At 40.4% G+C, this 242,413-nt stretch overlaps 4 protein-coding genes across 19 annotated transcripts; all 4 read left to right on the forward strand.

The window, feature by feature from the left end:
• Positions 1–16,400: 16,400 nt before the first annotated feature.
• ANKRD44 (ankyrin repeat domain 44) lies at positions 16,401–148,572 on the forward strand. Of its 12 annotated transcripts, none has more exons than XR_005602309.1 (29): positions 16,402–16,516; positions 77,746–77,829; positions 86,437–86,515; positions 92,614–92,684; positions 96,298–96,498; positions 98,031–98,118; positions 99,887–100,029; positions 101,393–101,605; positions 102,538–102,616; positions 105,781–105,895; positions 108,834–108,916; positions 110,270–110,333; positions 112,720–112,788; positions 113,485–113,625; positions 115,718–115,798; positions 116,778–116,889; positions 127,932–128,003; positions 129,457–129,658; positions 133,463–133,541; positions 134,602–134,719; positions 135,140–135,356; positions 136,054–136,141; positions 136,999–137,082; positions 138,313–138,458; positions 139,307–139,389; positions 140,533–140,615; positions 141,675–141,766; positions 142,021–142,148; positions 143,913–143,928. XR_005602309.1 is itself a non-coding variant. In XM_039554829.1 (29 exons), exons 1-28 carry the CDS (start codon positions 16,490–16,492, stop codon positions 142,112–142,114), a joined length of 2,952 nt encoding a protein of 983 aa, XP_039410763.1. In that variant the 5' UTR covers positions 16,402–16,489; the 3' UTR covers positions 142,115–142,148; positions 143,913–144,000. The 12 variants fall into 12 exon arrangements, 11 of the variants coding, with proteins under 11 accessions (XP_039410754.1, XP_039410755.1, XP_039410760.1 ...); XM_039554829.1 differs by having other exon boundaries at positions 142,077–142,148; positions 143,913–144,000; XM_039554820.1 differs by lacking the exon at positions 142,021–142,148 and having other exon boundaries at positions 16,401–16,516; positions 110,216–110,333; positions 115,715–115,798; positions 143,913–148,572.
• Positions 148,573–149,550: 978 nt separating this feature from the next.
• On the forward strand, positions 149,551–181,707 carry PGAP1 (post-GPI attachment to proteins inositol deacylase 1). 3 transcript variants are annotated; one of them, XM_039555467.1, is made up of 28 exons: positions 149,551–149,755; positions 150,313–150,519; positions 153,912–154,065; positions 157,077–157,252; positions 157,881–158,052; positions 159,137–159,297; positions 160,865–160,917; positions 161,079–161,145; positions 162,208–162,313; positions 164,028–164,083; positions 164,206–164,289; positions 165,691–165,740; positions 167,467–167,518; positions 167,730–167,807; positions 168,715–168,790; positions 169,071–169,144; positions 169,225–169,276; positions 169,976–170,042; positions 170,919–171,027; positions 171,383–171,421; positions 172,495–172,588; positions 173,230–173,320; positions 173,535–173,732; positions 173,958–174,090; positions 174,801–174,851; positions 176,025–176,248; positions 176,586–176,690; positions 177,529–181,707. In XM_039555467.1, exons 1-28 carry the CDS (start codon positions 149,603–149,605, stop codon positions 177,665–177,667), a joined length of 3,021 nt encoding a protein of 1,006 aa, XP_039411401.1. In that variant the 5' UTR covers positions 149,551–149,602; the 3' UTR covers positions 177,668–181,707. The 3 variants fall into 3 exon arrangements, with proteins under 3 accessions (XP_039411401.1, XP_039411402.1, XP_039411403.1); XM_039555468.1 differs by lacking the exon at positions 150,313–150,519 and having other exon boundaries at positions 149,603–149,755; positions 177,529–177,667; XM_039555469.1 differs by lacking the exons at positions 149,551–149,755; positions 150,313–150,519; positions 153,912–154,065; ... (3 more) ...; positions 160,865–160,917; positions 161,079–161,145 and having other exon boundaries at positions 162,284–162,313; positions 164,206–164,281.
• A 3,850-nt stretch (positions 181,708–185,557) lies between these two features.
• On the forward strand, positions 185,558–190,594 carry C7H2orf66 (chromosome 7 C2orf66 homolog). Of its 2 annotated transcripts, XM_010406555.3 has the most exons (4): positions 185,558–187,619; positions 188,098–188,240; positions 189,087–189,287; positions 190,283–190,594. In XM_010406555.3, exons 2-3 carry the CDS (start codon positions 188,118–188,120, stop codon positions 189,267–189,269), a joined length of 306 nt encoding a protein of 101 aa, XP_010404857.1. In that variant the 5' UTR covers positions 185,558–187,619; positions 188,098–188,117; the 3' UTR covers positions 189,270–189,287; positions 190,283–190,594. The 2 variants fall into 2 exon arrangements, with proteins under 2 accessions (XP_010404857.1, XP_039411406.1); XM_039555472.1 differs by having other exon boundaries at positions 185,558–188,240.
• Positions 190,595–191,055: 461 nt separating this feature from the next.
• GTF3C3 (general transcription factor IIIC subunit 3) lies at positions 191,056–207,746 on the forward strand. Of its 2 annotated transcripts, XM_039555470.1 has the most exons (19): positions 191,057–191,232; positions 192,268–192,370; positions 193,418–193,614; positions 193,993–194,116; positions 194,620–194,811; positions 195,082–195,247; positions 195,796–195,943; positions 196,972–197,044; positions 198,087–198,173; positions 199,191–199,294; positions 199,894–200,065; positions 200,511–200,713; positions 201,288–201,389; positions 202,273–202,408; positions 203,056–203,293; positions 203,656–203,846; positions 204,481–204,605; positions 205,863–206,015; positions 206,990–207,746. In XM_039555470.1, exons 1-19 carry the CDS (start codon positions 191,134–191,136, stop codon positions 207,110–207,112), a joined length of 2,736 nt encoding a protein of 911 aa, XP_039411404.1. In that variant the 5' UTR covers positions 191,057–191,133; the 3' UTR covers positions 207,113–207,746. The 2 variants fall into 2 exon arrangements, with proteins under 2 accessions (XP_039411405.1, XP_039411404.1); XM_039555471.1 differs by lacking the exons at positions 202,273–202,408; positions 203,656–203,846; positions 204,481–204,605; positions 205,863–206,015; positions 206,990–207,746 and having other exon boundaries at positions 191,056–191,232; positions 203,056–203,182.
• The last annotated feature ends 34,667 nt before the right edge of the window (positions 207,747–242,413 follow it).

Here is a 242,413-nt window from a genome sequence, read left to right on the forward strand (position 1 = left end):
GACTCCCAACATTTTGTTCTTGTCAATGAAGTAATTCCACTCTCTGAAAATGGTTGACTCTGAAGTAGCTTCTGCCGTGTTACAAAAGGTTGGAGCTTGGTATGGTTGTAATAAACAGAATGATCATAACAATAAATGCTAGGAATCCTTAAGAATGTTATCACTGTGGCATGCATTCTGTTTACTAGCTTTACAGTCAAACAAAACCAAAGTGTTTTCCTTATCTATTTTACGTGCCCAGAGTTTACATGGTACAAGTTCTTTTCTCTGTTACTTTTTACAAGTTTGTCTCTTAAGACCAGTTTCTTAAACCTTTTGGTGCACTGACTGTTGTGAAATCAAGTTTCAGCCAGTGTTGCATCACACTGATTATTCTACATATTTTTCTCCAAGTTAAACAACATATTTTCCCTCAGTTTAAGCTGCTGTAATGAATACTCTCGTTTCTAATAGACTGGGGTGGGATGGGAAACAGCTTTCAAATTGTGCTTCTTCACTAAATGTGGGAAGTGTTGATGTGCAAGTAAAGTGATTGCCTGTTACTTAATGTACATCTGTGGACCAAGTGCAAAATCTCACTTTTTGTCAGTTTAATAAAAAATGGAAGAGGTAAATGTGAGAGTCTCTGATCCAAAGTATAAATGTGTACATCAGTGTGATGCCATCTGCTGAGTCTTGAATCTCACCAGTAGTAATGGAAAGATTTCTGCTCCCCTTGGCCTCCAGTGGTTCTTCTGGCCTGTGTGGTTTGAAGTGCAGCCCTCCCTGCATTTCCCTCCCAGCTGTACCCCTGGAAACCATGGCAGGGCTTGTAAAGGCTGCCCAGAAGCCTGGTTAAGGAATCCAGCACACTACTGGGTAAGGAATGCTGCTGCTTAATTTCTTACATGAGCCCCAGGCCAAATGTTCTGGAAGTTATGAATAAGCTGTTCTGTTTGTAGGCTAAAGAGTAGCAAATGTTTTATGAATTCTGAATAAGTGAGGAGGGAGTAAATTAATGGACCTGATCTGTTTATCCCAAGATACTATCAGATGGATCTCAAAGCAATTAGTGTGACTTACCAGTGGTCATAATTAGAATTTTGGGTTTTTGAAATCTTGCTTTCTTGATGGAAAGGGATTTTGTTTGTTTATTTGTTTGTTTTAAAGTTCAGCGTCTATGGACATTTCTTTCTTCACTCAAAATCTGTTCCTTTCAGAGGTAGGAGACATTTTGGTCACCTTGATAGACAAATGTTTCTTTGTTTTATTAGCAGTCATCTTCTGCACTGGGCTGGCCAATAAAATTCTTCAATGAGCTGTACAAGTCATTCCCCTTGTGCTTCATTTCCTCTGAGGGCTTGTGTTTCTTGCTGAAGAATGCCATCTTTCACTGGTCCTGCTGCTCTGAACCAGTGGTTTCTGTTAAAACCATCCCTGATCCAAGCCTGGGAATAGGCTCACCCTTTGCTGTTGTTCCTGGCTGTTGATTGAGACCAGATGTGACAGCTGTTCACCACCATAGGGTGACAGGGTCTGAGGTGACTTATTTCTAGACTTTTCTTAGGTAACTTTAGAAACAGTGACCTTCAATCCCTGCCTGTCATCCAAAACAGTAGAACAGTACTGTGGTCAAACAGTGATTTTGCTTTGAAAGCCATACATTTTTGTCTCTGTTGAACTCTTTAAGTCTCTGAGGGTCTGCAGGTCTTGAGCCCAGCTGATAAAAGGAATTCAACTGGCCATTTATTATTTTAGCTAATAAAAGAGGATATTGTATATTAACTTTTTCACGTTCCAAGGCACTAACAACAGAATGAAGGTTAAAGGCATCTGATATTCACAATTAAAGAATGGAGCCTTTGTTTTTAGCACACTATGCAGCTGAGACAGAAGGAATATGGCAGGAAATGAAAACCAGGTGGCTTGAGTTACAGCTTTTAAGACCAAAGAAATGACCTTCAGAAAAGGCTGTTTCCTCACTCAATAAAAGCAAGTTAAATACATACAAAATCATTTAATTATTCTCTGCATTAGTTTGCAGATGTATCTTATAATTCCACAGAATTAGCACAATGATGTGTAGATTAGTTTTTAAAAACCCTGCTGAGATAGAGCTAGAGCTTTCTGTAACATTAGGTCCTAAGTTCATTTTGACAAGATTGGAAGGTACGTAATATTCAGTGAGTGCAGGCAGTTTTTTGCTCACTTCAATCTGTATACAAATGTTAATGTTAATATTGCTGTAATACCATTACCAGTTACATGATACTACCAATCTTCATAGACTGATGGAGTGGTTTGGGTTGGAAGGAACCTTAAAGATCATCTAGTCCCCCCACTGTGGGAAGGGACGTCTTCCACTAGACCAGGTTCCTCAAAGCTCCATCCGACCTTGAACACTTCCAGGGGTTGGGGCATCCACAACTTCTCTGGAAAACCTGTTCTGGTGCCTCACCACCTTCACAGGTGCCCTCTTTCAGTTTAAAGCCATTTCCCCTTGTCCTATCACTCCATGCCCTTTTATAAAGTCCCTCTGCAGCTTAAAAGTCTCTCTCCAGTTTGTGTCAGTGCCTTAATAAAGATGACAAACACCTGATATTAAAAAAAAAAAAAATCAAAGGCATTATTGTTTCTTATTCCCTCCTGTTTAGTAGTATATTTATTGTGAAAGATGTAACCATGGTAACTTAAACTTAGTGTAAGGCATCCACAAAATAAAATGACAAGTCATCATTTAATAGAAGTGCAGTTTTTTTCAGGTACAGGTTTCATTTAAAGCTTAAAAAATTGGAGACAGCACACTTTGCAAATCAGCTTGTTTTTTTTTTCTCTTGAAAATGGTGAAAATTACTTCCTCGTGGGAAGCTGTAGGGTCATTTTGCAACCTACACAGCAGCAAAATTGCAACTGCCATTAGAGCTCCAAACTGTATTGCAGCTGGAGTCTCCTGCAGGAGGAGGCTGGATCACAGCTTTTGCTGTTTGCCCAGGTGATGCTGGAGCAGTGCATCGGAATACAGGTGTAAAGCTACTTCTCCAGTTGCAGGGTCTGCAGCACAGGCCCTTCTGTCACCTGCTTTTCTGTGGCAAGAGTCATTCATATGTGACTCAAGGAGGACTCAGGTGGTTGCTGAGAAGCTTCTTGTGCAGCTTTGTAGTTCTAGAAACTGGGCTTCCTGGTTAGCATCCAAACTAAGGCTAGAGGTGCCTGTTGATGTGGGTGATTTTGCCTGTGTGAGCTAACACATTGTTAAACATGTTCTACAACTTGTTGGTGCTAAGGTAAAGTATACTTTTTACAATTAGTTGATGCCAAGCCTGGCTATCTTAATTAGGTGGTGTGTTCCCAAGAACTGCTTTTCTTGTCTGTGGTTATTCTGTGTTTCAGGATGGTGTTTGAAATTTTCTGCCACCTCCACACAGAGTATGATAGGCCTGGGACAGCAACTGGCCAAGATTCATACAAGAAACACAACCTTACTTTTCCAGTCTTTTTGCTGACTCTGGTATTCTACTGAAGAGGCAAGTGGGCTTCTTGATTTGCTAAGCGAGTCTGTCTTAGTCCAAAGTGCTTCCCTGCTAGTCATCACCACCCTATGGTTTTTTGACTTTGCTGTGTTGTGTGTAAGATTTTACTGGGACACTTCTGCAGAGTTTACAGAAACAGAGATGTTTTATTACTAAATGCTGTCATGCATAGTATTTGCTTACTATTTGTAGAAGTTACAGTTGGTAATTGCATGAGCATTCATATGGCTTATAAATATTAAGATCTTTCTCTGAGTCACTGTCTGAAGATGGGAGAATAACTTCCCAGTTATTCTATCTTCTCATGTTAAGATGCATTTACATTCCCATGTGCAAGTAAAAAAACACGTCTATGCTCCTGGATACAGGTTACTTTTTCTCTTATGGCCAGTTACAGTTTGTTTCTATACTTCTCTGTGTTGAGGCAGCTCTTGGGCATTTCAGTCCCTGGAGACAGACCTGCAGTACAAACTTCTTGGAGTTACTATGTTTTCATACTTTGATTATTCTATTGGTGTTAGAAAAGCAAGTCTGCTGTTCATGACAGCCTGTCAGCTGCCAGCTCTGCTTCCTTCATGCTGGTGTAATGTCACATACCACAGTAATTTTTCATCTACTATAGGATATGCAGTGATTAAAAAAAAAAACAAGACAAAACCAAACCAAAGCACAATGTCCAACCACCACCACATTTACAATTTAGTGTGTATCACTAGTTGCTCGAATTGCATCCATTTTCATTGGGTTATTTTTAATCACTTTGCAAGCAGGGCCTATGAAGAATTCTCCAGTGTCAGAGGCTTCCAGCCTGGGTCCTTGCTGCCACTGTAGGATGCCTGTGTGATACAGATACTGCAGTCCGGGAGATGTTTTGAGACTTCCTGTGCAGTTCAGGTATCAAAGAACTTCCTCACACATCTGTTAAAGGTTTTGCCTCTGTTCTTGCCTTCTTTCAAATTTTTGATGCTGCCTTGTTATCTACCTCTGGAGTTTTGCTGCTGGGGATTGTAATTTTCCCTGCCATAGGAAATAATGTGCATCTGATTGTAATACTTCCATTACCATTGCAAATCATCTCTGTGAACACAAGCAATCCTTTTATTTATTCTCTCCTATTTCAGGAATGTGGGTTCTTCCCACTGATAAACAAAAGTAGTAATCCTCAACCCTGCTCTGTTCCTCTCTTAACACCCCAACTGATGAGAAATTACTTCTAACTTTCTATTTTAAACATGCTTCATCTGTTGAATTTTTATATTGTTTTACTTATATGGTTTTCATCTTTAATTGGATCATTTTCTTGTTACATCCCATCCATTTTATATGGCTTAAAGCCAAAATAAAACTCCAGCTATCTTAATCAAGTACCAGCTACCATTATGTTTAGCTCAAGTGTTTTCTTGTTTACCCCAGAATATATTTCCTGAGGATGGAGATCTAACGTCTAGGTCCAGTTCTTAACTTAAGGGTCTTAACAAGCAAATAGTTTTGCTTTGCTCTTCTAATTTACAGTTAAAATGTGGAACCGTCTTGTACACCTTGTGTGTTGTCTTGTCAAAAGTTTGACTTGTGTGCTTAAAATCAGGCAAGTGTGGGTGTAAAGAAGGAGCAGTGCATAGTGGTTAAAGCACAGTAGAGGATACTGGGGCTTCCTGCTCTGCCAGAGTATTTGCTGTGTCTCCATTGCAGAAATTGTCACAGTACCAGTTCTGGGAAACCATCCTGAGGAGAGTCAAGGGGGTCTTTCAGTAAATCAAAGGACACTTGTTACCTTGTTCTGAGGGGAAAAATTTACTTAGCATTCGATTAATTTTATCTGCTGTTTTCCTGTACATTGTGTACGCATTGGATGTCAGTACTCTGTGCAGTTTTCTCTTTCATTCTAGGATACATCACTGGAAGTTGGCCCTTTAGCCCCGGTTTCTACTAGGATGTTTCTGTGGAAAGAAGGCATTTATCCTTGGGAGACAAGGGGTTAGTGCTGGTTTTAGGGCCTGCAGGAGTGAGTGTCAGGATCTGACCTCTGAGGAGACCAGGAGAGCTGCAAGCCACAACTGAGCTGGTAAATCCTCTGTAAACCTTGAGAGAGTCACTTGAGGCCACGCTGCTCCCTGGGCTCGAGCACCTGGGCTGTGCACAGTAGGGAAAGCTGTGCCAGCCATGCTTGCAATCTCTTCCTCTTCCTTCTAGAGATATTGAAGCAGATCAATCTGTTTTATTGTCTTTCACATTCAAGAACTCTAGGAAATACTGCATTTTAGTAGCTGTTGAAAATTTAACCACTTATTTGTGTCTGGGGTAAATTACTGCAAGGCGCATTTAGGGTGTGAATTCTTCCCAGCAGCCTGCCTGTAGAAAGCCTTCTGAGAGCCCAGCTGGTGCTATTCACTGTGACAGAACAATGCTTCTTGTCCTCCAGGAGGCAGGTTCCCTTTCCTTTCCAGGGCTTGGCTGTGTCTCATTGCTGTGATAAGAATGCTTCTTAGTGTTTCTTTTTTCATAGCAGCTGAACTGAGTTGCTGGAGTGAGCTGAGGCCATCTGTCCTGATGCTGGAAAGGAAGAGTACAGCCTGCTGTCAGCTATCTTAAGCTGCTGGCAAATCAGTGGTGTGACGTGGGGGACTTAGGAAGGAGTCTCTCGCTGAATTGCAGACCATGGTGATTAAACCAGTCTGCCCTACTTGGCATACTGGTTCAAGATGTTGCTGTTTAGTGGGGAGCATCCCAGTAATACAGACATGGCTTTTCCTGCCTCTCTGACTGGGTTCTCCTCCCCTCTCCCACGTTAGTGGGTTTGAGTCTGTAACATACTGTTTGGAAAATTAGTTTCCTGTGTAGTCAACAGAAAAAGTCATGGAATCACTGAAATACCCTACTGAAACATGTTTCCTGTGCTAAAGGAACTGCAAAACCTGCCAGGAAGTGCTGTGTGATAGGAGTATGATTTGTAACATTATTTATTGTAAGTAGTCACTAATTCTGCCATGGCTGGACAGCAGAGTTAAGATGTTAATGCATTATTAAATCATTAGTACTAGTATACAAGCATAAATTTGTTCTTAATGTGAAGTATAAATCAAAAAAGTTATATTCTGATACACTCACTTAGTTTTGCTTTGAGAAAGAACAGAATGAGCTCTCACCTTGCCATTCCCCAGACACGCAGGTTTGACATTTTTGAACTCCAGCATTCATCTCTCATATCTGAACACTGGCTGCTTTGTGGCACTGTTTTTCTACCAGCAAGGTGTTTTTTCATTCTCACTGTGCTCTGGGATTTAGGGAATTAGAGGGGAGTAAGGCAGCTGTACCATAAGCTTAGAAGCTCATTTCTGACCTGCTTTATTCTTGTAGCTGTATCCGTGGCTCTGGAGATGTTAATGGTGACATTATTTGGAGCACAGCCATTGACCCAATCTTCTGATCTTGCAAGAGGATCAAGGAAGACATCTGCACTCGTGCAGAATTGTACGAATGTGCTTCGGGCTTTATGCAAGTGCAGGGCCCATCTGTATGGGCTGAATCTATAGATTTTTATCTGGGGACCAGGCACGTGTGCTGAGAATTATTTATTCCATCCATTGCTCAGTCAAAATACTGTGCAAAACACATGTATAAGAATACACAATGCCAGGAGAACTTTAACTATTGTACTCTGCATACAGAAGGAGCAAGTCACATTATTTTTTAGAAACATAGAGCAGATACTCACATTGTATGAGCTCTAAAAGTCTTCTACAGTGAAAGACAAATCCATTTAAAAGGAAATTGAATAGAATATAACTCAGTCTTGGAGTCATGACTTTCCTTGTTCCAATTTAAATAAATAGAGGGTGGAATCCTCATTTCTTAGAGGCAAGATAGGGTTTAGTAGGAAATGCTTCATATTTTAGTCTGTTGGATCTTTCTTTTATTGAAGATTCTCAGCAGTTCTTACCCACAGAGGCAGGGTTTTCATAAAGAATGTGCAAGGTGAACTGATGTTGATGTTTGTTAGTCAGAGCAAGATTATGTTCTATCCAAAAATCCAGTACAAATAAAACTGATCAACCGCAGGGTCTTCCTATCCATGGCACTTTCTCCAAGGGCTCCACCAGTGTCAGTATGTGCTGGGCACTTCCCTAGGATGTACCATGCAGGCAGCATGGCCATCAGGCAGGTCATTAGAATTTCACCAATGTCATTGCAGTTAAGGATGGATTCCTGCCTCTCTACCATTTCTCTCCAGTTGCTGCAAGGCTTTAAGAGACACTCATGATCTAAAGAAATTTTTTTTTTTCCTCACAGGAACACAATAAGCCCCTGTCAAAACAATCAGCTGTTTATTCTGATGAATGTATGTGATTATTAAAAACAGAACAACCTCTTGGAGAAATGGAGCTTCCATCAAAACCTTACAAAATTCTTCCATTACCTTGTTTGGAAATGAAAAGGAGTTGGGGTAGAAAATTCTTTGTTTTCTTTTTCTTTGGAAACATCCTTATTTGGCATCTGTAAAGCATTTACATTCTCTAGTTCTGGATCAAAGTCCTTTCATGGCTCATGTTACTTATTTCCTTCTTTAACTGAAGCACAGAAAGAAAAATGGATTTTTTCCTCCCTCAGGCTTATAGTATAAACCATTGTGAGAAGTCAAATCCTAGTTCTTAGCGAGGAAGTAGTGAGCATAAGGAATAAAACATCTCAAAATGTATAATCTGAAGAACCACCATCACCCACTTCAGAATAAACAGTCTGTAAGTGCAAGTCCCTATAGCAGTTACAAAGCATGTAAGGTAAAATTTAGTAAAACTAAACTAAGTTAACTGTGCTGCTGGATTCTTTCATTCCTCATGTTCCAAAGGTTTGTGCTCTTCAGGGGAAGACCTTTGTCCTCCTTGGTCTATGTAGCAAGCAGCTAATAGAGTTGGCCAAGTATTGGGATACAAACTGCGGTTGGACCAGGCACTAGAAACATTAAAAGCAAACCACAATTTTCTTCATTTGCATGAGTAGCAGGATGAAATTTGGAGTTGGCAGAAGTATTTTCTGATAGAAGAGCAAGAAACCCCTGTGAATCAGCTATGGCACATTATCTTGTTTTATACTTGCAGGAGAGTGTAGATAGTTTTGTTTCTGAATGTAAAACAAGCTCTTTCCAAGTCTGCCCCTCCCGTGGTTCTGTGCCCCAAAGAGCGTGGTGTTTCTGCTTATTTTCAGAGCTGTGCTGGCTGTTTGTTGGCTTTCTGCCTTTTGTGCACACATGGAGCTGAGCCCCATCACCCCCTTCAGTTTGCAGACAAGCTTCTAGGCTGTGGCCTGTGACCTTGAATATTGCCTCCCTCCTGTTTCCAAGTATTGCTACAGCAGAAGTGTATATAATGGCTGGGTTTGATTTATCTTCTAGGAAGAATTTGGATGTATATCAGCTTTAGCATGGCCTGTGATGATGCAATTAGCTTGAGGTAAGCCAATACCATAGTCTATGTACCCTTTGCTCTCCTGGAAACAAATCATAAATTCTCATCTATATTTTAGTGTGTTCAGATATTTAAATTGGTTTCCTTCACAGACCTTCATTCTGCAAGGTTCTAGTCTAGCATTTCCTTGTCGTAAGGGAATGTACTGTAGTGCACAGCATGTTTTATACCTAACCATAAAGCAACATGGACTACAGGCTGTTGGGCTGATTTCTTTCCATTAGCTTTCATCCAGCAGATCTGAATTTATTCCAGAGTTCCAGCATTCCTCCAAAAATAATGTTACTGATACCCTCTGTCACATTGTTCTCCCCACAGAGCACTGAAGCATGTAACTTCTCTACTGCAAGGGAAAAAAACCCCTCCCTTTGGATTATGAGCTAAACTCTAACATCAGAGAGAAACACAAACTATCACAGTGCTGCTCTCTCCTTGGTGGCAGCTGCGTATTGGTCACTGTGTGCTCCCACACCCCTTCTAATTAAATGCAACTTCAGGAATGGCTGTTCATTCTTTGTGTGACATGAAAATTTAAATCTTTTGCTTGGTTTTGGGCCCTGTGAAAAATATAGTTGAGTTTGGGGAAGGAATTTGCTATCAGAACATTCCCAGATCTTACCTGGGTCTTAAGAACTGGTGTTGGACTCTTCCTGCTCAGGCATAGGCCCTTTCTTCCTCTCTGCACACTGAGAAGGGATGAATACAGATTCCCAATTTTGCTTGTGCAATGTTCTTCACTTTCAAGACTGCAGCCTTGGACAACTGATCCAGCGGTATCTTTCCAAAATTATTCTGTTTCAGCTGATGGATTTCAACACTGCTGGCATGCATCCATTGGTGTCCCATCTAATACTAGTACCCTAGTACTAGACAGAAATGAAGATTATGCAGGTGCTGTGAAATGAAAAGACCAAGGACATGAAATCTTCCTATATTAAAATAATGATGATTTCCTGACGCAACTGAGATTAAAAATTGGTATTTCATATTAGTGCAACAGTTCAATAAATTTATTCTTGAGGATGCAAGTGAGAAAGAGACTTCAGAACTAGGGATTATAAGTAACTAATTGCTGTATCTTATATAGCAAAGTGATGTGTAAAGAGAGGTTGGTGTAGTGTCCATTTGAATTCTCAATTATATCTTTCTAGTGAGTGTGACTAATTAGATTAATATAATTTACACAAGTACCTGATGTTTCACTCAGAGGGGTACAGGAGATGTTTCAATGTAACAGTAATCCTACCCCCTGGAGATCATTTGCTGAATTCTGTCAAGGTCAAGCATACTTCACAATGTAAGTCAGTGGAAAATGAGGATTTCAATTAAACAAGAATACTTCAAAGCTGGCAAATCACTTCAGATCATGAGCACTGGAAGATGCTGCTTTAAAAGCCCCAAAACTTTTTCCCTGAGTTGGAGTGGGGTGCTGTCACTAGGATTGGAATACTTGAAACTCATACATACTTATGGTATGCACAAGGAAGCCCTAAACATACTTTTTTTATGTCTTCTGTTTTCTCTTCATGTTTCCCCTAAAAGGTTAATGACATAGAAGATTAAAGATATTTTATATACCCATAAATGGAATAGGGCTGAGAACAGAAAATTTAAATAGTGAGCTTCCCTCTCATCTGGTTTTACTCATCCTTCTTTCTTCCTCATTTCTTTTTCCTCTTTTCTTTTCCTAGTACTTCAGTATGAGTTGGTATAGAGTGTCTGTTGTGGTGGAGTCCAGACTCCACAGCCAAGCCTGCAGCTCCATAGTGTGGTGAAGTGTCTAATATGTTCTTTGTTGATTTTAATTTTTTATGTTTTTGTGGTTTTTTCTGTTGGAAAGATTAAAGCAGAATCAGATAACTTGGTGTTTTCCAGGGAAGAAGAACAGGAGATAAAAGTAAAAACCCCAAACAGCAAAGTAACACAGATCTCTCTGGGGCCCTTTTTATATGACACAAGGCAGTAGACTTACCTGGTTTCTAGACTGAACACTGGATTATGTGAAAAATTGCTGAAAATTATTGCAGTCTCTGTTCAGGAATGGTAAAGATGGGTATGTATTTTTACAGGCCACTAACATGTTGCTGTAAGAACTGAAGTGAGACTAATGCTTTCTACCGTCAGTGAAATCTTTCTCTTTTTGGAGATATGCATTTCTAGTCTGCTGTAACCACGAAGGAGTTGACCCAGTTTAGCTTGTGTAGTTGTCATCTGCCTTAATTCCTCCTGTTTTCAATACCCAGTACTAATTACATGGACATGTGCAAGAGAGGTGCTAGCTCAGACCAACTGTAAGGACACCTTAATATATGAGGGAGCATTTATTCCTTTTTGGTTAATGCAGCAGAAGGCTGTAATAATTGTAGTTCCAGCTTTAAATGCACAGTGTCTTATTGTATCATATGTCTAAGCCTCACTGTGCATTAACTACATGGCTGCAGAAGTATAATCAAAAAGTATTTGCAATGAGAGGAGGCCTGTGTCTGGGTAAGAGGAGGTGCTTCCAAGGTCTCCTCTTTGCCCCTCTCTGCCCTTATCAGTGGATTGATTCACTTTGTTTCATTCCACACTGTCCCCACCTTGTCCCCCTGTCCCATGTAAATATTAAACAAATAGATCTAGGAGGAAAAATAGCTTAATGAAATAAAGAGAATCGCCCTTGGGAGAAAAATAACAGAATAAATTTTACCTTGTGAAAAAGAATCATACTAAAACAGAAGGAAGAAGAATTTGAGACGGGAATGACAGGCAGCTTGAAAAATCTTCTGAGATGACCACCCCCTTCCCAGCCCGCAGTCACCCTGTGTGCTGGAGCAGTGCAGGAGGAGAGATGGTGACAGCAATAATTAGTTACTGTCTCTGGTATTCTGCTTGCCAGTCTCGTGCTGTGGCCAGTCTGCCCTTCCATTTCAAATTCTCACAGCTCTGGATGTTTGTGCTTGTTTCCCCCACTGCAGACACTCATAATGATGCTTATACATCACTCTAATCTGACTCCCAGTGATCTGTGAGGGGGAAGAATGTGCAGCAAGATGTTCACATGCTGCTGTTAGAGGATAGGCAACAGGTAGAGACCAGAGGCATGCCAGGTATCTGAAGTTATTAGAAATGGTTAGAGATAACAAATATGTCTTCTGGTATCATTTCTGTCCTTCATCCGTGCTCAACAGTGGCAAATAAACGCTGCTGAGGTATATGCTGACTGTATTTACTTAGCTCTCTTCATGAGGCAGGAGCCAAACATATGTCTAGGAACAATTGGACCCTCCATCTGCGAGTGATCATCGTGCTTAAATACAGCAGCAGCCCTGACTTTAGAGCAGAAAACAGAGCAGAACCCTTCCCCTGCCTCTGCTGCTCAACTGTGCAGGCAGAGCAGGAGCAGGGAGGAGGGTGGCAGTGTAGACTTTTGGCTGCCTTAAAGTGACAACATCCTGTTAGGCTGCAGAAACATCAGACCAATGCAGAGGTCTGGCTATTTGAGATGCAGGAGGGTTTGTAGGGATTCAGCCGATGATTCGCTGACATGTTTGTATTGCTGCAGGAGGAACAGGGTGGGGGAAGAACTCTTCAACCTGCTCTTTTGTATAGGTTGTTCACCCACTTCCCACCCATGTCGCAGCTCACTACAGCATGTCAATACAGTACAGTGGATTTATTTCAATGGGATTGCTTTCTTCCCTGACACTGCATGGGAAGCGCATAACTCATAACAAACAGTGAGTCCGTGGTGGCAGAGTAATGCGCAGAGCAGTAGCTGGTGGCCTTTACCTGAAATCCTTCCCCAGCTGTGACAGAGGGCGCTCCTCACAAGGTGGGAGAATTCCTTGTACAGGCAGCAAGCCAAGCACCATGAGGAACAAGCACTATGCAGGAACACTGTGGCATGAGAGAGAATTTATGGTGCATCTCTCAAGTCCTAAGCCAATACCTAAACAGAGACTTGCACTATTACTCCATGTGAAAATGACACATGAAATCTTGACCAAGGACTGATTGTTTATGATGATGATGAAGTTCTGTTGAAGTCACATGCCTAGATCTAAGTGTGTCTGGGAGTTTTGTTGAGCCCAAGCAGGTATAAGACTGTTGAGAGGCTTTCCTGACACAAAATCTAAGTGAGGAAGTGTCTCATGTGTGTATGACTGCTGATAACAGATGGCTAAACAATCCAGTTTAGGTGGAACTGGAGGAACTTTGGTTTTGCTGGGAACAAAATGAAAAGGTGAAAAAAAAAAAAAAAAAAAAGGCAGATGTCTGTGATACTGGGCCAGTACACTACAGAGCCTAATTTGTGGCCAGAAGATCAAGAAATCTAAGTGTGGGCAACTGCAAAATATTTGGGGCATTTCTTTCTGTTCTTTTGCTATTTGTTCTTTCTTTCTGTTGGAGAGAAATTGCTTAAGTGCTAAACTTCAATCTTTCATGTTCCTATTTCGCTTTTTAAATATGCGATAGGGGGTTGTGTTTCACAGAAGAGTTCAACTTGATGCACAGAACCCTCTTAGGATTGGGTATGGGTCAGCAAGGAACAAATGCACCAGCTGTCCTTAGAGGGTTTCTTTCCACTTCCCTGTCAGAGGCCCAGTGTAGCCCTAGGGCTTTTTCCTTTCCAAATATAGGTTTAATCCAAGATGACAATATCTGGCAAGCTCAAGTGTATTCTCAGTAAGAATGTTGCACACCTGTTTTGATGGTACTTGTTAATGTCTCAGTTTGGAAAGCCAAAATTAGTGCTACAGGTTTGAGAGTTGCAGGGTATGACCATTATTTGAAAATTTAGTTAATGGCTTTGTGACTCTTCTTCATAAAAAGGCAGCTGAGCATATGGCATCATTGCACATGAAAATGTGTCATGGAATTACTGTTATGTAGCACCCCAGGCTAAGAAGTTGTTGAGTAAAATAGCAGAAAAAGCTTTTGTTGATTGTGCATGACTGGAACATAGTTGTTTGGGCTAATTTGTGAACAGGAGAGGAGGACATTGTACTCCCAGAGAAATCTTGGACTCCTTTACTGTGTGGGTAGTGACTGCAACACTGTGACTACTCTTGGCAATTCATGCAAATGACACTTTAAATGAAAAGTGTAAATAAAATTGTAAGGACCTCTATAAACTGAGAGCTGTCCTGTTAATATGGGATGTGAACACTTTCTGCAGTCCTGCATGTTTCTGGGGGCCTTTCCAAGGAGTGGCATTGTAGGTTTTTGGTCCTCCCAGACACCATCCTGTGGGGCCTGAGAAAGAGGAGCTGGCATGAGACTCTGCTTGTTGGGAACAAAAAACTTGAGAAAAATATTTTAACACTGTCATGAGCCATCTCCTTTATGACCACTAGCTTGCATCGAGCCCAGTTATTATCCCAAGCATCTGGGCTCCTCCTGCATCAACAGATTTCCATTCAGATGGCATTGCCATTGGCTTAGCTCCCTGACAGAGTGTCAGAGGTCCCAAAGAAGGTACAAGGATTTGTACCAGATTTTTGGATCAGAAAGTGAGGGGAGCAAAGAGCAAATCTGAAAAATCATTTTCCATATGTATCCTCCAAGTTTAACTGCAGGGGGAAGGCTACAGGGTCCTTGGAAATAGGCCTTTGTAACAAAACAGACCTTTCCTTATAATGGTGAAAATTCCCTCCATTTTCCCCTCCTTTTTTTTTTTTTTTCTTGCTCTCAGCTGGGAGCTAACTTTTGCTTACAGAGCCTGTTAGCAGGCTGCCAAAGCAGAACTTCTGACCCGAGTTGGTGGGACACAGAAAGGCTCCAGTCCCTGGCACACGTCTGCCAGCTGCCCTTCTTAGCGTGTGGTTTGACACAGAGCAAATCTCCTCATGCAAGTGTAGTGGTCCTGAGTGTTGTGGCATGAAAGACCATAAGATGAAGTGAAGATCCTAAAAAGACAAACTGCCATAGTTCATACATTAGGATACTGGATTGTCTCAGTGTTTTCTTGTTTTTTTGTTTTTTTTTTCTTTAAAAGACTGATTTATATTAACACTGTTTTACCATTAAGACCCCCTTAAAATAGTTGGAGTCAAAACGTGTTGTAACGTGTTATTTTTAATCCCCACTTATAATGATGCCTCAAAAGCCTGAGACCAACACCTGCTTCCTTGCTGGATTGGTTTTCTTCCATAGAAGACACTTCCCTTTTTTTTAACTACTTAGGGTCACCTCATTCTGTAATTAACAGTTGAAAAGTCATAAACCACTGTCATATTGGATGTGTTGCAGCATATGGGAGGTTCTTACTGCAGAATCTAACTTGTGGGAAAATACCTGGCCTTTGTGTGACTTGGAGGAGGGGAAGAAGAAATCTTCAGTCCTTTGCTCTTCATTTGCATGTCCTTGGAAAAAATGTAATTACCCTCATTACCTTCAGCATGTGTGTAACTCCTGTTGCTGTGCATTGTGCCAATGATTTTAATCAAATCACATGCTTCAGGGATTCAGCTTGTCAACTCTGAGGGGTAAGAAAGAATGTAAATTTACCCTTTCATGGTTTTTTTCCTCTTTTCCTCTCCCCCCCTCCCCTTGCCAGCCCCTGGCCTTGCATGCTTGGCTGTGCGCTGGTGCTCGAGTGATGCTGACAGCCAGCTCTGAGGGTGGAACTGAAGTTTCCCCCAGGTCAGCTGAACAGGAACAGTGAATGATGTTCATTTTCCTCTACAGCATGAGGCAGGGAATGTGAGGCTAGTTTGCTTGCTTATTAAACTGTGCTTATTATCTAGTATGTTAGTTTTTGAAAAGTGAAATAGTGTATTGAGTAGGAAGAAACTTGGATTGTCAGGAGTTACCAGATTTTTGCAAGATAGCTACTGCAAAAAGAGGTAAAAAAAACACCCCAAAAGACTCCTGTCGAACAGTTGTGTGTGTTGTATGGGATTTGACAAATGGATTTGCACGCACACATGGAAGAAAGGGAGAGGTTAAGGCTTCGGCTTCTCCTACCCGGGCTTGGGATGGCACGTTCCCTGCTTTCCCTCAGCGCCGTGGGAACCAGCGCGGGCCCTCAGAGCTCCGGCCCTCAGCGGTGAAGCCAGCACGGTGCCCTCGGGGCAGCGTCCCTGCGGCGGGGACACGGGTACCCCGGCCCGAGGGACAGCGCCGTGCCCCTGAGGAGCCGCGGCCGCCCGGGCTGCGGGTGCCCCGGCGCGCAGCAGGTGCCCGGGGACCCCGGCCGGGGCGCGGGGCGGGTCCGTGCGGGTCCCGCCCGGTCCGGCGGCACCGCCCCCCGCGCTGCCCGGCGGGGCGGGGGCGCCGAGAGCCCCGGGCGGCCTTCGCTCTGCTGCGCTCCGGCAGCGGCCGCCGGCGCGAACAAAGGCGGCGGCGGCAGGCGGCGGTGGCGGCGCGGCCGTGCGCGGCAGCTCGCCCGCCCGCCCCTGCTTCCTGGGCCGGACCAGGCGAGGCGGCCCCCGCCCCGCCGCGAAGCGGAGCCGCCGCCGCCGCAGCAGCGCCGGTCGTGGGGCGCGCTCGCCGCCCGTCGCGGGAGCCGCATGTGCGCGGGAGCCGCGGCGGAGGATGGCTGTGCTCAAGCTCGCCGACCAGGTGGGCGCCGCGGGGCGGGCGGGAGCGGGCGCAGCGGGCGGCGGGCTCAGCCTCAGCTGCAGCCCCCGCGGCGGTGCCGGCGGCCGGGGACGGCCCTTCACCCTGCCGGGGGCGGCTGTGGAAGCCCCTTCCCGGGAGGCGCCGTGTGGTGCCGGCTCCCCGCTGCCCCCCGCCCGCCGAGCCGCCGCCGATGCGCTTCTCTTCGCTTCCCGGCGGACATTGTGTGCGGAGGGCCGGGGGCTCGGGGCCGGGCAGGGCGCAGCTCGCCGGGGTCGCGGCGGCGGCCGCAGCCGGTACCGGTACCGGGCGCTCGCCCATCCCCGCCGGGCTGTCGCCCCGCGGTCCCTGGTGAAACCCTGACATCTCCCGTCGGTGGGGTGGGATGGAAGTGGATGTCGGCTCGTTTCGAAAGGCCTCTCGGCTCTGCCTATCCTTCCTTTGGGTTTCTCCATCGTTTATTGCCGTACCATACGTAGAAATCATTTTTCCTGTCGCCTTCTTACTTAGGGAGTGCCTCTTCGGATACGCTGTTGCCGTTCTTCACAGGCTACTAGAAAAACCCGTAGTATTAAACACTTGGATCGTGTTAAATTTAGCAGTGGCCAGACAGCTGTAATCAATGTTAAAGTATTTCTTATCACTGGTAGCTAGAAGCATTTATAAATATTTAGTAAATTGATATTATGACGCCCACATCCTGATTTATCCATATACTCTACCAACTGTTACACACTTTGCGTGCTTTAATCTGCTATTTTTAATTCAGCGTGGTCTGCCTGTGATGTGTAGCGTGGGTGTCCTGCAAGCCTCAGACCCTTCCTGTGGGGTTCAGAAGGACTGCCTGCAGCCAGCCCCTCTCCAAATACCCGTACTTGGAGATCACAAGCCTTGCTCGCAGTCTATTTATGCTTTTCCAAAAAAATCTTACGCACACGCAAAGCTGCCACATAGCACATTGAAAAGAGTTTTGAAAGCAGAAAATGATAAAGCTGCTTCTAAAGTGAAAGCGATACTGTGGGACCAGTCTATAATGTGTTTTCATGTGTAACAGAAGGCAGTGTTTATGGGCTGTCTCCTGACATGTCCCTTGAATATCCTCATCTTTAGATGTGGTGCTTATGACTGGCAAAGAAAATGTTTCACACCATGAGGCTTCGCCACCCCATGGTGCACAGACCAAGTCTCGTAAATAAGGAGATTCAGGTAGGAGCCATGTGTTAAAAATCCAAACAGCAAGCATTAATATTAAAAATACATGTGTTACAAAGGACCAAAATTGTACCATTTTAGTGCTTTTTACATGTTTAGTGAAGCCCTTGAATTTACTGCCTTTAGCATTTTTAAACCTTTGCTGACATCTTACAGTGAGCATTTTGCTTCAGCAGCAGCAGTAGAAGTCAAAATAGATTTAAGTCAAGTAGATCACATCTTGATGGGGTCTGTAATGCTGTAGAAAAATGATAGGCTGTTGTCTTAGGGTTCTCTCTTTTCGTCTTACTCTAAGAACCCTTAAAACAGAGGGAGGAGGCTCCTTAGAGCTGCTGTGACACCCCTGCAGTGTGCCTACTTTGAGAATGCTCAAAATTTTGGTGAATGCTTATCATTGTTCCTGGTCTGGCTGTGGCCTGGGACATAGTAAGACAGGCTGATAATTTTTCTTTGTGGACGTATGTTTCCTGTTGTTTACAGAGGGATATATTGGTCTACCTGTGCCCATCCTACTGGATCTCTTTTTATTTCCTTAATTTTCTTCAACAGATCTTTTTATTTCGCTTCTGAGAGACTGGAGGAGGGGGAGGATACATTCAAAGCTGGCTGTGGTGCTTCCTCTTAAAGCGAGAGCAGAAGTTTTTGTGTGCCCGTTTCTGTGTGCTTGGAGCTGTTGCTGGTGGAGCCATTCCCACCTGCAGCCTGAGCAGTGTAACCAAGGCACCGGGGCAGCAGCTCTGTGTGCATCAGGGCAAGCTCTACTTCTCATCTGCATCAGAATGGAGGAGTGCTGTCCCCAGGCTGGCCCACCTTTAGCTGAGAGAGACACAGTAGCAGCAGCCCCATGTGGTTATAGATAGACTCAGTCAAAAGAGAGGTGAATCTGGACCGAAGAATGATGTGCCTGGGAAGATTTGCATTCCTGTAACAACTCCTGCGTGTGCTCAGACTCGCTGGGGTTGTGGGAGCAGGCTCCTGCATTTCTTCCTGCTCTTGAAGATTGAGGCAACTGTGACAGTGATAACTTGCAGTGATTCAGGAAATGGTTTCCTTTTCCTTAAATATCAGCGGCCACAGCTCACAATGTCCTGCAGTGAAATTTGGAATATGGGGGACATTCCACCCGCCCCTGCAGTAGTCAGAACCTGGGCTGCTATGAGTGCAGGCTGCTCTTTGTGCACTGAGTGTGAGGTGCTTCAGGTTTTAGTTGTGATGCTCAGGGAAGGATGACTCTGAAACCAAGAGCTCTCTGCCTGTCATTGGGATTTCTGTAGCACATGCTTCCTTCTGGACCCATGACTTTTTTGACCAGTGAGGAGAGCATCATGTAGGATATGACTAGAGAACCTCCCTGCTGGGAGCTTAAACATGCCTTTCTCTTAAGTGATCTCTTTCCTCCTTGCTTCCACGCTTGGCTTTTCTTACCAAGTGTATCTAACAGCAAAGATGGCATTCAGACAGATGAGAAATTAATCACACCACTTCTCATTTAGGCTTTGAAGACAGACAGATGTTAATTGTTGCTGCTTTCTTGATATAGCTGAAAAGTGCTAAAGTACTGCTACACTTAAACATTAAAAGAGATTATCAGTTCTTTTGGCTGCATTCACTCGTTAGGCATGAGAGCTTAGTTTAAGAGTTTAGCATTAGTTTAGCTTACTTGAATTTGCTTCCAGTGATGGTAATTATTAGCTCATCAATTGAGCCAAGAGAAACCTGTAAGTGATTTAACCACAGGAAGTGTGTTCTACCATCATTTGTTTCTAGACTAATTTCTTTCAGGCATGTAACTGCCACTTTTGAATGACTAAATGTTAAGCTGAAAACAAGTTAAAATAATTCATAAAACTTAAACCAATTCATAGGATTATAATCTTTGTGCATAGCGGTGTCTGTGCATTTGTAAACATTCTGATATTCTAAATATTTCTGTTGTCATATTCAAATATTGTAAAACTTGCTCTAAATTTTAACACATGTATTTGGTCCTTTTTTAACCATCTCTACAGTGAACATTAATTACAGCTAGCCTGCAAGTTGTTTTAAGGACTGAAAAAACTTTTTTTTTTCAATTCCAAGAGTTACTGCTTTACTGTTCCCCATCCAAATTATTGGCTGTACCTTTTCCATTTCAATAAGCATTAGTATTTTATATTGTGTGAGGGTACAGTTGTTTATGATAAAAGCCTCTAGCTGTTGCAGTTAAGCTAGAGTTCAGAAGGAGCAGAAGACAAGTGCTCCAACAAGTGAGCAGCCAGAGGCTTTCAGGTGTGAGTGGCGCTCTCAAAGGGTAAAAGTATTGATCTGCTTGTGACTTTTGTGGCTGCTTTTTGAGCAGCAGTTGTTGCCTGGACCCACCTCTCTTATCCTTTGAGTAATCAGCAGATGTAGGGTTCTTCCTGCTGCCATTCTCCCTGCTTGCTGTCTGCAGTTCTTTGCCCAGCTTATTCTTCATACTTGCACCAAGTAACCTGGTTTCTTGGGAGCTATTTGTTTGCTACTTGCAAACTCTTCCAGAGAAAGCCTGGTAGCTGATGTCCTGTTGAGTGTGCTTTTCATCTTCAGGGTTTCCACTGATGGTTCTGGGCAGCAAACAGACCATTGCTCCTGTCAGCGCTATGTGAGAGGGTAAAATATCTTAAAATAATTCTATATGTAAACTTCTGTGATTTGGCTTTTGGAAAATTAGTTTGGAAGAACCTTAAATTTCTGTAGTGTCTCCGTCTCATTTTCAGTCTTATCTTGCCAGCTGGGGCCTTCCTTGCAGAGGTGCCAGCTGTGCCCACAGGTCTGCAGGTTGTCTCTTTAGCTAACTCCGTCCTCTTCTTTCTGTTTAAAGCCAACAAAGTCGCTCTGTGCATGGCTGTTTGATTTGGGATGCCAGCTGTGCCTTCACCTCCGTGGCACAAAGGTGCCCATTGTGCCTGTCAGAGGCAGCGATGGTCGGAGCGGGGCGTGCATGGGGACATCCTGCGTGTTGTTGTCTGTCATCTGAGGCTGATGCAAGCTCTCCACTGCCTATTGTTGCTTGTAGTTGTGCATGTTTGCAGAGGAAATGTATCATTCTGTCTTTGAAAGACACTGAAAAGGTTTTCTATAAATAAAAATAAAATGGGAAGTTGCCTAGAAGTGCAGCCTGTGTAGCTGCTTTTAAGAGGTGCAGTGCTTGGTGGTTTCATGCCCACACTGCCAAATTCGGTGAGAAGCTTGCTGTAAATCTGAGACAGACACAGGCTCTAGCTAGCTTTGGGCCAGTGCACCTGGAGGATCATAGTTTACTGTGACTTCAGTGTCACCAGCCCAGGCCCTGTATGTACAAAGCAACAGAATTACTTTTAGGCTGCCCTTACAAGCGTGCATATGCATGCATAAGGGTAATGAAGCCCAGATAAGTGGTTAGTGTATGTACTTAGGCTGCTATTAACTGCAAACCCTCATCCTGTCTCCTGGTATTTTACCTGTTGTCCTTGATTGCTGAGAGTAATGTAGTGTGACTAGAACTGAAAGGACCATTTCTCTCCCTTTCCCAAATGTTTTCCTGTGTTTGACAGTTCTTTTGCTGACCATCAGGATCCTTTTTATTATGGTCACAGAGAAACAGCATTAAACAGATGTTTAAATAATTTTAAACAGATGTCAAAGATCATAAAAATCCGCTGGGCAAAGGCTGGGCTTGTGTCTGAACACACTTAAAACCAAAATGAATATAACAGTAACAAATAGTCTCCTAACAAAACCAATTACATTTCCAAGTGATGGTGTGTCTGACTTATTTCAGAATCATTCAGTTGACAAGAAAGGATACACAGAAAGACATTCTCTCTGACAAGTAAAACACCTGAGAAAATGCCCCTGAATTTGCTCTTTGAAATAAGAGTAATGAACTTGTGCCCTGTGGCCACAGGCAGCCCATGAGTTATTTTTGTGTGGCATGAGATGCCACGATTCTTCCCCTCCTCATATTATGACTAGATAATATTAAGGTGTGTATACTAATTTGCAGTCTTCTAAGTGGTTTTGAAAGGGCTCACAGCCAGAAAGAGATAATCCATTTTAGTACAAAATATCTCAGCCACAAAACTAAGGTAATTGTGGGGAAGGAAGGAGGAGGAATTTACCCACAGGAGTGTGTCTCTATTATTTTGTGTGTAATGAAAATGTGGTTGGACCAAAATAACTCCACTGGGGCTGCCACTGTCTTTCTAGAGCCGCGATGTTCCTAGGTATCATGCATACTGTGAGACATGGCTCTGTGCTTTTAAAAATGAAATAAAAACTTTGGAAAAAATGGGATGTGCCAGAATTCCTGGTCTTGTTCAGACCTGTAGGAGTGATTGTTGCTGCCCTTTGGTGTAGATGACACCTTAGCTCTGGCACAGAATTATCGAGTTGTTTAGATTGGAAAAGACCTTTAAGATCATAGAGCCCAACCATAAACCCAACACTGCCAAGACCACCACTGAACTATGTCCCTACACTCCTTCTAAATCCCTCCAGGGATGGTCCTGTTCAGAGGAGGTGACTTTGGGTCACCAAAGAGAGCAAGATACAGGCTGGAAAAGGAAGCTGCTTTGCTGCTTGGTTTTTTGTTTGGTTTTTTTTTGTTTGTTTTTGTTTTGTTTTGTTTTTTGTTTGTTTGTTTGTTTTGGTCATGGTTTCTGCAATGTTATACTTCCTGATAATTTTGTAACTTGTTTCAAGGTAAGAAAGAAGCACTTGAGTCAGGAGGATTTTTGGCGTGGTGTAGTGTGCTCAAGTGTGTCATAGACATTTCCTTAGCAGAGAAATCCTCCAGAAGTTTGCTCTTTGGTAATGCTGGAAAGGTTTGGAGTGGTTGTGCCTAGAGGCCCGGCTGTTTTGAGGGGGGTGTGCCTGTCATGTCAGGGTGTTAGTTGTCTTGAATTGCAGATGGCATCCAGCAGAACTTACCTGCCTGTACTCTCTTGAGGTGTGGTATTTTATTCGTGCCTGACAAGTGCCTCATGACCTTTCCCTGCTCATCTCTTAAATGAAGATGTCGTTGTCATGGCTACATTTAGTAGAGGAATAAACATTGCTCCCAGCTTGGGTGCTTGTGTAATGGCTTGATTCCAGGAAGGTGATGTTTTTATCTGGATCCTTGCTCGAGTTGGACAGATGTTTTCTGTGACCTGGGAGTAGCAGTGCCCAAGCTGGAGCTGGCTGGTCACTGGACGCGGTGGCTGTGTGTGCTGTGCCTCCCCTGAGGCACGATTTCAGGTCGGTGTCACTCTGTCAGCAGCACCACGCAGCGCTGTCGGTCACATGCTGGGCTGGGGAACAAATCCCTGGAAGCAAAGAAAACTTCTAAGCGTTGTTTCTAGAGGTCTGTGTGTAGCTGATGCTGCTTGTTTGTTGCCAAGAGAGGCAGGGACTGGGATGTGTTGGTGATGGGAAGGGGTTCCCTGTACTGGCTCTTCGGTCTGTTCAGGGAGGAGCCGGGCCAAGTGCCTTCTCCCCTTCCTAAAGCTGCCCCACCATTAACAGTTTATTGCTTGTGAAACGAGCAGCTTACTCTTTAGGAGCTACTGTTGGGGTTATTGCTGTCTGCAGCTAATAACTAATGCTTCAACTAACATATTATAGTTTTAGGCTTCTTTTTAATCTCTGTCCAGAACTTTTTCCTTTCAGTGGTACTAATACAGGTACTAATGCTAGTCTGGCGTCAACAGATGCCTACAGGAGGTAGGTGTAAGCCTGTTAGGGAAAGGTTTCAAAGTATATTCTGATAGCATTGACCATTTCTTCTGTTTTTTATTCCTGCTGGTCTTGAATGCCCTACATCACATATTTGTGTGTGTTGCAGAACATAGAGGTGAGCTAAACTTGCTGACAGACTACCTCTGTATTTTAAGCATTTAGTGCATTTTTTGGGCTGTTCCCATATTTAAATTAGATTTTTTTGTTTCCAGAAGTACATATCTGTCATTTGTCACTTTTTTTGTTAGCTGGAAAACTTGGGCTGGCAAGTTCCCACAGCTGCTGTCTGTGGCTTCAGCCTTTTTTTCTTTGCTGCAATAGAAACATGTAGCAGCATGCTGTTGGAACCCTTCAGCCTGGTGATGGGTGGGAATCAAAGCATTACAAAATTACATTTAAAGGGGAGAAATTATTTTGCAGTTTTAACCAAGGGTTTGAGGTCATTCTTGAAGTCTGCAAGGAGTTGGTCAACAAATTACAGCATTTAGTTGTGGCTAGGTTATTGTGACATTCTGAAAGAGGGTGTGCTTTTTGATGACAGACATTTGCATGTTTTGCTTTTGGGGGAAGGAAAATCTTTCCTGTCTACAGATGTGCCACCAAAAATGGAGGCTGTTGGATGAATTTCTTCCATGCAGTGCTGAACATCCTGGCCTAGCAGGCTTGTCTGCTTGATGTTTGTTCTTTGTGTTATGAGCTGGTTTTTATATACGGACGTGCATTTTTGTGTTGTAATTATTTGTCAAGGCTTGCTCTTTTGTTTTTAAAAGAATACTTGGGGAGAATGCCCTCGCAAAGCCCTGCTTCCCCCTTGCAGCTGCATGCTGCTGCATCTTTGTGAGGAAGTAGGCAAAACCAGAGTAGCTGACTGCTGCATATAGTTTTAACTGATGTACCTGATGGCATCTATTTACTGAGCTAAGGCTTCAGCTCCTTTCCATAAAGGAATTGTTTTCTTATGGAAAACCCTTGTGCTATTGAATTATGTATGTGTAGGATTGCTTCAAGGACCACGTGTTGATATCCTTAAAGGCACAAAGTCTGCAGATAATCTCTAGTGATGAATAATTTGCTGTTTAAGTGTTATGATTTTTATTCTGGCAATTTTCTGGATCTCATTATATGGCCTGGTTTTTTGCCCCATCTTGCAGCCTTTGTAATTTTATAGACTTGTTGCTTGAACAAATGTCTTTTGTCCATGCAAAAGCTGTAGCAAAATAGTCGTTTAGTGTCTACTTGGTTGCGTACCTCTAACTATATGTCTCTGTAAATGAAGTATTGCCAGAAGTAAAGAGTAACTTACAGAAATTTAAGAGTAAAAATGTAAAAATCAAGTATTGCTATCTACAGTATATCAGCTGAAGTGCCAGTCAACTGCACCATTAGGTGCATGAGCTTTCACATTCTAAATATGATCAAATCATTGCTGGGAAAGGAAGTGAGTGTGAATATTAATAAGCTTTTATATGCACTTCATCATTAATAATGTAGATAATACCATTCAGATGGAGAACATAGCCCATTTTATCATAGCATCATTTTAACATGATAAGCTTCTTGCTTCTTGCTTTTCCAAGGTGAAAGGGCCACACATTGCCTTCTGGAATCTCATCCTCAAATGAAGTTTTGCTTTTGGGTGTATCAAATCTAGACCAGCTTTGCAGGAATATGGAGAAGCTGCTTTGTATTTATAGTAATACACTGGTAGCAGCACGTGCCTTGCTGTGCTTCTATGTATGAATTTTTCCCATACTTATAAGAGATAAAAGTGGACATCATGTCCTTTTCACTAGTGTTTTTATTCTTGCCTCTCTAGGTGTTTGCTTTGGTGTTTTTTTTGTAATAATGGTTACTTCTTTTGTCTTCTGTGCAATAAGACAGCTCAGAAAAGTTGTGCCTGTGCTGTTGGGCCTTCCTGGCTGCAGCAGGTGGGTCCACAGGCCACCAGGCTGGGCTGGTGTCACTGCTGGAGCCAGCCCTCTTGCCATGGGAGCTGGTGCCAGCAAGGAGCCTGGCATCTTGAAGCTAGAATCCCACAGTATTATCTGGTAAAATGCTGACTTGCTCAGTGTGATCTTTAGTTGTTTAACATGCCAAGGGTAAGAAATGAAAGAACAAGGGCCTGAAGTACCCCATATTGTCTTTATGCTTCCAGCTGTTTTAATGTGCTTGCCAATACAACATGCAGCACTTTTCTCCAATTTAAAATTATAAGAGGGATTTATTTAGTCATTGACTCCAGGAACATTTCCAAAGTGTTCTACCAACCAAGTAAATGTGGTGTGCCAGGTTCTGCAACCATTGCTTCTGTTTGAGAGAAGCAGGTTTAGGTTAGTGATCTTGTTGCACCCTGCATGGCATGAATCAAGCCTAGTATGAGGATTTTTTTTCTTTTAGTGTAAGCAAGCCTTGATCTTTTAGCTATATGCATAATCATGCTCCTCTTTAGGAGATGTGGCCCTCCTTCTGGTGGGGTTTTCTGCAGGTGGAGCCTGTGGCTCAAATAACCTTGGCTGGTCACAAATCTGAGATTTTTTTTTTTACAAAGCTGCCAAGGTGGCTTTAGAGTTCGGAGAGAGGGAGGTGGAAGGAGAAGAGTTGCCCTGGGGAGCTGAGGCAGAGAGCAGGAGGGATGATAGGAGGAGGCAGAGGAGAAGGCAGGCACTGTGTAGCTGGAGGTGCAGTGCTGCTGCCTGATGCCACTGCCAAGAGAAGGTGCTTGTTACCCTTTTCACAGCTGGAGAACTGGGGTGCAGAGAAACTCTGTGACTTGAGGTCAGGCTGAGAAGGGAGCTGATGACAGAGCAAGAGCCAAATCCTGTTTTACCTCTTTCAGTGGCTGATTCACAGTGATGCCCTTCCTTCCCACAGATTGTTTTAACACTGTTTACCATGTGGGCTGATGCCAATCTCATGATGTTGCAAGGTGAGAAATGAATGGTGGCATGAGTTGTCATAGTACAGTGTTAAATTCAATGAACATACTGGCTTTTTTAGATACTTGTTCTATAAAGTGTAAAATCAGCATTGGTGCTGCTTAAGAGCAAGTGCTCTCTTAGGAAATGGTTTCTAGGTCACCTGGTAGGTGAAGACTTATTCTGGCTGATTGCCGTGGGTGACTGTCTTTGGTCACTAATCCTGTGTCATAGGCTTAGTGTTGTGTCCTGGCAGCACAAATGGTAAAAGTGAGATCAGCCTGTTATGCAGCAATGCTGCTTGTTTAGCCTAAATGTCCTAATAATCCAGCACTGCCTGACTCTGCTGTGGAGCACACATACACGTGAAGCTGGGTTGTTCAGATAAATGGAGATTAGCCTCTCAAATCTGAACACTTACTGTCAGTGGATTAGATGGTGCCCTTTGGGTACATTTCACACAAGGTCTATTTCGTGTCTGGCTCAAACTCAGCAGTCTTAGAATCATAAAATCATTTAGGAAGGAAAATACCCTTAAGATCATTGAGTCCAGCTGTTGAAAACACCATTAAACAAGTGTCATAGCTGGCACGTTGTACAAACTCATCAGGATACAACACAGTCTTCAGCAGAAATGTTTGTGGTTTAACATAGTGCTGGCTGATTCCCATACCATGTTTGAGTCATTTAGATACCTCCTCAAGTAGGGATCAATACATTTAAATTCAATTCTAACACAGATAATCCACTTGAATACAAAGCAGGCATTTTAAACCCATTCAGAAGCCCCACCCATGTCTTCTCACTAAGCTCTGCTTATTACAGGTAAATATTTATAGACATATAATCTAGTTTCCAATTAGAAGAAGTTGTTCCTTTCAGAAGCATTTTCAAGAAGACTGGTAAATTTGTGCATCACCCCTGCTTCCCAGAGGAGTGTTAATTCTTTTCTGTGAATAGTAGCAAATGGAGCCGAACAGATTTGCCCTTCTGCACAGAGAAGGGTAAGACTAGCTAAACCAGCCATATAGCTAAACCAGCCCGTGTAGCTCCAAGAGTGAATTAACCAGGCTTGCGTTCTCTGAGGATGTGCCCACTGTTGGTGGGGAGATCACACAGCCCAGGAGCACCTGCATGTTGTGGCTTGGCAGGTGCAGCTACCTGGGGTGGCTAGTTACAGAAGCCTTGCCTTTATCCTCTTCCTACAGGCATAGGCACAGCTTTCACATTAATCAGGGATTGCATTTGGGATCTCCTGGTTCCTGTTCCTGGGTAGAGTTTGCATGTCTTTAATGGGTTTTTATGCATGCTTCTTGCCCTCCAAGGCAGGTCTGTGATTCACTAGACAGCTGTCTGGAAAAGGAGAGACAAATGATGGCAAACCACAGAGCAGGCACATGATCTTCATCACTTGTTCCTGCGGGGCTGGCTGAAGACCCTTGTGTGAGTCCTAAGGGATGGCTGTGTGCAGACACATGGTCTCCAACCCTTTAAAGACCTGCACACTTTCAGACAGTTGTCTGGGGAATTCTTCAGTTGGCTCTGTGGTAGGGGCAAAAATTAAAAGGAAGTGGACAAACAGGTGTAATTCAGTGCCTGAAGCCTCCAAAAAGCTCTAGCATAGAGCAAGCTTTCTCCTAGGGCTTGTGTACAGCTGCCTGTCTAGGACCAAGCGAATGGGGAAGGACCAAGCAGATACAGAAGTAACAAAATCTCTTCATGTATTTTCTTTCCCTGTGAGATTATTGATCCCAGAAGGGACAAAGGAGTTCAAGTATCTTTTTGATCTTTGTTGCTGAGGCAAAGTTGGATCATTTGCTGTGAGCTGATTTCAGTTGTGCTTGGAAATTTACTGAAACAGTTACTCCGAGATAACTATTCTGAAGAGATATTTTGGTGTGGGCACTCGTATACTTGCATAAGAGTGTAGTTTGCTGGTGCACCTTGGAACTAGAATAATTGCTGACTAATTATTCAAGAACAGTGCTTCTGGTAAATGCCTGAGCACAGAAAAGCCCACTACAAAGAACAAAGACACCCCCCACGCCACCCTGATTCCAAAGAGCCGGTTCTTCCCAAGGTATTTAAATAGTTCTGTTCATTCATGTCTGTTTAGAAAAGAGCAGTGGTAAGTTTTATGTTGCATGGTTTAAAATATTTCATATTAATTAACAAACAAGTACCAATTAATTTTACATTATGATGCTTAAGGGGTAGACTGCAAGGAATGGTATTTAGCTGTGGCTGTTCGGCAATTATGACCTTGTATATAATAACAGACTCAATAAATTCTTGATGTGAGAGAGCACCATTAATCAACACAGATTAATTAACTGTGCTGCTTACTTAGGAAGTGCCGTGCAGAAAGGTCTGAATCTCTGCAGTGCTGTAGGCTGAAAATGTTTGATTTGTCTGATACCTGCCTTGTTTACATAGAAATTTCCCTCCAAGTTGATGCTGAAGAGGGAGCAACACTTCCTTCCTGGTCCCACAGGTTGTTCTCTTCTGTGTCTCTGACACTCTGCCAGACCTTACGTGGGTCACTGTGTCACTTAGGCTTTCTGTCACCTTTCTGTAGAAGGTGGAAGCCTTTGGATGAGTGCTGCAGTGCTGGTAATAGAAAATGCTCTTGCATTAGTGGTTTTGCTCAGGTTAATCCTATAGGAGTGCCAGGAAATTAGGAATCAGTGTGATAATTAACAGTTAATACTCATCAGCTCTAATTTAGACTTTAAACAGGACTGTTATTTTCTTGTCTGTTTCTTTAATAATTTGAAAGGTAGTTCAAAAATGGGAAAATTAACAAGATTCAGCACTCCTTCAGAGAGAAAAGCATTCAATCTCTGTACCACTTGCCCCTCCACACTCCAAATAGATCTTGTCATTTTCCTGAATATATGATACTTAGAAGAAAGAAACTGTCTCAGCCTTTTGGAGTGGCCATCCTTTTGTTGGCCCAGTGTGCATAATAATGTGAAGGATGGATTTCTAACCTGGCATTGGACATTTTTAATCATCTGGCTTTTTGGCTGTCCCTTGAACCACTTTCGTATCTGGGGTCACTGTAGACTGTCACAGAAGGATTCAAAGGTCTGAGCCAAGCTTTAAGCTTGCTGAGAGCAGTAAGAGCCAGTTTGGAGAGTTTGAGTTGCTTCAGTATGAGAGAAAGGAGAGAAGACAACTGCTTTCTTGCTGCTGGAATGTGAAGCCTCCTGAGTTCATATGCCCCGTTTTTAGTCTTGAAGTTAATTTGACTTAGAGGTAGAGCACAAACAATCTTCTTTCTTTTCTTTTTTCTTTTTTTTTTTTTTTTTAAGTAAGTGTAATCCTTCATCTTCTTTCCTCTCTCTGCTACCTGGGCTGTTAGTCTTAATTAGAGCCCGTTTAGCGAACAGCTAATACAAGAGTAGCTTAGTACACTACCACAAGATATGGCAACCAAATAGGGCCAGAAATAGATGAGCACAAACTGTATAGTCTGGAAGTGTCATGGAATGCTCTTAACTGTTTATAATGATGCAACTAATTATAGAGGCCTGAGGGTGGGGAAGGGAAGGAGAGAGGAAGAGATTTTCACTTTAGATCTTAAAGCAGAGGAAAGTGATGGTTCAGCTAATCTCTCTTCTGTAAATGGGATTTTTCTGCCACAGCCACACAGCTTCTGTATTTGATACAAAGGAAGGCAATAATTCTTAAATGATAGAAAAACAACTGTTCTTTTTTTTCCCCCTGCTTTTTTACTACCCACTCTGGGAAACAGAAGTCAAGTGACACCTCTCCTTATTAACCCCAAAGTGTAGCTGGTGGTTACGGCCTGGCGTTCCTACTTTTCCACCCTCCCATCCAGCTCCCTCTTTAAGCGGCTGGCGTGGCTCCTGCTGACTCTGGCGGCTCATCCTGTGCTCCAGCTGCCATGCAGACAGCACATTCTGCAGAGGGGCTGCTTCACTTAGGTATGTAACACTTTCTCAAATTCAGGCTTGGGCCTGGCTTTTCACGAGCCGCAGGGGAGTCAATCCAATGAATGGGCAATGCTGTACTAAGCTGATATTAATGGCAACTCTTCCATTTGAGTGCTACGGCCCATGGTCCCACACACATATGTTTTAAGATAAGCACTGCATAGTACATGTATAGATCCTTAACATATGGTTTTTTGGATTTCTGAGTCGCCTTCAAGCTTGGTTTTCTTTAGATCCATGCATGTTATTCCTTGTTTTGCAAAGCCCTTTCTCGCTTGCCTGTATATTAGCAGAATTTTTCCTTCCTCATACCTCTCGTGTTTTCAGAGTGTGGTGGAAGGTGGTTTGTGCTTTCCCCTGTGCCCAGCTTGCGTCACAGAGTCCAAGTATTGGACTTTACTCCTTGATTTTACCCCCATTTATGTTTCTAGCCCAGTCTCTGTGTTTTTTTTTTTTTGCCAACTGCCAGAGTGTCTTCAGTGCTGTGAAGTCAGATGAAAGGTAGCAGTTAAAGCTCCCTTTGCAGCAGTCATTCCCTTGGGTGTGCTGGTAGAAGTCCCTTGGGTCTCTGCTGAAGTTTCATCATCCTCTTCATTCTTAGCTTCAGAAGAACTAGGATTGTTTTCTCCTGACACCACCAAAAATCCTGAGCTGAGGGCGGTACAAGCAAGAGTCATTGGTTTTCAATAGTTTTAGGTATCATATGTCATTTGAGGTTCATAATTTCTGATGATTTCATGAAGAGATTTTTCTCCATTCATTTTGGCCTTATAAACAGCCCATATTTTTTCTCTCACAACAAAATGCAAATGATTTTATGAATATGTTAGGTGTAAGTTGAAGATGAGAAATGATATTAAAGATCAGTTATATGATATGGAAGGTATACAAGTAATGGATGCAATCAGAAAAGGCTAAAAAATTGAAATGTAAAATAGCCATAGCCATGTGAAATTTTAGATTATTTTTGAGTATGTGAAGGATGGGGAAGATACAAGACTGGAGGCAGGCAAATGTTATGCCTATTTTCAAAGGGGGGAAGTGAGGAGCCAGGGAATTAGTGTAATGCCAACATTGTGAAGTATACAAAGCAAGTTGTTGGATAGATTTATAGGTATCTAGATGGTGTTAAGGTAATTAAAAAAAGAAAGCCACAGAAGAGCATGGAAACAAATGTCCTAATGTCCTAAAGAAGGGCCCATATCTTTACTTTTTTCTTACAAAGATTCAGAGAGGTGGGAAGGCTGGTATTCTTTCAGATTTTGGAACTACAATACCATTTGTTATAGTTGATTTACGTTTTAAAAGCTCTAAGTATGGTGAGGTGCATCTTGGTTCCCCAAATTTCAGCAGCAGTTGAACTTCCCTGTATTTAATGGCATCCAGCCTTTTTGATTATATGAGAGAGGGAGGATTGTGATGTTAAAAAGTCATAAAATGTCTTGTTCCCAGAAGTCTCTGGCATGACAGAATTTCTGTAGATTCTTAGAATCTTGGGGCTTCTGAGAAGTGGAGTCTCTGCTGTTGATTTTTCTACTCTGTTCAGGGAAGTGGGACTTGGTGCATATTTTTTGAAACTTGCACACCACCAGCAGAAACTTCCCTATAAAGGCCCCGGACTTCTGCGAGCTGCTCCAGTGGTGAGGGGAGTAATAGGGAACAGTAAGTGCTAGGCTTGTTCCTCGTATCAGTGTGATGAGAGAGGCTGACACCTGGGCAATTTTCAACTGTTTCTGAACTGGGAAGCTGATAAAAGAACCCACTTCTTCACCACTGTATCTTCACCACTCCTTTCTTGTGACTCTTCTTTGCAGACTCTCAGAAGGGATCTCTTCACTTTCTGCCAGTGATGCAGCTTTCTAATCAAGCTTTTGCCATGACTACAGCAAACTTGGTCAATAATACAGGAAGAAAGACACTTTTGGCATGGATAAAAATTACAGGATTTTGTTGCCAAGGCAAGCAATTCCAGTTTCAGCATGCAAAGGGGAAAAATATTCCATTGTCTAGTTTAGTGAAAGCTGTAAAACTGAAGGAAAAGAAATGTACTCTAAAATATGTAAGGAATTTGACAGTGTCTGAATTTACCCAGCATTATAAGGTAGCAATGGCTTGTAGATACTGACTCTTCTCTTCAGAAGCATTTTTAATCCTTAAATGGTGCACTGAAGTTGCTTTCTTGCGTTCCAGTATAAATATTTCCAGCATGTTACAAGACAGATGAATGAATGGAAGGGGTAGAGATAAAGTGATGTTTTCTGATAAGAAGGCTTCTTCTTAAGAGGCCTAAAAGAGCTGTCTGTTATGGACATTTTGATTCTGTTGGTATAGCTGAAGGATGATTGAACGGAAATTTTAATATTAGGGTGTGACATGTATCAGATTTCCTCCTTGAAAAAGACTGCTGCTTAATGGCTTACCAGATGAAGGAGTTAACCTCTTATAATATTTGTTATACATTCGGAATTTTGAATATTTTATTCTTCTGGCTGCAGCTAGACAAACCAGAATTTCTGCTGCTATGGATTTTAAAGGTTTGATATATTTGGCGCCTTTCTAACTTTATAATAAGTTCCATCTGAAAGGAACAGTGATTTAAGAGAGTTAAGAGAACAGATATCTATACACAGCAGATTTGAGAGTACATTTACCTGCTTGTCATGATTGTAGAACAGACACTGTAATTGCTTGAGAGGCCTTCAAGGTGAAGAGAATTAAATCTAATCTTGAAAACAAAGGACAAGTTAGATGACGAGAGGAACAGTAGGGAACGTGATTTCCGCATGCCTCAAATACCTGGGACAGGTTATTTTGTGATTTGAGAGGCTTTTGTGATAGGTAGGAGCTCTCTGTGGCTGATGCCAGTTCTTTCTTTGAACCCCATGCTCTCAAACCACATTGTAAATATTACCTTTACCTCAGTGGGTTGGCTGGGTCTCACAGATAGATTTAATGCATTCTTGAGAGCATTTGAGCTTGTTGATCTCCTTCCCATTCCAGTCAGTTCCTAGTGAAACCACTGCAGGTGCTTGTTCCAAACAGAGGGATCTCCTGGGGGGACTGGAGTAGAGAACAGGAATGATACACTGCTGTGTTTCCATTGGGAAGAAGCAATACAGACATCATGCTTATAGCATTTCCTTGTGCAAATGTTAGGAATTGTCTTTCCAGTGGCTGTGCTGTTCCAACATGGAGTCTTCAGCCTTGCTTTTCATCCTCCCTATGAATGTAGAATGAATGTCCCATCTGGTTTTGTAAAGGTGTAGGTTTGCACACTGGGGGCTGCATGGCTGAGGTGAACCCACTGTTCAAAAAGGACCGGTGCTGTTTCTTCCTCTCTTACTGTGTTCCTCCAGAGCTTGTTAAAGTCAGTATACACTGTTTGGAGTTATTGTCTTTGTGTTGCCAATGCTCGAATCTTTCATAAAAAACTTAACACCATCTTTCCCACCTCATCCTGGCTCCAAATGGTTATTAAATTCAGTGCATTGATCCCCTGTGACATTTCTCTCCTTGTTATCAGAGTAGCTGAGACCCTTTGGCTGCCTTTGCTTTTACCTTCCTGAACTTTGTCTTGCTTCCTTTTAAACCACCCAAAGACTGTCTCTGAAATTGTCTTATAATTATTTTCATCTGTTTACTTTCTTTGAATTTTCCTCCTGCTGTATTCTTGTCTTCTGGAGCTATTTTTTGCTTTATTTTCTGCCAGCTGTGATTTTGCTTGGCTTATGCTCTTGGCACCATTGCTGCCTTGCAGGGTTTCTGTAGAGAGAGGGGGCCTCTGCAGATGGCCTGTGGGCAAGCTGCTGTGGCCAGGGGGATCAGCTCAACACGTGTCCCTAAAACCAGCACCCAGAGGGAAGGTCTGGTGAGGCAGAGCAGATAATTTCTTGTTAAATGAGGAATGCTTTGTGTGACTGCACACACATGTGCCAGGGATGATTTTACACCCAAGTGCTTTGCGAACACTGAAACTTCCAGATAGTTTCCTCTGTTTCCTGGTTGAAATTGTTTCAGCAAAGAAATTCCTCATTGAAAGTCATTCTCTATCACAGGACCGTAAATACTGTACCTTGTATTTTGTATTCTGTCTGGCTTTGAAGTATCTGGTGCTAAAATATGTGTGTGAAGCACTCTGTCATGCTATTAGAAGGCACCTACTTTTATAGCTGCAATTTGGTTTCTAAAAATGTTGACTATTTTATTAAAAAGAATTTATTTGGGTGTGTGCCTTAAAACAGCAATAAAGCCATATCCTGTCTCTAAAAGGTAAGTGTTACTGAATGTTCAGGAATGTGTTCAATATACAGATATAAATAAAAAAATTCAATCCCTGTGTGCTGTAATAAAACAAGTTAGGACTAATATAGCGATAGGCCTGTGAGTTTTATGATGTCATTGCAGGAATTTCTGTGAACAGTGCATAGAAGACCTGGATTATCTGAGACTGGCTGCCCCAAACCAGCCAGGGCTCCTGCTCCCTAGTCCCTAGGAGCCAGGGAAGTGACGATCAGTTCCCTCTGCTGGTTCAAGCACTGCCTGCCAAAGGAACTCCCAAACCTGAGTGATGCTCCAATATAGCTGCTCTAGCAAGATGCCTTACAGCTGTGTGATTTCACTTTAGTTGGTCCTATCTGTTTTATTTCTGGTGTCTCTCTTCCCTCTCCTTTAAATCACAATTATTTTCCCCCTGAAGGCTGTGTTAAAAAGGTGACAGTATTTTACTTTGCACAGTATCTCTTGCAACCTTTGGATACATATGTAAAATGTCAGCTTGATTGTGACCCTGACAGCCAGCAGAAAGAGGAAACCACTTGTAGGGCAGCTCGGATGCCTTGCTGCCAGCCCCTCGGCCCAGGCTGTGCCCACCTGAGCAGTGGTGCCACATCCTGAACTGCTTATGAGCACCTTGGTCTAAACTGCTCCATGGAATAACCTGTGCCTCAACATGTGCTGTTCTGAGATTTCTGAGACCAGCTGGCCTGGCACGCTATCAGAGCATGCAGATGCTCCTTTTTATTTGGAGGAACAAGTCATAGGGAATATTGATCTTCTGAAAGACATTCATTGCTCGTTTTCTTTGATTCCTGTTTTACCTTTCAAGGTGAAGATGACATGGCAGGACAAAGTAATGGCTTGGAGGGCTGTCTGGGCTTTGTGGGGCCATCTGTTTTGCAGGCCTGGTATTAACTCCCTGCATATGTGTTGTTGCTCTGCAATCTGTTTACACAGTATGTGCAGGTTCAGAAGAAATGTGCAGCAAGCAGAGAAAATGCATTTATCTGCTGCTGGCAGAGACAGAAGCCCTGCAGAACTGACTTAAAATATGGTTGTTTGCATGTGGGATAAGGAGAAATATCTCTTCTCTGGTTGTTAAGCAATTTCTTTGAATGTCTCTTGCTTTTTACAATTAACCTCTCACAAAACACTTTAATGAAACCTTCCTGGCATTTTTAACCCCCAGCACAGCTTACTGGGTTTATGTTAGTTGTCTATAACAATAATGGCAAATATTAATGCCATTCAGGAACTACCTTTTAGACGTGCAGACATACAGGCTTGGCTCCACCAAAATTTATGGGCATGTTGCCATTACCATGAGCAGACTAGCATTTCCCCCTTGGATGTTGGCTCCTGATCCTGGGAATGCTCAAGAGACAGCCTTGTTTGCGTTTCATATGTGTCTGTTGGCATGAGTTCCTTGGGCTGGAATCACTGTGCTGGTGGAGCGTCTCTTGGAGGTTTCATACTGAAGTATTAATCCAGATGAGTAATTTAATACAGATTGTATTTAGAATTTTGGAAGATCACCCCTAATTTCTAACTTTGTCTTTAATTTTGGTGTTAATGCTGGGATTACTGAAATAGGCTGTAGAAATTGACTGTGTCTTGAGTCTGCATGGTGATGGCACAGACAGATCTTGGGCTTGCTTTTAACTTAATGCCTGGTAATTTCTTTATGTTAACTAAGCATGCTGGAGGAGGCACCCTGGTGCTGGCAGCTGGCCATGTGAGGCGTCTTGGAGAGGGTGGAAAACATTTGATGAAGAGTTGGCATTCGAAGTTCATCCCTTGAAAAGACCAGGGTGCCTTTTGGGATAGGCATCAGTAAGTCTTTTGCTTGATGGATAATACTGAGGACAGATACAGAAATGAGCTGGGCAGAGTGGTGCTGCAGTGACACATAAAACATTGCTCTGCTTTGCAGCTGGCTCCTCCTGGGATGTGCTTCTCAGGTGCTTCACTGTGGTGGCTGTGCTTGGCCTCCACCCCTAAGTGGGCACATGGTGACAGCCATGGGGTGGCCGAGTATCCTGAGCTCTTGTCCTGGCTGCAGCACTGGCTCAGTCCCGTGACCAGCCTCAGCTGTGGCCCCACTGTGGTGGCTGCCACGTTGTGGCATGTTCAGGAGATGCCCCTGCTCTCAGAGGTGTCTGGTACCTGCTGTAGGCACCCTGCCAGAGGCAGATTTTGGCACAACACTCACAGGTACAGCCTCGCCATGTTGCCCCATGCCTACATCCCGATGGGCTGCATCTCCTTCCCAAGCCACAGGTGTTTTGCTCCCTGTGCACCAAGTATTTCCACTCTGGTGCCATGGCTTTGATCAAGGTGCCCTCCATCGCTGTGCTGAACAGCTCCTGCTGGGCCATTGCACCAGCTTTTACCCTTGCCAGAAGGAAAAAAACCTCTGAACACAATCTTGCACTTGTGGTTGAGTCTGTCTTTTTTTGTGGCTGCTGAAATAGCCTGCAACTGGAGTGGTTTTCAGGATGTTGCTGGAAGGAATGAAATGGAAAATCATGGGGGGTGTATCACATGGCACAGGTTGAGGAATTGTCTAGCACCTCCTGCTTTAATGTGATGAGCTTTGCTGCATTCATTATCCTCCTGATGACTCCGTGCATTGGGCATTTGGGAGGACAGGAGGCAAGGGTGTTCTTTTGGTAAATAACATTTACCATGTATGTGAAATATCCTTATTTTCCATCTAATCTTTCGTGGGGATGGCAGTGCTGTTGGTTTCTGACTAAGTACTTAATACTCGCTTTCTGTCCCAGCCTCTTCAGTGACGTTTTCAGCTGTTACACAGTTGTCTTTTTGCATCCAACCATGTTTAGAATAATTTATATCCCTTTAAAATCACTGTGAATAGATTTATTCTGGTACCAGTATATTTGACAGCTGTTGCAAACAAATGCCAGTCCTTCATGAAGGACAGGACTGTAAGTGATGTATACTGTCCTTTGTACTCTGTATATGTTCGAAGCTAGGAAATGCTCCTTTTTGTATATGATAATAAGATTTAGTTTAATTTGTTATTAGTGACTAAGTTTAGGGATTTCTTTTCCTCCCAACAAGGCTTGAAGAAGTACCTGCAAGAATCTGCTCAGGTAATCTGAAGATGAAATTATTTAAGTCTAAACGTTATAAGAAAGGGGAGAACATGATATAGCTGCCAACTACTTATTTGTTAACTGTATTATTTTAGACACTAAGGAGGGTTTTACTGATTTTGTAATTAGTAAAAATACAATTTCTTCATGTCATGCTTATGATGTTAGCTGCAAGTTTAAATGAATCTGCTGTCTTCAGTTACACGTAAGCCGCATATCAGTTTGCTGCACTTAATAGCAAGGACATTCTGTAATTGAGGTATTCTGCACTGCGACAGACAATTTTATATAAATAGGCTTTTATATAGCACCATCATTTCTAGTATTGAAGGATCGATCAGTGGTCCATGAAATCAGATCTATGTGGCTATTCCTGGTGTATTAGCATTACCTAATTTTCTGTGACAAACTTGGGGAATACAGTATGGTGGAGGGTTTTGGTTGCCTTTGTTCATCTGCAAATGACCTTCGTTATATGTTAACTTGGCACACTGCATGACATTCTGTCCTGGCTGCGTAGATGTACAAATAAAGATGATAAAGTGACAGCTGCCTGTTTTTCTAGATGGACAGGTACTAATTCAGAAGAAGAATGAGAAGCCCAGTGTTCAGCAGGAACAATGAAAATTCCTATCTACTTACTTCCACATTCTATAAGTGAAAAGGTACATGTTTAGGTTCTGTAGTTTTAGCAAGGTAGTTTTAAAAGACCTGTAAGCAGATTTGTGCATATACTGAGCAGTAATAATTTTATGTTTTGTACTACTCTGTACAAAACCGAACTACAGCATATGAGTACCTCATGTGACAGCTAATGTTATCTTTAAGAGTGAGGAGTAGTGTAAGCAGTATATGCACCTACATGAAGTATTAGTAAGCTGGGAGTAAACTCTTTCCAAACTGATCCCGTTGGAGAGGTACAGCTCTCAAGTGTAATGCTGTGTTGTGCTTCTGCTGCAAATGGAAAGATTTTGAAGCTGCTTTCATAACGCAGTGTTTAATATGACACTGTGTATGTCAAAATACAGCTGGAGTAATGCCAGGAGTAGTACAACAAAAGATAAAACAGAAACAGAGACTGGAAATTTTCTATAGAGAACAATAGAGTGAGCAAGTTGTCACACATCAAAGTATGAATAGAAGATAAAGCTTGCCTTCTTTCGAAGGTTATATTGTATTTCTGATTTGGAAAACAATATTACAACATCTTAAATCAACTCTTGTATGAGCTGTCTCACTAGTTCTTGTTGCTTCTGTGCCTGTTGGTATAACCTTTGTTCCTTCCCTAAACCATGACATTGAGAAGGTTTTGCTGCTTTCTTTAGGTCCCAGCAAAACGCAGCAGAAAGTCTTAGACTGACTTGGTGGAATGTGTTCATCACTAAACTGCTGATCAGGAATGGGTCCAGGCCCTGCTTCCCTACCCACTGCCACCAACTTTCCCTGCCCTCTCTTGAGAAGAAACATCCCATTATTTCTAGTCAGTGGGACATTCCCACTAGCAGCCCAAGAAGCTCAGGAGTGGAACAGACCTTGCTGGCTACACACTGAAATAACTACTCATGAAGTTAAGAGCTATAGATGTTTATTCTCAGATGTGTCGTTAGTTCAAAGCGAACAGTGTTGAGAAGACAGAAAGGGATTGTCTTCAAGGAGCAAGGTTGACTTCTGTGCTTTCTCACAAGATAGCTTACGTGGGTAGGTTTTGGAAATTTTCCATGCAAAGGCAAACAAACCATGTGGGCAGCAGTCAGGGCCCCAAAGATAAGGCAGCGTAGCAGTGTTTGTGCCATGATTTCTTTTGCTGTTCTTCATTAATAATGAAAGAACTGAATGATATAATGTGGGCTAATGTCTGGCAGAAGAGGCAGTGGCCTGGATTTGATATTAAGTTGGTGAAAGTGAATGAGACTCTGCTTCACCCCACTCATTGTTACTCCACTTGAATTGAAAACTACTTTTACTGTCTCCTGCTGTCTCCTCTTCTGTCAGTCAGTTGGGAGTCACAAACTAAGCTGCACAAGTTGAGGCTTTTTATCTGGAAAATACTTAGCAATTCAGAAAATTCATGAATGCTCTGTTTAAATGTTGAGCTTTTTTTGTTGTGTCCTTCTGTCTTCGCTGTTCTCAAGTACTGTGAGATCCCACCTTTGATCTGACTGATCTCTGAGAATGTGATTAATTTTGGCAGGTAGAAGCTAACCTCTGTCTTCTGGATTGAGGATGGAAGTCAGTCTAGGTTTCAGGCATTGTTATAGAATTGTGATGGTGTAGCATAGCTTTCAAATACTTCACTTGCTTTCTGCTGAGATAAATTCTGGGAACTACTTATTCAGCCTGTAACAAATTTCAATTCTGTTCAGAGTATGAGTTCTCCCTCTTAAAACTTCTCAGCTTTCTCTTCTATTCCTTGTTCTGTAGCATGTTCAGAGAATGCTTACAAAATGAGGTTTGGAAAATGAGTGATGCTTTTACTCTGTGCAGAAACTTTTCAGCCACAGATGTCCTGTCTGCATTTTCTGTGTGCTCTTGCAGATTGAATTTTTCAAGGTTTGCCAAGTGATGAAGTCTCCAAGCTCAGGTAAAATGAATTGGATGCCATAAACATCCTACTTCCCTCCTTCCATGCCTTAGTGATGATCTCATTCCTCTATGCAATGAAATTTAGGATTGTTATAAACAGGAAACATTATCAAAACAAATCGGCTTCACCCACCCCTAGAACTTCAATTATATTTCAAGACCTTGCTTGAACAAAATAGACTGTATTTGTGCAAAAGCACGGAGCTCTGATTATATCACTGTATTAAAAAAAGGATTGTAATATGGGAGAAAATCGCGACTTTCACAAGAAGCGCTGGAAGACATCTAGTTCTAAACTTGGCAGGGCTAGTTGGATAATTGAAGGTCTGGCAGGTCAATCTGTTCCATGCTACAGTCTAACAATTTTATAATTAAAGCTGCTTCCGCCTTCTTTCTCCCAAATAAATTTGGGAAAATGGTGTTCTCTCTCTAGCATGGGGAATAATGAAACTTATTGGCCGTGACTATGAATTACCTGATGAACCTTGCAGAAGCAAGAGAGATACTGTCTTTGTGAGTCTCTTCTCCAGATTTATTAGGGCTTATTAAATAACAGTGATACTGCCCAATTATTGTTTATACTGAAGTGTGCTTGTAGGTTCATTTTCACGAGGCACAGAGATTAAAAAAACCCCCAACACCAAAAAATGATACCAAAAAAATCCCCAACAAGCTTTTGGTAGCTTTTAAAAAGAGATATTAAGGCTAAATTGTAACTGCAAATGTATTTTAATTTTCTAAAGCAGTTTGCGTGTCCGCAAATTGTCTCTACCTGGGGACAGTGACTCCAGCTGGCTCCTCAGAAGGCTGTCCCTTCTGTGCCTGGGTGGGCTTCATGCCTGCATGGCCACTGCCTTCACTGGGATCATGGGGTTTATGGTTGAAGTTCTTGTAGCTTTGCACCCTTTTTTATTATGTATCTGTGCTGTAGGCTGTGGGGAAACCTTTTTGTTGTTCTTTCCACCCATTTTGTATGATACTTCACTGATGCACTTCTGCACAGACCTATTTTTCTGGTCCTTTTTGAGCCAAGCAAAAGTACAAGCAGGTAATTTACGGTTTGGAAGCTTGGGACCAGTGAGAGGTGACGATGCAGAAAGGAGATGATGAGCCGTGATGGGGAAAGGTAGAGGCTGCTGACCAAAAGCTTGGGCAGGGTCTGCTGCAGACATCAAAGCTGTTCATTTGGTTTTACCTTGCTTGTTTGGAGGTTGTTATTGTTAAGCTGCCTGGCTGTTGTGGCTGGAAGCTCTGGCTGTTGTGGCTCTGGTTTCTGTTCTTGAAGGATGAGTAAGAAGCCTGTAGGTAAACCCAAAACCTCAATGAGATGATCTTGTTTTGCTCCACTTCCCAATAATTTTTTTTTTTCCTTTGCTCGGCCTTGTGCTAAAGAGACTTTTGGGGTTACTTGAGGGGAAAGGTAGAGGAGCAGGATTGGTCTGGGATAGCTAATGGATGCACACAAGGTAAGTGGTGCTGAATGCAGGGCGCTGGCATGCCCTGCCCCTGCTGCTCACCTCGGCTGTAATTACAGCAGGAGATGTCTCAGCAGAGGAAGTCGTTTGTAACCCTGGTGTTGCATGTCAGTGTTGCTCGGCTGTTACTCATCCAGGCTGTTAGAGATCCAGTATGGCAGGGAGCTCAGGAAGTCCTGGGGTCAAGTGCCCTGCAAAGCAGGCATCCAGCCAAACCAGGTGGTTTGCATTTCTGTCGCTGCTTTTCAGAGCAAGCTGGTTATTAAAGCTATCCCAGACAAAATAGCACAGTTCCTCTTTCTCTCCTGGTGCATCCCAATGAATGTATTCGTTCATGGTAGTCATGCCAATCTCTTAAATGTTTATACATGCATAAGCAAGGCTTGACTTGTCGTTGAAGTTCAGCAGGTGCATAGATGTTAAAAGTGCTGTGTCTTCTGTAATTTTTTCTGATGTAGCAGTTTGGCCTTTACCAATAGCCGTAGGTTTGAACAGCGCAGGATATACAATGAGTTAGTTAAGCTGCTCTGCTTGTTTAAGAACAATTGTAAAAAATGCCTTTGGGTTTCCGGGAGCACACATTAACAGAAGGTGTGTTTCAGTGGCTTTGCATGGTACCTGACTTTCACAGTGGTTCAGCTGCTCTTCTCAGAAAACAAAACCCAAAAAAACACCTTAGCAGGAGATTTATGGAAATGCAGTGGATTTTGCTAGTGTTTGGATTTCCCCACATCAGCCTCAGGAGAGTCTGGTGCTGTGTGTCTGCAGAAGGAATACTGGACATACTGGGAGCTTTGTCATCTTTCAAAAGGCACATAAACCTGAATCTGCCTTTAGTGGAGGGCAGCCCTAAGGACCAGTCTGTGGATCTTGCCCTGCAGCCAGTGTGGGCTGGGAGTGTCTGGTGCAGAACTGGCTGCTCTGTGACCAAGGAGGGAGCCTGAGTGCCCAAAGCATCTGCAGAGCTGCTCCTCCCTGTCTGTTTAGCAGCAGCACTGGTACACACTGGAGCAGCCCAAGCTAGTTTTTCTGGCATGGTCGTGATATGTTGTGCCAGTGATGTAGTGAAACTATAATATGTAATTTCTCCTTGAATACTGTATACTGTGTATACCCTGTACTATGCTGTCCTTGCTCTGTTGTGATCCAATAGCCATACAGAATGATGGGATCTCTAATTCCCTGCTGGACGTTATGGTAGAACAGAATCTGTTACTTCGAATTCTTGCTGCAAAACAGTACTTTTTACATAGGAAAAGGGTGTATGTGGTTTTATTTTACAATAAGGTATTTATTTGTAATAGTTGACTGCAGCTGTCTGGTTGTCTTTGCAGTTTAAGTATCAGCAGGATAAGATACTCAGCTGAAAAGTATTTGCAGTTTAAGTATCAGCAGGATAAGATACTCAGCTGAAATGTATCTCACCTATGGACTCATCAAATTTGAATACCAGAGAGCGTTAATAACACTTAATAATGCCGTATATATGGTAAACACAGTTTGCTTGTTTTAACAGAATCACAGTTCTCTGGTCAGAAAACCAGTTTTCTGTTCAATTGCCTATTTCTACCACTCAGGACATGACAGTGCTTTGTACCTCAGTCTCTCCCTTCAGCCATCCTTACCCTTTTTGTGCGACACCAAGTCGCAGAAGAGACTTGGCAGAAGAAACCCCAAGCAGCCTGTCCCCAGCTAACTGCCCCTGCTCTTCCCTGCAGAAACCCTCACGAATGAAAGGGTGTAAGAAGCATCTGATGGCATTGGATCCACTTCTAATCCATTGTCCCACTCCTAGTAGCAGTTGAGTTCTGAAACTGTGACAAAGGTGCAAGGATGCTGAAAGAACACAGATGGAGGATGATCTTTCCATCCAGAAAGGTTTTCTCATATGCTCCAATTGTTTGAATTGGTTTTAGGCCTGAAATCTAACTTCGGAGATATTTTTCGAAATGTTTGTGTTATATATAACACATATATGTGTTTATATAGAATATGTGTACACGTATAAAATGTTGCACATGTTACTGGTAAAGTTTTGACTTCTAGATACAACAAATTTCTTGACCTAAAAAGGTCAAGGATCCCAGTAATTGCTGTCAGTTTTCAAAACTGTCTGCCTCTGTCCATGTTGAAAGAGAAGCTGAGTTGTCCACCCCAGCAGAAAGTTACAGGGTAAATTCTGCTTGGCATAATTTCTTGGTGACTAAGAAACTCATAATTGGCTCTGTGTGGGCAGAGGATCTGTCTTTGGTGAGGCGAGAGCTGCGCAGCAGACAGGGATGGAAAGTGTATGGGAGTGACTAGGTGGGATATGGCATTTGTACAGATGCTCTGTGCTCTGCTGTGTTAATTGTTGCTCTTCAGAAGCCCTGTCCAGTTTTTTGCTCCCCCTTCATTGTGCCAGGAGGAAGAGGGTCATACTGTGGATGTTAAAGGTTAACATACTTCCTGAGAGACAGATACTTCATTGTTTCCTTCCTATACGAGTTCAATTGACAATGAACTCTCAGCAACATTCAGTAGAATTAGCTAGTTTCAAATGCCTTCGAAATAATTAGCCAAAGCTGAAATAAATAAATAAATAAATAAAATTCCCAAACATAATAAATAATGCAACTCCAAATTTTGCAGTTCAATATTCTTAGCTGTGATTACCTGATGTTGTCATTCTTGAGGCTACTTTGTTGTTAATGACTACTTTGATGCTGTTTTACTTCTGTATTTTAAGCTGAGATGCTGCCCTTGCAGCTATTTGGTTTAAATACAAGAAAATGACAAATGAGTTCTGCCCATTCTTGTTTAAATGCCAGCTCCATTAATGTCGCTGTTGTTGTTGTGATCCTAGTTTTACACGCCTTATGTGAGCATTTATTCATATTTTTAAAATATTGATCCTTTTTTTAGTTGTAAAAGGAAAAAGGCATGACTTCCAGAAAAAAAGTTGACTTCTTCATGCATGTTTATTTTCCTTTAACTCTGGAAAACTCAATCCTTTCATTTGAGACTTTGAAGATGTTTTCCGTCTGCCTTGTAAACTCAGTGCTTGCTTCAAAGCACACATGCAGTTTGTAGACTTGTATTGCCTAGGGAATTTTTGGGAGTCCTTGCTTGCTGTGTGGAAATGAATGCACACAGAAGTTCAAATAACAAATCTAATTCTTTTCTTTCACCAGAACAGAGTTGTGGTTTTTTTCTTTTTCCTGCAAACAGACCTGAGCTCTTACATCTCCATCCCTTCCTTTCTTCTCTTCTCTCCTCCCCTCTTGATTCCTATTTCTCTTTAAAATGTGAGTGAGGAAAAACACAGGGGTAAGTAAATGGCCACTACAGTTGCAATGGCATTAATCTCTCCTCAGGTAAAAACCTCCTCATCCTGGTTGTCATGGTGAACACGCCACTGCTCTCCCCAGGCTGTGGTGCCGATGCTCCATCTCTCCTCCTGCACTGTGAAGGTCACTGGTGGCCATAGGTGGCCTCTGCGGGTGCCCAGGCTGTGGTTAATCCTCCCCTGCTCTCCATGCAGAGCTGCACAGCCTGCACAGAAACAGGCAAAAATGCCAAGCTGCTACCAAGCCTTTCTTCCAGATGTTAATGAAAACCAGCTCAACCAGCAAGGTATTAGATATGTAATTAATTTTATAAGTATTTCTATCTTCAGCTTAACAGGCAAGTGTGTATTAGTTAAAAAGCTTGCCAGTGCCTGAAGGAGCAGTCTGAGCAAGCAGATTTTAAGGTGCTGAATGAAGCCCAGTTCCCAGGCATCAACTAAATGAAGCTGCCAAAGGAAGAAGTGAAGGAAGAGGGCTGTGGGGAGAAATTTCTTTCAATAAGCAAGGCATAAAACCCAAACCTATGCCATACTTTGGTTTTTGCCTGCCTCCTGGAAAGGGAGAGTCTTGTGGTCTTTGTTTTGCTCTCCTGTGTTTTTTTGACATGCTTTGGGAGAGCTGAAACTGAGCAATGACTGTTGGATCACCATGAACCCTGGGCCATTCAGGTGTGACATGGTGGGAGCTCAGCAGACCTGCCAGCCTGGCACGATGTGTCCTGGCATTGCTTCTCAGGCTGAGCTTGTTCTGGGATGGAGGCAGTGCTCTGTGCAGTGTGCACACTACTTCCCACAGCCACCATCAGCCATGGCAAAAGCGGGAGGAAGTGGAAAAAACCAACCCAGCAGTGTATTTGCAATCCCCAGTTTGAAATACTGACCCTGTTAGATAACACTCCATTACTTGCAGGGGAATCGGGTGCTCTCTCTTCTCGTGGTGACCTCTCCGTGAAATGCAGAAGTATTTTTGTCTCTGCCATATAATGGATGAGTCTCACAGTTCAGCTCTTCACAGTCCTCCTGTGACATGCAGTTGTTCTTCAGGTCCTTGGTTTCCCTGCTGTGCAGTAGGGATAGATGGGAAGGAGTGTGGGTGAGATGTCATCCGAGAGAGTCTGTGGACAGTGTTCGGAGCAGGAACTGATGGAAACTTTATGTAGCATGAGATTTTGCTATGGAAAAGCTTAAACTTTATGGGAAATGTAGTAAACATCGTTACAACTTGACACATCATTTGTTATTACATTGAAACTTTTTCATTTTTCCCAGAACACACTGCAAGACAACAAGATGCTGTTTTAAAGACTTATTTAAAATTACTGCTGGGATGTAAAAGGTCACATGTATGTTGGGAGAGGGGAAAGACCCAAGCACACACCCAAGCACATTCATCTGCAAAGGCTACAAAGCTGTGTTTTCTTAAAATATGTTTTTTTATGTTTAACTTGAAACACTGATTAATGCTTATTATTTAACACAGGAATTCAAGGACTTCCAAACTTTAGAGCAATGATTTTTTTCCTGAGATTTTGTCTTGAAAAACATGAAGTAGATGTTTATTATGTGAAGAGTTCATGGAAGACTTTGAGATTTGCTCTAAGGAAAATTAGTCTTTTTCCAGACAGCTTCATACTGTCAAATAGCCTCTCCATGTAGACTGTGATAGTATCAAAGAGTGCTTTATTTTTGCCTGCTTCATGACCTCTGAAGGGAAGAAACAGAAGAACATTAACCTTTTCATATGTACATGTTTGAAATTATAAACTTAAAAATCCATGAATGTGCTTCTGTAAAAATTTCTTCCCAGCTGGGTTCCTGGAGTCCAACTCATTTCACTGTTGTCTTTTGGTAGTGAAAAATGCTGGTGCTATTTACGATGCGTTTTTTGGCTAGTTGCCATTGCTTGCTGTTTATCAGAATGCCTGATGTTTTTGGTAGAGGAAATAATCATGCTTTTTTGCTACATATAATCAAGTTAAGCATAGCTTAATTTACTACTTGTTTTGTTTTGTTTTGTTTTTGTTGATGGAGACCTGCAGACATTTGTCTGGTGTGCTGGATCTGCTGAGGGAAGTTGTGAATGTGTCTTTTGCATTGCCCGGTTACTGTTTACTGAGCTGGAATCTACCCTAGCCTTACTCAATGAAATTTTAAAATTTAATGGCAGCTCTTTTTTAAAATTATTATTCATGCATGAAAACTGAGAGACAGAGACTGAAATTCTCCTATGATTTCAGTCTCTGAAGGAAAAAAGAATAAATGTATGTGATCAAATGATGTAGCGATAGGCCTCCATTTATTAAAAATTTGGTTTAGCAAGCTTTTAGGTATAGGTTACTTCATGTGTAACATAATCTATGTGCTCAAAATAGTTTTTCCTAAATAGCGATTAACTTCTTTAAAAAAACTACCTCATCTGGAAAAATGAAGGATAGTTTTTCACGTCTGAAGTAGGTTAGAGATCCAGACAGCAAATGGTGGCCTCTGTAAAGCAGACTGCCTGACTTGATTCTCTTGTTTTAAGTCTCTTGATGAATGTCAGTGTCTCTCATCCTTAAATATTTTATGGTTATCTAATCTACGAGTCAAATCATTTATTTGTTCTAGACCTTCTTAGTACTGTGAGGGTTTTTAATAGGGCATCTACCAGAGTAAAAAAATACTTGAAAATCTACTTTGTACCTTTTCCTGGTCCATTTCTATAGTTGGGACTGAAAGTAAGAAAGCTTATGGCCTGTGAAAATATTTGTTAAAGACTTTTCCAATGTCTGAAGAAAGCTCTGATCTAAAGAGCTGGACTGAAATACAAGGGTCACTTGTAAGGATTTTAGGAGTTGATGGTGTTCATGCAGGTTTTGGATGTGGGCCTGCTCTAAAATAATGTGAATATTACTCTTGCAATTTGACACACACAAGCTATGATCTTTCTTTTCTCACATCCTAGTATAGCATCATGACGTTTTTGGGGTGGGACTACCTAACAAGTAGTTTGTAATGGAAATTCTCATCCTCCTTTTGCCACCCCTTAGATGATTTGTCACCTCCTTCCTCCACCCAAGATGTTTTGCTAATATTTTGAAGCAAACAGATAATTGCAAGTAGATGTGACTATATTGCTGCATATCCTTCCTTTTATGCCAGCCAAGCTGCGCTGGAAAGGAGGGAACTTGAAGACCTTCAGAAGAAAGTAAAAATCCTGGCTATAGCACATCTAATTTTGTTTTAGGTCTGAAATGGCTGTCTGTGAAAAGTGATTCTGTACTGTCAAGCAAGAAGTGGTGGCAAAACATTTAGAAATGACTACGTTTTTCCTACCACTGTTTTCCAGCATAATGAGCTGATGGAGTTGCCTCACGAACCTGACTTTGAAAATTGATGTGTTTTGTTTATCTTGAACATTTTCTTCATGCAGCTGAAGCTTACTGAGCAATTGAACTTCTGGAGACCTGTATTTCCCATGAGATTTGTTGCTTGAATTCTTACCTGACACTAACATATTGCTCTTTCCTGTGACCTTTCACAAAAGATTTCTGTTGTCCTCCAAGTCCTCTCTACACCACCTCAGAATCAACAAGAAATTTTGTATTTCAACAAGAACTTTTGGTGTGTTTTTGGTTTATTTAGAAAGAAATAAGTGAAACTGTTGTCAAACAAGGGTCTACATCAGTGATTTTGTCTTTCTTTTGAAATAATGTCTTAGCTAGTTGTTCCTGCACAAAAGTCTGTGTAAACATAGTTTGCCTGATATTTTCATTTTATTTTGTAGGGCAAGCAGTGGATTTTTCTTTTTAGAGAAAATAGGCAAACAGCTATGGACACTTTGTTGTATCATGCCCTCATCATGAATTAGGCTGTTACTGTGCCAGCTGGCATCCAAATACAAAACACCACAACAGCTTGTCCCAGCAGGACACACCCTGGAGGGGAGTATGTGTTGTGGGACAGGCAGGGTGGCAGGTAGCTCTCGCTCTGTTGCCTGCCGTGGCAAGTGCCTCTGTCCTGCCGTGGCAAGTGCCTCTGTCCTAATGTAGGTCCCTGAGGGTGCTGTAAACATCCCTGACAGCACTGCTCCTCTTGGCCACGTCTGAGGAAGCAGTTAACTTGGATCCGGGCTGGGCTGTATCCGACTACACAGTGTCCCTGTAGCTGAAATCATATGACCTTGGTGTGGCTGAAATTGCTTGCCTGTGGAATGGGAAATGTTTTCTCCTTTTCTCCTTTTTATGTGAGGGAAGCCATGATTCATCCAGGTGCTGATCTCCATGTCTCGGAAGCACTGCTTGAGATAACTCTTGGCTGCACAGTGCTGCCTGTAGATCCTGCTGTGGGTGCTGGGCTCTGCCTTCGCCCTTCCTGGGACAGTGTCCCACCCTCGCCTCTGTGTTTCCCTGCCTGCAGAAAGGGGACAAGGCTCTCAGACGTTTGGTGTTTGTAAGGGCAGTAGAGAATGACAGCGCTGCGGTGTGGTCTCTGCTCCCCTTCTCCTTACCCATTGTTTATGCTAAACTGCAGATAAGATGAGTATCTTTTGTTTTTCCTGTAGATAATAATAACAGCTTGTCTCTACCAATACAGCATTAGGTTCTTCTTTCAGGAAGATGTGGGAAGAGAAAAATTAATGCAGACCCTGTGAAGCATGTGTGACAGAAAAGGTCTCAGGGCAGGGAAACAGCAGGCTGCACTCTAGATGGGAATGCAAGCTGGCTTTGCTGAGCACTGTGCCCTTGGAGAACCTCTGTTTCAGCCATGTCCACCACGGCTTACTTGTTCATCACCCAGCAAGATCTCTTCAATGTCAGCATTTTCCCTTCATGAAATACTGCCTTGCTGCTTAATGGCAAAGATTGTCAAGGTGTCTGATAACTGTGACAAATAACAAATACAGGTGTTGCTCTGTGGGTTGGTGGGTTTCCTTCACTGATCTGATCAATCTTTGGCATCTTGTTACCTTTCTTTTAAAAAGAATTTTTTTCTCTTCCTTATACCTGTCAAGATTTTTGTGCATCTGTCAACGTGGAAAACTGATCTGGGTGTTCTGGTAATGATAGTGGCCTGGATTCAGTTTCAGGTCTAACAGTGAGATGCTCTGCTAACATCATTTTGGCCAAAGCTAGCAAGGCAAAAGCTTTCATTTTGACACAGTGTTTATGGGAGTGTTCAGATGCCAGTCTAGTGCTCTGGACGTTCTTGGATATTGGTAGGAATGCAGGTGGGTGGATTCTCACGGATGAACACCTGAAAGGAATCTGAAATCTTCAGACTTGTCATGTGTTAATAGGAATGTAAGCTGGGACAGAGCCCTCTTGTCTTTTTACTGCTCTATGCTGAAACTTGGGTGCTGTAAAGCAATGGGGAAGCATGTGCAAAGTGGAAATTCCCTGGAGGGTATTCATAATTTTTGATGTTAATTTGACTGTTGCAGGGGGACCCATGGTGTATGTCTCCCTCTCACTGATTCATTCACCAGCTCAAGGTAAATAGGTCCTGCAGAAGTGATTTTTCTCAGCAGATACTATAGAATTGGTCTCTTTGCTGTTCACATAATTCCTCTCTGCAACGTCCTCATCTTAAGGCTTTGCTTAACACAGAATTCCGGGAGCCTGAGGATGTTTTGGTTCCTTTCCGCCACAGCCTGTGTACACGCTGTTTGGAAGCAAGACCAGTATTTCCTGTGGCCTCCTTTATCTCTTGTTGTTCTGTCTCATGGAGAATTCATGCTGGTTTTTTTTTTAATATTTGTGTATATTTTGACTGTCTTATCCTATGAAATGTCCTGGCATTTAGCTTTAGCCCGAAGTTGCTCAGATGATTTATTCCCTCCTTGTCTTCAGAGTTTAGTCTTGCTTTACATGGGACTTATTTGGATGGCAGCCTCTTGCACTGCAGCTCCCCTCCAGAAGGCCCTTTGGGGCCTGTTGCGATAGGACAGACAGTAATGGTTTTAAACTAAAAGAGGTCAATTTAGATTAGGTATAAGGAAGAAGGGCTTTTTGTAATAGGGGTGGTGAGACACTGTCACAGGTTGCTTGGAAAGGTGGTATACACCTGATCCCTGGTAACATTCAAGGTTAGGCTGGACAGGGCTCTGAGCAACCTGGTGTAGTTGAGGATGTCCCTGTTCATTGCAGGAAGGTTGTACTAGAGACCTTTAACAGTCCCTTCCAACCCAGACTGTTCTGTGAAACAGGTTGCTAGATCTTATCCTTACCCATCAAAACAGGGCTTTGGAGCAAAGTGGATGGGTTGTCCCTTAGTACTGCTTTCTGTCTTTTGATATGGTTTATGTTCGTTTATTATGTGTTTGGCTGCTTTCTTTGATACTTGCTCTATCAAAACCTTCTGAGGCGTCGCCTTTTGCAGTTCATCTTGCCACTCTAAAGAATGCACTAAACTGAGTAGTGGCTACATTTTCGTTACCTTGCCAACAACATGCTGGGGAGAAACTTGGGCTGGAACAGCACAAACTGTCTGTTACAGCAAGTGTAATTTATAGCAAGAATTTTCTACTCCCAAACTGTCAAAATCAAGGGGTTAATATTACTGCCCTCTGAGAGGGGCACCTGTATGAGTGGAGAATCCTGATGGTGTTGCACAAAAAATTAAATTGCTGATGATTTTGAGACACGGTTAAAGGCTCAGAATATCTTTTCTTATAACATACTAATGAAATATAGGATGTGGGCCAAACTTGTAAACTGAGGTTTACCTTGCTATTTCTTCAGATGCTGCATTTTCATAATTTCTTGCTATCTGTTTGGAAGAGACTGTCTCTTATTCTATAAAGACTATGTGACAATTAGGTGTCCTGATATGCTTTTCTCTTCTGGTTACTTTTGTTACTTTCATTACTTTTTCTTGTCTGAGAGTGTTTGTGAGTATTTTGCAATGCCAAAATATCAAGGCTCCAAGCAAGCAAAAGCAGTGGAAATTGTTGATCATCCATGCAACTTGGAGATGTGTTTATCCTTCTGATTTGTACAGTTGAGGCCCATCGTATTGCTGGGTGCTCTCAGAGGGGTGAAGTTTTCCAAACTTTCTGCTAGGGTTTCTGGTTGTATCCTGACCCTACAAACACGCTTGCCTTGGTTATGCTGTTTATCTTGACTGAAAGGTTATCTGGTGCAAAGGATACTCATTGGCTGGGCTGTAACAGATACCTGCTTTCAGTAATACACCTACCCCTATTTTCATTTTGTTCTAGTGTCATCTGAGACATTGTGATCCTGTGTTTGAAACAGGAGGGAAAAAACCTCCTTCTCAGACCTCTCAGGCAGACATAAGGAAAAGCTGTGGGAGACCTCATGGCTTTAAGATCTGAATGCTGTTGTCTAGAAGTTAACTGTATCTTTAAGAAAAAACTGGGTATTTATATTTGTCTCTATCTGAAATCATGTTTACCCTACAGTGTTTATCAAACCTGAGTTAATTTTCCTCCTGTCTTTCTATGGCTGCAGGAGCTTTGCCAGTAATGCATTATAATAACTGGTATGAAAGGAGGCGCAGGCCACGTGCCAGGTTCCCGTTCCCGCTCTGTGGGCTGGCCTGGAGTCTCACTGCCTGGCAGGGTCATGCTGCTCTTGCCTACACTGCTCTGAGCCCAGCTCTGGCGATCCCTGCTGAGGAGCCCCAGCTGCCCTGGAGAGCCTCAGACCTGCAACTGAGCCAACTTTCTTGGTTAAAAATAATAATTATGAATCCTTAATTACTCTCTGTCTCTCTCCTGTCTCCCTTTTGGCCATTACTCTGAAGCGTTCTTGAAATAATTAGCATCACACTTTCACATGGCCATCATGTGCTCTTTTTAAAAATATAAGATCTCTGTGTCTGTTATCTTTTGTTTTGTGTGATGAGCAAGGATTACTTGCTCTTTCTGGTCCTCTGAAGTTTTCGTCAGGACTGTCTTGGCTGAGGTGAGTGTGATGAGTCACAGCTCTGTCGGCATTGGCTTTTCATCTCATCTTCCTCAGTCAACCAACACGTGCAGCCTGAGGCCGCATGGAGCTGATGGGTTTATTGTCACAGGGGCAGAATTTGTTGTTGGTTCAGATCTGAAATCTTGTTTGGCTTGGTCACACACAAATTTAATTTGAAGAAAAACGTCTGTATCTGACATGCATGTCCTCGGCAAGTTTGGAAGAAGCTGTTGCAGTCTGAGCTGTCTGCAGAGGTGGATTACCTGAGGGAGACTCAAGGGGATGAATGCCTGACATACCCAGCAGATGCAAATAGTACAGATGTGCTGGGTAAGTGTGTGAGACTGAGCAGCAGAGATCTCTGTATTGATGTAGTTGGCTTCTGTTGCACATCTTCTGGTACCCTTGTATTTTGCTGGCACTCCTGGACACAGTTCCTTTGTCTCAGTTGATTTTTCTACCAGTTATCCCAGGGGTTTTCCTCCAGCTCTGAAAAGCATCTGAATAAGGCATTAAAGATCTGAGGGGCTGGTGAGTACAAGAGTTGTTCTTGGCCTAGCAGTAAATCACAGATCTGCGCAGTGAAGTACAAGTTTTTGAGGAGGAATGACATGTTTCTGTAAAAGTAAAAGCAAAGATTTTTCCTGCAGGTTAATCCTATTCCATTGTTGTCTTTAGCTCAGCTGGCTGTGCTAGGATGCTTCTGTGGAATGGGGTGAACATACACAGTGTATATCCACATATGCATATATCCACATCTGAATTACAATATCCACGTGATACCCTGCTTCCACGAGAAATTTCTGTTAACACGTCAGCCCAAGGCGTGTGGAGGTTTTCTGATGCCCACATTTAGTGTTGCTGTACTTTAGTTTGTTTGGTGAACTGCACAGACTAAAATCAAAAGTAGACCCCAACAAAGCCATTTAAAATTCCTCAATTCCTTCTAGTCTTTACTAGGATGTTTTCGTTTATGCAGTCACATGAGCAAAGTTAGATGTGGAATATAATTTTCTTTCTCCCTCAGCTGAATGTTTCATACATAAGAGATTATTGTCTTCAGTGCCTTACAGCATTTTATTGCTCAGCTGAGCATATTCTTGGAGTGTTTGTAAGAGATGAGGAAATAAGAACCATCTTTTCTGTAGATAAAAATGTACTTTTTTCTCATTCTACTACTCTCTTCTCTGCTGCTTCATTTATTTAGCTATTTCATATTGGGAAAGTCTGATTAAATTTAGTTGCCACCTAAGAGAATTGCACTAGTGTAGCAGTAATTGTCATTTCCTGAAAATGAGATTAGTGCTTGGGACCAATGCCGGCTGTGTGGTCTTGGGCTGTAAAGTCACCTAAACACGAGATGCTTGCATCTAGACATGGTTTATACTGGTCACAAGCATGCAGAGACAGCACCACAGTTCCTTTTCTTTTTCCACATTTTGCTTTTCTAATAAATTAAGCCCTGTTTTGGTTTGAATTTTCTATGAAGAGATGTTCTTTTCAGGAATATGGATGCTGATCCAGGTCACTGGGTAACCCTCATGTGATAGATCTGTCTGTCATTTATATGGGCTGGATGCAAGCTGGATTTTCTGACAGGGAAGAGCTCAGTGTCCTGTAACATCTGTCTTGTGCCTTCCTAGTTACTTTATGAAAATTAATTTTCACCACTTACAAAAATGTGCTTCATGTGGTTTATTTTGCCCAGACTTTATGCCTATATGGAGAAGAGAATGCAAACTACCACGCAGGGGTTTTTGTTGTCTGTCATGCAGTATATGCTGGGTATTTTCCCTTTGGGGTTAAACTGTGAAGCCTGATGAAGCTAAAGTTTAGTGGGCTGGGGCTTTTACTTTCATGAGGTGCATGTCCTTTGCAGGTACTCTGCTGCTTGTTTTTTTTAAGGTTGCTTTCTGTTTTTTCCTGTTGGTGTATTTTTCCCCCAACCTCTTTCTACTGAGCCTTTTGGAGATCTCAAGAGAAGTTGAGGGAGTTTCTGACATGGAAGAAAATGAGATAATCACAGAAAAGAAATGTTGTCCCAAAGTTGTCCCAGACAGCTGTGAGCTAGGTCAGCAGTCATCTTTAGGGCTTTAACTCCTCCAGGTACTTGAAGTTATCTTTACAAGAAATCTGTATATAATTTACATCCATATATGGCAGGGGGTTTTCAAACAATCAAAGTAACAAAATGTTGGTTTTTAAGTGTTTTTTAAGAAAGCAGAGTTCTTAAACCTGCTTTCTGTTGGATCTTAGTCCTTGAAAATATTTTAGGTTCCTGACCGAAGTGTTTCCCCTTTTTCAAAGCTACGCTCTTAATGCAAAGTTGTCAGTGAACCTCAGTGTTGATTTTGAAAGCATTAACAGCAATCCAGCACAGGACATTTGAGGCACTCTACGTTCTTCAGTTTTTCTCAACACTCATTTTAACTGGGTTGAACCCTTGCAAGAGAGGAATTTTTTTTGTCCCATGTAAGGGCTCTGATGGACAAGTTCTGGCAGATTTGATTGTAGTGTAAGGAATTCCTCCCTTTCAGCTACAGGTTCATGGCTTGCCTTAAACGTTCTTCTGGTGGATTTTGCCCCAAGACCAGTGAGAACAGAAGGGATGGCTTGCCAGTGCTGTTGTCGCTCTAGCAAAAGCTTGTCCTGGCTGGCACAGCCCGACTGAAGTGCCTGTAAGCGTTCACGGTAGCAGTGAGCTGATGTGCTGGCTGCCTGCAAGGGATGGGCCTGGGCCCTTGCTTGCTCCTTGTCCTGTATTCCTACCTCATCCTTCACACCAGTGCTAGTGTATGCTGGGCTGCTCATTGAGCTGCTGAGACTCAAACCAGCAGAAAAATACTCACTGCCTCCTGGAGAGTAGGACTCAGCTCCCCAGAATTGTTTCCTATAACTCTCATGGGTGTCAGAGGAGTCTGTAAGGGAGCTGGTGGCTACAGAGCAGGTTTGGGGGAAGTGGGACTGTGCCTTCTCCCAGGACAGCTTTGCTGGGAGGCTGCAGATGTGGCACGTGCCTTGTTCTGGTGTTTCTGCTGCTCGAGAGGTGCAGAGTGGGTGCTTGGGGACATCAGCACCTTAGGCTGTCACAGCTCTCCCCCACCATGGCTTGCCAGAGCCCTTAGACAAAGTGAGTTTTCGACCTGGGAAAAAAAATGCTGAAACACTCTGGCAGTTCAAATCTCCAGAACAGAGGCAGTTCCTAAATTGTAGGTTTCAGTCTTTATCTTTTCAAGTCCATGAAAGTTAAGGTGACTGAACTTTCATAACAGCCTCAGTGTGTGTGATTGTGACCTGACAGCTCCCAATTTAGGGTGGTACGGCTCTCTGCTTTAATTTCTGGAAAGCACAGAAGGCAAGATAGAAAGAATTGAAGCTACGCATTCTTTAGGCTACTAAATGGAGGATGCTGATGGATAGCAAAAACTTGTGCTCCTAGAGAAGCCTTGTTTAAAAATGCAGTTAATGTTATATATTTTCAGAGGATTTATATGGCTGCATCAAGTTTAAATGTCCAAAAACCATTTGACAGTAAATGGGGAAAAAAAAATCTGAAAAACAGGAGCAATAACTCATGCTTTATGAAGCAAAGCAGCTACCTCCTGCCTAGTTTAAAAAGAAACTTCCTCTGTAGATAGGGTTTGATGAACAACGTGTCTCTACAAGACCTAGAAAAAAGAAGCGGTAAAAGTTTGGTCTACACACAATAAGCAAAGGCAGTTACAGAAGACTGATGGTGCCCATTAAAAATGAGTAATTTCTGCAGGAAGAAATGGCCTCACCAGTGACTACAGGAAAGAAAAAGAGGTGCAAAAAGCAGAACTCCAAACCAGACAAAACTAGGGGAGAGTATTTATGTTACACAGTCATAGCCAGGAAGTACTACCTGGAAATACACAGGAAATATATAATTTTTATGCAGCAGGTTTTACAGTAAAATTGCCTCTTTTCTAGTAACCAAGATGTTTGGTCCATAGCAAGTTTTATTTTGAATAATCATGGAAAACAAAGTGAATCACTGTGGGCAAAGTGAAAAATGGGTAACAGTGATGACAGCAGGAGCAGTGGTTGTTATCACTCTGCTTGCACACAGACATTGTCAAAAACAAGTTTTAGTCCTTCCTTTCACTCTTATGGAACAGAAGAGTTTGGGGTGATGAAGAATTGTAATTTTTGTACTGGAATAGCAAAGACTAGACTTCTAGTCTCTGACCTGGTGCACAAGTGATGGGGCCAGGTAATGGTTCTGATACTGCTGTTATGTGATTATGCTGTTATGGTGGTTCCACCTCCAAACCTGGCACATTTGGATAGTCACTGGTATCATATGGGTGAAGTTGGGATGCATTGAACTTAAATTTATTATTTTGTTTTTATTGCATCTTATTAAAGCAGGAATGGCTCCCTCGTACACTCTAAAAAATATGATGGTTTAACCTTCTGCTTGTTCATTTTTACCACTATTTAGCTCATTTTCTTCTTGAGGGCTTATTATTGAGTTCTTCATTCAGTGACATCGTTGCCCTTTTTTAATCAATCTTCTAGAATTTAACATACAATGTTGTGTATAAGGATGAGAACATTACTACTTCATTCTTTTCGCTCAGGTAATTTTTATATTACACTGAACACCCTGATTAAATATTTATCTGGAAAAGGCCATAATGAAAAGAAAACATAATTAAATATAGGACCTAAATATTGAACTCCTGACTTGAAGCTGAACTGATAAATGAAATTAAATTTACATTGGGGGGAAAAAAAGCATTGCAAAACTCATCCAGTATTGCATTTTAATGTTTTATTCAACCAGATCTACAAAGCAATCTGTATATATCAACTGCAGTAACTGCTAATTTTTGAAGGTCTTATTTAGAATCCACTTATTGTAATTGTGTAATACTAGAATTCCTTGGCCTTTGAAAAAGGAAAAAAAAAAAATCATCTGCATTTAAAATTCAAGCAGCACTGATGCAGAAGAGTTGAGTATGGCATAGTTTGGTTTTCCTAGACAGATTTAAAAAACAAAGCAAACAAACACCAGTAAAGGATTATACTTTATAAACAAGATTACGAAAGACAAATCAGCCTGTGTCTCTCATATAAATTCAGGTGTCAGAGCAGACTTGCTTTGGAAAGCTGTGCATATCTGCCCTCTCTGCATGTGTGCTCAGACTTCTTGGCACTCGCTGTCCCTGAATCAGGAAGACAGAATTGACTTTCCTGTTGGACTAATTATAGTTCTTTAAAGAGATTAGTTAACCCTTCTTTCCCTACAGAGGGACTTTACCAGTGAATCCCATGTCAGAGGGAGGCTGCAGAGTTACCTGCTGCTTGGGAGGGCTTTCAGGGATCAGCAGTGGCAGTGCAATGATGCTTACAGCCAGTCTCATGTTGGACGTGCTCTCGTGACCAAACTTTGGGTACAATGTAGTGCTTCCAGAACTACACTCTGAGCCTGGAAATACTGCTGAATCCATGGCTCTGTGAGATACAGTTGCAAAAACAACTTACAGTTCAAACGTTTTGGATACTAAAGTCAGTATATATTTCTTCTGTTTTGTACCTTGCACAAAGTGCTTTTCATCTTCTGTATCTATAGCATGATAAAAGTGACTATTCCTTACCTTCCTTCCTTCCTTGCTTCCTTCCTTCCTTCCTGTGTTCTGTGGGTCTGAAAAATGGTTGGTTATGTCTCTGATGTGGTGCTGTCTGGTTAGATATGGGGTGTGTATTGTCCTCTGGGGATACTGGGCAGCTGACAGCTGTGGTGTTTGGTACCTGAGTGATGTACCCCGCCGAGTCTGGGTGTTAGGGCTGCAGACCACCTCACCGCTCTGCTGTCATTTCTGGACCAGTCCTATGAGGAGAAGGGGCAGGGAGGAGAATTTTCCCCCAGTGCTACGTTAGTTACTGTGCCATCTGTGTGACTGAGGGTGTTGGTGGGATTTTTGGTGTGATACCAGACAGCAGCGCTAGAAAGGGAACAATCACTGATCCAGTTTCCTTACCGGGGCTAATTCATTACTAATGCTGGCTGCTTAGGTAGGAAGGGAAGACAAGTGCCTGGGCCACTCAGCTCTCCCTCAGGCTGGGCTTTCAAAGCACGGGCCGGTGTGGGAACAAGCAGTAGTGCCCAAGGAGTCCAGATGAGGGTAACAAAAATAAAGTGTTATCTTGGCAGCAGGAACTGTGTGTGCATGAAGATTCCCTGAAGCAATTAATTTTTGTTTCCTCAGTGCCTGGGTCTTCTCTCCTGGCTTTTGATTAGCTGTGATTAACACAGCAGGGCTCTCGACTCTCACAGGTTCCTCTGATGTAACTGGGATATTCTGTGTCTGTGTAGGATGAGGTGCTTGAACAGTTTGCGCTTCTCTGTCCCTCATCCTCTTTTTCTACCCTGTCTACAGTGCCCGAGCTGTGGAACTCCCCTATAGTGGATTCTGCTTCATTGATATGGATGTGGTTTTCAGTCATTGATGCGTTTTCCCTTTGGAAATCTTTGTGTCCAGTTGGTGCCCTGATGGACAGCCTTTGAGGAGAAGTGTTTTAAGTATGTACATTTGCATCTTTGTTTTTGCAACCCGACTCAGAGCTAGGTGGCTTTTTCACACAGCCTTGACTTGATTTCATGGCACCTACCTTGGGAAGGGGGTAATGTTTGCAGCCTCAGCCCTTGCTTCCATACAAGAAAGAAGCCAACTGGGAGTGAGAATGAAAAAGTCATCACAGAGACCAAGCAAAAATAAGGATTTTGAAGTTCTTGCTTTTTGAAGGAATGGTGGGAATGCAGCTGCAACCCCAGTGCTATGATGCCATACAGGTTTATGAATGCCAGGTTCTCTATTGATGTAAATGCCTTCTGTGGCTTCTGATCTGGCAGGATGACAAGGAGAGCACAAACACTTTTTTCCTTGCTTCTCGTAATTCCACTTGTTAAGGTGCTGGGAGTCCATTTACAGATCTTATCACCAATTCTTCTATAAATGCCAATTAACTTAGGAAATTTAATAATGCTGTCACTCAACAAAAAATATTGGAGAAATATCTTCATGGCTTTGCAAATGTTGAAAACATGAAACATGAAAATACCTGAAAGGAGAATGAGTCCTATAACAATTTTATACATGCTTCTCTGTGCTTGTTTCTTGGTCTGTGAAGCTGGGATCTGCCCTTATGAAGGGCTTTGAGGGATGAAAAAGTTTTTTTATCTCCAGCTGCAAAGTGTGGTGGCTCTGAGCCCTAGTTTGGAAAAGGGAGATGTAGCAGTTTGGGTGGCTTCTTCTGAGATGCTGAATATTACAAGGGAGATGTTCAGTACTCAGCGGGTATTCAAACCTCCTCAGTAGCTCAGGCTGGTAGGTCTGTGCCTGGAGGAAACAAGTCATGGGTCATTTTTGGTGCTAGGAGATGTGTTTAGAGCACCTGCAAATTTGCAATACTTTGTAGATGTATTTTTTTCCCATGTGCAGTTCTGACAGTTTTCTGCTGCCTGTCTAGCTTGCCCACAAAGGGCAGTGAGTGCTTTATTTAGTTTGAAGGCAGCAGCATGCACATTTAGCAGACACATTTACCAGCACCAATATGACTTTTGTCACTTTTCAAAATGAGCAGTGGAAATAAGTAAGAGCAGTGTGTGTCTGTGCTTCAATGAGCCAAGCCCTGGGGATGGACAGCTTGGGGGGAAGTGCTTCCCAACTCCTCTGCTCAGCTGCTGTAGCACATATTGCATGTAAAACATGGTCTGGGACACCTGCAATGGCTTTGGCAGAACAAAATAGCAGAAGCATAAATCTGCTCGTTTATTCTGATTTATGGATTTCATTGTAGTTGTCAGTGTCACCTCAGTGGAAGTCTGTAAATGCAGCATTTCGCTTGCCTGTCGGCTTTAATTGACTTCAGGTAATACAATTCTGATCTGCTGTAAACCAGCAAAATTACCCCTTAGAGGCTTCAGGAACCTCCAGCTTGTTCTTGGGGGTGGAGGGGGGGGGGGGTGTTTCCCCTCATCATGCAAACAGGCTTGGCATTTGTTCATGTCTCCAGAACATCTTAATTACATTTTCAACATGTAGTATTTGTGAGAAATGATTAGGAGAAATGAGTGTCAGAACTGGCTGTCCGACTATGAGAATAAAATTTCTTACCAAATTTTCTTAATTTTCTTTAGAAAATAGTGCAAATTAGAGACTCTAAAATAACCTCTGAGCAGAGGTGTGCAGAGACATCACCGTCATAGGGCAAGCTAAAGGCCTTACTTGAAGACTGTAATTCAGGGTGTAATTCTTGATTTTTTAGAAGCACAGTTTTAAAATCACTGTGGAGTGGTTTGAAGTGAAGTGATCATTCTGGGTGCTGGATACCATTGTTTGTGTAAATCCATCCTTGACAGCTCCACGAGTTTGCTTGTGTTTTAAAGCTATGCGATCTTTAATATATAAATTTCTTAATCTCCTTTTCATTATGTTGTTCCTGAATTTCCAGTTGAGGCTTGTGGGCACAGCACTGAGAATTATTCTTATGCTAGAAAAACTGCTTCACCTTCATGACAGACCATGAATTATTTTTTTTTTAGGCTGAGATAGGTGACAGCTCTTCATGAAGGTATGCAAAGTGAGTCATGTTTCATGATAACAGCAAGAGAGCATCTCACTGTCAGCCCTGAGTCACAGTGCATTGGTGCTGCTGGCACAAATAATAATTAATGGCTACACATTCGCTAGGCAGGACAGGTCTGAGTTCAGTCTGTGCACATGGTGAGCTTTCCTTACACTCTGCACTTCAGGACTTGGTTTTCAGTAGCCCTAAACATGACTATTCTACTTTTGTCCAAATACAATTCTTCATAATTAAAAATCCCTAGCTTGTTGCAGTGAACAAGTAGCCTGTCCTTCATTTTTCCAGTTAATGCTGCTGTATCACATGCAAAGGACGAATCTTTTTCAAGTGACATTGCTCTGCAAAGGTGGAGCCTGTGTCTCTGGGATTGTAGCCAGGAGGGAAGCTGCAGAGGACACGCCTCAGAGAACTTGTGTGTTTGGGTAGCTACAAGTGCTCATGCTTGTATCAAATGAGGGAGAACACAGTATTTATTCCTCTTTACTTTATAATGTCTGTTACTGACTTATCTTTAGCAACATTGATTCTTTCCTGAAAAGTCATAGCTTCCTAGACCTCTTCCTGCCCTGTGCTATCCTAGCCTTTGGGAAACTTAGCAAGAAGGATCCATTTGACATCTAGTAAAATAATTCTTCACTATGAGGGTGGTGAGGCACTGGCACAGGTTGCCCAGAGAAGTTGTGGATGCTCCATCCCAGGAAGTGTTCAGGGCCAGGCTGGATGGGGTCTGAGCAACCTGGTCTAGTGAAAGGTGTTCCTGCCCATGGCAGGGGGCTGGAACAAGATGATCTTTCATGTCCCTTCCAATCCAAACCATTCGATTATTCTATGAGTCTGTATTCATTGCTAGAAGAGAAAGAGAATCTTGGTCAATAAGAAAGGCATAGCAGTTTGTGGAGATGGAAAAACATAGGATTTGCACAGCAAAGGACGTGTTGGTTTGGGAGCCTGAGTTGAGTGGGACTGGAGGCTGGTGAGTGACGTCCCCCTGTGATTTACTTCCCCCCTTATCTCTGTTAAACCCTGCTTAGCAAACTCAGAGTGCACTGCGGCCAACTTATGCTCTCTTAATATAGAAAGCTGAATGAAAGCTGGAGTCAGATAGCACTCCAGTGAAAAACTGCAAAAAGGCTGGCTTGTTATCAGTTGTTACTTCCTACAAGAGCAAGTGTGTTTTGTGGTTCCATTATCTGAAACTGAGCGGGCTGGTGGGGCTGTGTGCAGCCATTTAAAAATGTGATTTTTGTTTTCCTTTCTTCGCAGAAATCAGCCTAAAATATTTCCTGGAGCTTTTCTCAGAATCTGTGTCAGTGCAGCGAGTTAACTAGTGGCAGCTCTGTCTCAGGAGAGTAGAAATTTAGCATGGTGACACTAATGTCTTTATAAGATGACCTAGATTACAAGTGTCTTGTTCTTGGTTTGCAGAATTGTATTCAAATATTTAATATGGCTTGGAGATGTTTGTTTGTTTGTTTGTTTTTCTTCCTGAAGAAACAGAAATAAAATTACTTAAAATGCTTTTAGGATCCTAACAGTTTCAGTGATGAGAATTCTAGTTCAGGAACTAGAATTAAAGTACATCAGACACATGCTGTCTGCCCTCCTGATCTACATACTGCTGTGGCATGAATAGGGATGAGAAATTTCCTCTGTTTTGTCTGCTGCTTATGCCTGTGTAGATTTCACCTTCTGAATTTTACAAGATAACCAGCTTACAAGTTAGAAGTCGGAATTAGGTTATAAATGAGACTGCTGAAAATCCAGGTTGCCTTACTCAAAGTGTGTAGGTAACTTCTTGTTGAAGTCTGGAGGGGCAGGACCAGTGCAGCCCCAGTTTCAGTCCAGTCAGATCTGAAGTCCAGACCACAGAGCTGGCTAATCTGAAGCAGGGGGGCACATGCCAGGGGCAGCTTGTCCTCACGAGGAAGAATTTGCTGCTTTTTCCTCCCCTCTCTCTGGTTACTTCCTCAGTATTCTGCCTGTGTTTAAAGAACCTGAAATAATCTGTACAGGCATATGACTGGGATGGAGAAAGGTATATCTGCCTTTTTTTGTTAACATCACCATCTCCCCCACGGCTGAAAGCTCTCTGCCAACCATTGTTTTAGCTCAGTGCACTGGGACTGAATTCCCTTTGGGCAGGCCTCATTTATGGTGTAGTCTCAGCTGGTCTGTGAGATGTTGCAGCTAACACAGAGATACTATCATCTACTCATCTTGCCCCAGAGGGGGAGGGATTCTGGACCCTACACAAAGTGGCTGCAAGCAGAGGAGTCCTGGACTTCCCCATGCAGAACTCTCAGTGAAAGCAGTACGACAGGCTTTGGGGAACAGCCTGCTTCCTTTTTTTAGTTTCCTTCTTTAGGTTTTTTTTTAACTCCTTGCAATCATGGTGACTTAAGATGGTGAGATGGCACAACCTTTCCCACCCCTCTGGAAACTTTTCCATCCCTTGGAAAGATCATGCAGCTTCATATGTTTGGGGTTTCTAAAAGCACCAAGCATTGCTATCAGTCTCTTAGCTTTGTTTGAAAGTTTCTGCCATCAACTTAGATGTGAACAGTATTAGGTGGCCCTTAAACGCGTTTTGTTTATCTTGTTTTGTAAAATCCAAGGTCTGTGACACAGCAAGACTGTGCTTTTCTATATTTTTTTCTGAAGTGTTGGGGTGAGCTGCATCCACCAGTGAAACAAGACATCAGAGGAGACCTACAGGTCTTGAATTAGGATTGTCACCATAAAAAACAGGTGAGGGCTTCTCAAGGACTAAGAGTAGGAGGCTGTGAGACACCGAGAGATTTGCTTTGTTTAGATCAGATGGGCAGGGTAGCCTGAGAGTGGTTAAACCATGCAGCAAAATACGACAATGGTTTGCCAAGCCAGTTCCTCACAAAAGGGTTGAGTAAGTGAAGGGCTAAGCCTGGGTTTAGCTTAGATGCTCTCAGCTTCTGATGCATTACTTGAGTCACTTGTAAAAATCTATGAAAATTAGTGGAGATGGTTACTAATTTAGTTCTGCAGGCTCTGTTTTGTAATGTACATGGGATTTAGAAAGAAAACTGTAAGGCCTACACCTGCTTCTTCCAGTAGCACAATTCCAGAAAGACATCCCCTTTTCCAAGAGGCCATCTGGGATATCTGGTGGCAGTATAGACATGTTTCCTGAGCTCTTCCTCAAACATCCTCCTCTCCGATGAGGAAAATGACTTGAAGAGTTCCCTGTCAAAAGGAACTGTTCAAATACCACAGGCATCCACAGTGGTGTGGCCAAAGTGGGTGGCCAAGGAATCGCAAAGGAACAGTAAAGTCAGACTGGATTTGGAAATCCTCTAGTTTGTTTTGGCTTCATCATTTAGCTAGGTTACTGTAATTCAGCTTTCTGGATCTCATTAGGGAGTTGATCAAGCTGTCACCAGCTCTTTCTGCCATTGTCATTAGAGAGGTGGAGAATCATGCCCTGCTTAACAGCACAGACTAAAATGAGAGTTGAGCACATTGCCACTGCCCTGACAAGCAGCAGTTACATGTGTTAGCTGATTAAGGGGTGTTTTGTGGTAAGGTTGTATATTTACTGGGCTAAATTTGACAAGACTAATACGTGAATATTCACGAAAGAACCGAGTGGCTGTGTTTAGGGACTCAAGATAGAGATTTGTTGTTTTTTTAATATAAAAACTGTTTAAAAAAAGCCCCAGCTAATTATTTTTTAGCAAGCTTAGGTGCTCTTTTTGCAAGCACTTCTTTTGGTATCAGACTCATGGTGCGTGACAACAACACAGAATAGTAAGCTTTTCACTATTGAAGTGGAATAGTTCACAGAAAATAAATGAGAGGCTGAAGTGTTAAGCTATGCAAGTCTAATTAACTTTCAGCCTTAATAAGCTATGGCCTCTCTAACAAAATTAAAAGTGGGGTTTAGATTACAGATGACAGCTGCAGTTTGGGCTTAGAAAGGCGTTTGTAAAAACTGTCTTTTTTTTCCTCTCTCTGGCTTTTCTGAGCACTTTGTTTTGCAGAGGGCCATCTGAAGTGGACTGCCCTCTTTCCCTCTCTTGTGTTCTTTTGTTCACTGGATGATTCTTTGCCCTCCTCCGTTGCAAGGAGGTTTTAATGAGACTGCTCAGGAATGAGGGGGGCTTGTCTTGACTTTGTCGGGACCCTCACTGTGTGGCTGAGCCCCCCCAGGCTGAGCCTTTTTCTCTGGGAAAGGGAGCCCCATTTGGGCAATCCCAGACCAGAGAGGATCAATGTGTCTAGATGTGACATGGACAGAGAGAGGGTCTCTAACACTGCTGGGCTGTGTCTGACTGCCAACCTCACCGCTTGATTTGTGTGACAGGAACTGGAAGTAAGCATGGAGAGACAGCTGCACATACAAAATCAGTTAGTGCTGGGAACTGAGGTGCTGAGCCCTTGTCTTGCCTTCCTTCACAATGCTGAAGGGTTTCAGCAAGAGATTATGACCATGGCTGGAAGCTACTTGAGAAGAAGCGGAGTGAGGAAGATTTGTATCCCACTTCCTCAGCTGACGAGAATCCACACACTTACCCTTCTGGCTGGTGCTGCACATGCAAGGCTAGCTTTTCTCAGATATGGAGATGTGTCTGATGCATGGGATTGAGTGTGATGAAGGGAAGGCTCACACTGAGTCTCAAAACTGTGACAGTGGTCCCACAGATAGCTTGCAGGCTTTTCACAGGATATCCAGACAAAGCTGTTCATAACTTGCAATGGTAACTTGTTGGAAGAAAGAGTGTAATAGCTCATTATAACTCTCCAGCTCATCTTTCTGTTTAATTTGTGTCTGTACAAAGTAATTTTGACACTGCTGGATTTGTCACAGTCAGATGCATCATGCTCTGAAGACACTGAATTGTTTTCTGAAGTGAAGACAATTTTGAAACCTTTTAAAATTTCCATTTAATTTCTTTGGCCTGGCTGTCTGACATTGCACTCATCAGCAAAGCTTGATTTTTTTTCTTTTTTTTTTTTTTTCCTGTCAGCTTTGATAGTTTGGTTGAGGTTGAGAACGAGGATGTTATCAGGATATGTTGAATCAAGCTAGCTTTGCTAATCCGCTCCAGATTCAAAATAGAGGTAAAACATCTGCTTTGGTTATTGAGCAGAACTCTATGCCAACTGTAGCATGTCTAATGTAAAGAAAGAGATGAAGTGGTGTTATGAACTGATCTTCATGTTCACACATAGTTACTCTGCTATTAATGGAAATAACCCTGTCATCAGCCTCAGTAGTTAAACATTTTTAATCTGAATTTTATATCAGCTATGCAGAAGGCAAATATCAGTGACTAAAATCTGCAAAGGATTTTAATATTTTATGAAAACAGTAATAACTGACTGTGGTGCTCTTCAAGAGCACTGTGAGCTCCATGACCTCTAAGAGAAATCAGGAAACATCAACGTTAGTCTTTAATGTCTTTTCAAGTATATTAGACTCTGGCTGTGTAGGAGAAGGTGAGTTGGGAGATTTTCTGAGTTTTTCTGGAGCTGGCAGGAGGGTGGCTGTGGGGGTGGCAGCTGCTGACCAGAGGAGTGAGCTGTGCTGTAGCGCGTAGGAGACAGGCAGTGGTGAGGCTGTGTGTGTGATGTGCAACACAAGGGGAACCTGAGCAAGATCCACTTGTAATATAATGGTAAGACTGAGCAAATCAGGTATTTCAGGTTTTGCTCAAGTCCCTAAATGTCTTCTCCCTCCCTAATGTTTTTTCATGCTCCTGGAGGTTTGCTATTGTCTGAGGCTTGGTTTAGGTACCCATGACAGCAGGGCCTTGGAAGTGTTGCAGGTCACTGTTAAGAGGAAGATGAGGTTCAGGAACACGTGAGATTGTGACTGTAAAATGTATCTGTCCTTAAGAGAAACTCTGTGTGTAGCTCATGTGAAAAAAACAAACCCCATAGCTGAAATTACCTTCTGATGAGTGAATGAGATGGGATCTGAAATTCTGCTGGAGTCCTGCCACATATTAGTGTGCTTCTACCCAAGACACTAAACTCCCCTTGAACTTTTGGAAAAATATATTTTTATTGATTTCTGCTGTAGCTTATCCTTTTTGCATTAACCTTTATCTTCATGTAAGTGTGGTGTGAATTTTGTTTGGCCTCCTTTGCTTTCATATGTTCAATCCTTTGCCTACTGAAGCCTGCAGAAAAGAATACCTTTGACTTTCAGTGATTGTTGGACTAGATCTATTTTTGAAATACAAACTGTGAAGTGCAGAAGACTGTAACTCAGCCAAATTGGTAACCAGTGTCCTGGTTCGTGTTGCCCTTAATGGAGCAGAGATGCATCCTCCTTGCATGCAGCCATTCAAGCTCTGTATGTCTTGGATGTGGAAAAGAGATGAATTCTTTTAGTAACAACCTTTTATGTATTGCAAATAGTTCTCATTTTTCCTTTAAATTGTCTTCTGTATATGCTGACTAGCTCTGATCTGTTTAGATTTTCCCTGTTTTAGAGCTCTGTTTGGGTCTTCAAGTCAAGCGGTACCCTAAAACTAAACGTCTCACTGCAGCCACAGCCTAAGCAGTACTGAGCAGGACTACTGAGTGCTTTGCAAGTCACAATCCTATTTTAAGTCTCTTCCTCTTTCAGAGCATTGTTCAGTTACATTCAGTTAGTACACTGCAGTCCCAAATTCTTTCTTACACAGAACTGCTGTATAACAACCCTGGATTTCTCACTAACAGGCATGCTATGTTCTCCTCCATACTGAACAGTGTCCTACTCTTCCTCCAGCCTAGCTGTTTGTATAATTTGTCAAGGTGGTTATAAATTCTGATCTTGCCCTCCAACGTCCTTGTGTAGTCTGTTATAGTTCCGAAGTATCTGCAAATTTATTATGGCACTCTCTGTTTCATAGCTGCCTTCTTTGTGTGTACAGTAACATAAAACAGACCCCGTTAGCCACCGGAAGTGCTGATCTTACTAAGCAAGATGTTACAGGATCAGATACCACTTTATAGTTCCCTAAATCAGGACTAATTTTCTAAAAAGGAAAGGGTTTTTATTAGTGTGTGTGATGAGTATCAATGCATGCTCCATATATCAGATAGAGCACTTAATTACAGCTAGACTGGACTATTATTCTGTCCTGCTGAGTGTCCAGGCAGCCAGATGAAAAGCAGGTCTTGCTGTGCTGCTGCACTGAAGGAGGACTATGGAAAGGTTTTTATAAGCCAGCTGCAGTGTGCATAGCAGCCCTTGCACACGCTTGCCTTGGCAAGGAAGAGGGGTAAGTCATGGTTTCATAAGTGATAAACTGAAGGAAGATAAACTTGCAGCATTTCCGTTTCTTTTTTTCTTCTTCTGTTTGGTTGCCATTGCTGCTGGTAGAGTTGGGTGAGGGCAGGATATCAGCGGTCTCCAGAGGATGTGAACTGAACAGAGGAGATGTCTCAGGTTAAGTTGACCCAGCTGCATGAACCCCTTCAGCCCTCAGAGCATTCCCCCCTCCACACAGATTTGGTTTTAATTGTCTTTTTTCTTTTCTCTCTTGGGGAATTTAACACCTAAACAATTGGTTAAAAAAAAATAATTGCTTGAAATGTGTTTGAAGACAACTGAGCAGGAAATGAAGCTTTTGACAGGGTTGATGTTTTTCAAGTGAGTTTCTTCCCTAAGAGCTTTATTCTGAAATCTCTAGTGAGGAGCAGATGTGTCACTGGGGTTGCTGTTGCTCTGTTCTGTTGCCGGCGGTTTCATTTCTCTTGAGGTTCATAACCTCACACTGCCTTGGCCACCTCTCAGCTATGCTTCTGGTGGGGACAATGAGCAGGGCTCTTCGGAGAGCAGGTGGGGTAACATGGCACAGGGCCTCTCACTTGGGAGTTTGCTTCAGCTGATTTACACCAGCTGGAATTTATGCCCCCAGAGATTTTACTCACTGCTATGCTCTTGTTCAGAAACACGGCCTTGGTACCAGGACTTCTTCCCTGCTTCTGACTAAATGATTGATGGATTATGGGGGAGGGGGGAAAAAAAAAGACAAAAGCTCTGGGAAATAAAGTATAGATATGACAAGAAGTGCTCAAATGGATAAGTGGTGCAGCACATGCTGCTGAGAATGTATAAAAGGAATTGGATCCTTTTTTTGGTACTGCCATGACAATCCCATGACTGTTATTTAATGGTGTCACTGGTATGTCTGTTGTGAGATATTACACAACACACAGTTTGTATCAAGACAAAATCCCAAGAAACTTTGAATAAACAAATTCAGGGTACTATTAGATTGATTATCTTCAATCTTTGTAGGTATTCCAACAAATCTTATTATGCTGTGACAGACTTTCTTCTACTAAAATGGGTAACAAATGCTGGTGAATATAACAAATGTTATGCTACTATGTTTATTTTTGACTCCTTTAAAAAAGCTTTCTTATTTTAACTAGTCTGCATCATGCTGAGTCTTTGTCTCCACTTGATTAATATAACTTCAGGACAGTATTTATTAACTAATTTTCTGATCTGATCTGGAGGCACTTAAAAAAACCCCCACCAACCCCCAATCCCAAATGCCAAAACTAAAACGAAACCCTAGCACTTAAATCAAGACCAGTGGACAGCCTCCAGTAATGAGAATGAGAGAAAGGACACTGGGCAAGGTGAATTAAACAGTCTTAGCTCTTTTTCTTTTTAGAAGTGATCTAAATTTAACAGGCCAAGAGTTATTTTGGTGTCTTTAACTGATAAGTTCAATGAAACATAGGCAACTTGCAGCACTTTCAGTGTGTAGAGGAATTTCAGGATTCCAGGAATGGCAGGATGTAACCTTTACTTCACCTGGAAACATAAGCAATTCTTGGGGCAGTTGATAGGCTTCCTAATGAAAAATGGGAGGCAGCCAAAATCTGGAGCTAAGCTAACACCAGAAATAGATCTGCCAGAGGCTTGTTTTGCAGTGTCTAGAACATATCACAAATCGTGCGAACAGAAATTCTGGGCTGGGTCCACCATTGCACAAGCAGGGTCAGTCCTGACTGTTTTCCTTTTTAAGTATTGTGAAAGCTTGACTAAATGAATGTTGTGTTAAAGTTTCAGCTGTCTCAATATGCTGTTTTCTTTCGTTCCTTCTCGCTTTCTCAAAATACAAGTGTTTATTTGGTAGTGTGTATTTACAATTAAAGGCGTTAAAGTGTGCATCACCCAAGAACTCCAGCTCCCCTACTCCAGCAGCTTGGAAATGGGGCAGCAGAGAGAGAGCAAGGTTTAAATCTCCAGGAAAAGGCAAGTAGGAGAGGGGAAAAGGCTGAGCACAGAGAGGACCATGCAGGGAGCAGTGGGGAGGCTGGGGTTGAGCTGGTTTATTCTTGTTGCTTCACAAGGTGCGTGCTTCCGGGAAAGTGTAGTGAAGTGTAGTCTGGTTTGCACATCACTTACTAAATGATTATTTGTGATTATGTTTAATTATAGAATCAGATCTATTGTGTTCTCTATCTGGCCAGAGACAGGGAGTTTTGTGGGTAGGGTGTAAGCAAAAGCCATCAGGGCTTTGGTGAGTGGGAGCAGAGAGCCAGAAGCCTGTGGGAGCACTGCCTGGGTTCCCAATCCCAAGCCCAGTTTGTTTTTGCAAAAGCTTAGCTGGCCTTGGAGGGGAAATCATTTAAAAGCAGGTGATGCAGGATGTGTTGTGACAGCTCTGCTCCCTTTTCAGGGTTGAGCCATGCTCTAAGCAGTTCAGGTCATTCTTTTCCAAACCTAATGTAAGCAATGTTCAAAACAAGATCCTTAATGGAAGGTGTTTGTCAGCTTATCATCAGACAATCTTGTTTCAGACTGCTACCACTTCAACCCCTTTCCAGTGATCATACTTTTCCCTTCTCCTTCATTACAGCTATTGTACATCATTAGGGAACTTGGAGTTTTGGAAAATGTACTTGTTCACCTAAGGCTGAGGATGTGATTTTTCCCATGCAGAAGGTGCAGAAGGGTGTTTTGGTATACTGTAATTCCAGCCTCCGAACCTGGTCAGTAGTGGATACCAGGCACTAAGCAGAGTTCAACTGGGGGGATGGGATGCAAGTCCTACCCTGGGCCATGCTGCCCCAAGGCTTTGCAGTCTGCACCAGCTGCCTGGCTGTCCAGCAGAGCAAGGCTGGAGCTGCTCTGTTTCTGTAGCTGTCTGTGATTGTCATATAGTTAGCAATGTACACCAGCCATGAAACTCAGGTTTTTGTAGTGTTATCAGCAATGACAATATCTGGTGATCATGTTAGAATTGCTGTATTCCAACTAATTCTGCACCAAATGTTTCTGTAAATGTTCAAGTCTTTGTTTGGGAAGCCACTGTGGGAAAGGCTGAGTGCATGCCTAAGTGGGAACTACTTACGGACCATGTTAGCATTGCATGAATTATTCAGATATTTGTGAGCAATTACTTAGGAACCTCTTCTACCTTCCTGAGAGGGGAAAAAGCACCAAGCACACTGAACATTGTTTGTACCACACTGATTGTCCTTGCAGACATCTTCTCCTGATGCCCTGGGTGCCATTCAATACGTGTCCCTTAGGGTTAAACCATACTGGGAACCACAGGTGTGCGCTGGGGAATTTTCCATTTGGTCACTGAGCATTTTTTGGTGTTTTGATGAAGTTGCCATTCATCATTTGAATGAAAGCATTGGAGGGAGAGGCTTTTGGCTGTGGGCTTGTGTTGTCCAGGCAAAGGCAGACATCCCCCTCCAGCTCCTCTTTCTTTTAAAAGTTATGTACAAAGTTGCTATTGAAGCTAAACATATGCTCTGTTTAGAGTTTATATATCATTTTTTACCTATTCTCAGGAGGGCATAACAGCAAATGAAGCAGTGATCAATTCTCCACTGCCCCTGTGTGCCCTGTGCTGTTGAAGTCCTTTTTATGGTCTGAAGGACAAACACAGCCGGAGGCTTTGGAGAAGCTGTTATAAATGACATGGATAGAAATGGGGGCCATTACAGGAAAAACCAACACTTCTTGTGATAACACTTAAATGCCCATTACATCCCTCTAAGCAACTTAGAGCACAGCATGGCAGCGAGTTAGAAAGCCATTGGTCCAGGGAAAGTGTCAGAGCACAGTTGCATCCTTTAAATGCTGGCCTAAAAACAGCGTAAAGATCTCTCAGCTTGGAGGTGCCACTGTCACGCAGAGTTTTTTTTAGTTTTGGGAGTGTTGACTTGTGGTTTTTTGAATACCTCTGTGTGTCATATAAGTTTGTTGGTCCTTGAGCATTGGAACACAGTGGAACAAATTGAAATAAATAGCACTGTGTAGGCATGCATGCTGTCCTTGCTGCAGAGGATTGATGTGCAATCCTTCAATCACAGGGCTAGTCTGCAATAAATGGAAGGACATAATAAGACAGAATGAAATGAATTGAAAACTTTTTTCTCTGCCATATTTGAAATGTTGCAGCATCCAGGGTATTTATTGATCTGCTCGGTATGAATCTCCTAAGTGCATTTACTCACTTAACAATGCTGTTAGTTTGTCACAGTGCTTCCAGGGAACCAGTACACCCCATTTACAGATTTGGTTCTCCCCACTGGCCTTGCAGTAGCTTGGACAAGTGTTCCTTAGGAGTCACTCATTAAAAATCTGTAATTGCTCTGGAACACCTCTTAGCAGCCATCCAAGGGCATTCTTTTCCAAATACCCGCTCTGTGAAAGTACTTTTCTGTCAGAAGCCAGTATATAGAAATTCCTACAACAGGAATGCACCCTTTGAATTAACAAATTAAGAGCGAACTTCTTTTTGTATTTACCCAGCAATTCATTCATAAAACACAGTAAAAAGCTAACCCCTGATGCAAGGGAAATAGACTACAAGGCCTGTTAAAAATTATCGGTATTGAGTAATTTCTGTACATGGAACTGTATAAATACTAAGCATCAGGGAAATGCACTCTAAGAATTAAGAGAAATCCAGTTAATGGCTGTTCACTAATACAGACTTGTAAGTTAAAACAGCATTTCAGATATTCGTGTGCTGTATATTCAGAGGTAGAAAGTCCTAAACTAAAATTAGGAGGAGGAGTAGCCTTTTTGCTTTGACCAGTGGAAGGAAATAGATGTATGTGATGTGACATTGCAAACAACCTTGTAATCTTGATTAGCGGGAGTACCTTCAGAAAAATAAGAGGTGTTTGGCAAAACACTGTCAGAATCAATACCACTTTGAAATGATTGTGTGTCTTGCTACATCGTTCTTGCTAGTTACATGAATACATGGACATATCCAAGTGTTTAGTCCAGGAACTTGATGTAATGCAATTAGAACTAATAAAGCATCAATATATAACTTCACTCACAGGAACAAATGGTAGTCTATTATATCAGATGGGCATGGGAGTTGATCATCCTTTCCCTGTCTGCCTCCACCTCCTGTCAAACAAAATCTGGCTTAAATAAGTCCTTGTTAGTGAGTCAGGATATCTAAAATCAAGGCAAAACGTTCGACATATGTCACAGTTACTCGCTACTCAACAAAAATACTAACTTTGCTAGGAGGTTCAACACCTGCTTTGGACATAGTAATTAAAATGATACTTGAGACAATCCACTTAAATGCTTCATCTCATCTGGAGTCAGAGACGTGCCAGTGCCCCTTGGTAATAGATCTATGGAGGAGAATTTCCCAGTGTTGAACTTTTTCTCTTGGAATGGCTTGTTGGCTCTGTGGAATCCAGCTGATCCACAGGACATTCTTCCATGTGGGTTTAAGCTCTCTTGCTGAAATAATCATTGTGCCTTCAGTTCAACAAGTTAATTTTACCTGGTGGGTTGAAGTCCAGCTTGTGATTGCCCCATATTCAGTAAAGATAGCAATATGTTGCCACACTGGAAGGAATCTGCAGACACAATTTTATTTTTACTAAAATGCTTGTTACAGCACAAAGTAAAGAACACTAATAAAACTTGTTAATAAGTTTCACAGTAACTGTGTAGAAGAAGTAACATGGAAAGGTTTTTGTTAGCTGCTGGAGTTTATTTTCAGAAAAAAATGTGAACACTCCCAACTGAAATTCTCTTTAAGAATTTGGAAGCTGCAGAGAGCTGAGCTGATGAAACAGTTGTTCATCATTCCAAAACCCTGCACCCTTGCTTAATTCTAATAATAGTTATACATAATCTGCTCTGTGCTTGTGCTTTTTTTCCCCTTCATTATAAGAGTTTAACAACTTTTGAATTTGAAGACTTTTAAAGCAAAATATTTCTGTTAATGAAATAACCCATTAACGATGTCATAAGTTTTAGAAATGATTTCCAAAAATACACTATCCTTTGATAATTAAGAAGGATCATTATCTACCCTTCAGGAATTAAAATTTTAAAAAAAAGGTTGTTTGAAGTCATTCATGCATGAATATTGTTATCACTGAAGATCAAAAAAGTAATCTGGGCATCCATCATCAGTGTGTACGTAGCTGCACAAGCCCCTTTCCATCACTGTCAGCTGCTGAACGGAGCACTACTTTTTCCCTTGTGCTGATGGATGCGGATGCACGTTCTTAGCTCTGACCTCAACCTGCAGCAGTAATGCTGCAACATAGTTCTGGCATGTATTTCCTGAACAGGTCACTATACATGACTGCACATCTCACACAGAAACAGGTCTCAATATGTAATAAAATTGCCTCAACAATAATGCATTCTCATTTCAAAACTAATACCTCTGAAAATAAAGTAAAATAATGACATAGTGAATTAGAAAAATGGCCAGCTGGAGCAGGTTGCACAGCTGTGACTCAAGGTGGTTATTAACCTGTACTGTTTTTATCTCTTCTTTCCAGTTTGCAGGCTCTGATCATTCTCCATTATCTCTGTCTCTTGCTGCTACAGCTAGCATGTACAACATACATTTTATCATTTTACATTTTATTCATTTATAAAAACGAAATCTTACAGGGGAAAAAGGTCTGAATGATGAGACCTTTGAAATGGGTATTTGGCAACTTTCTCCTGTCAGCAAAGGTTATGTGTATCAGTGATGGGAGTTACAAACTGCTTCAGAGGCATGATAAACACTGGGGTTTGATCTAAGCTCCCCAAGATATGACCATGGTATGGTGGATAGAGATTGAGATGAGGATCTTCTGTATGTTACAGGTCTAGGGAACACAATGTTATTCTCAATCTGCTTTCTGTCTTAAGTAGCTGAAGTTAATTAGAAAGGTCAAACATTTCCTGTAAAACCAAGTGTCTGATTCAGATTTCTGGCAGAGAGAAGAAGGGTCAAAGTGTCTTATTGTAGACCTTCCTCCGTTTTTAATGTAACGATTCACAGTGCTTTACTCTCTCTGTTATAAAGCAAAAAAGTCATCTGTAACAGCATTTGATCTTTAAAAAAAAGAAATCTAAAAGATCTGAAGTTTGAATTTTTTTCTCTCTTACCTCTGTCTGAGGTCTAACCTTAAATTGCACCAGAGCCTGGCTAATACTTTTCGTTGGGTGCTGGGCATATCTGCAAATAGGTTCAGGGAATAATCTGAGCTGCTGGAGGTATCTGTTTCTTGGCCACTGGGTTGTGTTGCCATTCAGCTTGAAATTGAGGAGTTCTCTGCTTTCCTGTTAATTTTTTTTTAATTTAAATATTATGATAAATGCATGTGAAATGCAAATATTTTGGTGTGAGCATCGTAATTTCATAAACATTCACTGATTCTTCATAGCTGTTAGTTTTAGGAGAGAAGGGAACAGACTTGGGTCTGGTGTTTGCATCCTCTGGTGGGGAATGTTCTCTGCCCATTCTGACATGGGCTGGGAAGGAAGCATGCTAAATGGTTCAAGTGAAACACAATTTTTTTTCCTTTCTTTTTCAATCATCCACTACAATATGTAAGATGTAGACAGTTGTGATGAAAGATGCTGCTTTAGTTCTTTTCACTTTTGAAAGAGTGGCAAGAATGAAATTAGTATGAATGTTTTTCAAGGATATAAGGGATTAATATGTCTTAAAATAGACACCGTTAACTTAGAAATGTATTTTCCACATTAGAATAAGAAAAGATAGGGAGAAAATGGTATTTTCTTTGTCCTTTCAGCCTGTTTTGTGAATTTTGAGATAGTCTGTTTACAAGAGAGTTAAGTTCTGTAGAATCTCAAGAACTTTTGTGGTTTTATGTGCTTAAGTAGTCATGCATGCTTCCATTTTACAGGATTATTTTAGATTCTGGTGATTGCATGGCACCACAGGCTCTTTTTTGCCAGTAAGACCGTGAGGCAACAAGGAGTGAGATTGTGGGGAGTGAGACTGAGGGGAGCACACACTGCCTTGAGGAGGGTGCTGGTGAAAGCGGAACCTGTTTCAACTATGTGCTTTATGGGATAGAGGGATCATTGTGAATTGTCCCCTTCTTTTCCTGAGTCTTCAGCAGCAAGGTTTATCTTCTTTTGGTACAGTGTGCTGCCAGCTTGGTTACTAACTCAGATATTTGCTGCCAAGGTGGTTGGAAGGACTGAAGTCACCAGCTCTGGGCGAGTAGCGGAGCAGTGAGCACATGCAGAGCTCCCTCCTGAGAGGAGCGAGCACAGCACATTGTTTCTCCTGTGGGCCTGATTATTTATTTCTGCATTCTGATTCATAATAGCATAATAACAGACTTGAGACAATAAGATAATTATTTCGCTTCTTGGGTGGTTAAAATTAACTGTGCTCATTGCGTATTTATTCAGTAAAAAAATACAAGTTGTTTAGTAATTGCCCAGAAATTCATTATCTGCATAATGTTCTGTTTCTAAATGTGCATTGCATGACCATTAATCTGTGCCAAGAGCAAGCATGCAGCACTATCTGATGTAATTAGTTTTCCCCTTACATGCCAGGGAGAACATCTGGGCTAATTGTGTGTTGTTGACAAAAGTTGCCATTCTAATGGGGGTCCCTGTTTGTGCACGCACACGCTCGTTATAGTACAAACATGCTCATGATTTCAGTTTATCCTCAAGAAAACTGATAGCTCTTACTCATGAGATACTCCTGGTGGTTTGGTGCTGGGGTCACACCATGTCTCTGGGCAGCTTTAGCAAATGTTGGCAGGAGAAAAATGCTCTCAGTTTAAACAGAAAGTAAACAAACCTGTAATGCTGCTTCTTCTGTTTTCTTTTTCCAGCCGCCACTGGTCCAGGCGATTTTCAGTGGTGATCCAGAAGAGATACGGATGTTGATCTACAAAACTGAGGATGTCAACGCCTTGGTATGTGACTTGGCGTGTTGTGTACCATGCTTATGGACTGTGGCAATGACAGTATTAAAAATGTCCTCAGTAATTAACTCATAACAGAATGGAAATGATTGGGAAGTTAGAGATTTGGGGCTTCAGTGATATCCTAATTAGGAGTCTGATATATAATTGTCTCTAGCAGGTGACTTTAAATTTTCTAAATGTCATGGTAATTATTCCAAATGTGAAGGTCAGTCAGGGACATTGTTTTTTCTCTTACTGAGAAAATGAATGAAAACAGCTGAAAATTGCATATTTTTACTCTCTGTAGGGTTTCCTTTTATGAAGAGTCTTTGCAGATCAGGAGCTGTTATGCATTTGACTCTGCTTGAACTAAAGCTTCACTATAATTCTCAGCAATGAGAGTAAGGAAGCAGAATCTTGGCCACAATTTGCCCACAAAGGAATTACTGTTTTGCAGACAGGCTTATTCTAGCCAGAATGGTAAGCAGCTGTAAAATAGTAGTAGTTGAGTGCTTTGGCAGTGAAAAAAATCTCCATTTCAACTTGGTCTTTTTTGCCGAAATTGGGGTGGTTTTTTGCCCTTCTTTGATTTTAACTTAAATCTGTACTCTTAGAAATAAGTCCTGCCAGTCCTGACTACGACCTGTGGTCTCTCAAAGTGGTGAGAATAGAAAGCAGGAGCAGAATGATGATTTCCAGGTGTTTCCTGGACTTTTGAATGAACCTTCCTTTTCTTCATGTCTTTCTGTGACATAAACCCATCAGTTTATTCATCGCTGACTCCAGCAGCTGGTCTGGTATAGTCTTGGCACTGCAGCTTTTGCAGGTAGTGGGGTCCAACCATCTGGTTCAGAGCTGCCAAAAGGAACTGGACAGGTGATCCTTCAGATCTGGCTGACTGGGGCTCCACTCCGTTTGCTGTCCAGTAGAAGGAAAAAGACTTGCTGCTGTTTCAAATCTGATCCAAGACCTTGATGTTAAACTTTCCATGTGATTATCAGTACCTGATTGCTTTCTTCAAAGTTCCTAAAAGTGCTTCTTTAAAGAATCATCTCCCTTGAGTTTCCTCCTTCTTGGTTTTTGCTGATGATCTTAATAAACCAAAGGAAAAAACCAAACCAAACCAAACAAAACCCCTTCAGCAAACTAGATGAACACTACAGTCCTAAAATTTCCTCTGTATTTCACACTGGATTTTCAAAATAGCATTTTGTTTACAAGGTTTTCATGGCCTGCTCCAATGTTCTTCTATCCTTTGGCTGCAAGTGTGTTAGTGATGGTTGCTAGGGAGATGCTCTCAGCTGTCAGGTGCAAGATTAGATGAAGAATATGTTTTGCAGATGAGTACCATAGTACTAAATAGAAAAATAATTGAATGGTTTTGCCCAGAATATTATTTACAATGCTCAAAATCCACCCAAGAGTGCTTTGCCTCAACAGCTTTTTTGTCAGGAGAAAAATGCAAAGCTGTTCTTTGACAGAGAATTAGAAAAATATTGGTCAACACAAACTCTGAAGATTGTGTTCTGAATAGTGACTGCAGGGAAGTGTCAATTGCTTAAACTATCACTAAAGAAAGATGAAAAGAATTCCCCCTCATTGTGCTGTGAGCTGGCAATTTGCATCGCATGCTTATGTTTCTATTTTAAGGGTGTTTTTAATTACTTCCATGTTAGTGTTTGGTTGCTCACATGAGAGGAAACTCTGACACTGTTTGGCAGAGATTTGTCCTTTGTTGATCATTTTGGTTGGCTGTGTTAACATTGGAATAGTTCAAATATAGGTAGGACAGGGATACAAAATAAAAGTCTGGTTTTGCAGCAAGCTTTGGGAATTTTTGAAGTTTAAAAAATTGGGGTTTTTTAATCTCCATCAAGAGAAGTATTTGGAAGACAGAAGAAAAAGTGCATGGAGAAACAACACAAAATTAGGAATGCATGTGCATACTTCCCAAGAGAAAATTAATCTCAGGAAAGAGTTTGGAGGAAATCAGAAGTTTAGAATATTACTCTTTTTTTTTTGGTCTGCTAAAATAATTAGTAACTTCCCGAGCCAAGGATGTGTTTGTTGATGGAAATGGCTACATTCTGGATACTGCTCTAACTATGACTTCTATTTTGCAACAAAGTGAAATCTGCTTGGATTACAAGTGTGGTTTTAGTTCATTCTGCCACTGTAATTGTCACTTTGACCTCTCCAGTCCCTACCTGTGCTCTGGGGGCATGCAATGCTACTTGTGCATCCTGAGGGCACGGGCTCTGTTATATTTCACTGGCAATGAGCAATTCCCTACCCCTGGGTACTGAATACACACTGTGTCTGTGGGAAGTGTGGTCTACCTGTGGGCAGCATTCAGCAGCCTGGTTTTTCAGGACATTTGTGATGTCACTTGGACAATCCAGACTGCCAGATTAGTTGCAGGTAGACATCTTCTAGGCTTGCTGTTTGGTACATTCAGAAGTAGCAGGGTGATCATGCTATGTGTATGTAGATGGGGATTTTTTGGGGCACTGTTTTTACTTAGGGAAGAGTGGGAAAGAGTGACTCCCAGAATCTAGGGATTAATCTGCATGCAGTTGTAACCCCTTCTTATTTGGGATTCATAATACATGTTTTACGTCTGTAAAGTCCAGTTCTTATGTTAAATGTTACAAATCAAAATCCTTCCTGTGAAATTTCCATTTTCCTCTCAGTCTTCTCGTTTAGTTTCCCTTTAAGACATCCAAAGTCAAACAAAAAGGTCAAAAAAACTCTCCAGTATTCTTCCCAATAACTGATGTGTTATTCGCAAGTCATTTCGTTCTCTGTTTTTATTTTTTATCCTCTAATGCTGTGTTTTCTCTTGGATAGAACCCTGTTTCTAGCTGCAGAGTGTCAGGCAGCAGCACCAGCAGAGATTGCAGGGCCACACATGCAGGACCATTATTTAGGGGGTGGTTTATTATGAGATAAGGAGGGCAGGAAGGAAGTAATTATGGAGACACATGTATGTGTGCTGTTTATTACTTTTTTTCTCATTATCCTGCTTGGAAAGGCATAGATTTTCAGGACTGCCTTTGTCAGGAGGATTCAGGCGTCATCCAGGTCTTCACACACGCACACAAGTTCTATATATTCCTGTACTATTGCTAAGCATGTTTTTGGAGGTGCTGTGAGTGTTTGAGGGTAAAAGTGTGCACATGTTTAGGACTGTGAGTCTGAAAGGCTTTGCATGTTTGGGATAGCTGAAGTAGAAACCAGCTTGTTGTTCAGTTCAGAGTGACATGCCTGACTTGGGACTAGGAGAGGCTGTAATGGTGATATTTCAGGAATCCTGGAACACCAGACCCTTACCTCAGCTCATCTAAGGAACAGTGATTACCTTTTTGGAATGTGGAGCCTTGCAGGAGAATAAAGCTATCCTGGAAGTAAATGCTCCTCTTCTAGATGTAGTTTTGCTGTGCTGGAAAGTCTTCTGGAGGATTTAGTCAAGAACTTTGGAAGGCTTCTGCTTTGACACAGACTGACAGTTTGGTGCTGAGTAATAGCTGACTTCCACTGGGTATTTAGCCTCTTGTAGTGCTGTTTAATATGCTGTTTATTTAAGTGGGAAGTGATGGAGAATTTTTTTTTACAGAAACTATGAACAATTCTCCATTATGTAAGACAATTGAATATGAAATTACACTGATGTTTGCAATGCAAGGTAACTAGCATGACTTTTATTTAAATTAAATATTTTTTTGGCTCAGATTTTTTTTTAAAATATTTTATAAAGAAAGTTTTTGAACTGTTAAGATGATTCTGCTGGGGAGACTGAGAGTCTGAAATATTCTGGGTTGCTTTGCAACAGCATGCTAGTGTAGTAATGGTTACTGTGTTATATATATCTGTGCTGGTGACTCATGTTATCAGTTTGAGACAGTTAAGGATGTACAGACCATTAAAGTCTCAGGGCAGGGTTTGGCTGTAACTGCATTATTTTCTTCAAAGGCAGCAATATCAGCCTGAAATACTTGAATTTTCTGAATCTTTTCCCATCCTGAGTGATGTATGCTCCCATGCCTTAGCACCCCCCATCCAAAGTCAAAATTGTATTTATAAAAATGGAGGAGTTACTTAAGTCTATGTTTTGAGTCTTACACTGAATACCCATAAGCATCAGAATATTTCTGTTCTTTAGGATAACATTTCTATGGTCTCAATCTGGAATTAGTAATTAATTTTTAAAGTTACACTTTTAGCATAAAAGTCACTGTCAGCCTCATGGAAGGCAAGTGTTAGATGAGGGGGGAGAGAGAAGATAATTTTTCATGTTCTAGAAGATCTAAGTATTTACCTCTTCTACCTCATGAGCAGTTGGCAATTTAAGAGTCAGTCCAGAAAAATCGTTGTTTCTGAGGCTAAACTGAAGGCTGTGGAATGAGAGGTGCTGAAACCAGGATCTGCATTTTCAGATGGGAATTTCTATGCATGATTATTACCATGCAGAAGAAAGAGCACAAGGCAATAAGTTACACAGCTTGGCTTTCACCTTCACCAGTGGTGCTCACATTCAAACATTTCAATTTGCTCTGTGAATTACAGGCTTTAATAAAAGAATGTATGAAGAGGAGGAAATCCTTGAAGCAGCAGAGATTTTCTTGGTAGACCATCAGCTTTTGGCTCTGAATGGTTGTAAATAGCCCAAGAAGTAGGTGCTCATATGCTTTTGGCCTCCTCAGTAGCTCCTTCCAGTTCCTAATATTTAATTTTTCTGAAGTCAACTTGTATCTGAATTTTTTTTTAATGGTTGTGCTATTTAAATGAGGTATACTCAGATGTAACAACTGTGTATGGAGTGAATGAGCAGGAGGCTTGTTTCTGTCATTATTTTGGTTAGACTTGATCAGTGGAAGTTATAACCATTCATGTGCTTTATTCTGCCGCCCAGGCACATTTTGAAGGTGGTGGGAATCCAAAGGCTTCGGTAACTCAGTTTCTGTGGTGCATTAAACTCCTTCTGTAAACTCCAACTCTTCCTGTTAGCTGCTCAGTCAGTTTGGTGACAAAGAAAGGGTACATTCATTTATTTTCTGCAGCAGTTGCATTTACATTTTAATAGTAAATAACTCTGTCCTAAGCATCACCTGATCTGAGCAGTTGCAGTTGATATTGAAATTCAAATCCATTATCTCCCTTGAGATATAGGCTGTGTTGAGGAGAAAATGTAGGCCCTTTCCTTAATGTACCTGAATATTTTACATGTGCTGATATGATTAATTCAGCTCACTGTTCTGCTAATCTTCCTGTACCCCAAGGCTCTGATCCAATAAAGCAATTAAGGACTAGTCTAATTTTAAGCCTGTGGGGGCCTTATCAGTGCCACTGTAATCACTTGAACAGTTTAAGCATGTGTTGAGTGTTTTTCTTGCTGAGGCCTTCTGTTCCTGATTGCCTGGCTGTTAGATTCTTAGTTTCTTTTATCTGTTTAAAAAAAACAAAAAAGTTTTTTAGATAATGTTAACCTGCAGCATCATCTTTTCTGTGAACTAATATAGGCTGCTAACACAGTTTTCATAGAATCACAGAATGCTCTGGGTTGAGAGTGACCTTAAAGATCATCTCATTCCAACCTCCTGCCATGAGGGACACCTTTCACCTTTTGCTAGACCAGGTTGCTCAAAGCTCCATCCGACCTGGCCCTGAACACTTGCAGGGATGGGGCATCCACAGCTTCTCTGGACACTCTGTGTCAGTACCTCACCACCCTCACCGTAAAGAATTTATTCTCAGTATCTAATCTAAACTTGCCCTCTTAACAGCTTGAAACCATTTCCCCTTGTCCTAGCACTATACTCCCTTGTAAAAAGTCCCTCTCCAGCTCTCTTGTAGGCCCCCTTTAGGTACTGGAAAGAGAGTTTATCTTATCTCGGCATGATTTTCTAGCCATTGTTTATAGCTTATCTACTGTCTCTTACTGACTGTTCTTCTGAGAACTGCACTTGAAGCAGGTCTGATTATTTGTCTTAATGCTTTTTGTAATTCTGTTATCATCTCTTCCCCCACTTACTTTCCTTGCCTTGATAATGTATGTTGAGGTTTGGGGTTCTGCCAAGCCTTTCCTTGGAATGACAAATTTTATCCCTCTCTCTGTGTATAGGCTCCAGTCTTTAGACCATTATTGATTTACTTCTGTGCTCCTGTTACCAGCACCATGGGATGAGGATGTCTAGAGCTGAGCGGATTTTGGGGTGCGGGCTGGGCGCCCAGCCAGTGAGTGAGGAGGTGTGGCTGTGAGGGAACGCGGCTCTGAGGGGGACACAGTGACGGTGGTGGGGCAGACAGGCAGAAGCCTCAGTTCCTCTGTTTCGGTATCAGTGCTGTGCACAGTTTAAACAGGAACTCGAGGGTGTTCCTCCACTGAGTTGCTCAACCATGGGCTCAGCTGCGGGTGTAGTGTGTCGATTTCTCCCTGCCAGAATCCTGAAAATGTTGCCTATGTGCAAGTGAATTCTGATTTGTGCCTGGTTGTGATAAATGGAGAAATTTTAGGATTTTTTCCTCTTGGAGAAATAAAGCTTAAATTAAGTTTTGTGACTAAATCCATCTTTCTCTGAAAACTTGATTCGCTCTGAAGATGATAGGATTTTATATTGATTTTAAAAACTGAAAGCTTAGAAAGCTTAGAGTGTTATTTCTGCTACAGAAGGATAAAATTTTCTGTTTCATGTCCTTTCCTCTCTCAGTTATCAAATTTGCATCAGATTTACAGTTTAATACAGAAAACTGCTTATAATCAACAAAGCACTGAGTAGCCTTGGTTCCATGATACAGAAAACTGCTTGGGCTTGTATCATTAGCATTCAACTTCAAACTGCTTTGCTCTTGCCAAACTTGGCTGTGTTGCACTGACAGGTACTGTGTTGTACTAAAGAGAGCTTCATGCATTAATACCAACAAACTAAAAAAGAAACCCAAAACCAGCTGGTTGTATTGTTGTATATATGTTTGGTCAGTCAGTATGTTTTTTGCCATGGGTAGCCTTAGGATAGGGAATATGGAAACTATGGAAGGTCTCCTATGCACGTATGTAGCCTGTAGAAGCTGATCTGTGGTGTTAGGAACTGATCATATGGGAGTACCTTGTGATATTGGTTCCTGAGTGAACACTGCTGCATGGGCACTGCTTAATATTCTTTTAATTTGCCTACCATGTGAGCAGGTAAAAGTCTGTAAGAGAACTTCCCCTTTGACCTGTGACTATTAGGGTTTTATGTAACCAGTCTTCTGAGCGTTTCATGTACATGCCCAATACGTAAAGATCAAAACCCAATGCAGCAGAATTTGAGGAGTACATACATTATGTATGTCTAAAAATGCATACAAATATAAAAATTAAATATATATGATTCTGGTGATCAGTGGCTCTGTGCTTCTCAGTGCTGGAAAACAATTTTCAACATTCCCATGACAAATGGTTCTGCTGCACAGACTTGTCCACATTTATAGCATACTTTGAAGATATTCCAGAATAGCTTATTGTTGATGACTGATTGGGCATGTTAAAAGTGATATTTTTCATGACAGGCTCAGAGATCTGTTTCAGGGACAGAGTGTAAATATTGGTAGGATTTCACTGTTGGTATTGTTTGCAAGATGTGTTGAATTTGTTACCAGCTTAAAATATTTAATGCTAGTAGGTTGCAATAAGTTTGATGGATAAGGTCTCTTAGAACTTATTTTTGTGGTTAAGAAGCCAAAATGAAATACATTTAGGATGGAAACAGGGACCAAATAGCACAATGAGCAGTATTAGCAGTTCTTGTGATTGCTGTTGCCCATATTGTAATATTTAGCAGTTTCTTTTAAAGGCCTGTGTTCTGGAATCAGCTGAATAAAGCAGTAAAATAAAGGTTTTTTGTGAACACTGTATTTATACCCCTTGAAATTAAAAAAGAAAATCTTTAAAATGGACTCCCTCATTTGGAAAATTACAGAAATCAAATAAAAGTAGACATATTTCAGAAGTTATATATATGATTACTAGCAATTCTTTTAACTTTAAAGACAGATTTGACTGATAATAATTTATGTTTAAGGGTCAACCAAGGTGTACATGCCCATTTTGGGCTGCTGTAGCTATCCAGGCTAACTGGTGTACAAGAATCTTTTTAGACAAAGAGGAGTTTGCATCTTGACCTTGTGTGTGGTTCCAAACCATTCTCCTGAGATACCCTGCTGAAGACTCTGGTGTTGCACTGTTGATGCAAACTGCATTGCCAAGTCTGATATCCAGAAGCATCTGGATTATGTTGCTGTGATACTTAAGAGTGGAAAATGTTTCTAAAGGAGACCCAAAGATGCTCTCTTTGCTCATTTTAGATTTGATTTCATCTACCTGTAAATAGGATATCTGAGTAAAGGCAATGTCTCTGCATGGTGTGGTGGAAACCAGTGATAAAAAATAGGGGATTACTGGGAGGAAATGTGTTGTTGAGATCTTGAATTCTGTTCTTTCACTGGCTGAGATTGCATTTCTAATTATAAACAGAAATGCACACAGAAAAATAAATGTTTACAAATCCTTTGCTCTTTAACACCAATGCCTGCGCTTACTGACCATGTTTTATGACTGGACAATCTGTGGTTTTGTAGGATGCCGAGAAAAGGACCCCTCTTCATGTTGCATCATTTCTGGGGGATGCAGACATCATTGAGCTTCTCATTTTGTCAGGTAAGGTACAGTCCCTCACTGCTATTAACTGGTAAATCAGCTAATTTTAAAGCTACAAGGAATACCCAACAAACCATACATGAGGGAGTTTTGGGCATTGCCTATTTCTGAGTTTCACAGAGCTGGTTGCATTTGTTGCAAGCTTAGAAAATATATGTAAATTTGGTGAAACAATCGTAAAACGCATCCTGTGACTGAGCAGAATTAATATACAAAGTAACTAGCTATTAACCACTTATAAAGCATTCAAACTGACAGTATTTGTGATTCAGAAATTTGCTGTAGTACATATTTGAAATGTGGGTTCACATCCTGGAGTACAAGCCAAGAATTCCTGTTAAGCGAAAATTATGGAATAATAGCAAAAAAATTATAAATTAGTTTAAATGAATTGTAAGTGCTATTTACATTAGAGGCATATTTCTAACAGTCAGGAAGTTTATTTGGATATTAGAAACTGTGTAGTAGGAAGTATCTAAACAAAAGAAATCAAAAAAATGTTTCCCAACTGTTGTAGTGACAGAAAACATGTTCAAAATATGTCAGAACAAAGCATAAAGCAGTCATCTCTCAAGAAGCGAGCATAATTCATGGCAGACTCCTGGATGTGCTTGCAGATTTCAAAGGCAGTGTTTTTCTAAGCTGGAGAGCTGTAAGAGTAAAGCTTATGGGGATTTAAGAATGTGGGACTGAAAGGATCCTTATGGTACAAACGTCTCACCCCTTGCAATCAACCTTGCTACACAATTGGTTTCACGAATTTTTAGACTGCTTCTTCAAATGAATTCTTTTTTTTTTTTTTTTTTTTTTTTTTTAGTTATTTCAGAATTCTCAGCCCTGTGATTACAAGGCACCTTCTAATTTCCAACCTTGAATCCTAGAATAGTTCAGGCTGGGAGGTATTTCTAGAAATGACCTGATCCAGCCTCCTGCTTAGAGCACCAGCCAATTTCAAAGTCAGATCAAGCTGTTGATGGGTGCATGCAGACCACACAAACAAATTTCTTTGGCTCACCAGTCTAGCCAGACCTGGAGAAGGCAGAAAACGAGAACTCAGTTTGCTGTAGCTATGTGTTTCCTCTGTTCATTTTGGGGGAATTTTGGGTTGCTTAATTGCTTAGTGAGGGTAACTAGCTGGACATACATCACACATCAGATCTTTCTGCTCTACCCCTGATGGCTGCAGAATGGTTGAAATGAGCACTGCTCTGCTGACAGGTTATGCTTGGGTGGGTTTTCAGTGTGCTAAATGCAAACATGATTTTTCTTTCTTGGGAGGAAGGAGTTAATAAATTCAACCTGTGCATGTGTTCTTGCAGCGTGTGTTGTTTGTCACATACTGCTGTTCCATTGCAGTGTGAGGAGACTGCAGGAGCAATGTATTTTTTCAAGTTTTGCAAGCAACAGCACAAGTGATTCCTCACTGGCAAAATGTCATCCATGGGCTATAGGATTTGTCTGATCAACAGCATAAAATGTAGGTGATGCATCTTGGGGAGTTTTTATATATCCAAGTGAGTGTGAAACACTTATAACGTAGGCTTTTAAAAATTGAACTTTGTGTCAGTGGGACTGTGCTGGGGTTCATTCTGCAGGGACTGTGTGGATCTTTCCCAACTAGCTCAGCATGAGTCAAAATTAATTTAGTCTTTTATATTCTACTTATTCATTGTCCTTTAATATCTGAAGTATCATTACTCATGATGAGCATGAGTACTTGTATCCAAGAGCAGGTTTGGAGGTTTCTGAGCCTTGGAGGAGCAGGTTTTTATGAGTTGTTAGAAGCACCTCTTTGTGACTGTGATCTCTCCATGAACTAGGCTGCAAAGACAAGTGCAGCATCTTCCTTTGCTTCACCTCTTCAGTCAATAAAGTGTGTCGTAAAATCTTAATCTGAACATAACAGTTACATAAGCAGAAAAACTTTGTTGTCTGACTTTAGAATGAGACGGTGTTTTCACAGAGAGAAAGCACACAAATGCTTGCTGTTGGTGTCAAGAAATATTCTCAGCATGAGTAGAAGCTAGGAGGATTTCATTCTGTACAGTGTTCAGGAGAGAAATTAAACTAAATACGCACCTTCTGAGATTTGTGGTCTATAAACTGGTGGCAGCACAAATAAATGTAGTGTCTAATGAATAAAATTTCTGCCCAGGTGGTTAGAGACAGACCAGGAATGGCTTTCTAGGTAGCCAGTGAAATGGAGTCTGTTTGGAATTGATACAGGAGAGAGAGTGCCACATCCCTCAACTGGTGTGAGTCACCATGGCCCATTAAATGTCAGAGCCAGTTTACACCAGCTCAAAGGTCTGATCCATAATCATATGGTTCAAACTGGGGAAGTGTGCTGTGAGGTTTTGTTTTTCCAGGCTACATGAAAGCAGGGAGCTTTGAGCACTTCTTCACCTCCTTTCTGTCAGAAAGGAGAAGGAGCAGGGTAGCCATCTCACAGAAGGAATCTCTATGATTACACAGTCATGGATGTGCAAGAGCAACTGTCTGGGCAAATACAAGCTCCATTCCCATTTGTGCTGGTGCCTCTCTCCATCCTGGGCTTTGTGCTGGTGCCTGAGGGGATCATGTTTAAGCTCAGTCCCTTACCCCTTGTTCCTCACCAAGGCACTTCCCATCTTGGCAATATTACCGTGCTTTACTATTTCAGAAGACTCTGAGCTTCTCTCCAAGAAGTTGTCCTGACATTTTGGTGGGCCTCTTGCTGTGTCTTACAGGAGAAATTGGAAAGGTACATGTAAATAATGACATTAATAGGTTAAAGAGTAGAGTTTTCTTCCTCCACTGACTATCCCTAATATTGGAGATATAGACTGTGGAATCTAGAGATGTGGATTTGGCAGATATGCTGGATGGAAAACTGTACTTTGGTTATGATAAAGAGATGTTAACTTTATTCCTGAAAGCCAGCATTGAGTTGTTTATTTCAGATCTCAAAAGAACAGGGGCAGTTGCAGATTTATTTCCTCTTCTGGCAGAAAAATTTGAGAGTGAAAAATGGCAAAGATTACAAAACAGCCATATTAAAGAAAAGTAGAGTACAGAAGGTTTCCTCTCTGTTGATTTTATCTGTAACATTATATGTTAAGTTGTCTACTTCAGCCTCACAAAGCAAATCCCTACAGCTAAACCTTTCCTTCAGGCTCAGGGGTACAAGCCCTCCCAAGAGCATGGTGGAGAAGGTGAGGTTGAGAAAAGGCTTTACTCTGAAGAACTTTTTTTTTTTAAAGTGGGTATTTTATAGGATGGGTGGGTGCTGTGGCTACCTGAAAGGATTTAGAGTGAAATCTTTAAAGCAACTTATATTTTCAAGGAAAATTGTGCTATGATTGACACAATATACACCAGTTGGAATGTTTAGTAGCCCTCTTTGTCCTTATAGACACCCAGATTAATTCATGGAGTATTGTAGGAAGTGCATTGAAACATGGTTAATGGTCCACAGTGAAGAGAGGGACACTGAATTTCCGGTTGACTTTGAGGATGTGTTGTGGGATGGTCTTGAAAATTTAAGCTTCTGGAGTTTGTACACAGCTCATTTTAGATGTATGAGCATGTTCTAGAGCACTTAGTCTTTAAAATTGGATTTCTGTGTTACTCTGCTTTCAAAGGGCTGTCCTCAGGGCTGTCACAGGATGGGCCTCCAAATTCCTGGAGCGTAGAGGACACCTTTGAAAACATGAGCATTGCTCTCCCAGTGCCTCTGCTGGATCATCCTTAAAACAACAGATATTTTCTGTCCATGAAGGAGTGCATCAGTGCTGGTGAAGTTTTTTCACTGTCATTAACCACTGCCTGCAAAGAACTGCTGGGAACCTCGGAAGTTGAATTTTGGTGAAGGAAATGGGCAAGAGGAAATGTTTTGAAACATCTCTTCAGAAGACGTGCATCTCAGTAGATGGACAAGAGCAGGTTCTGTAACAGGCAATGGCTGAATTGTGTAGCTCCTGAAAAGCAAACAGAAATCACATATTCAACTGATGCACTGCATTAGATACCTAAGAACAATTTCACTGTTTCACATGAAGAGGCACAAGGAGGCAAAGGGATGTGGAAAACAGCTGAGAAAGAAAAGGCTAATAGCATGCTGTGTATTATTTTCTTAATACTGGTCTTGTTTTCCTTTTACTATTTTCTTCAGTTGCTTTCTTGGCAGTTATTTCAGTTTCTCAAAGGATAAGTGGATCAGTGAAGGGCATGAATAGCTACTGATGGAGATACTTCTCTAGGTTTTCTCATCATCTTCGCACTCACTAATGCTGCTGGAGTTGTTAAATACTGAGGAATAATGTTTGTCATGCTTTGCTACTCCACATATTAGCCTTTCTGATTTGTAACCATCTGCTTGTAGGAGTTAGTGAATGGGTAGAGGTAAAACAAAAGAAACCTTAGTTAAGAACATAAGGCAAAACCCCAAGGCAAATACCAAACAAATTTCTCAACCTCAAAAGAGGTATTTGCTGTCAATCACTAGGAACTCACATGAACAGTTTGCATCTTCAAGATAGCTACCAGGCCAAATCAGGATAATGGAAGGTACCTTGAAGTCCTGATGGTGGAGAAAGTTGTTGCTTTCTTTGTCTGTAGAGCCTCACACAGTGCAGGCAAAGGGCAGGATGCTAATGTGTCAGCTATAATGGCCTTCTTACGAAGACAAAAGAAGGCAAAAGCTTCCTTGCTTAGACAGATTAATTAGAAAACTCTTTGAAACTATGTCTTTTCTAATGGATGTTTTTCCAGAGGGCAGGTTGTACCACCAGGTACCAGGTTCTGAGGTGAGTTTGGAGGATTGCCTCTAATTGTTGCAGTAGTTATGAAAGTGGCTTTGTTTTTCTTCAGCCAAAAAACTGCATCCTGACTTGTGGAAATATGCAAGAACTTGTTTTTTCTATGATTATTTAGCACAATTCCCAATAACCACTGTGATTCACAGGCAAGCATCTTAATATTCCTGAGAATTAGCTCTCAGAAAGTACTGGTGATTCAGAGAGTGGGATTTATTAATTACAGCCTTTTGAATGCACTTAAGTTATGGTGCAAAATGAAGCTTAAGCACCCCTTTGTTCATCAAGTTCAGAGGCTCACCCAGGCTGTGCACATGACACTTGTGCTTCTCTACATTTTTTTCTGCATGTGCCACTCTTCTCAGACTAGTACTGCTACCTGCAAACCTGTAAGGTACAATATTTTCAGGTTAAGCCCTTTTAAAAATTAGTTTCTCTAGTCCTTATCACTAGATTTCCTTCCTGAGGTATTACATCAGTTAAAAGCCTTAATATTTCTTGCAACCAAATCTTTTTGATCACACAAATGTACAGGATCCCTTTTTAAAAAAATTTTTGCAATTCTGCAGCCAGAACTACTACAGTTGTCAAATATTCTTCCTTTATCCTTTTTTTCTGGCAAGCTGGCCCAAATCCATCCTCTTGCCCAGCTGCCCTAGTCAGAGCACCTGTTTGCTCTAAACTGCACAGGAGGCAGATGAGTGGTCTCCTTCATCCCTGCTCTTCTGTTGTTTGCTCAGTAACACCCACAGGACCTCATGTAGTAAGTGCCCAGTTTTGTCTCCAACCTGAGCATTTCCTGGTCCTGTTTTCTTGATCCCAGCAGGATTTGCGAAGCAGGGAAGTGGTTATTTTTTATTGGTCTGCCTGATGGAGCTGGAAACAAGAGATGATTGCTCAGGCTAGTTCCCTTCATTATGTCTGCAGACAGAAGCAGTGCTTTGAGCAAAGGGTGCTTTTCTTCCCCCCAGCTGTATCAGTTGATCTAAAAAAATGCATCTACATAGACACATGTGTACACACATACGTATGTAATTCCCTCCAACAAATCTTGGGTTTTTTGTGTCCTGTAGACAAAGCAATTCCTAATAATAGTCCTATCTATGCTGTTCCTTTCTTTCCAAATCACACTTTATCTGTCTGACGTCTGGAAATGCATTTCCAAGGTGAACATGGTGCCAGGAAAGTCCCGGGGAGCACTGAGAGTACCATGTACTCAGCTCTGGTTCCTAGGAAACAGCTGGGCCTGGCTCTCAGTGTCACACCCAAGGCGTGCGTGTAACCTCTGCTGTTTATTTGCAGGCGCTCGTGTTAATGCCAAGGACAATATGTGGCTGACTCCTCTCCATCGAGCAGTTGCTTCAAGAAGTGAAGTGAGTAAGATTTGATCACCCTGCTTTTACACATAAACAACATGCTGGGGGAAAAGCAAACCCTGGAGAGCTGTGGTAGGTGGCATGGGGATGCGAAGAGGGGAGGTATTTCCTGCATGCAGGGCACTGCAGCTGGAGGCCAGCGTTTACAAGTTACCTATAGCTGCTTTTGAGCCTTCATGTGCTTGATTTCCACCTTGCTTTACATTATCATAGCAAGTCATAGGGAGTAGTGACCAGGACCCACATGGGATAGAGTCCACAGTGGTTTACAGTGCCCATGTCATCTTCAGCTGGTGAAAAGAGAGGAGTAAATCCCTGTGGATGTGTGCATGCTGTGTGTGTGCCAGAAGGGAGTGGATGTGGATGTAATCCAATATGCATTACCACATAGTTTGTTTTGGTTAATTACATTTCAAGGCATCCGTTAGGTTTTCTGTTAATGCATTTGATTCATGTGTAAGGGAGGGTTTGCCCATATTTCTTCTGCTAGACAAGTAGAAATCTTCTGGCATCATGTTGTACCCCTTCCATTGCTATCTTAAAAAGGAGCAGCAATAACTACCGGGAATGCAGCTTGGGCTTTACTGTGTTTTCAACTGCACCATTATTCTTGGCTTTCCATTGTGGACCTCCCTGTCTACTTTTACCCTCCCAATACTTAGTTAACAGTGAGCCCAACTACAGACCGAATTGGCTGCTGGGGACGAGGGGAGGGATTGTAAAAGAGACAGAGGGTGGCTGTTTTCCAGAGCCTGATGGACTCGAATCACCTCTGTAACACTCCAGCACTTGCCAAGCCTGGAGGCCGGAATCCTGGGCTCGCTTCTGAACTCGGGAATTGTTTGGCTGCTGGCTGAGCTTCCCAGCTGCTGGCATCCACTAAAACCCTCTGAAAGGAATATCTGATAGACTATGAATGCTGTAATGAGGCAAAATACAAAAAGCCATGTTGGAAAACAAAGATCAGACTTAAACCTTAAAAAACAGCCACAGTCTGTCTGATGCGGGAATTGCAGCGTGCTTGGATTTTTTTTTTGGATGTGTCAGAGTACATGATTTTTATCGTCACTGACAGTCCTAACAGAAAATATATGTCTTTCTGTGGCTTTGAGTCTCATCTTTAACTCTTTGTCAGCTGAAGCACAATGAGAAAGTGTGCTGGCAGTTCTGGTACCTCTCAGTGAGTGCCCAGGTACATTAGTGAGGCAGCAGGGGAAGGTACCAGCCTTTGATCCCTCTTCATGGTATATTTTATAAACACATACAGCTTTCCTCTCCTGGCCTTTTTTCTTTGTTATTTATACTATAATTTCTGCTTTTGGTAACAATTTGGAAACAGGATTCAGCATTTTTGAGGCTATTTCAGTGCTGCTTTTTACCTTCTTACACAAGTGAACAAATGTGCAGCTTTGATAGCGATGGAAATAGATAGCAGTAGGTGAATTCAGAGTTCCCACTGATAGTAGGAGATGAATTAGTGGTCCAGAAGTTGACCAGTAGGAGTCGGTGTAGTTTTGGAAGTTCTTGTGAGCACAGTTGTTTTAGAATAATCAGCAACAAATTTTAAGTTTTATTACCAATCTTTTACTACGAAGATTTCACAGGATTCAGAAGTTATCTCCTTGAACCCTTTTATATGTTGATTAAAAGAATGAACACTTCTTTACTTATGTCTTAATGATTTTTCAGGGGCTTTAGGGATTTAAATGTTTGTTTACAAATCAGCAACCCTTAGTGTGTCTACATAGGATTGTTAATGGATTTATCAGCTTCCAGCCTTGAACAGTTTGAAAAAGAGATTTCACGGTGATAATTTTGGATAGCTGGAGACACTGACTGCAGAGGCTTACACCACAGCTGAGCACTACATGCATATGGAGAAACTGTATTAATTAAAGGGGAAAGCTCATGCTCTCAAAAAACGGAATTAAAACTTTTCCATAAGGACTTTAACTTTTGATCCCAAATGTGATAGAGCAGCAGACTGCAGATGTAAACAAAAATGTGTAGAAGTTTTTCTTTTAAAGTCTTTTTAGCTTAGGTTATTCAGTCTGTATTATTTGCTTCTAAAAATTCTCCTTTTAGCTTTTTCTTTCTTTCACTAAGAGTGCATGAATTTTCCTGCTGACTTCATGTCCCAGCTGGGTAGGTCTCCAGTGAATTACATTTAAACGGCTCTTAAAATAGTAGGCCTGTAATTTAAAAACCAAAATCCTATTGAGACATCAACAGTCATAAATCATTATTGGTGCTGTAAGAGATGCAGTGTCACTCACTGAACAAATCTGTTAGAGGGCAGTTTGTGAGATGGCTGTAGAAAATGAAATTGCTGAGATCAGTTGAGGACAAAGACATAAAACTCCTAGTAATGTATGTAGTGTTGGTACAGACTGCAGGCACTCTCCTGGGCCATTCTAGATATAGAAGTACTATTTAAACGTACTGTATGCATTTGTTATTCATTAATCAAATTTTGGCTGGGCTTAACAGAAAACTTTTCAGTTTATGGAAAAAGAATAAAGTACTATGTAGGACTAGGGCTCTCCCACATACCAGATGTGAGTTGTATTTATCAGACAAGGCTGCCTGAATGCTACTGTGTCCCAGAAGTTCCTCTGTATTTTGTTTGTTTGTGGGGGGGGAAAGGAAGAAGAAAAGAAATGCAATTTTGAGAAAAAAATGTGTTTTTTATCTGACTTGCTTAATGGCAGATGCATGAGTAGAAGCAGAAATTAACAGATTGTGAATTCTCCAGCAAGAGAGACTCTCAAGAGAGAAGAGTACATTTTCTCACTGGGAAATATTTACTTTTTACCAACAAAATTAACCTTAAAAGATGTTGTTTGGTCTCAGGCTGACAGAATGGATATTGCAGTCAAGACTGCTGGCCTATGCTTAGCCCTTGGGGAGGACAGGAATGCTAATGCTATGCTGGGGACACCAGCATTCTCATGTTTTTGCAAAGCTAAAATTTTCTTTTCACACATCTTTTTTATTTTTTCCTTTTTCCTGTTTATAAATAAAATGTGGAGCACTTTGCTGTTATTGTCACTACAAAATGACATGCTTTCATTTTGTAAATAATTTTTGTAGCAGTCTGCATTGGGTTTGTGTGGCAAGGGTATGGTAGTGGGGGTGTCTTCTGTGAGAAACTGCCAGAAGCTTCTCCACGTCCGACAGAGCCAGTGCCAGGCAGCTCCAGGACTGTCCCGCTGCTGGCCAAGGCTGAGCGCATCAGCAGTGGTAGTAATGGCTCAGGTGAGTTCATGTCTTCGCTGAGAGCACAGCTATGAGGTACTGAAGGTTAAGCAGCCAAACAGGATGGGCTCTCTGCATAGGAAGCTTAGGACATCCTCAAATCCACCTGGGAAATTCTGACGGTGAGGCCGGTGCTCCCAGTGATGGCAGAGGTGATGTGTGCTGGGGCACTGGAATTGACAGTACCATTCCAGGGCCCTGGGAGATGGTTTGGACGGATGTTGTTGTCTGTGCCTCCTCCTGGCCCCTGTGCTGTGCGTAGGCATCACACACAGTTGGCGTGGCTGAGGCGTCGGGAGCGGGGCCGTGCAGTCACCCAGGCTGCTGGGTGACGGCTGTGCTGCCATTGCAGGAAGCCGTGCAGGTGCTCATCAAGCACTCGGCCGATGTCAACGCCCGGGACAAGAACTGGCAGACACCACTGCACGTGGCGGCCGCCAACAAGGCGGTGAAGTGCGCGGAGATCCTCATCCCCCTGCTGAGCAGCGTCAACGTGTCCGACCGCGGCGGGCGCACGGCCCTGCACCACGCCGCCCTCAACGGCCACATCGAGGTGAGCGCGGCGAGCCGCACCCAGCGCTGCTCGGCTGCTTTGGGCTCTCATTTCGTGCTCCTGACCTGCCCTGGCTGGCTCTGGACTGAGCCCCATGAACCTGACCCCCAGGGTTCCCGTCACTTGGCTGCTTCCCAAACTGTGGGACAGGTTCCCCACCCACTTGCAGTGGCAGTGGCTGGAAGGTACCTGTGTAGAGCCAGTGTGCAAGTGAGGTGTGTGAGCACTCCTGGAGAGCTGCCTGTGCCACCACTTCCAGCAGCTCTGGGTGTCCTTGGCTCTTTGGAGCTGGACTGCCTGTGAAACTAAGAGTGGCGGAGTGGAAAGAAAGGAAAACTGGTGGATTCATTCCATACTGAAGAAACATGCAGCTGTGTGAGATCCAGTCACTCTGCTTTTCTAATTGTTCTTACAGAAAATGTGCTTCTGTTTTTCCCTACTTATACAAGCAGACCATTCTAGTATTATTATTTAACTATATGAAAAAACTTCTGTAAATAAAGCCCCTAGATTTTTGCCTCCTAGGTTTTACTAGTCTTCAGATCTGGATTTAAGGATCCTCATTTACCCATTCCATGCCTGAAGATCTAGATATGGAATAAAACCTCTTAGACTGAAACAGTAAGCCTCTGCGAACAAAAGTTGATTGGTCATACTGTAATTAAAAGAAGAAGGAGGAATGGTAGTTCCTGTAAAATGGTGACGGTGTTTGGCCTTTAAAATACTGCACAGTAGGAAAGAGATAGAAATGCCTGTGTCTAATTGTGATAATCTAAATCTTTTGGATAGAGAATATCAGAAATGAGAATTTAATATATGCTGTTATTAGCTGATCTTTCTGGCAAAACTGTGTGTGAGAGGAAGACAATTATCTCGCTCTGGAATTTAGGATTTTAGAACGTTTTGCCGAAAAAGTGGCTGTGATTTTCTTTTTTTTTTTTCCCCCTTATTTTTCTTGCATTTAATGTTGGATGATTGGCAGCGGGGAAAGCAGCTTTTCAGCTCTTAGCTGTGCTGTGGCCAGCAAATACAGGAAGCAGCCTGGTGCTCTCCACACTGCTGTGGGCACATGGGAACTTAATGAAAATCACTGTGGTGTGGCAAGAAAGACACTCCATGTGGAAAGATCAAGAAGATCTTAGGGTTTGTTGTGATATGGTCTGGAAGAATCTTGTCCCAGCCCACAAAAACCAGCTTAAATTTGTCTTATCAGTAAAACTAAGAGTGGAGTTTCACTTTCAGCCCTGTTTCTCTTCCAGTTAGTTTGCCAAGCTGAATTTGAAGCACATTGCAGTAGCAGAGCTCTGCAGGCTGTCAGACCCTCTGTGGACACAGAACTTGTCCTGGTTACTTGTGACTGTCCCCAGTCTATGTCATGAATGCACAGGCCTTTGAACAGTATTGGTGTCATTCACAAATTTATCACTCAAATGCAGCATTTTGTGATCCCAGCTTTATTGCAAGATTGATTTCTTATAAACCTTTGAGTGTTTGGCCTGGAGGGTTGGTTTACCTGCTGTTGTTACTTCTAGATGGTGAACTTGCTCCTAGCCAAGGGGGCGAACATCAATGCTTTTGACAAAAAGGACAGAAGAGCTCTTCACTGGGCAGCGTACATGGGTAAGGCTTGGGCTGCTGCTCCTTCTTTTCAATTTCCTATTCACAATCAGATAGCATGTCTTAAAATGGACAAGAACAGACCTGGCCATGGAAAGAGAGTGTTGCAATTACCCTGAAGAAGGAAGGGTTCAGCTGATCTAAATAAACACTGTCCATTTATGGGTTTTCAGCTAGGGAGATCTTGGCTGTGATTTCCTTTTTAAGACAGTTAATTGTGGGCTTCTTGTGTTGCTTTTTCATTTTGGTCTTTTTATCCTGACTCTTAAGTCAAGCCTGAACTTATATTTGTGCTAGAAAAAACCCAGGTTATACTTGTTTCAGTTTTTGCTAAAAAGTACTTTCAGTGAAATGCAGGTAACTGTTACCATAAATATTGCTGTTTATTGAAATTTTTAAGTAGCTAAGTTATGATGTTCTTAGGAAATGCACAATAGGCACTTTCTTCCTGTTAGGAGCAAATTGTCACCTTGTATTTCAGAGTGGACAAGAGCAACTGAATGTCTGTTCGAAAAATCAGCAGTGTTACCAAATCAGTTTGCCTTATCATTCCTTTCAAGTTAAAGGCAAGCTTCTTACACTGGGACATTATAATTTAAAAATACAAGGTTGCCTGTTATAGCGGTCATTCTTGTTCAAGAGCTTTTGTTGGCCAAGCTGTATATTTCAGGTTACAATTTGTGGAGAGTTGTGTGCCCTCAGCCAGGAACTCTTTCATTTGACCTGTCAGAAATCTTGATTTTAATCCTGGCACTTTTGGAAATGAGATAATAGGAGATTTCAAACTGTGAGAAAAGCATATTGTGTGGTTTTTTGATATACACAGACAGATGGAAAGGCTCTTGCCAACAACTGTGATGTGGCTTTTGAGCTAACGAGCTTTGAACTTCACTCTAGATTTGAAGGGCTCTTACATTGTGCTGTGCAATTCCACGCCTCTTTTCCACTTAAATATTTTCAGAAATTCATTATGTACTTTTAAAAGTATTTAGATAACATCTAAGGCCTAAATTAGCAATGGAGTCTGTGGTGCAATTTAGACAGAAGTTAGATAATGAGATGAGAGCTGTAAACCCTCACAGAGTTTCTTGAATATTTAATTATTTTTGGACGCTAATTATCTTTGGACACTTTGTACATATGGTGTCCTAGGTCCTGCACATGACCAGAGCTGCCCCTTGTCATGCAAGTGCTCTGCAACTCAGATGGAGCATAACTTTGCATGGTGTTCGACAAAATAAATGATTTATTCTAAGACAGACAGTTCTGTCTCAGCATGAAGCAATAAGACTATTCCTCTTCATTTTATCATTCATTAAGGTTATTTTTTATCTCTAAAAAACCCAAGAAGTGTTAGTAGTTGTGTTTGCAGGTGACATCTGTAGGATGCTGTTTTGGGAGACTTGTAGTGCCATGCTCCTAAGCTCACTGTATCACAATCCTCTGTAAGAGTGAGAATAAAACGCCAACTCTTAGCTTTAGAGAAATAAATGGAAAAGAGGTGTGGTTTTGTTCTTTTGGCAACTGAAAAATCAATTCAGTAAAAAGAAATTTGACACATTTGGAGAAGGTGAATGCATGGATTTCTTCACAAGGCCTTGGAGCTAGGATTAGAAACATTTATGAAAATGCTTTTTCTTCCATTGGAAAACTGTGGGAGCACTTTGAAACAGCAGTGAAAGGGCAGTGTGGTAGCAAGAAAGCAGTAATTTGGGAGAAGTGATGCTGTAGGATGGTTTACTCATTGATAACTATCTTTTGTCTTTTGAAGGTCACCTGGAAGTTGTTGCCTTACTGATTAATCATGGTGCAGAAGTGACTTGTAAAGACAAGAAGGGTTACACCCCACTTCATGCAGCTGCATCCAATGGGCAGATTAACATTGTGAAACAACTCCTTAACCTGGGGGTGGAGGTAATGTGGTAATGTGCACTTTGTTTCTCTCTATTTAGGGATAGTATTTTCTTCTTTCTTATGGATGCTGCTAAAGACAGTGGAAGAGCTTCTAAAGAAAAGGAGTCCCATTTTCCAGACCACCTCATGCTTCTTGTAGTTTATTGGTTCAAGAGCCAGGAAACACTCTGTATTAAGGAAAGTCTGATATGGACAGTAAATTCCAGGCCACCTTGCTGAAGGAATCAGGTGATATATCCTGTTCCTGCAGAAGAAGAGGGAGTAACGAAATCTTCCTTGAGTCAGCATTTCCTTTGATATGATGAATGGTTGTTCTCAACATGTACACTGCATGCTTTACTAAACAGCAGTTCAGGCTGTTTCAGTTTACAGACCTGTACTTCCTCTGTAGCTGATGGATTGTTTTCACTCTGGAAAGTAAATTTTCTTCAGGGCATGGACTTCTTGTTATTGTCAACTCCTCAAAGCAGTGGTGAGATGACCAGAGGAGCCTAATCAGACAGTTAATCAGAGATGTCAAATAAAGCCATTGCTTTTGCCATGGCATTTTCAGCTGACTTGACCTACCAAAAAATTGTCAGAAGTTCATGTTCACAGGTTGTTGGCTGTGAAGTTGAAGGGGAATAGCTGTTTCCTGTTATTAGCAATGCTATCCTAATAACTCCCTTTGAGTTCCACATTCACCACCACTGGGGATATAATCTCGAGACGCCTGTATTTCATGGAAGGTTGTTCATGCCATTCCCAAGTCTTTTGTACAATCTGTCTGGTCCTACTTTATAGAACAGCAGTTGCATACTAGGTTGGTCATCAAGAAGTAACATAATCTTAATTACGTCTTTATAATACTGAGCTACTGAAAGTGGTTTCTTATTGAAGTGTGTCTGTGTACTTTCACATTGCCCTCACTCAGACACCTTCACTCCCTACCCAAAATAAAACTGTGGAAACAGCTCTTATGCCTGGTTCTGTTCACAAAAACTCAATACTCACTGCTGTAATTTTTTTAAAGATAAAGATTGTGAGCTTTTTATTCATCCTGCTTTTCCACTTACATGGAAAAGCTTTCCAGCTTGTTAGGACTTTTGTCATCATTATCATCATTATGTAGTCCTGCTATCAGCTTTAAGCTTCACACTGGTTTTAGAAATTGTCAGTAGGATAAAAAGTTAATAATAGGAAAGGCAAAGCATTCTAAGTTAAGCTGTCTGGGAGTATAATTTGTCGATGAAATGTGCTGGTGAGAACTATGCCCTATGACAGTTCAGGCCTCCAGCTATTTCCATTTGCAGTGTGTGATGCATTACGTAAAATGCTAAGCTGATGTCTGTAATTTTAACTATGTCTCCTTGTCTCATTTTAGATTGATGAGATGAACATCTACGGAAATACTGCACTTCACATTGCCTGTTACAATGGTCAGGATTCTGTTGTTAATGAGCTGATTGACTATGGTGCTAATGTAAATCAGCCTAATAACAATGGATTCACCCCCTTGCATTTTGCTGCTGCCTCCACTCATGGAGCACTGTGTCTTGAACTACTAGTGAATAATGGGGCAGATGTTAATATTCAGGTAAAACTTGAATTCCAGCTTTACAGTTTTTCTTTATCCTATTTTGCATATCTCAGGAGGAAGCTGTAATAACAAATACAGCATGGCTTTAAATCCTTGATGGAATTAGAGTGATGCTGAGAATGTTGATCATGAAACTGTTTGGGTGAGATTACATCCCAGCAGAGGAGCTCTCAGTGCCTTGATAAATACAATGACAGCTCTAAACTCCAGGCCAGCCACTTTCATGAAGGCACGAATCAGTACTAAAATACAGTCCCAGGAGCTCTGTCAAAATGTTGTCTCAGGGAATGGTGCTAAGTCAAGGAACTATTCCTTTTTAGTATTTTTCTTCCCCCTATAATATGGATATAATTAAACCTGATTCCAAAAAGTTGCCTTTCCCGGGAATAAAACCGAAGGTTACTGGTTGCCTGCTTTAGAGCCCAAGATTACAAAGTCTAATTCTGCTTAGGATATCTGAATATTCTTGAGGCACAACTGATACATCTTGATGAAGCTGAAAGGGACTTGCTGTTGTCCAACAGAGGGTACTGGTATAAGTATCAGAAGACTTGAGGTCTTCTGAGCTCATATAAGGTTTTGACTACTTTATTTAAAATTCCCATCTGTGAAACTGGCATTTAACTTCCAGCATTTAACATCTGGCAAGTCCCTTGAGATCAGTGAATAGTCAATGCACTATTTTAACTCAGAATTATTAAGAAGAAGTTAGGGATTGTGCTTGCCAATGAAGGTGAAACCCCATGCCAATAAACATGAAGTGATGTGAGTAGAGAGGCTGGTACCACTCCCGTGCTGTTTTCTCATTGCTCAGCTTTCCTTGTCTCAGTTTCTTTCTCTAAAACCCAAAACATTGTTCTGTACTCATTGTACCTTTGATTTCATAAGCCTTCACATGCTGAACCACTGGTCTGTTTCATTTCTGTCAGAGTAAGGATGGAAAGAGCCCCCTGCACATGACAGCTGTCCATGGGAGGTTCACGCGGTCGCAGACCCTCATCCAGAACGGTGAGTTTCTCTGCCTCTGGAATGGCTCTCCAAGAGATCAGGCATGTCTACTGTTGCAATTTTCCGTTGTTCTGACCCAGAGGGCAGCTCCATGAACTTCTGGCTTTGAGCTGCACTGACAGCTCTCATTCCATCGTGTCATCACAAGCTGAGATTTTGGTTGTTAACAAAATTCCATAATCTTCCAGCTGACAGTGGCCTGGATGATCTGTTCAGATCCTTAACCTGAAAACAAGAGTTCAGAGGAGTATTTAGGTCTTTTTTCTGCTGAGAAGAATGCATAATTTTCTAGTTGTCCTCCTTTGGGAGCCCTGGTGTTCTTAGAGCTCAAAACATTTTTTTTACTCTGCACTCAGTGGCTGCGCTTTTCTCACCTCTCATAGCTCATCCCTCACCACTGTCTTCATGAAGTGTTGAGCATGTACTCAGGAGGGAGGAGCAGCACTGCCTTGTTTGTTCTGGCATAGCCAGGATTCCTGATTATCAGTCATTTTTCAGGCATCTTTTTTGTCCAAGAGTACTGTAGCATATAGCAATTATTCTTGTTGGAGATCTGGGAAAGGCCTGTTTCTGAATGACAGAGGTTGCTATTACTGATTCTTTACTTAAGGTTCCCAGTTTGGGCCACTACATGAGACAGGATGGTCTGGGCTTTGTTCATTGGTTGGGGCTTTTTTTTGGTTTTCCAAAATCCCAGACTTGGAACTGAAGTGTGAAATGTTGAAGATGGCTGAGCAATTGTGCTTTAAATGTAATGACACATTTAAACAAGATTGTGTTTAAAAATTGAGGTCTCCAGTACATTATGCTTCTTTCAGGTCATCATGCAAATTGTTGTCATCTCTCTCCTGGGATAAATAAAATAGTAATAATAAAAGGGAGTTGGGGCAAAATGCAAGAAACTGTGCTTTACTGAAATTTTTAGTTGTTTAGTGTAGTATGCTCAGACTTAGAGCCATTGTTTGCTCACTGTTGGATTTGTGTGTGAAAGGACTGGCAGTTCTTCATCAGTCCTTCACGCCTCTCTACTCTGCTTCCACTTACTTGGGTTTCACTTCTTTCTTTCCTCGTTTTCTGCCCCTGTAATTTTAGTATTGTACACAGATGTCATTGCAAGTGACTTTATACCTTACTGCCATGGGATCTTGTGGAAGAGAGAAATGTCAATGATTTAAATAAATGGAGTTTCATTCTGCAGTACTTAATGAGTTGGTTAACGATGTCTCAATTTCTGGTTGCTGTCTCTAGCAACCTGTAGCAGAAGAATGGATTACCTTAAAATTGGAAAACTGCAAATGTGATACCTTTCTTTAAAAATGGGGGAAGAGAAATGCTGGAGAATGTTACGTAGGTCAGCCAAAGTAGGCAGTATCTTGCACAGGTTTCTCAAGAGTAAAAGAAGCTGGAACATCACAATTCTCTTCTACAGCAGTTTAATAGGCTTTGTGAACACAGCACAGTACTCTGACTTTTCCATGTGCAGGTTCTGATTGTAGAGACCTTCACTGGTGGATGTTCTGCCCCAGGGATCCTGTTCAAGCATTTCACTGACCTTCATTTACCATTAAAAAATTAGAAATTAGAAAGGTTGGAAAGGAAAAGACCTTAAATATCATCTAGTTCTAACCCCTCTGCCATGGGCAAGGATGCCTTGCACTAGACCAGATTGCTCAGAGCCTCATCCAGCCTGGCCTTGAACACTTCCAGGAATGGGGAGTCCACAGCTTCTCAGGGCATGTTGTCTAGTGCTTTACTAGAACTCTTCTTGTTGCATTTAAGCCTTGTTATTTCCTGCAAGGGTGGACATGCAGTAAATATTACCACATCCTGATATTAGCAAGACTTTTTACATGCTTTCAGGAAGTATTCTCACAGCAAACTAACAGAATATTAAAATATTACAGTGTCGGTGCATAACTGGTTGTAAAACTACACTTGGAGATTAGTAATAAATGGATTGCTGTTGAAATGGAAGGTGTAGTGACGGAGTTTTTAGTTTTCCTTCTGGATCTGGAACTATCCAGTATTTTCATTAAAAGCTTGGACAGTGGAATAGAAAATGTGTTTTTAACATTTGGAGAAAAAAAATGCGGTTGGGAGAGACTGTTAGTTTGGCAGAAGGTGGAGTCAGAATGAAAAATGATCCTGTAGAACTGGAGACAGAAGTTATAATGCGAGTGAAGCAAAAGAAAAATCACACACAGAGGCAGGAGTATCAGCTGGACAAATTCAGAATGGCAACAGCCAGGTGGATCCCTCTAAAGGGGATCTGGAGTTTGTGGTTGTTGACCACAAGTCAGCAGTGGTGCTTAAAGAAATGGATCATGGATGTACATGGTGCTGTGCAATGTCCAGGAGTGCAGCCAGCGGGCATGAAGTAATCCTGTTTGCTCACCTCAGCACTGGGAGATGTCAGCTGTAGTACTGGTTTTGGCTTTTGCTTCCAGAAGGATGCAGGCCAGCTGGAGAGGACTGGGGGAAGGAGAGAGTAGTTGGAGTGCAGTAAACCTGACTGGCAAGGAGAGACTGAAGAAGTTAACAGTTCTTGGTCCAAAAAGAAAACAGGGACTTGTCTGTAATCTGTCTAAAGAAATAATCCATTTTTCCTACTTCTGTGACTAAAACACAAGATGCCAGGCTTAAATTGCAAAAGGAAAAGTTTTACATGAGCACTGCTTGGTTGTTCTTTGGTAAGACACACAAAGAGCACACAACACGTTTGTTGGTAGAGTGTTCCTGCTGGCCTCCTGAGTGAACTCTATTTAACATTGTTGTCATACAGATAAGGCTGAGTGGCAATGCCTTTACAAATGAGGGTGCAGTTTCAGCAGATTATTTTGTAGTTTATTTCAGGGTACCCATTTGTACCTTTAGATAGGCAGCAAATCCAAATTGTGTACTTGACCCCTGTACATCATCCCATTCCCACCGCTCTTCCCCACCACTGCAGGTGGAGAGGGAGGTGCAAGTGCTGCTGCCAGACCATGTTCAGTACCTGTGGCTGACAGCTGACAGCTTGCTGTGTGCTGGTCCTTGCTCTGGGAAATTTAGTGTCTCTGTGGCTGGGCTGTTCATGCTGCATTCGCTAGAGACAAATAGCACTTGTGGTCACTGGTTCATGCTGAACTTCTCAGTGTTAAACTGTATAAAAATATCTTTTGCAGGAGGGGAAATTGACTGTGTTGATAAGGATGGTAACACCCCTCTGCACGTGGCTGCAAGATACGGACACGAGCTTTTGATCAACACCCTCATAACCAGCGGAGCTGATACTGCCAAGTAGGTGCCTCAAGTGGAGCTGTTCCTAAGGATCAAGTGTTATGTCCAATGCCTGGAAACGCAGCTGCTCCTCACCTTCTGAAGTGGGAAGGTTAAAATGGACAAGCGTAATTGTACTGTACTTCAGTGGGTGACATGAGACTAAAATATGAACAATTGGGAAGTGTGGAGTTCTCTGCAAAGTGCCTGTTGTGCCCACTTGCATGATTACTAGTACAAGTACTGCTTCTTTTCCCTGAAGCATTGATGGGGAACAGTGGTATTCATGTACATGAAGTGGGGGTGTGTGTGTATATATTTATATGTATGTATATATATAGAGAGAGAGTACTTTAGTATTGTTTAGTTATGGTTAGGTTCTTAGGGTCTGTCAAAAGGGAACAGCAAACCTGGGCGTAATGAGATCAGGATAATGCAGTGCTGTGAGGGATATCTGTACCAGGTATTTCAGAGCAGCATCTGATAATGTAAGGTTTTGGCAATTACCTCCACATGTCTCCAAAATATAATTTGTCTTCTACCTAGAACCTGCCATAGAAATCTGTGCCTTCTCTTGACTTACCTAGTTAGGAAACCCTGCTTTCAAATGCAAATTTGGTTTGAATTTGGAGGATACTTGCAGCTCTCAGTATTTTGTTTATTTGCTTGATAAAGTTTATGCAAATGACACATTTGCCTACTCTCCTTTGTTGAGTACAATTGTCACCCTACAAACTCAGAAGGTGGAACAGATCTTCAATTGACATGGATAATGTAATTCCACAGGCTTCAACTAATGTCACTGGATTTCATTAATACAGCCAGCATAAAGATCTTGGTATCTTAATAGGGGTGTATGTTTTTCCTCTCTCTCCAGTGCAGTCAGTCACTGTCTGTTAGCTTGAGATTTTAAGGGAAAATGAGATGCACTGGGATAGCCCACTCCACTCTTGGAATCAGGGTTCTCCAGTTAGAAATTTCTATTTCCCAGTTGGATGACCAGAACATTGATCAAATAAAATACTTTTTCCAGCAGCAGAAATAAGTGAAATAAGAAGTTGGCTCAGAGATACCAGGCAGATGGAAATGATGCTACTGCCTGTGCTAAATGTGCTTTCAATATGTGCTGCATGTAAATAACACTGGGTGAGCTCCCCAAACAGGTTTAGAAAAGACAACTCTGCAGCACTGTTCACAACAAGTGCAGACAGCTTGGCCAGTCTTTGAGGCAATGCACTGGAAGTGGAAGTGTGCAAGTGATGGGAGGAACCAGTGTGAACAGCACTGCAGAAGTGGGACACTGGCTAGCAAATGTGCAGATAGTGGATTTCAGTGGAAGCCAGCCAAAATATCTGCTGGGTGGAAATCTTGACCAAAAAGGTGAATAATACTGCATTAGATAACTAGGTGGAGGAGGAGACAGAGGGAAATGGTTGTAGGGAGAAGCACAGCAGTACAAAATGTCCAATATTACCTTAAATAAATGAATCCATGGCTAGAAAATGCAATCTGTTTGTATAGATGCAGCAGCTCAGTGGAGCTTGCACTGGTTTCTTCAAAGACCAGGCTGTCAGATCCTCTCTTAAAAGATTTTCTCTAAGATATAGATGCTGCTAATAGCAAAATTAAAATCTGTACAGCAGCACACATCAGTCCTCAGTGTAGTGAAGCAGCAAGGAGGACACATTTAATATGAAGGCAGAGGAAGAATGGGCCTGTGGATTCTGAAAAGAATAAACTTTTTGAAAACAAACCCAAATTAGTTAAATACATTTATGTATAAGATCCTGGAGAGAGCAAGGTATCTTTATAAACATCCACATTAATTTTTGTCTGAAGCTTCATAAGTAATTATGATCTATGGTGGGTCTTGCAGAAAGATAAGATCCTTGGATCTGTATCTGAAATCCTTTTCCATGAGGTGATCATACTGTCCCATCCACCAATTGTTTTGCAGAAATGAAGGACTGATAGGAATCCATCTGCTATTGTTCCAGAGTTTGTAATTTTAAAAAATATATCTGCTGGAGCAGGCAGTAGATGATAATCTTGTCAAGCTAGTTGGTTTCAGAGGCTCTGTGTTTATGTGCACTTGGAGAACTGCCAGTAGGATAATATTTCTAAAATAACAAGATGCTTTACACAAAACAATGCAGAATGAAAGATACCAAGATGTCCAGACCCAAAAGTATTCTAAGACAGTAAGCAGTGGCATGCCTAGGGACTGAACTGACATGATTTCCTGATATTAATTGAAGTTGCTGAGTGCTCAGCTTGTTTAAAAACTACATCTTTGCCTGATACAGATTTAGACTAATGATAGATAGGCTCAATCTAATGGCTGCCTTTCTTTTCTTACCCATCATGTCTGCTCTGAGAAGTTTATCATGTAATTGAAAAGAGGGTCATGTTAAAGGGAGGAAAAAGTGAAAGGGGAGGTGAGGAGAGTAGCTGGAACAAATAGGAAAATTGGATTATTAGTTCTTAGGATGTGGAAGAAAACCATGACATGGCAGCCTAAAGGAAAGTGTGAAGAGTCATCTGCAAAAAAAAAAAAGGGTTTCAGAAATAAATGTAGAGGAGGTTTTGGCATTTACTTTTCCCTCAGAATGGCAGTTGCCATATGTGTAGCTGGTGCTGAAATTTGTGGCTCACTGGGCAATTGACTTCAAGCCGTATCTGCTCTCTTACTTCCTCCCTTACCTTGGCTTTGCCTTGAATTTTTTGGAAACAATCCTGCCACATTCTGTTCAAAGCATAATGCCAAGATTTTGCTGCATCGGAATATTTTTAACTCTCGAGATGGCTGTTAAGGAAATACAGATAAAAATAATGGCGGGCACCAAGAAAGAATCTTCCTAGAAAAGCATGAGAAAATGTTGCCTTTCTGTAAGGAGCTTTTGATGTGCTGTGTATGTATGTAATCTACATTTTCTCATGAGGCCGTTGTCCCTTTCAGGTGTGGGATCCACAACATGTTCCCTTTACACTTAGCAGCGCTGAATGCCCACTCAGACTGCTGCAGGAAATTGTTGTCATCGGGTGAGTGAATCCCCCAGTGTCCCTGGAACTCGAGTAGTGTTTGTCTCTGCTGCTTGCAGCCCCTTTCTACTTTTTCTTGTGAATTATTCGAATGAAAGGCTTCCTGTGCTGCTGTGTTGGGCTGTGTGGGGCAGTGCACCAGAGGATGCGAGGCTTTCCCAGAGCCATGCTGGTACTTCCTTGCATCCTGTGCTGTTCGTGCCCAAAGCTCTTTTCTCCTGGCAGGTTCAGAGAGTTTAGACTAATTTACCGGGGGAGGGAGGGAATTTAGAACCCCTTTCCAAACTGCAGGAATGTGAGGTCCTGTTTTGTTTTGGGAATTCTCCCCCCTGCCCCCCAAAGGAGTAATTCTGAAATTATCTCCTTGGGGTCTGCACTGGCACAGGTATTACATCCCACTGATGATGATGATGTATTTTACATGCAGCTAAAGTGTGTTTCTGAATCTGCAGTTAAGGAGTTAGGCTGGCCAAAGTTCTGGGGGCATGAGAGGGAAAATGAGTGAAAGTGTAGTGTCAAGAGAACAGTCTTGGGATCCTCACCAGAGCCCAACACAGAAGAAGCCAGAGCTTGCTTATGCAACCATTTCAAAAGAGTCAGTAATCAGTGGCCAAATCCCAAATTCTGCTTTTTCCAGGCAGGAGTTCCAATGAGTTTAAAAATCCTGACCCAGATCATATGAGTTTTCTAGAAAACTCCTTCATTGCTTAACATGTAAAATATCCTACAACTACATTTCCCCCTTAACTTGAGTCCTGTAGGATATAAAAGAAATGTGAAAAATGGTAATTACATGCCCCATTACATTAAGTCTTGGTGTGTTCTGGCCTTGACCACTAGACAGGAAGAGAAAACACCCTGGGTGATCAGAGTTAGCACTGTCAGGCTGATATCTTTGGCCTTGTGCATCTTGATGAATATCCCCACATGCTCCTGGAAGCCTCTTCCCAATCTGACAACCACACACAATAAAAACGGCCCCAATTCATGTTTAGGCTGACTCTGTTGTTCTTCCTCACATCTTCGTGTTTTCTGTCTTCCTGTCCTGCTGTCGCAGTCCTCTTGATGAGTCTCTGCCTCCTAAACACCTGTCACATGGCTGTAAACAGGGATGTGGAGGAGCTGGATGCAGAAATAGACGCTCATCAACTTCTCAGCTCTTTTTATAGAGCTGCCAAAGCGGAGCAGCTGCTCGCTGTTCCCGTGACAACCTCTCTCTGACTGTAGTTGCTCGCGTTCTGTTTTTTTCCCAACTAACTGATTTTTCTGTCTCTGCGATGTTTCTTGTGGTTTAACTAGGACAAAAGTATAGCATAGTGTCCTTGTTTAGTAATGAGCACGTGCTGTCTGCAGGCTTTGACATAGACACCCCCGACAGCTTCGGAAGAACGTGCCTGCACGCGGCCGCTGCCGGAGGGTGAGTACCTGCCACTGGGGCTGCTCCAAGGGAGCTTGGGGCACATTTGGTGCCAGCCAGCTTGGCTGTGCCATCCACAGAGGAATTTACTGCTGTGCAAGGGAAGCAAAGCAGTAAATGATGTCATAATTTGGGTCGCTTTAGGCTCTCTTTTGCTGCTGCCCTTGTGTAGGGTGAGCTGGGTTGATTTGAATCGTGGGTTTCAGGCAGAGGGGAAAACTCTTCATGCCCCTGAGAAGCTTTCAGAGGGGTGCTGCACTCGCCCAGGACTGCCTGAGGGCCACAACAGTCACTGAGGGCCAGCAGTCTCCAGGAAAACATCAGTCCCTAGGGAACACCCAGTGAGGAGCAGGAGCTGGAGCTCCTGGGATGCTGCTGGCAGGGGAGTTATTCCTGGCCTCCATCTTTGGACTGTGTCCTTGTCCGAAAAGGCAGCTGTGCAGCAGTGCCCACCAGATTGCAGCCTTGGAGTCCAAATGTAGTTCATCTCCCTCTCTCCCATTTTTCAAGTGCAAGTTTAAAAGTTTCTGAAAGAAAAACCAACAAACCAAAGCAACAACAGAAAAACAACCAAAACCAAACCCCTGTCCTCCAAATTGGAAAGTGAGAAGGCTGTCCCTCTGTCTGGGTGATGCATTCCTGAAAAGTGGTGGGAGGGCAGAAATGGAAATTGAAGTGAAAATGGAAATGCTTCAATTTAAGATGTAAATGTAGCCTCCAGTTAGTTTAAATATTTCCAGATAATTGTCAGTGAAGTGCTGTGAAGTTAATCTAGCAAAAGGACACAGCGTTTGGCAAGCACTGAGTTTTGACTCTTCTGTTTGAGTACTTTATGGCTCAGAAGACAGCTGAAATGGAGCCTTGGCTACAGCCCTTGGATTCTCTGTGGTTATAGCAAGCAGAAATGCTCATCCACAGCAAATACTTGGCAGTCGTTCTGGAAGTTGCTTTTTCTTCTGGGCCAAAATCTATATCGCAAAGTCTTTGTTCTTGGGGGGGAAAAACCACCAAAAACCAAACCCTAATAAAATTTATCCAAATATTGGTTTTATTATTCTTTTGGTACTATTCCTCTTGATACTTCTCTCACATTAATAGAAGAGGTATGACAGTTGCTTGGATGCAGCTTATTATAATATAGTTCAGATGCAACCTCTTTGATAAGGCCGCACCCCTGGAGGATAAAAATAACATCCTGGAAGTCCTAAAGTGAAGGAGAGGCTTCAATAAGAAGCAAAAGTGACTCATGAAAATAAACTATATTTTGCCAGTGGTTTACTACGATTGTCATCACTAGCAAGTGTTTTTATTTTTAGTGCATTGTGGTGAGTGTTCTGTAGTTATTTTATGCAACAGCAATTTAGAGTTGGGATTAACATACACCAAAATATTGCATTATTGCATCCAGTCCCTTTTTTTTGCTATAGCTGGAGATCTACAAAGCAATTCGTTTGTTTCCTGACACAGGCCTGTTACTGCCATTACATTAATGGGAGTTGCATGGGTGCTAGGAGAAGAATTTCAGAGGTCTGCTCATCTGATTGTGAACACAAGTGATTGATTTATTGCCCCTGTGAATGACAAGTGGTCTTGGAAAGTGCTGCACTTCTTTATGTCATTTTCTGGCTTGGAGTCCTACATTTATTTGCTTGAATGACAAAAGAAGTCAGAGTTCTGCTGATTTGTTTTCTATTAAAAATTACGTGGCTTTAAACAAGATGAAGAGACAGCCAGGATGTGGTGAATTCTCCTCCACTTCTATAAATGCAGTGTTGATGTGACAATCACTATAATAGCTACACCCATTTTTTAACAAAGCACATGGAGATGTGCTTAAATCTATCAATAGTCAACAAATCGTATCAGAATAAACCTAAAAGAGACTCTTGTGATTATATTTCATTAAATAAACAGGATTTGAGCAAAGTGCTTACTGTTGAATGCTTGCTGAATGGGGGTGGATTTTGTTAAATGTCACCTCTTCATTATTAGACTGGCATTTTATAAGCTAGCAACAACTTTCTTTTAAAGTTCTTTACTAAAATACCAGGTTAGAATGGGAAGCACTACAGTTCAGCTGCCATTGAAAATCTCCAAACACACTGATCACATTTACTGTGCTCTCTTTGGAAAATAAATATTTTTTTTCTTCTGCAGAAGAGAAGTTTGAGGTTTTCTAAAGAAAAAAAAAGAAAATAGGGGTTTTTTTTTTAAGCTTCACTTTCTGTTTGATTGAATTTCATGTTATAGTTGGCTGTACCCTGGTTTTGCACAGCAAGTAATACAAAAATTATTAGAGTAACTTTTTCCTTTTGGGGGACAGGGAGCAATGTAGATGTAAGCTTCTGTTTTACTCATGTTCGGTCTTCTTTACTTCTCTTTCCAGTAATGTAGAATGTATAAAACTCTTGCAAAGCAGTGGAGCAGATTTTAATAAGAAGGATAAATGTGGAAGGTAGGTAAATTATGAAGTTCTTTTAAAAAATAAATAATCTATCAGACAAGGAAGAAAGGCTACCTCAGAATGGAAATCATATATTCTATTAAAAATGGCAGCAAAATCAAGTAGCTTGGCCTTCTCTGCAGAACCCTTGCTGCTGTAGTTACATGCCAGCCAGACAGGTGCAGGCTTCATTAAATACATTAAAGCCATCCCACCCTCTTGAGTTTTCTGTTTTAAAAATATCACAAGTTTTCTTTTTTTGTACTGCCTAAATTCTTGTACTGGTGTGCCCAAGACAACACCTGGGTTATGATGGCAGGAGAGCTGCTATTTGATGTGCTTCCTAGAGGATTTCCCCCCTACAGAAAGCGTTGCTATGGGTGTTGCTATGCTATCTAAACAAGATGCTGTGATGGACACTATGCTTTTCCTCCCAGCTGGGAGAAGTAGTGTGTCTGCAGAGCCACTGCAGAGGCTCTCACAGGCAGTAGGCTGTTTGCAAGACACAGATTGATGATATGTATCCTGTTAGGATTTGTAGCAGCACCAGAACTTCGTATTAACACAATATTTTGTTAAATTTCCATAAATTAAAGTGCTGATATTGATTGCTGGGCATCTGTAGGAATGCAGCAATTAAGATTCATCTTTATCCTCTGCAGTGCATGTTGGAATATGAGGTAACAAATATGAACACTTATGTTCCAGGACACCTTTGCATTATGCAGCTGCAAATTGTCATTTCCACTGCATCGAGACCCTGGTGACAACAGGAGCCAATATCAATGAAACAGATGACTGGGGACGCACCCCTTTGCACTATGCTGCTGCTTCTGACATGGACCGAAAGTAAGAGAGCCTCTGAGGAATTCCTGCTTTGAGTGTTTTGCTAAATCAGTGTCATTTCCGTCTCTTCATGATGCTGTCTTGTTTGAGCCAAAAGATCCCACTAGCACAGGAATTTCTCTCAGATGTATGCATAGCTCCACAGTGAGTTGCTCTGACTGGAAGCCAAATCCCCAGATGATGTGGCATTTCAGCTCCATGGTTTACCTCTGCAGGAAGGAGCAGTTTTGCAGCCACCCTGTCCTACAGAACTATTTTCACAGTGTTATGTCTTCTGTTTTCCCCGTGTGGTTTCCTCATGAGATTAAGCTCAGAGAATTTTCTGCATTTGCTTTGCAAGTCCATCAGAAGGGATAGAGCAAGAGACAGCAGGAGAAGTTTTCTGAGGTGGACTGCAGTGACAGACATTTGGGCATTTTGACAGATTTGGGAGAAAGGTGGGATAGATGTAACCATCAGTCTCACTCCACTGTCAGAGCAGATAAAAATGCTCACCCCGTCCAAACAGGTTGCCGTTTTACAGAGAGGTCTGAGGAATAGCCTTTGTCAGAACACAGTGTTGTTCTTGTGAGAAAGGGGGAAAACAGCTGCAAAACTTAGAAATGCTGTGGTTACTGACTGCAATTTTAATTCCCAGATAGTTGAACATTCTGGCAAGCTCTTCCTTATAATATACTGTATAAACCAGACTCAATTATCCTGTTAGTTCTCTCTTAAAACTGTTAGCAAGCTGTATTTATTTTAGGTCATGCTATGCTTTCCTGTCTGACAGTGTCTCTAGACATTAAGGAACTAGTTTTTGGTTTCTTGTGTAGTGAGGTCTGGTAAAAGTACAGCTGCATCATGCCCAGCAGAACACCACCTCAAAGCCACGGCAGGGGAAGTTTAGTTTAACTTCATGGCAGAGTTCTGAATGCCACATCAGAGCCTTGAGAGCGCCTTCATCATTTGCTGGATAAGACTGATGAAAAATGTCTTCCCTGTCACCCTCAGACCTGAACAGTGCTGGGAAGAAGGAGGCAGGGTTGTCAGAGGTCTGTGCTTGGCATGAAAATCAGCGTAGGCTTGTAGGAAGGCTTTCACCACTGGCTGTGTCTAATTCTGTCTTACCAGGGTGAGTGTTACTTGGGGGGTTGAGAATGATGATTCAGTATGTGTTTTTCAGCTTTTGGTTCTTGGTAGGTGAAGTTCCTGCATTTTAACAAGCTCTTGGTTAACTTCAGGAGGTATCTACTTTTATCCCTCATTTAAAAAAAAAAAAAAGCTTACTTTAGTCACATCCTGAACTTTGGCAGAAGTATATAGCTTTTATTTGTCCTCACAGTCCAAACCTAAATTGATTCTGATGTGGTGATGCTGTCTTCTCATTAAACTTTTCAGTTTGAGATGTTCTGGAAGAAGCCTTATTACATAGATGAAATGCTATTTGCAGTCCATGATTTTATAGTTCAGCAATTTTTTTTTTTCCTGCTGCATGTCAAAAAACTTCCAAGGTCAGGCAACCTCATTCCAAAGAATATTCATCATTAACTCTGGATGTGGGTAGTTAATGAGCAGGGAGAAGAACCTGACCTGGAGATCAAACAGTGTTGCCAAGATATTTGACAGAAAGTGAGGCAAGTCAGCTAATGCAGACTTGAGATAGACTGACTTAGTATCAGTGATTAAAGTTGCTCTAAATCCTAAATTCTGGAGAAGAACTAGTAGCTTACTGCAGGAGAAAGCAAGGTGTGGTAATCCTGAGTTACTCTCTGGAAAGGAAAAAAGTGCACATTGCTGTGGGGGAAACAGAAGGATTCTAGAAAGTGATGATCAAAATGTATCTGATAGAAACCAGAATCTGAAATTTTTTTTCTTCTGGCATTGACTTGTGGAACAATAAAATACCACACTATGGTTGTCTCTGTAGCTTTCAAAACTTACTACCTACAGACCCATGCAGTGCACTCAGTTAATTTGTGTAATAATCCTCATTTTTGGCTGGAGGAAGTAGCTCCTTGAAGAGGAGATTGGGGATGGGTGGCAGACTGCATCAAAATCATCGGTGTGATATTTTGAGAATAAGTTGCATTTTTCTGTCCTCTGTGCTAAGAAGAAAGAATATTTTAGGAAACTCCCATGAAAATGCTGAAGAACTTGAAAGAACCACTGAGATGAAGGAAAAAGAAGCTGCATTGTAAGTTTGGTGTCACAAAAGCAGTTGGACTTCATTTCTGGAGAATGCCTCAGCTTTGGCTTGCAGTTTTACGCTCTGTTCTTGCTCATTCTTTGTTCTGCTAAACACAATGCTTGGCTTCAATGAGGGCTAACCTAAAGAAAATAAGCTCCACGCTCTTCTCTGTGCACATATTCACTGATATTTCTGTTTCTGTGCTTGTTGCAGTTTCTTAATGGAAAATGTACAGCTTCAGTTATTTTATAATTCTTTAATATCATGCACTTAAGTATCATGCAGTGTCTTTAGTGTCAGGCACAGCATAGTGTGTACATTGCAAAAAGAAGTAGCCAATGGCTTTCTCAATGCATTCACTTGGATTAACATTTTCATCTATCTGCTTAATGATTTTTTTCTTTTTAAATCCCCTTTATCGTATAATGGCCTTACATTCACTACAGATTACAGGCTAGGGAAGAAAGTACTAATAACAAAATGATGGTATCTTGATGGCATAAGAGAAAGTGGCAAGAGCTAGAAAGAGCAAAAGGGATCTTCTGAAAAACATGATTGACAAAAAGCTGACAAAGAAGAGAATATATTCATGTAACTCAGTTAAATCTTTGTTCTCCAGCCTGCCCTGGTGCACGTTTGGAGGCCAGTTGTTTGATATGTGAGTTTTTATATGAGGAGTAGCAGTCCCAGGCTGTGTACACAGTCTTTCAGGCTTTGTGATAGAAAATCAGTTTTGTAATCTAGAGTAACCACAAGAGTTACCACAAGGTAGAAGAATTTTTTCATGAAGTTGATCTTCAAAGATGAGTGGAGATTTTCTGTTTAAAAACATGGTGAATGTGAGGAGCTATTGGTGAAAAGTGACTTGAGGTGCTGCTCAAAATACAGGATTCACTGCCTGTTTTCAGTGTCACTTCCAGTTGCAGCAAGGGATGAGTCTGTTAAATATTGTGAGCCCATGTTTACACCAGTGAATTGTCCACAGGTGTCTAGAGTTCCTTCTCCAGAACGATGCCAACCCATCCATCCAGGACAAGGAGGGGTACAACACTGTGCATTACGCTGCTGCCTACGGGCACCGGCAGTGTCTGGAACTGGTGAGTGCTCACTTTTGGAAGTCTCTGTCTGCTGATATTGAATGTGCATGTGCCAGGAACTCCCCTCATGGCTACTATTGGAGTTCTTTGGATAATGAGAAATCTGTGAAAAGCTGTAACATGGGGCAGTAAACTCAAATATTTGCACCCAGATGTATCTTAAAAACATGTTCATCTTGATAATCAAGTCCTTATTCAACAATCTGGTGCTTAAGGGTTGACTTTGAGTGGAGTTTATGTATGCACAAATTAATTTTAACTGTGATCAAAATATTCCCAGCATGTGCCTATGTGCCAGGAGTAAGGGACAGTTCCTGGTAAATGAGTGAATGTGCCTGACCCACCTGGCACTTTATCTGACTTGCATACTGAGGGAGTAAATAACTTTTGCCAGCTGCATACCTGCAGTTTCTTTTTTTGTCTCTGGTGAAATAACAGCAACATTGATGAAGTTACCATAATCACGATTAACCTTATATGCCACGTAACTGAGGCTTTTGGGGTTTTTTCTGGGTGTTCCTTTTTTAATATTCTGGGTCTGAGCGATTAGTAATTGCATCTTCTAAGAAGCCAAAAATTTTTAGCCAAACATTGGATTTGGCAGATATATAGAACAGATTTATAGACGTTTGTGACTTGTAAAAGTGTCATAAAGATGAGTGTTAACTGCTTGATATACAGGGTGATCCAAAATTATATATATAATATATATTATATGTATTATTACTATATACATTATATATACTATATAATACATACAGTATATATTACATATAAATTGACTTTAATTGCTTCAAAAAGATAAGCTCCAATTGGAAAATTGTATAGATATTCATGCTTTAGTGGGAACACTGTGTGCTGTTGAGTGTTATGTGTTGTTTGGTTCTTTCTTTCTGTGTTGAAGAGTCAAGTATTTAGTTATTGAGAAGGAGCTCTGCGCAGCACATGCTGCTTTCACACCACATGTGCCACAACAGGAAATGCTGCAGCTGGCCTGCAGCTGGTCCCAGCAGCTTGGAAACCTGGGGCAGTAACTGCCAGGGCAAGCCTGGGGCAGAATTTCAGGTGGGGTATTAAGCCTTTTTAGCTCCCGCCTGCAAGCATTAAACTTAATTAAACTTAAAACAGCACTGCTCCTTTGTTGCTTGTGGCAGTGAGTTTGGCCTTGCCTTCTCCTAGCACTGATCTCTGGTGACTCTGCCCGTGGGGATGGAGGGGGAGCATCTTCGTTGGGGATTCTCTTTCAGCCTCTGTATTGTAGTCCCTGTGTGCTGTGAGGCATGGATTGGGCATGGAGCAAGGTCCCCTCTCTTTTCTTATACTTGTTGCTGTGCACATTTCCTGCGCGTGCAGTATTGCTCATCGTTGCAAGCGATGACCTGCTATCAAATCCTGGCCTTGCTTTGGCTTGGCAGACAAAAGGAAGAGCTGGGGATGCAGTGCATGTCAGAGGTGTTGGATTTTCTTTTAACTCTGGAGGGGTGAAATGCAAACTGTGGGCCAGAGACAGCTGTGCAGCAAGTGTTCTACATTTGGACAGAAAAACTCCGTGTTCTTCCCTGTCAGTCTTCCTGTATTTGTGACTATAGCTGCGGTATGGAAACCCAAGGTCAAGCATCTTTTACAGAGTTAGAGTCACACAGCTGTTCTGTGTACAATGGTAAAAAAAACCTGCCGTGAATTTTAGTCCTCTGCATGCACAGGACCACTGTTGTGTGCTAGGATGTCAGCCTGAGAGTCTTGTGGGGACCAGGATTTTTCCATTGGTATTTGGAGGGTAACAGGCATCTCATTTTCTCTCTGGAATACAAAGGCCAAATGTGTCAGAAAGCATTTGTGCTCATCCAACATCATCTTTGCACCCACTGCCAGAAGAAGCTGACTCAGTTTTTTTGTCATGAGTTACCAAGTCCTGAGTTTAACAACTTTACATTTTATAACTGACTAACCAGTTGGTACAGGCACCACCACTGCACTTATTCCTTTGCAATGCTGGGATTCAGGATGGCAGAAGGGCTGAAAGCAAAATGAGGCAGGATTATATAAATAAACCATTATTTTTCAGTGCCATATTAGCTGTTCTTTTACTATTTTATCCCCTTGGTAAATATTTTTTGTTTATTATTGGTAGCTGATAAATGAAAATATCTAGGAATTATCTTCCCTAGAACAAGACAGTTCTTTATGGGCCTAAAACTTGTTAGAGGAAAGAGTTAATATGAAATATGGAGCTTTAATTCTGGTCAAAACTAAGCCAAGGTGGGTACAACAATAATCTTGGTTTTCTTTGAATGATGATTGCTAGTATTTCTCTACATGCACAATACCAAACTTCAGCAAAATGTTAGGGAATTATTTTGCTGTTCCAGAATATGTCAAGTTTATAAAAGACCTTGTAGGATTAATTTTGATTTGCCTTCTCCCCCCTGTTTTTTTAAACAGATATCTACAAGAGCTTATTTCTAAATAAATGTTCGCTATCAAAAGTAAGTCCAAAGAAGAAGATACAGTATCCAGTGGAGTTTCCTTCACTGGGGAATTTGGTCTGTGCTTTAAGCACCACAGTTTCTCAGCGTTATAAAATATTTACATGTTTGAATGCAGTTTAGGGAAAGGCTGGTTTATCTATGGAAACATCATTTCATGCTTTGACTTTTGTGTTTACTGCGAGCCCAATACCTTGGCTGGAACACAGGTACATTTCTTTGTGGGGAGGTGTTAGGAGAAATAAGCATTAAGAGTGAAAAGGTCATATCTTTGACCCAAACAACATTTATGTTTTGTGTGTTCAGCCACAGAGCTCAACAACAGAAGCTTTTTTCCTGGAGGGCCTTTCAGTTGTCTGGAATATGAGTGGTACAGTTGCCCTGCAAGGAATGATGTGATGTTGCTAAAAAGAGAAGAGTGGAAGCAGATTCCTCAGTTGTTTCTCCATCTGTAGGGAGCCATTCATAAAGGCTGAATGGTGGGCATGTGTGCTTGCAAGCCACTGAAACTCCCATCTGCCTTCCTGCTTCTAAGAATAACCTCAGGTTAGTTTAGGCTGGGGCTGACTTTGCTGTTGGTCGTCGGTGATACCGGTCACGACTGCTAGCTGGTATTTTAGAGCTGATCACATCATCAAACTCCTTTGAAAAAAAGAAAAATATTGTGCATTTTTTACATTGAAATGATCTCTTATCACAAGATCTTTATTGGTGTGAAAAGAGTGGAATTTAAATTGTAATTTCACATTAAAATTCTGTCTGGAAAGACAGTCAAGCACTTTGTGCTGATAAAAATAGGTTTCTCTGGAATGGTGGGGCAAACAGAATTAAATGTCTGTCTCCTGTAGTGAAATCTCTTCTCTGACTGTAAGAAATGATGGATACTTTTTCTTTTAATCTGTTCTTCTCTTTATTCCATCAGCAAATGTAATTCACTCTTTGACTAATAGAAATTGAATCGTCACAGGGGCTAATTCATTTGAGGATGGGAGGAGAGCATGGTTTAACCAAAAGCCATGCCCAGAAGAAAGGGCAAATCCCTTTGTGTGTGCTGGGGAGAAGGGGCAGACGGGGATGTCTGGCCAGCACAAGACCATGCTGGGAATGGAGAGGCTGGGGAACACCTTTGATCAGAGCAGCTTTGCACTGCAAGACAGAAAAGCCATGCCTTCAAACACTTGGTTCCTTAACCTGGGGAGAAATTGAAATCACACACTCCATAAATCTTGAGTGTGGCTGCTGCTAATTATCTGTCTCCTATCAAAACAAATTTGTTCATTCATCCATCTGAGAGCAGGACACTGGTAATTACTGATAAGTGAATCACAGTGTGGCTGGGGTAGGTGTTAAAAATCCTTTTGCCACATGGAGATCTGGCTCAGATGCTTGCCCAGTGGCAGCCCCTAGGTCTCCTTCTGACCCAGATCTCTATTTGGGGGATACAGCCTGGGTTTTCTCCTTCATAATTGCCTGTCTGTCTCCACAACCAACACCCTATTTCTTAAAGGGAGCATTTTGTCTGAAAGCAGGGCCAGCAGTGTCTTGTGTGATGAATTACTTTGTACCTGGGTCTATGAGAGCTTTTCCCACATAGAGAAGAGAAGCACAAAGTCATTAACTTAAGTGATTCTGAAAAGGAGAACAACTTAGAAACTTAATGCTCAAAAATAACTTTAATAAACCTAATTTGTCTGTCAGTTCTAGAATCATGGCAGACTGATTTAATTGGTTGAGTTTTGATGTCAGCATTTGTGCAATATGTACCCACTGTTTAAATAATCAAGAGGAGCCCAAATGTGCTAGATACACTGATATAAGTTAGTTTATAGAAGTGCAATTTGGCTTAGATTTTATGTTTTGGAAACTAGATCATTTTGATTCTAAAAATGTTTTCTAGGAAGGTAATGCTGCATAGGAACTCAATGAGTGCAGGAATTTACCTTTTGCCCAGGCACCCTGCTGGCACTTTAGCTTGTAGAATAGAGTATTGCTTAGCATCTCTCAGGTTTATTTTCTGTCTCTCTGACACATCTTGTCATTTCTTAGTCTGTATTTTCGTTTTCCCGGAATGGAGAAGCAAGACACATCTGCTTTCTTCTGACAGAGAGCAACAAGGCCGCTGCAGAACTTCAGGAGACATTTTTCTTTCAGTTAGGAAAGAGGTTATGGACTTCTGCTGTTGCCTTAAATACCTGTCTGTCTCTGTGTGTGTGGTGTTTAAATGTTATGTGTGAAGAATATCTGACTCGCTCAAATCTACTGAATCCAAAGAAAAGGACATTTGATCATGGATTATTGCATTGCATCAGACCATTTATCTCAGAAAGAGCTGTGATCACTGGGATTTTAGGGGTGCAGTCAGGTTTATTTATCCAAGGCAAGATGTTTGCCTGCACAAGCAGGCTTTCAAACAGAAATTGTCACTGGCTTATGGTATTTGTGGCTTTCTAAAGCAATCTCACTTCATTAAGCAAAGCCTCCCACAGAGTGTATTATGTATCTGTTGATCTGTGTTTTGTCAATTGAGGTGATTGATCTTAAACATTCTCATTATTTTCCTCTTTTCCTTCCCCCCCTTAGCTAGTAATGTAACTGATATCTATTCACAGTGGCTGTGGTGTCATTGCTTCAGGAGTATTTTCTCTGGTGGTGGGCAGTGTAGGGATGAGGCACACAGGGTCAGGTCTATGATTCTGCTCATGCACTGCTTGCAATGCAGTTATTGTACAGGAAAAATAAAACAAGAAACATTTTCAGATTACCATTACACTTGAGTGTTTCTGTCTTTAATTATTCTAATTCTAATTGACATTTTTAATTAGATTGGAAGCAAAACTCCGTTGGATATAGTGAGTAAATGAAAAGTGATTGCATGTTGTGTATTTTTATTTAAACTTCTTAGTATTTTGTGAATCCTTGTATTCACTCTGGTAAAGCCTGAGGAAGAAGAATCAAAACTCTTAACCAGCATGCCATGTACATGAAGCAATTGCATGTGTGCTGCTTCTGCTTCCACTGGATTTCCTCCTTCCTGCTGCTTGCAGGCTCCAGCTTTGCTCAGGGCTGTTGCTTCTCCTCAGTCAGTCTTAGGAGCTTTGAGTCCAGTGCACGTACCTGGCTGGCATGACACTTCCCTGGATGTCAAAGTAACTTTGCATTTGGTCATGTGAAATGGAACCAACACTTGTCTGTTTTCTGGAAGTTTGTGGCCAATTTTAAAGTGTTTCAGAGAAGAAATGTAAATTATGTGGCTTCAAGTGAGCTTGAATTTAAAAAGTACTTGTGTGTGTTTCAGAGTAGAGGCTCAAATGAGAGGAGAGTAGCAAAAATAATACTGAAATGCACATTTTAAAAATTGACTGTCACTGTATTTCACCAGTCCTTGAGTTTTCTATCTAAAGAGGAAATTTTTAAGGATAATAATTTCTCTAAATATAAGTTTTCCCATACTTTTTGCACACCTGTATGACATTTGCAAAAGTTTCACTGGCTACAAGGGTCCTTAAAACAAAATGTGAGGTTTTACAGAACCTCTGAGGCAGAATTTCTGGCCAGAAAGAAACATGATATATGTGATTTGAGTGTTAAAGTCCCAGGTTCAAATCTCTGCTCTGACAGACAAAGGAATTGGACCTCTACATCCCAAGGAGTAAGCAACATATTATGCTGGCTAGTACTGGGGGTGATCTCTCACTCTCATTTGGAGCTGTCCTGCATTGTATAAATACTCATTGGGTGATAATCACCTGTCTCTATGACCCACTGAGTATGGCACTCCTATGGCTTAACATGAAATGATTTTGTATGGAGTGGAAGACCTCCAACAGAAGATCAGTGCCCCAGCTGAGAACAGCCAGTGGCCTGGAGGCCTGCTCGAATTTTCAGATTTAGATATGTTTAAAGACCTGAACATTGTTCTCTTACATGCCAGGTAAGTGTCCTGTGTGCATGGTGGTGACTATTCTGGTGGGTATTGGATACATAAACTTTATGCTGGAGGAGTTGCATGGAACTATGAACGCATCTCTTCAGGCTCAGCCAGCCTAAGCTCTTGTGAAAATACTTCTTGCTTATGTTAATTTAGCTTCACCCATACCTGTGCATGTGAGTGAAACTGATTTCAGTACTGATGAATCTGATTTTTAAAGCCTGATCTTGGGAAAGCATCAGCACTGGGTTGAGGCATATTGGTTTTAGCCTGATCAAATTAAAATAATTTGATCATTTGTATTTACGAATATGGAGAGCGCTTATGAGATTGCTTGTTCCCCTGAGGATAGGTTTGTACCACTTCACCTTGGAATTTTTCAATCAGGAATAATTCCGATATTTTAAAATGTGCTTCCCTGATATAAAATAGTACAGAGGTTAATTTTATTGTTCTTTTCTATATCATCAGAAACAACTGATGAGGGTTTTCAGTCTTGTGCTGACTACTTGCTGGAAAAGCCTTTATTTAAAAGAAGCTGCTAGTGGTGTGTTTTCCCGGAGCAGAGACAATTATCTGTTGCAATTTATCAGGAAATATGAGATGCAAAGTGACACTTAGCTGATATATTTGTATTCAGTTCAGAAAGTGACATTAAAAATCATGACTAATTGCCACTTCTGAATGACTTTGTAAGTGATCAGCTGTGTCGCTGCATAATTATTGCAGAAGAGCGGTGTCCAACTATTTCTTTTGTCTTAATTGCCTTTTGATCAGCTCTTCACATGTGTGGCCATTTCGGAACACTGTTAGATTAATAACCTTTCAGAGTAAAGGCCATTTTTAGAATATACACATCCAATCTAATGCTTTGCCATTTTACAATTAGCATTAATAGCACCAAACTGCAGGGGTTCACCAGCAGTACTGGCAGTGTGTGTGTTGGAATGCCGAAGCTGCCTTACTGAAACAGTAAAACTCTCAAAGACAAGTCCCTTTAACTTCAGTGCCAGTTAGCACAAACCTGGGACATAACTACTGGGAGTGCACTTAAATGGCTGTGCCTGGAGGTGCCTGTGCGTGATGGCTTGGACAGGATCACATGTTCTGTTCTCTTTTAGGGTTTGAGATAGTGCCCATCGCTTCACTGTCTATGGTTTGAAGTTTCTTTTGACTCGTGCTTTGAGAAGTGTAGATTAAAACTTTTACACGTGATGAAAGTATTATCTCTTTTTCTGCTTAGTGGTAATTTTAAATTGCTGGCATGCTCCATGAAGCTGCCTTTATTTTTTTTTTTCTCCTTTTTTTTTTTTTTTTTTTAAACCAGAGCTGAATTTTAGAATATATTATAGTCTATGAGGACAATCATAGAAAGTATCCTGACTTACTACCTGGCATATCTGAACGCCCCAAAAATGAAGGGGGGAACCCACACTGTATTCTGCTATCTAGTCATTTATTAGAACAACAGAATAAAATCAAGCAGTAAATCCTCTTATGCCTGTAAATACCCTTACTGCACAAATGAAATGGTGAGAACAGTAAAAGTTATTCATCTTCATGCTGAACTGGGGAAGAGAAGAGAGTTTTTAATAGCAACCTTGTAGTGCTGTTACTTTGTAAGAATAGGACTGAATGATTGATGTTTTATCTTACCTAGTCTGCATCTCCCTCCCAAAGCATTCATGTTCCTGTTTCCGAGTCTGAAGAACAGTTCACAAAATAATTATTTACAGTATTAAATGGTGCTGTCATACAAAGTGAAGGGCTCATGCTGGGAATTCCCAAGAGGCAGAAAGAGAAGAAAGGTACCCTTGACTTTAGAAAGGTTCTGACCTGACCACAGGGAAGAGTGCCCCTCAATTTCACATGCAGGGTCTTTGCACAATTCTGACATCTACCTACAATCTGTGGCAGTCAATACAGAGAAATGCAATTTGCTACAAGGCATACTTTCAAAGTCTCAAAAAATAAGAAATGTAATATGCTGGGACATTCTCCAGTCAGCCACCGGTAACCATAAACTCTGGGTAATTCATGCTTATTTGTCTGTCTTTGGTGAAAGGCAGCTTCACAGGCAGGTATGGATTGCAGCACAGCAGGCACGCTGGGATGTTTCTGTGAGCTCTGTGGGATTTAAGCTTCCATGGCTGCCAAGGCAAATTATTATGAATGATACATTTTCCTTTTTAAAAACAGATGCAACTATGGGTAGCTTCTTCCAAGTATAACGGAACTAAAGTCCCCCAAGGACACACTGTTCTATGTGTTGTTATAGCAAGTATATGTAATTTACTATAAATGCATCCATAGAACCATAGAAACACTGGTAAAACGGGAGAATTTCTTGGTAACTTGGACCTGGTACTTTTTATCTCTTTGTACATGATGTTTATCATTCAAGTGATTTAATTGTTAGAAAACAATGCTTGACAAGGAATGCCAAAAAAATTATTAGTGCTGTGTCTTTAATCTTCCTCTTCTTGTTCTCCTTTATGATTTCTCCTCTTGCACTGTATGGCTCTGTTTCTGAGAGCTACCAGGTTTGCCATCAAATTTGTGTTTACACTTGACTTTATGATGGATACGTTCAGCTTTATGACTAATAAGCTCATTAAGCTTAGTCTGCACCAGCCTAAGATGCTTTGACTCTAAGCCATGGAGATACTTTTTGTGAGGGGCTCGCCAATCCCACAATTTGTGCCTTTAGAGCCTTAATGCTGTCAATTTTCTGTGTGGTTTTTTAAATCTATTTGAAAGGCAATTATCTGCCTTGTTCCAGGAGACTTGGGAGCCTTCTGACAGGTGAAGGGAAGTATTTTGTTGTTACGATTTTGATCCTGGAATTTCAACATGTGATGATAAATGTAATTAAAAATTATTAAGTTAGTCTGCTGTGCTGGCCTCATGGACACAGACTAAAGGCCAGTATCAGGTAGGCAGGGGAACAGGCTTAGTGCTTGGGTTTGTTTGGTGGGATTTTTTAGCTTGTTTACTCACTAGAGAAAATCAGATGTATTTGTGTATTCAGAGCTGGCTATTGCTTCATCCTGTTCACAGCTCTCTTATATAAGAGAAGAACAGTATCTTAACTGGAGGTGGTTCCACATGGCAACACCAAATGCGTTTCTTAACTCTGCCCCAAACCTACCAAGAAACTGGTGGGAGGCTTGATTTTTTTCCTTCCCCTTAGCTGTAGGGAAGTGTTAAAATTTGCATTACCTGTTAATTTACACACCTACTTGCTTATGACTGGTATTTTTATCAACACATAGTCTTGATATATTGCTAGGCAAAAAATATACAAGTAAATGAAATTACTGCTTAATTGTCTAGCTTTTCCATAGGATTCAGATGGCTGTCCTTGTTTAATAACAGATTTGTAACACTTTATGCATTATTAAGGCTAATTTGTATTCCCGTTTGATTTTTGGATAAATTTACCATTGATACAGGTCTATTGCAGACTAAGTTCACCAAAAGTTCAGGTCTACGTCAGTGTTTAGGAATATGCTATCATCTTGCAGCATAGGCAAGCCCCCCCGCAGCCTTTCATGGTCTCTTTAGAGAATTTTCCATGTTGACATAGCCTGGAATTGTCCAGATTGTCACAAAAACGTACTTCCTTTCTTCTTTTTCAGTCTTTTAATTAATTCTTTACTCTGTCTTAAAAGAAACCCAAACCAGCCAACCAACCAAATGAAAAACCTTAAAAAAGACTGAAAAATTTACTTGTAGCCTTAGAAACATTACAAGTCTGTTTTAGCTGACTGTGATGCTTTTCTTTCTTTTATACAGTGTCCCATTGCTGATCTTCTGAAAAATGCTAATTTCCAGTCCCAAAGGCTTTTAGAGACTAACTCTGAGTAATTATTAAGCAAAAGGCCATGCACATGAGCAGTGCTACTCAACAAATGTTCAATTGTCAATAGCATTGTCAACACTGTGTACGATTTTCTTTGCAGCCTCAGCTGGATAAGTTGTCAGGGTTCATGTCCTGTTGTGGAATGGTGCTTTTCCATAGCTCCTCCTCCTAGATGGATGGAAATGCCCTTGGTTTTAAGCCTTAAAATGCTTTAGGATCCCTTGAAATGAAGAGGATCATACAAAATTGTTACTAGATGTTACTGGATGCTTGTAAGAGTTCAGGGACATGTTGCATTTTGGAAGACTGTCATTGTAGGAGCAGATTGTTCTTTCAGTCAATTTTATAATTTATCAATGATTCACAGCTCAGTTATAATTATTCCCAGTGCTAATTATGTGTCAGAATTACCCAAAGCACTGTATCAGACAAGGTTTGCATATGCTGTGTAATCATGAAACTGAGCTTTCTCCAACATAAACTTACTGAGGGCTCTATTCCACAAGTCCATTGTTTTGGGAGCTCCTTTCGCACCCAAGCAGGCCCCAGGATTTCATGGAGACTAATTAATCAGGTAAGGATGTTCACAACAAGCTTTTAAACTGGTTTTATAGCTTTACCCTGTGCAGAAAAGCTTGAATAATTACTTCAGTAATTACTGTGGCCAAAATATATCTTTGCTGATTTATAGATTTATAGTCCATGAAAATTTATCCTGTCTCATGTAAAAATGTTTTAAGTCTTTTTATTTTTTTCTTCCCAGCTTCTGGAAAAAACGAACAATATGTTTGAGGAATCTGATTCTGCCGCTACAAAAAGTCCTTTGCATTTAGCTGTAAGTATGAGATGTGTAAAGTGTTTGATCAGTATCTCCTAGTAGAGTTCCTTAATCTCTGTCTTTGCAAGTTTAACTGTAGGCTTGTTTTGAAAAGTGTGGGAAGGGATGTGGGCCTAGATATAACAAAGCCAGGTTCTGGGCTGGAATCGTTAATTAAGTTTTTGGCAGTTGAAGCTCTTGGTTGTTACTGACTAACACTTGGGTAAGAAGATGACAGACACTGAGGTGAAATTAAATGGAAATTCCCTCTTGTGTTTAGAACTAGTTTATAAATATGGGGCCAGAGTTTGAGCCTATGGCTTTGATCATGGAATGAGATTCTCTGATGTTCTGGTGAAGAGGTGCAGTGCAAAAAAACTGTTAGGTACACAGCAGGGTGTGAGAAAGTGTGCTTTGAAACACCAGCAGTGCCCTGTGAGAATGCTATGGAGACTGGCAGATCACAACAGGATCCAGCACATGGAGTCTCGGAGGTAACAATAGCTCCCTTGTCCCAAGAGATCAAGATTCATGATTCCTCTTCCCAGATTTTTTGTGCAGAATCACAGAATAGCTGAGGTTGACGTGGACCTCTGGAGATCAAGTCCCGCCTCTGTGGTAAAAGCAGAATCAGCTAGAGCAGATTTTTTCAGGGCTGTGCCCCATCACATTTTGAGTATCTGCAGGCATGGAGAGTTCACAGCTTCAACTCTGAAAATACTAATTATACATTTGTGTGTAAATAAAAAGGATGCTCTCTGTGAGTCTGACAGTGAGGAGAGGAGGACAGGCCCTACAAAGCTGAACAAGACGTTTCCAGTTTCTGGCACTGTCCACTGGGTTTTTGCAATTCCACCTGTGCACAGATGCTGTTGGCCTCAGTGTGGCTGTAGGTCTGGAAGTGCATCTACTTGTCCACTGTAGTTGTTCTACCAAGTGGCAGGAATTCTCCATGAACCATCAGCTATAAACAGCAGGTCAAGTTTGTGTTTATATATGCACAAAAATCTGGTTTGAGAATCGCTTTAGTTGGAGACCAGCACATGTGTTGAATTCAGCACCAGTTGGGTGATAATCCATGGATCTCTCTAGTGAATCCAGTTTTGGAAGCAAACGTTTCCCTGTCAGATCCTGTAGCATATGAAAAATGAATTGATGATTGACCTGTGCTGGATTGGCAAATTATTGCCTGAAATTTCCTAGCTTTGGGTTGTGCTAGAAGGTTAGAGCAGATCAAGAATCGTAATTTCTTTTCCTAAACATTAGGAATTTTTTAATTTCTTGGGTACAGTGTAATTTGGAAAAATCCTTTCAGGTTGAAGAGAGAGTCATAAGGAATTAAGAAAACTGTGATTTCTGTTGTGTTTAGGAGACACTGAAAGGGCTGGATTTTATTTATTATGGAATTTATGTGAAAAGTCTTTGAAAGACAGGAGTTGTGTTCTTTACATGACACATTTCATACTTCTAGGCCTATAATGGTCATCATCAAGCTCTGGAGGTACTTCTCCAATCTCTGGTAGATCTGGATATTAAGGATGAGAAGGGACGCACTGCTCTGGACTTGGCTGCATTTAAAGGACATGCAGAGTGTGTGGAAGCTCTCATCAGCCAGGGTGCTTCTGTCACCGTAAAGGACAATGTCACCAAAAGGACCCCCCTCCATGCCTCAGGTGAGTGTGATCTTATGCTATTCTTGTGGTATAAACCCTGCACTGAAGCAGGTACCTTTGCTTACCTACTGCTGCTATGCACATTTCTTCTAAAGGGAAGAACATTCTCCCAAGTGCTGAGGAGTGACACTTGTTTGCTGATGTTGTACATTTAAACCCTTTTTCTTCCGTTTCATTCATCTTCTTTCCCTCTATCCCTGTGGTTCAGTCCTCCCTCACACAGAATCCCGTATTTTTCCACACCACTACTGCTCTGCCCTTACCTGCTTGCCTCTACCTTACCTCTCTATTACCACCCACTCTTCAGGAGGTGTGATGTTTCCCTCATGACACCTTCTCTTGCTGGTTCTTCAGCCAAATAATCGGGGGAGGAAGGAATACTTGCCTCACTGCTTCTCCTTTGGAAGAAAGGCTGAAAAATACATGTGGGCTCTGATTGGCAATGAGATTTTTCTGGTGTTCAAGACTTGCAACCATTTCCAGTGGCAACACCACAGAAATTCACCCCCCTCTTTCAGGCCTCCTCCTCCTCCTTTGCCAGCCTGTGAACTTGCGCTTGCTGGCAGCCTGCTCTGTTCCTCATGTGTGGGGTGTTAATTATGTAACAAGCAAAATTAGCTGGGAAATGTAGACTTTGTCATTTATTTGAAGGTTATTATTTGACATGTACCTGTCAGGTAAATACACAGAGGTGCCAAAGGGAACGTGTCTCCTCTGCTGTTCCAGCAGGGGCTCCGTACAGGATAGCAGTGGCCTCTAGTGGGAAGGAAAATTAATACCACATGGATAATTAATTCAGGACTGACTTAATTGTCTTTCTGCTTATCTTTTAATCTTGATTAGATTGAAATGCATTTATATGCTGTAGTATCAGTTTATTCTCTGTGTGTGATCATGTAAGTGCAACCTAGAAACATGAGGTCAAATAAACTTACCAATTTTGTCTGCAGTACTGAAAGAAATGCTTGTAATGGATCCACACTGCATACTAAAAATGCCTTGTCTTCTTGAATTTCGCATCAGAACTGAGTACATTTCTCCCCATGATAAATACTGATGGTTTAATTAATTGAAATCAATATTAGTCCTGCCACAAACTGAGCTGTGTTGGTCAAGAGCTTTCCCTGTAGTTACTTCAAACATATCTTAGGATCTGATGTGAACAAGGTGTGGCTTTGTCTGGTACATTGTCACTATAGCAAAGATTTTCATTTATTTAAAAATGTGGTTATAGTGACATAAGTTTTTAGTTGTCACAACTGAATTGTAAATGTTCTTCAGTACTGAGAAAAGTAAATGGTAACAAAGCCATATTTTTTTAGCAGCTCTGACTTAAAATATGAATCTGTTGAGTAAATTGAGTAAATTTGTTGAATGGAAGATGTTATTTTAATACACACCCTTCTTACCTTCATATAAATTCTGATTGTGTTGTCCTCCCCCTTTTAATTTGTTTTTTAATCACCTTCATGGCTGTAGTATTGAGTGCCTTCCATGTAAAACCAGTAGGAAGATTCATTGTACACTTTTCTGGTCCATGATGCTTTTTGCTTCTCAGATTAAAAAACATTCCCAGGCATACAAATAAACTGTTCTTTAAATCTGCAGTGAAGCAAAGTAAGTCAGATATGTATTTAAAAAAAAAAAATCAGAAAACCACATATACAAAAAGCCCAACCAAAAAAAAAAGGGAAAAAAATCCTACACCCAGGAATGAGAACACAAAAGGGAACATGTACCCTGAGCAGAAGGGAAAGAAATGCTCAGATGGGTTGAGTATTTGAACTCCTTAGTAAAGGAAATTCACAACTGTCAGAAATTTGAAAGCTTTCAAATGTGAGTTAAATGTACTTTGGGTAAATATCCATTGAGACAACGTTAAGAACCTTCCAGCAAGAGCTCTTCAGAGTTCTGTGGAAATGATCTCTGGAGTGAAGCTTGTACCACCAGCGACTCTAGAAAGGCCCTTGCAATGTGCCGATTCCATGAGGCCGGTGCATAAGGAAGCGCTCTGGGGAGGAGTGTTTAGCAAGGCCTGGTGCCACCTGCTGGGAACTCGGCCTGCAGATGCCGCACACGCAGTGGCTTTGTGCTGCCAGCGTGGGAGGGCAAGCGGTGTATTTTGAGAAATCAAACAGAATTCTTGCCGAATTAATCCCTTGAGCGCCAGTGTGCGTTTGCACACACAAAAGTGAGCACCTGCACATGCAGCACTGTGCACTGGGAAGAAACAAGAAGGCATGTGTGCCCACGTCCTTAAACTTGTTTGCCCTCATTCCTTCTAATTACACCGGCACAATTGCTGAACACAGAGCTCAGGAGGCCTCAAGCGGTGGATTGGATACAGGATTCTGCAGATTTGTGTCAGTAAAGGGATTTGTGACTCGACTATAGAACTCACCTAATGAAGTGTTTCTTTTTTCTGTCTGTCCTCATGAGGGAATAGACTTCCTCTGACCTCATAACATGGAGAATTTCCTTCACCTAAATTATATGTTCCCTGTGTAATTTTATTACCACCAGCCTCTCCTCTGGCTAGCCTAGGGAATCCATTGCAAATGCTCCCCTAGTGTTAGTGTTGTAGGTCTGTTGGCAAAACTAACATTCCCTGCAGGGTCTGTAATGCTTAGCAATCACTGGGTCAGCTCCTAGGGGTTTCTGGGAGTATCTGTTCTAAAACTTGTTTACCAAAATAATTTTCATGCATCTTTGTGAACAAGTTATGATTTCTCTTCCTCCTGCTGGGAGAAAGAACAGACCTTTTCCCCCACCCTCACAAGCCAGTGAATCATCAGCCCTGCAGAACTGTTTACATGTTATGTATATGTCATTACTTAGTGGTAAATAACTAAAAATGCTTTTTATTTTTCTGGGTAAAGCATCTAAGATTGGATGAGTAATTTAAATCTGATGATGTGCACTGGTTTCTCTGCCAGCATGATGTGACATAGGTGGTGTCCAAGGGTTTTGCCTCAGCCCACAGGGTGTAGGCAGTGTGAATGCATGACTTGCTGTGATAAGAACACAACATATATCTACTGAGCACAGGAATTGTTTTTCAAAGAAGAAAATATTTGTCTCTTCATCCCATGAAAGTCTGAAGCCTTAAAGCCAGCTGACACACAGATGGAGTTCAGTGTCAGGCCCTACAGAATGTAGTAACACAGAGCTGTTTCCTAGCAGCAATGGGTTACATAAAAAACCCCCAACAAAACCCAAAAATACATCCCCCCCACCCCGAAAAACCAAACCAAAACCCCCAACACCACCAAACCAAATGTTTTTGATAAGTATTGTTTTTTATAAAATGGATAAACTCAAAGGGAATTTTAGTCTCTGGTGTTATGTGCTTTTATGAATATGACATTTGTATCATTGGTCATTCTTTGCAGATTTTTCTTTCATAGCAGCACTGAAGTTGTTCCTTGTGCAGTGCACATAAAATTAAGGAGCCTTGACAATGTACTTCCTACTGTGTTCCAACCCTGAGCACAGACAGCCTTGTCTGCCTGCTCAGTCTGGGGGATTTTGAAATGCTGTCTGCTTTAGTAGAAATCTTCTCAGTAGTGAAAATCACAATTTCTGTTTTACTCATTTGGGATTTTTGTATCAAAGAGAACCAATCCTCATCCTAGTGACGTCAAGGAAAAAACAGCTCACCATTTCACTGGCACAAGGGAAATGAAAATTGGGGGAATATTGATCTCTTATATGGTGTTTTCCTTGTTTATAAGGACATTTCTTATCCATAAGCATCCCAGTGGAAAAATATCTGAAATTAAACATAGTTTTTTTCCTTTATAGTCATTAATGGCCATACACCTTGTTTATGGTTGTTGCTGGAAGTTGCAGACAACCCTGATGTGACAGACGCCAAAGGACAGTAAGTTTTCTTTGTGGTTTTTTTTTCCAGCTCTGTAATTCAAATAGCATTTCATATTTCTCACAAAAAAAGTACTTATTTGAAATACTGTATTTCCTGCACTTCTCCTCATAGAATTTGGCAGAGATTACAAAGTACATATTCAGTTGATGTAAGCCATGTGGAAAGGACTAATCATTAATCTTAGCCTCTGCTTCATACTTTAAACAATCTTTTATAGATGTTGAGGTCCAGATTCAATAAAAAAAGAACAAGCTCCTGAGATGTTTCTATAGAGTCTTTTTTGTTCTAAAATGTTGCTATTCCAGGCTTTATTTGGTACATTAGACTGGTGCAGTAGGACACGGTGTTTATTTGAGGTGATGCATCTGAGATGTTCCTACAAAAACTTTACTGCTTGTTAAATGGCAGTTATAGAGGGAGGATAAGATATATTTTTACGTGAAAATGTGAATGGTTTAAGGAACTAATTTGGGGTGTCTGGAACATATAATGTACATATAATGTCTGCACATATAATTTTAAATGGTATTAGTCTTGCCTAAAAATAGATGGAGAATAGATCTCTTTCAGACAAAAATGAAAGATATGTTAGTCCGAATTTTAGCTTGCATATTTTCCTCATGTCCCTTCATCCCCTTTAAGCAACTGTGCAGCATTTGCAAAAGAAACACTTTGGGTCATTGTCATCTTGGTAATTAGTAGGGACATGCATTCACAAGACTTGGTATTGTAAAACTCATGTGTCACTGGAGGTGACAGAAATTGTAGGTTATTAAGAGAACAGATTGTCTTGAATGATGTTGCTCTGTAAACTGCTTACCAAGTGGGTTTGTTACTATTTCAGTCATGGCAGTTGGTTGTTAAACATCTTAATAATTTCATACAAATGTCTTCACTCGGGTGTCATATATGAATATGGTGAAAAAAACCAGGTTTGTGGGTAGGAGTGGCAAGAAATGCAGGGTTTCCTGATTTCTCTCTGTGTAAGTTATAGCAGGGACAAGCAGTATGTCATTTTATAGCTATGACTGCTCTGGTTTTCTTTTTTTTTTCCTAGAACTCCACTAATGCTTGCAGTGGCATATGGGCACATTGATGCTGTTTCTTTATTACTTGAAAAAGAAGCATCTGTAGATGCAGCTGATCTCCTGGGATGCACAGCTTTACATCGAGGGGTGACTTAATTTTTATAATCCTTTATTATTTGTTTTACTGTGACTATGACTCACTTATAAGTACAGGGATATTTAAATCTAGAGAACATGGAATGGTGCAAGGAAGTCCTGTAAGTTTTTTCTAGAGGCAGTGAAACTTGAGGTAGATCTAATCTTTTTTAGTCCAGCTTGACTAAGCTAGACTTTCCTAGCTAAGTCGAGCTTCTTACCCAATGTGGAGCTGATGTAAGGGATGATATTTATACAGAACTTTATGATAACTGCAGTGAGCAGTTCAGCAAGTGAGCAAAGGGATTTTAATCTCTGGCTGCTGAATCCCATCCCAGACCATTTCATGTTCACAGGCATCAATCACATTCTGTATTTCCTGGGGAAGAATCTGTGTTATGTCAACTTCTTTACTCATTTCTTTGTTATCAGATCATGACTGGGCATGAAGAATGTGTTCAGATGCTGTTAGAGAAAGAGGTCTCTATTTTGTGTAAAGATGCCAGAGGCAGGACACCTCTGCACTTTGCAGCAGCTCGGGGTCACGCCACGTGGCTGAGCGAGTTACTGCAGGTGGCACTTTCCGAGGAGGACTGCAGCCTGAAGGACAACCAGGGCTACACGCCCCTGCACTGGGCTTCTTACAATGGTAAGGCTCTCCCGGGACTTCTGCCCCGGTCAAGGGTGGCCTCGGCTGTAGGGAAACGTGGTAACAAAGCAGCAGAACACTTGGAGTGGCTTGAAATGAAGAGACAAATTATCTCTGTTTGCTGTGTGTAGTTAGCATTTACTATGTGCACCCTTCAGCTCAGAGGCCCCGGAAATTTCCAGTGATAACTCCCAGGGATGTTGCAGCTCATTTGCCTCACGTCACAAGAAGCCAGGATGAAATTCTGGTTTTATTCATGTCCATGATGAAATTGATATCTGTGCAACCAAGAATGCTCCTTTGAGTGTCACCTTGTTGGTACAAGAGACCATGTGAATAGATGGATATTCTGAACTGAACTGATTATCTTAAACTGGATAATCTGAACTTGTTACTTAATATAAGGATAAAGCTTCTCAGTATTGGCATTTAAACTTTGGATGTAATGCAACATACATGACATCACATTAAAAAGAACTTTTTTTCTTTTCTTTTTTTTCCAGTAAATGCTAATATTAGTCCAGATCTATCTTGCTGCTGCCGTAGAATAAAAAAATCCACTGGTTTATCACATAAGAGCTTATATACACATTATGTTCAACTTTGAACTTAAAAGTGTTAAATTCCAACCCATGTAAGCCTAATATGAATTAAGTGAACTACCTTGTGCAACATTGAAATATCTGCTCTCTCACAGGTCATGAAAACTGCATAGAGGTACTATTGGAACAAAAACTTTTCCACAAGTTCTATGGTAATAGCTTCTCTCCATTGCACTGTGCCGTGTAAGTAGAAATCTCCAGTAACAAATGCATGTTGCTTTAGGATATGTCTGTAACCGGTAGCACTACGAGAATAAAGGGAGCTTTTTTGGAAATTATTTGCATGAGCAAATGGTTTTAAAGCTGATCACTTGAAATAAAATTCTTTGTGGCTGAAACATAGTATTTTAAATCAGAATTTCTAGTGATGGCTTTGAAAATAAGTCAATATTTATATTATTTTAAATGAGTATGCAATTCCCAAGCCTATTAAAATGTGTTCAATTTAAACATGCATGCAAATGTAAAATGAAAGCCACTTCTAGTCCAATGTGGAAGTGTGTTAGCTATACTGTGTGTCCAATACTGTAAATAAATCCTGTTCATTTACATGATGAAATGGACAAATTAGTAATAACTGGAAAAAGTATTAACTGAACACATCCATCAAATCAAAATGCTAAGTGTGTGAGTGGGAAAATATGTGGTTTTCAGTACCTTAAACGTTAGATGAAATCTCTCTACATGTAAGTGTCTATGACTGAGTGCTTTCCACGTCCAGGTGTGTTTGACATACAGACTAAGGATTTTAAGATACTAAGGTTTTAATCCTAGCTTTGTTCTGGACTTTGAAATTACCTTTGTCCATAGTGAATTAAGGATCAGCTTTGCATTAGGGATTGAAATCCATTGTAGCAGGTGCAGTTTGGTTAAACAGAGAGATGAAGAATATGTAGAAGTGTGACTGAAAACGTTAAGACAAAGGCATGTAACTTAGAAATAACCACTAAGAAATATTAATGGGAAGTCAAGTAAACTAATATTGGAAAGTGGAAAAATTTGTAGACATGACCTTTTCAAAAATGTATTTTCTTTGGCAGAATCAATGATCATGAAAACTGTGCATCACTACTCATCGGAGCCATCAACGCCAGCATTGTCAATTGTGAAGATGACAAAGGAAGGTAATAGTTCCTTGAACAAACTGCATTTCATTACTCGATTTAGTATTTTTCATAGTTTTTCTGAACCTCTGGCACTGATCCTTATCTTTTATAGTTGAGCTAAGACTTGTCATGCTGACTCTTTCAGACAGCAGTTTACACTGCAGCACAGTTAAATGGTGGCTCACTCCAAGCAAGAATGTGATGAAGTATTCAGTGTCAGAGTATATATGAAAAAAAATATAAAAGAAATAGTATTTTGTTTGTTTAGAACAGCTATGGCTATAGGCTGTTTCCCTGCACCAGTTTTCTTTATTAAATGTTTAAACACATTTATCCTTGCTGAACAGAGTGATACTATGTACATACAGAAAAGTGTTTCATTAATAGTTTTCATGTTATGTTGGCATTCTCAGGACATACAATGGAAAATATCTATGCAGCAAAATAATACTATTACAGCAAGAGATGGGCATTCAGCCAAATCCTTCATTTGTCACATTGAGAATCTCCTCACTATATATATATACACATATATATATATTTAATTAAAATTGCTGAAATTCTAAAAAGTGAACACTCATTGTTTTTGTTGATTAAAACAAATTTAATACCCTCAGTAACAGTGATTATTTAATTCTTTGAGGGTAAGAGCACCTCACCTTTGCTGATAAGCAAAACTGGAGCAGCACTGAACTGGGCTGTGTACCAATTATCTTTCATCTCTAGTAGTCACCCTTCAGACCCAAAATGCCAAAGAGCCACAGTGAATGAATTCCAGTGTCTATGTCTTGTAGAAACTGATAACCTTCAAAGTGGATTGATTCCTTCTGCCTTTTATAGTGCTGCTGTTACTGTGGCTTGTTGCTGCAGTATCTTTGACTACAACAATTTAAAAATAATGGATCTGTTCTTTTCAGATAGTTCTTCCCAACTGAGGCTTGCTAAAAAAAAATGTAAAATCAGATTAGTAAGAACAAGGGATTGTACTGCTTTTCACACAGTATGCTCTGTTAAAATAAATAGGGTGCTAATACAAGATTCTCCAAAGTATTGTATCTCCATGCTATCGTATGCACCTTTGGAGGCTGGAAATATCATTTAACTTGCTTCAGCTGCTGCTATTACAACCTTCTTATGGGGATAACTTGAAGTTTGACAGGAAAAAAAATAAAATGCACTTTGAGGTTTTTGGGGAGGTGGGAATATTGTCCCTCTTTGGCAAAAGCTCTGTGGGTGTTGCTCCCCCAGGACGCCCCTGCACGCCGCAGCCTTCGCCGACCACGTGGAGTGCCTGCAGCTGCTGCTGAGCCACAGCGCGCAGGTGAACGCCACAGACCACGCGGGCAGAACACCGCTCATGATGGCAGCTCACAACGGGCACGTGGGCGCCGTCGGTGAGTGCAGCCCTGCCTCTGTCCCTCTGCTCTGCAGTTACTGCCCCACAGGGTAATCTCTGTTATCCTGGGAAAATGGAGGAAGGAAAAGAAATTATGTGGATAATAACTTTCTGTAAGAGGATAGCTTTTCATCCACTAAAAAATACTACTTCTTCTTCTCGGCAGTCTTGGTGAACATTTGCAATAAATTTGAGTCTTATTTCCTCCTAAGAGCACACTGTAAAGAGCACAAGGGGAGTAGTAATTCTATTCTCCTGTTTACTTCCTTGATTTTTTGGAGCAGTAAAGCTGCATGTGTGAAAAAGATTATGTAACTTTTTCCTGTCCTATCTTATAGGAAGTCCCATTCTTGAAAAGGCAGCTGTCAGCAGCTGTTTTTTCCAGGCTAGACTATGTGCTACTGCCATACAGATTGGGGACCTATGGGCTTTGCACAATTCCCTTTTCTCTAGCTTCAACAGCCCAGGCTGCATCCCAAGTTCTTTATATCCCCTTAGTCCTTTCAAAAGCAGGATTCACAGTTGTTCTCAGGCAGAGGTGATTCAGGCAAAATTTGCTGATCTGCAAATAGGGAAGTTCATAAATAAATTAAGATCAGTGTATGTTTGACAGTTTGGGGCACCACAAACAAGCTATTAGCTCCACATTTGTTTGCTGATTAACTGCACAAGATTAGTTTGTTCTCACTCACTAATTTAACTTCATGATTATAAAGCTTACATCATATAAATCCTTAATTGATTAGCATGTGTGCATGTGTACATTGAAATAGTAATTTTTTCCTCTCTTTTGACATGTTCATCTGCCCATTCGGTTTGTTCATTGATTTCTACTCTATACCTCAGACTTTTTGGTGAACATTGCCAAGGCTGACCTGACATTAAAAGATAAGGAGTTGAATACATCTTTGCACTTAGCTAGCAGTAAAGTAAGTTGAAGACCTCTCTATGTTTTATTCTCATCAGTCTGTATGAATGTTTGTGTGTGTTTATGCTCCCAGGTTTTTTTCTGCAATGGAAATGTTGTGGTGAGGAAGGGGACATTGTTCCAAGCTTTTTCTCTAGTCTGTTTTAAAGTATTGTACATTGAGAAATAGGGATGGCTCCTATGACAGCTGAAACGTAAGTAAGTTACACTAAGAGAAGTAAAGGAAACCCTTAAGGTTTTACCAGATAATCTCACTGTAAAACAGTTTAACAGGTTCAGTAACAAAGAAAAATAGAAGTATTTTTTATTATTCTACAATTTCTGTGGAAGGAGCCCAAAATTTTCCCGTAACAAAGCCGGAGTAAAACCAGAGGCATTGATTAGATGGGTGATGGTGTCTCTTCCTACCCCTTCTTCCTCTTAATTCCTTAATTTCTACTGCTATTTCTGCAAGAAAAAATGCCCACAGGATTCCCTCTCCTGGGCCTTTTCTTTTGCTACTATCCACAGATTGGATTCCAGTGGGATCATATTACTCTAGTTTCTGCAGACACATGAGCCTTGCTGAATTCTCAAGGTCCTTCAGGCAGCTGTTCACCTGCCACGACTGTAGGCTCAGCATCTGCAACTTGCTGTGCTGAAACAGGATCCAAAATAAGGCCTGGATCTGTATTATTCCCAAAATTCCATTGTTAGAGCCCTCTCACACTGAAGGGGTTTTGTAGTAGGTCATTAATAATACAGAAAGGCATTTAAAGACCCAGAAGATATGGTATTTGTTTCTGAGATGAACCCTTTCTCTGTTACTGTGTAGTTCTGATAAATCATCCACTGAACGCTCTCTCAAGAGAAAACGCAGCATCCTCTGAAAGCTGAGGAAGTGAATTCATATTTAATGAATGCAGGGTTGAAAGACAGGTGAATGTCTACATTTCTAAATGTGCTAAAACATCCCAGCAGTGGTGGTTCACAAATGGTATTTTAAGGCTCCCATAGTTCACCTTCTACACAGTCTTACTGAGCAGTGTGTTTTGTATTTCAATTTGAGTTATTAAATTTCACTTTTATTATGTAACATTTCTTTTGCCTCAGTTTCAGACTCCTCAGCAAATTAACACTATTGGTTTTTTTTCCCTGACTACAGGGTCATGAAAAATGTGCCTTGTTAATACTTGACAAGATACAAGAACAGAGCCTTATTAATGCAAAAAATAATGCATTGCAGACGTAAGTATAGCCTGATCCTCTCAAGTTCAGTTGATTTACCAGAATATTCCAGTTTAGCATTTCAAATTCATGTCTCAGATTATTTCATAGAACAGTAAAGTTAATTTCTGATTTTTTTGAATGCTTTCCCTTGAAAAAAACCCCAAATTGTGTTGCATTCTCACTTTTAATTTTGATTCTGTTGATGCCATTTCTATGCATGATCTGGTGGAAAAATTATATGAGGTCATTTATTTGAAGACTATATCAAAATGTGTAAATATGTAAGTATACAGCTGGCATTTTCTAGCTTTTTGAGATTCTACTTAAATTTAAATAATTTTTTAGACTTACTTAGACTTAAGGTGGTACATACAGTTCTCAGAAGGCTTTTTAGGTGATATTTTATGTGCAACTCCTGTACATAGCTTACATTATCAGCTGCAACTGTTTGTTGGCATGGGGGAATCCCACCATAGGAGATTCAACCAATTAATTCAGGTGGCGGATCACGTAGAGCTTGCAGAAGAATTCATTCCATCTTAGCCCTTTTTTCCCCCCTTCCAATATGAAAAGGTTTTTCCTATCCTGCTAGCTGTCCCCAAACAGGAGCATTGGGTGTTGGGCCAGGAAAGGCGCAAACCAATGGTTATTTTTAATTTCCAGCTGCTCTGCAGTAACAGAGATTAGCAATTGAATATTCAAGGATAAAAAGGCAATACAGTGATATTGAATAGTCCGTAGCAGCCAGAATTAAGGACAGAACACAGGCATTTCTTCAGTCTTGGATTCATTTTCCTTTTAAATATCAACTGTGTGCTGCAAACAGTGCAAAAATGAGAACTTTTAAAAGAAAGTCTTTAGACTAGAAAGTATTAAGTATTTGTGTGCTTGCACATCTATTTTATAGACTATTATTTCAAAGCCTGCAATAATATGTAGTGTCTACAATATAATTCTAATGATCCAAGGAAGTAAAACATTCTCTTTCAGATGCTGGGTATGCTTTAAGCATTGCCTAACTTTGTTTAGAAAATCTGTTGTAAACTGAAGTTGAATGTAGTTGTTATGCTTTTGTAGACCTCTTCATATTGCTGCACGAAATGGCCTAAAGATGGTGGTCGAAGAGTTGCTGGCCAAAGGGGCCTGTGTCCTGGCAGTGGATGAAAATGGTAAGTAAATGATACTATTTGACAGTCTTCAGTAGGACACAACAGGTAATTTTACAACAGACCGAAGCAATAGAATTAAAAGGTGATGATAGACTTCATTGATGCTTTTATCCTTCCAAGAACAGACACTGAGTTGTGTGAGTACCTATTTAAAAAAATTAAAAAGATGCTATTCATTTTTCTTTAGTATAAAAATTTATTCTAAACATCACAGTGGTCCCTTTTACTGTTCATTTTGCATGTACTGTCAACAGCTAGTCTTTTTTAATGCCTGAGTGCAGTGGTAACTTGAATTTCCTAAACATGCAAGTGGCACCGGATAATTCTGACACCTTGCAGAAGAATTAAGGATTTTGCATTCAATCAGCGCATGTTTTAATGGGTAGGAAGAAAACCATCAACATATGTTTGAGTGTGTCCCAGCTCATTCTGAGATCAAACCTTGTGCTTGCCAATTATCTGATCTAATCCAAGATGCAATTAAATTACTGTTGCCTCGTAAAATACATAATTAGTTACTAAATTAAATAATTTTGCTTCATACTTCGATGAAGTCCTTCGCTAAAAATTACAAAGAACCATAGAGGGATATGATTCTACAATTACAGTTTTTAAAAATATCTTCCTGAAATAAGTTGGTCTTTCTTACAATACTAACTTAATGGCATTAATGTAACAATTTGGTACCTTCATTTTTCCATATCTGTAAAGTAATAATACTACTACTCACCCATGATTGCAAGACATTTGCGATCTATGGATGAAAAGAACTGAGTGGTATTTACTATAAACCAAATGCTACCTAGCTATACTTGCATGAATGAGTTCCATGAAAGTCATCTGACTCTAACCTCATTTTAGAGATAGGGGACAGAAAAAGGAACCAGACTAGCTTCTAACCACAGATTTTATCCTTAAAATAGTACATACAAGTCCAGGTAACCTGTATGTAACAAATTGAAATTAAGTTTAAATTTTATACACATTTAGTGTTTCTGGGAACAGCATGCACAGTTTAAAAGAGAGATGTTCAAGTAGAATCTTGGTGCATGTGCATATTAATATTCTAAAGAATATTAACACTTGGAACTCAGTGGAAGAGGAAATGCACTGGCCGCAGTCAGTGCTTAAATATGGGTACTTTGCAAAAAATTGTATTCACTTTTGCCTACCAAATTCATCTGCGCTGCAGATCTTGGCTTACTTGAGGCAGTAGGTACCAGAAGTGGCCACTGCCTCACATCACTATTGCTGCAGTGCTTAAGATTTAACCATCTGTAAAAGAATTTTTCAGCTCTTAGCATAAAGGAGGATTTGTTGGAAAGTGCTAGAGTTCTGCACAGCAGCCTGTAAAATGTACAGACAGCAAGTATAATAAGCACACTGGCTTCCATGGCTCCTGTACGTGAAGAGCTGCTAAAGGGGCAGTGCTTGGACAGGAGCCAAGTGCAACTGCAGTGAAGACAAGCTTCTAGTAGCTTCCCAGTCCTTCGCTTGACTGACACTGGAGTCATATTAGCTCTGTATTTGAAGTGTGTCATGCTTGCTGAATACAGCCATTATTCTTCTAACACAATGTACGTTTGGGTAACTAAACATCCATGTAGTCATACCTGCTATCCATGTATCCCATGCACTGGTCTAATTCTTTTATAATTTAATTCCTAAATAAACTGCTTTCCAAGTTGAGTAGATACTCAACAACAAACTTTAAAATTGTTTGTTATTACATCAAAATTTTTTAAAACTAGTATCTTTCATGTTTAATGGAAGTCGTTGTTCTCAGAATGAGGCTTGTTCATACGCACAGAAACCGATGCCAGTTTCTGTCACTGTTGCTGTACTCCCCGTGTTCTGTATTGACCGTGCTGTCTGTGCTGTAGAACTGTTTAGCAAGTGCTTTGATTCCACTGGTGCAGTCTGTTTGCTGCCTGGTTTCACACAAGCAGTGCTTGTTGTGGTCCCGGTGACTGCAGTGCCCCCAGCCTGTATCTCCCAGCATGTCCCACGTGAGTGAGTAACACCATTGCCTGGCATGTGTAACCCCCATACATCTCCCCACGGTGTCCCTAGAGATGTACTGAGGAATGCTGGGTGCCCTGGGTGCCCTCATACTAACCATTGCCTTGTCTGCGTTTGTGCCCAGGTCATACGCCAGCCCTGGCTTGTGCTCCTAACAAAGACGTGGCTGACTGCCTGGCACTCATTTTGGCTACCATGATGCCTTTTTCTCCCTCCAGCTCAGTGACGGCTTTCAACTTCACTTGTTTTAAAAAAGACAATTTGGGCAGGACACACCTCTGCGATGGCTCCACTATGGGTAGCATTAACTCTTACAATAAGCCCTTGAGTAACAACATAGGAACAGAGGATGGGTACAATGAAAATGATTCAGATTCTGAAACATTTTGACTCATTGGTATTTGAAAACTTTTTTCATTATTATTTCATTTCAGCTTTAATTTTTGTCTTTTTAAACAGCTTAAATCCCACAGTTATATTATTAACTATTATTCTTGACAAGTAGGTATTGAAAGATTTGTAGTGTTGATGAGAATCAAGCCTTTAAATAACAAAATTAGAGGGATTTACTGGAACATGTTCCTATTAGAGTTCTGCAGCTTTTCAGTTTCCTGATGTTTTCTTTAGGCCCAAAGTGCCCCTGTGGAAAGTCTCTACCTCTTATTTTAAGTAGAAAAGAGAAAATGCCTTTTTTCTTTTTGACAGCACAAATAAACAGGGAACTGTTTGTAAAGAGTTCTTTCATGTTTTAGCTGCACCTTTAGTACACAATCCTATTTCCAACATAGCCTTCACAGATTCGAGCATCACCCCTTTCCTATGTTTGTCTGTTTCCTGCTTCCAGGGGCTCTGTGAATTAGATAATTTTTTACACAAACCAAAGGTAAAGTTATAATCTTAAAACTGCCTGTATTACTTTTCTACAGGAAATGAAACCTTTTACATTCTGCCTGTATTAAGCACTTAAACAAACAGAAGGCACTTTTTACAGTTCTTAGTTGCAGTACACAATTAGAAAAATGTAGTTGTTAACTCTTAAGAACAAATTCTGCTCATCTCACCATATTTTCCCATGGACATCACTTCTATAAAATGGAAATCACTTGGCCCTTATTTTTTTTTTCAATTCAGCACAAATGTGTATGGTTTATTTGCACTACAGAATTAGGGTCATTAGATGTTTCTGTCACCTGAGCCATTAATCATGAATCCAGTACCAGAAACAAAAAGGGGAGAGAGGGAGAAATCAGGTGTAGACAAAGGTGTACGTAAAAGTTTATAATGATTTGCCAACTTAAATGGCGCTTTTTTCCCTTTCTGTGGTTAAATAACTTATTTTTGCTGCAAACAGTATTGAATTTTAAAATACTTTTGCCAGTGTTTGGATTAACAGAGCAAAGGTAAAGCAGTGAAAGCATAACACCAAAAGTTGAAATACCAAACACGAGAAACATAGCAGTGTACCGTGCAGGGGACCAGAGATAGACGAAAAAGCCTTTTGTCACCAGCTTTTAAAGCAGTGTCAACTTTGTGAATATGTTTACTCCTTCTGCCAAAGTTTCTAGGTCAAATGGACCCCGACCCTCCTCTGCAACAGATGTACAAAAGGAAGAATGAGACTTTGTAAACAAAAACAAAAAACACAAACAAAAAACTATCATGAACTAACCAGCCGTACCAAGAGGACCAAAATGCTTCAGTAATTAAATTGAAGACTTTGCTACTTTTATTTTTTTCTTCAAATGTGAGTGACATAATGAAGTAGTTTTTTCTAAATGATAAAAATATAAACTTTTGAGGTAATAGGAGTCTTGGGTGAATTTTACATTTTATGACACAGGTTTCAAGTTGACATTTTTAACTGATGATGTGTTGACTACAGGTGGGGTTTTTTTCCAGACTTAAGAATATGTTCATATACTTTTAATGTAAATGTGTTTCTATTTATTTGAAATGAAACAAATGCCCAGGAAAAATAACTATGGCTTGTTCTCCTAGTTAGCATTCACGCATACTGTTTGGAATGATGTGAAATGAAATGTGAATCTGGCAAGACTGAGGGCCTGAGGAGCAAAAGGAAGGGTGGATGCACTCTGGGAGAGATCCCATCTTGTGTGGAATGCAAAGGTTAGGTCTGCTGGCTGTGCTGGGAAAAAGCAGAAAGCAAAACACCTTCCTTTGTTTGAAAGGGATCCAGCCCCTTGCCAGACAGGTGAGAAAACCCATGCAGCTGTGATGGAGAGGGGAGAGGAGGTGGTAGAGCATGGAGTCAGGTGTTCCTGTGATTCACACTCAGCTTGTCTCAGGCCTGTGTCTGTGCTGGGAGGGTGAGAGATGAGCTTCCTCGGTGCTCGCTTTTGGCAGGGTAAAGGAAAAGCAAGAATTTTAATTTTACTTGCAGTTTTTAGCCCTGTTGCGCTGAATTGTTGAAAATCTATTGGTAGATTTCAGTTCTTTAATTGGGAAAAAATATTTATATATTAAGTTTATTTTGCCTTACTAAAATTGAATATTTTTTTCCTTGAACATTAAAAATTTTCCAAAGTTTACAACAAAAAACGCCCTCTTTTCTCTTAACTCTAGTTTCTACAGTAGAATGACAGAGAACCAAAACCCCTGGTTTTCTCCTCAGAAATAGCACCAAATAACATTTTAATTTATTTTTCTCAGCATTTTTGCTTTTAAAAATTGCAGAAAAGCAATAACCACCTTACTTAAAACACTGAAAATAAGAGTAGAGATCAATTTTTAAAATTTTCAGTGGTGGCTGTTCCAAAATGAATAGTAATCCCAAATTTTGGGGGTTTTTCATGTGGAATGATGACATTGAAAACAAACATATGGGAAATAGCTGCCACCTGTCTAACAGCAGAATCAGCATTTTAATCTTATTTTAAGCAGAAATGTAGGCAGGCTTCTTGGCAGGATTAGTTGTAAGTCTCACCCTGAAAGACAGAAAGTTACGCTATCCTACATTACAGTGCTTCATTAAGAGAAAACCAGCCCTCTTTATAAAGAGTTGTTATATTGTTTTAAGCAGCCATTTAAAAAGTTTCAGTATTTTTACCTGCTACCATACAATTACCAAAACTTTTTCTATTTGCGATACCTCGTAACGCTGGTAACTGTGTAGTGCAACAGCTGCTGCCTCTTAGTGCATCCCAGAAGCAGAGGTCATTTATTTCTGAGTCATGCTGGTCCTTCCAGGCACCAAATCTAACCTTTACCCTTGAAACCCTACATGCTGTCAGGATGCAGCATTCCAAAAAGCACAGAATGTACGCTGTGCTTGCACCTCAAGGGCACTGCACAGGTCACGTTTTGAGGGTCCTGGATTTAGGAGGAAAACTGCCATGAGTGAGACACTTGGAAGTGCTCGGTGTTGGCCTGTCCCACATCTCACGTGAGTTACCAGAATCCCTTTTTTGTATGCTAGCACATTAATCTGTAATTTATCACATGTAGAATTAAATGTTTAGGGCAGGTATTTAAGCATGGGAGTAATGTTACTCTTGTAAATAATCTCCTTGCCTTTCTGTGGACTTCTTACAAGAGTAATCATACAGAATTGTTGCACTTAACCCTGGATCCTGCAACTTACAGTACATGGACAACTTCTGTGTCAGCACCCAGCAGAAGGCACTTGGGGAGGGGCAGCTCCCTGCCCAGGTGTATTGGCAGGATCGTTTCATCCTGTATTTTAACCACAGCTGCAGGTGGAATCCAGAGCAGGATGGGCTCCCAAGTCTCTCTCATAAATAGTTACAACCTCTGGACTGCCTGAAATTGCTGTGAAATAGCTCAGGGGATTTCTGTTCATCGCTACTAAAAGGGCACCATAAAATGTGTTTGGTACTTTTATGCAGTAAACAACTGCCAGGTTATTGAATTAGAACAAACACATGAAATGAATTGTTTATCCATTGTACTGTTGAGAAACTTGGTTATGTATTTGAGGATGATTTTAAAAAAAAATTGTGATTTTTATTCTTAGTCATGTAAGAAATATTAGAGTGCCTTTTTATATTTGTGTATAATGGAAATGTTTTGTGAAACTTGTCTTTTTTTTTTTTTTTATTTGAGTGTTATGAAAGCAATATATTACCAGTAAATTTTCATTTCAGACCTTCTTTGAATGTATAAAGTGTTTCTTTTTCTTCTACCTGCATTGAAATGAAAATTAATATGCTAAATTTCTATAGGAATAATGTATAATTTTTGCAGTGCTGAAAATGCTTTCTTATTACACAAAAAGTAAACCTTAGGTCAGTGTTATAGGAAAGGGCGTTTTAAACTAGTGACAATCTTGAGTGTGTGTATAAAATGTAATTTTATGCATTTCTTATGCAGTGATCTACATATTAAAGCCAATATCTTATGTTTTGTAGGTTTTGTCTTATATTTTATGCTTTAGCATGTGCAATATATCTTTACAAACCATGGTGATACACATCTGGTGCCAGTGTTATATTTTGCATAACATTTGTAATAAACGATATAAAACATTGTTTGATGGTTTCGGTGGGGGTTTGTCGGTATTGTTTGCTTTTGTAAATTGAAGTTTAAGGACTTGGGTAAATATGTCACATATGAAATGAGGAAAAAACTTAAATTCAGTGATTGACTTGGAATTCAACCTGAATCTTCTCAAGCACAGTTTAATAACTTTTTCAACTACTGAATGCTGTATTAATGTAATAAAGAACCCTAACTGTAAGCTACTATTGCAATGCATTCAGATGGTTATTTTTACAAATAAAAATGGTACCAATACTGTTGGAAAACTGAGTAAATTTTGTTTCTTTTGGGGGAGCCAGGGAGGCTTAAGTATTCAGCAGTGAGGATATAAATGCAACTGCATGTATAGCTATTTCGTACTTCCCTCATATGTAAATACCCCTTGCCTTAGCTGATTTTGCTGTCTCTGTAGATTCGGGGGAGGTGGGGGAACAAAATAAAACGCCACAGTAAGGGGTTTTTTTTTCGGTTAGTTATTAAATATTTTACTATTTTCCCTGGTGAGCACCACCCGCACTGCTGGGTGTGCTCTGCAGTGGGCTGGGGCAGCAGTCCCACAGGGACTAAAATGCAGCAGAGAGCTTAAAGATAGTGATAGATATTAAGGTATTAAAGGTACCTGAATTAACGCAAACAAACAAAACACACAAAAAGAAAAAAAAAACCCACAAAAACCAAAAAAAAAAAACCAAACCAAAAAACCCAACACTAAACCAAACCACCAGCAGCGCTTTTTAGATAGTGAGTGCCAGTAGCTTTATGGCCGTTTATCACTGAGCTGCTCCCCGCCAGGGCAGGGTCTGTAGGAGCACCTGCCTAGCGGGGCGCGCGGCTTTGTTCTCGGCAAGGTGCGCGACCCCGCGGTGCGGCCTGGTGGGGTCCGGCGGGGGTGAATGTGCCCCCGGGGCCCGCCGGAGCGCTGCGGGGCCGAGCGGCCGGGCTCCCTCACAGCCCGGGCTCCCTCAGAGCCCCGGCTCCCTCACAGCCCCGGCTCCCTCACAGCCCCGGCTCCCTCACAGCCCGGGCTCCCTCACAGCCCCAGCGCGGCGCCCTCCCCATCATGGCGGACACGCCTCCCCCGCGAGCCGCGACATGGCGGGCGGGCCCCTCGGCCCAGCGGCCGCCCGACCTCCCCAATATGGCGGCCGCCCCCCGGCGCCGGCGGTGGCCGCCAGGTTGAGGCGGCCGCCCGCCCGCTCCGCCTCCCGGGCGGCGGCGCTCCCGCCCCGCCCCGCCCCGCCGTGCCTGTGTGCGCGGGGAGCCCGCGGGGAGCAGCGCTCCGCTCCGCGGGGCGCCATGGGGCGGGCGGGTCGCCGGCTGCCCGCGCTGGCAGCGCTCTTTTACGGGGCGCTGGCGGCCCTGGTGCTGCTGGGCGTGCGGGACGTGCTCTTTCTCTACGAGGAGAACCGGTGCAGCATGACCTACATGTACGAGTACCCCGAGTACCTGGTGAGTGCGGCGGGGTGTAACAGGTGGGACCTGGCGCTCCCGGGGCGTTGCCGCCCGCCCCGCCGCGGCCGGAGCCCGGAGCCGGGAGCCTGAGGCGCAGCTCCCCTGGGGAAGGAGAACAGCCCCTCAGTCGGGGTTCGCCGCCGTGCCGGAGCGGCGAGCGGTAAATGGGGCACGGGCAGCTGGGGCGTGTGCGGGGCCGGGGGCTGGCAGGACGCGCTGCTGTGCCCGCGTCGTGTGGCGCTGCCCCTCGGGCAGAGAGCAGTGGAAGAGCTGCCCACCTGTAACCCAGCGGGGCGGTCCGTGCTGCCACCGGTGAGAAACCTGCCCGCGTCCGAACCTGCCAATGCCTAGAGGTACCTGTAGCTCTGGTGAAAGGCAGAAGCTCATGCAGGCGTTGGCAAAGGAAGAGGCTGGGCCAGCTCCTCTGACAGCACTGCCAGTGCCCAGGAGGCCAAGCCTTGCGCTTCATGGCCCTTTTCGTGACTTCGTGGTGTGGAGTAACCAGTGTGTCAAAAAAACGCATAACAGAGCTTTGACTATTAGTGTCTTTTCAGGGTGGTGAACAGTGGTGCGAAGTCTTCTCGGTGAGCACTTTGGAGGTGGCATGTCCCACAATATACATGGGAGAGCTTGTAAATCCGTATGAGGTCCCTTTTGTTTTGCTAACGGAGCCTTGTAGAAGTCTCTTTGAAAACCTGGGATCAGTTTCAGAGAGGGGACGGTATTCTGGTTTAATCGCGGGAGGACGTAAATGGATATTTGTAAGTTCGCTGCTAACACTGCAGCATGCAGTTGTTAGAAAACAGTTTCTCTTCTTGATAGTAGTTCTTACTACAGCATTTTCTCTCTTATTAAAACATAATTGGTTGACTTCTGAACATTCATTTTTCATTATCTGAGATCTAATCTATGTTGAAAAAATATTAATTCTAAATAACACTCTGTTCAGAAATAGATTGCAAGCTGGCTTGCATAGTAAAGAAGATCTAAAAGCAAGAATTTAGTGTCTAAATTGGTAGTGAAGCAGAAAGTTAATTTTTGGATTTACTAACCTTGATATAGCCATCTTAGCATACAACAGAGAAACTTGGTATGGCTACAGGGATTGTTTTGTCAGTGCTGTAGAACAAATTTGTTTAAGCAGTTATAAATACTTAAATACTACGCGACAAGTTTTCAGATCTCCTGGCAGCCAGAACCTACTTCAGCTTCGATCTGAAGCCAACCAACAGAAAGTTACTGGCAAAATCTGTGTGATGTTATTGGCGGGTGCCTGAGACTCTTGTCTGCCGCCACATCTTTTGTATTTACTCATTATGTCACGGCTTAATCTCCAAGCATCTTTAGGTGGGTGTTGTGCTGGTAAGGGATGCAAGGCTTAAAGGAAGGCAGGAGTTCCATGCAGGAGATGCAAGTCACAGCTGGCTGTATAGTCCTCTGGAATTTCTGTTTCCTGAGTAATCCCGATTACTGTGCAGAAAACAGCACTTCGGGCTGGGGGGCAAACTGTGAATTCGTTTGGGTTTGCTAAGGCATTATAGTTTACAAGTACCTCTTCATTGTTGGACGTGTCTATTGTCTGTCTAGTGCTGCCTTCACTAGGAAATCCCAGGGTAGGAGTTTCAGGTGGGAGGTACCTGTCCTTGCTTCCTGATTGGTATCACATTACAAACAATTAACTGCTTAAGCAATTAAACAAGAAGTTTCATTTCTTTTGTATCTATCAGTGTGGGTTAGCTCACAGTCAGCCCAATACTTGAACATCTTTTTTTGTGTGAGTTTTAAAATTGCAGTGTTTGAATTTAACCTGCCCTTGTCCTGTTCAGCTGTACTGGCGTGAGATTCACAAGTTAATAATGAGGACTTTTTCACATAAACCTAATTTCTTTGGGAACCAGGGTGAAAAATGAAGCCTGCATTGACATTGTAAAAAGTTGCTGTAGCTTGCTACAACTGATTACATAAGCAATGTCTTGGGACTTCACAATTTAAACCCCCCGTCACAGAACATGAATGTCTCTCTTCCTTTGGAGTTACGCATTGCTATTTTGTTACAATATTTCAATACTGTGATTTACAAAAAAAACCCAAAACAAAGCAAAAAACCAACCCCCCAGGATTCTGACAGTACAATTCTCATGGCTTCTGCGGTTTTTGCATTTGACATTGACCCCAAGAAGAACAGCATGTTATATTATGTTCCCTAAAAGTTTTTGAAAAGACAATGAACCAGGAAGTTACTGTGGATGAAGAGTTGATTTGATCTGTCAGGAAGTCATACAAGCACATCTCAATGGCACTCTTAGTTTAGTAATGGGAACTGCTGAAGTTTTCTTCACATAATTTTGAAAGCCTGTGCAAAAGGAGCAGCAGAAAGGAATAAGAATGGGAGAGAGGAGTGAGATCAGTGAAGCTGGAAAGGCAAGATGATGGAGAAAGGGAAAGACCAAAGGATGATCTGAAGACATAAGCCCTGAATGAAGCTTAAATTTTCTTGTTCTCAGCGAAAGAATTTAACTCACGCTCTCTGTTGTGTTAATGAACCAAGATAATTAAAATACTATAAATAACATACACACATAGATATCTCATAGAATATATAGATATATCTCAAACATCATAAAAATAGTTTGCAAATAACCAATGTACCAAAAAAATTGGAAGGCCAAGGAGGAAAGAAAATAGTCATTAGCTGAGGAGAGATAGAGAAGAACAGGGGAAGGGAAAGAGTGTAGGGGCATGGAATTAAAGCTAAATCACCTTTATGGTAGATGTGGCTGAGAGAAAACAATGAAATATTTGAAAAAAAGATGCTTCTATTTCAAGGAAACAATTAAGAGAGACTTGACAGGGGATTTCTGATGCAAAACTGAGTTTAGTTTTGACTTTATTCTGGAAAAGTGTTTTCTTAAATTATAAATTAGGCCTTAATACATTTATTTTTGTATTATCTTGTTTGTCCCTCAGTTGTTGCAACATAATTAAACATTGGCACGAGTGTATTTGCACTTGTCAAAGTTTTAAAAATCTTTATCTTAGAAACTCAAGAGTTATAAACCAACAAACCTCCATGCAGGAGTTAAACCAAATAAGTAGTAAGCAAGAACACATTTAATTAAGACAGTGTCATATGACTCTAAGAGATTGACTTACTGGTGTAAGATTAATCCTCACCTAGACCTTGGGTTCAAAGAGATCTTGTTCTTTTCTCTTTGAGAATCATAATCCTGTGAATCGATTGTGTGCTAGGTTAGGGGGTTACTTGTTTTCTTCCTAAGAAATAGAAGAAATACGGCCTTCTTTAAGGTGACAGCTGACATGCACATTAGACCTTGAGTTGTTACAGAACCAGGTGGTTTGTCAGACCACAAAACCAGCCCTGAAAATGAAACAGAAAAACCCCAAAGTACCACGGGTTTGTTTTTTTTCTGCTGAGCTGTATTGGGGTGGTTGCTGCTGTTTAAGCTCCCGCTGCAGGTGACATCTCTGTAAAACTCGGCTAGAGAACTCCCACAGCACGTGTAATTGACCCTGAGGTAACAGGTGCCCTCTGACAGTCACCCACACCACGCTGCTCTCGAGGTTTAGCTGTTGTATCCTTGTTCTGAGATTGGAAAGGACTCCGGAACCGTTCCAGTGCATCAGGAATAGTTAGCATCGCTCATGTGCCCCAGTGCTGGTCTCAGCTTCTCCTCTTCTGGCAGATTTGGTTGGGTTTTGACATGCCTTTTTTTTCCTTTTTCCCCCTTGTATTGTAAGCCTGGATTTACTTTATGAATGTAAAGTAAATTTATCTTTGATAGATACATAATTTTTTGGATAAATATTTATCTTTGATAGATACATAATTGCATTCATTTGCAGTTTGTTTCAAAGCTAGTTAAAGGTAATCACTGTTTAGAGTAAGTAACTGCGTCCATTCATTATGTATAGTAATACCTATTTAATCAGTTTGTTTGATATTCTAGTTTTGATTACTTTTTTTTAAAAGCCAAACCCAGTTTTTTCATTCTGTATTCTTTAGAATGTAATTTAAAACCATAAAAATAAAAACACATAAGCCAGATCATTTGAATGGCTGGATAGCCACTGTATTTTCCTGTTTATAACACTATAAACAAGGGGTTTGTTTTCTTTTTAACTTCTGCAACAGAAAATAAAATTACCCAAGAAAACAGCCAGACGATACCCAGCATATGAGCTCTATCTCTATGGAGAAGGGAACTATGCTGAAGAAAACAAAAATCTCCTATTGACAGGAATTCCAGTTCTCTTTCTTCCTGGGAATGCTGGCAGTTACAAACAAGGTAAGTGTTTAGATGAGTTATAGCTTTGTTATAAAAAAGCTCTCAGATTTATGCATTAGGTAGTTTTCTGTTTGAAGTAGTACCAGACAGAGTCATAATGGTTGATCATATTAGTCTATGCTTAATTTCAAACAGTCAAAATACATGTTTTTTGTTTGAAATCAGTTGAATGGTTAAGATGTAATATTTCTCTGGAGCAAGCCTTTTGAAAGCCAGAAACAGTACATTTTATGCTGTCCTCTGGCAGCACTGCACCCTTGCTGTTCTTTTGATTGCAAACATCTCGTTGGTTTTGATTTGAATGATGTTTAGTGCAGTTAATGCCAAATAAAACACGACCTGAATTTGATTAGAAGAAACTGAACCATCTGTCATCTGTGATGTAAAGGAATTACATGCTATAGAAATCAGCATCATCTAAGCTTGCCCTCTAGTTTAATTATTCCCTATATCTCTGTGTAGTGGTGTTTTTTCAGTAACATCATTTTCCCACTTTACATATGGCCTCTTTTTTTCCTCTCTTACATTTCTAGGCTCCAAATGAAAAGAAGTAATAGTTTTAAAGCATTTTTATTTTTCATTCTAAATGCCAAAGCTCATGGTACATGAAGTTTTGTGTTTCAGCGTTTACTCTGGTACCTGCTATTCCTTCCAGTCTGGATTTGTCAGACTGATATTTTTGTTCCCTAAAATGTGCTTTGAGACAGTAAATAACACTCTCATGATGTTAGAAAAATAGATGTGTGTGTAGGGAAAACCAGCACAGTCTGAACCCTTACTGTGATAATTTTTCTTCATATTAGCACTAAACTTGATGATTATATTACCAGATTTCAGAGAACCTTTACAGAGTCGGGTTTTTTGAGAGTGTGCTTGCTTAGCTTATAACAGTGTAAAATATTTTACCAACTAGTGCTTTCAGAAAAACCATACAGACTTCCAGGCACAATAGCATCCAAAGAAGATTACAAACAGAATGATTATGAGAGGTGCCATATGGACTTTTGTGATTGTGCATCAAATATTGCAAATCTGTGAATTAATGCTGTCTCTAAAAACATGGCAGTACATCACTGTGCAGGAAATAGAATGGTACTTTCAGGGCATTTTAGGAATCAAAAGGAAATGTCTGAAGAACAAAAAACTAGGTGAGTAGAAGTACTACATGCTATAGGAGCAGTAAATATTTTAAAAATGTTCTTTTTGGAATGGATTTATGGAGACTGGCAAGAAATCATATATGCATTTTGCAAAACCTTTGTTAAAATTAATTCATATTAATCCATACTTTGTTCAGTTTTTATTGTGAGATAACACAACTTCATTCTGATGCCTAGATGAGCAGAGAAGCTGTTGCTATTGCAATTTTCATAGTTGTTTAAAATATATTCATATTTGCTGACCAGTGAAGACAAGTGCTGCTGCTGCCTTTGCTGGCCTTGTTATTTTCATAGAACCGTTTAGGTTGGAAAGGACCTTTAACATTATGGAATGCAACCATTCCGCCAGCACTGCCACGCCCACCACTAAGCCATATCGCTAAGTGCCACATCTACACAGCTTCTAAAAGCCTCCAGGGACGGCAACTCCACTACTACCCTGAGCAGCCTGTTCCAATGTCTGATCACTCTTTTGGGGAAGAAACATTTCCTAAGATCCAATGTAAATCTCCCCTGGTGCAACTTGAGGCCATTTTATCTTGTCCTTTCACTTGAAAGAAGAAGCTCACTCACAACCTAACCTTCAGGAGGTTTTGATGTGTTACAGGCACTTTTGAAATGTTAATTCATCGTCTTTCATGGGCACTAAAATGGATTTTGTAAAATGTACAAAATTCAGACTTTGAATAAAAGATGCTGTGGTTTAGTTGTTGGGTGGGAACCTGAGACTGGGAGAACTGAGATCCTGAGTTCTCTTTAGAAATCTGTCACACTTGCCTTGTGATACTCTTGTGCAATATTCTTGTTCCTTTTACCATGACCTCCAAGGTATAAGGTTATTATAAGATACTTGACCTTTTAAATACTTTTCAGTTATTTTCAAATCATTTTGGTCTTACTGCTTATTAGATATAGATAGAATTGGTGAAATGATTGACTACAAACCAGATTGATAATTCTCATCATGCTGATAATATCTGTTTGGATGCTTGAACATATAAAGTACTTCATAAATATTATTGTCCCATTTCACGAGCTTGTCTGAAATTTCACACCTTAATTTCTGTAGCAGACTTTTCTGAGAAGGAGGCTTCTGCAGTTCTCTCAGCCTGTTGTGCTCTAGGAGAATCTTGCTCCTGTGTGCTGGATTTGAGCAGACCTTTCTGGCCATCACTAGTTATTTTATATAGGTGCTTTTGGGACTTCCTCTTTTATTTTCTTCTGCTACCATGCCTTCTTATTTGCAGCTGTTATTGTTCCCATCCTGCATTGTCTCCATGGAAACTCGGGGACAATTCTGCACACAAAAGGCTGTATTAAATGGTAGCCAGGGCTAGACAGGGAAGACAGGTCAAAAGCAAGACCTAGTAAAGCAAACATTTTCTCACTCAAGGTTTTAGATGGACAAGTGTCCTTTAGGGTTTGGTTTTGCAATCCCCCATACTTATCTTAGTGGTATTTGGGAATGTTGTCTTAGAATTGATGGCCTTCAAAGGAGTTTTAAGAAAGCCTAGCAGTAGGAATGCCCCTACAGTTGAAATCAAGAATGCCTTCTTGTCCTGGTGGCAATAAGAAGGTGCAAATGAGATGAGAAAAGCAGCCCTAAGGTGGAAGGACATAATCCTTGATCATTGTATTAAATTTTTTCTTGACATAAAATATCTCTGCTGTCAGGAGTAAGCTGAAAAGAGATGGTTTGGTTTTGAATGTCTTTTATAAATGGCTTGAGATGAAAAATGGATTTAATATATTGGTTTCCTAATCAATTATGTATTTATGTGTTTTTCTGCTAAAGAGAGTGGTGAGCAGTGACTGTTGGACTGTTCTAATTGATGCGGTTTCTCTTTCTAGTACGTTCCCTTGGCTCCATTGCACTTAGAAAAGCAGAAGATGTTGACTTCAAATATCATTTTAATTTCTTCAGTGTCAACTTTAATGAGGAGTTGGTTGCATTGTATGGTGGTAGCCTGCAACGACAGACCAAGTTTGTGCATGAATGCATAAAAGTAATTCTTAAGTTGTACAGGGTGAGTAGTGACACATGCTGAGTAACGTACTTCCATTTGGGAATGGAATTCTGGGCTGCCTTTCCTGCTGCAAAACTGGAGTGATGAGTAAGGGAGGGAGACTTCATAATGTGTGTAGATATTTGAAGGTGATGATAAGGCAAGAGAGAATTGCTTTTCTTTTACAGATTTTTAGTACTTGTGACAATCCCAGAGCTTTGGTGAGGTTCTGTGTTATGTTTCTAAATAAATACTTCCATGCACAATGGGTGCCTTTTTCTAGTAGAGATGTAAGCATCTGTAGCTTACTGAAATATTAATATGGCATTGCTTTACATCCAGTTTTCTCTGTGAAAGTTCTTTGATGTCCTCTGTTCCTAAAAGTCTCAGAAGTTAAGATAAGTTTGAGTTTATTGAGCTTACACAGGCTATACAGTATTTCCTTTTGACCTGGATACTTCATATTAAGCACATTTTTGTGAGGTAGCAAGTAAATTTTTATTCAATTTGTAAGCTTGTTAAGTTGATACTAGTTAATGTTATCCTTGAAAGACCATAAGTTAATTTGCAGGGAGAAAAAGTCCACAAGTGATAAGCACAGTTCAATGTCAAATCTGATCCTGATGTGTCTGATTGCTCTTTGTTTAAGGATCAAGAATTTGCACCCAGCAGTGTTGCAATAGTTGGGCATTCCATGGGTGGTCTTGTTGCAAGAGCGTTGCTCACTCTGAAGAATTTTAAGCCTGAACTTATAAACCTGCTCATTACACAAGCCACACCTCACATTGCACCTGTAATGCCTCTAGACAAATATCTTACCGGTGAGTATTGCACTTGTCTAATTACACTGTATTTCTTTATTGATCCTCTCAAACTTCAGTGGGGAGATTCTTGCAAATCAACAGCAAAATGTGCTGCTTTGTTTACTGTAATCAATCTGTTCCTTTGTTACTCAGGTTGTTGAGAGTTCCAGGATACTCAGAGAAAGTCAAGTGTTACATAAAATGGATTATGTGGACTTGAGTTTCTGTGCGAGGCCTGAAGCTCTCAATAATTTGTAATTTAATAGGTTGCAGGGCATGTTACTAAATTTGTAAGCTTTCCAGTGAATGATACATTTTCTTTCTTTTTTTTTCCCCTCCTCTTTTAAAACTTGACCTCTGTAAGGATTTTTATCTTTATCAAATGAGGTAGTGTTAATTCTGTAGAAGGTGCTAAATTTAATGTTTTTCATACCCAAAGGTTGTGGAGGTGAGAATATAAATATAGATGTAATTACATATTTTAAAAATTTACAAAAAAGAACTTATTTTCTCGTCACCTAAATAACTGTGGCATAAAAATAAAGTATAATATTCTACATGTACTATACACTTCCTGAAAAGCTAGATTTGATTAAACTATACTGATTAAGTATGTGTTTAGTGATAATTGTGCTGCTACATGTAGATACTGAGGGAATTGGTGAAGGAAAGGGAACAGACATTAATTTTCATTATCCTCTGTGACACCCAAGAGGAATGGATTATCTTTAGCTGCTGGATTTGATTTATTGTGCTTGTATTAATTCTCCATCCTACAATTGATTTCAGTGCAATGCTTCTTCCTTACTGACTGTTTCTGGACTTCAAGTAAATCTGTGTCCGTCCTTCAAATAAACCTATGGTTTGCTAGTCTAACAATATATGTGCTCAGCTGATATAAAAAGTGTATCTGTCTTTCCTAACTGCTACCTCATTGGGTTAAAACAATAATTTTCCTCTCTTACGTGAATCAAGTGATAATCAGAGCTCAAATGTCTCTAGGGGGGCTTACATAAACTTTTAGTTAATGTTTATATAGCTTTTTTTTGTATATCAAATAGGCTTATGGGAAAACTGTGATTGATTTTAATATATTTTATAGATTTTTATACAGCTGTAAACAATCATTGGATTCTAAAGGCCCAAGATTTAAGAAATTTAACTACCCTTTCTGTGGCGGGAGGATTCAGAGATTACCAAGTTCGTTCAGGACTGGCTTTTCTACCGAGATTGAGTCAACATGACAGTGCCTTATCTGTTGTGGTAAAAAAGCAAACTGTTTTTTTGGTTTTGCATGGAATTATGTTAGATAGTTATTTATGTAATGCATGTATCAGTGTCTATATGGGCAGCATAGTGTAAATAAATATGAAAATACTGCATGTGAAAACACTAAATAGATAGTGTATGGTTATAAAATCATAAATAGTTGATGTAGTATAAATGAGCTTCCACGGGAGGAGTATGTGTGGCACTGATGGGAATCATCTACCACTTGGTACTGTTTCTTCTCACCACTTGCTTGCACTTCTTCAGTTCCAGAACTCAGGTTTTATTTCCCCATGTTTTTGCAAGAGATGTGTGTATGGAGAAAGGTGAATGTGCAGTATAGAAGTAGAGTGTTTTATTATAAAAGAGAGCTCTGGCTTGGCACCTTCTTTTTGCATTTGTTGTTTTTCAAAGATTTAGGAATAGGATGTTGAGGATCATCAAGTCCAGTTTTCTGCTTTTTCAGGCATCTACGCTTTCAAAATTAATCAAGAGTCATCAGAAAGTATTTAGCTTCATTGTTCCATCCCCTCTCCTTCAACCTCTTCCCTACAAGGAGAAGCTGGAAAATACTCACAAGGAGGGGGAAAACTTGTAATTTCCAACTTCCATTTACTGCACAAGCCAGTTTTTTAATGCCTTTCTTCTGACATCTGCTAGAAATGTTATATGAAATAGCTGCCATTCCCTTGGTGTTTACTTCCCTGTGTGTTGTACAGAAAGCTGTCTATAAATAGGCTCAGCTCAGATCCTGCTAGGCTAAGAGCATTAACTCTGCATTCCCTTTGTCCTAGTAACCCTTCTCTGCATCTGCTCTATTTTCATTTCTCTTGAGTGTTGGTGACCAGAATTTTGCATGAGATTTCATGAGTAGTGGTACCAGTTGTTTCTGGTTTGTGTTTGTTCCGTTTTGGAGATTGTGTTGTGGTTGTTATTGTTCAGTTTGTTTTTTACTTCCCAAGTGTGATTAGTGCATTAATAGTTCATAGTTTACTTGATTCATGTTGAGCAATAGGTTGATGAGCTCCATTTGTGGGAGGTGTTTTTTGATACTGTTAGTCCCTAAAATGTAATGCGTGAAATGCACTTACAGAAATTGATAGCTTCAGACTGTCCAGTTCTTTCTTCATGGTGCTCTGATGGCTCTTTCTGTTGAGGATGCCCTTGGTTTCTCAACAACAGCTTTCACTGGCATGCTGCTATTCTCATGTGCCAGGATCAGTTATTAAAATAGTAAGATTAGTCATAAAAGCAGTCTTTGAAGAAATTTTGGTAAGTTTCCTCCACTCCATTATCTGTCCTTTCACCATTAGTCTCTGCTATCTAACACAGATAACTTGGTCATTTTGTTTTATAATTTCCATCTTACAAGTGCTTCAGTGCTTGCAAGATTTGTGACTGAAGTTGTTCTGTTGTACCCTAAGCTCTGAAACTCTTAAGATAAAGGCTGTTCTTTTTAATAATTGTGCAAATATGTTTAAATAAGGAGGGGAAAGGTTTCCATATAATTTCAGAATGCTGAGTACTAACAAAAGCTTAACCTTTTCCTTCACCCGAACAGAGCTCAGCTGTGCCTAGAGCTTGGGCCTCAACTGACCATCTCTCCATAGTGTGGTAAGATAATGGAACAGAGGTTAATTGACTGACTGTGCATAGCTCTCTTTTCTACTGTTATCACTTTATACCGTAATTTAACTTTAGTTTAATATTATGGTGAAGTCTGTTCTGACCAGTTTTATCACCCTGGATCTAATTTTACCTATTCTGTCTTCTAGGTGCAAAGAACTGATCCTGGCTACCATTAGAGCTTTTTTTGATCTCATAGATGAAAACACAAGGCAGGTCTGTATATGTGATCTCCTGTGTGTTTACCCATCACACTTTCTTCTTCCATCCCAGAATGCTTAATCAGGACAAATATCTCCCTATTTTACAGGAAACTTCTTTTTGATTCTTCTAAGTCATACTGAGAAAACTTTCCATTTTGTACCAGTCACTTGAAAAATCCCATGGCTTTGTGTTGTTTGACCAAAGTGTCAGAAATAACGAGGTGTTAGCTCAGTTTTCATTATTTACTGCTTGATGCTTTAGAGCTGAGCTATGGGCCGAACATTTCTTCCATAAAGCAGCAGGTTCAGTTGACCTTGCACCAGGATAAACAAATTTTGTTAGCTCTGTAGCTGTGAATGTGACCTCTCGATGTGTACGTAAGAGCAGAGCCCAAGGCGTAGAAGAGGAAGGATTTCAGGTGTTCCCTCTGAGGCTCTTCGGGACAGGCTTCTCTAGCTTTTCATGCGTATTTATTTTAATGTGTGATTTAGAGAGACAAAAAGAGGAGTACAGTTGTTCTGTAGCACTGACTGTGCTAAGGGGTAAAACTTTCTAGAAATCAGTTGTAATGGCCACAGTTTTGGAAAGTGGAATAAACAAAAATTAGTCCTGGAAGATTTATTTGGAAAAACTAAAACCAAACTAATCGAACAAACCAAAAATCCCAACCCCAAACAAAAGTGAATCCCAGGGTAGCTATACAGCTACTTGGATGCTTGAAATAGTCAAAGAGGTGTAGTAAGCTGGATATGTGAACTCTGATTAGTAAACCTAAAAAAATTTTTCCTAAGGTCTGGCCTAAGTGGCATTTCAGGAAGAATGCATGAGTGTCATGGAATGGTTTCCTCGTGTTATGAAAGGTTTGGCTATGCCTTATAATATGTGTAGATTCTCTGTATTTCAGTGATGGACTATGGGTGGCACTTCAGAATTTTGAATTTAGAACAGAAAGGGTACAATGTCTGCTAACAATCTCTCCTGCCTTCCACCCACAAAACTGTATTGCTAGCTGTGATCATATGATGATCTTAAATCATATGCATTGGTAAAAAATTGAAAATGTGCTCGTTTTAGATAACTGAGGATCCAAAGAAGAGAATGTCTGTACTGAATCACCACTTTGTGAGACACCCTGCAAAGATGTTTGAGGAAAATCCTGAAGCTTTTACAGGACTCACAGGTATGTAGCAGTTTTCTTTTGAATAGCATTCAGTGATACTCCTTTGTTAATACCGCCTCACTAACAAAGTTTCAGAATACACCTTGTCCTCCTTCAGACAAACTAAAACAATATACAGGTTATAGACCTAAACAATCTGCTTTTGTTTGGTTTTGGTATTAAAGATGTTAACAGGGGTAGGTGCAAAAATCTGTCACTTTTCTATAGCTTGGGTTCTGAGGAGTGTATTTACACTAGGTTGTCCAGTAGAAAATCTCAGAAACTGGGAATAGCTGGGTGTCAAGAGGGCAGTCTAATCTACAATGGTTGCAAGAGGGATAGGCTGGGTGTTGCAGAGCATTGTGTTAGTTTTGTGCTACTCATGGAAATCCTGAATATTCAGACCTGCTTCATCAATCACTTCCTTTTTCCCATGACATGGCAGGGTAAAATGAACAATTCACTAAGGGTTTCCTTGTAAAGTTCCTTCCTAAGGATCCAGAGTTAAAAGTGAGAGATTTTGACTGTGTGGGGTCTTAAGGACTAAACACAAGTTTTGTAGGGGCACAGCTTTATTTTGCTGAAGTGGGCTGAACCATTTGATGAAAACCATTTTATTTCAGGAATTTTCTCAGTGTAAGACATAGCAGAAGTACTAATGTAGCTTGTACTTCGGTGTCCAGTTTTGGCACCCTCTTACAAGAAGACATTTATGCACTGGCACCTCCTGAAATGAGCGTGGAGCAAAAGACCACCAAAACAGGCAGTTCCTGGGGCTTAGGAAATGAGGAAAGAGGCTGAGTGAACTGAGGATTTTCATGCTTAAGTGAATGCTGAGGGGGGGGGATCATGTTGCTGTCTTCAACTACCTAATGAAGAATTGGAGAGAAGATGAAGCTAGATTTTTCTCAGAGGTTCACAGTGACAGCACAATAGGCAGTTGAAATCCTGTTGTAACAGAAGACATTCAAATTAGCTATTAGGAAAAACTGTTTCACCAGGAAGGTGGTCAAACACTGGAACAAGTGACCAGAGAGGTTGTGAAACTGGTATTTTGGGGGGAGTTGTCCTTTTTTGGGTCAGTTTTTAGCAATAAGGAAGAATTGGTTTAAATTTGGTTTCATGTTTGCTTATTCCTATTTGTGGTGATTTCCTGACAGCTGAATTTCTCTGAACTTGCTACTCTGTTACATGGAAGAAAGATACAACCTCCTTGCATGACAATTGGCATTGTTTGTACTCTGATCTCTTCATTACTGTTTTATTCTTTTTCCCTAGCCGTATCTTTAAACTGCTCCTATCTTTTTCTGTATGTTATTCACTTTGCTGATGTGCCTCTGCACAAGTTTCTGTATCAGCTTTCTTAAAAGGCTGACAGGAACAAAGATTGGGGCTGTTTCTAATGTTGTCTTATCATTAATCAGTCACCCTGTAATTATATAATTTGGTTTATTTGTTTTGTTGCCTTTAGGTTTTTGTTTCAAGATCCATGGGGTTTTTATTTTGCCATTATATTTAGTAACAGGATCCTGGGGCTTTATTGTTTTCTGTGTAACTGATGATAACTGTTGCATGTAATTGTAAGCAGTAGCAATCCTCAGTGTTGATTAAAACACATAAAGTTTACATCCATGTATAGATAGGAGATAAGACCTCGGCGATAAGTAAAATACAGGATTTTGGATATAAGGATAATCGTTCCTGCAGTGCAGCATACTAAAATATTTATTTTTAGGAGCTTTCATGTGGATTACAGTCAAAGTCTCAAAATGGACTTACTCAGTTTACAATGTAAGTGATTTTTTCCCCCCATTGTGTTTTTGTGTTTGTTTTTATTTTTATTTGGGTTGTTCTGTTGGGGGGGTTTTGTGGCTTTTTTTTACTAATGACCCTTTTTTTTTTTTTTTTTTAAGGATTCTGATGGAAAATATTTCACATTTCCTCTTGCAAGCCACAGAAAATCATACAGTCATGTTTACTGTGAAAATAGTATGTTGGTGAGAAAATACTTCTTTAATGTCTGGAGTTTATTTATAAAGATGTGTTTTTTTAATTTCCATTTGCTGCAGTTTTAAGACAGTTACTGAACAGCTGTTGAAATTGCTGCCATCCATTTACAGTCACAGCCTAATGCATGTCAGAGCTACTATCTGTTTTAGCATGTCACACTTAGTGTTCAAGATCTGAAACCTTCAGTGCCACCTGAACCCTAAATGTTTTCTTTTTGACTCTTATGGTTAGCTCTACATTACTTTGTCCTTTCATTTAGTGCAGTTCTGTATTGATGGTTCTGAAGGAAAAAGCTGGTTTTAGTGCTGCTGTGTTTTTTGCCATAATTCTGACTTGGGAAAGCTGTTTATAGGTTTGCTTTCCCATAATAAAATTTAAGTGAGCCTGAAAGGCTACAGAGATCTTCCACTGAGCAGGGAAAGTGAGTGGAAGACAGATGAGGAAACAGCACTATCTCAGTTGTCTCCTACTGAGAGGAGACATCATAATGTGCATTTCTTGTATTTTTAGTTCAAGACATATACATTCAGCCAAATTTTTTTTCAGTTTTTTATAACAGAATGGGTTTAATCTCTTGGCAAGATGAAGATGGATAAATAAACTTTTCAGAATCATGTGTTTTACATTAGTGGCAAGAAAATTGAGATGGTTTCCTGTTCCATCCTGCCTGTCCCTGTTGCCATCTAGTTCCAACAGCCCTGCCATGGGCTGGGACACCCTCTATTAAACCAGATGGCATTCATACCACCATTGTGAAAAGCAATTGTCTGTGCTTGGTGCTTTTCTAATTGTCCTTCTCAGTGGCAACTTCAGTGTTTACGTGTATGTTGTGATCTTAGCTGTGCTTTGACAGGATAACTTTTGCCTTTGTTATAATGTCTGAAAGACAGGCCTAGTACAGCTTGAGAAGAGGAGGGAGGTACCAAACAATGTCTGAGAGTTGCATCATGGTGCCGTCACTTCAGAACACTTAAATTCTCAAGGGACGGAGCAGTAGAACATTAAATATCTGAAGTATTCCTCTACTACTTCAAAGACTACCTTGAGATGTTTCTTTTAGTTAGGAGAGATTAAACATGATATGTAAAATGGATATTTTTTAAAGAGAAATTATGAAAGCTTTTTTGCTTAACCTTGTATTTATTCATAACTGGAAAGGGTGGCAAACTGAAGTTCTTTAAAATGGTTTCTAGAAACCCCCACCTTTCACTCTAAAGCTTCACCTGTCTGTCCTTGCAATTGTAATTGCAAGATTATAAAATCAGTCTTTTAATTATTGTCAGTTTTAACCCCTGCATTGCTTGAAGTAAAGAATCAGTATTTTTTAATGTATTTATAAATGCAATCACACATAGGTAATGTACTGTTTTATGGTAATGACTTTACAGGACACAAATAGCTGGATTTATGGCTGCATGAACACTAATTCATCGATGTGGTGAGTATAAACAGTTCCTGTTCTTTATTCATATAGGTTTTGTGAGACTGTGTTTGAATTTAAAGCCTATAAATTCCCTGCTGTAGGAAGGGATTGGGAAGTAAAATTGTTATTGTAAATAATTCATGCTTTCTGTATCACCAGGAAAACAGGAAAGAATGACTTTTCTTAAAATAGGTGGTATTCTTCTTCATGAAGGTGTATTTTTGACCTTCATAGCAGTGAGGAGTCATTCTTGTTGCTCCTTGCTGACACTCTGGGCTGGATTCCTGAGCTGGGTGGTTTGTAGCACCTGGGTGGTGCTGGTGGCCAGTTGGATGGTCACACCCAAAGAGTTGGGCTCAACAGTTCCATGACCCAGTGGAGCTCAGTGAGGAGTGCCATGCCTACAAAAGAGCTGGAGAGGGACCTTTCCCAAGGGCATGTGGTGACAGGACAAGGGTTAGTGGCTTTAATCTGACAGGGCAGGTTTAGATTGGATATTAGGAAGAAGTTGTTCACTGTGAGGGTGGGGAGGCATTGGAGCAGCTCCCCCCAGAGAGGTTGTGGATGCCCCATCCCTGGGGATGTTCCAGGCCAGGTTGGATGGGGTTCTCAGTAACCTGGTCTAGAGGGTGTCCCAGCCTATGGCAGGGCTGTTGGAACTAGATGGTTTTTAACGTCCTTTTCAACCCAAACAACTCTATGCTTCTGTTTCTTTAGACTCCTATGACAAAAGACATCAAGTGTCACTCAGAGCCTTCAAAAGAGTGGATTAAAGCATGTCTTACTTTTTTTCTTTTTTCGAAATTGCTACTGTCATATGAAAAATACTTAAAAGTGTGGGTGGTTTAGTGGTTTTGTTTTGACAGTCATTACAAAATGGATTTAAAACATTGTCTTAGCTTACATTTGTAAAATAAACTCAAATTCAATCTACCGTTCAAATTAGGGAGAGCTTCCAGGCAAAATTGAGCTAGCAGAGTATTTATCTGTTCTGGGATCACTGAGGTGTGCAGCCAGAGACTTGCCTCCAGCAGATAGCCAGATGTCATAATTACTTTTTCCTGATCCAAGAAGTTGGTTGTTATTCCTTTGAATAACCTTTGATCAGCATCAAGTGCAGGTTAGCCTAGTTCAGGACTGCTACTTAAACCTGATCCAATAACAGTGGGTTTGCTGTGGACTGTGTCCTGAGGTCATGAGCACTATTTAGAGAAACAGCAGTATTCTGGTATTCAAAAAGTCAAAACTTGAAGTGACTGAATGGACGTGTTCAGTATCTTAACTCAATATAAGTACACACCATTTTAGAACTGCTGCAAACTCTCTAACAGCTAACAGACTTTTTCATTTATATGGTATATTTTAGATATTTCCATAGGAAAATTTGTACTTTTGATGTTTAAAAGTTGCTAATAAAACTGCATGATAATTCAATGCCAATGCTGTTTTAGTTCATGAAGAGTTTCATTTTGTGTCTGAAGTTCCCTGGCTAATAAGTGCTGCAGGTTTTCTGTATGACAGATTTGGAGCTTTGCTTGGCTTGGTTTTGCACAAACAAGATTTGCACTCTCTGTAATTACTGTAGCTTGATAAATTACTGTGGTAGCAGTACACCCAAATTTCTTCTCAATTTAAAATTAATCCAGAGAGCGAGAGAGAAGCTGGTGTGTTAATCCATTGCCATAATGCTGGGCTGGCATAATGAATATGCTCATCCTTTAATGTGCACAAATTTTTACAGCCTGGAAGCTGCTGATTTATCCTGGAGAGCTGAGTTACTTCCAACCACCAAGGTAAGTGTGTGCTTAACTTGTAGGAGGAAGAGGTGCTTCCAGGGGTAGTTGCAGGTCATAGGGGAAGGAGCTGTTCCCTTTGGAGCATTAGAACAGTTGTATTCCAGAGGTAGACAAACTGGGAACTGGCAAGGGGCGAGCTAAAGGGGTATGTTCAGTAATGGCTTTTCTTCTTCTTTCTTTCTTTTTCTTTTTTCCTTTCCTTTTTAAGGTTGTGATGCTGAAACTTCAAGACTATCCTTCTTTGTCCCACATTGTGATTCAGGTACCACCTGCAGTTGGCAAGAAGGTAAAAAAATATGACATTCAGAAATTGCTTGCTTAGTGTGTTCATAACTTTCAGGTGCTATGATAGGAGGAAAAGGAAGTATATTAAATATGTGCTAAGTTGCTTTGAGAAACCATAGACCCACACTGTGGAGTGGTTTGAAGGTAGCTTTTGTTATCTTCTGTAAGCTCAGAAACACTTTGGTAAAATACCAACACAAGGCATGAATAGCACTTGAAACATGTACAAAACCATAGTTTTCAAATCAGTTCTTAGAGTTCTTCTTGGAGATTCTAACAGTAGTCTTCCTTGTTTTTCTTAATACTCTGGTTGTGTTCCTGAGTGGTTATACCTTTGAACAGTCATGTCTCTTACCCAGGTTAGCAGAGAATAGAGATAACTGAACCCACCACACCTGGCTTCTGGGGAGCATAGGTCAGATACCTCTGCAAACTCTTAGACCACAAATAACATAGTAGACTGAGTTGTGCAGAGTTTAATAGTTTGAATCTCACTAATGAGATGGATATCTTTGCATCATGGGCTCTCAGGATCTCAGTAAGAGGAACATTTGCAGACTTAAGATGCAGGCCTTTCCAGTTAGTCCTGGAAATGGCAGAATACTGAATTGGAATTTCTGATCTAATCAGATCTGGCATTGCTTTCTGTGACACAAATACAGTCTCTGAGTCTGTGGTATAATAATCCATGATCCAAGAAATTATTCACAGCACAAGTGAATGTAATGTTCTCTGAGTGTATCTTCAGATACTTGTGACAGAGGCATCTTGCAGTGAAATTAGTGATGCACAGCATTCAGGGTAAGCAAGATAGAGGAGAGATCACTTGGGAAATGTGATTTGGCAAGTACAAAGCCTTTCCAAGTCTGTGCTTGGTTTAGATCTGTTTTTAATAACCTGAATTGCAGTATACTTTGGGCTGTGAATTCTTCGAAGAGGATTCCAGAACAGTACAGCTCCCTGTAACACATCTCATGTCATTTGGTAAGTACAGCACATTGCTTTTGAAAAAAATGGAAAACTAATGTAACTAACCTCTGGAAAATAAATTTGCCTAAAAATGTCAGGTCAGGAGGTTTTTGGGGGTTGTTTTTCACTAAAGCTAACACTGCTTTTGTTAGTAACAGACAAAGAAAAAAGAAACATGGGGGTTTACACTAACAGATATGAACGCATGTAATTCTCCTGGAAAAAAAAAATCTGAAAATGTAGTCAGTTCTCAGATAACTTTATCTAATAATTGAAAATATTACATCCTTTACAGGGCTTTCTTCAAGCAAAATTCTATTAAATTCAACTGGATTACTTTACAATGTACAGCTCCAGCACTTCAACCAAGTAAGAATGCTACTTACGTTTTTAAGGTAATGTAACCATTGTTTGGAGAAAAGTGAGTGACTTCTTTTTTTGTGTTGTAGATATATCAAGCTTTCAAAATTTATATAGAGAGCCACTGCCAGTCACTCAAAGGTAAATAGAAGTCTTCTAAAGTATAAATGTATAAAACGAATTCTTGAAAATTTTTAGAAACAAACGTCTTCTCATGCAATGGAATTTAGGCCATACTGTTATAATCTGTTCAAATGTGTCTGCTAATATCTCTCACTTCCCACTTCAAGGATAGCTCAATGAAAATGAGGAATTGGTCCTTTAATGTTTGTTTTTCTTACTTCCCAGCAAAGAGAAGTTGAACTTCCAGCAGGATTCTGCCTTATGTTGAAAGTGTTTCTCAAGTAAAGCACATTTGGCTAGGATTTTTATTTGCTGATAATGGGACTCAAATTTGAATGTTGAGCTACATAAGCTTAAACAGGATGGGTTGCTAAATGACCCTGTTTCAAAAAAAGACAGTGATGGATTTTATTAGATTAAGGTTTCAGTTTCATATTGAGAAGCAGAACTCTTCTCATAACCCTTCTTCCTTTAAACACTGCTGTCTCACTGTCTTGCCCTGTAACAGCCTGAGTTTAAGAATGTCATTTTTGTTTACTGGTAACTGCCCTGATCTGCATTGCGATGTCGATTGCAATGTAACTGCAATGGAAGTGATTCTGTGTAGTGATCTGTGTGCCACCGTTGTTTTACTGGCCCTTTAGTTTTTAGAGACAGTTCTTCTCAAATACCTTGTTCTTAATTAAGCTTGTATTTTTTAATGCTGTTCCATTTCAGAAAGAAAACCTAGTATTTACAGACTTCATATCCCCTGGTCACATGAAGACTCAATAATTGTAGCAAAGTAAGGACTTTAGCAAATAATAATTTCTTGATATGTTGTTTTAAAGAATATTTGTATCCTGTTGTGATAATATTTCTGATGTGAGACTGTTTCTCTAGTCTTAAGTGTTTGCCTTCTATGGCTTTTCCTCATTTACCTTTCTGCCCTTGTTGACAAAGTTGTTTTGACTTTTCCTAGAACAAGAATACCTACTAATTGTTTGCTTAATGGTTCTCACTAATTTTCTCGAAAAAGAAGTCAGATGTGCTGGTCTGAAAATTGTCAGGATAATCACTGACCCCCTCATGGGTGGAGAACAGTGTTTGCTCTGGATGTTGGCTTCTTCCTGGAAGCCAAGGTTGGGATCACACAGAAGCCCTATGTTCACTTCAGCAGCATAGTCCCAACAAAATCAAATGATACAGCTTGAAATATATGTGTCACTAATGAAGCTGAACAACCTGACTGTATTTTAGATGGTTGGAAAACTGTATTTCTAGTTTATTTTAGAAGTCTTAAGGATACCTCACCATTTCCAACCCTCTGTGTTTTCCAGCAGCAGCATACGTGCAGGAAACTGAACTGTATTCTTGAGGATCTGTCCTTCCCTTTCTTGGCACTCGGCATATTTGCATGCTCTGTGAGGCAGTGTGTTCACTGAACTTGTCTGCTTTCCTCAGTACCACATCCCTCGATGGTTCAGAGGAGAGGGAATTGAGGATGTTATGTAGTTCTTTGTGACAGGATAAACAAGTTCCTTACACCATTTTGCTCACAGCTTGTGGTGACACTTGGTGTAGTAGATCTGCTTTGTGTGTACTTGTGGAAGACTGAGGCATGTTTGGTTTTTCTGCTTGATTGTAAGGACAGCAATGACCATGAACGTTGCTGTTTCAGAGTTCCATCTCTTGCTGAGATTTCTGCCAAACTGCACATTGCTCAGCCTCACAATGACAGCACCCTCCCAGAGTTAAACATCTACTCTTCCCCAGACTGTCAGTATGAAGTGAGTAACGCAGTTTAATTTATAGCTGGTTTGCATTGCTGGATAATTTTTGCATGATTCAGTCTTTTCAACCATAGCTAATTAATCTCAATCAATACTAAGCAAATCTAAAGGCAGGCTGTTTGGCCTTTTTGACATGTAGTGTGTGTTACAAGTATTTTGCAGCAGCTGGATTAGTATTGAAAGTTGGATTCTAAAGTTTTAAAGCATTTGCTTTTAAAATGTCAATAGTAAGGTGTTGTACATTTTAGTTGAGGGATTGCTGTATTCTAATACTCAAGTTTGCTTCTTAAAAATTAAAGTATTTTGTACTTATGCTTATGATTGTATAAAACAATATATTTTTTTCCCCAAGGTAATTCTGAAGACATCACTTCTACAGGTTCTTGGGCAAGTAAGAAAACCTAATAGTAAATTGGGGTTTTTTATGTCATTAGCATCTATAGACATTTTTACTTCCTCCCTTCCTTACTGTGGCACTTCAGATTCCTTTTTGCTGCCAAAAGGAGCACTGTTCAATGATCATTTTGCAACCTTGTCCCTCAGCAAGGCATCCCGCCTGGATGAATGTCAGGCCCCAGTCCTTAGAGGAGTGGAAAAGCTCTCTAGCTCTAAAGAGCTGCTGTAAATGTGGAGCATAAGGCTTTGTGGTGAGCTCAATATCTGTGAAGGGACGACACTGTAGGTCACTTTAACTTTCTTGCCTGATGAGTCAGTAGTGTTAAAACTTTAAAATACATTTGGCATCAATTAAATTGGGGGAAAAAGTCTAAGTAGGTCCATATGCTCCTCTTCAACAAATCTACTTTGGTTATCAATGAAGAATACATTTTGACATGGGGGTCAGTAAAAATAGACTGGCCATCTGCAGTTCTCTGGTTCTAAGAAGTAATTAATTTGCAAGCACCTAAGTGTAGTGCTGGAATATTACTGGCAAGGTTCTCTACTTGAATGCATGCATTTAGAGCAAAGATTTTTCAGTTTGTTGTTTTTTTACAAGAATTTATAGGCTATTGGTATATTAATCATGACTTGGGAGTGTAGAAGCCAATTAATACATGTATGTAATTGCTTCCAAAAATTCTTTGCCTAAAAGCATATATAAGTATATGCAGATTTGGCTTGGAAAGTGGCCTTTAAATTGTTTTAAACTTATTTTACTGAAATGTGATACTTCATTTTTTTCATACTTGTCTTGACTGGGAAAAAACCCCATTTGTTTCTAATTTGATAATTTATCCAAACCTGTTTCATTAGCTGCTTATGAGAGATTCTAGTATTTTTCATCTATAACATTAATTGCTATTGGAAGTTATCAAATATTTATGCATTAAAATGAGAAACTGGATCTTTTAAGAAAGATTTTCTAATCTCATTATCATACTTCATGATAATATTTGTGTAAATGTTTTTTTAATACATTTTAATAGATAGAAATGAAGTTATCCCTTTATCCTTATCTTTCAGATAGTAAGGTTCCATGCTGGTGCTTTTCCAGTCTATATTGTTTCTAATATTCTTCTTACTTATGGAGGACAACTGAGCACATTGAGATCAACAGGTAGCTTTCTAAAAATCATTTTTTCTCTGTCAGAAGTGTTTTTAGAGAAATTGCCTATCAAATTTACTGATGAAAGACTAGCTAGATGTGAAATTTTTAAGCTCAATATCATTCAGCTTATGAAAACACTTGGATCTGTGCTCTTCATTTTCATTTTCTCTTGGCTGGTAGTTCTTCAAGATTGTGTTGTAGCAAAATATTTCCTTATTATTTTGAATTGCAGTCCCTTCTCTGTGAAATATTGGTGTTGCACAGTAGGTCTACCTAAAAATACATACAAAAATTTAAAGTAAGTTGTTAATGTGCAAAAAACACTATTTCTTGCAGGAAGATGAGATTTACATAATAGGTTTGAGCCATGTCTTCAGACAAAATGCATTTTTATTAAAATTCAGGGGGTGTTTGTAACAAACTCCGTAATGTCTCTAGAAGCTCTTGCAACTTATGACCTTAATGTGGGTGACCCAGTGGAGGAAGGCCTTGGTGGTGCAGTATGCAGCCTTGCAGCGCTCCTACAAGACACAGTTATCTTGTTTTCAAGTCAACTTACCATTGTCTGAATTTATTTTTTGTTGTGGATGGTCTTTGTTAAAGTTCATGACATGATAGTAACTACAGATGCTCTCTGTTCTTGATTCTAGGCCAGTGTTCAGACTTCTCCCTTGAACTAGTTAGGACAGCAAAGCCCTACAAAGTAGAACCTCTTATAAGCATTGTTGTGTTTCTGCAGGGGTGAGTTTGCTTCATTTGTTTCTTTAAAACAGTTTCCAAAACAGAAGTTTGAGTAAAACTGTTGCTGGGGAGGAATATTATTTTATCTGTAGTCACTGTGAACATCTGACTGTTATTTTGCTTGAAAGACTGTAATAGAAGGAGTAGTTGATAGATATCTAACTGTAAGAGCAATTGGAAGTGATAAATAATACTGCTTTCATGTTTTTGGCAGGTTTAACTGGTTTAGAGAGATATGGGAATCACTGTCACTACCAGAGGTGGATGCTGCTGTTCTGAGTAGTCAGGATGCATGGTTCCCCCTTGTGTCCCTGATTCTATTTCTTTTTGGGACAGGCATTGCCTACTGGAGTGGAGTATTTTTCTCTACATCTCTGAGACTCTTCTCTTCATTGTGGTTAACTCTGATTAGGTAAAACAACACAATGCTATATAATTATGCTCTTCTTAGATGACTTTGACCCTGACAATTGTTTTTCTTTTGTTTGTTTGCTTCTGTGTGAATGCTTGGGCAAGACTGAATTCTGAGCAGATTGAATTTATACACGGTTTTAGACATCTGGGTTTGAAAGCAAGCAGGAATTGATGTCTGGGAAGAAGTACAACAGGAGTTTTGTTTCTTTTTTTTTTTTTTTAGACCTACTGTACTTCAAAAAGATAAGTTGATTACACCCAGAAGACTCTGTGGGATGATATCTCTTGCTTTGGTTAGCTGGACCACTTGTGGTGCATTTGCTATACTCATTATTTATCTTCAATACTTGTTCAAGGTACTGAAAGGCTAAACACTTTGTAACTGAATTGAAAATTTTGGGTGCTTTGAATTAACCCCAGGTTAAAAGCAAAAATCCAAATTGCCTTTTTTATACATAAAAGAAATGTTATTATTCTCATACTTGAAATAGGTATTTTTTAAATTTATCTGTGTCATGGTCTTGTAATTTTTACAATTTTTCTTCTTCTTTTTTTAATGCTTCTTCAAAGAAATGTGTGGTCCCATATGCCCACTACAACAATGCAGATAATTGAAATTTTTAACTTATAGCTAGGCAGTATTATAAAAGCAAAGACTGATAACTCCCTTGAAGAGAAACTTTAGCAAAGAGAGGACTTGAAATTTGCAGTAGAAAAGACTTTACACAAGTCTTTATGGAGCAAGAGGAAGGAAGGTGAATATATTGAAGAATTAGGGTAGTCTTCTTGTATGTCCAATCTGATCCCTTGGGTAGTGCCACAAAGGTCCATATTTAGTCCCTGCCATTCAGTTTCCACGGCTTTTCTTACATCAGTGCCTAACTTCTGATTCACCCCATGGCTATGGCTGTCCTTGGCTCCTGGAGAAAACTACAGCTCCATTGGGGCCCTAGAATCATCTAGCTATAAAAAAGAAAAAAAATTAAGGAGACCTCAGTTTCTTTTTCTATGCTACAGCTTTTGTGTGAAGAAACATTACTAAACAAGCTGCTGTTTTGTCTTACAGGTTGCAAAACTGCACGTGGCTGTAAGAGCAGAGCAAAACATGCACAAGAAGGTAAGTCTGTTTCCTGCTTCTGTTCCAAACTGTGACCAAAAATTGTCTGGCAGACTTCTGCCTTGGTCCTGTTAGGTTGTGCTGAGGTGACTGGGCAGCTGTAGTTCACTTGCTGCATGTGTGATGTGAAAGCCAGGCCATGAGCAGCCTGGTCTGTCAGACACAGCCGCTGCATTCACTGTTCCAAGTCACTGCAGTGTGAACTTGTTATTTGAGAAAACTCTGTCTCTGAATGCACACAGAACAACAGGGTTTTGTCTAAATTTTGGTATTTGATTATGCATGGCTTATCTAAAAAAAAAAAAATCTAGGTAATAATCTATACTGCAGGTAAATATGGGTTTTTCTAGAGAGGCAGTGTGTGGAATTCAAGGGTTTTTAGTCCAGCGATGACAAACAGGATGTATTAGACACATACGGACTGAGACTGCCGTAAATAGGGAGCCGTTTAAAACAGTGAAGAAACATTTGGTTTCATGCAGTGTGAACTTTCTTTTCTGGGTTACTTTAAGGTATAGGATCAAAGATGTAAGCAGATATGGATAAAAGCATATGAAAACTACCTGTAATTTTTTGCAAACATAGAACAAAGCAGTCCAACAGGAAAAGTTATTGAAAGTTTTCTTTGGCTTTCTTTGGGTTGATTTTTTGTGTGTTTAGTTTAAAATCCTCTCCTTTCATCTCTATATAATTTTTTTTGTTTCATTCGGGTTTTTTTTTTTCTGTCATTGGAACTTAGTATCTGCCAACTCATTCATTTTATCTTTGTTATTTATTCCTACAGGTAATATTTTACTCCTATATCTTTTCCGTGAATGATCATCTGTGATTTTTCACCCCCATGCTTTATTACTCCTTTTATTTTGCTCTTCCCCCTTCCAGGGACTCCATTTCTTTTCATTGTATTGATGTCAGGGCATCTACACTCTCCATTCTTTTCTTCCATAGACATATAAACTATTAGTGTATGAGAAATTTCTGATTAAATTTAGATACTTTAAAACTGAACTATGGAACTTCGCTTTTGATGGCTTTTTGAGGCATAAATTGCAAATTTTCTTCCTAAATCACAGTTGCTGTGATATTGTTAGGATATTTTTCTCCTCCTCTTTCCCCAGCATGGGTTCTTAGAAGCCTGTGCACATTTTTGTGACTTCTGTCTTTCATTTTTAGGATTCAGGCCACTCAAAAGAAACTTCACAGAACTCCAGTACACACACAGTCAAAGCCCAGAGTTCAATGGACAGCATTCCAGATGCAACACAGTCTCCTTCCAACAGTACAACAATTGCTGAAGCTGTTAACAGTCTTAAGATGCACATTACAATCCTCAATTTATTCACGTGGATTGTGCTGCTCAGCTTGTCATCTTTAATTTATTGGTTAAAAAATCTCAGGTAAATTCTTAAATTGACACTAAGATAGAAGAAAGTTACAGGAACCTTTGAAGATAATAAAAATTGTAAATGTTTGACTCTTTACATTATTAGCTGCCTTACAGAAGTTTTAAATACTTCTGTTAATAACTATTGTTTTCTCTATGCAATCTGGTTTGTGTTATGGTATAAGTAGCTGTTAAGTGAATCAGTGATATGTTGAAGAAAATAATGATTCAGAAAGAGTTTTAAATCAGGCTGTGACGCCTGATTTCATGTGTCTGTTGTCATCAGCATAGGCATATTACTTGGCACTCTAGTTTAGAAGTTACATGCTTTTAAAACCATTTCTTTGCAGGTACAGTGTTAGACTTGATCCTGATCCATGTAGATCCACAGCTGTTATCCTTGTATGCATTTTAGAAATTCTAATGAATTCAAGTACTTCTGAAGTGAAATCAAGGTACTGTAGTCCAATCTCTAGTTCTGCTTTCCTGCTTCTTCGTGACTTAACATTTGTGTGGTAAAACTTAATTTATGCTGTACAGACCTGTAATTGTTCAGCCTCTGCAGAGATCCATGAACTCCTGTGGTTAAGTCTAAAAGATGAGGTAAAATTAGTGTGCACATTACCTCTAGTTCAGCTAAGTGGAGAAAATCCCCTGTATTTGCCTCATGGAAATAAATTAAGTATGTGCTATCTAAGCAATTGGCTGCATAACAACTTATTGAACTGTGACTTTTTAACTCAGTTCATTGAATCCTTCCAAATGTCACAGAATCCAAGTACATTTAGCAATTATTGTCAGACAGCTAAAAGGAAAAATGAATTTTAAAGGATTATAGTTATGTTCTCGTAGCTCCCCTTATGGGAGTAGAAATATGTGTTCTGTACTGGATTAAGAAGTTCTGAGAACTTGGATTCACTGGCAGATTATTTCTTGTTGAGATATGAAATTAGTCAACACCTCATGAATGGCAATCAATAATAATGAATGTCATTTATCCTCTTGACCAGTACCTGTTATCTCAAGTGATCTAAACCATTAAGTCTTTCTTTGTTACAGAGAAAAAAATTCTAAATTAATCTAAGAATATTTTTAATGACATTACCCTTTCTGAATAATTTCTCTTGGTTGTGCATCAATTTTTATGGCCCATTAGACTTAGGTGTTCAGTTTTAAAAATTTACAAAGCCTTAAAATAGAAATTATTTTGCAAAGGAAAATGAAATATGGTATTTTCATACTTTCTGCATATCTGGCTAAAAATGATAATTTTTCTTCTTTGTATTCTTGCAGTAAACTCTTGAAGATTGCAGCCAAAGTTCCACTCCCTTTGTCTGTTGCAATGCTGGCCTTTGGACAAATGCATTTATACAGAGTCCCACACTTTGTAACCTTTTCTCTTCTTCTACATGTGCTGTGCTGTATTGTGTGATGTTTATTCTATATAGGACATATATAGGACAATGCACCCTAGAAACTTAACACTGGAGATGGGAAAAATTGCAACACAGAAATGCCTAATTTAATATGATCAGTAGTTTACATTATGTGGGAAAGAGGACAGAACTGTGAATATTCACAAAAAATTCATGGTTTTATTCACATTGCTTAGAAAACTTTTTCTGGTGTTTATTTCATGTCTCTGAAAATGGAGTGATTTTACCGTGTATAAGCACGTAACTCATACCAGTGCAACATCTCAATACTCTGCCTTGTAGACACTTTGGTATTTCACTATACTGCTGTGTTAAAACAGACCTTTTTTACTCACTGTGCCATGCAGTGTCTGTGTTCTGAACTTGCATCTCTTGCAGATCTAAAATATGCTGGTTAAAACTCAATACATTTCAAGCACACTGTGACTATCACAAAAACCACACAGCCAAGTATACTTTTAATTATTTTATGTTACATTCAAAAGCTGCCACATTTGTGTCTAGACAAACTAGAATGTACTGCTTATATAGAACTGTTATTTCTATCAAATCATTTGTTCAATCAGTGTGAGTTGAACATTTGTGAGATTAATGCAAGTCTTACACATTTTACTTTTTGTGAGAGTGAGAAAACAACAGTATTCTATGTAGCTTTCTATTCAGGAAGGATACCAGCAGATTCATAAACAATTTGCTGTAATGTTGTTTTAAAACATTGTCAGTTTTCTCTGGAATTTTGAAATTAATCCTTGGACTTTGTCCATATATAGAAGCTGGCAAATGTTGAGCTATGCTGTGAGTTAACAGTGCGGTTGCTGCACTGGTTCTAAGTAGACAAGGCAGGCTTTTTCCTGTTGTAAACAGAGAATCAACCATCTCCTAATAAATGCCAATACATCAAATGAATATGGAATAGTTACAACCCTGCAAACTCCTGTCCTGTACAGTGCTAACTTCTACATGTGGGCAAACTCAGTAAGAGTGGGAAATACTGACCATAAATATTAGCTCTGTATAAACTGTTATCTTAGTGCCTAGATGCTACAGTGACTGCCATTTATAATAAAGCCTAAAATAGCTCTGTGTAAGGAATTCTGTCCCCTGGGCGTGTGTTTTGCCAACAGAAGAAATCTCAGCAGTCCTTAGGCTTAAATGATGTAGGTTCTGTGTAGAGATGAGCCTACTTGCTTCTGTGTTAGCTGTCTCTGCTGTGTCTGAGATACCTGTTACCTTCATATGGAAATACTAAACCAGCTCAATCATCTTATAGGAATACCAAGAGGAAATCTGCTGCTCACAGTCAATCAAGTATACTCTTGATACAGTAGTACAGCCAGCCTGACCCATTAATTTCATCGTATCTTAATAATCTTGCCTAAAGTGCCTCAGTTATTTCTAACTGTTGTTAGGGTCAATTCCTTTGAGCTGGCTGGAAAGACTCAGTTCACACAGTGACTTTCCAAAATGAAGGACAAATGTGAAGAAAGCCATGTGTGTTTTGTTTGCTTATATCCAAGTCAGCAGTTCAAGTTATTAGTAAGTCATTAAAAGTGCTGTAACTGAGTAAGGGTATTGTAGTTAGCCAAACCACTGTCACTGTTATCAGTAATCTATGTGCTGGTATTCTAATCTTAACCTTAAAAAAGGTTAGCTTATACATAGTGTTTGTAAATCAGAAAAGTTATTTGAATAGGTTAAATCTTGGTATTTTCTAATCAAATGTATGCTACAGTATATATATATATATATAGAATAATTAGTGTGACTAAATATACTTGTAGCTAAATGCACCAGTTGGTTTAACTAAACATTGCTGTTCAAACAGAACATAGAAGCCAATAGATAGATAGAAGAATAGAGTTGTTGTCCTTGCAAATGGCTGTGAGTGAAAGATGGTGGCAGAACTGCATTAGGGCTGGCAGAGGGCTGTGAAGTGTGCCAGGTCTGATTTATGTGGAACATAGTTTTTCTTGACCTTCATGGTCCTTTTGGCTTACTACTCTATTTTACTTCTGATTTTGTTTTGCCATCTTACCAGGCTCTTTATGCATTAATCTATTTGTTGGAGCTGTTGGTGGAAAATAATAAGCAGAATAAGGAAAGAAAACAGGCTCGATATTTAGTATCTTTGAAAGCTTTCAAAATCTGCCATGAAGTGAAACCCGCTGAATTACAGCAGCATAGGATAACACCAATTTTTTCTTGTCATTTAATGATTTTTTTTTTTTAAGCTGGAGTTCTAGTGATAATTGTTAGCACTCTTCATAAAGTGGGTTCCAGAATCTTGTATATATGCCTGCCTGATTTTCAAGTTGGAGGTAGGAGTAGATACAATCCTGAGTCTGAGATCCCAGATGACACATTGTTCGCATGTCCCTCAACACTCCCTTTCCTCAGAGATGGTTTACCTTTACTGGGGAAAGGAGGGGAAGTCCTACACCTACTTTGAATTTATATGCATTGTGTGCCATTTAATAGATTTAATCTGTTGTCAGGGATGTGCATCTGGCCTGTGCAGTGACCGTGGACTGGACAACTTCAGGTGTTTGGCAGATTAGGAGTCTAATCCCAATTAGATTTGCCATATAATCAATGGATGGTAACAGGATTAGAACAAGTCTTAGAATTCATCCCATTCTAAGAGGATGAATCATCCTATTTGTCATTCTGAAAAGGACTAGATTTTATAACAGTCTGAAATAGTTTTTCAGGCAAAATACAATGATTGATTGATGTTACTTTTGGACAAGACGCTTCTATTAGGTGAATCTGTAGTTCTGTCACTGTTCACAATTATCATTTCAGCAGAAACATAGGATAACCCAATATAGATACTATTAATTGCATATATAAGGACATGTAAATTCTACTGAAATATCCTTTATTATGAGTGGGCTGCATTTATAAAAAAGCTTTTGGCAAAACATTATAATGTCTCCTATTACCTTTAACTAAATTAAAATTCCATTTTATTCATCAAATTTTAGATTATCTTGATTATGTGGGAGGAGATCAAGGCACAAATTGTAAAGGTTTAGACCTCAGGATGCATTCAAAAAAAGAACTATTTATGTGGATCGAATATAATATTTTTTTATAAGCTATCAGAAACAGAATGAAGAAACAGGGTAAGAACTTGAAATACCAAATGCCACTAACTTTTGGTACAGCAGAATCTTTCTTTGGCAGGGAGAGATCTAATGAGAAGTTTTAGTGATATCTTCATACTCTGAAATTACTCTTGAAGTCTATAATCTTTTTCTGGTTGATGTCATCAAACGTGTTCCTGAGAGTCTGATCATGCTGCAGTCACAGTGTACCTACACTTGTAGCTAACATTTCATAGAAAGTCTCTACGTGTCTGATAAGGAAAAACTCACCTCTTCACTGGAATTACCAAATATACCTTGGAAGTGAGTGAATTAATGTTGTCCAAAGGTGATCTTTTAGTTTTGATTTAAAAGTTGGTTGCAGTGGGTCACATTTCAGCATCCTGTTGAAAGAGGATTGGTTTGGGGGATTATGGTGGGAGGCTTCTTTGTATGTTTTATTTCCAAGAAACTTGCAGTAACTGGAATTTAAGGTAGTGTTATTTCTAACGTTTAGCATTCTGCCCTGATCTTGGTTTTGAGTGAGCTAATTCATGTAGCAATTCATTCCTTAATATTAATTTGCTACATTTTAAAACAAATAGATACTGTTTTTATAATAGAATAACAGCAAACCCTAAGCAGTGCAGTAGTAATACATTGTAGAAGGCATAGAGACTGCTGGTATGTCTAAGAGAATGTTTCATCTATAACCTAATTGGGCTAACTTTAAAGTCAGTGATTAATAAAATAAAATGTATTGACACTTAACCCCAAAAGCATTGCATATGTCAGTGTTTGATACGTCTCATTTCCCATGAGTTTGCCAGTAACAAGTGATGAAGTCACTTGACATTTTTCTGCAATCTGATACATCTGCTTCTGAGCTTTGATAGCACAGAATAAAATCCATTACGTAGCCATTAATAAATGTAAACATTTGAGAAGCTTTCATTTGAATCAAGTTTATTTCAATACAGGGTCGAGTGTGTTTAGACTTCTGTTGTATTTATACTGGGATAAAACCAGCCATTTACTGACCTTTAATGCTCTGAGCTATGAAAATGTTCTTGGACGTGATTATAGAGTCTGTACAGAATTGTGCTGCTGTTCTAAGTCACTAAGCTACTGGAAAATTGTTAGTTCTAAAATAGAATCAATTCTTAATGTTAATTTTCCATTTAATGATGAATGTTTCTCACTTAATTTACAGCTTTGACTTTTTGCATCTCTTTTTTTCTGGAAGATAATCAGTCTAGCTTTTGTAAGCATTTAGTATGGTACTGTAAAATATAAAATTTTCATCACTTCATACTTTTGTCACCAAAGCTGCTGTTGTATAGCCTCTAGCAAATGTGTGATAATGAAGGACAATTCAAAACTAATTTATTTTTTATTTTAAAGTACAATTTCTACCTTTGTTCTGAGCCAGAACTTTAAACTAGAATATTAGAATCCATAAAGTCTTTAAAAATTCGAAAACCTTTTGCAAAGATTATACTTTCTGATGTATATTCTTATTTATGGAAGAATGTGTTCAAAGCTTTTAATCAGCTCATCTATCCTCAAACTCAAGTAAAAGGTATACACTTTGTCGTATTAATAGACACTGCTGGTTTTAAAAATGAATTCTAAGCATTTAAAGAGAAAATTCCATAGCTCTTACTTAAGCAAATCTGCCTAGCCCTCGATTTTTCAGGTGTCTAAGCACGTAACTGCCTCAAATATGTGCTTATTGCCTTGTAGGATAACACCATGAGCTGTGATATTTTGACTTTAATTTTGCTTAAGATTCAAGGTTTCTTTCTGTGTTCCTAAATGTAGACAGATTTTGCTACTCATGCTGTCATGAACAAATCTTGTAAGCATGGCCTCTCTATAGTTATTGGCAGGTTGTGCTCTGGGTTCTCTAGGAATCTGTGTGGTATCAGAGCTGAGTTTGTGTCTCTCAAAACCAGGAGGGATTAACATCATAATCCTTGTTATTTGTGGCACATCATTCCAAGTCCTCCTTCCACATGCAGTTCTCTTTGGCTTGCCCTGTAGTGCCAAGCAGAACAGTGGGCACAGTGACTGGCCTGGTGAGGAGGTGCAGCAGCTGTGTCCTGTAGGCTTGTTCTGTTCAAGTGTTGCCTGTTTGTTGAAATACCAGCCAAGACTATCTTCCCCCTCTGACTTAAAAAATTTCAGGGTATATATCTTTAAATATCAAATGTGCAAGTGTGTTGATGTTTAGCTTTACAAAAGGCTAAGTGCACTATTTTGGGATCAATTCAGGCTTCAGTATTTTCCACCTACTTCACTCTGAGTTTGGAAATAGGATTTGAGACTGCAGCACCTGACAGCTGGAATACTTTACGGAAGTCTACAGGTAGCAGACAGGACACACATAATTAGAGTGCGAGACCAAAACTAAAATGTAAAATTCCTCACTGTGACTTTAAACTTGTAGCTTTCTAAAGAAAAAGAAAATATACTGTGCCTTAAACCAGTAAATGAATACACTCTAACTGTAGCCTGTGGACTTCCATAGCCTTATATTTGATTTTTGAAGTTGACCAAAAATATTTGTGTGGATCATACTGAAACTTGATTTGGGGAAAAGGCTTTAAAAAATTCTTTTGACCCCACTTTACACTTCGAGAAATGACAACTACAGCATATTTTTTGTTTGGGATCACACCAACCAAAGTCAGAAAGCTTTAGATGACCTGAATTTTTCAACCCTTTCTGTTGTGACCAAAAAAAAAATAAGGAAGGAAAACTACTCGCAGATATCTGTCTCAGCTTTGAAGTCTGTGTGTCAAATTATTTTTCAACATTTTGATCTTTAGTCCTCAAAAATAAAAAAATCCGCTTAATTGTAGTTTAAGCAAAATACTGTATTTAAGCCATTGAATAGCAAAATCTTTGCCAGTGTGAAAAGAAAACTAGGCAGAGGTGGGGTTGATTGTTTGTGTTAAGGCTCCAGAAGTTTTGACTATCAAATTTCACATTTTAGGAAAAATATTCATATGTAAATGGGGGGAAAAAATTACACATTGTTCTTCCTATCTCATTAGAGAAAACTAGAAATACTTAAGATCTTAAAATCTTGTTTTAATATAGTAGAAGGATTTCTTATGTATATTTTTTAATACAGAGAGCTCAGGAAAAACTACTGCTGGCTTTCCTTATTTGTCTCTAGAGGATTCTTTGTGTGTTTTGAACAAAGTGCCACAAATTGTGACTTCCCCCCCGCCATTAGCACTGAATCTCAAAAAGTGATGCCATCTCAGAGCTTACCGTTGTACTGTGGGTATTTAGACATGCAGACAAAATGACTGCATGTCAGCCGGTCACAGAGCTTGTTTGAAGCAATACACAGCAAAGTTATAAAAAACTTCCTTTCACCGGGCACTAACTTCAGTCTGGGTGCCACAATGCTGCTGCTCCTGCTGTGGCACAACACAGAACATGCTATCTTTGTGTCTTCCCTGCTGCTTCCTTCAGTGTGCTGGCTTAGGACTTGTAAAACTCATTCCAGTCACCTCACTTTTTATTTTGTGATGATGTTTCAGCAATCCTAGCCATTGGTGATTTTTCTAGCCACTGGAATATTCTAGTATTGAAACCCCCGAGAAGGTAGAACTGTCTTTAAGGCCTTTATGTGTCATGATAACTCAAGAAAAACTGTTTGATTCCCCATTTACCTTTTAATTGTTTTTTCAAGCACAAAGATGCGATAACGTTGGCCAAAATACCTGGTTCGGGTAATTAGGGGGGAGGGAAGGATTTGTTGGTTGTAAAAGGACTTAAAACTTTGAAGAAAACATATATGATTTTGAGAAAAATCTGTTGCTTCTCAAGCATCTGTCTTACATGTTTTTAACTCTTCCTCTGTTTTCAGTTCTTATGTAGCTACCATAAATCTGATGTTGTACATGGAACTAACTCTTAATATTTACAGGTTTTTAGAGATGTTGACAGGGTCTTATCTATAAATGTTTGAGTAATGCTATAGCAAAAGATTGTGCTTATTAAAATGTTTATAACTAAGTTCTTACACATCATGCCATGTATCATAAGCTTTGGCAAAGTCCTTGTCTTGTGAGATGCTGAGAAAATCTTGGAGATATTTTCAGATAATGTTGAAATTGCTGAAAGATGAAATCTCATACTCTTTAAAAACTCATTTAGATAGTGGTACTTTTTTGTTGTAGTTGAGGGCAACTTGACTGGGAGCTACTCTGGGATATTCCTATTTTGTTTGGTGGTTTCCCTGTCTGCAGTGTGTACTTCAACTTTTTTTATTTGTCTTTTTTTTTACCTAAGTGTGCATGACTTAGAGTACACTGTATAGTAAATCCCCTGCTAAATAAACACTTCTGTATATTTTTGTATGCTATTCCAACGTTGCTTGCATTGGTACAAATGGTTGTAATTCACAAAAAGTGCCACTTACCAGTACTGCTCTGTGGAGTGTTGTGTTACCTGTACTGCTGTTGTACAAACACGCTGATGAGTGTTGTGATCAACGTTTGCCTTTAGTCTTGGCTCAGGTACTCACGTGGAGCAGTTTGGTGCTTTTCCTTCTAACTTGTAATACTTGGGATTCTAAGCAGAAAATAAAAGTAGTAAACAAAAACCTTGTGGTTGGAGCAGTACTTTAACAGGTGCTTCCTTCACATCTCAAGTAGCATGCAATAAAGATCATACTGGATGAAGCTTGACTCAGTATTTTAACTCCAACTCCTTAGGCCTCGTGAACAGGAGATGCAATGAAAGTCAAAGTCTTCAGTGAATATTTTATTTAGTGAACAGTTTATATAGAGCATCATATGTATAAAACTTGTCTCAGCTAAACTAGTATATTTTAAATTTTTACCTTTTAGAGATGAATTGCATGGAACTGAGCAAGCAACGCTATGAGTATTTTCATCTTCAGGGCAGTTTCATTCAAACATACATGAACATTACTTACTGTGCCAGAAAGGTTATATAATCAGTATAGACACTTTGAAAAGATTTGATTTACTGAAGACGTTTATCAAGAAAACCTGATGCTTAAATATGGTTGCATTAAAAAGGCAGCACGTTGACATGTGGCTTTCACAGCATTTGTTAAACTTAGCTACGGTTCTCAAAGGAGGATGCAATTTCATTCAATTGGTGTAAGCATACTAGTAGTATTTTAATATGAATGTGTTCTGCTTATATTTGACTTTCTCTGAAGAAAAGAATTGAAATTATTTTAAGAAGACCAACCCCCACATTAAAATGAGCACTAGGTCTAAACAGACTTCTAGCTCCGACAGTTTCTCAAAGCTTTTAGCTCAGGACACAACAATACAAGTGTGTAAGGATTTTTCTTTTAGACAGCTCACAGAAAATATATGCTAATTGTATCTCTTGCGTATCTGCATACTTCATGAGTCACCCAAATTGCCTAAGTTCCTCCAGTAATATAGCTTGTTGCATATTTGCAGATGAATTTAGTATGTTTTACTGTCTGAATATACTGCATATCCCCCAGGTCTTTGTAAAGATATCAAAGGAATAAATTAATTGAGGAGGAAAAAAACAGGTAGAAGAAAACTGGCTGTCCCCCCCCACCCCCCTCTTTTCTAAGTTAAATAAGGAACTAAAATCTAATCCCAAACTGTAAATCATGCCTTTTCTCCTTTCTGTCATTTTCTCTACGGGAGCATGTTTCTACTTCTGGCTGAAATAAATATCTAGCTAGAAGATCAACAAAGACAGTTCCCTTATGCTGAGGCCTGCCTTTTTACAAGTTATTCTCCTGCTACTGCTCTGTTCTTAGTGGACTCATTGTCTGGAAGTTGAGTGTTACAAAACATAATTGATGGTGCTTGATGGATTTTATTTTTTGTGTGTATGATTTTTTTAAAGTCCAGATTTGCAGAATAATAAGCTGGATAAATTGTCCTGAATTTTTTTATACTACTGTAGTCATGCAGATAACACTGCTAGGACTTTGTTTACTGTGTTGCTAAAGATGTTTGGATGTCCAAAACTTCACCTTCCTGGAAGGGGGGTGGTAGGTTTTTATTTTGCTTTCAAAATTTAAACCAAAGAAAAATGTAAAGTTTCTAGTCAGAAATAAACATCTGTACTCTGCAGTAAGGTAATGGCCAAATATTTTTAATTTTAACATGTCTATTTCGGGATATATTTTATGTGATACTAAGTCATGTATCATCTATATAGTGGAGAGAAGAGTGCAGTGAAATTATAAACAAAAAATATGAGCAGCTCTGATATGAAGAATGCTATGCACTAAGGCCAAGATAAATTAGCAGAGTCCTGCTTGCAGCCTTTGCCTTAGTTTCCAGTGTGACAGGAGGATATTAATTGCTGATAAAATCAGGGTAGGAAAGCAATGCTTCCATTAAAATGTTATGATTTTGGATATTGAAACAGACATTACTTTTCTCTCTCTTTTTCCAGCATCAAGAAAGTGATCCATATCTCATTTTCTTTAAAACCATTAGTCACCATTCTAGAAATATGGCTAATTACTTTTAATTAAAAATAATATTTTGATAGAGCTGTGCTATTTCTCCTGGGAATGGTTTTAAACTTACTATATGCCTACCACCACTTGTCTGCAATACGGATTAGGAGGAATTTGTAGTGCACTGCTCGATAGCAACAGGTCTGAAGAGTATCAGGGATGAAATTCTCAAGGGTCTTTATGTCATGGATGGAAATGGAATCATTACTGTATTTTTGAACTCCTGCTAACGTCATTGACACCCACCCACAGTCTACTAGAAATATAAGTGCCGAGATCAGGTTGTTCACAGATTACGAGGAGACCAAGCAAGAAGGGGGCAAGCCAAAGCCAAATTCCCTGGTAAGCTCTATTTTAAAGAATGTGAGAGGGAGAATTTCTTTTCTCCCCCGAGTCAAGTTGTGAAATGGGTGTCTAGTATATTAGACCAGGCTTTATTAAATACCATTGCACATATTATTATATGTAGTAAAATTTAATTTAATGCAGTTTAAAAAATTGAGCTCTCTGGATTTTGAGCCATATTTTTGCATTCTCCGTGGAGCACACAGAGTTCTGATGTTGTATTAGCCACTGAAAATGGCTGTATGTAATAAATGTAAACTTACAAATGTAATATTTTGTGTTGAGTGTTGTACTAGTCCCTCAGAAGAGAGTCCAGTGTCTAGAAAGAGCTTTGGTATGGGAAACACTTGTTTAGAATAATTTGTTCTTCCAAGTACATGCATGTAATCTGCAGTAGGCAGATTTTCCTTGGATTTACGTGTTTACAGTGACAGCTCTGTGAGGTTTAAGGAGTGTCTGTTTGTCCTTCTTACAGACAGTCTGTTCATCTCCAGCATGTGGAAAGTGCTGCTCCTGGGTCTATATACAGTATTGGCTGTGAGAGGGTTGGCAAAGAGTGCTCCTTTCCAACCAGAAGAAAAATGGAAGCCTCTTGATAACCCCAGAAACAGAGACCTGGTGAGGAAATGTTTCAAGTGAGCTGAAGCTCTATGTGTTTTTTTGTTTTCCATCAAGAGACTCCTCATCTTCTAAATTTAAAGACAAGAGGGGCCCATTAGATGTAATGTCAGGAACTGTGCACTTTGTATAGTCAATAACCATTCCTCAGTCAAGATGTGCCCCTTAACTGAGGAGGCATTCTCAGAGCACAGTAGTGCATAAAACTTCCTTGTATCTCCACCCAGAAGCTTTCATTTTAAAAAAATTATTTTGATTATGCAGCTACTTGTTTTATGAAACAGAAGAGGAATGATTACTGTGTTTCTTTCAAATGTGTGCTCTGATTGCATGTTGTTTTATCTTACGGAAGTACAAATAAGTTTGCATCTGACAGCTACAAAAATACCACTTAGAGAACATTTACACAGTCTTAAAAAGAATTTGTGAAGGGAAAGAATCAGTTTCCTGTAATTTTTCCTCAGTGTTTTAAGAAGCATTAAATTTCAAATCAATTGCCCACTGTTGCTGACTCTTAGAGGAATGTTTAACAGAACTGTCTGTTTGCTCTAAGCAGGGGTTTGGCTGTGCCTGTTTTACAAGGGATGCAGTTATATCAAACCCCTGTGATTCAGTGGGGAGCATAAATGAGCTGCAAACAGTTGCTGGTTTTTTGACTTCACATAAGATGTGCAAGCCATGGATGGAGTGGACATGTCTGAATTAGGTTGCCCACACTGTATCAGTTTATGATTAGAATAGAGGATTTCATCCCACAAAGGAACAAATACTACATCTAATTTGTGTCAGTAGAAATAATTAATCTCCATTGGTCATGCTCTATTTTCACATCTGCAATATGTTCAGTTTTTCAGAACTCTCCAGGCTTACTTCTTGGGCAGGGGTCTTGATCTCAGAAAGTTCCCAGCTACTTTCACTGTGAACAATGAAGGACCAAGGCCTGTCATGTTCTATTCAGATCCTATTGCTTCTGCATTTGCAGATTATGAAGAAAGGAAAAAATCTTTTCAGAATGATTTCAAAGGCTGAAAGATTCTGCTGACAAAGGTAAAAGAGGATGCCTTGTGCTCTAATGTTGTTATGTGTAACCAAGAGAAAGATTCTGACTAAAGTGTAAAAGCAGCTTTTTTCTCAGAAGGAATTAAAAATGTAGTACCTTAACCCTTACCCGAAGTGGGTTTTAAAATTCTTGAGGCAGAGTTACAAGGTAATTACCACTTAGATAAAATAACACATGGTGCTTGTGCAAATCTATATAGACCATGATTTTTTGTTTTCTCTTTTTTCCCCCCTCCTTCATATGGAGGAGAATTCTAAAAATGTACAGATAATAGGGGGTGCAGGTTTTATGTAAGGAATTGAAAACAGATTATAAATTGAGATTAATGGTTTCTTGTGATATATGTATATTAAGAAAATTAATTTAGACATAAATTACTGCACTAACAAAGCATATATTATCTTTTACATTCAAGGTAAATAGTGTTTTCTTCTGGTTTACAAATAGTTAAGAATTTCAGTAAGATTTAAATCTAAGCATTTTGGTGATTTGCTGAGTATCTTAAAGTGCATAAGTTGTACTCAATATTCAGCTTAGGACTTCCAGCTCTGTCCTGTTCTCAGCCTGCTTAACTCCTCCTCTTCTTGTAATCAAAATTGAAGCTCCATTTTTCTTCATATCATGAACGATAATAAAGACTGCACTCAAATTTTAATAGTAAATTCTCTTTTTGCTGCGTTTTTATGCCAGGAAAAAAGCACTGTAGAATGTGTATTTTGTGCATGAAAAATAAATGAAAAGGGAATTCAGATGGGATGCCCTACTCTAAGTCCCAGCAGCAGTGAGAAAAGGATTGCTGGAAGTTCTTTGTCCTGCATAATTCAGGATGGTCATGGCAGTTCTTTTCAGTGTACAGAACTGTTTTGGGAACAGAGGTTCAGCTGGTGTTTTCATGTCTTGGTTTGGACCATACCTTGGTTGCAGATGGTTATTTCTGCATTTGTCTCACATATTTGTATTTTTTTTTTTTTGTCTTTTTCAGGCATTAACTTCAGAACTCCAGGCCAAGTGTAAACCTTCACAGCAAAATCTTACTGCTTTGACTTTCTAACTGTTACCTGACACTTTAAAATTTTCTTTATTGTCACCGTTTTTACCAATGGAACCTGGTGTCCTGGTGTAATGAGCACAGATTCTGTCTATTGACAAATGTGTGTGCTTTGGCTACTAGAGTTTGTGAGCAGAATTATGCTTAAGTGTGAATAAATGAAGAGTGCAACAGCGTGCATTTAACTACTGCCGAGTGTCTTTGTTCAAAGCTGGTAAATAAATGTTCCCTTTCCGTTTATTAGAACGAGATGTCCCAAGGTGTTCTGTGACGATTTTTCAGATCCTCTTTTGATACAACACCTTTCTTGGCGGCCCTCCGGCTGCTTGTGCCCCACCGCGGCCCCGCACGCCCATTTCTGACACTGCCCCGTCTGTGGGTGCAGGTACACAGCCCCTCTGCGGTGGAGTTTCCGAGGCAATAGCAGCCGCTCTGCCCCGGTCAGAACTGCCCCGTCTGTGGGTGCAGGTACACAGCCCCTCTGCGGTGGAGTTTCCGAGGCAATAGCAGCCGCTCTGCCCCGGTCAGAACTGCCCCGTCTGTGGGTGCAGGTACACAGCCCCTCTGCGGTGGAGTTTCCGAGGCAATAGCAGCCGCTCTGCGCCGCTCGCTGCCGGCCCTTTCCTCCGCCCCCCGCCCTCAGGGCGCGGCCCCGCACAGGCGGCGAGCGCGGCACCCGCCGCCCGGAACTCGCGCGTGCGGGCGCGGGCTGCGGCGGGCGCCATAGCGGGACGGACCCGGTGCCTCCCGCAGAGGGTTCCCCCGGGCCGAGCCGTGCCGGGGTCATGTCGGGCTTCAGCCCGGAGCTGATCGAGTACCTGGAGGGGAAGATCTCCTTCGAGGAGTTCGAGCAGCGTCGCGAGGAGCGCAAAAGCCGCGAAAAGGTGAGTCTGCCCCGCTTGGCCGCCCCACGGCCCGGCCGCCACCCTCATGACAGCACCTGGCAGGGCACGGACCGCCGCTCTGTGTGCGGGGGGGGGGCTGACGCTCTCTGCTTCTGAGGCCACGTAGCTGCGAAGTTCTGTGTGCAGATCACGAGGAAGGCGCCGGTGAGATGGCGGCAGCGCAGGCGGTGTGTGTGGAGAGCCCGGGACGCGGCGCTGCGGTCCCGCCGCTGTGGGCGGAGGCGCCGGCCCCGGCAGCGCTAGGGCAGCGCCGCCCGCCCCGCGGGTAATCGGTGCTTGGGTCGGAGCAAGGAGCGGGTTTGGGTATGAACTCCTCCGGATTATCTGCTACAGCTCCCCCGCCAGCATCTGTGTGAAGTCTAAGGGGAAGAGCCAGTGCGGCTCCTCCTTTGACTTTGTGGCAGCAGTAAATATAGGGAGATATAGCTTTGTGTCCGGCAGTATGCAGGCGGTGTTATTAAGAGAAAATCTGTATGATTTGTCGGAGTGTTGCAGTTTACTTTAATTTTGCTACCTTTGTGTCAAAATGCTACTGAGTTTCCGCATTTCTTGGTCTTCAGAGAGCAAATTCAGCAGAACTCAGCTGTCATGGAGGGATAAGTATTATCCTAGGCCAGCATTCTTACCGGATTAATGAGTGCAATTTTGATATTTTGTTTTGTGTTTAAAAAGTCAGGCTTCTGGAAGGATTTGTCACACATAACTTTTTTTTTTTTTTCCCTAATACAGTAAACCATGTCATCTTACCTCTCTATAATGCCAAATAAGCAAAGGACTGGTCTCTTCAGTTAAAACTAATGTGAACATTCACCATCTGAGTCACCCCACATTGATAAGAATATAAATATCTTGAAAGCAAGTTTTATTTGCTTCAAAATACCATGCTTATCCCACCTGTTTCACTGGAGGTACAAAGGCTGGAAAGCCATGGTCCAAATGGTCACTGTAAATATATGGGGAAATAAAAATGAGTTGTACTATAAAGCTACTAACTGATATTGTTGGTGTGTGTAGGAGGGAGAAAATGCATCTGCTGAGGAAAACGAGGAAGATGTAGAGGCTCCATCTTCATCCAGAAAAGCATCTGGGAAATCCCAAAGTCGGGATGAAACTGACGGTAGATGTTTGTAACATAATCGTTCGTATTTGAAAAGGCATTGGAAGCATTTGCTCTTTGAGAACTGACTTCATAAAAACCTGGCTCCATTTTTCCCCTTCTGATCTCTGAAGGGACTGAAATAAAAGGGATATTAAATTAATGAATAAGGTTTTTTTAATAGGGGCAGGGGAAGAAAAGCCTTGTGTTTAGATGCTTAATATCCAAGTCAGAATAAGAATAACCAAACATACCCAAGTTGAAAAAAACAACATAAACCCAGGTGTAGTCCCCAAGTCCCTCTCCTGTGCAGGCAGTACATGATAGATTTGTTTTTCAGTCCCAACTTGATACTGTCGTTACTTTTTTATCAAATCTTTAGGTGCCCAATCCCCCAGCTCAAACCTTTGAGCCCTGTATATTTGGAGTTTTGCATATAGATCTGTGGACAGTTATAACCTTGGGTTAACTTCATAATGAGAAGTTGTAAATAAAAAATATGAGATTTAAAAAATATATATGCATTAAGCATATTTATTCCAAGTACTTAGCATAATTTTCTTATTTATTTTAAAGAATTCTGTTCTTTCTCCAGAGAAATAATCTGGGTTTTGCATTTACACTTGTCATGGATGGAATGGTTGCAAGATCTCGTTTTAAATTACTTCTAAAAATTGGTTGCTGGATTGTTGTGTAGTAGAATTCTCTGCTCACTTACAGCCTCTTCAGCTGAAAAGAAGCAGCCAGCCAGCTCAGTGCTTGAAAATAGCTTAATCTTCTGGATTGAGAAAAATGTTGATTAAACTGTTGCTTCATTCTGTGTGTTCCTCCATGCTTTCATTTCTGATATCAAAAGATCTTACAGGCTGGGCTATACCAAGCACTGGTGATGAGTAATGCAGAGCTTTAAAACCAAAGAGGCGGCTAATAGTTTTTCTGCATTTCTGCAGGCAGCATTCTTACAGAATAGCTGCTTCAAGTGGGCTGCTGTTTTCTCTGCACTTATCCAGATAAGCAGCATGTCCTCTTCATTATATCGTAAACCTATTTTGCTTCTTTCTCAACCAGGAGAAACAGCAGATGGGGTCAGTAAATCTGTTCATCGGGTCTTTGCATCCATGCTTGGGGAAAATGAAGAGGAGGAGGATGATGAGGAGGAGGAAGAAGAAGAAGAAGAGGAAGAAGAAACTACTGAGCAGCCTACAGCTGGAGATGTTTTCGTTTTGGAGATGGTTCTTAATCGAGAGACCAAGAAAATGATGAAAGCAAGTATTTAAACTTTCATGTAACTTCCCTGTGTCTCCTGTCCATAAATGCCACTTTGTGTGACTTTTAGCTACTTGCTGAGAAATCTACCTGAAAATTGTTCCATGTAGGATAATCCTGCTTATGCTGGTGTTTGTTATGCTGTCCTTGGTTTTCATAAAATCGCTGTAATTTACTGTTTGAAAGCTTTCAGAAATAATGAAACCAGTTTTTCCAGTGTCAGAAAACTACGAACATTAGCAAGTCTTTTGGTCAGTCATTTAATATCACTAGTACTTAAACAGCTTGGTGTTAGGTGGTGTTAAGCACAACAGGATGTCTCCTGAATTTGGGCACAACTTAACCTTGGGCAGAAATAGCATCCCTTTTCCATTTAGGAGAAAAGACCTCGCAGCAAACTTCCTCGTGCCTTGAGGGGTCTGATGGGAGAGGCCAACATCAGGTTCGCTCGAGGAGAGCGTGAGGAGGCCATTCTGATGTGCATGGAAATCATTCGGCAAGGTATGGGAGAACGGGCAAACTTTTGGGCTTTAAGGATGGGGTGAAATTTCTATGTGCAGGAGGAGGATTCAGTGTGGCTTCACTGAAGATGAAAATAAACAGTACAAGCAAAGTCAGGGTATAAGGAGCAGAATTAAGAATAAGTGGTGCATTTCCTTTATTTATTTGCTTATAAAAAGGAACTAGCACCCCAGTTCTGCAGAGGCCTGGGCCTTGGCTTAGCTTTACAGAGTTTGCTTTTATTGTCTTTGTAGATGCAGAGTATAAGCATCAGCATGACTTACAGTGTAGAATAATATTATAAGTGGTTGTTGTTAGATTCAGTCAGGCTGTTAAATAATTTATAGAAGTGAATCAGAAACTTGTCTGCAAGTTTTTCCTGAATTTAAACAGCACATGCGGGTGTTTTATATAATTCTGATACCTGTTCTTTGAGAAAGTTATATATTTCCAGTGTGGATTTTAAACAATAAATCTTAGTCATTCTTTTTGTCTTTTCACAGCTCCTCTTGCTCACGAGCCATTTTCCACTCTTGCCATGATCTATGAAGACCAGGGTGATATGGAGAAGTCACTACAGTTTGGACTGATTGCAGCTCACTTAAATCCTAGCAATACTGAGGAGTGGGTTAGACTGGCAGAAATGTCACTGGAGCAGGACAATATTAAACAGGCTGTTTTCTGCTACACAAAAGGTAGTGTAGCAAACATTTTAATAATTTAAAATTAATGCTAGGTGCTAATGGCAATAATTTTGTTTTCTTCTCCTTTCTAGTTTAGTTTGCTTCAGGGTGCTAAGATTCTGATACCTCTGTCTGGACTTTGATAAAAGATTAATGAATCTGTAATATAGGATGTCCTTGCAAAAACCTTGTGCATGTCCATTAATATGAATCAAGGAAATGAATGTGAAATGCACTATGGCCTTTTCCTAAGCTTCTCATATGCTGCTGCTTGTTCTGTAGCTCTGAAATATGACCCGACCAATGTGCGCTACCTGTGGGAGAGATCCAGCCTGTACGAGCAGCTGGGGGAGCACAAGATGGCCATGGATGGCTACCGGCGCATCCTGAACCTCCTGGCTCCCTCTGACGGGGAACGCTTCATGCAGCTGGCCCGAGACATGGCCAAGTGAGTTGGGTTTGCAAACACTGGGATTTGCTTTGCCAGAGGAGGCTGGTGCTTCAAGTGTGTAGCTCTCCCACAGTAGACTTTACTACCTTGTTAACTACTTTGTATCATTTCTTGTGGAAAGCTGTTATTGGCCTGTTTCAAAACAGTTTAAGGTCTTTTGGTCTTCGAGTTTGTGAAATGTACCAAAAAATGCAAGGATATGTATTATAACAATATTATTAGTGAAGGTTTCTGAAACGAGGTTAATGTGGTACATGATTGATGCCTGGCTCCAGTGGGGGAGACTGTGACAAGAACTCCAATAATGTCCTAACAAATAGGGGAGGAAAAGAATTGTTAATTATTTGAAATACATAAAAATTGTCAGCAACTGTAAGGAAAGGAAACCCCCGCCTTTCTCACTGTCTTTTATAACATCCACTTGCTAATGAAAATCTTTGCTAATAAGCAAAAATAAGAGAAATATGAGAATCCTTTTGCTTCTGTTCAAAATACATATTGTCAGTTATGTCAAACACCTGGTATCTCTTATCTGTGTTTTATAGGAGTTACTATGAAGCCAATGATGTGACCTCTGCTATTGAGATAGTAGAAGAGGCCTTTACCAAACACCAGAGCCTTGTGTCCATGGAGGATGTTAACATTGCAGCTGAACTGTACATCTCCTCCAAGCAGTACGACAAAGCTCTGGCGGTACGGACAGCTGAGTGCCTTTGGGGGTCATTTTCGGCACCTCTTTGCCTGCCAGAACAGATAGTTTATGTTCCTGCAGTGCTGAAATAGGGTCCTGCTTCTATAAAGATAGAGCTCATCAGACACAGACTGCTTGCTACTAGTTCTGTAGTAATTAGCATCTAAATTAATGGATGGATTTAATAAATTGAGAGGCAATAGACTTGTATGTTGTTTGAGGTTTAAAATTTTAGGATCCTTCCGCTCCTTCTCTATAGTGGACGGAATCTTAGTAGCCAGAGACCTTCAGGCTGGTTTTGTGAGTAATACCAGCAAAGGTCATTCTCTAAGTGGAAGGTTAAAATCATGACACTGAATGCTTTGAAGGTGCAAATTCAGACTGTTGTGCTTTATCTGGCAGACTTGTGTTACAACTAATAATTTGTGCATTAAGCACTAAGGATACATTCCAGAAAGACAATACATCTTGACTCTAAGGCATCAGGAATTGGAGAAGATTGCTTATCTGCTCCAAATTTGTTAATTCTCACTTTTGAGGCATATTTCCAACTGGCTTTGATGTGGCTTTGAGAGGGAAGATGTTGGTATTTGGCCATTGTCATACTTTCCAAGATAGATTGAAAGGACCCTGTAAGTTGGGACTTCTTCTTGTAAACATTTTTATTTGCTGATATTAAATTACTTTGGGGTTTTTTTTCCTCCTTTAGATTTTATTCAGTTCTCTCTCTGTCAGAGCACAATGTCATGAGCTTGCAAATAATTCCTCTGACCCTTTTTTTGTACTTCTTTCCTCCTTAAACATCATTCAGTCAATTTTATGTAGACAGTATTTAGCTACCGCATTTATTAATGGAGTAGAACTGTAGTCACAGAACTGTTTTCCTGTTTCTTTTTGAAGGTTCTAGTTGGGTAGATGAATGCAGCTTCTCTTCTGATAACTTCTGTGATGTCTGAAACTGTCGTGTGGGCTGGTTGCTCCATTTGTGCTTTAAATCTTTGAAATGATCCAAGTTACTTTTCTGTTTTAGGTTATTACAGATTTTACAGGAATTGTACTTGAAAAAAAAGTACCAGAAAAAAGTGCAACTGAGGAGAAAAAGGGTAAGTAGCTGTCAAGTTGTTACTGTGGCCCTGCTGTTCATGTGATATATTTCCTTTACCTTTTCAGCTCCTGGGTATATTTTGCTGCCTTGTTGACAGGCTTTTCTCTATTGAAACTTGTGGTACTCTTAGTGAGTTACATGGCGTAACCTCAGTTTGCTGTAAGAAGTTACTCTGGTGTCCACGTAGCCCTGCTGACTCATTGAAGACAAGGACGGCTTTCTAGGCAACTGGAGGCCTTTTAAAGTTCTAAACATTCCTCTGAGTGTTTACATCAGACCAGCTATTTCTACCAGCTAAATAGCTTCTAAAAAAAAGTTAAAAAGATGAGTTTAGTGGCAACTGTACTCAAGAATAGCAACCTTTGACCTAAGACTAATGTTCTTTATATATCCTGCATCTGTTACTAATCATCTAACTGAAATCTAGGCATACTAGCTCGTAATTTAATGAAATAGATTGTCTTTGAGAAACCTACTTTATGAAAGTAATTTCATCTGAAAATACTTATTTAGGCTGTAGAATGGACACAGCACACCAACTCTGTAAGCAGACAGTCTGTTCTGTGATTAAAGTGATTGTTTCAGCAATCTGACTCAAACCCAATATAGGTATAAGATATTTCTGTTGGCTTTCTGCTTTGATTGAACAGGTAAAAATACAGTTGATTTATGAACAACTGTCCTGATGGAGACTTTCAGCAGGTAATTTATAAGAAATTAATCTATAATGAGTCTAGGAATTAGAACACAGGGTTTCCAAGTTACCTCCTGTGTGCAGGTGGTTAAGAGAAGGCTTCTAAAATAGAGCTTGGTTTTCCACCCTCTGTTGCTTTGTACCTTTTGTAACTTTTATAATTGCTTCCTGCTCTGCTGTCCTTAAAAAAAAAAAATAAGCATAACAACACAAAAGACCCCCAAACCAAACCAAGAAAAACCCAGTCCACTTTTCAGAGTAAGCTGCCAATCAATTATGGATTCAAAAGCAAGTAACTGTTGGCTTAGCTGGTGCTACTGGTTAATCTGATAATCTTTAAAAAAAGATACAGGTGCAGCGGTAGAAACTCAGGAAAGCCAGGAGGCAGTGACTGACGACCAAAGTCATCCAGTTGCTGAATCCAGTGCTCCAGGTAAGTAATTTAATTTTTAATTTCATACAAGTCTGTGAACGTATGCTTAGGAGCCAGCTTGCAATCATATAACAGCTGGGAGATTTGTAGCAGCACAGAAACAGGGCTTCATCCAGAAAAGGATTCTTCTGTATTTTCATTTTTCCCTTACTCAGGATTTCCTTCTAACCCAGCCAGACACTTTTCATTTTGTAAAAATATATCAGTAGGTGAATAGTTACCCTTGTGCTGGGTATTACAGTGTTCAGAGAATGATGAATTAGTCTGCATGGTGTGATTTGCAGTAATGGGATGTAGGAGGTAAAAGGGAGACCTTAGTTTGGAAATCACAGTTTTCTCAGGTTCTAGCAATCACTCTGAATGTCTGGTGTAAGCACTGAAGTGAAGGAGATCTTAAACAGGAATTAAGGAGATGTCATGGCTCTGTGTGAAGGGCCTATGATAATGGAATTCTATTGTGTGACCTTTCATTTGCTGGTATTGTCATGGATAACTACTGTGCCTCATGTTTGCATTCTGATCAGATTGCATTCAGCCTACCTGTTGTGTGAAGTTCTATAGGTGATGTGTTTAACAATGTGTTCAGGCAGTGCCTGGTACACAGGACTTCGCTTAGCAAGAACAAGAACCTTAATACAGGGCATTTCCTTCAACAAAAAACAAGGAGAAGAGGGTACAGGTGCATAAATTGTTAAAGGAAAGCTTTATTAAGCAAGTACCTCTTAAGTAGGCAAAGGGTCTAAGCACATCCTGTGGAATTCTGCTGTTGAAGCCGATGCAGACTGACAGCACTTGGTACCTCACATGGAATTATTAGTCTCAGAGTCAGCAGGAAGACGTTGCTCCAACTCTTGGAAAAGATAGAGGAGGAGAAAAAGAAGGGGAGACAAACACTTGCTAGAGTTGATAAGAGTATTTTCTTCAGTGGAACTGAACATGGCCTGGAGGGGATGTGGTACTTCTGAAGTGCTTGTTAAAGCCTCTGAGTTCAGAATGAAATTCTTTATCTTGTTACAGCTGTGGAGAAGGTCAGCTGCTGCATACCTGAGGGTGTTCCCATAGACATCACAGTCAAGCTGATGGTGTGCTTGATTCACTTGAACATCCTGGAGCCACTCAGTGTAAGTGGAAACCAGCTCAGAAGGGGGGAATGTTCTAAGAAATTACAAAAGCAAGTAATTCTTCCTGTTTTCATAGACTGAGGTGGTTGAGGGAGCTGCGGAGATTTTTTGCTTCTCTCTCCCACCAAGAGAGAAATCTCACAGGCCTGTAATAGCAGAGGAAATATCTTTGTCCTTAGAAATTATGCCTCCAGTGGAAATACTACTAAAGCACAGTAAGTCATGGCCTGTGTGCTGTGACAAGCCCAGGACCACGTTGCAAAGTTGTTGAACACTAAGGAACGTGTTTTCACTTTGTTTTAAAGCCATAGTAAATGTGAAGACTGTTCTTTCTTAAAGGACACTCCTCACTGATGAACACTTTAACCCACTGGATGTGTGAAACATCTAGAATAGAAAAATGTGGCTTTTTCAGGAATTCTGAATTTCAGATCTTTTATTTTTCACTTCTAAACTAACATTTAAATAAAGGAAGTATTGTTCAGAATGCAAATAGAATAAAAATCATTGCATAAAAATGTAAGCTTCCAATAACCATGCTTTAAAGAAATGTTCTCAATGATTATTTGTGCTTTAAGTGTTTGTATGGTTTTTTTAAGCCTCTTTTGACTACTCTGGTGGAACAAAATCCAGAAGAAATGGGTGACTTGTATTTGGATGTCGCAGAGGCATTTTTGGATGTTGGAGAATACAACTCAGCACTGCCTCTCCTGAGTTCCCTTGTCTGTTCAGAACGATACAACCTGGCTGTTGTGTGGCTTCGGCACGCGGGTGAGAAGAGGCAGGACTGCTGAACATGGGGGACTGAGAGATGATAATACGATGCTGAGCATATCCAGTGACCTTTATCCAAGATCACAGGAATTTTAGATTGACTGTTGAATGATAACTGGTATTTGCAGAGCTATAATTGAGGTTTATCATGACAATTCTGTCAAGCATAGCATTTTTTTGGTCTTCATATACACTGAAATTTACGTCAGCTGAAAGTAGTTCGTGTTCATGTAAGTGAAGCAGCGTCTATTCTGCATGTCATTGTGTATCAACTGATGTTTGAAGTGAAACTGTGGCTACATAGTGCATATATCTGAATATTTTCAGTTAAAAATACATGTTTTGGATGGTTTTACTAAAAAGGTATGTTAACTTACTTGCAAACTTTGAAATCTTCTTTTTCTGCCACTTAAGTGTGTTGTGTTGTTTATGGTATTTCTAGAGTGCTTGAAGGCTTTGGGACACATGGAACGTGCTGCAGAGAGCTATGCCAAGGTTGTTGATCTTGCTCCTTTGCATCTTGATGCAAGAATCTCACTTTCAACACTTCAGCAGCAGCTGGGCCGACCTGAGAAAGCTCTGGAGGCTCTGGAACCAATGTATGACCCAGATACACTGGCTCAGGATGCTAATGCTGCACAGCAGGTGGGCAAAGTGTTCTGTGCTTCTGTTTAGGATATATTATCCTGCCAAACTGTGCTAGTAGTCCAAGATGTCTGCATAGGACCAGGGATTCAGACTTATTTCCCCATGGTGAGCTTGCAGAGTGACTGATTCATTACAGCATCAGGGACACGTGCTCCTGACACTCTCCATGACCAGTCCCTCAGCATTTTCCCCTGTCCCACCTGATAACTTCTGTGCAACGCACAAGCTTTTGGCCACCGAGAGTCAGTTGTGACACCACTCACTCTACATCAAGTTGATCAGCAGTTGGTACATGTGAGCTACATGGTTTGGCCTCTTTGTAAGCAGAGGTTCTGAATCCCCTCTCTAGAAGCACCTTCACCATAGGTAAGAGTCATGCCAAATTTCTCTGAAATTGGAGAATTTGGAACAGTAACTCCTGAGAGCAGTTAGGGAAAGCTTACCTGCTGCTACAGATTCTTACAGCTTTCTGGAAGCTTTTACAGTCCTATTAGTACTAAGTCAAAATTGTTTGTTTTGTAAACTCACTCTCTGTGCAAGAGGTTGAATAATAATGTTCACTGTTGTCCAGGAATTAAAGCTACTTCTCCATCGCTCCACACTGTTGTATTCCCAAGGCAAAATGTATGGTTACATTGACACGTTGCTCACAATGCTGGCAATGCTGCTGAAGGTAAGCCAATCTTTCCAGCTGCACTGTAAGCAATTGGACAGCTGTGACTTGGGTCAAGACAAACAACAGGAGGAAAGCTAGTGGGCTTTCATATGTAAATGGTTTCATAATCCTGTTAGCTAGTAATCTTGCAGCTAGACTGCAGTACTGGTGTTCCTGCCTGTAGTGTTTAGAACAGAGGACTATTTGTATGTATAATTGATAGAGTGACTTCAACTCCCTGTTCTCAGTGTACTTAGAGCCCACTGAATTCTAAAGCTGCTTCTTGCCTTTTTAGCTCTCAGCACAGAGCTTTTTTGAGGTGTTAATACTGGCTTCTATTTCAAGAATTTTCTTTTTAATTTCTTTTTTGTCTTATTTTCTTGTGATAAATGACAAAACAAGAATTTGTTTAGCCAGTTAATACAGTGGTGGTGGTTTTGTGTTAATTGTTTTTTGTTTATTTTTAAATAGGGAGTGAGTGAAGGGACTGTTTAGACCTCCATTTTATCCACCTGCTCAGCACCTTGACTATTGTATTATACTGGTTGAATAGCTGACTATTCACATATGTCTGAAACTGATAGAGAAAAGCATTGTTCTTCTTATACCTCTGTGCAAAGAGTCTTGATTTCAATATGCCTAGGGATGTTCCAATCCCAGGAGAAATCTTTTTAAGTAGCTTAAAGGGTTTGTATCTTGCTTTTGCATAGCCCAGTTCACACTGCAGCAAGAGACAAGGCAGAGATGATGTTGGGAATGTTCTCTCTCGTGATCTTGCTGTATTGTGGTGTCACAGACTGTTTTGGGATGCAACATGAGCAAGATGGATTGGCCATAAAGCTGCCTTTGTCGTAGGATGTTATATTGTAATCTGAAATGCTGCCCTTAAATTTGTTTCTAGGTAGCAATGAGCAGAGCTCAAGTGTGTTTGATATCTAGTTCCAAATCTGGAGAGAGACACCTCTATCTTATTAAGGTGTCGAGGGATAAAATTTCTGACAATGATGACCAAGAGACAGCAAATTGCGATGCGAAAGGTAACAAATCACAGATTGTTTATTAAAAACAAAGCAACAAGGTGAACTCCATAGTTCTGAAAAATGATAGAAATGTTACTATTTTGCATGCTAAATCCATGCAGTTCATGTTAACATTGCTTTATTTCTAGGGCAAAGAAGGCAGCAAAACTGAAGATAATATGTCTTAAGGGAACAGTCCCCATTCAGAGAAAAATAGTAAGATAACAGAATAATTCATATTGAGAAGGGCCTGTAGAGATTTTGTGGGCCAACATTCTCCTGAGGGCAAATACCATACACTCAAATCTAGAACGTAATACAAATATATTTTAAAGGTGGTGTGATTTTTTTTTAGCTGGCCCAGGCTTACTTGAGCCAGACTACATGTTCTTAAGCGCTGCTTGATAAATTAGGGAGAGTAACTTCATTGCATTCATGTAGTATGTTTACAGCTTGAACTGGGTGTGTTGTTTGCCCTTTGTTCCCACATTGTGGTTTTTGCTGGAGTTCTACAAACTGCCCTTAAACTGAGAAAAAGTAAATACTTCATATTAGCTCTTAGTGCTACAACGTCTTTGAAAATACCAGTTTGATGTATGCATCTATTTTGTAAAAATTTATATTTCTTCTAATTTTTCTCAACTTTCTGGCTCCAATATGTTTAGCAATTTTTGCTGTTCTCACAAGCGTTCTGACAAAAGATGACTGGTGGAACCTCCTCCTGAAGGCTATTTATGCCTTGTGTGACCTCTCCCGGTACAAGGAGGCAGAGCTACTTGTGGATTCCTCACTGGAATATTACTCATTCTACGAGGATAGACAAAAGCGCAAGGAGCTGGAGTACTTTGGGCTCTCTGCTGCAATTCTGGACAAGAACTTCAGAAAAGCTTACAACTATATCAGGTGTGCTACTGAGAAGGCAGAGCAGCCTGTGCTGTAATTGCCTCCACTGAGGCTGTAGTCATACTTCCGATGATACTGCTGAAGGGGGCAGGCTGATGCTTTTCAGCCTTGGCTAAAAGAGAGAAACTGAAGGAGCTTTCTGATAGCCTCACGTTCCAGAAATGCACAATGGAATAGGCTGGTTGATTGGTTTGGCCAGAACTATTGGTTCTGGTTTTCACTCTCATCTTTGCCTCAGTCACTGACTTTCTCTTTGAGTGTCTGTTCTTCGTAATCTTCCCTGAACTGCTGAGATTTTATTGAAAATTACAGTATTGACTACATAGCATTTACTAATTTCTGGCATACTTCTCATTCTGTAGAATCATGGTAATGGAAAATGTCAATAAGCCCCAGCTGTGGAACATCTTCAATCAAGTCACTATGCAGTCTCAGGATGTCCGTCACCATCGCTTTTGTCTCCGCCTGATGCTGAAAAATCCTGACAATCACGTGCTGTGTGTCCTCAATGGGCACAATGCCTTTGTGTCTGGCAGTTTCAAGCATGCTCTTGGTAATATCTTTCATGTTCTAATATCAACAAATAGAACAAGTGAAAGTTTATAAAAAGAGAAAGATCGGGGTTTTTTTTTTCATCAGAAAATTATAGGTTCACAATGCTAGTCTGGTGCTTTAATTATTCTGTACACAAATCAGAGCATTGCTGAAGAATTTTGCTAATAAAAATTAAGCTGGCATGTTTCAAGTTTAGCGCACATTGCAAATACAACTAAGTTGCAAAGATAATTGGAGGCTAATGATGATAATAAGGACAGAACCAGCCCAATTTAAACAGCAAATACAGCTGGTTGCATGTTTTAAGCAAGCCTTTGAAGTAAACCTATGGCTTTCAGTCAAGCCCTCCAAATGTCACATTTAAATCCCAGCAAGGACCTTGTGTGCCTCCTGTGTCTGATTGTTTTCTGCTTCCATTTTTGCATCACAATCTGCATTCTTCCTTCAGAATCCAGTGGGTGCTGAAAATACACAATTTTATTCCCTGTTTTTTCCTGTGTATTTTGATGTAGGTATATTAAACTGTTTCTTTTCTTAGTTCACACTTCTAATTCAAAGATTTCTCTCTTGCCCTTAAATTCTTACGGAATGCTTTTCACAACCAACATCTTGATTCATTTATTTGGTTTTAGGTCAGTATGTGCAAGCGTTCCGTGCAAACCCAGATGAGCCTTTGTACAGTCTTTGTATTGGCCTGACTTTCATCCACATGGCCTCTCAGAAATATGTGCTGAAAAGGCATGCTCTTCTAGTACAGGTGAGGCAGTGTGATTATTGTTACCCACAGTGTTTCCTGGCTTTGTATCTTGCAGATGGTTATGGCTACAACACACTCTGTTCAAATAATTTTTCATAATTAAGATGGCATTTCAAAAGAGGGAAGTGGCAAAACATGAGCACAGATGAATGTGCTTTTGAACTATAGTTACACCATCTGAACCTCCTCTCCTTATGGGTAAAGGTAGCTTGTTACTCACATTGATGTTAACAGCTGCCAGGTGTTTGTGAAAATGTTACTGATTTCTTGGTGGCTGTAATCTGGATTTTCTTTGAAATTTTTCTTGGCCTGCCTTGCTGTAGAGTGGAATCTATGCCACATGCCCTTCGTAGATATGCCTCATACACTGCATTGTTGAAGTAAATTTTACAGGCTTAGAAAGTGGGTTTTTTTCCCTTGTCTTCCTTTTCCACTTTTAGGTGCCTCTTACAGCTCTCTTTGTAAAGATCTTGTAAGCTCCAATTTAGGCTATCCTCAAATTTTCAGCTTCCTTATTTCCATTTTTCTTTTCATCTGCAAGATCCAGTTACAAACCACGGACTGAGTATTCCCAAACAGAATCTTGAAAGTAATTTCCTCTACTTTCCACCAAGTATTTTCATTAACTTGAAATACCTTTTAATTCCTGTAGCTGCTGAGCTCAGAGTCAGCACAATATGGTGAGAATCCTGGGCTCTCGTGTCTTCTGAAATTGCTGAAAGACTGAAGCTTGCACTGATCTTGACAAAAGCTACAGGTCCCCAACTACTCTAATACAAAACCAGTTATGACCATGTCCAACTTCAAGACATTTTGAACTTGCAAACTTTGGCCTAATTTTAGTATTTTTATCCACCTTTTTTCTGTAACCAGCCTGCCTTTCTTAAAGGGCCTGCCCTGTTCTCCTTTTACAGCATACTTGAACAATGTCCTATTTATGTTACCCCCTGGCAATACAGTTCTCTGCTCTCCTCATTTCCTGCTTACTATACTCAGCGATTTTACATCATTTCTTGCTGCTATGGTAGTTAATTAGTAATTCAACCACAGTGACCTACTGATGACCTAAATTATGATCATTACCTGCTTGTGTCTGAACTAATTCCTTCTATTGAAGGAGGTACCTTCTCTGATTACCAACATGGTCCCTAGAAAGAAGGTCCTCTATTTACAACAGAATCATCACACTCCAAAGTGGTAACAAAACAAAATGCACGGGAGGGGAGGAAAAAATTGTGTGCTCGATTTCTCTTACAGGGATTCTCCTTCCTTCACCGCTACTTGGACCTGCGCGGACCCTGTCAGGAGTCTTTCTACAACCTCGGCCGTGGCCTGCACCAGCTGGGATTGCTGCACCTGGCCATCCACTATTACCAAAGAGTACTTGAACTTCCTCCCCTCACCTTAGAGGTACTGTAACTTTGTAAGTTATGGACAGAGAATAAAGTCAGGTAAATGTGAAGAATTTTGTAGTCATAGTAAGATTTTACACTTAAAATCTGTGTAGTTGCATCTCCTTCAATTTCTACTTTCATTCCTTGTTGTTGGAAGCCCAGATCTCATTGTCACCTGATAATATATTTAAGCATGTGTTAAGTTCAAAGTTTTATGAATCTTGAAGGATTTACTCACAGGCTGAAGCAGCAGCAAAAAGGATTGCTAAACAGCTTTACCTGATTAAGTAGCTGACTTTTCTATATATTACATGCAATAAATTATAACTGGAAGTTATAATTTATATAATAAATTATAATTTATATAACTGGAAGTTATATACTCACCCATGCTATAAAACAGCATGCTGGAGCAAGATGGACCAGTATTAGGAATGCCTAATTGCATCTGAGCCATGGTTTAATTCTAATTGATCTGTATTGAATCCTAATTGACATGTCATACATTTAGAAGTCTGGTCTGAGAGAAAGTTTTTGCCTAGCTGTGGCACGGGTAGGTAGAAACATTGCAAGTGTGTTTAGAAAACGGGCAGGGTTTTAAAGTAAGAGCTGTGTTAGTCAGCCCTGGGAGTTCGAGCAGCAGTTTTGTGACCATGTAAAAGATGCAGGCAGTATTCACATTCTGGTTGGAGAAACAAATACTTTGCATGCAAAGACAAATTAAGGTAGTAGTTTCCTGGGTTTATGAGCTGGCTATTTAACTAACAGCTAATGTTCTGAGTGTATAATTTTATAACTTAGGTGATTAACAACATGATGTGAAACTCCTTAAAGAGGGAGAGCACAAGTAATACTTGTTCTGTTTCCATACAGCTGAAAGCCTTTATTAGCCATGAATATGTAATTTGATTGCACTGTAATGGCTACTCATGTTTCAGTTTTATACTGTTTTTGCATATTGATAACTTTTATTAATAATTATTTTTACAGGGAATAGAAACCGATCAGACAGACCTGAGAAGAGATACTGCCTTTAACTTGTCGCTCATTTACCAGAGCAGTGGGAACACCAGAATGGCTCAGAAGATGTTGTATACCTATGCAGTTGTGTGATGAGGTTTGTGCAGGTGGAGTTGATACCCTTTGGATTGACCTTTGCATTATGCAGTGCTGGGGAAGCTGGTTTTAAGTACAACTTTTTCTGCAGACAGTCAGAGATGCGGCTGGTGCTGTATTGTGGCTTTGTGGACTTCTGGTTCTGCCATTTGCACTGTACCACATGTGGATGGGAACTGGGCATTCTGAGCACACCCCTGACATGCTCACGAGTGGCTGCTTTTAGATCTTCTCCTTTGGTGCACTGCTCTCTAAACTGATATTCAGTCTTGTATATAGAGTCAGACAGTGAAAACTGAGGCCCAGAGTGATTTGCTGAGGGCTTTTTGGGGGTGGGAGGGAAATGTACAATGTGCAGTATTTCAGCTCATTACCAGTGAGGTTGCTGAAGAAGCCACATGCACTGGTGATGAGGGTTTTTTAATGTGCAGCATTAAGTTACAATAATATAGAACCATCCTAGAGGATGAAGAATTGAGTATTTCAGGATCTTTAAAATACTCAGAATTGTCTAGGAGTTCATATTCCTAGCAGTTTTTGTATTTGAAGGGGATTGATCTTTGTTCTACTGAAATCAATGTGACTTTTGTTATTTTTCTGAACTTGTTAATAAAAATTCTGAAGTTAATGATGTTTACTTATCCTCAGCTAACATATATCCTACTGAATAGGACAAACCTAAAGCCATATGGCATACACCTAATTTTCAGCAGCACAATTTAATGAAGCTCAGGTTTGTTTAGTTTTGCTGGTGTGCTCAGCCAACCCCGTTGCCCTCAGAACAGCCATTTGCCTCAAGGGAGAGAGGCTCTTGAATTAGTCTGGAGTCCTACCATATAAATTTCTGGAGGAGCAGAATGAGACAATCCCAGAGTGTCCTTGGGTTACCCCTAGGCTCTAGAGGCACGCAAGACTTTTCTCCCTACTATACTAAACAAGTATCACAAATAACATGTATCAGTCCCACAGAAACAGTAGTGCCATGGATCACAGAGGAGGTGGTGAACAGGTGCAACACCACCTGTCCTGGAGCCAGGTTGTACTGACACTACGTGAAAGAGTAGGCCATGATGAAGATGAGCTGATCTTTGGTCTTGAAAACTGTCCATGTTGTAATCATCTTCAGCATGTTATGATGTAAGTCTCCTGCTCTAACTACCCTTTCCACAGTCTGTTGTTCCACAGTAGGATAGGTTGAATTAATTCCACTAATTCTTACGAAGGTAAGGTGATGTGTGGTGTAACATCACACACCTAATGAATTCCTTCTATGCTTCTAAAATAGCCCCTGGCTTATGTTCTCTCATGACCCAGATATCATCTCCCATTATAAGCAGCCAGTCCTGCCAGTTCCTCCCTGCCCCTGTCACGTCAGCACCCAGCCACAGGCACATGACTCTGTCTTCAGTAATTCACCTGAACCCTCTGCAAACCAGTATTTGTTTTGATAGCACCTGCCAGGCCTTAGTCTAAAGCTGGTGAAAGAGAAGGGATGAAAGCAAACACGTAACATATCAACAGCAGACGGTTTACAGTGATTATAAATAAAGAATTGTTTTGTTATAAATAGTAGTTTTAATATCAGCCTCATAATGCAAAGAGCCTGAGTCAAAAAGACAATGTAAGAGGTCTGAGTTAATTCAAATCAGATGTTAGGGTTTAAACAAGAATTCCTAGGTTCCCTATAGATGGGTGCCCTGTGAGCACCTTTTATCTGCAGGTGGTCTCAGCAATTCCCACCTATCTAACTGTCAGACCAAGTAAAGTGCCAGATTCTTCCACACCTGGGTGCTAGCAGGGAGTCTCCTGGCAGCAGGTGATGCTCTCCCAGGGCTGGGAATCACCCAGTCAGATGAGCTCATTTCCTGCACAGCTCACGTGGGTCTCTCCAGGGGTGAGCTGGAGGTCTGGTCTTTGCCCTGTGTGTCCAGGAAGGTATGAGGGGGAGGCTCCTTGCTTTTTCTCTTGGGAAAAGATGTGCTGTTTTATGAAGCTGATGACTCTTTGGGGAATCTTTGTCATTACTGAAGAAGAGATGAAGTTTCAGCAGTTTAATACTGACATCTCTAAAAAGCTAATTACACGGCTGTACAAGAACTAATTATGGAGAAGGCTGACAAACCTACCCAAAGAAGGTAAGCATGGCTTTCAGAAGGGTATCTGTAGAGGGCATGGACAAGGGAAGGTCCACTGACACGGTGCTGAATGCAGAGGAAAATAGATTAGCTGTTAGCTTTCAGATGAGTGTTTGCTTAATGAACATCAGCCAAGCATGAAGTGTGTACAAAACACCTTTTCTAAGTACAGAACAGTCCCTTGAAGCTCTGCTATACCTGTAATATTCTTTGCTGCTTCAATATGTCTTTTGGTAAAAGGGGAGGAAACAAAATCTGAAGAAGGGGTCTGCTCTCCACCCCTGTGTGTAAGGAACTACAAAAGAAGGTCTAGAAAAGTGAAATCCTGACTGATAACAGCCTGCAAAATAACAGGTCGTTTTTCTTTGCTTCCCACTTTGAAATGAATGTGCTTGCTTTTTTTACCTCCTTTTTGGAGCTGCTCTCTTCTTGGCTCATGGTTTTTCAGAACTTGTAGCTGCAGGCTGTCAAACTTACATGTGAGCCACTGGTGAGTTGTTGCTTCTATGCCAGCTGTGATCTAGGCAAGATGGTGTAATTAGAACTGCAGAGAGAACAGTGAACGTGTGCTGTGTTCCACATTTGAGCTCTCTGCAAGAGGAGCAGGAACAGCACACCCTTCACATCTTTCTCCTGTACATAGGGGTAGGAGCTCTGTGATGCCCTCTTGCTTTGCTGTGAAAAGGAGTTGCCCCTCTCATAGAGGGGTGGTGAAGTCAACATGGGTCTCCAACACAGCATAAAATACAGAGGCATAGGAAAGGGGGAAACAGATGCTGAGTGCCACAAACTCCTGGGGAAATGAGGGCAGACTAACTTGACCTGACAAGTGCTATAGAAATATTTTTTTGCTATTAGGATCTCTTTCAAATCATGGAACAAAACTTGGGCTGATAAAGCAGCAAGTAAGACCTGAGGCTAGGGCACCTTTATTACTTCTTTTTTTTTTTTTTTTTTTTTTTTACTTTGTGTTGGTTAACACTCTATAAACATCTAATCCCTTAGATTTTCACACCAAACTACTACAGTAATCTATGCAAGCTATAATAATTTGGATATTGTTGTCCAACAGTGCAAGAACAAGGTGGTGCAAGGACAAATGATTCTTGGGGTAGGGGGTGTGGTGGGTGGTTTTGCATGATGTCACATACAGTGACACAAGAGCAGCACAGGGGGGCAATTTACTTGGCCACAACACTTCTGTTTGGTTGGGTAAGACAGGTATCCTGAGCCTGATAAAAATAGGCTCTGGGGGATGAAATCCCTGTTTCCAAACCCCACTAAATTGAAGTAATTCACAGAGAAAGATGAAAGCTTTTTTTCTTTTAAAGTATGATAAATGCCACTTAGTTTCACTTAGTTGAAAAGGCCACATGTGCACCTCACTCTTCACCAGAGGATTATAGCTGAGATTCAAAGGGTTACTTGGTGCATATGCTGAATTAATATCTTGTTACCCAGCTTTTGCATTTCAGTCTTAAGAAAAGAGATGTCACAAAATAGCTCAGCTTGCTTTTAGTGCAGAAACAGAACAGCATTTTTTAAAGTGGAATGATGCCTTAGGTTTTAACTTTTAAATTTTTCAAATCCTCTACTGCCTAGTGTGTAACTCTGAAGTTTCATGTGGCCTGTTAACTACTGCTCTCTCATGCTGGTTACACATAACAAAGCCTCACTAGGTTTGCTCTTGAAGCATAAACTAAAAGCCTTTGAAGAGAAGGGGCAAACCTGGGGTAATTACATCATTAACTGAAATTATAATTGGAGAATTAACCCTGATATGCAAATGGACCAAACTTATAAAAGTGTGAAGAACCCATGACCCAGCGTCCACCTTGGGTGGGAGCCCCTCATAGGCTTTACACTCCCAAGGTGTACCATTGAAGGCCCTTCAAATAAATACCTACTTTTATTCTCTTAATCTTGTCTAGCCTCTGTTTTTAGGTAGCCACTCCAAGGCATCAGGAACACAGAAGTAAAGTGACAATGTCTCTTTACCCAGAGCAATTGTTTTCTTTTCTCTGAGTCTCACAGCAGGAGAAGCAGGAATAATTCCCAATTTATCCTTCCATAGAAATAATTCCAAGATAACAATTCATTTAGATTTAATCTAAGCACGATGTCTTGGTCACTTCCTACTGTCCCTACCATCAGGACTGTTGCATAAATGCAGCTTTCTTGCTCTCTTACAATCACTACACATTCTGTGCTGTTTGAAGAAAGGTGTAAATCTTTCCACCACTGACCCAAATTCTACGACATAGGTCACCATGAAGTGAACCTTTACTTTCCGCTTATTTTTCATTACCGCCCCAGTGTGTCTCCCTCCTTATTAATTAGTAAATTTTTAATAAAGTTTTTTATGTTTCCAATCTTTCAACCAGTTTTTACCCATCTATTTTGTTTTAATGCCCCCTGGTGGCTCTTACCCATTCTGCTATTTTCACACGTTAAGTAAATTAATTATCCCAAATCCTAGAAATGCTGCATCCACAGCATCTTGACTCCCAGAGGCAGTATGAGCAGAACTGAAGATGATTTTGATACAGAACTCTCTTACTATGTGTTTGACACTACATAAATAAGTAGAGAAAACAAATAAGCACTTCCCTGCAAATGATGTACCAAAGAGCTCAGGTTAAACAACCTTATCTTAGATTAAAAAAACCCCAAATTTCCCCTTTGAGGTGCAAAATAGGATGCTGGGAGGTACCTGAAGTTTTCCTTTGTCACAGGTCAGTTTATTCTTGCTGTGAGACAGCTCTGCCAGCACCAGTTGCACCTGCTGCTGGACACACTGGGGGAAAAGGAGCAGAAGTCACCACCTTGTAGAAAAACAAAGCAAAAAGCAACCAAAAATGAAAAGTTCTTGGTATATAAATTGCTTCAGGTATAAACTTTCAATTATATGAAGCACTAAAACAGATCTTAAAAAACAAAATATCCAAATGGCCTAAATTCCTCCAAGACCAGTTTAAATTTAGGAGCAGCTGCTCAAATTAGTACAATAGTCCAGATAGCCACAAGAAGGCCACTATCCTAGAAGCACAACCAACAGAAATGGAGAGATGAAAGAAACCTTTGACAACAGGGAACAGAGAAGCAAAAAATAAGTAGAAGGAGGCATGGATAGAATTAAAATAACTTAGACAGTAAAGAATACCCAAAAAAGCGTGACATTTTTAATGTTTGAATGCTCTATTGATTCATATTCTTTATCTGAAGGAATATGACAAAGGAGTTCTGTGTCAAGCAGAAAAAGATATCAATATGTTACAGGCTAACTACTGTAGAAATGAAACTTTGGTTATCAAATGACACACGTTCAAAAGATGTTTCAGCTAATTTGTTTTAGCAGTGTGATTTTAGGACCTTATCAGCAGCTAAGTGTTTCTTAGGATCCTCAGTATATGAAACTGATTATCACATCCAGCACTGTAAAAACAAAATGGTAAAAGCATTGGTAGCACAGTATTACTAAGCTTTTACTTAACTTTTCTGGAACCAGTCAAGCATCCTGATCTAGGTGACTGAGACTAGTGAGAAATAATGGAATGGGAACAAGTTAAAAACAGGAATGAGGTGCCAAGTGCAAATGAACACAGAAGTGATAAACCCCCTCCTCTACTACCTGCAGGCTTTGGACTCAGTTCCTTTTCTGTCTGTAGCCAGAACAACACTCTCTGACACGTGTTGTTCACCAATGTTACACGGTTTTTCCACAGTGTATTTTCACCTACAGATGCTACCCTGGCCTGCACAGGGCTAATGGCCGGGTGGAAGAAGGTGTTTCTGGGATCTCTGAGTGGAAATCTTGTGTAGCTTGCTCCAGGTGCCCCTGCCTTGGCCAGGGGAGGGGGGGAGGTTGAACTAGATGATCTCCAGAGGTCCCTTCCAGCTGTGACTCTGAAACGATTGAGTCTGAAAAGGAGGAAAGACTGACCCGACTCTGTGTGCACTCCTGCCCCGCAGGGCCCTGCAGCAGCTACGGCTGAGGCACAGCCCATGGGTGCCACTACAGAGCATTGCTCCTGCTGGCTTCCCCCTCACATAATCACGGCATATTCTGAGTTGGAGCGGACCCACAGGGATCATCGAGTCCAACTCTTAGCCCTGCACAGGACACCCCAAGAATCACACCCTGTGCCCCAGAGCAGAGAGTTCTTGAGCTCTGGCAGGCTTGGTGCTTTCACAGCTTACCTGGGGAGCTTGTTCCAGTGCCCAGCCGTGCTCTGGGTGAAGAACCTTTTTCTAACATCCAGCCTAAAGCTCCGCTGATTCAGCTTCAGGCCATCCCCTCGGGTTCTGCCACTGGTCACTACAGAGAAGAGATCAGTGCCTGCCCCTCCTCTTCTACTCACGTGGAAGTTGTAACTGCAACGGGCTCTCCCCTCAGCCTCCCCTTCTCCAGAACAGACCAAGTGACCTCAGATGCTCCTCATACGGCTTCCCCTCAAGGCCCTTCACCATCCTGGTGCCGCTCCTTTGGATGCTCTCTAACAGCTTAGTGCCTTTCTTTAATATTGTGGCACCCAACACTGGGCGCCGGAGACAAGGTGCAGCAGCGCAGAGCTGAGCAGGACAATCCCCTCCGCGGTCTGGCTGGCGATGCAATGTTTCATCCCCGCTCCGCTGCCTCCCCTCCCCGGGGCCGGGCCCGCCCAGCCCGCGGCGCCTCATGAGGGAGCCCCGCGGAGCCCCCGCACCCTGCGGGGCCGGGGCTGGCTCCCGGAGCCCCTCAGCAGGGCTGTGTAAATGAGCTGTCCCCTCAGTCTGGTGCTTAGATGGCGCTCGCAGTGCAGCGCTTCACAGCGGGACACCGGGGTTTAACGCCGGCTTGCGGCGTGTGGAGGCTCGCACCTCGCCAGGGGGCTGCGCCACAGGAGCGTTCTGGCCTTCAGGCTAAGGGTTATCTTCACGCGTGATAAATTTTTTGCGTATCAAATGATATGCAAGAGGGAATAGCTGGAAGCTGGATCACAGTAAGTTCTAGGAAGAACTTCCCAGTAAACACTAGGAAGAAAACTTCACTGTGAGGGTGGTGAGGGATGAGGCTCCGGCACAGGTTGCCCAGAGAGACTGTGGGTGCCACATCTCTGTGTTCAAGGCCAGGCTGGATGGGGCTTTGAACAACTTGCTCTAGTGGGAGGTGTCCCTGCCTGCAGGGGGCTGGACTGAGATGATGTTTAATGTCCCTTCCAAATCAACCCGTTCTATGTTCAGTTCGGGCCCTACGCAAGCACAGTGTTTTGTATTTGTAGCCATACGTTTTGCAGTCATTTAATACAGATACACAGATCAGCAATCGTACTGTGTTACACTGTCTCCACTGTGCATCTGAGGTGCGGTGCTCTTAAAATTGTACCCTTTTTGCTACTGAATTTCTTTTTTATGCAGGGAGGGAAACTGATTTTGTAGCCTCCTGGTTAGAGCATACAGCTGTGAAACTGGGAAGTCTGACGGAAGTAGACAACAACCAGTCATGCTACAACCATTAAGCATTAGGTGTTCTGGGGACTCAAGCAAAGGTGTTTAAGCTGTCTGTCCTAGAGATTTAGAGTCTCCTTTTCACTTTTGGCAGCTCATACGGCTTCTGAGGGACATCTGTGTATGCCTCAGCTCCTCCCATGCATTGGACAGGGACCATGAGCAACTAATTCCCAGCTGAGGATTTTGCTCAGGATCAGCATGCAGTGTGACATCATCAAAGGACCATTCAGGGACCCATCACTTGGTCTCAGCTTTTCCTGAAGCTTCTAATATGTTGAGGTAATACTCTTGATATATGTTTGGGGTGAACTGTTTCATAGGGCATGTTGAGATGCTGTTGTGAAGTATATGTATCTCAAATGGAAAAGTAGATTTTTAGAAAAATTTGAAGTCTGTCTGTAGATGGCAGCAGAGAGGAATGATATTTAATCGGACCTCTAAATACGGTGACTGTGCATTTTGTAATTTGTGCAACTGCAGCTGGTGGCTCTCCATTAATGCTGAAAATTTTGCACTTTACTGATGAATATAATTATTTTGATTTAAGGATCTTTTGGCATGACTGTTTATTTTGGAGGAAGAGTTGGAGCTTTTCTGAGCAGAGGGTGACTCTGCAGACAGGGCAACGCTGCATTTGATCAGTGCTGTGTATGTAATAAAAAGATCCTCAGCTGACGTAAGGATGTCATTGCTCCACTTGAGAATTTGCTCCAGAAAGCCTTTGCCTGGAGGATGTTGCTAGGAGCCTTGTGAAGAAATGTAGCATGTGAGGGAATATAAAAATCACTTGGGAAAAAGGAGATTAAAAAGACAAATTAGTAACTCTTAAGTTTCTCACCTAAGGACAGGATTCATAAATAACAGTGCTTTTATTGTATAGTTTCTCAATAACTTGATGCTGTATTAGGCTGGTCATTAATGGGAGGGTTTTGATACAATGGCCATGTAGGGATGCCTGGTTTATGCAGTACAATAGTAGTAGGTATAGGAGGTGAGAACATAAAAGAGCAACTGATACGTGGGTCAAATGGAAACTGTATTTCAGAGATCCTTTCATGAGCTGAGGTAGGGTAACGCTATCTGACAGAAAGATGGCTAATTCTGACAGCACCTTATAAATTTTGAAACAAACAGATCAAACACTATTCTTAGTTTAGTGTGCATTAGGAGAGCTGCGTGATTTGAGCTTTTTGTTTCCATTCTTTATTTTACTTTCTGAAGTTGGTGCATAGTTCAATAAGAGTTACTTCATATAAAAAAGTAGGAGTAAAACATGTCCATCAAAATATCTGTAGCATGTTTTCCATGGGAAGCTTTTGAGATGACTGTGATCAAAGGAATGAGTTCTGAAAGTTGAAGTTAAACAATTATTGGATACTCTTTTTTGCTCCAAAATCCTGTCCAACAGCTTCACAGGAGTAGTCAAAATAACCCAAAAATAGTATTTTCTTTTATTTTTAATGTTTATATGGCAGTAGGAGGTGGGATGGGCAGGTGCATTATCATGACAGCCCACCTACTTTTTTCTTCAAATCAGTATCATTTCCTCTATACTTTGCCACCTACATCTATGCCTGGTGGAATCACGTCCAAAGTTGCACGCTAAAATGGGATAGAAGAATGTTTTCATTTGTAGTTAAGAACACAGATGTACTTTTTTTTCTTACACATGTATTTTGTGTGATGTGTACAGCAGCCCACGTATCTCAGTAAAGTTTTCATGTAAATTCTATGTAAAAATCAGGTAATTCATAGAACATTTTTATTCTTTCTGCAGTGTTAGGGCTCCAGGTTTGGGGTTTTTTTGGTATTGTCTCCAATTAGCTTTTTTTGTCTGATTTCAGATTTTTCAGGGAATGGGGCTTTCCTTGGGAAGTCTTTCCCTATTCTATTAGAGATCACTGCTTAAAAGGTGCTTTTGCATTTTCCTTTCTTGTAATGACACTTCTTTTAGTTACAGCTTTTTAACTATTCTGACAATGTCTTTTTATTTCTGCTTAGATTTGCCATGTGTTTGTAGATAATTAACTACTACAACTGTCATTAGTTAACAAAGTTTTATTCCAGCATAGGTAAAATACTTTCCTTCTTCACAGCTGCATTGATCTTCTTTGAATTCCTTCTACTGTTTTGAGGTAGAACTGAAGTCTTTGTTCGAGGTGGAGTCTGAGCTGCCAGCACAGTGGCAGTGCTCATCTTTAGAATCCTTTTCATCTCGCTCAATTACTTGCTTATGCAGAACACTTCGGTATGAAGGTAAATCAGAGTGCAAACTCTATTACAAACATCTCTCTTTTGGATTCCTTGGGTAGTATGAAAGAATGCTGCAGCAGTAGGTGGAAATTGCAAGTCTGAATTGAGAGCTGGGATAAATCAAATCTGCTAAATTGGGTCAATTTGTCCATCCAGGTTAGCATTCTGCAAAGGGAGGTAATTTGTAGGAGTAAGAGCCTCAACTATTCTGTCACTTCTGTAACTCTGGTTTCCCTGAGCGTTGCTTCAAGTAGTTTATCCCATTCTTCCAAAATGCCCTTTTTATTGCATCAGATAGAAGTTTTGGAAATTGTGAGCTGAAAGTTTTCAGAATCCTTTGTGATTTTTCTTTAGCCCGTCTGCTCTGTTTTATCATTAATGAGACACTGACTTCTGAGTTTGCTTGGCCCATGTTGCTGGACTCCAACATACTTTAATTCTTGTGAAAGCACATATGTGGACTTTTAATTTATTCTCATCACTTGCACACTGAGAAGGGTAGCAACATAAATATGCTGAAAGAACTGTTCTTTGATCTGTCCTTAAAACTCTTCCACATTGTCATGTCTGCAAAACTTGGTGAGAATTCAGGTTATCGGTGTATTTCTACCACTGGTATGGTTTACTAGCAGTAAGTCTACACTTTGTGCTGCCTTGTTTGTTTGCATCTCTCTGTTCTTTGTAACAAGATGTCAGGTCTTTGGGAAAGTTGAAGACCAGCTTTTGAGGTGAGTGTCATGAAAAGATCATCCCTGGATTTGGGTTTTTAGCTGCTCTGGAGTTTTACAGTAAGTATATTATTAGATACTTAACATAAAAATATAACATTGTAAGTGTTCTACATAACATGTTTTTCCTCCTTGGACTCTCCTCTGAGAGTCATATATAATCCTCATTTAGTATGCCGTAGAAAGAACAATGTTTTGTTTTTATCTCTCTATGCTTACCTGTCTCAGATCTGCCATCCTTTTTTCCTCTTCCCCTATTTTTTTGTAGTGAGCTAACACAATATTTCTCCAGTTTGAGAACTTCATCTCAGACAAGGAGGGATAAGACTCAACAATGCAGGTGGACAATAGCAGAATCTTTAGATATCCATCTGAGTTGTACAATCCGTACTGCTGACAGAAATTATCTTCTTTTTTTCAAGTATGGTATAAGAGTGTTTATGCAAACCAGTGAAGATGATGTTTTACTGAAGATGCTATTATGTTAAAAGATTACCCAGTAGAAGACCACTTTAGTTTGTCACTTTTCTACTTGTCATTTTTACAGCAGTGTAAAATTAATATGAAATGCAAATACTCTCATTTATTTCAGCGCCAGTTTAGATATTGCAGGCCACTGATGATTTTCTCATAGGGCTAACAGATGTCATACAAAATGTAAAGGGGTCCCAGGCTAAGGGAAGCCACTTGAGATACTTGAGCTTGTCTAAAATGCCACCAGACACCTCTCTGTAAGCAACCAGATTCCATTCGGGATGGAATGGAATCCATATGCGTGTATCATATCATGTGGAAAATGAACATGTTAGGTGATTAGCAGCATTTTATTCCTCTTGAATAATCTTCTTGTTGTTAAGGTCAGTTTTATGAAAACAGAATTCAGACAGGTATGATAATTTATTCTGTTTGTTTTCCTGTCTGAGATAACTTCATCATCTTTAAAATGGCAGACGTCACACTAAGAATTATGAGTTTAAGGACATAGACACTAGGACCAAATAAACTAAACCCCGATTTTGTATGAAGACTTATGTCTTTAATAAGAAACATGCAAGGACATGATTCTGTCTGTATATATGTGTGTATACATGTATATGCAGAAAATATAGTAATAAATTCATATAATATTAGTTAACCAATAACACTTATTGAATTACTCAGTACTTTTTCTGTCCTGTTGCTTTCTCCTAGAAGACTTGGGGGGTTTTGTGTGTTGCTGAGCCGACTGAAAGCTTTAAACAAAAGGAAGTCTTGAACTTTGGCTGAGTATAAGTACTGGTCTGATTGATTCTCACATGTAGTTTAACTTCAGAGTAAACCTCAGTAACTGTAGCTCAGAACACTGTCAGACACACTTGAAATCTAGACACGAGTTCTGCAGCTGTATTCTGTCTTTACTCTGTAGGCACATAAGCAGTCTCTAGTTAAAACGTTGCAAAAATGAGACTGATGTCTCTCCTGCTTTTGTTTTCCTTTCAGTGTTTTACAACTTCAATAATTAAACAGTTAACATGTTGTATACATCATGGGCAATATTCTGGCTCTGAACATTCATATTCTCTAAAAATAGAGGATGTCAGTCTCTTCTGCACAATTTTGTGAGCAGAATAAATAACCTTCTTCTCGAACTTCATTGTAATGAATATTCCAATAGATAATCTTAATACTTTTAGTGTGTAAATGCAAATATGAGACGTGTGGAACACATAAACACAAATTGTCATTTTATCTGTATTCTATTTGCACCTGAAGAAGGGTCGGATAAAATGGCAATATAAGTAGTATATTGATTTTGAATCAGAACTCTCACTTTTGGAAATAGGAAACAGGCTATAAAGCACTAGACCAAGGGACAATCAACATCTAGAAAATGTGTGAATTTGCTGTCCAACTCTTCTCTGAGAAGTCTGCAGAAAATGAGATGGCATCTACTCCTTTAGGAGTATCTAAAACTTCTGTTGCTTTCAATAAAAATGTTTCTATGGCACTCAGGTTTACTTCAAGTGCAATGATGTACCAATTTTAACTTGTGCACAGTATTTAGAAATTAGAAGCACAAGAAATAATGGCAACAATTTTCACTCTAAGATATGGGAGCAGGAATGGCTTCTACCTTAATTTGTTCTTATCAGCTTATCAGACCAGCTCCATGTCTTCAGGGCTTTAGGATTAAAAACCTAATGTGGCACTAGGCATTCTTTCTTTTTTACCTGTCAGAGACAAATACCCTCTTTTCAGGCACTGAACTAAAAGAATGCAGAATTAAAGTGTAATCAAAGTGTCATTGTACCTGACAAGTTAATGCATAAATTTCAACAGATTCAAAGATATATTACAAGTTTAAATGAAATCTAAAGTAGTAAACAGGGTAGTCCTGCAGTGACAGAAATGTTCGTCATTATTTCAGTTGTTGATATTTGCAGCACTTTCACTGCAATCAAATGAAATAATGCCAGAACATTTGGTGCTCTTAGATTATAGAACATGACCTTCTCTCCTGCTGTGAAACAATATTTCATGTAAGAAGAACATAGTTAATTCTGCTGTGTGTTTGAATCCATTTTAAACAGATTGTCAGTAGCACTCTTACAAACAGTAACATTCCTTCTTTACATCTGTGTAATTCAACAGTGTAACAATTGAACACATTTTGTGAGAATGAAAGGAAAAAACTGTTCTATGTAGAGTCCTGTCTTTTCTCATGTTTTAGGAGCTGGCAGTGGTTATGTTGATTTTTTAATTTAAGAAAAAAACATTGGAAGAATGCTGAAAAATATATAATAGCATTTAGTGTTTTCCATATTATGACTTTCTACATGTTCTGGCTACCTGGCTGAAAATCTCCACTCAGAATAATAATATCACAAGTTCCAGTTGTTAAACCAATAGCAATATTCCTGGTAATATTTTTTCCTATTTTTAAATTAAAAAAATTGAAAGCTGTAAATCCTATTGAAGTGCTTTTTATAAACAGAATTAAATTTTGAGAAAGGGTTTGCCTCTTGCCTTAATGCCAGTGACACATAAGCTTAATGTATCCGCTGGCCTATTTTTGAAGGGAAGAGTCTCTAAGGGTAAGACACTGACGTGATAGCAGAGGTAAATGACTGCTGTGTTTACTGGAAGAATGACTTCTTCAGAACAAGTGACTGGCAAAGCAGGAGAGCCCCATTAGTCAGTAAGATAACCATCCGCAGATTTAAACCAGAGATGTGCAGCAAACAAAGGCATCACGCAGGGTACATTAAATTTTAATCAACATTTTATATTTCAGTTCAGGCTTTGTTTATGCAGCCGTTAAGAGGAACATTTTATTTTTGCATATAATCAAAAGTCAGCGTGTATTTTGGGAGGGATTTTGCCTTGTTATGTACTAAACCTGCATTCTGCACTCTTTGAAGTGCTGTGCTATTTTTGTGTGAATAACCAGAGACTGCTGCATGGCTTTGGTGAGTGTGGCCCCTGTCCTGGGAGTTGCAGACTGACATGTGCTGTAAAACCAGATGTGTGCACAAAAGGAGAATACAGCTTGCCTTCTTTCACCTCAAATTCTTCGCTCCACGTTGTACAGAATTAATTCGTCAGTGGGAGGGAAAGTTTGTCTTCTTCAAATTTATGGTGGACCTGGGGACTGAGCCACAGGACTGGGGATTTGAGCCTGGATTTATGCCAGCAGCAGGGAAAACCAGGAGGAGCACGACCTCCATTGTTAGCATCCATTTTATGCTGAGTCTAAAGGAGCACTGGAGTGCAGTGCAAAATACCAGTTGACACCAGAGAATCCAGTCTGGTATCTCTTAAAAGAACTTCCATCCATAACAGGTATTAATGCAGCTAACATGTTGAGTTATACTGAGTAGCAGAGTTTAATTTATATTCAAAACTTAATACATTCAGCAAAATACCTATAATACAAATAATGCTTATTATTTTGAACATCCTAAAGTCAATCTTTCTAAGCAATACCCTATTAGTAGTTCTTTTACTTTTATCTACTCGCTGTCATTTTTGTTGTTGAACAAGGTTTTGTTGTTGAAAAGGTGATGTTCTGATTAAAAGGCTTAACTGCATTTACAAACAATGCAGGCTTTGCTCTACTTCCAATGGTGCATTATTTAATTATCTTAAAATACAATTGCCCTACATACTGCTTTATAAAATACTATTTCTCTCTCCTGACCTTGTTTCCTCATGTACTGACAGATTTTATGTTCTTAACTCTCTACACCAAACTGCAGACAATATCCTGGTTCCAGCTCATAACAGAGAGTATTGATGAATAAATAGTACTTATTTAGAGAGAACATTAAAACCCTTCTGCTAACACTCACCTTTGTCAGCCTGCTTATAACTCATGGAATTTGATGTTTTTCTCCAGACTTTTTAAAAAAAGGCAGCTATGTACAGCAGCACCGCAGACTTTGTAAGGGGCTTTTCCTGACACTTACAAAGGTGTGTGTGATTATGGACAGAATGCACAATTGCATTCAACAGGGCACTGTCAGACCATTCAAAAAACTCTCACAGTGTTGGGATATCTTTCAGTAACTGGTAGGGTGCAGGATACAATGAGCACAGATTCTGACCTGTACGGTCAAAATTACTTAGAGGAAAATTAGACTGAATGAAAAGTTGGCTCTTACTGAAGTCTGGAGCGTTTACTAGCTCAGTTTACAAGGACAGGGTTTTTTGTCCATAATATTTTGTAATTAATCAGAATTTGTAACTAGGTACACCAAAACTGTATAATATGCTGCAATCTTGCTGCATTTTCAAGGTAATGACTATTCTTTATAGAATTTGTGACCAAAGACAGAGTTCTGACCATTTGCTCTGATGTCCTGTGTAAAATATCTCAGAAGTGGTTCTGTCATAATTCATTCTGTCTTCAGGCAGAAGGATGGACTAGACCTATATGACTAAATCCACAGTCCACAGACCCTTGTGACATCCTAAACAAGAGATGGTGGCCCCATCATGTGTAAAGAACTCCAGTCACAAAAAGCAAAATAAACATCATACAAATACATTTTTATGTGAGTTAACACCTGTATGTCATTGACTTTTGACAGGCTAAGTCAGGAATTTGGTCATATTATTATTATAATTTTTAATTAATATTTTAAATGAAGATGATACATATGGTAACATTTAAATTTGTAAACTTCAGTTGCCTAAATGCTAAATATTTATCACATGCGTTCCCACCAAGAAAAAGAGTCCAACATTTTCCACAGATTTTTCTTCCTTAAGCACTATCTGGTCCCTGGATATTAAAAAGGATTTGGAAAAAATGTATTAAATGAACTCTATTCCCTCCAAAACTTTCCAAACAACAGAAAAGAAAAAAGGGAACATTTGAAAATACACAGTACAAACAGACTGTAGAAAGAACACAGTGTTCTAGCCAAGACTCATGTCTGAATTTTTGGGTTCCAGCTAAGGTGCTTCTTTGTGAGTAATTCCAGATAAATCACTTGATGTCTTCATTTGTCCCTGGACAAGATAGGAATCCTGTCCATCTCCTACAGTGTCTTACCAGTGTAGCAAGACAGCGTTTTGCCCAAGCAGTTGAAGATTCTTTATTGAACTATATTCTATATGTAAAATAATAATGATAAAAACACTCCATGCCAGAGTAGCAGGCAAATTTTTATTGAGTCTCTCTGTTAAGGTAATAAAGTTTGTGTTAATCTGTCAAATTGAGGAAGAACATCTTCCCCGATCAAAAAGTGGAGCACATAGGAAAAGTCATGAAAGTAGAACAGCCGTGATTTGCACCAATGCACCAGTATTGTTCTGTAATCTTTCTATTATTATTTCTTGTTTTATATATATATATATTACTCTGTAATATATATATATGTATGTATAAACACCTGTAAATATATTTTTCTTCTATAGTGCTGCTAGTAAATTTACAGTTGAAGTTAGTTTTAAGTACTGTTCTTCATTCCACCATTATACTTGCCATATTAGAAGTTATTTACTCTTCCATGAGGTTTCAAGGGTGACCTAATTAGAGCCTTCCTATACCTGAAGGGACCCTACAAGAAACATGGAGAAAGACTTTACAAGAATATGTAGTGACAGGACAAGGGGGAATAGCTTCAAACTGATAGAGTGTGGGTTTAGATTAGATATTAGGGGATGGATCTTTCCTGTGAGGGTAGTGAGGCACTGGAACACATTGCCCAGAGAAGCTGTGGCTGTCCCACCCCTGGAAATATTCACAGCCAGGTTGAATGAGGCTCTGAGCAACCTAGTTTAGTGAAAGGTGTACCTGCCCATGGCAGGGGGGTTGGAATGAGATGATCTTTAATGTCCCTTCCAACCTAAACCATTCTATGAAAAGCAGGACTATGGAAATGTCTTATAGCATTATTATAGTAGAAGAATATTCCGACTGTTATGAAAAATTGCAATGATGAGGTCACTCTTATGAAAAGGAAAAACAAATAAACAAAAACCTTCAAAACTGATCAAACCCTTCAGTTACCTTTTTTCCCCCCCATCATAAAAAATCAACAGGGAAAGGTTAATCCCTTTGTAGCAATAGTGACAGTGAAATCGGCTGCTACATTGAAATGGCAATTGCAAAGGAATTAAGCCTTGTGGATTAGAATACTGCAAATTATGTTTGCAGGTTCCTTTTCAGTGAATTGAATAGATGCACTCAAGTACATTTATAATAAACAAGCAAAGAAAAAACCCTACCATCTGTCTATAAAATCAGAATTTAACCATAGAGCCTTACATGGAATTTAAAATTAAGCTTTTACAATTCAACATAAAAGCTTTATGTTTGACTGACTTCATTATTGCCAAATTTTGGGTTAGGATTTTCACTTGTGACTTTTCTATTGCCTCAAATAATCTGATGGGGGAAAAAATAATGACCTAATTCTGTCTAATATTATATCTGTATTTCAGCCCATTATCAAATAAATGAAATATACAGTCTTGAATGAAAAAGTTACGTCTTTTTCTATGCAGCTGTGACATTTTATGTTCCAGATCATAATATGCTTTCCAGCACTCACTTAGATAAAATTCTGTCTGGATTCATTTGAAAGTTCTTATTTCTCAATCTACTCTTAACACTTTTAGACTTGAAGTCATGGACTTGTCTATTGTTCAGGAATTTAGTGCTGCACTTGGGTGTGATGAAAATGTACTTACCAAGCAGACAGCTGAAAGCAGAAGCAAAGTGTCCAGGGAGTAAGAAAGAGTTAATATTTAGATTTGAAGTCAAAATAACATATATATATATATGTTATTATATATGATACATATTATTATATTATATATAAATAAATGTTGTCCTCTCAAACAGACATTGTCTCATTCCTTTCTTCTTGCTGTCTCTTCTGAAACATGGGATCACCTGTCTGTCACATTGGATCTTGTGCCACTTGGATTGCATGGTGAACCCATTCCATTTGCTAACTTGGCAAGAAAATACACACACTTTTCCTGTGTGGGTATTCTGTCAGTTCAGTGAATAGAATATTCTTTGCCATGCAGTTTGATGGCTGCTAAAGCAGATGTAAATAAGAGATGGGACTGCTTGAGGAGAATTGGTAGGGGTTTGGACCTCACCTTTTTGATGGTGGTGAGATGTTGACTTGGCTAAAGCTGTAGCATCAAACTGCCATTTTGTAGCTTTTATAGCACTAGTATATTTTAATTCTAAAATCTAAAAATGCATACCCCCCAAAATATACATTAAATTTTCCTCATTTCATTCAAAGATTTAAAAGTGTGGGGTATTGTGTGTGAGTCAATAGAATTGTTCAGTTCTAGTCCGCTGGTTCAAAGATTTGAGAAAATAGCGAGTTCTGGACACATTCCAATTGGGGACTGATAAATCTTTGCTTAATTGAGCGTCAACCATATGGTTCAGCTCAAAGGTCTGAGGAAAAATGTGCTGCTGCTGCTTAATTTTTAAGCTTTACATTAGTGTACTTGCTGTGGGAGAAACAGTATTTCTTTTTCTGCCACTTTCTGTTCATGTGTCAACCTGGCACTTTTGGGAAAAAAGTAGTCCTAATACATTAAATAAATATGAGCTTCAGCAAGCTTCTCCAAATCATGTATACTTTGAGGCAAATTAAGAGGTTTAACAAATACACAGGAATGTTGTTCTCCAAAATACGCCAAGTTGTAATCATAATGGTTTTCAAATAGTTACATTATCTGGAATATTTTGTTTTTCTCATTATGTCATACCTACTTTTGTAGAAGTAATGTTACAACTTTGTGTGAAAGCAGTAGCTTGATGTCTAAGCAGCATTCGTTATTCATAGGAATATTATGTGGAGATTATGTTTTCTGCAGTAAGATATTTTAGAACTCCACTGATGTTATTCAGGCACCTTTGACAATAGTATAATAATGTACCCTAATTAGCCAACAAGGCAAAGCTAAGTAACCTTTATTGCCTTTTTATTTTTCCCTGCTACATTCAGCTTTTTGCTAGGAAATTAATTCCACTCACGCTCATCGAGATGCATTAATTTAGAAATAAGTGTACTATTCAAATCTAATTAGAACAGACCTTGCAGAATTTAGAGTCTTTTTCCTACTGCTAAAATGCAAGTGCAAATATCCACCTTGCAGAATACTCACCTTGCAGTAATCTGGTCACGTAATAATAACTCACATGATCAAAAGTCTCCGGTCTCTGCTGTTAAGTAATGATATCTTTGTCTCCTGAACTAGAGCCCTTAGAGTGAGATACATTTTTGCATGTGTAGACTGCACTCTGTCGCTGCAGGATTATTCTTCATAGAATACTGGAAGCACTCTCTGGAGCCATGCTTTAAAAATCTGTATTTATGATCTGTACCACACACTCAGACTTCATTAAATCTGGGAGGGGGTGTTCCATACAAGATAGTAGGCAGAGGAGAATAGCTCCTACAGGCTGCAAGTGCGTGATGCTGTCAGTCTTTGCAGGCAAATGAATCCTCACTCTGGAAATCTGGATGTCTGTGTAGCACACAGGTGTGATGTTATGTCCATGCTTTCAGCCTCTCAACATGTAAACCCATGTTTCATGATATGCAGTTTGGTACTTTGCTTCAGGGATTAGAAAGTGGGCCTTTATAATAAAGTTTGTTAAATGGAGTGTAAGTGAAGTCTTAAAAGTTGCCTTGTAAAACAACTGTTGTAGTAAAACACAAAACTACCTATCAAACAAAACCAGCAGCAGGGTGTTGATGTGGCAAAATTCTTTGTTCTGTGGATTGTACCATAGAATAAGGAAGACAGAAAACATTTCAGTTTTTGTATAAAGAAAAGTAGGCAAAGACACAAATGTAGAACATTTGTGCTGCCTACCTCAACTTAGTAATGTTGCTATAAAAACAAACCCACATTCCTCAGTGAGAGGAACACTTGTATGTGGTTTTGGTACTCCTGAAAAAATGGCCATGTGATTCCTGCTCTGAAATCACATACCAGCCGAAAACCATGCATGGAATTTAAATGGTTGCTTAATACAGGGATGTGAGCTTAGTTGAAAACTAACAGATATTCCTGATCCAACTATGCCAGGATAAGAGTGACTTTGATCTGTTCAAACTGCACTCCAGATATCCTTGCAGTGTGTCATCTGCTTATCTAAACATCTAAAACTGTAAATGCTTGTGAGATTTGTTTTCTCCATGCTTCAGTTTTTAGAGAATTTATGCAGCCATACTCTGGACAGGTCTTTTTCTACCTATCTTTTCCTATCCTTTGAGGTTGTAATGTTTGTCTCAAGAATTCTGTTCTTGGCTCTGCTGTTCCTAAGCACCTGCAAGACTTCATATTTAGTTTCCAGTAAGGAGATGACAAGAACAAGGGTTCACATTCAGCAGTGTAGAGCAGTGTGCACTAGCTCTCCTCTTTTCAACAGCTAACACAGCCAGACAGAGATTTGGGTACAATGCTCAGCAGCTGGCTGTACTGTTCATCACTCTGGGGTTCTTATTTGTGCCTTATTTCTTATACTCTGTTTTTATTTACTCTGTGAACCCAAATATTTGTTTGTTATCCTTTGTCAGTGTGAAAATTTCAAATATTGTTGCTTCTTCTAATGCTCTTTGCTACTGTCAATTCTCTGTCATCATACTCTTCCCCTGAGCAATATGTAAATTTTGAATGTGATTTCATGCATTGGTTTTGCTTGTTGATGTTTGGCTTAATTTGAGGTGCACATTCAGATTTGTCCCTTTTCAGTTAAGGAGTTAAATTTGTATTTGAATTCAGGTGCATGGTTAATGTAAAGGATTTTCACAGGATCTTAGAATAACCTGGGTTGGAAAGGACTTTAAAGATCATCTAGTTCCAAACCCCTGCCATGGACAGGGACACCTTCCACTAGACAAGGTTGCTCAGATTTTGTGGCATGTTAATGTGTGTCATTGTGGCCTTAGTTTGGAGCCCTTATTTTTAGGTGTTGTTCAACATGTCAAGGTGGTCAGGTAGCTTACACTTCATTAAATAAATAGAATAGCTTAGATATATATTCTGGTGGAATGAATGCTGCCATTATTATTAACTGATAGTTTACCACTGCTGTTTTTCCATGTGATACCAAGGAAAAAATGCCAGGTGAAAACTAATATTGAAGTTGTATAACACCTTGCAGTAAGAACAAGGTAAAAATAAAAGATCTTCCTTTTGCTTTGAGCCTGAACAGGGAGTGAGATTATACACATGGCTGTTAGGATTTTGTGGTTGTCTTTGTGCTGGATATGGTATAGTGACAGTTCTACACAGAAGTCTGGCTGAACACTGGTTTTAAAGTCACCATCATTTGTATATTTTGCACTCACTGAATTAATATCTTCTCCCTCTTGATTTGGGAAAAGCCCTACTAATTTTCACTGTTCTGAATTGAACTCTTAGCAAGATAATAGTCCCAGCATCTGTAATTTAGATGACTCTGTAGATTCTTAAATATAAACTTATAGTCCTTTCATAAATGGAAAAGGATAGAATGCGTAAGAAAGCTATTGTGGATGGAAATCATGTCAAATGTCTGTTTTGAATGGGACTATAAGAAGGTTTAGCTGGATTAGGCACAGGCAAAAAGCTTCTTTGTTAATTCTTCAGGCTTTCAGAGTGGCTTTATTTTTCTGGCATTAATGTTTATTTGTTCTGTAGCCAGCTAAATGTGGCTCAAGTGTTTGACAGTTCTCTCTCAGTTCATGATAAGCTGAATTTCCATTGCTGATCATTGCTGTTAGTGAAATGTATGTTCTTGTTAGCCTGTCTGATAAAGATCAGTGAAGCTCAAGCATCTCCTGAAGAGAAGCCTCCATTTACAGTGAGAAGTAAATTATTTCTGCCTGAGCTGCAGGGGCATTTTCAAGCTCTGTTAATTCCACATTCAATCCTATGTAGGATGCAGCAGGAATTAATGTCACTAGGGTAACCTGCTGCCTAGTTGCTAAAGAAGTTACTGCTTTCTTCAAATCATTTAAAGAAAATTCCTTGGTAGTGTAGCTTGCTCACTTATTATCTGATGTATTTGCTTACTGAGTGCATCTACACAATAAGTGTTGCTGTTGCGGTAAGCATTGATTCCTAAAGAGAAAATCTGAGGATTTTAGTCAAATTATTGACTAAATGTGTAATTCAAATAATCATTGGCATTGTCTAGAGGTGTAAATGAACATGAAGAAGGGCACCGAATAAATATTTTGAGATTTGAGTCCTAGCGATAGTAGTGATGTGGCAGTTCTGCACCACCCGCTTGAGCCTTTTCTGCTCTCCCTTCACTGGGTAAAACCAAGAATTGTTACACTACTGTCAGTACAGATCTTTAAATTCTCTGGGATTCTCTGGGATTTGTGATCCTCTTTCAGCCTCACTAATGTCTTCACAATCTTTGTGTCATTTGCCTCATGATGTTGGACTGTTTCCCCACAGACTCCATTTACTTGCTTTAGCAAGAATATTGTAAAAAAACAATGCAGCCATTTTCTTCAGTTATGGAAGCTTCCTGATTTTACAAAAGCATGATCCATTCATATTACCTCACTAGAACCTAGTGCAGGCTTTCTCTGCAGGTTTGACTATCACATTTATAAGTCAAATACCAAGATGATGAAAGTGTGTTTTACCAGCGACATTTTAGTATTATTTTTTGATGTTGTGTCTATGGGTCTAATCCTATATTACTTGCCTGAGGGTACAGTTCTAAAATTAAATCTCTGCAAGTACCAACAGAAACTGACAATTGGTTTCATCATCATGACTTCAACTCCAGTGATCTTTATGCACTTTTCAGTAACTATCTGGAGGCATTAGGAGCTGCACCAGCTTTCATTTCTGTACTCAAGAACTATTTCAATAATTTCATAAATTGCTATTGGTAGGAAATTGCTTTACTATTGGCAATTAATATACTTCTCATCAATGGTTTAAATGTTTTTGAATTAGAACTTAGCCATGTGTTTCTTTGCTCTCTGTATTAATATTCCTCTAAGTCCAAGACCAGATGACCAACTCAGGGAAGTGCTCAAAGATATCCATGGGAATTTTGCCAGACTGGGGACTGCTGCTTTGAGCTCCAACCAGATTAGCCCAGATGGCCTGGTGCAGTGGGTTTCTGGCCTGTATTCCAGAAGAGTGGAGAGCTCCTGTGGAGCCCCTTGAGCCTCTGGCTGGATAAATGCCTGCCCTGGCACTGATAGTACCAGATGGCAACAGCTCCCAAGGGCCCATGGACCAGCTGCAGGTGGCGGGAGCAGCAAACACCAGGAATGCTTTCCCTCACTGTGCTTTCCCCTCTCTCTGCTCAGATTGTAGGGGTGTGTGGCCTCTCATGGGCTGGACAACTCCACAGTAACTCAGGGACTTTTTTATACTACAAAAAACCTGCTGGGGAGCTGCAGATGGTTTTCACTCTCATTAAGTCTTTTGTGCAGCACAAAAGAGGTGGGACAGGTCAGGGAATATGTCCTGCAGATTTTGGCACCTAGGGTGATTTTTCCAATTAATACTTTCACCTGCTGAACAGTAATCTGTCCAGAAATCTTGTGAAAGATTACATTTGCATCTCACATGAATGTTCTTCTGGTTGATCCTTTGAGCCTTTTCATGTCTGGCTCTTTAATAGCCATGGCAAAGAAGCTCTTATTCTGGGCATTCAGCTTGGCCCATTGCCTTGCAAAGAGCTGATTAGCTGGGAAAATATGAAATCTTTGTGTAATATAGAAGAGCGTTCCTTGTCTTTTAACACTTCTTGCTGTGGTATATAGGGAAGTTACCCCTCAAAGGGCATGTTCTTCATACCCTGCTGCTGATCCCATGGTGCTAAATGGTGACCTTCAGTAATGATTCATCAAGTCTTTTTTGCTTGCTCTAAATGATAACAAAATGAAAAAGAAAGAGGACGGGAAATACTGGAATATTGTTTTATTTTCTTTACACATGGTTTGCCAAAAAGTTCTATTTTGCTTTTTCCGTACTTGTCTCTTAAGTATTTGTGTGGAAAATAATTGAGTGCCAAGCAAAATGTATATTTATTTTTCATATTAAAATATTATGAATTATATTAATTATATGTTCTCTTTTGTTAAGTTACCAATGTCTAAAGCAGCTGAAAATGTTACAACGGGTGAATCCTTATGTCACTATGCCATAGCTTCTTGTCATACAGGACTTTAAGGACATTAATTAGAAATTTTGGATGTCTAATTTATCATGATAGTAAAAGATTTCTACGAAAAGCATTTTGCATTTTCATTACTAAATAATTTTTGAAGATGACTGAAAATTGTTTTTTCTCCAGTGAAACATTTACCAAGAACATAACAAAACATTCTCTGGAAGCTTTTGTATTCTAGTATTACTTCAGCAAATAGCTGAACTATGTCCTTATCTCCAGGTGAGAGCAATCGTAATTTTTCCAGCTTTCACGTAACAGTAGCTTTGCCTCACATACATTGTAACTTAACTTTGGAAAGACATTTGTCAATCTGGAAAGGTATTGCCATGTGTCGTGCACTGCACATCTCCGTTACCGAATGTTAGAGAAGGGAGTCGGAGTTTCTGTTTTTTTCACATTAACTTTTTGGGAAAGGAGAGAAAAGATGGAACAGGGAGGGCAGGGAGAGAACAACAGAGTTGGAAAGAGGAAACAAGACATCTGTCTGCTCCAGAAAAGCAGGCTGGTTTTCTCTGGTTTTGAGTCTGTTGCAGATAAGCTACCCATTGCCTCAGTGCATGGCTCTGAAAAGTTACCCTCTTGCTCACTAGTGTAATGTCTGCTTGTGTGTGAGCACCCATGAGGACTGAAGTAGCAATTCCACTATGGAATGTGTTTATCTTCCACTGCGCACCCAGCTGTATTCAGGCACAGCCAGAGTTACATCTGAGGAAAATAGGAAAGAATCCTAACTCACACCAGAGATGTGGGAACTGTTAATAGAGAACCGTGCATGTAGCATCACGTATAATGTGAGTATGTCAGGAAAGCATGCATAGAAATCAACAGGTTTGTAACTGCTGGAAAGCAATAGTGCTGAGTTTCTACAAATATATTAGATTTTGCTATTGTGATCACTGCCATTTATGTTTGGGGGAAGCCAAGAAGATTCGTATGAATTAATGTTTTTGCTTAGTGGACAAGAACATTCTCAATATCCACTTTGAGGGAGAGAAACATGAAAATCCAATGCATTGGATTTATGTATTTTTAATGTGACAGATCAGAAGTCTTAACTTAAAGAAAGTCTGCACTTGTATCATATCACACCGTCAAAGGGCTTTAACAGCTTGCAAATCCACTGAGAATAATTCATTAGCTAAAGGTTTTTATCTTCTGGGTTTCTCATCTTATCATCAAAAAAAATCATGATAACCAAAAACAAAGCAAAAATAATCATAAATGTTATGAAACACTTGGCACTGCACATCTTTGTTTTTCTCTTTTCATCTTGTTTCAGCAAGTAAAATAGGTGTTACATTACTGGTGCCAAGCCAGGGTACTGCTGAAAAGAGAGATGTGTCTACAATGTCCAGACCTATATATGATCATTCAAATCTGATCCTTTAATGTAAACCCAAACATTTATTGCAATTGCACATCACAGTAGTACACTTCTCAGTATAAAGAATCAGGGAAAATTTGTATAAGACTAATCAGTTGCACACTGATCATTTGCACATTAAGCATGTTTAAACTACTTTGGGCCAATGTGCTAAAAGGTGTGCGAGTCACAGAAAAGAAACAAACCAAAGTTTTAAAGCTTCAGATAGGTGGAAGAGTGTCAATGACTTTTATAGCTTGACCTACTTTGGAATACAGCCGCATACACTCGAATCTGGAACAGTTCCTCTAATACAGAAGGGCTGAAGAGCAAATTCCCTCCTTCTATTGAAGCCCAAAGTGCCATGGGCTTCAGTATAGAAAGGGTTTGGAGCCCAGGGCTTTGAGAATGCACTATATTTACATTGTATTTTGACATACATTAATTTAATACAGTTGCCATCTGGTTCTTCTGGAGAAACCATGTCTACAGAAACCCATGTAGTTTCCTATATATATGTATGTATATATATATGTATGTTAGAAAACAGATGTGGAATACAAAGCAGCAATGACTGGTGTGCTCCTTGGTTGTGTGAAGATTTTGTCTTAATGTGACTTAGAAAACAAAGCATGAGGTGTTATAATAATAACCAGAACCTTGATCATATAAGAATATGCCCATTTTTCCTGTTACTGGCGTTACTGTGTTTTTTGTTGGGCTGTGATTCTGCAGTGTTTCACGTCTCTCTTCCTCTAGATTACTGTGTTTTTTACATATTCATGTATTTTAAGTTTTCATTTCATTAATGATTTTTTTGTAACCACATTTTCCTGTGAAAGTAGTCCTGAATCCATTGTGATGGACAAAGCACAAGTAAAATTGCCGAGAAAGCAGGAAATGTAAAGCTGTCGGCACCTAACTACTTTGAAACAGACGGGTAATTGGCATTGGGGGAACGGTGAAGGCTGGCTCATACTCACGCTGATGACACTGATAGCCGTCAGTGCAGATAACTGTGTGTGACTGAAAAAAACCCCGGCGTTTCAAAGCACCACCTCGGTGGCGCTTGCTCGTCAATAGCGGTAACAATGTAGCAGCCGCAGGAGCATTTTCCCCGCTCCGCACGGGGATCGCTGCTCACCCGACCGCCCGATTTGCTCGTTCCTGGGGGTGCGGGCTGGGGCTCGCCGGGCGGATCTGCGTGCGGGCCGGGGTGCCCTGCAACGCGCTGGGCGCTGCACCCGGGGCCGGCGGCTGCGGAGCCGCGGCCTGGGCGGCATCCCCGCAGCCCCTCCGCCGGCGGGGCGGCCGTGTCCCCCTGCCTTGCGGGCGGCTTTGTTGCCGGCTGCCCGCCCCCGGCGCCGCGCAGGCCCGCGGGGCTGCGGCCTCGGCCCCGGCCCGGCCGCCCCCACCCACGGCCGTGCCCGATCGCGGGGAAGATGCCGGCGCGGAGGCGGGGGCCGGCTGAGGGCGGGGGGCGCGGCCCCGCCGCTGAGACGGCGCGGGGGCGAAGGGCGGCGCGGGCGCCCCTGCGCGGGAGGCGCTCGCCCCGCCGTGGGCGCGGAGGGGCCGCCGCCACCGGCGGGAGCCGCGTGCCGCAAGGACGGGGTGACTCCGGCCGCCGCCCGGCTCCGCAGCGGCGCGGGAGCCGCCCTCGCCCGGAGCCCGCCGCGGGCGCGGAGCCGCAGTGCGCGCCTCGGCCAGGTGAGTGGGCGCCGGTGCCCGCGGGAGCCGCCCGCGGGGCGGGGGACGCGGCGGGGCCGGCGCGGAGCTCTCCGCGGGCGGCGGCGGGGCCGCGGCACCCCGGGGCTCCGCTGCTTGCCCGGGCGCCCGCCGCGGCGGCCCCGTCATGCGGGAGGCTCGGGCGCCGCGCTGCCGCGGAGCCCCGCAGGGTTCCGCTCGGCTTAATTTAAATCGGTTTTGGGCCATTAAATTATAACTGGTTTCCTGCCCGGGGAAGGCGTTCAGCACTTTGTGTGCCGCGTTTATTTCCTCCGGGCTGTCCCCCCTCGCCGTTTAGTATTTATTTGTTTATGTATGAGGCTGTTCTATACAGCACTGTCCGTGGTGGGGAAGGAAGATCAAGCGTGTCGTTTTCAAAACAGTGGGACTTAATGTGTGTTTCTGTTCCTGTGTGCAAGAAATACAGCACAATGACAGTATGTGTGTGGGAAAAATAGGTTTATATTCGTGTCCTCACTGTTCTATGGATTGTTTGTTGGTGTGGAGATCTTGTTTTTTTCTTAGGACGTTTTTGTTTTTTCTCTTAACCTTTTCAGTGCACATCACTACAAAGCAGGGTATTTAAGAACAATAAAATTCTGTTTTGGCCTGTACGATGCCAAAATAAAAGACAGCGTGGTATATGTAGTCAGTAATAGTTACATAATTTATTATTGCTTATTTTGTTCCTGCATATATGTCAGGAGCATGGAGAGTGTATTTATAACATTTTTTCTCCCCCTCCCTTTTCTGGGGTGCTGTGTGATGGAGTCTTTGCACTACACTATATCGCACTGGAATATTTGTAAGAGATCTGGCCCTGAATCACTCCTGTACACAAAATACCATCAGGGGCCTTACCTTTCTTCACTTTGTTGATGTCCAGGGCTGCTTCCTGTATGCTCAAAAATTTCTTTTGTAGATTTTTTTTCTTCTGCCCCAACAATTACATTATTTTCTTATGTTTTTAAAAAAAGTAAGTCAAACCTTTAAATATTTCAGTAGTAATTATTTACAGTGCTCAGGTACAGAAGGAAATCTGTGTCATGGACGAATTAAAAAACCTTCCTATATGCAGGTGAGCTGTTTGCTCACGTCTCAGACTTCTTTGAAAAAAATGTCTTTATAAGCAGATAATGTATGGTTGCAGCATCAGGCCATAAGGCATGATGTCATTATTAGCATATGAAAGGAACAAGCCTAGTGGTGCCTTTCAATCAACACTGCTGTTCAGGCTCTAAATTTCCAAAAATGTGGTGGTTGCTTTTGTGTGAGCGGGAGCTACCACAGTGGATGTTAAGATGTTAGTCCACGTGTGTGTATCTTTCTGAACGTACTTATATCACCTTAAAATGGGCTCTGAGATTCCATGGAGCTCATATGGTTGACTGGAAACCACTTTTAAACTTGTGCTTGGTAGTAGTTTAACTTGACAGAATTGTAGTTGAAAAGCCTCCCTTCTGTTCATCTGTCTTTATAAAAACAGCCTTCTGGTGATGCCGGAGCAAAGTCCTGGTTTGTTAGCACTATGGATTTAGTTTGGCTTGGAGCATTTGCCAGCCTCTGTAAGGACCCTCTGCCTTCCTTAAAGACCTATTGCTTTCTTGCTATTTGTTTTTAGCGTGAATTTAGCTAATGGGCATTTCTATTTGTTTCACGCTTACAGTGTTTTTTCAAACCTGATAGAATGTACAGTGTTACACCTTTAAGAAACTCTGATAGTACAGTGGCTGCCAGCCAGAAACAATATACTGTTTTGTCAGATTTCCTGAGAAGAAATTGAATGAATTTTGTGTCTCCCCCCTTTATAAGATTAAGTAGTAATGCCTAATGAAAAAGAAATTAACTTTTTCCTTTATGTGCCAACGTGCTTTAAACTGCAGCTAAAGCTTCAATATGCTGCAAAATAAGGGGGATTTCTGTGTATGGGACTCAGTCTGCAGATTAAATTCTTGAATAATTACGTGTAATTCCTCTTCCTTTTTTTTTCTTTTTAATCTAACTCAGCATTTTGTTTGTTCAAAAACTCGTTCAGTCAGACAGAAGCAGAATGCTTAGGATATTGCATTTACTCCATTGGCTAATGAAACACCTGTTCGGGTAATGTTACTGAATCATTGAAAATGAGATGTAAATAATGTTCTTAAAATTTAGTAGCATGTTCAAAATCCTTTATTTGAGACTGTATCCAAAATACTGCCTTTCATAACATGGAGTGCTCTGAGTGGCTGAGCCTAATTTTGTTTGGTCCTGCTGTCATTGCTCATGGCATGGTCATAACCCTTGTCTTCACGTTGTCCCTTGCTGATCAGAGGGGGAGAGGCTGGAGTGAAGCTACCACCAGCAGGAAGAGTATTAATTTCATTGCCAAACAGATGGAACAGAATTGACTATTTTATGTAGAAGTTCTCTAACCTAATAGGAAAGGAGACATACTCACACAACCTCGGGAGCACGTGTTTTGGTGCTTTGAAGCTACTTGGTGGTATATGAGGTGTTTCTCTAATCATATCAGGGCCCTTTGGCAATTAAGAGTGACATGATCTATTATTTTGATATTTGAGTTTAGTATCTGAGAAAAGTTCCATGTAATTTCCATTGAAATCGAAGTAAACTGTGTGGTTTATAGAGACAATGATGCAGGGCCTCTGTGATGTGCCTCCACAACAGTTTGTGATCAGCTGGAATATCAGTGAGGAAAAGGCTGAAAATATCCGCGTCTCTGGAAGTAAGATAGAAAATGGTGATACAGCTTTGTGTAGCATGGATGCGTGTTACAAGGACACATCTTTGTGGGAAGTAGGATGTGATGCTAAAATACTGTGGTACTTATAGAAGAGTCCAAGTAACACTTTTTGGTTTTAAATTTTTTACAGAAATGTAGCTATCAGTGCTTGAAACGTGTCTTTTCTTAAAACTGGTTGCATACTCGAAGAAAGTAGCACAGCAGTTGCATGCTCTCTTCTGAATAGTTGTGTTAAATGACTGCAGTCAGATTGTGAATTCTCACTGTAAGTGCAAGCCCTGACTGTTGGCTGGAGATGGTCAGTCACGTTACAAGTGGATGTGTTTTAGTCATCCCTTCCAACACCTAGGAATCCTGTCACTTGTATTGCTAATACTGGTGTTAGGTTTCCAAGTTCTGCTGACAGGATGAATGTGTTTAGCTTTTGAAGCAAATGGGTAGTCACAGCCTTCATCTCGCTCTGTGTTAACTGTGGAGAGCTGCTCCTTCTTCTCATGATATGTGGTAGTACTGGGGAGAAAATTACAAGTAACTGAGGCTCAGTCTCATTTGGATGTAGCCGTTTGATTGGACCACTATTTTGAGTTTTGTTCCATTTGCACAGTTTTGTGTTAAAACTGTATTTTTCTATGACTGGGGAGGACTAGCATGCTGATGCCAGTTGCTTAATGAACAATAATACTTGTATTTCATAATTTGTTTTATAAATTTACCCTGAAGTACGCAGTTTTGAAAAAAATAGACAATAATTATGTTTGAAAGAAAGAGAGTTTTGAAAGAGGATCTTTTCTTTGAAGTGTAGTTATCAATGTTTCTATGTGGCACAGTTGCAGCTTGTGTGTGCAAAGCACTAATAATTAAAATGAATTTGAAATTGAAGTGTGAGTCCATCATTATTTGACCGAAAGACCCAACTTGTGCAGTCAAACCAAACCTAGCAGCTCAAATGGTGCATTATTTGTACTTTAGAACTAAGGAAATACCCAAAAGTGGATGATTGATGGGTCACCTGAATTGTTTGCTTTTGGGGGTTAAGGAGTCATTGTGACATAATTAATTGCTTGGGGCTTTTTTCATTGTATTAGCACTGAAAATGAAAAAAAAGTTGAAAATAAAGACTATTATTTTGAAATAAAATAAAAAATAACTATTGGTGAGCTAGTGTTTCTTGATGTTGCATCATGAGATCAGCAGACAAATGGGAGTTTTTCATACAGTGTTTTGGTTCAGATTTCTACAAGTGTGTGCCTCCATTTGTGAAGCTGTATATACACACATGTAATTTGACTTGTGGAATTTCAGTCATAAAAACTTTAATAACATTGTCAATATCCCTATATGCCTTGTATTGACCACCAGAGAAAGATATTAGGTAACAAAAATTAACATTGCGATAAGAAGCCCCCCTAAATATTGCATGGAGGACAGTCAAATATGTTTTACTAAGTGCTGTGGTGGCCAGGATCCATTGGCTAGGATCCACTTGAAAAATCAGATTAAAAGTTTTTGTGCTTGACAAATCCAATGTCATTAGTTTAACAATTCCCTGAAGGCTAGTATTGTAATTAGATGAGCCCAAAGCATGCAGCAGTAAATTTCATTTTCTTCCAAGAATGACCAGTAGCATCTTTAAAAAAAGAAAACATTGACTGATTCTTGTCAGATAGAGTAGCCACAGTAGGAAAAAAGAGTTTTCCAGGAATATATGTGACAGCTGAAGCCGCGGCACCTCATGGTGAACGGAGTGGATCAGCCACAGCCTGATGGGAAGCAGTGTGGTCTATAAGGATCCAGCTGAAAAAATGCTCAAGAGTGATAAATCACTAGGTGCCTCATATCAAGGCCATTGGATATTACATGCTGAGCAAAAGAGTGTTAAAAAAATTACAAAAGCAGCAACTCCCTTTGGGTCCTGATTGTCACAAAAGGCGTATGTCCATCTTTGAGTGATTTCTTAACCTCCCTCTCTCAAGAGTGTGTGAGCTTCGTAGTGCTAGGCTACAGCATTCCCGCTTCAGAAGGTGTACTTGTTCAATGTGTTTTTTTAATTTAAGAGGCATTTTTAAAAGGCCAGTCTGCTTGGTTGATCTTACTATTCTCCTGCATGATTACTGATTTGAGTCTGTTTTGAGTAGTTTGATAAAAGATATTTCTCCTACTAGAAATAAGGAATAAAGATTGTAAATGCATAATCTCTAAAATGTAGCCATAACTACATAAAACCCATATTTTATGCTTCTTGCTTCATTGCTCTAATAAAAATGCCACATTGTCTTCAACAACATAAATACCACAGTCATGGAAATAGTTTCCCAAATATGTGTATTGTAAAGGAAAATATGAAAAATACAACTGTAGTGCTCTTTGAGACTTGCAGAACTTCCCCTGGGGCCAGTAAGGCAGGGCTGTACCTGCTGAACCTGAGCACTGTCACAGGGTTGTGGCACTGTCCATATGTCAGAGGTTCCCTGGCCTGCCTTGGGCCAGTGTGAGCAGCCCTAACAGAGCACTGCTAAGGCAAAGCCACAGGCTTGGGACCATCCCAAAACAGATTAGGGACAAGACAGCCCTGTTCGTGAGACAAGAGCATTTAAGCATGTGCTCTCTGCTGCCTGGCTTCAGCACCTGGCCCCTGGCCTGCTCTCATACAAGTACAGATGTAGCTATAGGGATGCTGCTGCATGTGTCTGCATAAGAAAAGGCTCCAATTGAAGGCTGTTTATCTAGGGAAAAATAAGAAGCCACTGTCACTTAGGAGAAAGCAACACTTAAGAAAGTTTAGTGCATAGTGTTGTTTCATATTTGTGTGTCTGTATAAAAAAATAAATACATACACACACACATTGTTTCATATAACAACCATCTTATGTTTTGAATAATGCCATGTTGAGCAATGCCCAGACCTTCCCAAAATGCTGTTAGGATCTTGTAAGTGTGTGTAGCCAAGTATCATTATTAGAGTAAATGTCACAGTTCTTGATTGATTACATGGTGTTCTTCTGTCAAATGTTCACCTAATAATCTCTGAGTGTGTAGATATGACATCAGTTCTCTGTTTCATTTCCTAAAATGTGTTTTGACTTCCTTGGAATGAAATAACTTTCAGCAAAATATATCTTTGACCTAGCTCAACTTTTATAAACAAGTCCTATTAACTTGAGTGTGTGCTGTGAACTTGCTCTGAGCTTGGGTAATATGTCTTATGTTGGGCTGTTAAGCTGACAGGCTGATATTTTTCATTATGAAACTATAGGTTAGTGTAGAGAGCCACTGCAAACACCGTGGTGTTGCTGCTCAGCAGATGTAAATTGTCACACTCCTTAATGTTCCACAGAACTCCTGATACTTCCCACTTCTTGCCTCAGTTTCAATGTCATATACTTAGTTGCACTGAACAGTGTAGATGTGTTTTTTGTTCCTGATACCAAAGATGTAGGCTTTTTCATGCTTGAGAGAGTGGTTTTGGAGGTTTTTTCTCTCTTTAGGCATTGTATAAAACATACTATATATTGCAAATTATGGAAGACTGCTTTTTATAGAGTTTATTTATGGATACCTCTATATTAAAGAGGTAAATAAAGTCAAATTGTCAGACTGTGCTCTCAGAGGCAGACTAATCACTGGTTTAAAATGTTATCCTTATTTTCATTAATAGAATTTGGTTGGGTGTTTTTTATTTACTGTATTGGGTGTTGGGTTTAATTTTGCCTGATAGTTTTAAGAATACTCATTTCCAGTGAGATCTTGTGTCTCTTTAAAACTGATTCATTTGTTTTGGAAGAAATCTTTGCTTTTATGTTAAGTTGCTTCTTCTCCTCTTAATACTAATGTTGATACTGACTGTGTGCAAAGGCATAGCCTTAAGTACTGGGTTTCTACTTAAGGTAAGTCAGGAGGTAAAAGGCTTTGGCTTAGATACACTACAAATAAATCTGGTTTTGATTTATGTTGAGCTTAAGATAACCCTTGCCCTATCTTGATCGGGTAAATCACTAACTGGAACAATTAACTGCCAAGGCTTTAAAAATATGAAGTAGGGAGGTTCTTAAACCTTGCTTATGCTTATCTCGGTTTTTAAAGAGTTTGGAGTACTATAAGTAAAAGAAGTGTGTTCAACACCTCTTGGCATAAGCATCAATTGTCAGCTGTACAAAGGGTATAGGAAGTCAATATAATGGGCACTTAGGACTAATGCATATATTTAATTTGTCTTTTAATGGGAGAACTGCCATGGATTGGCTTGAGAGAAACTTTTTTTTCATACTCTGTTGGTCATTCCTACATTGCTGGGTTTGGTTTGGTTTTGTTTTGTTTTTAAGTGATACAGTCGATTTTGGATCTGTTCATGGAAGAAAACGTAAGTCTCAGGTCTTGTGCACATCACTGTGTCTCCTTTCCAAGGTTTGTTATTGTCACCATAGAAATGCTTTTCTTTTTTTTTTTTTGATAAAAATTTGCCCAAACAAATGGGAGAGTGTGGTGGAGGAACAAAGCAGAAGCACTGATAACCTCTCAGTTACTCAGTCTGGAAAAACAGAAATACTTCTCATTAAATCTTTCTTTAGTGTGATTTCAGGAGTACTTTTGCTCTAATACATGGAAATTTTTCTGGCAGATTGTGATTTTTAAATTAATGATATCCCTTTATTATGCGTACGACAGTTTGGCCTATCTGTATATTAAGCAAAGACTTTGTTATCTGAAATATGCATTGATTAACCACATGTGAAACGTGTGTTGACTTAGTGTCTTAGCTGCTTATGTGTCATTTGGAAAACAAAAAGCAGAAATTAAAAGAGGAAAAGATTTAGCTTTCTACAGGATATGCTTCATTACTTGTGGCTGTAAGTCAGCTGCAAGCAAACTTTATTTGTCAAATAAGTATTTTGATCTTAATTTCCAACCCTAACATAAACTGATTAATGTTTACTCATGTAAGTAGCCCCATGAAAAATCAATATTGGAATTATTCCTTGTTAGTACAGAGCAGGTTGTGAAGCCTCTCCCTGCCCCTGCACTCTGGACAGCAGCAGGGCCAGGACAATTAGGATCCATAGACTATCATAGCAGAGTCTGCTTGTGTGTCTTCCTGCTGCCGAGGATGGCTTGTCCTTTTGATCCTCCTCTATCCAAAATACATTTGGAATGTAAATCTCATTTGTTACCTCTTGGGAGACCAGTAATGAAAT

Source organism: Corvus cornix, chromosome 7 (assembly GCF_000738735.6).
Source record: "Corvus cornix cornix isolate S_Up_H32 chromosome 7, ASM73873v5, whole genome shotgun sequence".
NCBI lineage: Eukaryota > Metazoa > Chordata > Aves > Passeriformes > Corvidae > Corvus > Corvus cornix.

What these genes read in the sequence shown, in the direction of transcription:
- PGAP1 (XM_039555467.1), top strand. Translation starts at nt 149,603, where the DNA reads ATGGGGCGGGCGGGTCGCCGGCTGCCCGCGCTGGCAGCGCTCTTTTAC. An exon ending in AGCTCCAGCACTTCAACCAA is followed by an intron (nt 169,145 to 169,224) that starts GTAAGAATGCTA and finishes TTTGTGTTGTAG; the next exon opens with ATATATCAAGCTTTCAAAAT. An exon ending in AGCAAAACATGCACAAGAAG is followed by an intron (nt 174,852 to 176,024) that starts GTAAGTCTGTTT and finishes TTTCATTTTTAG; the next exon opens with GATTCAGGCCACTCAAAAGA.
- ANKRD44 (XM_039554820.1), top strand. Translation starts at nt 16,490, where the DNA reads ATGGCTGTGCTCAAGCTCGCCGACCAG. An exon ending in GGGCAGATGTTAATATTCAG is followed by an intron (nt 101,606 to 102,537) that starts GTAAAACTTGAA and finishes CATTTCTGTCAG; the next exon opens with AGTAAGGATGGAAAGAGCCC. An exon ending in GCACAGCTTTACATCGAGGG is followed by an intron (nt 134,720 to 135,139) that starts GTGACTTAATTT and finishes CTTTGTTATCAG; the next exon opens with ATCATGACTGGGCATGAAGA.
- C7H2orf66 (XM_039555472.1), top strand. Translation starts at nt 188,118, where the DNA reads ATGTGGAAAGTGCTGCTCCTGGGTCTATATACAGTATTGGCTGTGAGA. An exon ending in ACCCCAGAAACAGAGACCTG is followed by an intron (nt 188,241 to 189,086) that starts GTGAGGAAATGT and finishes CAATATGTTCAG; the next exon opens with TTTTTCAGAACTCTCCAGGC.
- GTF3C3 (XM_039555470.1), top strand. Translation starts at nt 191,134, where the DNA reads ATGTCGGGCTTCAGCCCGGAGCTGATCGAGTACCTGGAGGGGAAGATC. An exon ending in AGCGCAAAAGCCGCGAAAAG is followed by an intron (nt 191,233 to 192,267) that starts GTGAGTCTGCCC and finishes TGGTGTGTGTAG; the next exon opens with GAGGGAGAAAATGCATCTGC. An exon ending in TGCTGAATCCAGTGCTCCAG is followed by an intron (nt 198,174 to 199,190) that starts GTAAGTAATTTA and finishes ATCTTGTTACAG; the next exon opens with CTGTGGAGAAGGTCAGCTGC.